This window comes from Epinephelus moara, chromosome 19 (assembly GCF_006386435.1).
Source record: "Epinephelus moara isolate mb chromosome 19, YSFRI_EMoa_1.0, whole genome shotgun sequence".
NCBI lineage: Eukaryota > Metazoa > Chordata > Actinopteri > Perciformes > Serranidae > Epinephelus > Epinephelus moara.
Genome location: NC_065524.1, coordinates 21159466 through 21399229, shown reverse-complemented (window position 1 = coordinate 21399229; position 239764 = coordinate 21159466). Strand labels below are relative to the sequence as shown.

The 239764-nt window shown below is 42.2% G+C and overlaps 7 protein-coding genes and 1 pseudogene across 9 annotated transcripts; 2 read left to right on the top strand and 6 right to left on the bottom strand.

Moving 5' to 3' along the window:
• Window positions 1–31052: 31052 nt before the first annotated feature.
• Window positions 31053–46133, bottom strand: sfrp5 (secreted frizzled-related protein 5). Its single transcript, XM_050071795.1, has 3 exons — window positions 45102–46133; window positions 37519–37596; window positions 31053–32702 (listed from the first exon to the last, which is right to left on the bottom strand). The coding sequence occupies exons 1-3, from the start codon at window positions 45658–45660 to the stop codon at window positions 32374–32376; spliced, it is 966 nt and encodes a 321-aa protein (XP_049927752.1). The 5' UTR covers window positions 45661–46133; the 3' UTR covers window positions 31053–32373.
• Window positions 46134–75036: 28903 nt separating this feature from the next.
• On the top strand, window positions 75037–92892 carry LOC126406896 (golgin subfamily A member 7B-like). The gene is made up of 5 exons (XM_050071454.1): window positions 75037–75124; window positions 82521–82646; window positions 83533–83685; window positions 88710–88811; window positions 91674–92892. The coding sequence occupies exons 1-5, from the start codon at window positions 75113–75115 to the stop codon at window positions 91758–91760; spliced, it is 480 nt and encodes a 159-aa protein (XP_049927411.1). The 5' UTR covers window positions 75037–75112; the 3' UTR covers window positions 91761–92892.
• Window positions 92893–109369: 16477 nt separating this feature from the next.
• crtac1b (cartilage acidic protein 1b) lies at window positions 109370–137196 on the bottom strand. The gene is made up of 15 exons (XM_050071379.1): window positions 137081–137196; window positions 133757–133947; window positions 130500–130696; window positions 129980–130116; window positions 126036–126192; window positions 122440–122574; window positions 122184–122326; window positions 116519–116655; window positions 114886–114968; window positions 114527–114627; window positions 114253–114421; window positions 112473–112618; window positions 111769–111811; window positions 111521–111664; window positions 109370–111240 (listed from the first exon to the last, which is right to left on the bottom strand). The coding sequence occupies exons 2-15, from the start codon at window positions 133939–133941 to the stop codon at window positions 111113–111115; spliced, it is 1905 nt and encodes a 634-aa protein (XP_049927336.1). The 5' UTR covers window positions 133942–133947; window positions 137081–137196; the 3' UTR covers window positions 109370–111112.
• A 14731-nt stretch (window positions 137197–151927) lies between these two features.
• Window positions 151928–181825, bottom strand: loxl4 (lysyl oxidase-like 4). The gene is made up of 15 exons (XM_050071216.1): window positions 181737–181825; window positions 180279–180622; window positions 178262–178554; window positions 177964–178178; window positions 168491–168529; window positions 167257–167470; window positions 166977–167154; window positions 162167–162321; window positions 161919–162086; window positions 161304–161466; window positions 160964–161207; window positions 159787–159902; window positions 159327–159463; window positions 155356–155467; window positions 151928–154706 (listed from the first exon to the last, which is right to left on the bottom strand). The coding sequence occupies exons 2-15, from the start codon at window positions 180589–180591 to the stop codon at window positions 154636–154638; spliced, it is 2418 nt and encodes an 805-aa protein (XP_049927173.1). The 5' UTR covers window positions 180592–180622; window positions 181737–181825; the 3' UTR covers window positions 151928–154635.
• Window positions 181826–185689: 3864 nt separating this feature from the next.
• Window positions 185690–195948, bottom strand: zgc:123010 (uncharacterized protein LOC641500 homolog). Of its 2 annotated transcripts, none has more exons than XM_050071596.1 (16): window positions 195764–195948; window positions 193277–193356; window positions 193105–193185; window positions 192926–192982; window positions 192631–192837; window positions 192342–192455; window positions 191156–191201; window positions 190860–190950; window positions 190628–190769; window positions 190139–190243; window positions 189841–189934; window positions 189705–189738; window positions 189482–189559; window positions 189169–189271; window positions 188949–189070; window positions 185690–188827 (listed from the first exon to the last, which is right to left on the bottom strand). In XM_050071596.1, exons 1-16 carry the CDS (start codon window positions 195819–195821, stop codon window positions 188692–188694), a joined length of 1548 nt encoding a protein of 515 aa, XP_049927553.1. In that variant the 5' UTR covers window positions 195822–195948; the 3' UTR covers window positions 185690–188691. The 2 variants fall into 2 exon arrangements, with proteins under 2 accessions (XP_049927553.1, XP_049927554.1); XM_050071597.1 differs by having other exon boundaries at window positions 189482–189556.
• A 2122-nt stretch (window positions 195949–198070) lies between these two features.
• Window positions 198071–205976, bottom strand: LOC126407061 (pyridine nucleotide-disulfide oxidoreductase domain-containing protein 2-like). 2 transcript variants are annotated; one of them, XM_050071728.1, is made up of 17 exons: window positions 205817–205976; window positions 205396–205415; window positions 205176–205269; window positions 204692–204765; window positions 204436–204591; window positions 204106–204259; window positions 203926–203987; window positions 203735–203832; window positions 203186–203256; window positions 203057–203127; window positions 202813–202947; window positions 202660–202732; window positions 201699–201852; window positions 199712–199863; window positions 199402–199508; window positions 198919–199039; window positions 198071–198653 (listed from the first exon to the last, which is right to left on the bottom strand). In XM_050071728.1, exons 1-17 carry the CDS (start codon window positions 205932–205934, stop codon window positions 198583–198585), a joined length of 1731 nt encoding a protein of 576 aa, XP_049927685.1. In that variant the 5' UTR covers window positions 205935–205976; the 3' UTR covers window positions 198071–198582. The 2 variants fall into 2 exon arrangements, with proteins under 2 accessions (XP_049927685.1, XP_049927686.1); XM_050071729.1 differs by having other exon boundaries at window positions 205706–205842.
• Window positions 205977–207327: 1351 nt separating this feature from the next.
• On the bottom strand, window positions 207328–213883 carry LOC126407062 (pyridine nucleotide-disulfide oxidoreductase domain-containing protein 2-like; annotated as a pseudogene).
• Window positions 213884–218497: 4614 nt separating this feature from the next.
• slc25a28 (solute carrier family 25 member 28) lies at window positions 218498–225299 on the top strand. Its single transcript, XM_050071191.1, has 4 exons — window positions 218498–219034; window positions 221643–221871; window positions 222778–222834; window positions 223298–225299. The coding sequence occupies exons 1-4, from the start codon at window positions 218690–218692 to the stop codon at window positions 223870–223872; spliced, it is 1206 nt and encodes a 401-aa protein (XP_049927148.1). The 5' UTR covers window positions 218498–218689; the 3' UTR covers window positions 223873–225299.
• The last annotated feature ends 14465 nt before the right edge of the window (window positions 225300–239764 follow it).

The window sequence follows — 239764 nt, the reverse complement described above, 5'->3', positions numbered from 1 at the left end:
AGTGTGTCACTAATGTTCTCAGCCATGTATAGTACTTTGCTCCCCGGCCAACAGTCTGTATGATTGAGCTCCTCTCATGCTCTTACTGGGAGTTGGGGTCATCCTAATCCCTTAAACCCCGCTTTCTACCTCCTCAAGTCCCAGCCATCCAGTCCTCCGAATCACTCCAAAAATTTTCCCTTCGGTCCCGAGGATCTTATCTAGATCTCTTTGGTATATGTGAGCAGGAGCACTGTATTGAGGCTATACATTTTCCCACAGGCATCAGATTATAAAAATGCCCATGTGCATGCACGCATATGCACACTCTGAAATTTATGTTTTTGCATGGTACAATATGTACATAGGCATGCATACAGTCAACTTTGACCTTACACATTAATCTTGCCATCATCATTTCCAAACATGTTGAATTGTGAGCTCAACCTAAGTTCTGTGAATTTCCATTCCCTGTATATCCATGCCGCTCCGAACAATGACATGATCCTCAAATGGCTTTATTCTAAATCCCCAGAAATCCGTAACAACCACCGGCATGAAAGTAAAGCAGGGTAACCCTTTCCAACAAGCCATTATTCTCTTTCTTCTAAACAAAAGGGACTCAGCTTTCCAGCTAACGAGACTGAACTCATGGTCTTGTGGTTGGAACTGAACAAAAACATTTACAGGGACCGTATGCTGCGGGGGCTCTGCGTAGTCACATCCATGTATGTGTGTGTGACCATGACTGTGTGTAGATGTGTGTGTGTGCGGTAGTTTCTGAGTATTTGTTGAGGTTTTGACCTGTGTTCAACATTTCCTTTCCGGCAGTCCCTTGGTCCAGCAGATGATGAGATTACAGCAGTGGTTTGAGGGTCTACCTGGGGCCCACAGCACGGCTCCCAGGGGCCGAGTGTGGATGTGTACAATGTGTGTGTGTGTGTGTGTGTGTGTGTGTGTGTGTTATGGGGGAAAACTTGTGTAACCATCACAACAATACACTGGAAACGTCAATAAACTCATGTTACACAGCCACCCACCCACTTACTTGCACTTACCACACACACACACACACACACACACACACACACACAACCAACAACAACATACTGACAAATAAAACTGTAGGCAGCAATATTTAGGCAAACTGTATATAGTGTAATACAGTTCACACAGGTAAAAGAAATCACCTTTCTGCCCTCACATGTACAGAGTCATGTCTTATTTCCTGTTTCTGTCTTTCTTGCTAAATTCATGGTGACATCACAGCCAATTTTAAGTACAAAAAGTGTGCCGTCAAGCTGCATCCATGACGCTTCCTCTCACATCTGCTGTTGGTTAAATTAATTGTTCAGGACAAAAATAAAAAAAATGTGTTTGTTAATAAATTCAAAATGTTGGACACATTTTCACCCCAGGAACTGAAGGGAAACACAAATTGTTTTTTGAGAAGGTTCAAGAGTAACAGTTGAACTCTCAAATGATGGCCTTACAGGAATTAAACGTGCACATGAGGTTTGTGGGATTGTGAACAATATTGATTTCGGTGAAATCTTTTCGTACATCCTTCAGCAATGCTCAGCTGGATCAGGGGCTTTTCAGACCAGTTATAGCCAAGTAGCAACCTCCGGGGGAAGAAAAATGAAACTTTCAAGGAAGTCCTTCTAATGGCCACTTCAGGCTGGCTCCAGAAATGAGTCAATCCCCGTAGACCCCCAGTGTTAAAATGCACAACACCATGTCAGAAATGTTTACAGTCTGGTACATAAAACAGTTTTGTTTCCTAAAGCTAATCTTCACATTCATGACAATGGTACATAGGGTGATTTTTATATAGCTGACCCATTTACATTTATTAAGGCGTGAAGTTATGTATAATTAAGGGCGTGGGCACTTGAATGACAGGCTGTCTGTGAGGTGTAATTACAGTCTGTGAGTCAGATCCACCCCTCACTCCTCCACAGCTTCAACCTCTCGTTTGATATGGTCACTTCTGGCTGCCAGAATGCCAAACTGAAGGCTTTAGTGGCTGTGTGTACTATTGTTACACAATCTATGGTTATAACAAACTAGAAGACCGAAGCACACTGATTGATTTGACTTCACAGTATATGTATTTATTTGCATTGTGTCTTTGTCTATATCAGCTCTGACAAAGACACAGTAGTATCAAAACTGTCTGTTTGTGCCATGGGCTGCAAATCAATCTCTCTGCTCCGCTATCGATCACTTGCACGCAAAGCAGCACAAAGCAATAGCTATTTGTTCTGTGTATGCAAATTTGCTGCCAATCCCTTTGCCTGACGTTCGCAGGAAATCTGCTGATAGGCCAACAGTTAAAGCATTAAACATGCTTTTTTTCAATTGTGTTGATGACTGGGTCAACTCAGGAAAAACTGAAGAAATTTAATACGGAGAAATGTGTTAGACACAGGCCAACTAAAATGAACTCTGGATCAAAGGTGCTGAAGGATCGGCTGTGTTAACACCAAAATGTGTTCCATGCAAGGAAATTTTGTATTTGTTTTAATTTCAGACACTCTTCTGTCACTCCTCAAATATTCATCCTGTAAATGTGACAATATAACTTCTGAGGCATTCTCTACCCTGCTGTGCACACTGGGATCTGCGGTGGCATACTTCTTACCTTGTTCCTACAGGTTTAGCCAAATGGCCAATTTGGCCTGACCAAACAGAAAATTTAATATTACACAGCAAGTGTTTAAACAGACAGCCTAAGATAAATGGAAGTGGTGGCTTGTTAAAGCCATCAAACAGAATTACCTGTGAGAGTTACACTAACCTCACTGTATGTGCACTTTGTGTGCTGTCTATGTGTGTTACTCCGCTAATTCAATATCCATCATTTCCTTCAGTTTTCTCCTGCAGCTCTGGTGTGTTTTGCCAAGGTGTGATTGACAGCTGTGTCAAAGCAGTTCTCTGTGATGTGTGTTTAGTGTTTGGCCCTTGCCCAATAGGTCTGGTGGCAGTGATTTATGTCCCTCAGGTGGACACATTTAAGCATCCTGGGGAAAGAATGTCAGATGATACAGAGATCAGCAATGTGATTTCTCTGTGTGGGTCATGCTTAAATGATGTCTCTCAGGTGAGTGTGGACTTCCAGGGGAAATGCCTGCCTTGCTGCTTCTGGACTGTACATCCATCATAGCTGCTGATAACGAGCTGTTTGCTTAATTGCACCGGGAGATCCATCATGCAGCAGAGTGCTGACTGCACCATCACATGAGCTCCTTCTCTGTTTGGCTGCTGTGGTGCCTCCTGTTGCTTCAGATCTGCCACTCTGATGCTGTTCTCAGTATATTTCATATAATGTCACAGAAAGCCTCTCTTGCCTTTCCACTCTGAAGTTTCCTCTGACTGTGGGACTACTGTGTAGCAACTTCTGTGAAAAGTTGATTACATAAAGAAGGAATTTTCGGATTATGCTTTGTTTCCATGTGTGTGTGTGTGTGTGTGTGTGTGTGTGTGTGTGTGTGTGTGTGTGTGTTCTCAGCACATAGACCTGTTCTGTTCTGTGTGGTGGTATACTGTATATATAAGCAAAGTGCTATGTGTGTGTTCTGTTCTGCTAATGAAACTGTGTTCTTAACTGACGTGGTATTTGGAACAAGAAATGCTTTGGAAAATGATGTTTAGCGGGACAGAGACGTGTCATCAGCCAGGGACAGGGTGGGGAGGAGATTTATGGGGTGCTGAGCCTGACACAATCCTTACTCATGTTGCTAATGCTCATGTACGCTCAGAGATAAAGAATAACCATAAACACGTATAGCCAAGCGCCTCCCAACACACACACACGCATGTAACACACAGGCCAATACATACATACAGTGCACATGCATGCATGCAAATATACAAATTTCATTTTCACGTATGACCACACACACAGAACACGTTTTTCCCAAATGCTTCGAGAAGGCGGCCTTGCCATTTTTCTGTCTTCACAACACTAACACATTCTAAATTAACAGGGAGGAGGAGGGAGGGCTGAAATATATTTTGTATTTAAAAAATGTATTAGCTGCAGATGGACAGTTATATTGTTACCAATCTGAGCAGAGCAGTGAGGATGCAGATTCAAACATCACTCCGCACTGCAGGCTTTGGACTCTGCTATTCAGAGCCCAGGTGCTTTAGCTGTGCTGCCGCAGCATGTGTTGACCATGACGGGCTGCACTCTGGCTCGCCTCAGGCCTGGAGGTCTTGCTCAGCTCCAGATGTGGTCTTTGGACCCTGGATGATTAGGTACGTAATGGAGGGCCAACTGGACTTGGCTAGTGCCTGCTCAGAGGCCCCCACTGGGCCAGAAATGAGGGCTGGGCAGGGTCATATGATTTAGATAGAGCAGGGTGTCATTGCTTTTTGATGATGCAATGGGTAGTTCTGCCATGCAAGTGAATTGGTCCGATGGGTGTTCCAGCCATGCTTTATGTGTCTGTTAAGTGCACTGAGGTGTGTTTTATGGATTGTTTTTAAGCTACCAAGTGGTAACCAAGGAACTACTTAACTTTATTTCTGTCCCTTTCTTTCTGCTATTATCTGTGTGTCCTACATGGAAAGAAAACTGCACACACAGTTTGAAAGTCTCTTAAATCTCTTCAAGGTGTTCTTTATCGTCATTCCTGTACTTTGATGAAGCTGACATTTTTAAATTATATGATATTCATGTAAGTTTAAAGACAGCTGGCATAAGAACTGGGACTTTAGAAAATTGAGGGGATTAAGAGACCTTAAATAAAGAGTTTGAAAAGTAGGCCAAACTAAATCAAAGATTATTTCAGCTGAAACCTTAGCATTTGGCAGAATGCTTTCATACTGCAACATCACAAATTAACTAAATCCCTTAAAGACCAGAGACATTTTCATTTTCATTTGCATTGCTGAGTTCCATTAAGCACCACTTTATATACTGTATGCAATAACAGAGCCATGAGTGCACACACAAGTATGCTCATGCACCGCACAAACACAGTGTACCATACTGCACTCACAAAAATATAAGTGCTATACATACAGTATATACACACACAGAGTAGTGCCAAGAAGCCTCAGCAAGATTTACTGCTGGACCATGTGATATGCAACCAGTGGGGTTGAGGGGCAGCAGGAGGGTGCGCAGGTTCCAGTGTGTTCTCCAAGTCCAAGATTAAAAAATGGAAGCCGCAGTGAACTTTGGAAAGTAAAGGACTAAACTTTCACTTAGTCTTCCATTCCTCCATTCATGTCTCTCATCGGTGTCTAATTGGCATTTAGCTGCTTCGGTGGTGATCTGTGTGTGTGTGCGTGTGTGTGAGTGCGTATGTGTAGAGTGATCTTTAAAGACTACGTAGTATCTTTGTGAGGACCAGTTTGAGTTTTAGACATTGAGAGTGGGGATATTTTTGGTGGAAATTCTGGCCAGTCCTGACTAGGGATGTACCTTCATGTAATTTCCCTGATGTTTAAACTTAGGTTCAAACTTAGACTAGTCTTAAAGTAAGAAAACTGGTTTTAGAGGTCAAGCATTGGCGAGAAAATATTGTATATATCATGAAAGTGTTCTGAAATTGTTAATTTCATTTTTTAAGTAGCCAAATGGTATTTTAAATGCCGATGAAATGCGTGGCATGTTGCACCGTGCATTATGAACACTACACATTATCCTACAAAACATGACAGTTCACTAAAAACTAACAATTATTTAATGAAAACAATATTATCTAAGAAAATACATCTTAAGGAAACTGATTATTACAATTTCCTTTTCATTGGGTGAATGCAATTGCATAAAATAATATAAGTTTAAGTGAGTAGCGGGGGTAGCAACCATATAATAGTAAACATGTGCCTCAGTGTGCGCACTACAGCACGTCACCCACATCATAACTTTTCACAAATGTGCTCACCTAAAATTTCAATATTTGTGCCACAGTGTGTTAATGTCCATGGGTACGTGTCCCTGTGTGGTTTAGATATATTGTAATTAGTCATTACCTAACGCTGACTCATAATCTGTTTTTGGGCAACTGGATGCTCCAGGCTCCTTTTATTTAAGTGACGTAGCATTTAAATAAAATGAAAGGGAAAATAGCAAACCAGACTAAACATGCTTTACCTGTGTGTTTGCATGTGTTTGTCAGACTCAACAAAGAGCCAGAGACAGTACATGTGGCTTATTTCAGATCTACAAGTAGCCATTTTGTAAACAAACATGAGGAAATATGCAGTTAGAATAATGAGCACATGTGGTTCAGCTACAACGGCCAGCGGTGAGCATCTGCACAACACTGACACCATGTAACTGTAATGGACACAAGCAGAATGTTCACATGGATGTGTTTATACACTGTATATTTGTGTGTGCGCGTGTGTGCATGTTCGTGTGTGGCGGGGCTGACTTAAGTCGAGACGTCAGTATGTGTTTGCACAGGCCGTAATGATTCTGCCAGGCAGCTCTCCCATGGGGGCAGTACAGTGGCAAAAGACATGCACATACTTACGCACACATTACTGAACCCACCACATTCATCTCCCCTCCCCTCTAAGGACATTATTCCCCCTTATTGACTCAGGCCAGTAGCACTGCCATGGCAACCAGCAGTGTTTTGGAGAGTGCTTGTTTAGGGAATGTGTGTCGAGGGACAGATGAGCGAACACATGGGACCTTCTCGGCCTTTGCCGGCACCTGAGAGGGGAGGAAGTCAAACGAGGGGGGTTGTTGAGGGGGAAACCAAAGGGTAATAAGTCCACAAGCAGAAGACCAGCACTTTTTTTTTTGTATAGCACCTGACCTTTTATGTACACCTGAAATGTTTCTGATGTATGACACATACAGGTTACCAACCTGTTTAGACCTACATCATCCTCAAACATATTTTTGCACTGTGTAACACAGCGGCTGTCTGCACTGACTTCTTCTGAAGCATAACACAGCTGAGTTGTGTTATTGTAATAAAAATCTTGTGTTTTTGTGACTAATCGCCGAATCAGCTCTGTGCCCTCTGATGGCAGAGGGGAAAATAATAAAGACAAAAACAACATTTTAAAATTCAAAACATTTCCTGTTAGGAGCGGAGCAGCAGCACAGATCTGCAGAGCACCAGTGCACTGTTGCATGCCATGGCTACAGTGAAAAGTAGGATTTGTAAGAAGCCCACATCTGTATGAGCTGGTGTGAAGCCTGACCCGGTCTCTGCAGTCAGAGCAGTAGCTGTTGTTCCCTGTTTGAGCTTAAAGAGCTCAGAGGCTTTTGGAGCCTCAGGGCTGCAGTTTCAGGCCTGATCAATTTAAACTCGGCTCACGTCTTCTCTCTCATAAAATCCTCATGACACCTTATCACAACAACCCGAGAAACAGCAAAATCATGTCTGGGCAAACAAAACTTGCATCTGTAACTGTAAACTGTAAAGAAATCAAATACAAAAATGACAAATATGTATGCACTACAATAAATAATGTGCAAAATTCTCCCATTTATGCTTTAGAATGGAAACACATCAAACCTTACACTACAGAATTCATTTAAAGGGACAAAAACCAGAAGAGGGCAGTCATGTGCAGGATAAATAAATAATGGCTGACACTCGTCTATCTCTTTAGATAAAGTTTTTATATTCAGTCTCCTATTTTGTCTTATGTGTCTCCATCAGTGCTACTATGGGAGGCTTCATGCAGTGGTTTTCCCCATCCAACGAAGAATCTTAGGAACGTGTACAGCCCGATGAGTGAACTTCTCCAGAGGTGAGGGTGTAAATCCTTCTGTCAGATACTTAGCAGATATACAGTGGCCCTCAAACCACCAGACTCGACTATTTTTGCTCATCCTTGTTGGACAGAGTCCATTGCGGTGCTTGGTATGAGACACATGTGTGGCTACTTCACACAGCGGCGGAGTTCTCATTAGATTAGCAGTAGTTAGGCATCCTGCAGATAGACGTGCACGTTTGCACCAGAGCCAATGGTGAGTATAACTCGACTTCAAAGGGAGCGGCTGCTTCATGCGGTTGGAGTGATAAAACTGCCCTTCAATGTAAGAATGTTAATGATCAGGGCTGTGCTGCTTTTGATGGAAGAATATATATAGAGCCAAGTGAGAGCGTGTGAAAGAGCCCGAGTGGGTGTATGGGTGTCTATGGTATTTCACAATAAAGGCCCCATAAAACAGCACTTGAACATAATACTTAACGTAGTAATACATGACAGAATCACAGAGATACATGGCACCGTTAGAGCTTAATGAAGTATCAGTGGAGACAGTCCAGTGTGTCTGCTCTCGGTGCCGGACAGGCTTGGAGGTTACTGCAGGTTTAGAGTGTGTGACCACAGACGCTGATGAATAGAGACCGTGTGAAAGTGAGGCCTGCTAAGCTGTGTGAGGGGCTAATTCACGGAGCCACTCAGGGGAAATTATGAATCAGATTGTTTTCGACCCTACAACTAGAATCTGAGCTCCGAGAGAGAGAGAGAGAGAGAGATGTAGAGAGAAAGGGGCATGGAAAGAATCACAGAGGATTTATGATGTCTGAGCCCTCCTGTGAGAAGGCCTTTCCTTTGACAGGCAAGGAAATACTTCTCCAATCTGTCTCCCTGCTGACACCAGTGCGTAACAGACACAAACATGCCCCCCCTTAACTCACCCGTGCCCCCTCACTTTCCTTGCGTTGCTCTTCGTCTGCCCTGTCTTTAAATCTGCTGGTAATGATGCAGCTCATTGAAAGTGGTGAGAGCGGGGGGAAAGAGAGACTGGGAAGGAAAAAAATGAAGAGGAAAAGAGGGATCCGTCCAGTCCCCAGAGCCTCAGGGATTCCCGAGCTGTGGAAAATGTGTGCTCGTCGTCCTCTTCATCCTCCTCCAGAGAGCACAGTTTCCAGGAAGTGTAGGGGTTAAGCACACACAGTTTGGCACTGACCTCTCACCTCTGATTAGCCTAGCGTAGCCGCTAAGTGGTTCTCTGTGACTCCTCCACTCAGCCTGCCAGCTTCTCGGGCCATTTTCACACAGTAGCAGCAGGCACGATGTATTTCATATGTCACGTGGACCCCGGGTAGTGTGGTGAATGGATAACAAGGCCGGCGTGTTACAGTTCATTGTAGCTCGGTTTCATTTAGGGTGCAAATATGCATGTCCACTTTACCGCTGATGTACATCCAGGCCAGTGTAGACACGCTAACTAACAACAGGCTTTGGTTCTGTCGCTGTACATGAATGCCTGCAGGCAGTAACAGCGACTTGTTTGTGGCTTTGCATCGTGTGATTTTAAAGCTGCGCCGCTGTGAGCACAACCACTGGCTTTGCTCTTTCCTCTTCTCCCACAGCTGACCCATTTATGACCTGTTTTTTCTTGTCATGCCTGATATTAGAAAAGTTTAATCATTGCTGGGAGACATACAAAGAGGATTAACATTCCTGGGTCTCCTACACTCAGACGTTGCCCTTCTCTCCCCCCCGTTTCTCCTCTGTTTGGTCTCTCACCCCCCTTCTCTTTCTTTCTCACTTCTTTTTGCCCACTTTCATTCCTTTGCTTGTTACTTCAGTCAGCTGCTTCTTTCATAATTCTCCTCACAGTCATGTTGGCAGTCAAATATGTTACTGACTACTGTTCTTTCACCTCTCATCTTATTTATTCCACTGCAAATGTCTGTAAAGTGGACTGGTGCAATACTATCGGTAGAAAGGCACAGTCCTGTTGACAGCATCTGATATTTAATGTTGTTGTATTTCTCTTCCCTTTCCTTTGTTTGTTTGCATCTGTGCAGGATATGACCAAATTGTTTGTGTTTGTGTTGGACAGTTTAGCTGCAATTACAGCGTTTTACCATGGAGGCTTCTTTTGCTTTGAGCCTGAAGGCTGAGGACTCTGTGTGTGGTGTGTGGGCTCGCTGGTGCCATGTCCTCTGTAATACATACAGGATGTGTCTGCTGTCTGTGTATACTGTATCAACAGAGTATCTGTACGCTGTCACCTACTGTACACAGTGCTCTCTCTATGGACTGTAATAGCCGGGCTGTACTTCACTTAGTAATGAGTTTGAAGAGAGATTAGTGTGGTTGGAGTGTACGGTTCTGTGTCTCCAATCAGCTCCACCTCTCTTCTATCTATAACTGATCATGTGTACATGTCTCTACGCCCCACTACCACACACACACACAGTTTATGGTTTTTTTTACAACATCAGAGAGGTTCTGATGGATCAGCTGCAACCACCTCTTATCAGGTGTAATTGAGTAAGATGATGACCACCATTTTGGGTGTTGCACCTACTCCCTTCTGACATACTCTCCAAGTATTCGGCAATGGAATGAGTGGATAAAAACATATCAAGATAGGGGAGTATTGAATGTTTCACATATCATTCATAGTCCGGCTGCACCAGGTGCACATTTGACCCTTAAAGGATCAACTGTCAGATCGTATTTTACAGCATAACCCTGCAACATGAGTTTAAAACCAATATGTAGCTTCAGTGTTGATGATGAAGTCAGATTGTGGCACTGATTTTAACAATAAAAAATCCACAGTAAAAAAAACCAAATTGTTAGTGTGTGTAAGCATTCCACGTGTATGTTTTCCATGTGAGGCCGTGTGTGGGCTAAAACCAGATAGCTTTCTGCCGCAGCCAGGAGAGCAGGGTAGTATTTCCAGAGTTTGTTTGATGTATGATGCTATCTACTGGATGTATAGCACCACCTCAGTGCTGTCTCCAGATTGATGAGTAGTCTGCCCGAGGCTATACAGTAGAGACTCGGCTGGCCTTTGAAGTTCTTTGTTGATGGAGTCAGCCGTCATCGGTCACAGCCTTGTTTCAGCTGTCCTGCAACATGCTTCAAGAGTTTAAGTATTTTCTGGTTTATAGTTGTAGATCCACCTAATTTCGGCCCTCAAATAAATACTTTATAAGCCATGCTATTAAAACCAAATGCTACACAGGTAGCCAAAATACAAAGTAGAGCAAATATTAAGCTTTATTACTGTGTTGGACCTCTCCTGAGCCATCAGAACAGTTTGAACTCTGGCATCTTTTTCTGAGTGGCTGCCACTTTGCTTGAAGGACATAACAGTGTTCTTCCATTACATTATTAGAGCACATTATTGGGGTTTTAATTTCTGTTGTGAGCTGGTGGAAAGCGCTGCATCAGGCGCCAATCCAAAATGTCTCATTTAATAAGTGTTAAGATGTGACTGACACGGCCATGGCATCTGGTTCACATCATTGCTATGCTCATCAAAATGTTTTAGTGACCATCAGGGCCCAATGGATACAGCTAATGTCATCCTGCAGGCGACCACTCCCGTCAACTCATGGGACGAATAGGGTCACCCAGATAGGCACTGCATTTACTGGTATTTCTCATGACCTGCCGCAACTCTGTGGATGTAAAACATGTTAAACAAGTGCACACTATGCTAGAGGAGAGCTGCCAAATCTGCCTATAAAGATCTAATGTGTAGGATTTAGTGGCATCTAGCGGTGAGGTTGAAAAACAGAACACTATCATTAGAAAGGGCGAATGGAACGTACATACACATTGATATCTCAAGAACACTTTGAGAGTTATTTCCAATCTGGCACAAACGTTCACTTGGACTCAGTGATGAACTAATTAGAATTTGGTGGTCAAAGGTCAAAAGTCAGTGTGACCTTGCGTCCATCTCATTTTCCTGAAAGCAGTATCTCAAACGTCCACATGGACTCGGGAATGAACTGCTTAGAATTTGTTGGTCAGAGGTCACTTCACAAGTCATGTTTTTGGCCATAGCTAAGGAATTCATACGCTGATTATGACAAAAATTCACACACATGTCTGATAGGAGGTAATGATGAAATTATGACCTTTTATATTCTAAAGGTCAAAGGTCAACTTCACTGTGACATCAAAATGTTCTGCAGAAACACTTCTCTGGCCATTAGTCAATGTCATGTCTGAACAGAAGGGGAGACATTTGGTCAGATACTGAATGGTATACAATTGCGAGGCAGTAATTCTAGTTTTTAAGCGTTTAAAAGTCAAAACTCAGCCCGTCTGGGTTGCATCAGGTCAGATCCCAGCACTCCCAGTGAGAAGCAGATTTAGGTCTGGTGCAGCTTTTATTTTAGCAGCCACCCTCACTGTCAGTGTGTTGGCCAAGCAAGTGTTAAATGGTGAAATAGCTGTGTCATTAGCGTTATCTTTTGTGCGCCGGGGTCCACCCGGCCACAATCTGACCCCTCTCTCTGCCTCAGCGTCGCTGCAGCTTTCATCAGTCATAGAGCTGTTCTTCTCAGCCTATCATCAGCTGTCATTAGTGCTCTGAGAGGCCCCTGCTCTTACTCACACACACATACACACACTAAAGGTGACACAGCACAGGCTATTCTTCAAGGTTAGGCTTAAATGCTTCACCACATGGGAGTCTTTGATAATATTTCAGACAGGAATTTCAGAGAATGAGAGGCATTTCATCCTTTACCCATTTTTTTTTTTTTTTTTCCAAAGTTCATTGTAATCTGATTTGTGACACCTGCCTTATGTTTGTCTTATGTTTTTGACCTTGTCTAAGAGAAAGAACCTTTACCCAGCACACACCCTAATTGATTGCTATTTGTCATTGGCCATGACCGCTCATAACACACAAAGACATATACATGAACAAACTGATACGGTATCTTCTCCAAAGGCATTGCTTGTTGACAGGAAGCCAATAAAGCCATCATTTTCTGGAGGGACAGGATGAATAATTGCAGCCATTCTGTCTCTGTCTCAATGAATACACACATCCATCTCCCTTGTAGTTACTTTGACAAAGACATGACCCAGTTTGTACCCTTAAGGCCTGCGACAGGCGTTTATCATTACTGGCTTTTTTATGGTACATGCATATCCCCTCCACCCTGGTTGCAGACACTGCAAGCATACTTTTCCTTTTCAAATACTCTTATGTAAGTATTTTTAATCCTTGGAAAAAAATTACTCAGGAGCTCTCTTTAAACATTTGGCTGGGCTAATAAAACATGAGCGGTTACATGTGCTGCCCGCTGATTAAATACATCAGACGTTTACATGCCACATTATAGAGGGGTTGCTTTGTGGGAGTAGGCTGCTGCTGTTCCCCTAACGTTTTACACAGTACTACATTTTACATTTCAGAAAGCAAAGCGGTTAGACAAAATGACAATAAAGAGAAGTGTATTTTATTTGCTCTAAGAATCCATCTGCTTGCTGCTAGAAACTGATTTCACTTCGCTGTGGCCGCTTCAGGGGCTCCGTCTCCGGCTGATCCGACTCAGAGCCCCTGTTGTTTTTGTCAAAATGTGTTGGTGTTTGCTTTGGCGCGGGGGAAACCTGTAAAAGTCTATTCTTAGCCTTTGAAAAATTAATTCAGGCAGCCGCCAAGCTGCTGGCTGTGAACTGAGTGACTGTATCACGTTAGCGCCTGGTAAACATAGATAAACACACACAAACATAGTGACAAACCTCTGTGTTTCAAGTTTAACCACCAGGTTAATCAGTGCCGTGTACAGGAGCATGTATGTGTTTGTGCTGCAGGTATGTACATGTATGTGTGCAAACTGCTGTCTATATCTGTCCATGTGTGGATGAGCCAGTGCAGCACAGTTTGAGCGTTGTGTGATGAGTTTGGCATAGGAAGCCGTTGATTTGTTGACTTGTCCCTCTACATCAACAGAGCTGCCAGCAGTAGGTCTACAGGCAGTGCAATGGTGACTACAGAGCAGAAGAGAAGTTGAGGGACAACAAGGCTGAGCTGGCTCCTAACTGATCATATTCTCCTGTAAACTGTGACCTGAGGATACAGTCATACTGTCAACACACACAATTTATAATCCATTTGTGTGGGGCCATTCAGATAGCATAAATGCCCACCACAATTTTGAGAAACAATGTAACACTGCTGTTGTGTGTGATCAAAAAACAGCATCCTGGCATTTGAAGCTGGAGCTGGCAAATGTTCGGTGCAGAGAAGTTAATCTGTTATCAGACTGTTTATTCATTTCCGTAACCACTTTTCCTGTCAGGGCTCATGGGACCCAGCTAACACTGGGCGAGAGGCAGGGTACACCCTCAACAGGTTGTCAGACTATCACAGGGCTGACACATAAGGACAGACAACTCTTGACGCTTCCATTCACACCTATGGCCAACTTAGAGTCACCAGTTAACCTGCATGTCTTTGGACTGTGGGAGGAAGCTGGAGCACCCAGAGAAAATGTTGCCACAAGGAGAACATGCAAGCTTGAACTAGAAACCCTATTGCTGTGAGGCGGCAATGCTAACCACTGCATTGCTGTGCCGCTATTATCAGACTGTCATCAGTTTAATTAACTGTCAGTAAATCAATCATTCCAGCACTGATGTACTGCGGATTCATTCAGAGGATTGAGTGTCATCATCCAGTCTCCTCCACAGCCATTTATGGATATTTCAGACACATTCAATCTACTTCAACAATTTGTCGCATTAAATCATATACAATTCCAGTGAATACAGTCCTGCCAGTTTCTTCAACTTGTCTTCATTTAGGATCCTTGTGGCCTGGGAGCAAAAACTCTTTGTGAGCCTCTCGGTTCTGGCGTAGTGTATCCGGTCCCTTCCTCCAAACCTCGACAGGAAGAAAAGGCCATTATCCAGGTGGTTAGGATCTTTAATAATTCTCCTAGCGCTATTCTTGTAGTGCCTGGTGTCCTTTAGGCCTTCCTTTTGGGTAGAGCAGCACCTATAGTATGTCCAGCTGAAGGAACCGATCTTTGCAGGGCCTTGCGGTCCTGTTTGGTGCTGTTTCCATCCCAGGCTGTGATGTTCCTCATCAGAATGCTCCTGGTGGTGCGGGAGAAGAAATTCCCTAATATTTGAGGAAAACCCAGAATTTCCTCAATCGTCTGAGGTAAAACAGTGTCTTCCTTGCCTTTCTTTCCACTGAATTAGTATGCAGCGCCCAGGTCAGACCCTCTGTGATGTGGACACAAGGTACTTAAAGCTGTCCACCCTCTCCTCTGAGGACTCACTCATATTAAGTGGGGCGTAGTCTCGTTCCTGCTTCTTCCCAAACAGTCCACACAAGTTTTACATGTAGAGAGAGAATCAGATAATTGCACCACTATGCAATTTAGCACACTGTGTAATCTTATTCTATCTGTCCTCAACAATTTTGCGTCCAGTAAGTGTCAGAACTTTTAAATATTTTCAACAGGTTTCATAGGCTGTGAGACAAAGATTTATCTCATTGAGCTGTAAAGCGTTATTCACAAAAATAACTTGTAGCACACAGAGGACAAAAACACATGAAAGAAGCTTCTCATAGCAGTGAAATTTCTAAGAATCAGGTCACAGCATCTGAATATTTGGGCAGTGAGTGAACCTTGCCTGACGCCATGCCTTCCAGGCAAAGGGTTGGTCCCCTGGGCAGCACCATGACACATCCAGCAAGGACAGCTCATCAAAGGCACGGGGTGGTGAGTAAACAGAGACTTACTGGTCAGTTCCCGGTGGTCAGAGTGATGAAAGAAAAGTGGATGGATGGGGCTCATTGAATGTCTATTAGGAGGGGGCTTGCTTCCAGGAAAAGGGTTTGAGCGACAATACAGGACAAGAGGGGATGAGACGTCGGGATAATTGTGTGGGTTTAGTCCTATTTTACCCGCAGCACACATTCATAGCTCAGGAATCTCCCATTGGTTTCTGTCAGCCCCTATGCATCAAAGCAAGTGTGCTACTTGAAAAATGGTGCCATTCAGCTGTAGCTACAGATATCCACTCTGTAACTGCTGAGCTAACTGCTGCGTGTCTAGCATGGTAAGGTATTGCCGTGTGTGTCTGCGGACGTGTGTATGTTTGTGTGTGCTGTCAGGCGGTGATGCCTCTTTCTTTATAAGCTGGTGTTGACAGGCAGAGACAGAGGTTGTGTAGAGTGTGATGAAGGAGCCAGGGGAGCTCTTTCAGATAGCTGAAGGTCAAAACCACCAAGGGTTTCATTGTCACTCACTCATATGTTGACTGCACGGACCAGAAGATGACTGTGCTCTTCCTTACGGTGTAGCTCTGCAGTACACACTCTGAAACAGGTCTACACAACAGCAACATCCAAACATTATTATTCATATTTTTTTATTGACTTTACTTGTTTGGTTCTAATAACGGAGATAACATTAAACCTATCAGTCTGAAAGAAGCCACGGAGCTTGTGGCTCGTTATGTGGTCGGAGAAATGCTGCCGTTGTCTACGGTGGAGTCTAAATAGGTGGAGTAGGACTCACTGACAGACATATTTCAGACTCAGGACTTGCATTATGCCTGGTACACGCTACACGCTGGTACTCACCAATTATCCCCGGTCGTCTTTCACGGCGTGTGTGATGTCATCGGGTTATTCTTGTCCTATTTTTATTACTTTCACTATTATTTGAGTCACTGTGTCTGTTCATGTGCCAGCCGACATGTTGTTGTAGTCACCTAAAAGCGTCAGCAGATGGCAGGAGCTACATTTGAAGCGCCATACGTAAACTATCAAGCTACTGTATCTTCCACAGGAAGTTCTGACAAATGTTTCAGAATAAAAGCCTATTTAGAAAATGGAGGGATTCTCTCAGCCGAGGTTATAAGGGGCTTTTAATTTGAAACAAGTGTTGAGTTTGAAATGACGGTGCGATATGTTAACTTTACAAAGACAACGGAGCGGATAAAAAGTAAATATATAAACACACAGAGGGATTAATAAATAACGGACCGTCTATAATGTAGTTTGTTTCAAATGAAGCTGGGAGCCTCTGCAGTTGTGGTGAGTAAAAGCCCCGCCGCTATTTGTTAATGTTATTACTTTATGTCCGACCGTGAGGATGTACCATTGTTTGCTAGCTTGATGCTAATGACAGTAACGTTAACTCAGCGGGTTGACAAAGTGCCTCTGCTGTTTCACACCATCATTTCCCCCTTTTACTCTGTGTGGTAACATCCCTAGAGGAAATATTAAAAACGCTGGGGTGTTGTTGTCATACAGTTGTCTACGGCAGCAGATCGTTCTGTGTTTCTACTGGTCAAAGTGACGGCTGTGATGGGAGAATTGGATCTCAGTGAAGGGCAAGTGGTCCATAACTTTAATTTTGGAGGAAAAAAAAAATGTAGGCTTAGCGCCCTGTGGTCCATTGCCCAATAGGAAATGTAGAATACTCAAAAGTACTTTAAAAGTGCTTGAGTTACTTTTCTCAGGGAGTAACGTTGGAAGTACTTTTAAAGTAATTGAGTTACTTTACTCAGAGAGTAACGCAGCAAAGTAACTGGTTACTTTTTTTGAAAGTAACGCAGTAACGTACTTTGATTACTTTTAAAGTAACCCTTACCCAACACTGGCCAGCAGATATCTGGATAACAGCTAACAGATATCTGGGCCAAGACTTCTTTCATGCATTGGTCAGTCCAATTAGCAATTTGAGGTGAAGGTGTTTTAGGTCCAGATGACATTGTGGCTAATCTCTATCAGTAAATATCCACATATGGATGCAGAAAAACTTTAAAAAAGCTAATCGCTAAATCGCCCTCGGGGTCCCTGACAAACCAAGCCATCGGTTGGCCGTTGTTCTGTATTGGGCTGTTGGTGAACGTCTGTTGCCATAGTTTTTGTGGTGTCACCTGTGGCACTAGTTGGCCTTGTCGGCTGTTTTCTGGCCGATTCAACATGTTAAATTGGCAGTAGAGCTGTCGGAGCCTGTTGGTGAAATAATTGATGATTGGCAGTTCGGCTCAGCATCTAAGAAGAGGTACAGAAATGGGGAAAGCTAACAAACTGCAAAAGTCAAGAGCGCATGAGATTTAACCAAACTGTAATATAAGATTTTTTTTTCTAGCCATTGAGCTCTATAGCAAAAACAGTTCATAATGTTTGTGAAATTGTTGCCTGACGTACAGTTAATATAATTTGTTCTTTCAACATCAGGTTGTGTGTTTATTGTGCTAGCTGGCTAACTAGCATCTTGAATCCATCCTTGCTGGTCTTCTGGTTTTGCTTTTTGAATGACGAATATAGACTACAGCTGCCTGGTGGTATGGAGAGTTATTTTGTCTCATGCAAATACAAAATGTATGTGCAAGTTGGCCACTGCAGTCTTAGTGGTGTGTTCAAGTGCAACTTTTTGGCCAAGACACAGGTGACTCGAGGTGACGCAACAGTCGGGGTTAGTCACCACTAGTTCTTTGATGTCTGTTTGGCATGTCTGGGCCTTTAGTCAATAGACAATGGGTTCTTCGATTGCATTTCTGTTAATGTGTTACACCTCTTTTGCTATACACACATGCAGCCAAAGCTGTGATTGCTCAGTACTACTGGGACTACAAACGGCTAACAAATGGAAACCGGTACGTTTCCAACACCAAAATCTTGTTCCATTGACTACAGATTCTGCATTCATATGTAGATATCTACTGACAGAGATTTGACTTCCAGTGGCTCAGAGGCTTCCACTGTGAAGTCGCTGTAAGCATGCAGCAAACATAAATGAAAGTTTGTGAGCTGCTGAAGACTGGAATGCTAACTCATAGCTCTTAATCTGGATTTGTTCATTTTTCATGACCTTTTTTTTGGTCAAAGGATCAGTTTAAAACAATGCACAGGAGGACCCCTTTAAAATTCCAACAAAGGGAGGAGCAGAAGCTACATACAAATACGCTACATTATGTAAGAAGGATTACATAGTCTGTTGTATGGCTTCAATCCCACGATCCCTTGGGCTCATAACACTCTTTAAACCGTTTAGAAAAGCACAGAGATACACGGTGGTCCATCTGAAATCAGGGCTGTTTTTCTTACTCCCTGAAAAATCAACACACACAAACACACACACACACACACACACACACACACACACACACACACACACACACACACACACACACACAATATATGGCATAGGAGTTAATACAGTATGTAATTTGTATGTGGCCACTGTACATGGTACAAGTTCACCTTCTGGCGCTCTCACTAAAACACACCACTTGGATTCCACTTAGTGGAAAGTTTCCCATTCTTTATGTTGGACATTGTTTGCTGCCCTTCGAGCTCTCTGTCATATTTACTGTCTCTCTACATGATGTATAAACCTGCTCCTGTTCTGCAAAAGTCATAGCACATGTAATGCAGGCTGTTGGACATGTTTGGATCCGTCGTAATGCACATTGTGTGGTGCAATGTAATTAAAAAGCAGTGTAATGTCCCACTATGCGGTTTGGATAGCTGCTCCCACTCCCTCTCAGTGACTGTGATCTCACCGAGTCTGTCTAAACAAATACTTCATCCCTCTGAGGAGGAGGAGGAGGAGGAGGAGGAGGGGTGGGGTGCAGACACTGTGTGAAAGGGAGAGGAATCTGTACCATGCAACATAATGAAATGTGCATTAAAGGAGAGGAGAGGGAGACACGGTCATCAAGAAAATACACGTCCATAAACAGTACCTGGCCTTCAGGCGTCATCTTTTCATTGTATCAAAGCTACAAAATCCCTGCTGCTCATTTAGCTTCATTCTGACCTACCTGAAGACACAACTATGATACAGTACCAATACACCCAAGAGCATGGTGTTAGTTAAAATGCTGCATGGTGATTTAAGTGTCCCTGTGACTTATTATGGGGGATTGCAGTATGTTAAAATACCTCAGATGACTTGAGAACTTTTCTTCATACTGACATGCAGTCCAAACTAACTCTGTCACCATGCGCCCACTTCAATGCTTTTGCATGTCATTTAAGTTATTCAAGCAATCCACGGAGCAATGACTTCATCAGTATATGATTGACATAAGTGCTTTCAGCTGCACTTGCCTTTACTGTGCCTACACATGAAAGGTGTGGACATGCTGAGGGTCTGTTCCACCATATTAGTTTCATCTGGTGAGGTTTTACCACACGTGAGTGCGGATGTATATGGGAAAAAAAAACAGATTTTCACACCAGTTCTCAATAAAATGTATATAAATAATACCTTTCTGGAAATAAAGGTGGCACTGATGCCTGCTAATGCGATTGTGCATCATCATTGAGACATGCTTGAACAGAGGATATAAACTTGAGATGTTAGGGTGTATCCTTGCAGATTTCTCCCCATTTTTTATTTTCTTTCATGTCCCATTTTGGTTATATTCATGTCAAAAACTATCTTGTGCCCTAGCAGTGATGCTGCATCCTTCACAGACAGACAGTTGCGTGACTTTTGCACGTTTGAAACATAAGCTCAAGCTCTCGCATAGTTTCAGTGTGGCCTCATAGAGGCTGACTGATGTGTGGTGAAAACATGTTTCTGTGTCCTCTCTGTCTGTCCTAAAGGTCTCTAGGAGGCTCTGCTCTGTGTCTGTCATCCCTTAAACTCTGATCTCTGAAACAGAGACGCAGATGGAGACGCAGCGATGCATAGATAAACAGATTACAGTTGAAAGTGTAGATTAGGCAAAAAAAGAATGACTGAGAGAGACAAATAAATAAAAATCTGGACAGAGGCAACCACAGAGAAAGATGATGTTCGATGGACAGAGAATCGGAACGCTGAACTGACTGAACTTGTGCTTGTCTTGGCCAGAGATCAGTATGCAAAACATGTGAGAAGCGCTCCATGTATGGCAGATAACGAGCATGGTTCATTCCCTTCATCCAGTACATGTTCGAGAGGATCACAAGTTTCCAAAATCATGTAAGCTGAGTGGAGAGTAAAAAAAAAGCAGCGTAAATCATTTACATCTGGCCCTGTCCTGCTAGACGGCCACAAGAGCTCTGTGGTGCACAAAGCTGTGTTTTCCTTGTGCCCTGTTTGTGTCTGTTCACCCATCTGTGTACTCTCTGTCCGTCTGTCTATGACTGCAAATAATTATGTTCATAATTAATTAACCCTGTTTTTTTAACAATGGGAATATAAAAAACCCAGAGAAATGTCTGTCACAATTTCCCAGTGCCTAAAGTGACCATTTCTTTTGTCCAAAAAGCTTTTAGGCATTTTTGCTTTAGAAATGAACTAAACAATTATAAAATTGTTGTTGATTAATTTTCTGTCAAGTGACTAATGTTGTGACGAGTGATTAAGTAGATAATTGCAGCCCTATACTACATACCTCTGGAGAAATAGGAGCAGGTTTTGGGGGGACTCAGAGGACAAAGCACACTCAATATTTAGAACATGTGTATTCGTCCCCCCGTTAAAAACATGAAAGAAACAGAGGACTTTTATTTTGACAAAATGAAAGACATTTACACAGATATTAATAAAAAAAAGGCACAAATTGGTGCATAAAAAAATCACCAGAATGCAGGAAATTAAGTCTTTGATACTCAAAATTTGTAGCAGAGGACCCCCAATATATATGGGTTTCATGTGTATCCCTTCCCTTTGCCTGAAGGGGCACATGTGTGACAGCATGACATCTGTACACCTGACATCTGCATTTGCGGCTGAGATGCTTTTATTTCTCCTCAAACACCCGTTTTTCATTGCGTGTCTTAGATGTCCCTGTGGTCGGACAGTTGATGTTTTGACGTCCCGCGAGAACTCACCCGACCCAGACCGCACAACCCTCACATCCCACACTTCTGATTAAATATTTTCCATTGAAACATGCTCTCTCTTCTTGCCCAAGTGCTCCGCTATGCCAAACATGTGCTGCTCTTTTGAAATGTTGGATCATTAATGTCCATAAACACTTCAAACGCTGAGGAACGATTGCTCTGAAACTGGCTCGTTGGAGCTGCATTTGGTGGGGTTATTGTTTTAGGCAGTAGGGGAAAGTACAGACCGTTTTTTGGACGAGCAATCTGCTCATGGAAAGGAATCAGATAATTAAGCCTGTGCAGTCTGTATTCACACCAAGGACAAATACCAGCGGGGGACATTTAAGGACTTTGGTTATTGCAGATTTGTGTGAATATTTATTGCAGTGGGCTTTATTGTAAAAATTCCCTTTGGAATTTTTAGGTCTTCTGATAGATAGTAAAATTCCGTGCGTCATTTGCGTATTAAAAATTCTAATCACATTTTGGGCATCCTGCGTCATCACCAGAGATATGGAGCTGTGCTGCTTACACCAAATCATTAAAACCTCATTTCCCTTGTTTTGTCAACCTGAAAGACAGAAGTAATCGCATCATTTCAGCCTCTGTGCCAAACGAGCGTATTATTTTTCAAGCAGTGTTACAAGCTTTCTAATTGAATGCTGTAGATGTATCCAGCTGCGAGGAGTATCCTCAGCCCTGTAGTTACAGGACAAATGCATGTTTTGTCATCTCAGTGGCCTATGTGATGATATCCTGGGATTTATTATAAGCGAGGCCTGGCAGAGGAGATGCAGTGAGGTGCGGAAAGGGGTCAGCAATAATGAAACATAGATTGTCGGAGAGTGAGTAAAGCATGAACTATGGCTTGTCATCAGGGTGAGGAGGAGTAAAGAAAAAGATGACAAGAGTGAGAAGAGGTGTCGACTCGGTGAAAGGCAGAGCAGGAGGCAAAAACAGGCCTAAGTAGAGCTTTAAATCACATCCAACAAGGCCGATTGAGATGAGAACACTTGTGTAAATAAATCCAGCTTTTCTGACATAATGGTGTAAAGTGCTGAAACAATTAGGATCTATTGTTTACTGACAGACAAAGCAAACATAATGAGTCAGTTGCAGAGTTCTCAACAGCTTAATAGTGCACTGTGTGCCTACAAATCAGATACAACCCATTTATTTCATTGTTTGTTTTTCTTATTTATTTGAACTTTTATATTGACTTCTTTTTCAGCGCTTCGTCTTTGAGCTAAACCCTCAGAGGGATTTTTGGTAGCACACTTGTCAGTTTTGGTAAATCTTGGCTTACAATACACTACATACGCCTCCCCACAGTTGTTGTTTTTTCAGAGTCGTTGTAAGGAACCAGACTTTTGTCTTTGGGGGGTGGGGCTTAACTAAATTTACTGTTACCATGTCCTATTCTTACCTCAGATTGCATTTTGTCACTCCCCTTTCGGATTATTTGGACTATACATTGCCGTGATTTGTGTCTCGTCTCCATGCTCTACTCTTTGCTTCACTGCTGTGTGAGAAACGGCATCTGAGTGTGGACTTAAAGCTGCTCACTTTGTAACATTGGCTTATCAAAGGTGCAGCACTGTACATTTTACAAAATGAGCAGCCCAATTCACTGTTATGTTTTAGCCACAGATATATTCTGAGCCAGTTAGCCTGGAGACTTGTCTTTGGACTGCTGCTCTGCCCAGTGATGTTACAGTTACATGTTGAGGATCCTGAGGATTAACGTTAACGTTGACATCACTGGCACTGCTGTTTGTGCTAGCCCTTTCGGGATCCACTGGTGGTCTATCATGCTTGCATGTCTTCAACTCAAGCAGCAACCTCCAGGGCTGCAAAATTAAACCAACACAGAAGCGCCAAAACTGCAGTTCCTCTAATGGCCACTTGAGGCTGGCTACAAAGCAAGTCAATTATTTTTTATTATTTTTTTACAGCCTATGCTTTAACTTCACATTATTGAAACCTGTCTGTATATGTTAGTGAGAGATGTTGCAACAGCAGAGGGGGCTCATCAGGGAGAGAGTGCGCTAGGTGTGTTGTCCATGGCAGAAGTTTGTCTGTCTGATGCAGCGTCACAGCCAGTCTGCCAGCATTACGCACTGGTGAAAACGTTGGCTAAAATGTCTTAGACAGAGCTACATATGTGTGCATGAAATTTCCGGCATTAAAAGATATGCAGGAATAGATGAAAGTATGTGCAATACCTGCAATCCCGCACTGAAATTCAGGCCCTGAATATCCGAGTTAAAATCGTTAACTCCTGATCTGTGGATCTTTTAAGAACCTATTATGTTCAGTTCTCCAGAGCAGAAATGGGGCACAGGGACTATGTTCACCTAACAATAGCAGAATGCCACCCAAACACATCCTGCCTGAGCCACACTGATTATCCTGACCTGTTTGAAAAGACACTGACAAGTAGGAGATGGGAGATTATGTCTAATTAGTGGCAACTGTCCCACCTGACGTGACCGCCTCGTCTCTCGGGGTCAGATGAGGTCAGAGTTTGTGACCTGACTGCCAAAACATGGAGGCTACTAACCCCCAGCCACAGAGAAGGGCTTTGACTCTGTGCACAGTTTTATCAGCCTGCATGCCCACACACACACACACACACACCAACACACTTTCACCTCCCTCTGACCCTCCGCTCATCCCTGCCTGACCTTGACCTCTGGCGTTGTGTGTGTGACAAAAAGAAAGAGAGGGCAGGTCAACAGGTCTCCAGGGAAACGGATTTATTTATTGGCTGATGCTTGTGTTTCCAAGCGGGTGTAAATCTGCGCACCAGCCAAGTGTTTGTCCACGCACGTGGGTGTGTGAAGAGTATGAACTTTTGTTTCCGCTGATGTATTTATGCCAATATTTGTTTTGTCTGTGCCTTTGCATCTCGGCACTCTCTCTGTATAAATAAACATGGCTGCGTCTTTGGCTGCACCTATGAGTATATGCTCTTTGATGTTTGTGTGTGCGATGGTGTTAGTGCGTGGGCGTGTATATGTGTGTGCACGCGTTTTCCGGGCGGCTGTAAATCTCAAGACTGACATGTTGCTTCAGTAGGGAAACAGCAGGTTTGGGACACACTGATGGCCTTCACAGATGGCTTCAGGGCCCTGCCCATGGGAGGCCTTCTACTCCACCTATTAATTTATTCATTTTCCACTGCAGAGGAGACACTGAGGCCAATGTGATTGTTTCCGAGAGCCAACGTCCCTCGAGGGCAGCTTGGGTGTTTTTTTATCCAGTCCCTTCTCCCCCCTCATTCTTTCCTTCTAGCCTCTTCTGTCCCCCTGCCCGCTGTTGCCCAGGCTGGTGTTGTGTGTGTGTGTGTGTGTGTGTATGTGTGTGGATCTAACCTTATCACCCTGGTGCAACAGGCCAGCTGACAGGCTTTGAATGTCATTGTTGCAGTGTTATTGTGTCACTGAGTTAGTGTGGGACAAAGATCAGTGCCTAGAAGAAGAGAGGCTACAATTTGACTGTCACTTATTACTCCTTTCGCACTTAGCCACTTCATGCATCTTTGATGGATGGGATAGAAAAGTGTGAATGTGGCCAAGCCATTCGCTTGCTCCAACCAACTTGAGAAGTGGTTGCAAATCAGAATGCACAGAGTTGGTTGAAGCAATCACTTTGAATTTGTCCGAAAGCATCGGCATAGATAACACCTGTGATTACTTTCCCAAAACCTTGATCAGTTGACCCTTTGCTAAGCCCCACCCCTTTGCTGTTTGCTGCTGCTGCTTTGTCAAACTGTCCGAGCAAGTTATTTAGCATTGCACAAAATTGCTAACTTTGTAACATATAATACTTAGACTGTATAAAATAGTGGACATAGCCACTGTGACGTCATCCATTTGTTTGTGAACTGTTTTGAAGCTTCGAGTTCAGCATTTAGGCCATCGCCATCTTGGATTTTTGGAGCCAGAAGTGACTTTACCTGGACAAGAGGTTGGAGCTGTTGAGGACAAGGGGTGGATCTAACATGTAGACTGTACTGATGCCTCACAGACAGCCTGCCGCTCAAGAGGCCTACCCTCACATATGTGTAACTTCGGGCCTTAGTAAAATGTAAACGAGTGACTTCCCCGCACAGTTGGCATGACTGTTGGAATTAGCTGTAGAAACCAAAACTGTTTTTTGTATCATGCTGTGAACATGTTTATTTCTGCTCTAAAGTTTAATATAGGGTTCTGTGGGGATGGACTTGCTTCTAGTGCCAGCCTCAAGTGGCCATTCGAGGAGTTGCAGTGCATGTCTAGCATGTCTGCATCAGCCCCAAAGGTTTAAGCTTGGTATTACAGTATATAAGGTTTAACAATATAGCTCCTTCCAACCTTCCAACCACACATGCCCCAGGCACAATGTTCAGCTCGAAATCAACAAAACCAGCCTAAAAGTAAATAAAATATGAATCTAAAACAATAGTTTGCAAAACACAGCTGTATAGATGTCGGAGCATGGTCGTCGCTGGTTGATGCTACGCTATAATTGGCCAGTCTGTGACTTAGCACAGGGCTGAAAATCAGAGGAGCAAGAACAGGAGGAAGCATAATTAGCAGAATGAAAAGCACTCGCTTTACTCACTTAGTCCGTGGTAGAAAATCATTTAACAAGATGTAAAATGACACTTTAGTTTGAGGGTGTCGCAAAGAGCAGCAAATTATACCTCCAACTCTGAAAAGCAGCGATTTAATATTTCACATGCATCGTCAAATGTTCGAGAATCTGCTTTGCACTAGTTTAGGAATGATATTTCCGAAAGAGTCCTGCTTTATCATTCATATTCATCTTGTCTGAAAAAATTACCCAGCAAGCTGAAACTGGCCTTTTTCAGCTCGAGCAAGTATGAATGCAAATTAGAGCAGTGTTGTGGAAAGCAGCCTTCTCACTGCGTGTGTACCACATGTAGAAAAGTTTCTCTGACTTTATTATAGGGAGAAAATGATTCCCTGGCTTGCTCTAGGCCTTTTAAAGGGAGTCTACACAGCACACTTACGCACATCAGCAAACACACACACGCACGCACACACACATGCACAAAAAAACACAACATCTTTAATGCATTTTACTGAGCAAGGCAGGCCAAGGCTCGGAGCCAGTACAGTCCTCCTGTCCATGTGCTGCTGTTTCCACCCTCTCTAACTCTCTTCTTCAAAATGAATGCACAACTCTCTCCATCCTCTCTTCCTGCAGACAGGTGGTCTAGTGCTTCAGACCAGAAGGATGTTGGCTTACTGTCTAATGCTGTTTTAATGGTACCTTGTGTGGCGGGTGGAGAGAGGCATGCTGCAACTAATAGAAATTCTTCTGACCCTCCAGAACGTTATATAATGGTCTCTTTTTGTTGAGGCAGACTAGCCAAATCTGATTAGAGTGTGTGTGTGTGTGTGTGTGTGTGTGTGTGTGTGTGTGTGTGTGTGAGCGAGTGTGTGTTCATGTCTGCATTAATGTTTAAGTTAAAAGAAGATTAAAAAAAATCTATTATTCCAATGTGTCCTGATAAAGTAACACTATCTAGAAAGAAGTAACATTATCTAAAGAGCTGTAACATGATCGTTTGACTCTGTCTTGTTTTAATAAATGAACTGGTAATAGTTTCAGTCATTTATAGCCTTTTTACTTGTTTTATAGAAAAATGTAATTTCTTGCCAATGCACATTACCTTATCCAAAGACAATGAAGTTCGAAACATCAGCAGTAAATGTCAGGCTTTTTTTGTCAGTTGCCCAGAATCAAAGAGCGAGGGCCTCCTTCCAGATGCTCTCCACCCTTCCTGAAAACTGGAGTTACAAAGTTACAAAATCTAATATTGAATATTGGATCACTGGATATTTATTGTTCTTTTATCGTCCATAACTTTTAAAGAAATCAAATAAAACATCATCGATAAAGGGATTTGACATCTCTGGAGGGGATCAGCATTTTTCAGCCACTGATTCAAGTGTTGGTATGTGTGAAAAAATATATGATGAATGTGACTTTACAGTGCACACATTCAGGCGTCATTAGCTCATGTCCCAAATGAACTATATCACACAAGGAAAATATTTTCTCTGATATTTAAAAAAAAGGTGGTTGTAAGTTGATCACACCCATCTCTCTGGGTTTAATCAGAGGAAGTTATGGAAAATGGAGAAAATCACCAACCTAAGCAGGACGAGTGGGTGGGTGAGTTCTCCCCCTTATCGGAAATACAGATGTTTCCTCTTATCTGTAGTGCTATTCATCAGTCTAAATTGTTTTGGTGTGACTTGCTGAGTGTTTGCGCCAAAATAATCCAGTTACTTTAGAAAATCCACAGGGCTTGTTGTGAGCAGTTTTGTGTAGGACCTATTTGCTTTCTACCAAACTACACTCAGCAGTCGTATTGCCATTGGACTCATGCTCATGACAGTGCAAGATGTAAACATTGTTTGCGTCCTCCTTGGCTGAGCTGCGATCTTACATGTAGCTGGCTCAGTGATGCTAGGTGAGCTAGCAGTAGATGCATGCTTCCTTCTGTGCAGTGATAAGGTTGACAGTAGTAGTTTGGTCGAAAGAAAATAGTTCCTGCTTGAAACTGCTAGGTCTGGATTATCTTAAAACTGAGTGCCATCTAGTTTCATTATATTTAAAAGAAGGCAGACATCTCTATGGCCGATATCTCAAACACTCTGCAACTCACACCAATACTTCTTGATTGATAAGCACTACAGGTAAAAAGCAAAATATATATTTCTGATTGAACTGTTCCTTTAATGAAATGATTCAAATTGCAACATTAACTCCTTGAATGTACAGTATATGATAATGTGTACAGTATGTAATTGACTGTTAAGGTGTGTGTGTGCATGTGTGTGTGCGTGTGTGTGTGTGTGTGTGTGTGTGTGTGTGTGTTGAGGTGACAGCCAGATAGACGGCCCCTATTCAACTGTGAAAAAGGAGCTGCTTATCAGCGCACTGCAATAAAAACAAACAATGTGGCCATTCTTTTGTGTGTGTGTGTGTGTGTGTGTGTGTGTGTGTAAGAGATGGCCTTTCTGCACCGGTTTTCTGTAACCAATCAGTGTTATGGTGCATGTATGATGGAGCTGATACTTATTTAAAATCTCACTGGAGGAAAGTGAGACAATGGCAGCTTGTAGTCATATTTTCCCAACATGTGTGTCTTTAGTGTGTGTGTGTGTGTGTGTGTGTGTGTGTGTGTGTGTGTGTTTCTATGTGTGTCGCTGGTCCCTCATCAGGCCCTTATTAACTTCACTAAGTGACCTTTGAGGAGGTGCTGATGGGTGTCTGTGGGATGTAGCCAAGTTTCTCCCCTGTCTCCATTTTCACCTTCCCTCTCTTTTGTCTTCCTCTGAGTCTGTATTTTTCCTATACGTGTTTTTAATACATCATGTGATGAAAATTGTTGCACACAGAAATCTTGCACACTGAGTCCGATATGTTTTATTGTTCTGTTCCCTTCCTGGGTGTTGCCACTCTCTGTTCGCGTCTGGCTACCTAAATTATGAGATGACACTTTGTGGCTATTAAATTGTACTCTGCTGTAAGCATCATCGTTGCTGTTGTTCATTTCTGGATAGGCAAACTTTACCTTCTATTAGTCATGGAAGATTTCACAAAGAACATTGCGTCTATATATTTCCACTTCTTTTTATTGCTGGCTCCCCGTCCTATTCCACCCTGTTCCTCTCTCTTGTTGATGATGTATGTATCCTGCAGCTTAGGCCACATTTCCTTCACTGCTTGTGGGTCAAACTATTCTCTAAAGGCTTTCGATGGATCATAAAAACACAGGAAATTTGGTCTTTTCTTTAAACTTTAATGACAGATTAAAATTTCAGAGTCAGTGTGTAAACGTGATTGACACAGGAAGTTGTATTCTAGCTTTATATGTGCAACAATTTCAGACAAAAAACATGGATTTGGTGAGCAACTGTCTTTAAATACAGACACTGGCGTGTTTAATTTGGAAAAGCAGCTAATGCTAACATTAGTGCTAACTTGGTAACTTGGTTATATACTTTCAAAACTTACCATGCAGTCCCGTGGGTTTGCTTACTTCTCCAGCACCTCCTTTTTTTTGTTGTCACTGTACAGTACTGACCATGACTCGTGGAGCTCTTGGTGCCCACAGACACTAATGTTTGGCTCACATTCAAACATTTCAACTCGCATTTGCATTCACTTTATATGTAATAGCGTTGCACACAAAATTCACTTCACGTTTGGTCTGAACACACCTTAAGCAGCATGTAATGTACTGTATGAGAGCTGATTCAACTCTGGTCAACTCATTCCAGCATAAAGGCTCGATGACTCACAGAGAGTTTGTAGGTTTTGAAGTGTCTAATCAAGGCAGCCCTGTCCAACACTGTTCTCTTCCCATTGTCCCTCTCCCCTCCCGTTTCTGTCATTCCACGGTCTAGAAACAGTGTGTGCACTATCTCCACAATCAGCTGGAAATAGGTCATCACTTTACTGGCATTCACTCTTGGAGCAGCCTCCAAAAGGTCCCCACATTTCGGGAAATATGGGCGTAAGACAATAAGCATTGTGCAGTGTCACAATTAATCCATCTTGTATTTTGGAGAACAGAGATGCCAGATTTTTTTTTATCGTTTAATGCACTAAATTAGTTGTGTGTGCGTCTTGAGTGATTAAATTCTGGGTGGTTTTGATAAAGTTGGTCTGTTACATTGCAGCCTGCTGTCTGTCTGCGTCACCCCTTTACTCTTTAACATTAAATGCTGGAGCTTTTGTAGCCCAGACTTTGTGTAAAGCTGTGCCCAGTGTGGATCTGGAAGATTTTGGCATGGCAGAGAGCGTAACTGAGGTTTCACCTCTTTTTTTTTTTTCCCCCTTTTGAAAGGAGAAATGAAGGTGCATGTAAGGCCATGTGCACTTTTACAATCCCAAAACTGGAACTCAGATGAGAACAGTAAATCAAATTGTCTAAAATTGTATTTATTGTTCGGCACATCAATGTAAAATTATAAAACAAGAATTGTTTTTTGTAATTTTCTAAGTCTGGATGTTGGATTGATAAATGGAAAGAAAAAAAAAATCATTTTCTATCCATGCCATGGCTTGACTGCATCTGATTGGCCGGTGGAAACAAATTAATCTGTCGAATGTGAAAATGCAGAACATTTTCTGTCACTTTTCTATTTTTTTAAGTGGAAAATTAAACTTAAACACTACACGCAGAGGACGCTTCCCTTTTGATATTGAGAACATGTGCATTTGGCCCCCAGTAGACACATGAAAGTCGCAGAGAACTTTTTTTTTGATAAATAAAGACTTATAGACCATACAGTGATGCAAAAAGGACAATTTGGTGCATTAAAGTTCACTAGAATGCAGGAAATTAAGTGATGCTCAGTTTTCTTCCTGTTTCATATGTGTCCTCCTCCCCAAAGTTAAAACGTTACCTCCGGCCTTGCAAGGATGCACTTGTGTGTTTTCTCAACCAAGCAAACGTGCTGTGATAAAGTCAGAAAAAGATGAGTGTGGTGCACTTTGTGTAAAGAAACAGCACATTTCAAAGAAATATTCCTTATAAAAATTTCAAATATATTTTATTCATTTACTTTTTTGTAAAACAAAGATGTATTTCAGTAACAGAACTACTTACAGGTTAACTGATTAGAAAATATTGTCAAAGTTAAATTTTCATCCTTTATTGCTACGGCAACAGTGAACTCAGGTGCTATGTCTGTATGTATGATTCCTGCTTTCATACAATAGATAACTGAAGCAAATTCAAAAAATTTAAGTACAAAAAGTAGAAACATTTGAAGAGTGATAGTGAAAAACAGCGAGTGCCAGAGACTTATCAACCCAACATTGTTGGTTCTGTCCGGAGTCTCTTTTTCTCTCTCTCTTTCTTTCTCTTTTATTTTCCGCTTGTTTTCAGGAAGATGTCTCCTCTGCCTCAACCTCCTTCTCTCTCTCCAATTGAAAAAGCAAAAAAATATTCAAGTTTCCCTCTTTCAGGCCACAAAAAACGGTGCTGTACAAAGTCAGTGGAAGCATCATCCAGTCCGCCAGTCTGTCTCGTTCCATCGGTCTTCTTTCCCAGCAGGGATAAAAGAAAAAAGCCCAATTTTCTAATCATCTAGTATTGGTCTGAATTACCTACTTTTTACATTATTAAAACATACAGTTAAGTGGATCATCTACAATTCTCTCCTTTGATGTTGTTCCTGGGAGCTCTGTGCCAATGTGTGCACTGGCCCATTGCACAGCCCACATGTACTGTAGCGTGTCATTTCTCTCAGCTCTTTTTACACTGAAACAAACCCTGCCTTTCAACTCAGCTCCCTTTCCATTCTGTCGGTCTGTAATCACTACATTGTCAAGCATGTTTTCCCTCCGATAGTCGCCTCAAATCTTTAGGTTCCCATTTCTTAATGCCACTGTCTTGATAAAGTTGCTGTAAGATACCATACAAGTGATTTGTTCTACTATATCAGAAGAGGAAAGTAGAATTGTTAAGAAAGATTCTATTAAATCGCAGGGGGTCAATCAAAATGTCTGTTTCGCTTTGGGGAATAAAATGATATCACCCAAATTGTTATAAAATCTGTGGTTGCGTTGGGGCTTTTATTTTTAGGAGGGAGCTGCAGAGCGTGCAGCTTTTCCTCTCTCCAACATTAACATGTCTGATTCATCTGAGCGGATCACGACGACCCCCTTGACAACCTGATTCATGTTAAAGCTGAGAAAATAAGAGCTTGGCTGCCCTGCGTCCTCTTGTCGGGCTACATAGATTTTTCAGGAATCTGGGGTTCAGGGACGCAGAATTAGGATCTATGTGGAACAGGGTGGAATGTGGGGAGCGATGGTGGATTGTGCGAACAGTGCAGCGAGCCGCATCACTGGAAGACGGTGTGGTAGGTGGGGCACTGATGGGACTTCATGTACTTGATGGCGAATTTGAGCTCCTTGCTCTTCTTGTCCCACTTGTGAATGGACATGAGCAGCAGCTGCTGGTCCACTTTGCGGCCCATGATGAGGAAGTTGGAGCCCAGGCTGTCGAGCTGGGAGCACGGGCAGTTGGCGCCATTCTTGATGTACAGGGTCAGCTTCTTCAGGTCCTTCTTCCTCAGCACACCCTGCTTCAACACTTTCTTCTTCTTTTGAGCCGCGATCAGCTTCCGGTCACCCTTCTCCTTCTTCACCTCCTTGATTTTCATCTTGAGGGCTGAGGGAGAAGAAAGGGAGAGACATTTTAACTCGACTTTTATTCAGATATTTACACCCAGAAGCTGTTAATGTGTCACTCTGATTCCCCTGTTCCTTTCCACTTTGAGCAGCTGACATTTCTTCCTCCTGCAGACCAGCGTTGCACTTTGTTGCCAGAGAAGCAGCTATTTTACACCTCTCCTGAGTATCATCATTTAAACTCTCCTGCAGCGTATAAAAACTGCATCCTGTGTGTATGTTTGTGTTTCTGAGTTGGGGGAAAACCCATAAATGAAAAGGAGGATGTTTTTGGAGTTACAACCTCTTTTGAAGCAAGTTCAAGTCAAGCCTGTGAGTCCAAGTCGCAAGTCGTTAGAGGCAAATTGCAAGTCAAGATGCAAGTATTTCACATCTACGAACGCTGGCCATTACATGACACGGCAATTTGTCTTTTACAGCTGGATAAACCTTGTTTTTTACATTACTGAGGCCAAGTACTTTCAGTGTGTAGGTCTAATAATTAAAATGTGCAAGGCCTGTCTAGTGCATATGGGATTTACCGTGTCAAATCTTGGGACTTGCATGTTTTTGCTTTCAAGTCTCAAGTCAAATCGAGCTTTTAGGGAGTGATACAGTAGAAAGAAAATAGTTCCTACATAAAACTGCTCACAACGAGGTCTGTGGATTATCTTGAGTAACCTGACCATGTTTTCTGGAAAGAGACATTGAGTTAAAATGTACTTTTTGGCACTTAAGCAGCACAAGCCGAGTGCCATCTAGTTCCATTATATTCAAGAGAAGGCAGACATCTTTATGGCCGATATCTCCAACACTCAACAGCTCACACCAAAACAATCTTGACTGATTTATAGCACCAGAGGTAAGAGTAAAAATATGATTTTTTGACTCTGGGGTGAACTGCTCTTTAAATCTGAAGTCTAAACCTCTGGTTATAATATCAGTGATATTTCAACATGGGATCTTTATTGAATTACTTTAGTATCATCCTTTGTTGGTCCATACCGGCTTGTCTCGTTCTTTATGTATATAATTTTCTATGTAACAATCATTTTGTAGTCAGGTGTGACCTGTTTTTACATTTCCTGCTCCTCCTGTGAGATTCTGCGCTTACTTTGTGCTTCCAGTCCTGTATTTTAACAACAACAAAATACAGAACAGATCACCTCTGTACACTGGTTTTAGTATATGTGGAGTTAGGTTACTGTTTGGTTCATCAAATTAATGAAGTACTGACTTGTATCTCCCATCGGGCCGCGTGTTTATAAGTTTAACATGTGAGAGATTAAAATTGAACTGCCAAGCATTTGAGAGAGGAATTCTCTGGGTGAACGTTTTGACAGGTGAAATTAATCATGGGCCGGGCAAAAGTGCAGGGCCGGTATGAAGCATCGCTATGTACCCAAGCCTTGCTGGAAGGTCGCCATTTCGCTTCTCGCCTGCATAAACATCCCTCAGTACACTCTGATACGTACACAGTACATGCGAAGCGATAGCATGTTCAAGAAGGAATGTGTGTGTTGAGGTGCCTCTTCATCCGCATCCTGATTCACATCCAGCTCCTTCACTGAGGGCGTGTGTTTGAGTGCTGCGTTTGCATGCCTGAGCGAGCGTGTGTGTTCTTGTGAATGAATGCATTCATGTGTATGTGTGTGTTCAGTTAAGATAGGAAGGATAAAATAATTTCCCTCCCTGATTCACTTTGAATGCCCACTCATATACAGTCAGAAGTGATGCACTGGAGCCCGCTGTGCAGCCTGGGCTGTATCTTTGTGACAAGCTGTGCCCACGTCTTTATACAAACTCACTTTCTTTAAAGTGAGCAGAGGGGGCGTCGAGGTAGGAAAAGAAGGAGAGAGAAGTGTGCTGTCATTTTGAGGAGAAGCAGGTTTTCTTTAAGCTAAAGCAAGCAACCTCCCCTTCCAACCAGGTGTAGGCTTCATGTTCCTGCCAGACTTGCTTCCCTCCCCCTTTCTTTTCTACCCTTGTCATTTGTGCGAGGCTCCAGGATGGTACAGCAAGGAATGTGGAGGGATCAGACATCAAAAGTAGACTGTAATAAAACACGGGGTACAAAACTCTCAGGGGGTGAAGTGTCCGAAGATGAATAGGTAACAACATTCACAAAGCATGAGATCAAGCTGTCATGGCCCTATAGAATAACAATGTAGAGTCATTCCTGCCTTGATCTCCAGATCCATACGTCAAGGTTATCTTGACTTCTCTACTCATCCTCATCCAGTCCCATACATTAATAGCCAATAAAATGTCTGTCTTTGGCTCACTGTCTGCTTTCACGTGTAACCATGTTTCATTCTAATGAGCAGAAAGAATCTGATCCCCGAAAAAACACCCTCACGTTGGATGATTGAGATATGTAATCCTGAAATTAATCAGACAAATAAATATCTGTGGCCCGGTGGAGTCATGATTAATTACGGGGATGAGCCGACGTTTTGGCTGCAGCTCAGAGTGTGAGCGATGTGCGCGGAGATGTATTTTGTTGTTGTTGTTGGATGTGATGTGTTGGCCGTTTATTAATTTATGATTTATAACAGGTCATGTTCTGTGTATTCAGGACATTTCGTAGGTGCGGGGGATTGCCAGAAGATAGTTTGCGAAACTTTTAAAGTGCAGACATTTCCTCTGTGGGACACTAGAGCATAGAAATATCGTTTTCAGCACCAGTTTTGCCACATTTTGTTTTCAGTTACACTGTTCTCTCTAAGCTGTTCAGAAACATGAGCCATGTTCTTCATGAGTCTCCCAAGGTTATGGGTTTGTCACCATTTCTAGTTCAGTGCTCAGAATCTTATGACCAGAGAAAATAGAGAGCAGTATATCATTAACTCTAAAGACCGGGGCAATAGTCCATGCACGCAGAAATTCAGCTGCTGTGGAGTATGATGGGCCAAAAGCCTCGATGAGCAGAAATAATGGAATAATTATGTTCTGGCTTTGTGTGCAGGTCATTACTGTGGTGAAAGTGGAATGCCGGAAAGTAGAAAGTTTAGAAAATGGTGTTGAATGGACATCGGGGACTGGAAGCTGTTACATTAATTTACCAAATGATAGGAAGAAAGGGGTTATGCTAGCAGAGGGAATAGTGCAATATTAATGTGCACTTTGCTTGTTCCTGTCGGTGCTCATTTTGACCATTTTCTACAGAAACCCACAAACATATGTTTTATCAGACGAGACTGAAACATATATGTAATGAAAAAAAAAATCATAAAGCCCAACTCTTATTTTTATGACCAACAAAAAGTATTTTTAACTGTTGTGTCAGTGTAATTTTTTGGCTTTTGTAAATGCAGAGGTTTTTACATTTCTTTGATTTTTTTATTCCCTTCATTTCATTATTAACTTGTGAAACAGGGTTGTAACTCCAAATTAAGCCTGTGGTGACACATTATGTTTGCACAGTTGTACTCATGATTTAATAACTATGAAACCATGAATTGTGTGCACATTCATCAGGCTGCAGATTCTCCACAAAAGGGGGGCTGCTCAGCCTCACCTGTAGCTAACCTGTACCACATATAGGAAAGAAAAGTTGGAGCAGCAGGTTTAGCAGTCGATGTCGACAATTACAGGCTAGTTCGAGATGAGCCAGGCCCGTGCAGAACTGATAACTGCTGATTGCAGCACAATGCATGCCAGTCAGATTTTTGTCCATTTTGATCCTGACTTGCTCTGAAGTCATGTACACATGGACAACAATAATGTTGCAAGATCAAGGTGGTTGCAGTTTTTAGAGAAAGGTGCTGCATTTGCTCTCCACTGACTATGAGGCCCGGGGCATGATGGGAGACACTTGGCTGTTGCCTGGAAAAAGAGCTGGTTGGCTCTTAGTTTCGACTATAAACACCACGTTTTGTAGAATATCCTAATGTTCTGTGTAATTTTAATATTTCATGGTTGATCAGTCGAGCCTACACTTTTTCCTTTAGTAGCCAAAACTGAGAGTTAATGGTGGGCCATGGGCCAAAAGCAAACACCTATTGTATTGTATTGTACTGTATTGATAAGATGCAACATTTCCCTTAATTAAAAAACCTTTTGTCAATTTGCCAATATCTCTGCGTCTCATGCCAACCTGACTTTCTATGCAAAGTGTCCTTGTGCTCACATTATGAAAGATAATTTATGATAATTGGGGATTCTACATATTTAAAGAGCATTTTGACCTCACAAATAAACAAAACATTTGTATTTGGATTACCAGCAATTTATAATTTCCTGAAATTAATCTTAAAAAAAAATGTCTAGAAACCTCTCGCAGGCAAAATCAAACCTTATGGCGGGTCACCTCCTGCCCACGGGCCCCACTTTGGGCAGCTCTGTGCTACATTGTATGCTATTAATCTCATGTTGTGTAATGGAGGTTTGATCTATCAACAGATATCTTGTGTGGGTGATAATGGCAATAACACGTCATCTGCGAACTACAGGTGGATTTACAGGATGTGAATATTTCTGTGAGTTCATGTATGTTCTTTGAAGGTTTCTGGAAATACAGCATCTTTGCTGGAAACTGTCCAACTTCGCTTAAGTTTCACCACCCCCTGCTGCTGCTGCCTGATCTCGTCTTCTTTCCGGGCGAGGTGCAATTTATCTTGAATGAACCAAATAGCTGCTGCGGTTTTAACCTTTGTGCCACCTGCAGGCAATGAGTGCTACAGCTGTAGGTTGTTGTTTTTTTGTGCTTCGGGCCCCACAAAGACAGATCGGCCCTGCTGTGTATTAAGCTGCTCCCCTGTACTGTACTGTATATGTGTTTATGTAGCTCTCACTCTTTACTTGCTGGTACTTACCAAAGTCACTGGCACAGTAATGCTCCATGATGTTGTCTGCTTTCAGTTCATTGTCACACGGAGGGCACACCTTCGACACTGAGGGGACAGAAAAATAATTTGTCATTAGCAACAACACTGAATCACATTTCATATGGTTTTATTAAAGCCACATTAGCTAATATCTAACTGCTGAGTTGAGGTCATTGTTAGTCAAACGCGGTCAGCAAAACCAAAGCCGTGTCGGTATGAAATCGTTAAGCCCTGAGCACTTTCGAGGCACTTATTTGCAGCCCCCCTCCTCTTGTCAGAGGCTATTTGCTGCGGGGCGAATACACAGTCCAGCAAGCTGACTGATGTTTGCCCTGCAATTACACCGGACAAAATGTTTTTATTCTGGCCCTTGTATATTTTGGTGGTGCAGGCGTGGTCTTGGCTGTGCAGAAAGGTAAACGCTGCAGCAGGAGCAGCTGAACATGGTGAAAAGTGATTCAGTACACAGACACAGCCGGTACTTAGGCCACACAGCAACCACACATTGTGAAACAGCGAGGGGAAACCGAAGCAACAAGCTGGGTTTATTTTTAACACAGAATTTATGGTCATGCCTGCTTTGCTCAAAAGCATGTTTAGCCTCGGTAAGTTATGATTTGAGACTTTATGATTGTTGTTTTTGTGCACATGAGAGAGAAGTACAGGCCCTGCATAAAGCCTTTTATTTTGTTTACTGGAAACTGTTGCTTGTTTCTACAGCAGAATAACTGACAAAATACGCCTGGAAACATGATTAATGATCATGGCATTTGACTTAATTACATATTCTCTTCTCACCCATGTTACGTACAAAACTTGTTTTCAAAGCCATCTTCCTTCTCAAACACACACTCCATAGTGCCTTGCAATTTTCTCCACAGGCTCTTCAATATAAAATTTTACTACAACAATTACTATGTAAACCCCATGTAATCCCAGAAGGACCGGTTGTAGCTACACACATCTAATATCACTCCACTCATCCACAAAACAGAGCCTTGGGCTAATCGAGAGAACAAGGTATAATATTAGAAACGGTCAGGGAGAGAAGGATGTGGTATAGAAGTCTTCCCCACACCACATATATACACCTACAGGGCAGAGAAATATCATGAGCAGCCTTTTTTGGGACGTCTGCTTATAGGGGAGCTAATTTTTTCTGTCATTCACACACCACAATATCCAAAATATGTTCAGACCTCTCTGTTTTCCTGTGTGTCTCACACTTCCAAACACACACAGGATTATCCTAGGCCAGTCCAACACAGGCCCCTAGGTGAAAAGTCAGGGTTCAGAGGTTATCACCCCAGCCCAAACCTCAGCGTCTGGGCAGATAATGAGAGGGGTCAAAGTTTAGCATGCTTCACTGCTCGGGTCATGGGGAGGTGAACCCCCTAACCACCACTGAGTGTATGTATGTGTGTATGCGCTCGTATTGGTGCGTCGGAGGGAGCTGAACCATGTTCTTGTGGAGTAACTGCCAGTTTTTTTTCCTCTGAGAGTTCCCATGCATTCACAGGCGGGAGACCTGCGAGGCCTACAGGGTCAGGCCTCTTAATTGTCTGGTGCTGACATGAAGGCTGGGACAAGAGCACGGAAACAGACACACACACACACATGCAGATAAAGAGATGCCAGAACTCTGGATTTGCCTGTTTTGAATGATTCCCTTGAAGCTGTTACGTCTTATTCAGACTCCACGGCAATTCATTCTGGTTTCACAGGGGTGGTATGTTGGCAGGAGGCCCAGTTGCGTCGATGCCAGAGCATGTGTCAGGAGAAAGCAGCCCCTCCATGAAACTTAGTTGAGCTTGGACCGAAAACCACTGTTTGGATGCCGCTGAGAAATCAATTAAGTCACGACTGCCCTCATCGCGGTCTCCGTTGGGGGAATCACCGTCATGTTCTGGTGGGAATCACTGCTGCATGGCTCGCTGTGTTTTATTATTTTTTTTCCTGGACACGTTTCTACTCAGCAAATATTTTGACATTAGGTCATTCATGTATTTTGCCATCATCTCAAAGCAGTTTAGGAATTTTTTACCACGCCATGTGATTGAATTGTGAAAATTATGTTCTTGCTTTGGTTGACTTTGGACTTGACCGCCTCCTGCATGCTGCTTTTCGTCATCTGCATGTCGCTGGGTTATAGACCTAATCCCAGAAACTTGAATGTTTCCATTCACAGTGACGAATGGTACAATATTGTCTCTCAGAGCTGTTGTTCTAGAGGACGAGGAGGTTGGGAGTTGATAATTGAGGGTAAGAGGAAAGGGATGATGGGAGTAGGGTGAGTAGGGAGGTGGTCTGCTGGAAAGCCCTGCTGTTAATCTTCAAACAGCAAGCCAGAGTGGAAATGGCGTACGGCATGAGTCCAGTAATTTAACTGCACAACTTCAGTTAGTCATAGCTCTGAGGTTAATATCACTTTCTCCACTTCAGTCTCCCTCCCCTGCTGTGTCTTTTGTCTCTTGTCCCCCGCTTGACTTTTCTCCTCTCTTTCAAATAAACTGGTTTTAAGTATTTTTAACAAATTAGAAAGGCTGATTAAAAACAACGAAATGCAACAAAGTCCACTCGATATTGTGCTAACTTGTGTTTTAGAATAACGAGTGACCCTCTCAAATGGCTGTATTCAGCCGAGTGTGTCTGTGGTTGTTGTAAGCACCATTTATCAGTAATAAGTTAATTCTATTGTTAGATGTTATTACTTGCTACAATACAGAGATAAAAATATTTCAGTCTAATGTTGCAGAGGTTGGTAAATATGTGAGTTTATTCTGCGAGTCTTAATTGTGGTCCTGTGTGGCTACCGTACATGTGAGACAAATGAACAGGAAGTGAAGCTTTAACTCTGAAATGTTCAGTTTGAGTAAATAAACAAGAATGGTGGGGCAACAAGGTTTTTTTTACCGTTCATTCATTGGCTTTGCTACCCAGCCGACTCTACGTGTCCTGTCGTCATAAAGATAGCCACCACAGTTGCCATAGTAACGGCAGCTGTTGAAAACTGTAAGAGAATACATAGTTGTCCTTATGAATGCCTCTTTGTTTAGTTTTTGTTTCAATGTCAAAATTTACTGGGCAGAGATTGAACTTACGTCTGGAGAAGAGCCGCTCAGGAGATGGCAGCAACAGAAAGTTTGCTGATTGGAAGTTGGGACAGTCTGGAATCAGACCCCCAGCACAAAAAGGATTAAATGCAGGTAATGTTTGATGGGAGATGTTTTGATACTACTTGTTACTGGGCTATTTTGGTTGATACCTGTCGGATATCGAATACCGATACCCAGCTCTATAAAGAAGTGTTGTTGTGCAACTATATCAGGTCTAAGATATGTGTCCACTGTGACCTTTGAAAACACAACAACACAATGATGATATAAACATCATAATTTTCTTGGAATGCAGTGCAGTAGGAAATTGTTGTGGGCATTTTTTTTTAAATTTGTAGTTTCAACACCGTAAATTCTGGTCATCACTGAGTGACGAAAAGGGAAAAAACGTCTTGTGAAATCACAAAGAATATTTAAAGACTCCATTTGTCATTACATAACATCCAAGAAGCCTTCTCATTCACTTCAAACATTCTGCTGGAAACAAACACTCTGAATTTATGTTCCCTTGAAATCGATTTGTACAGTTTGGGGAAATCACAGTTACAGTGCGTGCAAAGTTACATGCCTCTGCTTACTTTTTCTCTGTCCTTCTCACACACACACACACACACACACACACACACACCATCTTCACACAAAAGATAACCACATCTAACAATATCGTCACCCGATCTCCTGCTGTGTCTTGTGCCTCGTACCCTGCAGCCTGAGCATCACAGGGACATTAATGGGAAGAACGTTCCATTTAAAGTATGCACGGGTCACTATCTCATGCCTCATTTGGGCCCTTTAAGTTACGAGCAGCAACACTTACGACATAAAACGGTACTGTGTCGGGGATGAAATGCAGCGTGTGATTTATGTCGGAGGGTCTAACATCTGTTTAAATGCGGCATGCAGACGGACAGAGGAGGACTTAAATATGGCCCACAGGCAGCCCCCGGGGCCCCTAAAACACAGCACGCTCCTTGCATCTGTAGGAATCCTATACAGAAGAGAAAATACATTCTCAAAGGGCCGAGGCAGTCTTCCATGCACAGAGCATTGGATCACATTTTCCCTTTCATATAGCAGCCAGGGCCACATGAGTAGTGCCCATTGTGCTGCTGGGGACCTGACAGTGCTGCCTGTCTCCTTTAGCACGGTTGTAACTTACACTCGCCGCATCAATGAGTACAGCGAGGACAGACAATATCTTTCACACCATGCAATTTCATCGACTTTCACTGCACAACGTGGATATTGTCTTGAGGAGCATTTTCTGTGGAAACATGCAATCTGAGTTACAGACTTTACCCCCATGCACCAACACAGACGGTGCAGAATCCTACTTTCGCCTATCACACCTGCTGATTTGCTGATGCTGACAGCAGCTAAAGGTAGCATCATTAAATAAGGTGGAGTTGATGGGTGGCATTAACTGTGCTCTGCCCGACAGACTCAGCTCAGCCGGCCTTTTTTGCTCCCTCGATGCCTGGGCCCTCTTTTGTCAGCAGTCTGCTTGTCTTCCCTGGCATAATATCTACAGACTTGAGTTTCACATAATCACACCCCATGGGCCCCTGCTACACACACACACACATAGGGGAAAAAAAATCATCCACACACACAACCTGAGCTCAGGTGATGGTGGTGGTGTTCCTCTCAGTTTTGGCTATGACAGAGAGGTGGAAAGTGAATCTGACTCTGTACTGTTAGTTTCCACAGGAGCCCTCGAACCATGCTATATCATGTAATTGCAGAATAGCTCAGATAGCATCGGGGCCTCCCGGACAGGGAGAACAGCACTTAATACCTGCGATTGATCCAACTCCCCGAGATTCACCTGGAATACCACCAGAGTCCTCATATGATCCTGTGTGAAGAGAAGCACCCATGTCCTTTGACACAGAGAAACTCACTTCTGACAGTTCTTAGATGAAATTCCTTTGTATTATTGCTGGCTGTTTTTGTGTGTGTGTGTGTGTGTGTCAGTGTATGTGTGTGTGTCTGTGTGTCTGTATCTTAGAGCCAAAAGCTTGTCCTCAGGATGGCCTCATCGGCACATCTGAGAATCTCTGGATCTTAACAAAATGTCAGTGACTGAGCCTTCAGGCTAGAAGTGATATGGGTTCACTCTCAGTTTCAAACACAGACACACACACACTGACACACAAACACACACACAAACACAAGCACACAGTCAAATGTAATTGTTAAACTTAACCAAAATTGAATTTTTGATTTATTCCTTAAAAATTTAATTCAACATATTTAGTCTTTTTTCCTTTCTGCATAAAACTGCTTAACAGCAAAGGCCTCCTCTGCATATTTGCACTAATCTCGCACTACTCTCTGTAATCTATCCGCCTCCGATCATGATTTGATTAGATAGGATCAACAAACAGTTGCCTGTTTGAGGAGGTGACAGATGAAGTTCAAGCCGCCTCCTTCTCAGGGAGCATGTAAAAGAATGAGTTATGGCTCTGCAAAGCCAAAGTGTCACATAGTTGATTCCTGTCCTACAAAAACAGAACAGCCATTTTCCCTTGATGGAATAAAGTCAGCACTGCGTGAATTCACCAGAGAATCTTGAAACGATCTTTTTTTATCAGATAGCGAGATATTAGTATGCTGTGAACATTATTGATTAAAAGCAAAGATATGTCACACAACTTGTTATGACTGATATGACTGAAATCATGCTTTGGCTTTCATTTTTAGATCGCATCAAAGGACAGCTCAAGTTAAGGAAAACACATTTACTATGTGTATCAAATTAAATATTAACACACAGAAACATTTCAACCCAAGCAGATAAGAGATGGCGATAAAGGGTTAAAGGCAGGAAGTGGAATAATGGGAATAATAAACCGTTTTTCTTGGAGTCCTTATTGAAAGCAGAGAGCCAGACACTTTTTGTGCTGCAAGAAGCAGCTTTTCTCCTATTCTACACTCCGTCTGCCTCCCCTAACTCTCCCGCTTCCCTCTCCTTTCACTCCTCTCCATTCGGCTCTCTCAGGGACAATCAGACTCTCGCCATTCCCATTCTCTGCCTGCCTCTCTTGTCCTGTCATGTCGACTAATTAGTGGGAGCTCGGTAATTGGCCTTCTAGCTAATTGGCCTGCTGGCTGCCAGACCCAACAAAGGCCTAGCAGGCTGGGACACAGTGGGGACAGTCCCCCCCTCCACTGTCTAAAGACCCTCATCGACTCCCTCTCTCCCCCTCTCAGCCCCGACTGCTTTTGTGAAGAGGCTGCTTAAGTAGTCGCGCTGCATAGCTGCATACACACACACGTACACACCTTTTTCTCTCTATTTAGGTCCCACTCAGCCTCTCACAGCTCACGACTGGCCCATCTGTCTGCTCTCTTACTCGTTGCCTGTGAAAAATTATTTTATATTTTCCTTTCTTTTTTTTGTGAATCAGCTCTCTCAGAAACCCCAGTGTGGTAACTTCAGTTCATATGTCATCCATCTTGGGTTTATTTGTTCATTTATTGACACTCTGCAGAGCAGCTTGTGAGCTGCAAGCATGACAGCTTTCAAATATTCTCCATTCACTCACTTGTTGGATTGATTGATTAGCTGTTGGTGGAGGTCTGCTGATTAAGGTGTGTGTGTATGCATGTGTGTGTATGTGTGTCACTTTTTCAGTTAAGATGTCTTAAACACCACAGTCCATTAATCTTAACTCGGCGAGCAATCTAGCTGTCGGAGTCTCTCAGTCTCCTGTCTCTGTCCCTCCCTGAGGCGTGTGTATGTAGATGGCAGGGAGCCGTCCTGAGCTGTCCACTTGCTCCCCCCCGGTAGCTTCCTCCTGCTCCTGCCTCTCTTGCCTCGCCGGCTCTGGATCGTCTCTCACTTAAACTTTCATCTGTCATCATTGCAGTGCGGTGGTGAAAGCATATGAGCCTCACAGCCGTTTTTTGGGCTCTGACTGTGTCTGACTCTGCGGGCTCTTGAACACTCATCTGTCTTAGTAATGGTGTTAGTGGGAGTCCTGAAGACAGACTGTTTCTATAATGTTTTATTTTTGCATTTGTGTCTGCACAACACAAGTCAAATTTTTTTGACCAATTTAAAATACTTTCATATGAGTATTTATGTTGTTTACTAAAACACATGTGTCATACGTCATTATTAAAAACTGATTTCTAGAATATAGACCATGTTTTGGACACAATATTAACGAGCTACAGCATGCTTTCTATGATGGAAAAGTTAAAACATTTTTTAAAGTTGTATTTATTGATTTCTTCAACTTGAATCGATTGTAATGTGGTTGCTGAGCTTGTCACATGACGTTTTTGCACAATATCCAGCTGACATTGATTCAAAATTTTGACCAGTGACTTCTTTACACTAAAATGTAAGTTACTTACACTTCTGTGGTCTTTTGCATACGTGTGAGTAGATGATTTTGTGTGGGCTTGCATGAGGGTGTGTGTATGTGCACATAGCTGCCCTACCTGGTGGCTGGGTTGCATGGTTCCCAGTGAACTGCATGGGGATGCAGAGGTCGTTATCAATGGGAAACTTATCACAGGTCAGCATCTCAGGCCAGGGAAAGCCGTAGGTCTCCATCACCGGAGCACAGCTGTCCCTCACGGCCTCACACAGCGAGCGGCAGGGATAGATGGGCCTGTCCAGACACACCGGTGCAAACAGCGAGCACAGGAAGACCTGGGTGTCAGCGTGGCACCTTTTGGCCAGGAGGGGCACCCAGCTGCCCGCCTGCTGCTTGACCTCTGGCATGGTCTCGTGGTCCAGGAGGTTGGGCAGCCTCATCTTCTTGTAGCCCACATTGTGGCACAGGCGCAGGTCAGCTGGTATGTCCACACACTGGGGCTGCTTGGTGTAGAAGCGGCCATTGTGGAAGTTGTCCGACTGCCAGCTGTAGTAGTCGTACTCATCTGCGGCCGAGACGGTGAGGAGGAGGAGGAGGAGGGAGAAGAGCGACAGGCCCAGTGCCAAGCTGAAGGAGCCCTGGGTTAATGCCCACCTGGGGCTCTTTTGTCCGTGTGCCATGCCTCTCTGAGCCCGAACCAACAATTCAAGAAGGTTGTATCCAAAGTCTCCAAAGTGACTCAGTGAAGACAAAACGCAGAGAGAAGAGAGGAACAAGTGGGGCAGGCGTACAAGCTGTAATCCCTTTTTTTGTCCTGAGTATGGACGCCGTGCATTGAAAACAAAGTGTTTAATTCCCTTCTTCCCTGGAGAGTCAGCCCTCTAAGCCTCCCTGAAACACCTCCCTGTGTGTGTGTGTATGTGTGCCTCAGGTAGTGAAGTGGGGAGGCAGCAGTCAAGGAAGAGGGAGCACACAAGTAGGACTGCTTATTTCCTAACTTTCCCTGTTCACAATTTCTCACTCTCCTTCCCTCTCCCTCTCTTAGCACTGTCTCCAGCCCTCCCCTGCTCTCTGTCTATTAGTCTGTAGCTGTAATGAGAAGTACCTTAGGTTTTAAGAGGCAGTGGTAGCTGCTCTCTGAGGCTGCCTGCCCCCCTAGCAGGCTCCCAGACCACTCACCTTCCTACTGGCCTCCCCTGCACTCACTCACGACAGCCTTGGCCAATCGCAACCCTGGGGGAGGCTCCCATTGGTCTTCAGGACACTCCTCCTCCTACCCCTTGTCCTGGACAAAAACCCCTCCTCTACAACAAGTTAACGAGAGAGAGGGAGAGAGCAAACTGTGGCAAGTTTTTTTTATACTCATCTCTCCCACAATCTCCCACAAAAACTCATAGCAGACATTGTCACCCTCTTACTCACACTGTTTTTCTCATGCATTTATAAAGTTTCTAACCCTCTTTCATTTACTCATCACAGGCTCAACAAGCTCCCTGCACATTGCTCCGCACATAAATAATGTCTGCTTGCCATTCAAGCCAACTCACTTCATTAGCTCAAAACAGTCTGGTGTAACGAGCTTCTGCTGGCATCAGCAGTGAGAAAACTTACTCACACATGCTCGAGCACAAATGTAAATGCAAAAAAACATCCAGGAGAAGAAAGTGAATGAAGTGGGTGGGAAAGCGCTGCAGCGAGGTTAGTGAGTGTGGGCTGTGCAGCTACAGGTGGCTAGGTGGTTTACCCGCGCTATGGGAGTTATGCTAATGTGTATGTTGGCTGTGAATAGAGGCACGCTGCCCCTCTGTCTCTTTCTATCAGTGCCACTGACACGGTGAGGGCCTTCGCCTTGGCAGCAAATTCACAAGAAGGGTCGCATTCAGATTCAAAGGGCTGTAGCCGTGTGAGCAGGATGTGGGATCGCTGGATCGCATGGAGGGTGTTCTTGCATCTTGCATTTGATCTACGTCACGCATTAATGCTTTTCCTCATGTGAATGGGTTGCAAATGCAGGTTCATACAAATGATAGCGAAGACGTGTTTTTTTTTTGTTTTTTTTATTACTGGTGCAAGCTGACATTTAATCATGTTACTGCAGGATTGTTAGGACAAAGTCTGGATACTGCTGACACTAAAATGAAGCAAAAGATGAGATTTTGGATTATTATTACTATCTGTATGTGGCAGAACAAACAAGGACACTAGGAAAGTGTGTGTGTGTGTGTGTGTGTGTGTGTGTGTGTGTGTGTGTGTGTGTGTGTTTTGCACACAGTCAGAGGTGTACTTGGATGAGAATCAGGGACAGTATTGTTCTTCGCCTGTAGCGTAGAAGATAAAATTCCAGAAACAGCAGTCAGTCCATAAAATTTAATTCAATAAGATGAAATAAAATAGATTAAAAAAAATGTGGTTCAATATGAGACAACCAGGCACATCAATAAAACCCTCCATGTTATCCAAGCACCCATATAGTTTTACAGTACCTTGACCACACTTATTTCCAAAGCAGGGGAATTGTGAATAAGATTACTGCGCCATCTAATCATTTTTTGTAAACTTGAGAATGGAGTTGAACACGTTTCAACCTTATCTTCCTCAGCTATGGTTCAAATCCCTGTTGACTTATTGGTGTGTTGCAGACACTGCAGAGTGATTTTTCTGGGAATCGAAAAGCTGCCAGCAGAACAAACAAGCTCAATCTTCTGTTGGAGCAGTTCTCATACACTACAACGTAGAAAGATGAGATGGTGGCGAGCTTAAGTCACCCCTAAAATGTCGTCATCATGGCTAAAAGCATCGCTGAGTGGATATAAAGAGCTGTTTTGGTTTGATAAGTTTATAGCCAAGGCTAATTGACTACATTTCCTCACCTCCTCTCTTCCATCACTCCGCTCCTGCTTTCATTCTCTGCTTTGTTATTAATGGATAGAAACTTCCCCGCTAACCTTTGCACCAAAGCTAATCAATATAACTCACAGCTAATAATCTGTGAACCTTAGTCTTTCATGAAGGGGTGGTGAGATTGTCCTGTGCACACCTCACTATCTCGGTGACGTGTTTTGTATACACGTTAGTTCAGCGGTGACCTATTTTAAGACTGCTAGCGTTTCCTCTTGATACGGGCACAGTGTACTGCCTTCAAGTCGGTAACAAAAGTGTCTTTCATGGTAATCAATCAACAATGGTTGTCTCCTCTTGTTCTCCTTCCCCTAACTGGCCCCTGTGGCCACCGGCCAATCAATTCCACTCTTCCGTTTCCAGCCCTGTGATTGGACGAGGGCTATAAGATTAGGTCCAGCCTGTATTGTTGGGCCTAAAGGTTTAGCATGGTTTGAAAAGAGTGTCTCAGCAATTGTATGAGTGAGAGTGTGTGTGTTTGGAGATGGTGGTGGTGGGTACGGGCAGTTGTGTGTGTGTGTGTGTGTGTGTGTGTGTGTGTGTCAGGGAGATTCTAAAGAGGAAAGGCTGGAGGGTGTGTGGGTGAGGTGGCCAGACGCCCAGATATGCCCTTCAAGCTGAGTTTGAATTCCAAACCACACAAGAAGATGGAGGAGATCATGTGAACGAGACACATCCGCATGTTGCACGTCTTTCTCAGACTGAACTCGTACAAAAATGCAAAAAGTACAGAAAAATGTCGTCTTTGTGCCTCATTCCACTCGTGAACATATGACCAAAAGTCTGTTCTTAGCAGCTCCGCAATTTAATACTTCTATTTTACATAAGTCAGAGTAAATAAAAGGATAACAGCTTACTGAAATGTTTCTTAGATACAGTGTAGTACCGTTTCTTTTTAAAGAAATCCCTTAACATTTCAAAAAACCTCCTCACCACATACACACACGCACACACACACACCTCCCAGCCTTGCAAAGCAACAATAGGGATTAGCTTGCAGAACTGTCAAAACATGTGTGAAACACAGAGACCAGTGTCTCCCACAAATACTTTTTCTCTCTTTTCCTCTTTATCTGCCTCTCACACTCTCACACACACACCCTGAGACTGTAGCTGCCGTCTGTGGTAGAGGCAGAACCACTGAAGCAGACACTGCAATAATGCCACAAGAGGAATTATTTGAAAATTTTAATTAGGCTGATCATTTTCCAAGCAACTGTTTTGTAATCTGTAAAGTGCAGTAAGACTGTTCATGTGCCTTCTCAGTTCACTGTGAAGATTTGATCTGTCATGGTGCTCTGTTAGAGGATTATTAATTCAGGATGAATACAAGATGAATAACATTTTTTTCCCCAGTCATTTTGACCCGACTATGCTTTGCAAAACAGTTGCAGTCAAAAACATTTGGTTTCATAATAGTTGTAGTTTTCAAAGTAAGCTGTACAATCTGCAATATCTTTGATCAGAAATTCAGTGTGCAATCCATGAGCGATTATGTCTTTTTGGGTAATCTGCCCCCCTTATCCTGCTTGTTTGCAAACACTGTTGGCAGGGTCAGTCAGTCCACAGACCACAGTGGATACGGATCCTACACATGCAATCACACAAACAAACAAAATAAATCAGCAGAAAGCTTTAGTCCTCCAAGAATGTCACAGACTTACACCAAAACTGGCAGCTTGAGTGCCACCAGGAAATATCAGGCTCATACAGTATGACTGATTTCTGCCTCAGCTCAGCTTGTTCACCGAGCCTTAGGCCAGGAACGACTTCGTCAGTGGGGACTATTGCACGTAGTTGCTGAAATGTGATGAAATTATGTTGGAAGACTTTAGCACCACACAGTCACATAGTGTTAAACCCGTAGATGCCTGTCACAGCGGCAGTGGTGAGGAGATATGCTGACAAGTGTTTGCTCTCTCCTGTCTTTGACCCTCTTGTCTACAAATTCACAATCACCTCAAGTATTTTTTTACGTGATACTTTGCTCTTTTTTTTCTCCGTTTCCATCTTCACTCCTGCTTGTTCTTCGTCCAGCGCTGAATGCTTCTCCTTTAGATGTCAGGGCTAACACACGGGGTCAGAAGGTACATTCAGTCACACAATCAGACAATGTGACAATTTCTCCTCCCTCTGCCTGCCCGCCACACACACACTCAGGGCGCAGACACACACACCTCCCCTCACTGTCAACTTAAACCCTTACAACTGGCTTCAGCTTCCCCCAATCGGAGTCTTTGTAAAGGCGCTTTGACCAGATCACCGTCATGGAACCCAATGTAAAGAGACAGAGAGGAGAAAGGGATACCCAAACTTGGGGCGGAGGGCTTTTTTTCTCAGTGTGTGTGTATGTGTGTGTGGCCAACATCTTGTCAGCTTCCAGTAAAAAACCTTTGAGCGAAGGGAGACCCTCTCTGAATCTTGTGTCACATATGTACATGCGCTTAAAAACACAAGCAGCAGCAGCAGCAGCAGCAGCAGCAGCAGCAGCAGCAGCGTACTGCAACTCCAACAGGCTGTTATTGTAACGGTGCCAGAGATGATGGCTCTCGTCAGCATTTTGGGTAAATCTTGCTACCATGGTGCTAGAATTCACACAATTGGTACATGTGTGTAAGCGTGAGCATGCTTGCATATCCTGTTCAATATCTCTCAACATGGAAAAAATGTGTGTCCTCCAACCGGGGTGCGTAAGAGTCAGCTTCAGTCTCGTCTGTCAGCTCATTTCAAGTAGCACAAGTTGAATGTTTGATCTTTTGATTTTGGTTTCCCCCATGTGTGAGAATGGATGTATGTACTTTGTAAGGGGGTATAACAGGAAATGAGATGGCAGAGGAGAACAGGCGACCCAATCACCAGAAAATATGTTGGCATTGTTTGTGTCTGCAAACCACGGATATGTTACATTTGCATTTGCACATTATTATATAGTGGATGCGTTGACACTTTACATTTTAATAATGCTGTGGTTAACATGTTGTTAGGTTTAGGCTCAAAATTTGCTTGGTTATGGACAGGAAAAGATCATTTTTTTGGCTTTAAATACCATGTTTGGGATGCTTAGTCCATGTCTTGGTAAAAGACATCTGCTTTTGGACCACTATCATGGCAAGAAAAGCAGCAATGTCTTGGTTAAAAACAATTCTTCGGGCAACAGTCCCAACAGGAAAGCAGCAACGTCTTGATAAAACACAACTGATTTTTCAAGCCACTATCATGGCAAGAAAAGCAGCAATTTCTTGGTTAAAAACAACCATTTTTCAGGCAACAATCCCAACAAGAAAGCAGCAAAACCCAACTGCTTCTCAGGCCACTATCATGGCAAGAAAAGCAGTAAAAGCAGCAATGTCTTGGTAAAGAACAGCCACTTTTATTGCCTTAGAAAGCAACTGAAAACACAGCGACAGGATGCTGCAAAACATCTATGTGTCGTGCCCAAAAAGCCAATGCAAACACAGCAATGACTCGACCAGTTTTGTTGTTTGTTGTTCTTGAACGGGGTTGGCAGTAGTCTGCAGCATGGCAGGTGTCTGGCCTTGGTGCCACGCCATTCACCATCCCATCCACCTCCAGATGACAAAGTTAACTTTATAAATATTGATAAGTATGAAACATAAAAGTATGACGTATTCCTGGTTTGCAGAAATGTACAATACCAACATTTTCAGTAGAGATGGTGAGAAACGTTAGAAGAACAATGGCAAGACCACATCCAAAGGAAGGTATTTTCCGCAGATCTCTTGACAAAGCACAGTCGTGGCACATTAAGTCCACTTTAAAACGGAAACTCTTATTGACTGACTCCACTAACTTCATTGCAAGCTGGGTAACCTTTCCCCTCTGACGTTTTTACTATTCGATCTGTGTATTTTTAAGAAAATGGGAAGAGATCAGTTTAAAGTAGAGATTTGATTTAGTTTTGAAGATTCAACAGAGGCTCAGCGAGCGCCTGGCAGTGAAACCTCGCTGTACTGTAACAGAGTTTTTTGGGAGGGGAGCTAACCTAAAGTTAAATGCTCAAAGCAACCACAGGTCAGGCTGAGCCCCAGCAATTCCAGCTACATTCACATAATTGGATATGTAGAATAAATAAATGTGGGGCTTTCTGAAACGCTGCTTTATTTAAATAAAGGATGTCGGCTGTTTTGAGGTTCTCCAGGTTCCTTCTTTGACCCCGAGCATTTGACTCGCAACCTGTGTGTGAGCTACTGTATAGCTGGGTATTTTAGCACAGCTCTTAGTGTTTGGGGTTTGTCCAAGTGTTACTGTTCGTAACGTGAACCCAAGTGTGAGTGAGTTGTGTGTTCAGGCCGTGACTGCGAGATCTGCCGTGATTTATGAGCCACAGACTTCATTGTTAAACACTTTCCTGTCACTTGATCTGTTTTGCTGTTTGTGTGTATGTGCTTGTTTATCCGTCCATCTGCTTGTCTTTCAACGTATAATCCCAAATATGTCAGCGAGGACAGTGAGAACCCATTTTCCTCTTCACGCTATCTCTTCATCTTTTTGTTTATGTGTGTGTGTGTGTCTGCATGCCCCCTCCGCTCGTCTCTTTAATGGCCAGGGTCATCAGTTAAGAATCAGACCTCACCTCTGTTGAGAAACAGGGAGATAGGAGTTTCAACAAACAGGGAAGGATTTTCCCATATCTCAGTGAAAGATCGCATGATAACATTTTTGGCTGATGGGAGAAAAGGTCTTGGCATTAATGTCAGTCTTCGGCACTCATTATTTTAAAACTTCGAGAAAGGTCTCCCACTTACTGGCCTACTGAGAGCCAAACACTCTATCACAGTTTAAAGAATATTTTTTTGATTATCTTCAGATTTATAGTGTTGTCTATGCACCTAGAGCCTGCTGTTCCTCAGCAAGAAAGTTCACGAGGGTATCTTTCTTAAAGGGACAGTTCAAATCAAAATCAAAAATACATGTTTTTCCTTTTACCTGTATTGATTTTTATCAGTCTAGATTGTTTGGTGTGAGTTGCAACGTGTTGGAGATATTGGTCATGGAGACGTCTGTCTTCTCTTGAAAATAATGGAGCTAGGTGGCACTCAGCTTGTGGTGCTTAAAGTGCCAAAAAAAATTCTTTCTATCAAACTACATCTGCCAACCGTATCACCACACAGAGGAAGCGTGCATCCACTGCTGGCTCATCCAGCACCACTGAGCCAACAAACGTTACAGCTCAGTTGAGTAGTGCGCCATTAATTTCTACATCTTGGCTGTCAAGAGAAGAAGCCTCTCGTCCATGAGAAGATGCTCACTTCCATCTGTGCAGTGATACGGTTGACGGGTGAAATGCAATAGAAAGAAAGTAGCTCCTATGAAACTGCTGACAACAAGGTCTGTGGATTATCTTGAGTAACTGGGTTATATTTCTGGAAAGAGACATTGCTGTTGAGTTTTTCAATTGTATTTTTGGGGGCTTTGAGCACCACAAGCCCAGTTCCATCTAGTTCCATTATATTAGAGTGAAGGCAGACATCTCTACGGCCGATATCTCCAACACTCTGCAACTCTCACCAAAATAATTTAGATTGACAAATGGCACGACAGGTAAGAGGGAAAATATTTATTTATGATTTTAGGGTGAACTGTCCCTTTAAATGAGTTGGAACACTATAGAGACATCATCTAAATGCATCTGATAGAACAAGTCTTATGGTTGAAATTAGTTTCATGTGTTTTAACAAACTTGGCTCAAACTTTAATATCACTCAACCAAGTATTTATTGTAATGGTTTCCTGTGACAACATCATTTCAGAAATTGTCTGATACATTGCCCAGGCCAGTGACTTTGTGTAACAGCATATTTCTAATTTCCTCCTGCCCCGTTTTATGAGTCGTTTGTTATTTAAATTGTCATCTGCAGAGCAGCCCTCACAAGGTTATTTTCACAAACCTTCCACATTTATCAATGTGAACAATTCTGACACAAAGTTAAAAACAAGAGCACAAGGGCTCTTTTTATGGTGCCATCACAATAAAAATTCTGGACGCCCTCCAGTAATCAATTTTATGGACACAGTGACAGTGCTCAGGGTTATTTAAGTTCAAGATGACGATAAAATGGAGCTTAATTGGATGTAAATGTCAACCAAGTCAGTTTTATCTCAGGCAGACAAAACAGCGAGTTTAGGTTGACTGAAATATTTGGTAACACTTTATTTTAACTCCTTCTTATTTAACATTTATAAGTAGAATTTAAACCACTAATAAACGACATTACATTACATTACATCTATTTGGCAGACCCTTTCATCCAAAGCAGCTTAAACCCCCAGTCAGACCCACTGTTTTTGTCAAAGACTGCCCTGATCAGAGCACTTTTTTGCTGCGTACTGCATCTTATGCCGGGCAACCACCAAATCACCTGTCCGTAGCTTTATTGCTACTTTGCAATGAAGTAGACTCAAAGTTCTGTGCCCTAAAATAAATACACAGACTAAGTGCACTTTGGGAATGGACACAGGAAAACTGAGATCCATGTGGGAACATCAGAGTGCCACCAGCTGGTCCAGGAGCTTCACCTGAATAATGGTCAAGGCTTATTTTAGGTTGAGTCGGGGACAGTTTGACAATCTATTGTCAATCGTCGGGCCTAATTACAGTCAGTAAAATGTAAGACAGGACTGTCTCTTCAGAGCTACAGGGTTCTGAGTTCGAATCCAGCCCTTCGTTTGGAGTTTGCATGTTCAGCATGCAAATTCAGTGCAGACTGGAACAATGTGTGAGCGCTGCTTGGGTGGAAATGGATGGTATTTTTTTGTGCCGTGTCATTGCATCTCGCCGGTAAAGAAGCAAAAAATTTGTGTATTCACCCGGCTGTTGTGTTTCCATTCATGCTGATCAGAGCCGGAGCCGATAAATACCTGTGACTACTGCAGAGTCATTTGACCCAGGTGTGAACGCAGATCGTAACCTTTCCCATTACATTAAAAAGCCAGATGTTAGTGGGTGTTAGTGGGTTTTTCATGCAGTGGGAAAGGGGCTTATGTGTCGGCCCTGTGGTAATCTGACGGTCTGTTCAGGGTGTACCCCGCCTTTCACCCAATGTCATCTGGGGTAGGTGGCTCCAGCTCCCCTGCGACCCTTCTCCAGAAGATAATTAATCTCTTGCAGCTTGCCTCGTAGGGCAACAGTGAAATTGAGCTAATATTAGCCTAACACTGTACGCCACCACTTGTTGTTACCGTGGCGCCTCTGAGTTCATGTGCTTGGACAATGCAAGATCCCATGTGAAGTTTTCTTAATTCGAGGCGTTCAGGGCACTCCTGCAAAAGCAGGACGGCATATAGAGAGGAAAAACGTCAGGCATTTAGAAATGCAAAAGCAGCAAGCAAAACACTTAACACTCAAGAAAAATTACAAAAAGATGCCCAGGGCTGCTAAAATGTACTCTGTCTGATCGTGGTTTAAAAATATTAAGTGCCTTCAAACTTAAAAAGAAGGAAAGCTGGATGTCGTCAAAAGTTGGAAATGCAACCCCCCCTACAAAAACAGCTCAACCTTTTTATTGTCTTTGTTAACAACTATAACTCAACCGCTAAAGCATTTCTAAGTAGTTTATACACAGTTGAAGAACAAGACTTGCATGATAATATAGTTGAAGTTATACAATCATACTCAGTGTTTTTTAGATACATTTATATATCAAATTAACCTGTGAAAGATTTGTATACGTGTAGTATATAGTATATATAGTATATAGTTAATTTTTCAGCAAAAGTGTCAATTTTTTTATATTACAGAAGTCTACTGTCAGAGTTATAAAAATAACGTCCCCATTGTTTAGACAGTGGGCAACCCATGCTGGGATTAATCCATTACTAATGTTCTTCCATAGCAACTACTGTATATTTTAGCTCTCCTTGAGCGAAGCACATAATTGGAGCTGTTAGAGGCCAGCAGCAGGAGCCGACTAAAGTACGAGTGAACTGGGCATAACTGAAAGAATGTGACATATTGCGTAACAACATGTGTCCTGAACAAACTCTGCCCAGATAAATGAAGGTAAGAACAAACTAGTTAATTGTTAAGTACAATGGTGCTTTTCACTAATCCAGCGGGCAGACATGCTACTGTACTGTGTTAATGGAAGAACAGCAGTCTCACATTGGCAGCGAGGCCTCTGTTCCAAACCACTTCATCTGTCCTCTTCCAGTCTGGTTACCATACACCTATGCTAGTTTTGGACAACACAAACTTTGGAATAGGAAAGGCATAATTCTCTCCTCTCTTTCTCTCACTTACTCACTGTGACTCTGTGTCTCTCTTTCTCATGCACATTTACCCCACACATACCAATTTGCACAGATGAAAAATGTCAAGGGCAGACCACCTGGCTATTCCATGCCTGGTCAGAGGAAAATCTTCCCGTCTTCATCAATGAGGTGCAGTGTGCGGAGCGTGCTCTGTCCCACTCACATATCACAGCCATTAGACAGGCATGTGTTGGGCCGGCTCCAGGGCAGTGCCTGCTGCTCCGCTCACTGAAGTCCTATTCAAGGTAATCTACACCAACCCAACCAATTTCACAGGTGCAAAAATGTGTAACAGGGAGAACTTGAAACATTATTGCACCGTTCAGATGATCTTTGGGTGAATTCAGCTGTGCAGAAAGGTCTATTTTACAAGCCCAAAAGCTGTTGTGTCGACTATGAAAAAGCAATAAAGTACAGCAGGGGTTCTTAAACTTTTCCACTCAATGACCCGACACCCCGCCTCATTCAGATACACTTGTGTCATAAAGAGAGGCAAAACAGAAACAGAAAAATCAGCTATTTATTATATTTCCATCCAAATAAAATGCTATTACATGTTAGGTGATTAAAAATTAAATGTTTCTCTTTCTTGTCTTCTAGTTTCATGAACTTTCTCATGATATTAAGACAAGAAGCAAAGCGCAGTTACAACAGGTCTGTCATGGAAAATGTGGAAAATGTTGTAGGTGGGTGAGCAGATGTCTGTTATTTATTAGAAAATTTAAACTACAAATAAGTTTAATTTGTAACCATAGTTTTGCTGATTTTACAATAATCAAAAAGTTTCCCTAGTCATATCCAAATTATAATAAATTTATTGATTATAGCCACTTTAAGTTAACGATTTAGCAATCTCTGAAACAATCGGCCGCCAGTCTGATGACAATAAGTTATGGGCGCAGTGGCCACTATTTCGTGGCTACAGATATCAAGGCCAAGACTTCCTCTTCTGTGTGCAGGTCTTTTCAGCTCATCATTAATGAAGAGATATCTGAAACGTGATTGGGTTTGATTACTTTTATGATTACTTTTTTTTTTATATTATTTTTTGGGGCTTTTTTGGCATTTATAACAGAATTGTTTAGGGGGGAGAGAGAGGGAGGAGAACATGCGGCAAAAGGCCATGAGCTGGAATCAAACCCACAGCCGCTGCTGTAAGGACGCTGCCTTTGTACATGGAGCACCTGCCCTACCTGCTGAGCTACCAGGTGCCCCATGATTGGTCAATGCTACTGGGACTACAAACCGACTACACATGGAAACCAGAGCACTTCCAATACCAAAATCTTGTGCTATTGCCTACAGCTTCTGCATACTTATGCAGATATATTTTTATGGAGAATAACCATTTGGCAACAACAACAACAAGGTATGAAATCTCAAAGTGAAATAATGTGACAGTGAGAAAATTCCTGCACGTTACATAGCTTCATTGTGAGTTTCAGCTCATTGTTGAGCTGTTTGAGTTGCAGCTTTACTAGTTTGGTTCACTCTAACAGCTCTCACAGTGTGAAAACCCACTGTACACCACCTGCTCAGCACAAAACAGGAGGTGCAGTTAGTGACTAGTGGAGCATTTAGCAGCTAAAGAGCCAAACGTTGCCCTCAGGAGTAGGTAGAGACCAAAACAGAGCTAAAAGAGAGAGAATATTGGACTTTTGTCAGTTCGCAAGAAACACAACTCCGTTGGACTTGTTACTCTAAAAATGTAATATAGTACTTACTACTTGTTACTCTTTTCAAAAGTAATAATATTACATAACTTATCACTCCCTGCTAACAGTTATACATTACATTACTAATTTTATTACTTTTTCCTTACACCCCATAAAACTGGTAAATGCATATCTCCCTTAAATTCAGATGTTTGCCTCTTTGTAATTGACAGGGTAAACACCGTTAAGTGTAGCTAAGGCTAGATAGCATGCAATTTTTTTTATTTTATTTTACCTGGCAGTCCTCAGGTGCCTGTAACCACTTTCCCCTAGGCTCAGCCTGAAAGATGGAGAGTCACTCATGGAGCAATATTTCATCCACAACATATCCAGCCCCAAGCTTCATTAGTTCTTTGTAGCCTGCAGCTGTCCACAAGTAAAATCCAGTTTTGGTTGTTTAGCCAGTGTAGGGCTACAGCCAACATCCATGGCCGAGGAGGGCTTACCTTTGGTGGGGTGTATTTCCTGGAGCTCCATGTTGTTGTGCTGTCAGTCGTAGTACTGTAGGTGTTTCAGACTGGAGGTTTGAGGTTGTTGTCAAAGTTTGTTGTCAAAGTTGCAAAGAATTCAACATAACCCAAACAAAGAAATGTTTTCACTGCCTTATCTAACCTCCCTGTCAGGTTTATGTTATTGTCACATCATTCAAATTGTGTTGGAAGTTAAACTGCACATACTTTGTCTTTAAAAGGTACAAAAATCTGTATTTAATATTACAGTTTATTCCAGTAAATTTCATATGTTCTTGATTTTGGTCCGTCCTCGTCCTCCGTGTAGCTGAACAGTGGTCTGTTTGTTTCAGGTCTTGTCTCAGTTTGGATGTTTTGCTGCACAAAACATTCTCAGCATATTTGCTTCAAATGTTTATTTATTTATTTTAATTGTATATGTTGGTAACAATTATTTTATACTGTTTTGTGTCCTGTGACTCATACTGCCCACTGTCAGGGTATGATTGCCTTTTTTGTGGGCACACACAGATACTCACACGGACAGACACACTAACATTTTCCTTTCCCCCACTCATTTTAATCTACATCATGGGTGACCTGAATAAGTCGGGACCACAGAGAATAACCTCCTAAAAAATAATGAAAACAGTTTAGCTTGGCAAGTAAGTGTGTGTTTTTGCATGCATGAAAATGTTCCTGTGTGCATGTACCGTATGTGCGTTGATTTAACACGACCCCCCTCACTGTATGAAGTCCCGTCCCCTAGCCTACAGTCATGGAAGTCCCCACAGTGTGTCCACACAGGGTGTGTAGATGTAGAGAAAGTGTGTGTGAGCCAGAAGTGCTGGTCGTAAACAGACCTGTCTCAGCGAGGTGAGAAAACAACCTGAGCAGCTGTGGTTCCCTCTACAGTAGAAACAGACTCTCCAAAGCGCCAAAGATCATACAGAATAAGCTGGTTTTGGATGGAATTACAATATAGCTTTTATTGTGGCACTGTTGGCATTTCCCAGACAAAAGTTAAGAATTTCTCTGTCTCTCTTGCCCCGTGTCATTTTAGATTAGCAGGCTAAACTCCGTACTTACTGTAATTAATCTAAATCCGTCCAGATGGGGAATGGTTTCAGTTTCATCTACTACAAGGAAGCGCTATTAGACGCTGTATCCTTTGGGTCTTTTCCCTGATTCTCTTTGTCTTTATAGTGACAGTACAAGTGTCCTTCTCATGACAGCAGATTTGAGGACAGGCTCTGAGTCACAACACAGCTGTTCTCCTCCCTCCATTTATTCAGGTCCACTCTGGGTGCTGACAGATACTCTCTTTGTCCTTTTCTCTTGTCAGGCGATGAAGCGTTCTCTTGATCTCTCTCTTCACCTTCATCCCTGACCCCATCTCTCTGTGATTGTCTCTGTCTCCACATTCGTTTCCTGGGTCACCCTTCTGATTGTTGTTGGAAGTCTGGTTACACTTTGTGCCATTTGAAAGTTATAATTTCCAGAGAACAAACTCCTCCCTTCCTGTACCCGACTGCTGTCATGCTGCATGTATGGCTTTTTTATGGCACTAATTGTTTCCATTGGATACGGTGTATTATACATTCGCCATGGTACTGTGGAGCTATGAACATACAGTAACCACTTTGTCCTGTCTTTACAAGATTTCGTATGTTCAGAACCAAATATACTCATTAATAAGTCAAGGCTCTGCCTGGAAGTAAACCAGAAATGAATTTGAATATGGGTTCAGTTCTTTTTCTTGCTTGTTTTGCAGTTGTGCGAACTCGCCAACTGTCTGGAAAACTTCATTGATTAGATCGATCACCTCTATAAAAATACTTTCACTTTAAAGTGGAGTCTTGGCAGAGCATGAACCCCTGCACAGCTACAGAACCACATTCACTAACCCCTTTTCATATTCTACAAGATCCCAGTCAAATTTATTAAGGTGCGTCTGTGCTTCCACATGAAATGCTCGCAGTGTTGGCTCCAACACTTAAATCATCTGCAGCTTGTAGCATTATGCTGCTCCTCTTGTCCGTAAAATCAAACCATGTTCTCTGACGTGGACACCGTGCTGCCAAAACATTGTAACACAAATCTGTTTCCTTCTCACTATAGTCCCTTTCTTCTCACCCTCTCACTCCCACTGTGGTCTCACCTGAAAATTTCATACAGATTTCTGCTGATGGCTGACGAGTGCGCTAGTTTGTCTCCATCACTGTTAGGTGATGGTACATTTGGAGGATAGTTGGAGCTCATGTTCCTTTGAGTTGGAGAACAGGAGAAGGTGTAATTTCCTGAGTCTAAGACCCAGGTGGGCTCTAAAAATAATCTGGACTCGCTCGTACAGTTTGGAAACTGACTGATTGATTAAAGGTACCTGAGCCAAGAAATTCTGTGATCTAGTCTGGGGCCACCCCGTGTAGCTTGGTGGGCCGACCGTGGCACTAATACGACCGAGTTTATGGATCATCATAGTAGAGCAACTACAGAAAAAAAAGCATACTAATCATGTTTAAATACTTTTCTAGGATGATCACAAGGAGGGGGACAGGAGAAGACATGACATGGTGTAATTAGACGTAGCGAGGCTGGGGAGTTGATGATCATACACATGTGCAGCTACACACACACACACACACACACACACACACACACACACACACTGCTGTAATTAGCAGTATTTCTGCGTTTGGCCCTTCCCTGTCAGACTTGGGCCAGAGCTCAGCACAGGGCAGGAAGGCTGTCTGAGTGTGGAAAGCACAAAGCACTTCAAAGCAACAGAAGACTGGCAGAGACAGCAAGATGACTGGTGAGATAGAGAGGGAGAGGCAGCACATGACGAGAAACCAGGGAAGAGGAATATCTCTCTAAATTGCACTCCAGAGAGAGAAAGAATGAGAGACGGGCAGACAACTGAATGCACTGCATGCTGGAGTTCTTCTTTACATTTATCCTCAGTGAGAACTGATGTCTATATGATTAGGGGAACCTTTCTGGTAAATTATTCCTGTGTCTGCGGAGGCTTTTTATGAGAAGAAATGACTGAAATTACAGATAATGTTAATGCATGTCTGTCCTTCTGTCTGCCTCTCACACACACTCACACACTTCAGCTCCTCTGATTAAGCTGGAATGAAGTAGCCAGCAGTTCTGGGAAGAAGTGGGCAGTGTTCTGCTCTGTGTGGCCCTTTCCAAGTATCTGTAATAATACAAACCCTGTGTGTTTGTGAGTCTTCGCGAGTGTTCATGTGTGCATCACTGTATGTCTGTGTGCGCTTATTCTTTGTGTAATGATGTCTGACATTCGCTCGTGCAGTTAGTGTTCATTATTTCATTTTAAAAGCCTGCAAGCTGTCGGGAGTTGCTGTTATTGCGCTTGTCATCTTCGGTTTTTGTTTCTCCTTGTTATCTTAGATAAGATGTGGTGGATGGGGCTTTTTCTGTTGTTTTCTTAATCAGTTTTTCTGACTGATTTGATGAGAGCTTCCTCTGGGCTGTCTCTCCGTGCAGGTGTACAACACAACAAAAGTTAAAATCTATTATCCAAGTTTCCTTTCAGAGCAAGTTTGATAACACAAATGACTTGTCAAACAAAGTATTCAGTATCCTTGGCTCACAGGCTCAGACGTGAGGCACAGTTTCCCTTTAATTGTTCAAAATGTATGTTTTGATTAAGCCATTAAAACATTAATTGTGGCACTGAAACAGAAGATGGGGGTTTATTAAAAACAGGCAGAAACAATCCTGCTGGCTATATTAAGTTCCTTCTGCATTTTTGCCCAGATGATAGAATAATATGAGCTCTTCTGTTCTTTCCGTTATTAGTCTCAAGTTCTGCTCTTTTATGTTGCTCATTTCCCAAGTGCTGATGCATGGAAAGAGAAATACAGATATTGAGTATCAGATGATCAATCACTGATTAAATTTCTCTTTATCTGAATGATTTTTCAAACAAACACGCAAACCGCAGCTCTAAATATTAGTTTTGCTCCAAGGAAAAGGGATAAACTTGCATTTATTGTATCCTCTTGTCCTCCTTTTCCAACTTGTGTCCATTTTTATTACTCTGTCTTTAACTATGGATAACCACTAGAGGGGGCAGTGGACACAGTTGATCTTTGGCCTCTGGCTAACCTGTCCATGGGCGGATTATGAGACAATGGGCCCCTGGGCACAGACATGCAGGAGGCTCCACCACCTCTCCTTTATAGGAGCAAGGCACAGAGATTTTATTGTTGTTTAGCCACTTTTGTTGTTGTTTTTGCATTTCTTTGTAGTCGTTACCCATCTGTCTGAGGTTTTCTCTCATTGTAGTTTGGTTGTTTGTGTCTGTTTTGCCCCTTTTTGTGGTCTTTTGAGTCTGTTTGTAGTTGCTTTGCATCCCTTTGTGGCCATTTTTGATCTCTTTGAAGTTGCATTGCTTCTCTTTGTAGTCATTTTATGACTCTTTGTGGTTGTTTTGAATCTCTGTAGTCATTTTGAATTTCTTTGTGGACATTTTGAGTCTCTTTGATGTTGCTTTGCTTCTCTTTGTGGTCATTTTGTGACTCTTTGTGGTTGTTTTCAATCTCTTTGTCGTCATTTTGAATCTCTTTGATGTTGCTTTGCTTCCCTTTGTAGTCATTTTGTGACTCTTTGTGGTTGGTTTGAATCTCTGAGGCATTTTGGATTTCTTTGTGGACATTTTGAATCTCTTTGTAGTTGCATTGCTTGTCTTTGTAGTAATTTTGTGTCTCCTTGTGGTTGTTTTCAATCTCGTAGTCATTTTGAATCTCTTTGAAGTTGTGTTGCTTCTCTTTATGGTCATTTTGTGATGCTTTGTGGTCATTTTGAATCTCTTTGTGGACATTTTAAATCTCTTTGTAGTTGCTTTGCTTCTCTTTGTTGTCATTTTGTGACTCTTTGTGGCTGTTTTGACCCTCTCTGTAGTTGTTATGAGTCTCCTTGTGTCTCAGCTGTATTGTATCCTTTGTAGTTGTTTTGTGCCTCTTGTAGTCATTTTGACTCTCTTGGTCAGTATGTGTTAACTTAAGTGGGAGCCATGAGGCCCCTAACACTTTGGGCTCATGGGCCTGTGCCTGGTAGGCCCACCCAGTAATCCATTTGTGGAACGGTCCTGCTTGGAGGACCCTGGATCTGAGGCGCGACTCTTTCTTGCGTTTCAAATTTACCTTTAGACCTCTGAAACAATGGAGGAGATTCACTTAAATGTAGTAGAATTCAATTATCATGGCTGACGCTTTATGAAGCGAACAGACCTTGACTGGTATGGCATGTGTTTTCATGAGTATTTTTAATCAGAATCACCTTGCACTGCATGTAAGCCGTGCTAAGTCATATCTGCTGCCGCTAAATGACGAGGAAGTGAGAGCTGCTGATGTAGAGTTTGATGACAGGCGGTATCATCGGCCCTCGGGACACTCGCCATCTGCTCTGCCATCTGAAGGCAGGAAACTGGCTGGCTTCATCTTACCTTCTACTATAGACTCCACCAGCCTGTTCTGTACTTGAGCCACAGCAAGAAATAAGCTTCCCAACAGCCTGAAATTCTGCTCTCACTGTGGGCTACAAGGCGCGCTTGGCTTCCGGCCCGAACCCTCACTTTCATTTATGATTACAGTCATTTTCATATGGTAAGAGTGCGAGTGGTGTTACTGTCTGATTTAATGTAGGAGACGTGCATTAGTCTATTTCTCTGGAACCTGATCACTTGCAATTATGAGGCTCATTTAGTGAAAGGAACATTAGCGTGACGGTAATAAAAAATGTCTTCTCTCCTACCAGCTGTACACCTGGTGTGTTTTGCCGTGCGCTCTCAGTCCTCGTTCGTAAAGTGCTGGATCCTTCCACCCTGTAAATAAACAACAGCCAGATAACTGGCTGGCTGCTTCGCTGGATGTTTGATGGAATAAGTGCATTTTAATCTGTGCAGAGACTTGGCTGCGAAAAGCAGATCGACAGCCAAACAGCACATCAGAACTTTGAGGGGGGATTTTTTCTTCTTCTTCTTCTGTCTTTTTCTTTTCTTTCCCCTGACAGGCTCATTTTTCTTCTCTCAGTAGGTCGGCTGCTAGTGGTGGTATCATTACACTCCACTACATTACAGAGTACTCTATCATGGGGCTCAATCCAGCCGCTTTCACACTCGTTGCTGTCAGTATCACTGACAGGGGTTTACTGAGCAAAGTCCTGAAAGCTCATAAATTCTGTATGTTTAACAAGTCAACCTTTTGTGTCTGGTGTCCCGCTGTGTGCTGCCAATATTTTCAGAGCACCATACCAGCACAGGAGCTCTGTGGACACAAAATGCTTTAAAACCTTGACCGTCATCAACTGAGTGAGAACGCTTTTATTTCAGTTTTTGTGTCCTTCGCTCACCCCAGCATCCATTCAAGATGGACTAGACACAGGAGTCTCGATGCTCTTAAATTCACCTATTATGTAAGAAGAACAGAGTCTTCTCTCTTTTTCTTCCTCTCCCTCTCCCCCCCCATCTCTCCTTCCTGGCAGTGAAGACTAAAACAGCGTCATCTGCCTCCTGGCAGGACCCTCTCTCTTCATTATTGGAATAAAGCCCTTTTTTCCTGTCATGTTTTTGCTTCACTGTGAGTGGAGCTGTGTGTGTGTGTGTGTGTCTGCATAATTTACTCACTTCCTCTCATCATAATCAATACTGTTGAGTATAATCTGGGTTAATACCAACAGGCAGAAAGTGGTAGATGTGGCATTCACGGAAACTCAGTTTCAGCTTGATTGTAATTATTCATATGTGCTTTTAAGATCAGTTAAAAGAAGCATTATGAGGAAAACAACTCATATTGGTACAGTAACAGTGTAACAAGCTTTTGTTGGACTGTGTCACAAAGCTCTCTCCACACACTCTCTCAATTCCTTTGTTTCTTGTAACCAACTATTTATAACCTTATTTCTCTGATCCAGAACAAACACAGAAAATTAAAATCATCCAACCTGAGTCATCTCGATACAACAGCTTCTACAGAAGTAAATAAAAAGCACATTAGCTGACATCGTCCGTGTAGAAATCAAAAAAGCTAATTTAGCTGAATCCTCAATTAGCACTTACAAGCTTGAGACTGCCCCAACCAAAGCATGAAATCACATCATTGCATTATAGCCATTAAAGTGGCTTTCTGTGGGCCCATGGCTGCTGTTTAATAATAATGCAGCTAGCTTTGATGCTCGGCTCTGAGGGACGTTGGTGTATCATCTGATCAAACAGCGGCGCACGAGCAAAGACAGCACAGGCACAAAGCATTTATTTTAGTTCTTGTGGCTCAAATCAAACTGTGCTGAAAATAGTGTAACATAATAGACAACAAGACAGAGACACAGTCGCAGAGCAACACCGGAGTGACTGTGTTTCTGAGAAAGTTAACTCATTGATTATTCATTAATATATTTCCACTGCAATAGAGTGTATTTTAAAAAGGAAAAATCCGCTCATGCCTCAGCAATAACTTTTATTTTTGGGACTTTTTTTTTTTTTTTTACAAGACACAGTAGCAGGCACTAAGGTGAGCGAAACCATGGCAACAGCCCAGACATATACGTATGTAAGCATGCTGTGAGTTCCACTAGCTCAGGGGGAAGCTATGTGAGCAGACTGGGATGTTTTTTCTGCTATAAAAGCCTTTCCACATGTGTCCATCTCTGAGCTGAGAGACCTGCGGACCGTTTTAAGAAAGAGCTGCGCTCTGAACAAAGTCATAACAATCATCATTATCATGTGTGCTGCTATGGCGAGGTCATCATCTAATTGGAACCTACAGCAAGAAAACAAGCCCTGTGGATTTGGGGTTTCACTCCACTGTAAGCTTGTTTACAAATCTAGCTTCATGATTTTACAAAGCTCCAGATTAAAGCTGGATAAACATAGGCAGTGAATAACGATGAGCCAAGACTGGCATGTTGTGGCTGTTTCAGCAGGGAGGGGCAGCGGTTCTCTTTGTGTGTCGCTTTAAACAAAACTGAATGTGTCTTTATATGGCCGTGCAGCCGCGTGCATATGAACCATCTCGACAAGAATCTGTTGGCTCATTTCTCTCATCCCATTCCCTCTGGCAGTGGGTCCACTGAAGGACCACAGTTGTCACCACAGCATACAGTGGGTATATTATTATTCAGTAAGACAGTAGGAAGCCTGTTAACCGTCACTTTAATGGGATTGCAAGAATACAATGGGTGGCATTTGAAAGTGGGAGCAAGAAGAAGTGTTTGTGTCCGTCTCTATCAAAATATAGAGTCGTAAAAACACTGCTTGTCGTCTGTCATTATTAAAGGGAGAATGCCAAGCTTGTAAATCATGCCTTCATGGTGCGGTATGCAACAAGCACCACAGTAATATTTATATTATAACTGAGGTCAGTTCATGACAAAAGCATTTAAATCACCTCTTATCTTCTCTATTTATTCCCACACAATTTGCATAATGTCAGTTCCTCCTGGAGCCGCAAACTACCTCAAACTGGCAGGGGAATTTCATTTGTCACGTTATTATCTCTGTCGCCGCTAAATTAACAATATTGTCGCTCACAAGGGATTATGTGCACACAAATCACATCCTCCCTGTGTTTCTGTATTTCTGTTTTTATCTCTCTTTTTCCCTTCCCCCCTTTCTTTCTCCCTTTGCAACCCCTGCCTGTGGAAGCCCAGAGGAGCTAAATCCTGCTGATGTCTCTGCCTTGATCTGAAATTTATTAGAGGAAGATCTGCTTTGCCTTAGGCGCGTCACTCTGCCATTCCAGGTGTCTTGTCCAGTCTGAGTATTTTTAGCCTGGCTTGGAATGGATGCATATTTGTGTACAGCTGGATTAATACAGTTCAGTTGGTATTGTTTCTCTTGTGCCTGCGAGTGCCTAATTTTCACTTCTCAGCTGATATTGGAGAGCAGTCGTGAAATCATGTGTGGGTTACTACAAAGAGGAAGTTTTTCATCACTTGTGATTGTGTCTTGGCCCGTGTACGACATAATAGAGAACATGCAGAAATGTTTGGTTTATCTGTCTGCCTCAGCTGCAGCCAACTCTTCCCTGTTACTCCTCAAACAAGCACTCAGATGCTCACTGTTTCGATTTATGTAACTCCTTAAGCACAGGTCTTCCTTGTGGGTGTCCTAAACTCATTTCTCTTTCAAAATATCCTATAATTAGCCTCTTTCTTTGTTACCATCTGCTCGACCTTCTCATCAACTCCTTTCTTTAACTCTTCTCTGCTGTTGCAGCTCTTCAGTCAGTATGAGCTGATTATTCTCTTCCAAATGTCCTCCTCTCATTTTCTGCGCCGAGGTTTCTTTCCTGTAATGACGTGTGAATTGAGATGATGAGGTTGCTTTGTGTCTTGTGCAAACCAATATCCCAGCTGGTATCCAACATTTAACCAGCCAGCATTGATATCGGATACAAGAACATCCGCTGGCTCTAAAATGAAAAAGTCTTCAACTCATATTTGATTGCCAGAGAAGAGGGACAGATCAACATTCCTGCAGGACCAGGCCAACTGTTGACAGGACACGCAGACACAAAATAATCCAGCCTGTACTTGGAGGAAAGATGGAGGATGTGTGGCAGACAGATCCAAAATGCAGACCCACTGAAAAAGATGACTTGTGGAGTTCTATTTAGTTCGACTTTGCTATCCAAAATGTTGGGAGGTATTTGAGGAGATGTTTATTTGCTTTTAAAGATTCCAACTTAATAAATTTCTTTGGTTAGAGAGTTCTCATTTCCTGTCATGTTGGAAGAGAACAAGATCTCTTTCAATGTGCTCCTCTGACAGTATCTGTGTATTTGTGTGTGTGAGAGATTCTCAACTTGTGGTTAAGGCAATAGTGCGAGAGTGTTTGCTGTGGCACAATGCCCGGACGACTTGGAGATAGAAAACACGGCGCTCACGGACACAAATTCTCATGCATCACTCCCTCGTACAGGTAGCGTGTGCATGCAAAAGTAGAAGCTGATGACACTGTAAGACACGTACAAGCTGGACTACATAAACAAATCTGCTCCAGTTCTCAGATCTCGCCAGCAGAGGATCATTTATGCTGTCTGCAAACCTCCCAGGAAATACAATCTGCTCCAAACGCTTTCAGCTCTGATTTGACTGCCAAGAAGAGGGACAGGTCAACATTCCAGGACGGCACAGTCACACATGAAAACAAAAGTTTTTATGACGGCAACCAAACATACAAACAAACACACTGGCATTATTGTGGGGAATTCCAAAGGCCACAGTGCATACATTTCTGAATATTTAACGAACACATGTGCACAAACATACACAAACTGATACATTAAAGACCCAGTTTGCTGGAGTTAGGGGGATTTATTGGCAGAAATGAAATGTAACATAATAAGCATCTTTTCTTTATTGTGAAAATAAGAATCATCATGATTTCATCACCTTAGAATGAGCCATTTATAACAACAGAGGGAGCGGTTCCTTGTCCATGCCATGCCATGTTCACTTCCACGTTTCTACAGTAGCCCAGAACGGACAAACCAAACACTGGCTCTAGATAGGGCTATTCACGTTTTGCCATTTTTGCATGGGCCACAATATTAGGCAGCCCAACAATGAGTAGCATCAGAAAAACACTGATGTTTTTAACGTGAAATGGCTTTATTCCCTGTTTTTAATGTTTAAATCACCTGCTCCATTTGCTTTAGAAAGGAGGAGACCTCTGCTGATAATTGACCCTTCGCTAAGTCCTGCCCCCTGATGCAGACTGACCAATCATAACGTAGCATCAAGCCGGCTCAGACCAGGGTCCGACAACAGCACAGCTGTGCTCCATTGACTCTAATGCAATTGTTTCAGATTCCCTTCATTTTCAGGCTGGTTTTGTGGATTTGGAGCTAAATGTTGTGCCTGGTCACGTCGTGTATTATCGATACTCGTTACCTGGAGAGGTTGGAAAAAGATATACGTTTCTTCCCTGTTTCAAAACCAAAATCAAACCCTGAAAGTGTAGGGTTAGCTAGCTAGCTACTGAAGATATAGCCTACTGAATGTATACACATGCTGCTTTTGCTTTGATCGACCCTGCTGTACAGGAACCAGTGAAGGGGAACAGGGAAACTTTGCTGATATTCAACCAGCTGTGTGTCATCGCAGTGTGTGCAGATGAACGTTGTTTGACTTCCCCCAGAGATCCCTGCCTGTCTAGTGGCAGAGGTCTGGGTCCTGGCAGCGGCACGGGGGCGAAGCCAAACACCGTTCATCCGCACACACTGTGATGCCACACAGCTGGTTGAATATCAGCGAAGTTTCCCTTTATATTATTGTCTTCTGTGGCGATCAGCAGTGATGTGGTGGTTCACTTTTACACTATTGTCTTCTGTGGCGATCAGCAGTGATGTGGTGGTTCACTTTTACACTGTGATCTGTAGCCTATAGTTCGGCTTTAGCTTCTAACTATCTTTGTCTTTTTAACCTGTTGTTGCTGCTGAGTCAGTTTGACATCCTGGATATATCCTTCAAACACAGACTGTAGACCCCTCTGTCTGCTTCTCTCTGGAATCACTGTTTCATTTTTACAAAAATATGATAATATTTCTTCAGGGAATGCAGTTAGTTACAGTGTGGGCTCCATGCTTACTCTGACAGCTTGTCGGACCGTCACAAAGGGGTCAGTTCTGCTCCTGCTGAAGTCCTCCTGAACACTGTAGGAAATCTAACAGGGAGAAGTTTCAGCCGGTTGCAATCTACAATTCTCGCTGCAAGGTGCCACAAAATCCCCCTAGATCTTACACACTGCTCCTTTAAGGGACACACAGACACATATATAACGTAGGCGCAGGGTCATTCAAACTGCGGGTGACCACCAGCTGTCCCAGTGTCTGACAAGGAATCTCTGTTCCTTGTAAATGGCTAAAATATCTGTGTTCTGTTGTTCTGCATGGTCACAAACAACTTGAACAAAACTGATACTGACAGTGACCAGGAATATAATAGCCTCATATGTTTATAAGCCCATGCGGATTTATTTATAAAAGTTTCCTGCCCACATCAACACGGGGTCCTCAAATATAAAAAAATGAGTATCTGTATTTACTCAAAAGCTAGAAGAAATACAAGTAGTTATCAATAGTATCTTAGAAGTTAGAATTTTTATTGTCCAAATATGCCTGAAGGATGGAAGCAAGAATAAAGTCAAACAAAATGTTTTATGAAACATAAAGACACAACACAGGTGATGATTTGATTAACCTGGCAAGTCAAAACCACACTACCCCAGAAACCCTGACAAAGTGCTTAATGCTACCTTAACACTGTGAGTTTAAGGACATGAGAGCAGAGAAACCGCAGTTACAGTTGGTGTTTTCTTTAGTTCTTTTTTTCCCTCCTCATTGCAGGGTCAGTATCACCATCTTCAACATTTCACAGCACAGGCTTCAAATAGAAACTGGCAGTTTTTGGACTGAAGCGGAAACCAAGAATGTTTTGCTGAAATAAATATTTCATGAAGTATGAAATGTGAAAAAGGCAATATTTGTGTGGTGTGTGTGTGTATGCACAGTACTATGGGTCATTATGATAATTTAAGGCTGCGGCAGAGTTATTATTTTCTGCTGAAGTGCAGATTCAGACACGCTGGAACGCCAGAATGAGATGTAATATGAAGGCATCTTCTTTCATTACATTCTCAATATGAATAGGAATGCATATGTTCAGCCATGATGGAAGTTTGAATGTAACAACCCAGTAATTTTCCTCAGTCTGCTTGCATCCGCAGGAAGAAGACAGTCAACTCAAAACCGAGACCCAATATCTTTCCTATTTTAGTCAACATGCTGTATGACCAAATATACATTTCTGTGTCAATCTTGTGACCAAATAAAAACATCAATGACAACCCTCCACAGAAACACACACACAAACATGCATTCACACTAACTAGCTGAAGCTACAGCTTTACCGCAGACCCCAGCTGCTCCTTTGTGTCACACTTTGTTCCAGAATGAAATACCTCAACAATTATTGAATGGATTTTATGAAATTTGGAACAGCCATTCATCGTCCCCAGTTTTAAAAATCCTGATGACTTTGGTGACTTCAGCTGATGACAGGATACCTCTTGTTCTTTCCAAACCATGAAGGGGACCTATTATGCTTTCCCTTATTTTTTGTCATATATAAATGTTCTAATGTCTGAAGTTCATATCAATGGTGGCCAAAGTTTCAAATAATGAGGAAAACATATGTTAAAGTAATCCCTGTGAGCAAAAACATCAGGCTTAAGGCCGATCTGAATACTGTTTCTAACTGTTTTCTCTTCTTTCGAGACAAGCTGGCATCAGCTTGTGATGGATTTCTTTATATGGTCATCTGCTCCAGGCACACCACTGCAACTGTTTACATTACGTAGCCCACACTGCTACATGTAGCTACATGCTAACATAAGGGAAACATGTAATCTTGGTTGCCAGTGTTGTTTAATGCTGGAACATGTCCCATTGTGTTTAGTTTTTATTAGGGATGCATAAATTGTGAAATTGTGGGCCTATGATCGAAATCAACACATTCTCACTCCGACCTTGTCGCATATCAACATTTAGTGATGCACCTTCCATGTCCAGATACGACATGAAAGGCACCCTGGGAATGTTGATTGTTGACATTCTGGGACGCTGTGTCAAGTTTTGCCTGTTACATGCATTGTCTTCTTTCGAAATACACTTCCATTTTCAGGGGACATTTAACGTTTACATACGGTCTCTTTCAAAATAAACACACTACATCAGTACAACAATGCGAATTGCAGGGTTTTTTTTCTTCAAACAACTAACACACATGGTTGGGTTAAGGAAAAAAACGGGGTTTGGCTTTATAATCTTACAGGATGCAAACACCACTCTCCCGAAGGTCGGTGTTTGTTTGACCCATCTACCACCACCACTCCCACTCACCCTACTCGGACTTTTGCCACCTTTCGTGTCCCGCCTCACTTCCCTCTGACCGCGGCCAGCGCTGTTAAACTATAATGGTGACTGGCCGCGTATCATACCATTGTTAAAGGACAGCTTTTTTCGTCAGTGTCTGACGCCACAAGTCACTGCCCAAGCGTCGGATTTCGATGACTTTAGAGTGAGACCGGGTTATTAAAATAACAATTTTGCCAATAGTCAATACTGATACAGATCTTTTTGTTGTTGTTGTGGTAATTTGTTTTTTTTTTTTACTATTCTCTATTCCCACTTTTACGCCAGGGAAACAAAGAAATCTTAAATATAAAAAAAAAAATAATAATAATAATAATAAATTGTTTTAAAGTCACTCTGCCCCATTACACTATCTTTGATTGAGCATACAATCAATCATACACATTTTTGAAACAACCAATGTCAACATGGATTTGTTGTTCACAATGTAGCATTATTAGGAGTTAACTGCGTCCTGTTCTTCCCAAACACATTTTCTTTTATCCCCGGGACAACATAGTCTCGAACACTGCTTTTTAGCCTGTGCAGAATTGATGTTACACAACAGAAAAATATTGTCCACTGCCATTGATGAATATCACCTTAATTGCCGATGGAAAAAACAAGGCAAGTGACATCTAATACCAATGTGTAGCTATGAAAAATCAGTGCATCCCCAGCTTTTATTGGGGATTTTTAATTGCTAGACAGTGCAACTTTACTCTGTTACAGTCATTGCTCAGCTGCAATAATGGTGCAGAGATGCCCAGAGCGCAAATATGAAAGACCCAGAAATGCTGACCAATTAGAGGAGACTGTGTAGAAGTACAAGTATGAACCTGAAAACGAGCATAGTAGGTCCCCTTTAACCAAGCTGTGTATGTGCCCAAACCTTAACCTGGTGGTGGCAAATCAGAAAACATCCATATTAAACACTTTCATGACCGTCATTTGTGAGATGTAGTCCTCCCAACATTTTGTTTGTAGGCCCCACCAGTGGTCAGAATCTAAGCTTATTGTTTAACTTTAGTAGTTTTGTTTTCTTGTATGTACAGTAATGAGCATTACAGCCTCACATGGAGAGATTTTGAGTTCCACTTCCTTCACATCATGCACATAAAATGAGCACTGATAATGAGGTCTATCTGCTGAATGGTTCCTTGGGCTTAGGTTTATGTGGTGTGGTGAGTGCGTACTGTACGTGTGTGTTTGTGTGTGTGACTGAATGCCTTGAGGAGAAAATTCACTGGAGAATCAGGAATACACACTCATGCGTTCAGAAACACGTACATGTGAGTATAAATACACACACGCCAGAGGGATCTCTGCCAGTGTGTGATTAGATACGCATCTTTTCAAGCAATCTGGAGCAAGCAGCAGGATCCTGGCAAATAATATTAGTTCTGCATAATTCTCATTTTGTTAAAGCTCTCTTCCATATTATTTTTGGATTCTGTTTCCATTCATAAGTGCTGTCGTGTATTTGCGGATGTATGTGTGCGAGCATTTCAGCATCTCTGCCAGAAATGTGATCTAAGCATATCTCAGGGAGTTTGTATTGTAGTGCTGGAGAAAGTGGCTAATTTCAGCACGTGTCATGACTCATGATGTCAAACAAGCAAAAGAAAATAAAGAGCTTTACCCCCAGAATAGCCTCATCACAGTGATTTCACTCACTATCTTTTATCCGAGTCTTTTTCATCTAATCAAAAACATTTTCCCGTCCTTGGGAGCATCAAGAGCACGGAAATGTGAGCTTTTATCTCAGCTGACACTTTTTTTGGTCATTTTTTATGAATTTTAAGTCAACCTTGTAAAAAATTCAAACCCAGAAATACCTTGATCTGCTGGTGAACTGGAAGACTTTGCTTTTCTTGAAAAGGAAAAAAAATGGCAATATGGAACACCCATGGGCTCTGATAAATGTTTAATATGAAGACTTTCTAATGGTGCATTAACTATACGGGCTACAGTATGAGTCACTGCAGCATGACCACTCTGCAACAGCACCAAAGGATAACAGTGTTGGCTACAGTAAACACCTACTGACTGTACAGCGTTGCCTAAATATGAAAACTGGCTTCCATTTGAATAAAACTGAGCTTCACTGCATGCTGGCAGTAACCAGTGATTCATGCTTCAGAATAAATTCACTGTAATATTTCCTTGGGGACTCACATTGTCACTCAGTGGTGACTTAATAATGATCTAATATATTTTTATCTCATGGGTATCAGTATGGCACTTCCGTATTCTTATAGAGCTGCAGAGTTTTGCTTCATCCTACTCTTTTAAAAGTTATAAAACCACTAATAAAGCTCAGTTTTAATATATACAGTTCAGATATTATATTCTGGATCATTTGGTGAGAACATTTGATTTTTCTGTACCTGTATGGACACTCTATTGCCTTTTAGAAAGACATGTGAGTTGTTTTGCTTGGACTGGTCACAAATAGAAGCTCAAACCGGGGCACTTTATTTGAATTATTGATGATAAATGAAATAATAATAGCCCACAAAAAGAAACAGCATAAATAAACCGTAAATAATGAAATAAAAAATCACTAACTTGCCTTTTGAAAGCCTGACCTTGAGGACTGAATCTAGGTCGAATTATTCTCGCTCTATGCATTAATAAAAATTCTCATGCAATTACCATAACCCCCACTTTCCCCCCGTATTCCGCGATAACACTCGCAGGGTGCGCGCTCTTGCACGCATTCGCACATGCACGCGCGCTCGTGCCTCCTAGTCTTCCTGCCAACGCTCTATAGTCGCGGTGTCCCGCACAGCACAAGCAAACGGTTGTCGTTTTCAGCACGGGACAGATCCTGCACCCTCTCACTGCAACATGGCGACAGAGGTAAGACATTCAGCTCCTCTGCTGCATTTTTTCTTTTATTTTATGAGGAAAAACCCGACAAATGATTCTGTTCCTCCGGTTTTTTTTCTGAGAAATGCAGGTTGAGAACTGCAGTCTTGTAAACTGAATGTGTTGCTTCTTTGCCTCCGATTTCTGTGATCCACCGTGGTCAGTGTTGCCTTAATTGAGTCAAATCAGCCTGCTGGATTTGGCTTATTGTAAATGTGAAGTCGAGAAACAGGAGTCATGTCACGTAAAGAATATTGTTCACCCAGGAGCTTCTATTTCACTTTCTTTCATCACACTTTGAGCTCTGTAATCACGCTCACACATCCCCAGAGTTTTCCTTTCCTTTTCTTTTAACCAGATATTCATGCATTTTCCACTAAGAAACTAGATCCAGTGTCAGCCAGGTGGAGAATATCCAGTCAGAGCTGTGGAGGCTGGTGAGAGTGGTGGTGATGATGATGGAGCAGTCAGCACCATGGACAGGGACAGTCTCTCTCTGTCTTCCCCACTGTCATACTTTGAAATTGGCTTGACAAGGCTTTGCATTTGCAATGAGCCGCAGATTGAATCAGCTTTCCATACTCTGCTGTCTTCATGCCTGTAATCAATGTAGTCAACATGATTGACAGCTCTATACAGCGAGAGGATGCACAGAGACTGTATTGTTCAGGCGGTGTCACGTAACTAGTTACTCCACAAAGCATCAACAGTGCTTGCTTGGTGTATTTTTAGCCTCAGTAATGCCTGGTAGCTCTCGGGCCAGCAGCACATCTTCCCCTCTCCCCCTTGGTGTCCTTGGTGATGTCACCATAATGCTGAAGACATAGCTGCCTTAGTTATCATAATAATGATCTCACCAGAGGAGGCAGCCATTACTTGGAAAGTTTGAGCCAGCTTACACTCATGCAGGTAATTTGTGCATGTGTGTGTGTTCATATGTATATGTGGGTGATTGATAAGTCCAGTTTATGGGTGAGTGAAGTTGTAATTCAGGTTTAATGGTGCTGCAGGTGAAGGTGCAGTGGACAGTAAGCTGGACAGGATTCATGATTATGTTTTGTTTTTTTTCCCCCTCTGAGTCTGCAAGATATTGGCAGAGTGGCCCTGATTTCCTCTGGTGGTCTGCCAGTATCCCTGTCCAAGTCCCATCAATTACACGCACACACACATCCACGTAGATGCACACAAACACATCCAGTGTGTGTGCAAACCAGGACAGATTTAATGTCCAAGGTCCATCAATTATCCATGGCATATTTAATACGAACAGGCTGCTGCAGTTTGTAACCATCAGTGATTTGAGTTTGAGACGAGCAGCACAGTTTACTTCCTGTCCGTGCTTTTATCCACCTGCCTCTGCCGCCGTCTCTTATTATATTAGAACTCATTCTATGACATTTATTGTATGCCAAGTCAGCAGATGACGACGTTAAGTGACTGAGTAACACTCAGCTCGTACCGCAGATTGTTTGTGCTGCATGGACGGTCTTTGGATCCATTAAGTCCACTACTGCCAGATCCTCCTCTCTGTCTGTAGGCTAGCCCTGGCTGGAGTATTACGCTGTTGACGAATAATGTGTGGAAGCACAGTAATCATCTCAGAGGCTGGCAGAGGCACAGCTCTCTACTGAAACAATGCTCCACTTTTATCCAAAAGAGATTTCCTCTTCCAGCTTTGGCTTCAGAGCCACTGATCGTCCACCTAGATGTCATGGAAATTTGAACTGTTTTGTCAACACTGTCTAAACTTGAATGATTTATAGACCCCTGGCTAGCCCGGCTTGGCAGCAAGCATGAAAAAATGCTGCTCCCAATGGCAGGAAACCCGTTATATTATGAGGAGATGAAAAGAGAGAGCTGAAAGTAAGAAAAAAAGAGCTCTGAGATGAGAAACGTCTGACTCTTGAGTGTACTTACTGTGCGTGCTGTAATTGTGTGTGCCCTTTGCGATGTCTGCCCACTGGCAGCACTCACCCGTGCTGTCGCTATGTGTTCCTTGAGTCGAAGTGACTAAACTATGAAACATGTCATGGCAATGAGCGTAATGCACACTCACAGATCCAAGCTGGAGGAAACAGATATGGGGGAGGGTATTAGAGGAGGACTGACAAAGAAAATATGTTAAAGTGGTCTTTTTCATTTTAGCGACATCCTTGGTCACGAGAGGTCATTTATGCATCATGTGTCATCCTTTACTTCAGGTTTAGATTGACGTAGAGTTCTTTGGTTCTTCAGCCAGTGACTCTATCCACTCATAAAATATGGAATGCATAATCTTTGTACATGTTCTGCTGTTTTGTTCATTTATTTCTATCTTTTGTTTGCTTTTGCAATATGTTTTTACAAGCTGCTTAACTGGTGTTAAATCCTCCTCCTTTAACTTATTTTCACTCTTTACTTCACTTCTGCATTTAATCAATGTGCAAACAAACATAAACCAAACTAAAAGTAACAGATGTGTGGGCGGAAGGAGTCAGATGGTGCCGCATGATGCCGAGCTTCTTAATAGAGTCCTGTGTGATCACTATGACATTTTAACATTGCTGTCTGCTCGCGTGCTATATTTAGACACAGTAATAGACTGGATTTGAACCCCGATCTCCCACGCAGGAAAGTAAACATCAGCACTCTGCCAACAGAAAACATTTATCTTGAGGGCTTAAATGGACACAGACAAGACCGCTCTGTCGGTAACATCAACACCACGTGACTGAAGAAATATTTCATGAAGTTCCTTTAGTATCAAAGCACGATAACTGTTGGAGAACTTTGGTGGTTGTGAGTAACTTTAAAGAGGCCACAAGCTTCCTGGTTTGTCAGGGTGAGGTCGGTTTACATTAAAGGAATACTTCACACACAAAACGATAATTTGTATGTCAGTTACTCTCCCTGTGTTGTGTTGAATTCATGAAGACTTTGTTTTTCTCACATGCCTCCATGGTGAAAGAGGAGTCCAGAAACTGAGAAATTTCTTGACGAATTGAAGTAAATGGGGGCCGTGTTTAACAACAGCAAAACTACAAACTCTTACACAACTCGTGCAGTATAATCCACGTCTCATTTATCCAGTGGTGTGCTCAGTACTTGCTCACACTTGCACATGCATTTTCACTACAGCGTTACTATCTAAATCTAAATCTACTATCTTTTAATGTAGGCTCCCCCATGTTTTAACAGATCTGGGGAAACGCCATTTTCATTTTTGCATTATATGTTGTGTTTGTTGCATTTTAAATGTGTTTTGATTGGCTGCTCCCATGGCCAGGTCTCTTCAATTTCAATAGGACTTCCTGGCTAAATAAAGGTTAAAGAAATAAATAAAAACACTTCCGCATGAACAGTCACTTAGGCAATTGCATGCATTTGAACTCTGCTCGAGGCAATGCACAAGCAGAGTTCAAACGCACATGCTTGTCCAGGTGTGCTACTTGTATGTGGAAGATATAGTTTTGCTGTTGTTAAACGTGGTCCCCCTTTTACTCCAATTCATCAAGAATGTTTTCAGTTTTTGGATTCTTCGTTCACCCTGGAGACATGCAAGAAAAACTAAGCTCTCTTCACAAATTCAGCGTAACACAGGGTGAGTACTAACTGTTATACAAATGATCCTTTTGTGGGCAAAGTGTTCCTTTAAGCAGCACAGAAGTTCATATTTGATTGGCAGGAAGTTCCAAATTTAGGGCCAAATTCCCACAAAGTGACTGCTGCTGCAGAACGGCTCACATCCACAAACCACCCAATCAGAACCTGACGTGAAGTGACGCAAAAAGCACTGGCTGCCACAACACTTTGTAAGATGCATCAGTTTTGACCTTCAGCCACGACATCTCCTTAATTCAGACTAATCAGTTCTAAACTGTGGAACACAAGTTTCCAAGTACATTAAAATCAGGGGAGTGGTGGGAGAGATGTCCTCCGAGATCCTGTGTTTGGACAAATAAATAGACTCGGTGTCTGACTGGCTGTCACAGAGACACATGACTCCTGCCTGCTTTGCTCAGCTGCGAGCTACATGTAGCACAGAGATGTAAGACAGGGGTCAGTAGGTCACCAACGAGCCAAAACACACCGTGATGTCCCACTGGCCTGAATGCAGTGCATGTGACAGTTCAAGGCGAGCTGGCGAGTTTCACTCTCTCTGGTCTGGACTCCTGACAACTAAAACGTCTGTGCCCTTTCTTCTTTCTTCCTCTCTTTCCTTAGTTCCTTCTGTCTTTACTTTTTTCCTCACATCTTTCCTCAAATATTTATTAATTTCCCGCTTTCGTTACCTTAGTTATTTCCATATGCCTCCTCATGTCTTTCTTCCAGTGTATTTAATCTCTTTCTTTCTGTCCGTCCTCTTTTTCTTTCTTTCTTTCTATACCTGAAGCATTAAAATCCACAAAATTGGGCACATGAAGTTTAAATCTGGCACCAAAACTCTTACTTTGGAAACTTAGTATTTACTGCTAGTTTCTGTTTGCAGTAAACAAGTTTAAACCCTCCAGTCAAAATTTGAAGGCAGATCCCTATTCTTCAAAGAGCATTGTCCCCTGTGGTTTTGCCACTGACACACATACTTCCATGTGAAAAACCAACGCACATACATGCACCCACACGCACTCTTACAGTCACGAACAAAGAACCTGTAATCTTCATGAATCTAACTCTCAGCCAACCGATCCTCACTTGGATAAATGATTCTCAATCGTGTGCTGATAATTGCTTCTATTAATAGAGTGACTTGTTGTTCATCATGATGGCCCAAAGATAGCGTGGAGAGGAGGAGGAGGGGGAGGAGGGGGGGTCCAGTGTTAGAGAGACGGTGAAGGCAAAAAAGACGGATATTAAAAGCTCTGGCAGACAGAAAGATCTAGTGGCTGCGAGATGATTTTGGCTTTTGGCTGACGGAAATAGCAGCTTGGATGCTATTCTTGGTTGTGAGTGATATTCCCTGTATATAGAGATGAAAGGCTGGCACTGTACTGTGTCTGCTTACTTGGAAATGACTCTCTTGGGCTCATACATGCAGGTAACCTCATAAACAGAGACTCTGCTTGCTTTCAATTAAAACAACACTGCAGTAGCTCGCCACACTATGACTGTGATATCCATAGATTAAAATATAGTGACTATAATAAGACAACAACTGCACAAATTCTGTGAAATATGGAGTTTATGTAAAATTATTTGAGGCACTGAAATGAATGCTTTCCTCTCTCCCTGTTTCTCTCGCCCCCCCCCCCCCCCCCCCCTCCCCACCCCTCCCCACCCCCCCCCCCCCCCCCNGTTTATGTAAAATTATTTGAGGCACTGAAATGAATGCTTTCCTCTCTCCCTGTTTCTCTCGCCCCCCCCCCCCCCCCCCCTTTACACTCCTACTGTATCTCTAATTACCATCCTCTCGAGGAGTAATTTAGATCAGCAGGGGGCAAGTTACACTGGCCCACTTGCTTGGGAAATGACTGTTTGGGTGTAAAACACACCACTCAGCACCAAAGTGCTGTAAAGGGGTGTCTTTCAAAGTGTTTGTTATTACTGCAATCGGCCTGTTGATGCTGGAGGAATGTATAAGAGTGCTATCTACACCTGCTGTTGACGTAGCAACAGAGTACCATTATCTCACTGAGGAGCCCTGGTGCACCTGTGTTGTCCCGTAAAATTACAACTCAAAACCAGCAGGAAATATTGGATAACTTTATGTTGTGAGATGGTTTTTGGTCGGACTGGAATTTTCTGTTAGGAAAATTGAGATCACTGTATCTGATGTGGAGCCACAGTAGCACCAGATCTAATGACATAATGGAACATAAAACAGAACCCATTCATAAAATCATAGAGTTGTAAAACTATAAATCATAAAATCAAGCAAGATTTTAAAAGAGTTGCAGCAGCATGAAGCATAAATATAAAGTAAAAGTCTTAAAAGAAAGCGTTTCAGACCTGCATCAGGAACGTCAGAGCCAGTTAAAGGCTAAAGTGAACAGATACATTTTTAGCTTTCTTTTAGAAATATTTTGTGAGCTAGCTTCCCTGATATCTATAGGTAGTGTGTTCCATAGCTTTTGGGTGTGCTTGACAAAGGTTGCATCCCCGATCTTCTTCTGGCTGTTGCTGGGAACCTCCAATAAACCAGCAGCAGATGATCGCAGTGTTCTCGGAGTCAAATAGTTAACAAGGGAGTTAGTAATGTAGCTCGGTCCAAGCCCATGTAGGGCTTTGTACACAAGGAGGAGGAGGAGCTTAAAATCAATTCTAAAAGTAACAGGAAGTCAGTGCAGAGCAGCTGAGCTGACATCTCTCAGTGGTGTTTTTGGGAGGCCAGTAAAAAGTGCGTTACAGTAGTTGAGTTGGCTTGAAATAAGGGGCATGAATCAATATCTCAGCATCTTTTATTATTTAGAAATGGTCGTACTGTAGCTATATTTCTGAGGTGGAAAAATTTGGTTTTCAATTAGAGAGTTAACTTCATAGTTAACCCTGGATTTTCAAAACTATGGGGCTGATTCACTTTTTACAGGAATAAATCACCATAGTAACTTCTGCAAACCTGCTCCGGAGCAGGCTAACTTCAGAGACTCGGATCACAACCTGTCAACACCCTGACCTCTGACCAATCAGAAAAAAACAGAGAATCTAGACATGAATAAAAGCCCAGTGTGGCCTATTTTATAGTTTAGTTAGCGGAATCATTATATTGTTCCAGGCTTTCTGTTTCCACTGTCTTTTTAAAACAGAACTTCTAACAGATGGAGAGTATGACACAGTTCATACAGTGATGATTTTAGCTGCATTTTAACTGTGCAGCTTTTATTCTATCCCCACAGTGATACCTGACAGTGTAGATGCTTTTCACTCTGATTTCATCACTGCAGCTCAGAATAATATGAGACACCTGTGTGCTGATAACTGGGATGAAAAGAAAAATTGTCCTCTATTAGAAAAATCCACACACTTTTAATTAGCTCCTGTGAATGCAACCTTTCGATCGGCTCGACCTCATCAGTGAAAAACCAATTTTCCTTCCTGACATAGTAGAAACAGTCAATTAAATAGAAAAAATACTCTATATTTCAGTCAAGTTTTTGCTGTCCCTAAAACACAACGTTCCCATATCAAATAAAGTGCTCCATTAATGGTTCTGATGATGTCGCTTGTAATCAACAACCCTGCCTCTTTCACATTAACATGCTCGTGGCTGGAAAGGAAAACAGGGTTGACTGAAATAGTTGAAAACCAGCTTCATGTTACCAGTTATCCAGACGGTCACTGTCAGGGTTAATGAAGCCATAACCAAAAGATACCCCAGGTATGTTGACCTTGCTCTGTAGTACAGGCTTCTGCTACTCTTGTACCTGCATGAATATAATTAACTTGTGCTTTTCCCTGTTGTGTAACTGCTCAGTTTCATAACCTTCAGGAGCTGAGGCACAGTGCGTCGCTGGTAACAAAGGTGTTTGTGCAGAGAGACTACAGCGAAGGAACCGTCTGCCGCTTCCAGACCAAGTTCCCCTCAGAGCTCGACAACAGGGTGAGCACAAACACACACTCACATACACACATCCATAATAAATAATAATAAATGTTGGCAAAAGCCCAACTCACCTGAAACAACACCCACACTCTCCACCACCGAGAGACTGATGGCTTAATATAACTTAATGAGATTAAGCATCCTGGATGACAGAACACATGTGAATGATGGATATCGGCTTGTGCATTAACTTGTAAGTCTTTCCGCCCCATCCACAAAGGCATACAAACTTTTGCAGCATGACCTCTAATATCCTGCATTACTAACTCGGCAGAAAAAAGCAGAATAAGTGTAACAACTTGTTAAAAATCTTTGGTGTCTGCGTACAAGAAACATTTTCACACTTAACACTTACTGTGGGCACTGGGAGAGAAAGTGCTGTTTATTTGCTCTTTTCATCTTGCAGTATTAGCATTTGTGAATGCTATTATGTTGGGGTTTTACTGTAGATTTGTCTAGCAATTAGCATCAGAAGTAGACAGTCCGCATACACAGAGTAAGTAAGAAACATAAACAGAGAGAAACACAGAGGGAGTCAGTGCAAAGGGAACATTAATAAACATTTTTTTAATCACTGCAGTGTAAATGTTCCCTGTCAGATGCTCAAACACAGCACATTGCAGTCACATTTTTAAGTACTTTTCCATTTTAGCCTCAAGTTCCTTCTTATTCTTCAACTGAGGTGTGTTGATAAATTATTCGACAAAGTAGGAGTACTTTGGGTTGAGCAGAATGCAACTGGTATGTTTGGCAGGCTGTTTTACAGCTGAACAGCTTGCTCCCACAGCTATGCCAAAACTCTTTTCACTTTCTCAGTCCTAATGGTGTGTGCATGCCTCCATATCTCTACCTTGGTATTTTTTATCTGTGTGTTTGTAAGTAGATTGAGCGAACCTTGCTCGAGGAGACGGTGAAGACCCTGAACTCTTACTATGTGGAGGCCGAAAAAATCGGAGGTCAGTCGTACCTGGAAGGATGTTTGGCTTGTGCAACAGCTTATATGGTGTTCCTCTGCATGGAGACACGCTATGAGAAGGTAATACACCTGTGCACACTGAAATCCAAGCACATAAAATGACCACTAGTGTAACAGAAAGCACATTTACCTACACAGAAGGGTTTTATCTATGCAATGATGACAGCTAATTGACTGTGACCCTGTATAGAAAAGTTGATCATTGAGCAACACCTCGTCTTTCACACAACTAATACATATAGACACCCATAGGCAATTTACTGATCCTATCCTATTGAATAATGTGCAAATATGCATGTGTAGAGAGGACACTGAAACACCTGGATGATACTCACACCAGAGCTCACTGTGCTGCCATGATAAATATTCAAACACTGAATCATTCTGATATTGAAATATTGAAGATATGAAGGCAGTTGAATGGACTGTGATCCTCCTGATCCTGTGCATCATTGCAGGAATATCGCAGCTCAACCTTCTTCATTTCCAGCTGGTTAATTTACACTCCACTGCCCATCCACAAGATTTATTTACTGCGATATTTTTATGGAAGCCAGCTCTCTGTCAAGCACATAACCATCCAGTTGTGTGTTCTGGTGCACTATGCCCCTCTGAGGTTATTTACACCCACTCACACAGGGCAGCAGAGCCAAAAAACAGGAGATAAGATCTGATTCACTCCTGCACAGCTGTCCATCCACTAGTTTGTTAATCCTGCCCCAAAGCCGGCACCTGTGTGCTGCTGGGCAAGGCATTGCACACCAGCTGTAACATGGCATTCACCTCCAACACAACCAAGACATCCATCTTGACAACGGACAGGTGATTAAAACTCCACACCGCTGTGTCACAGCTTATCAAGATGGAACAGTACATGCATGCATAACACAAACACATATAGAGACGCATACAAAGTGAGTTTGATTAATTCTGTTGTGACTGTGTGGGTACCGCCGCTGTTTCAGATGAAACTTGAGTGGTGTGAAGTCCCAGCATGCCTCTGTGTTCTGATCTCTGTCACCCACGACATTCATCTTCCTGGTCTTGTTGCGTTTTGTAAACATTTCTTTATCAAAGCAGTACAGAGGTACTGGGAGCTTGACCAAGAAGCACAAAAGGACTTATTGCTGTGTTGAAGCCATGCACAGACGGCCTGTTCTGAGGCTCCTTTCATCTCCCTGTCAGCTGGGTGCTGCTCCATTGGGACGCTGAGATGCTATCGGCCCCACAGGAGAGTTGTTTATTCACTTGTTTAACTTCATCATCTTGGCTGAATGACGTTTACGAGTGACGATGATCAAATATAACCCACCCAAGTTGATGCTGTTTGTGCGCATATGTGTGTGTATGCTGATAAAGAGGCCACACACCAGTGAGCGTGGATCAGTGTGCAGATTCATTGAAACCCTGGATGCTGGCATCTCACCCTATCAAAGGATACTGATTGCTCCCAGCATGTCAGAACAAATCCATGTGCGCACAAGCATTCATAAAGCTTCCCTCACACATACTATGTGCCCTCCATCTCTGACTTCTCTTCCTCTGTTATTCACAAGAATGTGCCTGCACATATGGGACTGACTCAGACACATGTATACACACATTTCCCTTTATATCGCACCGGTGACATAAACAACTTTCATTCTAGCAGAGGGATACACACTCGTGGCATGCAAGTGAAACAGACTGTGACACCTTTGCTTCTTAGGCGATGCACACACACATTCGCAAAGCTTTTCAGGGCTGTCACAGACATGCCAGTGCAACGGCGGCACAGCTTGTACACTTGACTGTCATACTGTTGCGCTGAAGAGGACTGAGCTGCCCTGAGAGCTCGCTAGCAGTGAAAGGATCAGCCTTTTCCCTGGACCACAGTAAACCTATTAGTCAGGGCTCTGTGTGCCTCTTCTTCTTCTCCTCTGTGGTGCGTCATACTCTTTGATGGAGTTTATAACAAAAGACACAGATTGTATTGTGTTTGTGGAGATACTGTCATTGTTCCAAGCCCAATATTGATTGCTTTCTGATTAGGTGTTCTTGACATAGATCTGACTGATTTAAAGCAGCACAGTGGAGCAAACCACTGCCTTTTGATGGCTTCGTAAACGGCTTAACGGAGGAATTTCATGTCTTGTTGGCTCCCCGATCGTAACATTTTCCAGACATTTCATTGCGAAAGTCTCTTCTTATTCTTCTCCTTCCAGTGGGAGACAGAGAGAAGTATTCTTCTGTGGTTTAGTCTCCACTAGCAGGGGTCACTATATTAGCAGCTGTGCCTGCAGCTGTAACAGGCCTTTGACATCCCAGAGGAGTGCTGCTCAGTGTGTTGCTCTGCACCCTCTATTGTTTTAATCTCTCAAGGCTGAGTGCTGCAGTGACCTTTAGTTAACTTACAAAAGAGGAAGTGAATCTGTCATGTTCAATAAATCAGACACAAAAGTGTTACATCCCAACACAGCATACTTCAAAGGATAATTGTAGCATGTGACTTGGACCCTATTTTTTGTGGTTGTAAAGGTCCAGTGTGTAAGATTTAGGAGGATATATTGGCAGAAATGGAATATAATATCCATAACTATATTGTAATTTGTTTTTAATCACCTGGAACTAAGAATTGTTGTGTTTTCATCACAATATGAAATAATGGACGAAGCTACGGTGATGTCACCTTTTTGGTTTGTACATTTATAAAACCTCAAGTTCAGCATTTAGGCCGTTTTCATCTTGGGTTTTTTAGAGCTAGAAATGAGAGGGTGAGAGGGTGGAGTTGTGAATGAGTGACTCATAGACTGTAGCAACAGCACCACCCTTAGATATGCATAACTTTGGGCCTTAATTAAATGTCAATGGGTGAGTTATATAAAAATTCACCCCCCTTCAGTTGTCATGATGAGAAAAATTAGCTATAGAGACCAAAACTGTTTTATTTACCAGGCTGCAAACATGTTTATTTCTGCTGTAAAGTTGGGCATTTTAATATAGGGGTGTACGTGGCTCTATTCTGTATTGGAGCCAGCCTCAAGTGGCCTAGCAATAAACATGTTAGCTTCATTTTCAGGCTCGGAGGTTGCTGCTTGGTTTTCAGTACCTTAGAATGAGACGATCATATCTACAGGCAGAGCGGGTCCTCCTCCATGGAGTTGCCATGATGTTTTTACAGAAGCCCAGAATGGACAAACTAAACAATGACTCTAGATAGGGTCATTTGTGTTTTCGCATCGGCCATCATACTTCTCCTACACGCTTGGCACACGAGAAGTTTCAGTTGATTGCACTCTGCAACCTCACCACTAGATGCCACTAAATCCTACACACTAGACCTTTAACAATTAATTGCTAAAAAGCAGTCTGACTGGGAAAGAAACACAAGTGCACAAACAATCATACAGATTTTAAACAAACCTGTAGGTTGGCCAGACTTACGGGTGCAGTCAATTTTGGTTTTACATCCTGATAAAGATGAAAATAGTATGGCTAAACTGTTTGCTTCTTTGCAACTTGTCTGAATTTCTGACTGCTCCTGTTTCTCACCTGATTGAACTTCATTTTAGCAATGTCCATGTGTTCCAAAATCTCAGCAGTTAAAGGATCATTATGTAATCCTAGAGAAAGATAGCTGATTGTTGAGTCTTAGTCCCAGGTCGTCACATACCGAAGCTTTGGGCTGGTGGTTCAATCGACTACCAACCCAAAGTCATTAGCATTTGATGACCTGGGAATGAGATTAAATAATCAACTATCTTCCTCCAGAGTTGCGAACTGAACCTTTAAATTGGTGCCTTGAAACGGATGCTAAAGCCATAAAAATTAGACCAAAGTTGTATTTTACCATTGTTTCCCTCTAATATACAGTAATACAGTCATTTTTTTTCTTCGAGTTATACAAATGTCTGTTGTTTTAGTACAGACACACAGATGTGCTAAAGACCGTGGCTCCTTTGTAGGAGTTGTGAAAGCTCTCTCAGTGTACATGAGGATCAGTGGAGCATGGTTTAGCTGATTGACATGGTTAGACAGAGTTTCGGAGGAGCATGGCACATCAGCATTGTTGGTGTCCACAGAGGCATAGCTGAGGCTGAATAAGCTGCTCTAATGATGCCACTTTAGCTAATATCTGTCCATTTAGCATCACTGCGCATCAGTCAACAGTCATTTGGTTGCTATCAGCAGCAACATGGGACTCTATCACAGTGCTGAGGCTCTTGTAAACACTCTCCTAGTCTCCAGGGCAAACTTTGTTTGTAGTTGCAGTGCGTAGGAGAATCTTTACAGGCATGCTTCTTTGAATTTGGTGTGCCAAGACATGGTCTGAATGTAGTGCTCAGCTTCACTCCACTGCTGCTCTGTGGTTTTTAGCACATTTGATGCAATACTCACTTGCAAAACTGAGAAATAAGTCCAGTGCCAATGCAATCCAAATAAACTGTCCACCTCATATTTTAGAGTGTTTCCAAATTGCCCCGACAGTTAACCAAGGCATGACATTTAGCCTGAGAGAGCCATCTTTGGAATTAGGAACTAAAGCTTCCAAATGGAAAACTTCAAAAAGAGAAAAGCTCATGCTCCTCAATTTTAGTAATTCAATTCATACAGCCTTGCTTGACATGAGTGGCTTGGAACTATGTATGAAAATAACTGCCGTACTTAGAGCATAATGGAATTACTTTGAGTTTAGATTATAATGTTCAGGAAAAATAAAGACGGGCAATGACTCGAGAGAGTCAGTATCATATGCCGTATGCTAACTATGCGCAGAAGGACTGCAAACTCATTTCTTCCATTTTTCATTTTTTCCACCCAAGACAGCACAGGAGGAGGTTAAAGTTGCCGCAGCCCTGCCCTTGTTCAGCCTCTTTTAGGCACATTTTTATTACCTGTAACACAATGTGCACTTTGAAAAGTAATATGCAGGTAATGGATCCCCAGTTGGAATGTCTGTTTAGATTTTTTTCTGCTAGATCACATGTTGTACTTGTGTTTTTAGGTTTTCATTATGCCTCCAATGTTTCTAATCAAATATGGATTACCTCCAAATGTACCTCTGTCCTTCTCTAACCTCTCTCTGCCCCCCCTGTTTACTCCAGGTGCTGAAGAAGATATCAGGGTACATCCAGGAGCAGAATGAGAAGATCTACGCTCCTAGAGGTCTGCTGCTCACAGACCCCATAGAGAGAGGAATGAGGGTTGTATCCTTTGCTTGTCTGCTGCTTTGAGTGCATAACAAATAGAGGATAAAGTCCCAAATGGGACATATAACAGACTGAGAGGATGTGGCAGTAGTTTTGAGGTTGCAGAAACTAGGCTTCATGAGGGGAAAGTCACCAGTTAGAATCACTGGAACTGCTAGAAACATCTGGGTTGGATAAATGAAAAAGTAATACCTCCTCTTCCTCATATATTACCATCAAGGTGCCCTTGAACAAGGCACTTAAACTCCAGCTGCTGCAGAGTAGCCATTCAATGGCCAACTGTCATTCCCAGGAGTAAATCTGAAGCGGGACAGGGCTGAAAAAAGCATGCGTGCTCCGTCAAATGTCCTTTGATAAGAAAAGGTGAAAAAGTAACAGGGTGATGTGATGAATTAGCACCCTAAGGTGTGTACACGCTTGTGACATTGTGTTTGGTCTGCTCAGGCCATCTTGTTCTGTTTTATCGTCCCAAAATAAGGTGCTCTATCACAATCTTTTCAAGTGTTTCCAGCTCCTCACAAGGCTCATCGTATATTCTTTTACAGTTTTCAGAAGTGGCCAGATGTGTGTCTCTCTGTGTCAGTCGGAGAGATCCCAGCACAGCTCCTCATGTAGTTAAAAGGCAAAGGGAGAGAGAGAATGTGTCCAGTAGACCATCACACAGACCTGGCCCCAGACAGGCTCAAAGAACAGGCTCCAAGTCACAGGGCCAACCTATTACCAACACTTATTAGTCAATACACCCCTATACAATATGTTCTCTGTTTGTGAAGGCTTGTTAGAGACCTCATTCTCCCAAAGAACAGCACAGTATGTGTCTCACCCTTATTACTTTGAGATCACAATTTTTTAAACTCAAAAGGGCAAATCCACTTGCTGGGGTCCAGACCTTTGAATTCACCTGCTCCACTGACTTTGGGTTGACTGATTCATCTGACTTAGTGACACAAACAGCGGTTTCTAAGTTAAAACAAAGAACGACCAGTGAGCGCCGCGGGGGAACTTAATTAGCCAATCAGTGCAACCGGTGGGAGTAAAGGCCTTTGCACACTGAGTCCGTTTTTTTTCCAGATGCATTTTTTCTATCCACTGTCCGAAAAAAAATGAGAAACCTGTTGAACAAGAGCTATCTGAGTTGTGAAATGATTCTGTGCGCCCTGTTCCCCTGTCTTGTCACAGCTGTGTCCCCCCTCCACATTGTCTATACTGATTCTTGGTCAAACATCTCTAAAGCCTTCTGATATATGCGAAAAAATGCAGAAAATCGAACCTGTTCCGAAAATGTTTATGACGGACGAAAGTTTCTGACGTAATTGACACAATGTGAGGTCGTATTTATTTTGGACATGCGACAATTTCAGACAAAAAAAATGGAGTCAGTGTGCAAAGGCCTTAACGCTGTTGTCAGGTGTGATCAAGCAGTGCACCTGAACCAATGAAGAGTAATAACAACAATGCAAGCACTGTAGACAAGACAGACGCTGCTATTGAGGCTGTTCTAAATTGACTCGTCTTCTCAATATCGCCCAACATTGCAGTTTGTTTTTGCTTTGCTCTGCTCCACTCTTAAAACCCTGGTAAAACTGGTATGCTGGCATGGCTGTGCCTCAGTGTTGGTTTAAAACGCGTTAGATTCAGACGGACACATTGGCCTACAGTCATTGGTTAGGGAAAATTGAATTCCACTCACATCTCTTAGAGTGGACGCAGTGTCGGACTGAAGATGGAGGCGGAGTGTAATGAGTTGACAGTTCTGTCTGATACCAGCCGGCCAATTAACACATCTAGTTTGAGTGGTATCTTCACCTTGTCATGAGCTGTTTCAGATTCTGCAGACCTCAAACAATTGTATTCGGAGCACCTCGGAGACGAGTCTGAGACAGGAGATGTGCAGTATCCAACAGACGTGAAGGACTCAAGTCAGACTTAAGTTGCAAATTTGAGGACTTGAGGCTTTACTAACACTGACAAAAGACTTGACTTATTTTGGTAAACGTGACTTGATAAACGACCTGACTTCTTTAAAATAAATGTTTGTATTTTTCTAGACTTTGAGAAGTTACATTTTGTTTTTGAAACATGATTTGGCAATTTCTATTGTAATACGAGCAAACCTGGCAACCTACTGGGACGTGGCAGACTAGCAGAGGCCAACACACGAGACAGCTGTCATAGAAGGGGCTAATCCAAATATAATAAAATTTGGATGGTGTTATGTTGTCAATGACGAAGTAAAAAAAGGGCCGCCGTATGAAAGTTCTGCAGATGAAAAATCAGCGACACAACCACCACAACATCCAACTTCACCACCTTACCTGTCACTATAAAACCCACAAATAAAGTTGCATGAATATGTCTTCCGAGCTAAGTTACATATTAACCAGAAAGCTAACGTTTGACCACATCATTACAGTTTCTTATAACTTCCTTGACTTATAGCAGGGACTCATTTTGACTTCTCACCACCGTGACTTTAAGGTTAAGACTTCTGACTTGCACATATGTGACTTACACCCACCCTTGGTAACCAGTGAGAGAGCAACAGGAAACCTGGAATGCAGAGGGAGGAAAGCAGCAGACACACACAAACTGTGAGTTCTTGGGAGTTTTAGCTGAATTTTGCAATCATTCACGTCAAGCCACTTTGATTTCATGAGTAAATCAGTTGTTTAGGTTATGCACCACCACTTTAACGTAACAACACTTTGAGATGAAAAATGCAGTGTCAGCAATCCAGGAACTTGGCTGTTGTTGGACATTGTTGAGTTGTACTGCCTAAAGATCTGCCAGTACATTTTCAACCCTGTATTTTAATACTGTCTTCATCACGATGATCCTTGACATTCGCCATGTCCTCAGCTAGAGATCAGTGTTTTTGAAGACCGGGGCTCGGGCAGCTCCAGTCCCAGCAGCAGCATGTCGTCGGCAGGCAGCAGCGCTCGGTGACTGGAGGGGCAGCGCCAGGCTTACGGGTACCACCACAGGGGCAGCGGGACTCTTACCAACATCCGCATGCTGAAACATGAGAGCACCAGGTTCTAAGACGAGTGGAGAGCGAAAAAGGCGAGGAGGTGATCCACAGCATTCACACTCTCCCTGCTGGGGCCTACGATGTACCACCACGAGAACAGGAGCTGGCTTACACAAACACACTGGATAACAGAATAAACACAAGTGCAACAGAACCCACACAGCTAGCAGACACACGCACAAGCCAACATCCAGAGTGTCTGTGAGGGAATGTCTTTCATTCTCCAACAGCTATCCAAACCAAAATCTTTTGTTCCAATTTTTCCTTTCACCTTCCCTCTCATTCCATCACGTCTGTTCCATGAGTCACACCATCTCTGTCGTACAGCTGATTCAGCGGGCTTACCCTTGATTAGACTGGATGTCAGTGCTTGATTGTTTCCAGGGGGGTCACTGTCACTATGTCTATCTGCTGATGCATTGGCAGTGTAGTCTGAGGTCTGTGCAGCAGCTCTGAAATCTGGACGGAGGAAAACTACCAGCCTCTTGGGAGACCCAATGTTCTCCGGTCTCGCTGAATGATTGCATTCATGTCAGGTGGTTGGGGTCAAGCCGCTTTGAATGCTGGCAAATTGGGCCTGCTGTGGGACCACTCTGCTCTGTGCTCTGTTCACATGCATTTGGCTTCAATATCAAACAGCTAACAGAGAGCACCTTGGATTATTTATCCTTCTCATTCACAGCAGTGGATACTAGTGATCCACATCACAGCTGCAGGTCACACTCCTACGCATACACACACACACACACACACACGCATACAAATGTACACAACTGTGCCCAAGTACTCGTACAGACACTAGTGAGGGGACATGCACGCACATGCATACTGTATACACATAACTGTGGCTAGTGGCCGTGCGTTCCTGCACACAAAATCCTGGCAGACGTGGAGTTGGAGTCGATCCTACAGACAATATTCTCTGTGGTCTCAGCTCATTGGGAACGCAAGCAAACCCAGGCAGGCCCTGTAAGACTGCGCTAGTTTCCCTGGTAGTGTGTACATGTATCTGGCGTGTTGTGCACAGAGTGTCTGCAGGTCCTTAAAAAGCCTTAAAATGTCTTCAATTCAGTTTTATAAATATAGGGTCTGAAAAGTCATTAAATAATCTTTGATTGAATACACAGGATGGCAATCTGGAACTGCAAAAATATATCAACGACGAAGGAAATATTAAAGAGCCTTTATTACAGTGGTTCATTGAAAGAACCAACATGTTTCGACCACTGTAGGTCTTTGTCAGGGCTTTAAAAACTGTTTTTAATTCTGTCTTTGTCAGGGCTTTAAACATTTTTAAGGTCTGGCGAAGACCTACAGTGGTCGAAACATGTCGGCTCTTTAAATGATTTAGCTTCAACAATAAAGGCTTTTTAATATTTCCTTTCTTGTTGATATATTTTTGGAGTGCCTGGATTGCATTCCTGTGTATCCTGTTATTTCCCCTTTCCATGAGCACCAGACATAAGGTTCTCATCTACGTTTGATTGTACAGAGCAACCAGTCGTCTCTTTTTACAAGTCTTAAATGTGAATTTGTGAGGTCCTACTCGCCACAAACATTTTATGTACTATAATTGATCCATCTTTTGATGTGTTTCTGTTAAAATGAGTCAGGATCTTCTGCATTTCAGTCCACATTTCTGATGCTGCAAATCTTTAAACCTACCACTGAACCTAATACTTTACTTTATACATGCACTGATCTGTTGGCAAAATGTAGATTAAACTAACTCACACTAATAACTACATCTCTACAAGAAAACTAACTCTGTTCAGGACCACATATAGACCCTTTTAGGGCTGATGTCACGATGACGTTATTAGTTGGAGGCAAAACATGAATTGCCACCACAGGGCTGTAGAGTCTTAAAATGTCATCTTGATGTGTTATTGGGAGCCAGAATAGAAGGAGTCATGGCTCAAAACATACATTTTATCACTTACCAGCCACAACTGCCTGTCAACAAAAACGAAGACAACTAAGGTTAAATGCGATAGGACGAAAGGACTGAACAGAGGCGAATATCAAAAATGCTCACACGTGCAGCACATACTTCATATCAGGTTAGGGAGAAAGTATTTACTGTTGTAGGGATGAATAACATCCTGTGTATTAAGGGTTATCATGTCCACCTCATCAGCAATTGGGGAGGAATATTGGGTTTCTCTGTAACGCTAACTTTTTAGCGCATTAGCTAACATTAGCTTTAATAGGAAACTGCTCAAGTGTCGTCCTCCTTTGTAAGATTGGCATAGTAATCGACCACAAAGCCGACCATCCAACCTTCAGCAATCCTGTCAAATCATCCATCCACTGAGTGAGAGCATACGGGTCGGCCAGTCTGGTCCTGTTGGTCAGTGTTTACTTATTCAAGTAACCTGACATGATGCGTTCATGAATTCAGTCTGACACTCTACACTAAAATGAGAGCCCCGTTCTTCAAAGAAATAGAGCATTTTATGTCTATGTGAATTAACGAACAGTTACGTCAATCACACATTCACTCTTCTCGGCGCTCTGCTGCTCCATCTCCTTAGACAGTGCCTAGAGTGTGCTCTGCCACTCTAAGAGTGCGGTGCTCTGCATAACCAAATGGTACATTCTGACAGCGCTCTGAGTCCAGTTTGTGCCAGAGTGCACTTGGAATCAGTATTTCCGAAAGCACCCTATGATGAGAGACGTATCATCTTCCTCCATCGTCAAAAACAAGCCAACAGAACTTGCTAGCTAATGTCTGTGGAGAACTGTTTTGCCTCCAGCTAAGCCCCACCTACCAAAAACGTCATACTGTTTACTAACAGCTATATAGCCTATTTCTCACCTCTATACTTGCATGCAATCAGGGTCCAAAATTAACACTAGCCACTAGCCAAATGCTAGTAAAATAAGCAAGTGGCCAGTAACCTTGCTTCACTCACCAGCCAAAAAAACAAGGGTAATCTATTGAGTGGCTGGTAAAGATTGAACATTCACTAGCCATTTGGCCGGTGAGTCAGAAAGTTAATTTTGGACACTGCATGCAATGCTTGAATAAGAGAAAGATGATTTGTCAAAAAAATGTCTTAAATTTGGTTTAAAGTCATCTTGAAGAGGTCTTAAAGAGCATTAAATCTAACTGTCTGATACTTGTAGACACCTCTGTTGTGTGTGTGTGTGTGTGTGTGCCATCAGTTCCAGCTTTACCTAGTGTGAGATGAGCTTGCTACTCATTAGGAAGATGTCAAAAAGCAAGGATCAGTGTCCCAAATGAGAGCCGAACACACAATGTATGTTAACCAGCACAGGTGTTGATGACAGGTGTGTGTTTGTATGTGAGTGCAGGTGTGTGTAGGAGAATCAGCACACACAGAGTTCAGTAACCTCTGTTGGTCTGCCTGTACTGCTCACGGAGATGCAGATTATTTCTGATTATACAAAATGCAAAATTAAAACAGCAATATTAGAAACACAGAGATATTGATGCATGTGAGATTTCAGATTTAAAGTGTCTCTATCTTCAAAGTCTTTCATCTTTCACTTGTCTGTTATGTATCATCAGACATACAGGCATTAGTTTAATGTCATTTTGACAGTTGTAGCTCCCTCTAGGGTCAGACTAAGGAACTTCTGCACTTCTGAAAGTAAAATCATTAAATATATTTGAGTATAAAGGCAAAGATAGCATGATCCAAACCTAATAAGCTCCTTAATGAAACCTAATATTCATGTAACACTACTTATTCACTCTACCGCACTGCCCTGCAGGTTCCTTTGTAGTTCAGTATCCTCAGCACACACTGACAATGCAGCCTGAGGAGCATGTATTCTGTCTCTCTCTGAGGGAAATAATGCTTCCTGTCTGGCTTATGTGTGTGTGGAGTCTGATGAGACAAAGGATGATCATTATGTAGCAAAAATGTTGATGCAAGTAGACAGCACGCCCACACAGCGACCTGAAAAAACTTAAGCCCTGTTTCAGTGTCTGCATATTTTTATTTCTTTTTCCACAGTGTGTCTCCTGCTTTATTTTACCATTTTTTGTTTTGTTTTCTTTAAACTCACCTCATAACATGATCTATAAATCAACCTGGAGAGCGTAGCCCTTTGTCTGTTCTTCAGCCACATCGTTAGCTTTGAGCAAAACCCTCAGCAGAGCCCCTGCCTTGCAACCAGCCTTGTGTACTTTCACCAGAGCAGTGTCAGGTTGAAGTTAAACCGCCCACTGGCTTCAGTCCAGCGGACAGTTTGATTCCAGCTTGACATTTTACTACCTGGACAAGTGAGATGAGCCTACAAAGACATTTTCCCACAGCAGTTGACTTCAGTTGTGCTTGTGTTCAGCCTCCTGTTCTTTTCGATGCCTTCATGTTTCATCCCAGTGGAATGGATACCCGACCTGGGGCTGATGGACTGACCAATTAAAAACTGACTCAACACTGCCAATAAGCGAATAAAGGAGCTCATTGGACAATGTATAAAGAAAAAACACAGTGAGTGTGTATGAACTGTACAGGAGACGGACTGCACTGTACATGCTTGTCAATGATCATCCATGCTGAGTCTGTGAAGTGTAAAGAAGTGGATGGAAACGCCATAATGCTATTTAATTCCAAAACATCACTGTTGCCCAGTATTAGTCCCTGAAGACATTTTTAATGTTTTGATATCATCTCTAATTTGGGCATCAAGTGACAGAGCAGCTATAAAAGCATATCGTCTGTACAGCTGTGAGCTGCTGTTTAGTTTCTTCTGTAGAATGAAGATAACCTTTAGATTTGTCCAAAAACAAGTGTTGATAATGTAGCTGGTGATATTGTTAGTAATAATAACAATGTCAGTTATCATGGTGGTGATAAACAGAGGGGTGATGATGATGATCCTCAGGGGGAAGGCTGAAATGTGCCAAATTTAAAGGCTAAAATTCTTGAAGGATAAGTTCACATGTTTATTATGCTAACAGTTCTATAGACGGCACTGCTGGTCTGTGAGTTGGTCCACAGCTTTCCACACTGAATATAAAATGTCCCAACGAGTTTTGGATGGGTTGACACTAAATGTAGTTTGTGTGTTCGTGGTGCACAGAGGACGAACGCTGCCGACTCATGAGGTATTTTCAGACCAAACACTTCTGGGAGGAATTATCTCCTGGGGAACTTTTTTTTTCAGTTTGTATTCGCACCACTAATAGGAACGCTGAGGCAACGTAAGCTGGCCTACACCTATTTTGCTTTGATGAGTCAAAATCGTGTTGGTTGTCCCCTGTCATATGTATGCTCAGTAAAGCCTGGACTTTACTGTAAATGCAGTCGTCCATGTTCTCTTCCATTTTTCTTGTTACGAGCTGTTGTTTGTGTTTTTAGGTCTCTATTGTTTACACAGTTATTGCCGTTTAAAAATGGTGGTTCTGTGCTGAATTGGCTCATGTGTTGACCAATCACTGTTCACTTCTGTCTCTCAATTTTCCTCTTGTGCTGGGAGAAATTTTATGCCGGGTTCACACTACATGATATCAGCTGGAGCGTCGTACGGAGTTGGCTCAGATCGTGAACAGCGATGAGTGTCGTGCGTGATAATCCATCGTTTCATCTCGTGTAGTGTGTCATGGTAGACGACAATCGACGCCACATCTGGGACATCTCACAATGTCCTGACAGAAAGTCTAACATGTTTGATTTTCTTTTTGTTGTTCATGACTCCCCCCATCACAGCGGACCAATAGAGACACAGAACGATCTGCTGTCGTGGACAACTGTATGTCAACAACACCCCAGCCTTTTTTGATATTTTCGCTAGCGAAGACCACACAGAGTAAAAAGGGAAAAATGCTGACGTGAAACAGCAGAGTGCTACATTAGAAACAGGCCATTATTTATTATTCCCTCTGAATTTTTCGATATTTACCGCTCCTGTTTGCCTTATTACACTTAATACATCACTTCCTGTACCCGCTTGAAAGTAAAAGCATTATAATTTCCATTAAGAGAATCCCCTCATTTTCTAAACAGGCTTTTATTGTGAAATATTTGCAGGAACTTGTTGTGGAGGATTCAGTGACTTGCATAAATTGCATGTAGTACTTAAAATGTATCTTCTGCCATCTGGTGGTGCTTTCTACATTACTATAAAAACATTTCAGCTGGCACATGAACAGCCATGGTGATTGAAATAATAGTCAAATTAATAAAAAATAATGCAAGAATAACCCGATGACATCACACATGTCGTGAAAGACGACCAGGGATGATTGCTTGTGGACCATCGTGTAGTTTGTCAGGCCTTAGGCCAAGTCACAGCACGATTTTATGACTCCTGAAGCAAACAGCATCCTCTTGTGGTGCAGACACAATAAAAAGGAGGATTCTTGGACATGTGAAGTTCCTCCGGTCCAAAAACAGCTATTGTGTTCATTTTAAGTACCCCAATGCCATATATACATTGGCGGACCAGTCACAATTACAACCAATAACCCTTTCAATGACTCTTTTAATGAATATATGGGCGTATGAGTAGTGTATTAAGACGAACTCTGAAAAATCTGAACCTATCCTTTAAGACTGAGGTGAAGAAGAAGCACTGTGTGCCATATTACAAAGCGTTATGTAGCTTGTTCCATCAGGAACAACTTCTTTGATTAATGAAGACAACCAAGGGAGTGAAGATTACGATATTAAATGTATCCTCGTAAAAAGATGTGCACTGAGATATATAAGAACATTATCACGCAGCAGATTAAACTTTGGGTCCTTGATCCTCTATCATGCTGACTATCAAGATAACCTCTGTGCCAACACTAGTCTCTAGAGGAGAAGGGGAGATATAAAACCTGTTGGCCAAGTGATGATGTATAGTCCTTTTCTGTATGTAAATTCCCACATGTCCTATATTTATCTTGTACTGTATTTGAGAGCGCAGCAAGTTCGTTCAGACCCATGGAGTCATGAGTACTGTATATGTATGTTATGTTGTTCCAAGTGAGAGATTATTCATAGTGCAATATGATGTCTTCCTCAAAATGTAAAAAGATGATGTGTAGAGTTGTGGTACCAGCCTCTTTGAGTTGCTTTGAGTCCTTGGAGAGACTAAAACTGCATTGATGTTTAATGCTGCATGATGTGTGTGTAAACAAAGCGAGATGACAAGAAGTGAAATCCCAGATCAACAAAGCCCCTCAGTTGTGCTGCTAAGAGAGAGGAATTTATATCTCATCTTGATGCTATTTATGTGTTTACATCAGATTATTTACATATTAATTGAAATGGATTTATGTATGTTTTTTCTCAAAGCTGATTATTATTCAGAGCCTGCGGAGAAGAGTTTCAACTGTCTCCAAGAGATGAATAAAGTGTCTGAGGAAGTTGATGGAAAGAGAGTTATTGTGACTGGAGGCTGCTGTTTGTATCCATCAGCGTTCAAAGTGCCGTGTCTCTGCTCAGAGTTCATGTGAGGTAACGCTGAGTCTCTCTGTTACACACATCTCTCAGGGCGTCCACAGAGGGAAACTCCACAATGAGGCCAAGTCACCTGAGGGCAGGGCGTCCAGGTGGTCGATACTGGAAGGTAAATTCTTGCATTGTACCTCAGCGGCCTTAAACTGTGGCAGTCCTGGAATGTAACTAAGTACATTTACTTAAGTACTGAAATTAAGTATAGTTTTGACGTACTTGATCTTTTCTTGTATTTCCAATTTATGTTACTTTATGCTTCTACTTCAGTGGAAACCAAATATTGTACATTTTATTCCACACTGTGTATTTAACACTATTATTTGCTTTGCAGATTCAGATTATTAATTATTAACGAACATAATGAATTATGTTGTATTATTGTGGATTAAGCTCAGCAGTATATAAAGAATATAAAAAGTAGCCCTGTCTTTACCAGTACCAATATTAGTGATGTACACGTTAATGCAGGGGTGGCAAACTCATTAAAATCCATGGACCACATACCAGTAAAACCATTGCATTCACAAGTGCATCTAGTGAGCCGGATTTGACCCTTTAGCAGGCCAGTTCTGGCCTCTAGACTGTATGTTTGACACTTTTTTTGAACTTTACTACTATAAATGCTTGTGCACTTTTACTTTAGTAATATTTTTACTGATTTCAGATTTCTTCTAAGTGATTATTTCAAGGTCCACACAACTTAATACACTCAGCGACATACTTGCATTTGACCATCTCTTTGAGCTAGTTTGCTGTCTCTGTTAAGAAGCTGTCCGTTAGTCACTCACTCTACACTAGGAAACAACACTTCAAAATAAAAGCTTACCGTTACCTTGGAGATAAAACAAAACACCATTGGCCGAGATCACCAGAGATGGAGATCAACCCTGAGAGCTCTGTTGCTGCTATTTTGCAATAAGTTATAAGTGCATACATTGTAGATGCTAACATATTATATTCACGTTAGTAAAATGACATAGGCTTTGCATTTTTCTGTCATTGTTATCGAATATTTATTCTATGTCCTTTTGTAATTGGTTATATTTATGATTTTTTTTATTCAATTAAATAATTAATATTCGTATTGTTACAATTCGACTGGTCATCAGTCACTTGAATGCGTTGTCATCTGTCATTGCGTCTTCTAAAAGATTTCAGCGAGCTGTCAATCTCCTGTCAAAGAGCTTTGAAGCTGTCATCTGTGTGCAGCTCAGTCGATGTGATGTATCGTCCACTGTGCAGAGGATTGTGGGTCAGAAAAGCATGCTGGCTTGCATTCTGCAAAATTGGACCGGATGTAGTAGAACATCCTGGGATTTTTAGGCGTACTGCATTTCACATACTATTTATTGGGACATACTAAATTTTTTTCTGGCACATTATATAGTATGGTTGTATTGGTATTGGAACGCACAGTGTGTTTTCTTTCCAAATGACACATTTGCAAGTCACTTGCGGTCCATTCAGAATAGACCCACAACCCACTTTTGGACCTGGACCCACCAGCTGCTGACCATTGAAGTACTTCTTCCCCCACTGGACTTGGTTGTTTTGCTCTGTTGTACATTAATGCATCACACTTGCTTGAGTAACACAACAGTCTATGCTGGGATGTAAAAGTGATTTTGTTACATATCCATGTTAAGTCATTTCATCTGTTTAGTCTTAATCATGTTATTGTCAAGCAAATGATAAAATCTCACTGTGGGATAAAATCAGTAGATGCTTTGGCCACTTGGTGGCAGCGGAACAAGTTGGAAACACAACACTGACAGATGATATCACCTTTTGAGCTCATATGTTGAATGTGAGAAGCAGTTATCTAGAGTGTTGTGTGTTAAGTGTACAGCTTCAGTATTACTCTGTGTGACCTGAAAGAGGCAGTATAACTAAAGATCATAACTGAAATTTGAGAGGTTTGCACTTGAACACTATGTTTAACTTGTCTCCAGATTAAATGCTCGACAAATTTGCCTTGAGGATCAACAAAGTTTGAGTTAAAAAAAAATCTATTTTATACCAAGTACCACCAAAACTAAAAACTGGAAACTATAACTACACCAATGGGTGAATTTCTGTAAACAACAAGACTTCCACTGACCAAAGAAATTTGCCGTGAGTGTATGACTAATACATAATTTTCCACAACTAATCAACCCGTCTTCATCAACAACAAATTTTCCGTAAGTTCACCACAGGGACAAGAACCCAAAGGAAAGAGAGCATTAAAATGTGCATAATGACTATTTCTCCTCGAGACCGATGGTTTTAATTACAGTTTAAAGAAATTACAGGTCAGTATCATTAGTACACACCAAATTGGTTTTGTTGAGTCAGCTAAAGCAAAGAAAACCTGGATATGTCAAACTTGCTCTGCTGTACACCCTCTGGTGGACAGATACACAACTCCAATTTAGTGATAATGTTGTTTCATGCTTGCTACATGTGGGGTTGGCATTGTTCATCGCTGATGGCTGACAGTCGTCAACCACTGAGCCCAACATGGTGATTTAAAAACATCGCCAAACCTTAGGTAGATAGGTAGATTCTCTGAAGCCCAGAATCCTTTAGGTTTTTAAAATAACTTCAACTTGTGTCATTTCCCCTCAGTCTCTCTTACTGGACCGGCAAATCAATGGAGCATCATTTCTATTGCTCGTTAATTATCGCCATCTGTAGGTCTACTCTAACATTGTCACTGGGGGTTGTTGTGTGTGTCATGAGGACATGGAGAGACACAGTCTGTCTAGACACTGTATTAGCATGTGCTTTAGGTGATCTGATCACAAGTGGACAGTGCTAAATACAAGTGTAAACAACCACCAAGACACGCCGAGATCTGATTACTCAAACCACTCGACCGTATATCTTTTGAAGTGTAAATACTAATGTGTCCTGATACATCCCTGATGACAATTACATCATCAGTGCAGGATGTGGTGGTTGCAGGGCCGTCGCTACCGGACAGGCAAACTAGGCAATTGCCTAAGGCCCCAAGCTAGAAGGGGGCCCCCAGAGACAGCTGACATTGGTCCATATCAATGACAATATGATGGAACCGCTATAGACACTGCAACAACGACAAAACATTGGAATCCCCCCTAATGGGGCCCCCTACTAGCTGCTGCTGGCGAGTGGCTAAGTAGGGTGACTACTAGCTGCTGCTGGCGAGTGGCTAAGTAGGGTGACCAGACGTCCCACACTGTGCAGGACTGCACAGCATTTCTGTCTCTTTTCACGTGTCATGCAAATTGAGACCATGTCCCGCATGATTGGTTGCCACCCACACTAGCATTGTTGGAGTACCGTAGTACTACGGTACCTCACAGTACCACTACTGTGGGATAAGTTCAAAGTCCAATCGCAAGAGGGTGAGTGTCCAGGGCCCCCAGAGTGTTTTGAAACAGCCCTGGGTGGTTGTTTAAGTGGCAGTGCTTATGCTCTGTTTTATGTTAAGTTGGATGAAGTGTTGCGTGACCGTCCCTTTGTTTTGCCCCAGTAGAAGGAGACGTGTTGAATTCTGCTGACAGCGATATCTCCAACTGTACTGACACAAGCGCTAATGTGACTAGCAAGCATGCTACAGAGCAGCTGGCGGAAGTGTGGATGTGCGCAGGGCAGTAATGAAAACTGAACACAAGTGGTCAGCTGGAGACGTGTGATATGCACAGGTGTAAACAGCGATGTGTCACTGCTGTCCACTTGCGTTCGGATCACCAAAATGCATGTTAGTACCAGGTTTAAACAGGCTCATGGAGTAGCGTCTGGTCCACCACTTCTCCTCTAACACATGCAGGTGATTACGAGGATGTTCTGCATCCGTAGCTCTGAAATATTTCAGTTTTTCGGTTTGTACTCCTATGCAAAATATTAAATGTGATTGTACATCAGTGCTAAAATCTAGTCATTTTTTTCTCTTTTAATCTCTCTGGTTGAGTATGTGTTGGCAATCTTGGCAATCTCAGAGGCAATGGTTGCAATCTGCTATAAAAAGATAAACCGAAGAATCACATATAAACAGAAATTTCCACAATAAATTGATGCAGAAAAGGCACACATTGGTGCATAAAACTTCACCACAATGCAGGAAATTAAGTGTTCAATGCTCAGAATTTCATGGGAGAGGGCCCCAGAACCCCCTGTTTAACATGTACTCTACAAACATTAAGACAAAACCTATGCCCTCCCTATGACCTCACTAATAAGCATGCAGTTGAATAAACATCTCAATGACAGTGTTAACAAAAACTGAACTTAATAATATTCCTAAATGTAGAATTTGTGGCTCGTCTGTTGTGCTGAATTGTATTAATTTGTACATGTGTAGCAAGAAAGTGGCCAGGGAGTGTGTGTTGAAGGAGGCAAGAGTGTGTTTGAAATAATGATTATAATTAAAAGACTAAGAAGAGGCTAAATAATGCTTATATGTATAGCTTCAGACTAATTAGAGGTTTTAAGGCTAAGCCCTGGATCTCCACTGACCTTAAAAACACTTCTGTGACTGTCCTTTTTCTACCTGTGTGTACGTGTGAGCGTGTGTGTATAAGAGGTGTACAGTAGATCCATCATAGCCTGCTCATAAGGCCAAAAATTAGCGATAACGTTCTGGCAGATATTGAGGCTTAGTGTTGATCACAGGAGTGGAGACAGAGGAGGAGCGTTGAGAGTGAACTGATATTTTCTCCAAGACAGCAGAGGAGTGAAGAAAAATCTCAACACCTGCGGGGAAAGGTCACTCTCACGCTAACAGGCCACTCTCTCCCTCCTACACAGACCTCCTTTGTTGCTTAAAATCTTCCCCCTCCTCCACCTCCTGCTACAGGTTGTTGCTGCAATTGTTTTGAGTTTCCAAGTTTTAAAATTCCTCGTTCCTTGGCCGCACGACACTTTGTCTGTGTGTTCTACTTCCTCCACGCCCTTCCTGTTCTTTCATTCCTCGTTCTCTAAACAGGAGAAAGTGGCCTGCTTTACCTTTTCCACAATTTCCTTTCAATCTCAGTCACGAACGCCCAGGAGAGGAAAAAAAAGTCACTTTCTGGTATTGATTGGTTAAAATGTTTATTCCTGCGAATGACAGAAAATCAGTATCCCACCACTGCCTCGGTGTTCCAGATATATTTTGACTGGCAGCGGTGCCTGGCAAACGCAGAGAAGTCATTATAGTGAAGTTTACAATTGTGTGCTTGCATGTAATGCATCAAACATGAAGCCCCTCCGGAGACGCGCTTGGCATCGGCGGAAAGTGGGGCCTGTGGTGACATTAGAGGAGGATGTTCACTCTTATAGACTGCTCTGACAGCCGTCTGTGACTGGAATCAAACACAGATACACATTTAGTTTAGTCCCCTCAACAAGAACCAACAAAACAACAGGGATTCAGTCAAATAGGATAATTTGTTAGCTCTGGCACTCTATCACGGAGTCTCATGAGGCATCAGAACTCTGTGCTCACTCAGGCCCACCAAACATTTATCCACATCTGCCCAAATTCAAGATCACAGTGAGTTATGATTGCGCATTAAACCACTGTGATGCAGCAAACGGAAAGATTCAGTGCTACTGCTCCCTTCAAAACATTCTGTACACAATACGCCACCCACACACAGAGCCTTTGTGTGCGGATCTGATTCTCAACATTTGTTTTGAAATTCTGCCGTGAAAAGCCACAGTGCTGAGTCGCTCTTTGAAGAGAGGTAGAACATGGTGGAAACTGCAGGATTTGTCCATCTGTGTTTTGGCCACACATGATTTATTGTGCTTAGCCTGCTTTTGGAGACTCTCCTTTAAATCGATTTTTTTTTCCCCCCTGCTATACCGCCGCCCTGCCTGTTGGCTTTGGCAGGAATATCCGCTCAGTTTATTTAACCTCAGCGTGATTGACAGCCCTTGTGTTGTGTTTGCTGTTGGACCTCGCCCAAGTGCAGCCCAGAATGCGACATAAAAACACAACGTTAAGCGCCCGAGGCTGGAAACGTGTGGTTCCAGTTAAATTGTCACTTCTGATCACTTTGTTTAATTGTGAAACAGCGGTTATTGTGTGTCGCTCCTCTTAGATCTGTCGCTGCTGTGCCAGTCGCTGCCCTCATAACTGCTTTTAAATGTTGAACAGAAGCAGGAGGAGGGCGAGGATCCTGCAGAGACAAGGATCAAGGATCTGTTTCTGTTTTCTACATCTGACAACAAACACAAGGCCAAAAGCACAAGACACAAATTAGAGACTACGCCTCATCAACAATGTTCAATCAAGGCAGCATTTGTTTTTACATTAGGGTAAAATAAAATGCCTCAGTGGTTAGCTTTCCTGCCTCACATCCAGACAGACCCATGTGTTACAGCTTTTGTAGAGTTTGCACGCTCTTGTCTTTGTAAATCACATGGATTGGAGTCTTCTTTTGTTTGCAGTTTGGCCTTTTTGTCTTAAAAAAACAGTTATAACATCACAGTCACTAAGTTCATTGCGGAGATCTGGAAACAGCAACATCCCTAAAAAGAAGACGAGGGGTCAGACAACCACACGTTTAAAACAATCTCTTGAGTTGGCACAAACTGTCTGTAAATATTCATTACAGGCTGACTTCCTGGTTTCTCTTTGACCTGCTGCACTTGCCACATTTGTGCTTGCACGCAGTTTTTTTTCCTGTTACCAACATTTTGGATTGTTGAGATAAAATGGCCAAACCGTTCGCTTGTTTACAGATCATCTGACCACTCATGTTTCTCCACTTGACTTCGGGCAGCAATGTGGCCACGCTCCCAGCCTTCAGCAGTTATTCCAGTGAGTACGACATTATCATGATGGACACAAATGATAGCCAATAAAAAACTGTATGCCTTGTGCCCATTGCATACTGAGATTTGTTCCAGCCTCTGGTGACCCAGTAGGTAAAGAATAGGAATGAATTACAATGCACTTAATAATGCGTTATTATCACTTGTGCAATTATCGTTGACGTGTTAATAAAAAATGGATTGAAATTAGCGACAATTACAATAACCTACAGTCTACTTAACAGCCAGCTGTTGTGTGTGATGCCATTCATGCTCAAGTGGTTGTTGAAGTAGCTTAATCTGTAATGTCATTGACTTGTTTTAGTGTTCAGGCACGGTGATATTAGTCAAATAAATTGAAATCAAATGACTTGAGATGTGCTGAGGCAATTGCACTGTAGGCAGAGATGATGAAGCATTAGTTTGATCGCAGACTGCAATGAAGCGCGGTGCATTGTTAGCATTAGGCCTGCACTGGCCTGGAAACACACTGCACCACTCCAGCCTGCTCAGTTGTTGCATCAGGGACAATGTCGTTTTCACAAAACTAGAGAGAAAATAAACCAAAAAGAAATGGCAGCTACAGTGTATACATCCACATTCATGCAGCTTTTTCTTCTCGTCTCCTTCCGCTCCTTTCTTCTGGTCATTTCCGTACTGTGCAAATATTTTCTTAACATATCCTCCTGCTATATATATCTGATCTTCTGTCACTTTCTGTGAACGCTTCGTGGTGTGTGTACATTGTGCAATTGCCGTTTATGGGACATTGTGTGATTAGTGGTCTGAAGCATGCAAAAAAAAAGGCATTTGGATTATTTTTCCACATGGAGCATATGCCCACACACACACACACACACACACACTGGTCCAAACTCCCCCTGAAACACACACACTGAGCATTGTGTTCCAGGTTTTATTTTTTAACAGGGACATCTCCACTTGCAGTTCATTTCAGCAGAAAGAAACACAGCTGGAGCCTCTGGGACGCTAACAATGCCGTGGCAGTGACCGGGCCAGACACACACACATACACAGTGCACCCATCCTGCAGGTCGTTGGACATCATTCAGTGACGCTGTTAAGGTACATTACACAGAGTGAAAAGCTTACCTTGCTCTTAGTGCAGTCTGCTCTGTTATTGTAGTTACTGATGATTGTGTCATTTCTCTACCTTTCTGAAATCATTTACTTCCAGTATATCCCAAAGATATGCAGCTCTGCCTCCAGCTATGTCCAAAGTTGTTGAGTGAAGCAATCCATCACCGCAAATATTGTGTTTTCATTTATTTTCTTCAGCATTGCCTCATGTTTTGAATAAACTCCAGTTTCCAGTTTCATATCTTGAACTGAGTGTTGTATAATGACCTGTGATTTCAGAGACCCCCCTACAAGTTTGAATGGGCAGAGCAGATACAGTATATACTGCAGACTCTATGTTTGATTGCATATTGCATGTACATATGAGAATTGTCAAATAGCCAACAATCTTCAATCTTCAAACGTCAGAATTAGCTGAAATGCCACCATTTCAACACGTGTATAAGAAAAAATACAAACTGGATTCACACAACCATGTCTCTGACAATAGATGACTACATTTTTTAAGGATTGTGAAGATTAAGTAGGAGAATGTGAGAAATAGGGTCAAAAACACCAGCGTGCAATTTTGATAAACACTTGTGGATCTTATTGTTCATGCAAACTGTGAGCTCACACATCAGTTCCGACCACAGAGCATGATCCAAACTCCAAAAAAAAAAGTTTCCATTCTGACCTTACAATCTTTTCAGCAACCTCAGTTGAACCTCTTTGACACATTTGTTAGCGAACACTTCTGAGCAAACATTCGGATGTTTGACTTGACTGGACACGATCTCTCTGAACCCTCGGTCTCTCTCTCCTCCGCAGAGTCTTTGGCTCACACTGGGAGCATGACAACATCGTCGACGTGGATCCAGCAGAGATCCGTGGCGAGTAGTTTTAATTGCTTTAACACATCCATCACTGTTTGTTTATTAGTTTTTCATGCTCCGATGCCTCTTAGTTTTCATTAAAAATGTCTCAGAGAGAAATAGGTTAAGTCTCTAAGTCTCAGCTGAAATGTTTGAGATTTACAGGTGGCATCTGTGGTTTGGGTCCAGCTCATTAGCAGGCTCAGGGACTGATGTCAAGGGGCCCAGTTTGGTGCTGTTGCTTAAATGGAATGTGCGCGGGTTTTTGGCCAAATATTTCAAAAATATATAACACTTGCCTCAATGAGGGAATAGGGAGAAATCCATGAATCACACACACACTCACACACAGCCACTACTCTGGAGGACTACACTCGCCAGCACTTGATGAATCTAAGCTCTGCTATGACGGTGATCGCAGTCTAACTCTGGATAGGATGCTTGTGTGGTGTTGTGCAGTTTCTGCAGTGGGATTGCTGAGACGAGAGCTGACTCTCCCCAGCAGAATTATATGGAAGCAAAAAAATCTGTCAGTCAGCAGGCTGTCAACATCTTCTGACAATGTTTTCACTTTTTGGTCATCTTTTCTGCCAAAAATGTATTCATTTCCTGAAAAGTTTTAAGAAACATGGCAACGAGACAAAAATGATGTCTGTAGTGATGAATAAAAAACAAAAGGTTCCATGTGCTTTATACATTTTACTGCACTATAATATATTGAAGGTTTCACCATGAATGCTATGTGAACCCAAAAAAGGTTTGTTTCAATTTAATTCAGAAAATCACAGTCCCTTAAATAGCCACACCTTCTTCCTTTCATCTTTGTGTCTCTGCTCCTTGATATTTATTTCATTTAATTGTGAAAGGGTGTCAAATAACGATTAAAAATAAATATTTTGAGTTAATATTCACACTTTAAAGGATAAGTCTGGTGATATCGAAATTTTTCTTACTGTCAGCCAGAAGTGTAGACTCGAATCACATCGCTTGGACTTGAGTCAGACTCAAATCACAATTTCTTGACTTTGGACTCAACTTGTCAAAATCAAAAAAGACTCAAGATCTGACTTTGACTTGAGTCTTTTGACGTGAAAATACTTGATACATAGCCCAAAGATTGAAAAGTGATTCTGTAAATGTAGTATATTATTAATCTGATGTTAAAATGGCATTACAGTTGGGGGGAGTACACGATGACTTGTTTAGGACTCAAAACTCAAAGTTTAGGAACTTGAATCGAGACTTCCTTGTCTTGACTTGGGACTTAAGTGCTAAGACTTGAGACTTGCAAAATGACTTGGTTCCACCTCTGTTGTCAACAAATCTCTTAAAAAGACCATGATCGACAATAAATTGACTCTCCTAACAAGAGTTTATTTCTCTGTGCCTCAGACCTCCATTCTTACCATCATTAAAAACATATCAGTGAGCCATGCTGTTGCACTGACATGTTCCTTCATTACAGTGAATATTGGTACTGTAATTTATTTTGATGTAAACCATCCTACTGCTGCAAATAGCACACCAAATCTGCAGATCAAAATAAATTCCAACAAAATCACAATAAAAAAAATCCACACAGTTAACTCCTGTTTGAGTCATTTTTTCTAAAAAACAAAAACAAAAAACAAACCTACAGCACCCAGCTGATTCATGTAATCATAAAAAAAATTAAAGAGATGCACCAAAGCATCACCATTTTTGCCTTTTTCATGTGAGTTTTTGACAATAACAAAAGTATGGAAAATCACCAGCCTTATCCTTTAAAGTCATTTTATGGGGCAAATTATTTTACAAGCAAATATTCATAATAGCCGCAACGACCCATGCAAACCCTATTTGCCACATCCCCTTTAAGCCATTTTTTTTTCATGAAAACAAACACACATGTTCAAACACACACACACTTGACCTATGTGCCAAATTTCACCCTCCTAGGGTGAAAACTGTGTCTGTCAAAGGGTGGGGAATAGAGCCAAAAATTGTTAAATAACTTCTTATAGATTCAAGTCATCTTTCCAGCGTCTGTGCTTAAACATGTAAAAACATCACCAGTGCTACATTAAATGAACTGCTGAGGTGTTTTTCTAGAACGTTAATTCATTTCAAGAAAAATCATGGTCCATAAAAATCCACATCCTCTTCCTTGTGTCTTTATGTTCTTATTACCTGCCTTTTATTTGAATTTAATTGGAAAATAAGCAATAAATACTAAATTTGTTAATGTTAGCATTTAATAGTGTAAGCTGACGCTGCTTTAAAATTTACAGTTCTGCGTTATGTGGCAAATGATTTTAAAAATTGCTTAGTAAAGTATGTTTTAAGTACACCCTCCAGCTAGTACTGTACTTAGATTTTTTTTAATTTCCTCCTGCCTATGCTTGTGCTCACTCACACATACATGTGTGTTTATATCCTTCACTGTACTGCTGTATTATTCATAGGTAACAAAATGTAACCTGCCATCGGAGACAGATGGTCTGGCATATGTTCTGCTACCCGACTGCCTCTTTGGACACAGTACACTCTCTCTCACACACACACACACACACACACACACACACTCACACACAAACAGAGGCCCTAAAGCTGGAGACCTGGTGTTCCTCAGCATCCCAGTAAGCCCATAATAAGAATGACGGTGACATTGTAAGGATTAACATCATGGCATTGTGGAGATACAGATGGGTTCTCAGCGTGTCTCTAATGAATGTGGTCTGTGGAGCCAGTAGATCTGTCTGCTGTACTGTATGTGCAGTGGTTTATACGCTGCAGCTCCACTTATTGACTTGGCCTCAGTTCAGGTCCCACTAAGATAAGTGCCAGGTGATGACGTGAGGGCTCTGTGGGTGTGACACACTTAGTTCTGAACCCCGTAGCTCCCAGCGAGCATGCTCCCTGTGTGTGTCTTTATAGTCCAGAGGGGGCCGGGAGCCAAGAGGTGACACATAGCAGCGGTGAGGAGAGGGCAAGGCTGTAAATAACTGATGGAAAAAGATAGCAGAGATCCACATAGGAGAAGAAGGAGTAGATGCTTTCAGCGAAAAGTTTGCTCCAAGAGTTTCTGTACATCCCCATTTAGCAGTGGAGAGAGTTAGGAAGGGGAGAGGACAGTGATGGCTACAGTTGTCCAGTCTGGAGATGGGTAGAGATGAGTGGAAGCACAGAGACGGGGAGCATCCAGAAAGAAAGGCCGGAACGCTTGCGTTCCCCAGAAGACCGCGTCCCCCCAAAGTAAGCCACCTGGGCTGCAGAGAGAGAGGCGAAACAGAGGGCAGGGAAAAGTAAGCCAACATCTGCCTCTTTATAGCTGAAAGAGAGCTCATTCACATGGAGGAGTTAGTCATGCAAGACAGCGGGGTGCAGAGAGGGGACACGGTCACAGGAATGTTAGCACCTCTAAGCCTTGACTCAAAACCAGAGTAATTAAGGCAGCTTAAGGCATCTCGTTCTCTGGCAGTGCTTCCTTTGTTCTCCTGAGCTTGGTAATCCAGCTAAGTCTACCCTGACTCTGCCAGGACCACTCACCCACACAGGCTGACCCATCATCGTTGGGCTCAAAGCCCTGGTTGCATCTCCTCTTGGCGCGGCACTTATAGCTGCCATAGGTGTTGGTGCAGACGGGGCGGTCAGAGGGGCACACAGTGGGAAACTGGGTACACTCATCTTTATCTAAGGGAGGGGGAGGCGAGGAGGGAAGGAAGCACACTTTTTGTCTTGATTTTAAAAAAGGATACAAGCATAGAATGGTCAACAGATACGTCTGTGCAACTTACCTGTGCAGCGGCCATTCTCATTCAGAGCAAACCCATGGCCGCACTGTAAGACACAGTCAGTCTGATTAGACACATGAATAATAAATCCTTCAAAGGAGCTCAATATGATACTTAGATCGTGTTTAGGATTCAGAGGTTGTCTGCACACAGCTTTAAACATGGAGGTAGCTGAGCCGGCAGCTAACAGCATTAACATTGCTAACAAAAGCAAAGGCAACAGTGCTGACAGAGCTAATGGTGTTAACATGGGTCATATTAGCGCAATTCAGAGCAGCTGCTAGAGCTCTTCTTGATCTCAGGTTTGTTGTGTTGTAATTTGACTAAATTAAAATAATCAAGGTCTGAAAACTAGACGGTGACTCAGGGATTTTCTTCAACACAAGATTATGTATTAAAGCAGGTAACACACGTATCATGTCAGTTGATATTGTGCCTCACTGGGTGCTCCTGTTTAAAAGACATTTTCAATTTAATTGGCACAAACCAGGCAGCAAAGCAAGCTGTCACTAACTCTGTGTTCCTTTGAGCTCCTTCATCTCAGTGCAAAGCTTAAATTACCTGCTCACAGTGGTAAGTCAGACAGACTTACCACTGCGAGCAGGAGACATTTCCCAACTCAGCACATAGTAGCTAAGCTAATTCTACAGAGCCCAACAAACTCTGAGATGATGAGACTTTAGGATTCCTATGACTCACTGCTGTACCTCTATTTCCACAGTGGGAGTGACTTCCTCCTCATCTCTTGGATAGTGGATCTCCAGCACTGTGTTGACGTCTGAAGGCTCCAGGGGTCGAGCTGATGAACGACCGTCTGGCCAGTACACCTCAACATTAGTGGCGACGTCCTTACCTGGTCAGACACACAGGACAGACACAACACACACAGAGGGACATTCATGTGTCCTTTTAGTGACTCTCGAGGGGTCATGAAGCTTTCTCCTTCTTTTCTCTTTCACTGACAGGGCGGCACGCTCCTCTCTTCTCCTCTCTCCATTAACTGTTTTAATCAGGCAAAGAGAAAGCCCCTCTCTAGAGGGCCTCTGCAGCTCTTAATTAAAGTGGCATTTCTAATGTAAACAGATCTTGAGTTACCTTGCCAGATGGTGAGCTGCTCAGCAGGTGTGCTGCCTGAGAGCCAAAGAATATTTCACCTGTTCTGTGTAAGACACCCCCTCATTTAGTGCTGAGGCATGTATCTCACATGATGCTTTTTGCAAGAGGTCTGTCCTGAAGCCACTGTGGTGTAAAGAGTTTGCTCTTTGGGTGTGTTATGAGTAGTTGAATTAAAATTTAGGGCCTCCAGAGTTGATCTGTGTTTCGACAGTCCTGATACAGAGCAGAGCCATGAAGCAGCGGAAGAGCTCCCAGGCCTAGACGACCACCAGCTGACACTGCCACGAGGGCAGAGGGAGACAAGGAGCTGGTTCCTCAGAAACCAGGCTCGAGTCCAGCTGCTGCACCTGTCCTCCAGTCTCCCATGGGTGTCCAGTCAGGCTGAAGGTATTAAAACAATGCTTTCCACATGGAGCTTTCTTTCTGTCAATTTCTCTTGTCTATCTCTCACCCAGTGCTGAAAGGGTTAATCAATTCATCAATCATCAGTCAAGAAGTCTGTTATCAAGTCAAAATGCCAATCATATGCTGGTTTCAGTAGACCCCCTTACACAGCCTGTTCAAGACAGGAATGTGACACTGTTACTCCACCTCGCCAGCTTTATATAAGGTACGATCACGGAATGGGGGTATAGAGTTGTCTCTGTTGGCAGCGGAAGTAGAAACAGCGCCAAATCGACCTTTGTGTAAAAGGGACCACTGGCAGGACAGGACCATGGATGGGACAAGTGTGATGTTGGATCACGTGTTATGTGTGCAACCCACTGTCGGGAGATTTAAAAAGCAGCTAGCAGCAAGTTTGTCGCTAAATCAAAGAAGAAGAACAACAGCAAAAAATGTCCGTGAATTCAACAATCAATGAGTTTGAGGAGGTCCTTACCCTCCAAGCAGAGGACGAGATCAGCTGCCATATAATAGACAGTAAATGGTTGTTATTGGCATATTATGTCATTGTTAGTTTAAAACATGCTGCCCGATCGATGATACATTATATTTCACACTAAGACCGACGCTGTTGTGTCACGAGTCGCGCCCATCACACCTCTTTTGCTTCTGGGACGCTGGCGTGATATCTAAAATCATACCCTGAGGCAGCTGATGCCACCATCGTTTGGTTCTGTGTGAAAAAGTAAAGGTGGTGTAAAGAAGAGACTTCCTAGCGGCCCTATTGCGTGATCTCTGTATATAAAGGGCTAATGACTCAAGGTTGATGAATTGCTGCTATTCCCAGATTTATATTATTGTAAAAAAAAAACATAATTTACTTCAAGGCTATGGGTTAAACAAAACATGCAATCTAAAGATGACACTATGAGGTTACAGGTTCAATCCCTTCAACAGTTTTGTGTCCTTGTTGAAGTAAAAACTTACCAAGGCCAAAGTGGGCGACAGGCTCCATTTCACACAGGTACCCTGAGCCACCGTCAATGATCCGAGTGTGTGGGCCGCTCTTTTTAGTGTACAACACCACTTTAGCTCCTCTGGCGAAAGCACCAAACTTGGTTCGGGGAATCACTCGCAGCCAGGCGTTCGTGGCCCCCTAAGACACAGACAGAGAAAGAAGAGGGAAGGTCTAGGTTAAGATTACACTATAATGAGTGTCAAACTGGTTTTTAAGCTTCTAAGATGTCTCATTCACACTCACCTGGTTGACTTTGTAGACAGAGAGCGGCTGTGCTGCACTCTCACCATGAGAGATCAACAGTTCCAGGCGACCATCACTGTCAAAGTCCGTGACAACAGCTCCTGGAGATCCATCACAGCAATGATGCAACTAAACAGTTCAGGAAACAGCCTACATAACATTTATTACCCTCATGCAGGGAAACATAATGTCCCCACAGTCATGGAACTAATTATGTGGAACAGGTCTTATTTTCTTTTAATAAAGCACATGAGGAAACACCAGTGGAGCTCTGCTGCCATCTAATGGTAAGATGTTGGAACAGCAGACATGAGGCTTGTTCCTGCAGTGCTTAGAGCTGTCTGTCCCGTCACACTCACCGGTTCCTCGCCCTTCAGGCTCTGATGCCTCGCCAACATTCAGCTCTTCTATCTGAGGGTCTCCATGCTCTCTCCTGCTCACCCTATCAAATCAACATCACAGCAATTACTCATCAAAACACTGTAAAATATTAATACCAGTGGCACTGTATACTGTATAAGCAGTGTTGGAAGGTAAGTTCATTTACTCAAGCTTTGTACTTAAGTACAGCTTTGAGGTACTTGGACTTTACTTGAGTATTTTGATTTTATGCTACTTTATTCTCTATTGTACTTTGATGCCACTACATATATTTGGCAACTACAGTCACAAGTTAGTCTACAGATTAAGATTGTACATACAAAATATGTTATAAGTTTTCAAGAAATGATTGTTATAAAGTAAACTACCCAACAGTACTTAAAGTAGTTAAATTTAGCTCCCTTTGCTTTTTATGCATCAGTGATAATGCTTAAGTAATATTTAATTTTTTATTTTGAATGGAGACTTGTATGGAGTATTTTTGCCGGGTGGTATTGCTACTTTTACCCACTATTATTTGACATGGCGTTTATATTTTATACAAATTATTAACAATGAGGTCGTATTTTATTTTATTCTCAATTCTATGCACAATATAGATAGTTCACATAACCTGCACATAGATGGGGGAATACATAGATGTGGATTTCAGGGCAATATTTCAGTTTCTATAAAGCGCTTTGGTCAAAAGTTATCATTTTTTTAAAGGTACCCTTGAGTTAACTGTCTTCAGAAAGACATCACGCACATTACCTTAAGTGCCTTTACCTTTAGTGACAAAGCATTTCGATATCCAAGTTTCCTCAAGTTATAATTTCATTTCACAGCGCACTAATGTGCTGATCCTGGCTGCTAAACCCCTCAGCTCAGCTAAATATTGATTAGCTGTATTGAATTAATTATCTTGAGCACAATAGTTTAAGCTTTTTTTTCCCAGTGCCAGAGAGCAGAGTTAAATTAGCTGATTCATCTTCACACTAGACAACGGCAGAGCCAGGGGCTGCGGAGCAGTGACCCCTGTCGGACATCCTCGTGTCCAGAAAGACAAATTCTCCTCCAGTGACCTGGCCTGCAGGAATATTGTGATCCAGGAAACCTCTGGGGCTTACACTGATTATTGATATTCAGTATGAATTGACCCACCAGCTCATGGCAACATTCATCATGACGCCTGCATCCTGTTCAGAAAAATATGCCAGATCAGATTTTAATTCAGACAGGATGGGTCTATTCTACTATTAAGTCCCAACAATTGATATGTATCATATATTGCATTTGAGAGCTGAGTTCATTAATATTATCTAGAGAGGAAGCCAAACCGTGAGCCAAAAAGAGACCTAAAACTGTCTTAATGAAAGATTCATTCATGTGTGGAGGAGGAGGCGGGATGCCAGACTAGATAAGTATCCTTGGCTGGGAATTTTAAATTCTTCTCAGCTTCCAAGCCCAGTTTTAGAATATTAAATCAAGACACAAGAGTAGTCCATTAAGCTCATGATCGAAGTGCTATTAAACTTACTATCATACTTATATGTGTGTCTGTGTGTGTGTGTGTGTGTGTGTGTGTGTGTGTGTGTGTGTATGTGTGTTGTGTTTTTTCTGTGTGAGTACCTAAAGAGCCTGTTGGCGGAGGGGCCCCTGTAGGCGATGTTATTGAAGAAGACTTCCAGCTCGTTGTCATTGTCAAAGTCAGCAACCATGACAGTGCGAACCGGGGATGGCATGGAAAACTTCTGGGATGCTATGTCCTGAGAAAAAAAAAGTGAACACATGGTACATCAGTGAAACACACACATATACACACATGTGTACATGTACAGATGCCAAACACATGCAGGAAGTGTTCTTTACTGCCACACTCATGACATATATGTCTATAAGGACATTTACGTCACACCTAATTTAGTTGGTTTCTTTCATATAATTCTATTTTGTTTTTTATTATTGTCATTTTTTATTTAGAGCCTTAGACTGTATAAAAATAATGGACATAGCCACCATGACATCACCCATTGGTCAGTGGACTCCATTTTGAAATATCGACTTTGGCATTTTGGTCGTTGCTGTCTTTGATTTTTGGAGCCAGAAGTGATCAGAGGCGACCTTATTTAGATGAGAGGGTGGATCTGACTCACAGACTGTGATGACGCCTCACAGACAGCCTGTCACTCAGAGTAGCCACACCTTAAATATGCTTAAGCATGTTTATTACTGCTGTTAAGTTGGGCATTTTAACCAGCCTGTTCTTTTCTTCAGGTCGGCAAATACTGACGCTTTGTCACACCCCTTGGTATGTGTGATGTCGATGCCCAAGGCAGCCCTTAACATGTTTATGAGACGCACCAGGCTTTTATCTAACTCCAACGTAAACTCATCCCATCCCACACTTGAAGCTGAAAGCAAATGACATAGTATTAAGAGCGAGAAAGTCTACGTAGGTTGGGAGGAACCGCAGTTCCTGTCGAAGTTGTGATGTGTAATTTAATTTACGTACAGTTGTTGCACACTGCCGATACTCATGTGATGTAATTACACAGCGTTACATCATTGTTATGTAACAAGCATATTTAAGCCCCATTTCCACCAAACACTTTCGGTGACCAAAAGTAACCTTTCAGACATGGTACCTAGACCCTAGGTCCGTTTAATGTTTCCACTGCAAACAGTACTCTTAAATGTGGGTGAGGTTGCTGTCACTCACTGCTTCATCCAGCACTTACTGTATTTCCTTCTTTATCAGTCTGCACCTCGTTTATCATCCACAGAACAGGCTGCACGCCGTCATTTTCAGAACAAACCAGAACAGGCTAGCTCGGGGGTTTAGTGTTACTATAGCCCACAGGAACGATGCTATGCAACGTTGTTGTTTTTTTTCTCAGAGTGAGGATTGGGATATATGTAGTTCATATAATCCAGTTCAAATGAATATATATTCTAAAATGCTTGGAGATGCACTCAATATTAAAAGTGTACGTCATATAAAATTTAAAGTAATGGTCAAAGTTGTCAGGGTGAAATTTAAGGTGTGCTGATGGATGCACGGCGTCAACTCATACATACATTGAGTAACACAACAAGTAAATGTTCCACCTTAAAAGTCGCCGGCACTCAACCAAGTGAATAAAGTTGTTTTTTTCTCAGTCTACAACTGCTGTTAGAGGCAGCAAAACATCCTTCCATTTTATAGTTACAATTTACTAATATATATAAAATTCTCCACAGTATGAACAGTGGTTACAAAACCAGCCACAACTCAGCTCTGAGCAGAGTGACCGTCCGCTATTGGCCAATCAACGGACTGCAGTGTTCACTGCTCCACCTTTAAGTACCAGATCTGTGTGCTAGGTACCCCAACAGAGAGGGGACCAAAAATGGGGACGGTACAGAACGGTTCCATTGGTACCACACACAACTTTTCACAGTGGAAATGCGGGGAAAAAAGCATACCGAATTGACCTGTGCCATGCTGTACTGCTTGGTGGAAATGGGGCATTATTTTAATCCAACGCATGATCTCCTTTCTAAACCTAACTAAGTAGTTTTGTTGCTTAAACCTAACCACAACCGTTTCACAAAATTGATCATGTGTTACAACATGTTTCAGCTGTATGTCACAGAGATACATTAAAGGTTGTCTTGTGTGTCACTATGGGATGCTAAGGGGCATGACAAAGTGTCGGTATTTGACGAGCTGGGAATGAACATGTTTGGGGTTTTTTTTTTAACATTGATGTCGATTGAAAACAAGGATGTCTCACTTTTGGAGCCAACTCAAGTGGCCATTTGAGGAACTTCAGTTTTTGGCACTTCTGCATTAGCTTAATTTTTTTTAGCCCCGGATATTGACGCTTGGTACGGGCAAGGTTTAGGGTTTTTTAGTAATAATCCAACGCTCTGTGAACGTACAGTAAGTCATTTTTGTTACTCTATATGCTGATGACAACATATTGGAAAGATTTGGCCATGAACAAAGGGTATTTTGTTCTGATCTGTCACATCCACAGAAGAGTCAGGGGTTCAGTGTCTTGCTCAAGTTTACTACAAATCTACAGAGAAAGATGTTTGACTGTGCAGAACACCGGAGACCATCTGTATCCAAGGATTTTCAGCAGAACCTGTTGTTATCACGGCTTGCATCCGATGTTTTCAGTTTCACATGTGAACAGGTGATGTGAACTGAGTCAGTGGTTAGGGAGACGGTTTCATAACCTGAAGGTCACAAGTTCAGTCTCCACAACACGTCCATCAATAATCAGTCCTTGAATTAAAACGCTGATCTGTCATCTGCTCCCTCACTCACTGTAAGTCACCCTGGCTAAAAGTAGTGTCATCTAAAGCCTAAAGGAAAGAACAAAGGTCCTTTTTTACACTGTCTGGCATCAAAAAAGTGGACTGCAGCTCTCCTGCCCGAAAAAAGTCTCCTCAGCAGTGGAGTTTTTGCACGAGAAAGTAACGGATATCTCCTCGCTTCAGTGACACGGTGATAAGTCGGGGAAGAGTTATAGAGCAGCCCTTCACTCCCTCCAGTATTTACTCCCTGTTTTAATTATAAGGCTCATAAAGCTGGGGGTGGGGAGGGCTCACAGTGACCTTCTGCTTCTCAGGTGAAGGAGAGGGGATGGCCAACTGAGGGCCACAAGGGAGGGAGGGACAGTTCTGCATTTACTATATCGCAAGGTGGATGAATAGATGTGCCATAAGGAAAGAGAAAGAGAAAGGGACGCTCACCAAAACTATTATAGAGCAGAGTTGTGAGATTTATCGGATCAAAGAGGAGAAAGTTTGAGAAATAAAATAAAAATATTCATAAGTTTTGTAGATTTCTTCCAACAATGTTTTTTATATCATAGATGAATACTATTAATGATATAATAGTCCTTTATTATACCATTTGTTTGGAATAATAATGTAAATAACAGATTATTCCTGCTGTGTACCTGCTCTTGGTACACAATTACTGAGACATTAAAACTTATTTTCCATCTCTTTAAATACATATTGTATACGTGCGGGTGTGTTTTTGCGCGTGTGTTGAAGCTACTGCAAGGAAAACCTCGGCAGTAGATTTTAATTAAAGCACAAACAGGCCTAATCGGCACTTTCCACTACTCAGGCAAGCTGCTGTTTCAGCCCAATTTAATTAGCGGTTTACTGGAGTGATACAACAGCTTCATTATACAAGCCAAAGGTCAACACGGCTAGTAGGAGTGTCAGCTTGTGTGGGGGAAAGGGGTCTTAAATGTGTTGTGGGCTCGTGATTTAACAATCTGGGTTTTAAAAAAAAAACATCAGCAAGCTAATTCAATTTGTCTTCTGTGTGTTTGTGTGTGCATTGTAGTGCATTCTGTGTGTGTGTGTGTGTGTGTGTGTGTGTGTCACGCTGATGGAATTGTCTCTGGGCTAAGCATCACACATTAACCCCTTATCTGACCCCTATAAAGATGTCTGCTGTGACGTTTATCTCTTTGGTAAAAGATGCAGACGCAGGTGCTGACAGATAGATCACCGAGCACGAAACCTCCGCAGATTTACACGCAGCGGAGCCCGTTTCTGTCTCTGCCGCTATTAACCATACCACACAAAGACATGCACACTGCTGGCTGTCTCACAGGAGTTGTGCGTCGTCGTAGATTGAGTGAATCACCACCCATCCGTCTTTGAATCCCACTCAATCCTTAAAGTGGGCCAGCACTGACTTGTGCTAATTCACTAGCCATCCATTAGCATTGATAACTCTTGTGATTCACAGAGTTAATAGGTGAGACTTGCTGTCTTTGTGCCGCTTGTTCATTAGACATTGATTCCGGAGAGAAGAAGAGGAAGAAGAGAGCGCATCACTCTGAAACTCTTGTGCATCATTCTCACCATCCTGAGAGAGGAATCACTAGACACACTGAATGAGTGCTGGTCCCTCTGGGTTATTCGCAGACCTACAGTACCTGTGAACAGTTTTCATTGGTGTCATGATCCTGGGTTTTTGTTTGTTGTCCATTTCCTATTTTATTTTTTAGGGTCCCTCCTTGTGTCATGTCTGGTTTTACTACCTGTCTTTGTGTGTCTTCCCACCTTAGTGATTGTCTGCCCCGCCCTGATTTGTTTCACCTGCTCCTCATCAACCTTGCGTTCACCTGTCCCTTGTTTACACACTCCTTCACTTGTGTCTGTTTTCCTGGTCGTCTGTTTTCTTTCCTTGTTTCCAGCATTACTTCTCAGTGTGCTGCGCTTTCTACTTGTGTCTCTTCTGTTCCTCATGCCATCCCGGTTTGTACCCAGCTTAGTTGTTTGTTTGTTGTCTTGTCATGAGTAGCTACTTTCACTTCAGTAATTAAACAAAGGCAGGGCACATGCATAACACTGTAGTGTTTAAAGCAAGACTAGACAGAAGCGTGTAACAATGTTCTGCCATGTCTGTGTGTTTTGCAGATTAAGACAAGTAAAGATATTATATATAATATTTATTCAAGTGTGCAACACTTACTTTAGGTTGTTTTTTTTGTCATGAGTACTTTCACACAGGAGGCGAATATCACGCAGCAAAAAAGCAATGTAACTTTTGGGGGAACAAGGTAAATTTGGCACCATGAATAACCAATCCTGTTGTGTGGAGCAGACGTCACACCACACCAGCGCGGACCTGTTGATCATTTTTGTTTCTAAGCACCCTGTATATTATCATGGCATCCTAAAATATGTCCGTAACTGGCTGTGATAGAGCTTCAGCTCCTGTTTGAGGCAGTGGAATTTTCCATCTCTTTCTCCACCTTGTAAAATGGGATGTACCTAAAATAATTTGTGGACTGAGGAGGAGGACGAGGACAAGGTTATCATCACTGGATGATGTTGAATCCATCATTTTTTTTCTAAAGAATGGGCTGGGGCTAATCTATTAAGACCTTTTTGTTAAAGAAGTGTGGTATGAATCAACTTGATGCAAAATATTAGCAGGTGAGAATTTTCCATTTTTATTCGCCACGCTACTGCTGTGTTAAGGCATTAAATCTCCCTTGTTTTTAATCTTCATACAACTATTTCCAACACTTTTTTGTATGTGCCACATCCTTATTCATATAGCCTTTCCTCTCTCTGACAGCAGCCTTTTCACCTTACCTTTGAGTGTGAACATTTTGAGCAGGTAAATGCACTAGTGATGCATCAAACCACTGTGTTCGTATGAAGCATAGAGAGACCTTAAAGATAATATCGACTCAAGACGTTTTTGTGTACCTGTTGGTGTTTGTATAAGTTGTCAAATACCAGGAAACACATCTGGGCCCACCTTAAATTTTTGTTTGCGATTATTCAGCTGAATGTACAGGCGATGGGGTCCATTCCAGTTCCCGTAAACGATGTCTGTCTTGCCGTCACGGTTGAAGTCTGCCAGAGCCACCCCTCTGCCATGCTGCATGGGGTCCTCCACACCTACAGGTGCAAGGTAAATACGCTTATACCTACCTTGTGTATTGTTTTTGCAGGGTGTCTAGAATTAACTGATCTTAGGCTATGATTTGTTAAAGTGTACATGTTCCTCTCACCAGCCTGCTGCGCCACATCAGTAAAAGTTCCATCTCCATTGTTCCTGAACAGGAAGTTGGGTCCGTACTCATTGTCGCAAAACACATCGGACAGGCTTTGACTGACAATCGGACCCGCCACGACACCTCGCCCCCCTGCACAAACGGAGACAAAGAGATGAGGTTTAAAGGTAAGAGAAAATTTGTCACTTAAAAGAGGGTGAACAGACTGTTTTAGAAGAAAAAATGAAGCATGACAGGTGAAACAACAGAGAGAACAGAGGCAGAGAGATCAGCACCATAACAAAAGTGAGCGGCAAGAGATCATTACTGTCTTTCCAGGCCATTTCCTCTGGGGCAGGTCTTTCTGCTGACACAGACACCGACTCTGATGGGCCACACACACACACCGACACTCAGATAAACACACCTAGGCATAAGTGCAAACAAATACAAAGACGCGACACACGCTGAGAATCTTCTGCGTTAACCAAAAGCTAACAGTAATTTCCTTATGAAAAGATCTTTGCGACTGTTCAATACGCTCTCAGTATCACCCCAGGATTTTCCAATGACATTTTATAAAGTGAAGTGTCTCACTAAAGTGTCTCATCTGAGACCAGCGGAGTCTAATTATGGAGTTGAAAGGTCTGTGATTGCCCTTCCAGTATGCAGAGTCAGTGCTGTGAGTCAGGACTCGCTCCTGATTTACTGGCCCGCTCCATCAGTCCAGACAAATATCACTCGCCCCCTATGGCCATAAACCACTAACGTCTCTCCAGAGATATGTAACCATTAGATATACAACTTCACTGCCTGTCCCTCTGCTCTGATTAACGGCAGTTTGATGACAAAGCCATCCACCGTACATCATTCACAGTGATTCTGGGCTGGCTCACCCTGCCCCTCTGGTGGCTTAGATGACATTCTGCATGTAAAAAGATTCGCGGATGATGAAGATTGATTCTGTTATGCTCAAACACAAAGTCGTCTCCCATTTCCAAAACTTACTCAGACATCAGCGTCAAGGACTTTTCAGTGGTTACAAGTGAGGGACCGCAGAGGCAGCGCTGTTATCAAAGAAACAAATCACGGTGAAATCATTCATTTTGGCATTTATTGTTCTCCTCTTCTATACCAAAACAAGTATCCATCACAGGGTTAAGTGAAGTGTTGATCCAAGCCAGGGAAGGGAGCTGAGGTGCAATGATGAATTTCAGTGCTGCTCGTGAGGTAAAGAATCTATTTCAAGGTCATTCATTCAGTTTCAGAAGCATTTAAATGGCAGCTCAAATCTTTATTTTCCCACGTGAGCTTATGCAGCAAAGCAGCTTTAAGAACAATAAAACGCATTCAATATTTAAGACATCAGGAGGCATTAAAATAGTGAACACAATAAAAATACAACAAATGGTCAGAGAAATAAAAAAACACTGCAGCAAATAAGATACAATGCGAGTCTTAGATGGGATGTCAGAGCAGTGTTGGAGTGTAGTGAAACCAGTGGTTTAAATACATTTTTTAGCAGCTTGCCACATTAATATTTGCAAAGTGATTTAAATAGTTAAATTACTTCTTTGCCATTTTTGTGTAGTTAACGTCTGGCACTATATACAATTTTGGGCCATGTATATTTATTTTGCCATTGCTTTTCTACTGTAGTTAAGCCCCTTTGGCCACAATTAGTCAGGAGTATTGATTATTGCTATTTATTAATGAATGTTCAGAGAAATTGTTGCATGCTATTTTAGAAGTAACTTGGCTGACTGAGTGGCCTTGCTTAGTGCAATACCCCCATTTGGACTCGAGTTTCTGAAGGCAGGTGTCTGACTAATGGACATTGAATACAAAACCAAAGCGGACATTCCTTGCACTTTGCCATGAATAGTGGGGTATTTTTTTATTTTTCGGTTTATATACTCTAAAAAATGATTCATAGGGTTAGTGGATGACACTTAAAATTAGGAAATTTTTCAGCATAAAAAAATTATGTTTGTTTCATTAACATGTTTTAGTCAGTTGACAACGTATTTTAAGAAGCTGGTCAAAATCAAAAACATTTTTGAGTGGGGTGAAATTAAAATAAATAAGTTGGAGTATCTTAAATAAAACAGTTTTGGGTAAATATTAAGTTGGTTCAACATATGTTTTTCAAGGTCAAAGCAAATCATGTTGGTTGTACTAAATGAATAGAGTTTGTCAGATTATAAAAGACTCAGGATTAACTCAATTTTTAAGTTGAACCAGTGCACATTTTTTGAGAGTATGACATTACCAAGTGGCCACTTTTTGCAATAAACTCTGTGGAGTGGCTTATTTTTGCTATTGGTATTATATTTTGTTGATTTCCTTGCACATTGTCAGTTTGATCATTCTTTACAGAGTAGTTAAAACTACATATTTTAAGTATGGTCACTTAAACAAACTAGATTTTGCCCTCAGGTAGCTTTGATGTTGGTAACTGCCCATTGATTCGACAGCCCATTGGTTCGACATCCCATTGTTCCGACCATATTAAACTCATTGTAACAAAGTCCGTTCCGAAATCATCATGATGCCCTGTGGTTAAGGTCTGGTTAGGTTTAGGCACAAAAACCACTTGGTTAGGGTCAGGAAAAGATCACGGTGTGGGTTAAAATGAAAAAGAAAGTGACAAACACATAAGCCGTGAGCCTGCTCCGCCTCAAGCCGGTCACAGCGCACCATACGCCCTCCGCGAGCCGTTCAGCAACGCGGACAGTCGGACTAATGGGATGTCGAACCAATGGGCTGTCGAACCAATGACATGGACCTGGAATACAACAGTTAACACCTAATTTTCAGAGGACTGTATCTTCCTTAAATGGATGGATTTGGCTTTTTAGGTGGTTTGTGGAAAGTTGCTTCTCACCAGTGATTTTGTTGGTCACTTACGTCCGCCTTACGAACCAATCAGTAGGGGGAGCAGGAAATGAATCTGTAAAATAACTCCAGCAACTTCCTGTCAACTTTAACAACATTTAACCTCTGCAGAAAACACAGTCTCTGTTTCCCTTTCTGGCATGTACAGTACTATGATCAGAATGACTGAGCTGATTTTGCTGTAGTGACGTCAATGCACCTGTATTCACACCTTCTGACATCTGGGAGAACCACACCAGGCCGTGATAGATGCCATCTCTGGGCTGTTGAGCTGGTCTGATGTATGTGTGTGTCGCCCTTCGCCTTCGCTTCCCTGTGACTTTGACTGGAGTAAACAGCTGACAGGGCCAAAAGAGCCCACTAACACTTCTCTCTCTCTCTCTCTCTCTCTCTCTCTCTCTCTCTCTCTCTCTCTCTCTTCTCTCACCCTTACACTCATCATGTTCTCTTTCATCTTTTACTTTTTCTTTTTTTCTCTCTCTTGGCACCTCCCCAACTCTTCCTCACTCGCCTCCCATCTCACACCCTCTCTGTACTGAGGGCCTATATTTCAGACTCCATGGGTACAATGAGCACATGCTCCTCTGAGGATGTCTGTGTAAATCAGACTGAAGGTCCAGCAGTGCTGGGTGATGGTCTATGTCTCTCACACACACACACAGACACACACACACACACACACACACACACACACAGAGTAATTTCTTCATACCCACCAGTTAACTTGTTGACTCCGGCCTGCTCTGCCACGTTGGAGAGGGCAATGACGCCCTGTGAAAGATCACTCGCTGCCTCATCCATTTCAATGAGAGCGTGAGGACCCACGTTGCCACTGGCATAGTTGGCTATGTAGATGGCATAACGGCCTGTACCCTGGGGGGAAAAAAACAAATATGATTTACATAAATTAATATACTGTACTTATATATTTAATATACTTTGCATAATTAGAACCTGGAACAGCATGCGTAGCTGAGTTGATAAATAATTTGATGATTCTGCAAAACCCTTAAAGGCTCGTTTCACCCAATGTACAGAAAAAATACATATTTTTCACCTTCCCTTTGTGGTATATAGACACTTGCACAAATTTTTTAGATATCTGTGTTTTAGATTTCTGCTGCCACCCAGGTATAACGGAGGTCGATGGCTATTTAAACAATTCAATAGCAGCCTCTCTGTGCAGAAACAGTCTTGGTTGCTCTGAATAAACCACAGACCTCAGTGTCCACAGTGTTTTTGGAGCTCCTTTTACCACAGTAATGAGGACACTGTTTTTGGAAAGACACATTGCTACTAATTGTTTTTAAATGTAATTATCTTACTGCTGTACATTACAGTCAGAGATCTAAGACTAGTGATAACATGTTTTTATTTTTTTTTTAATTCATATTTGTATCTTAGGTAAATTGTCCCTTTAAAACATAGGGCTACTTCTATTTTTTTTACTTTTCTTATTGTCTTCAAACACCAAATCCAGCAAGTGTTCGTCGTCTGTCTTTCAGTCCCTCCAGTTCCTAAATACATCAATCTGGCCATTTAAATCTGCAATAATAGATTTTTATGGCCACTTGGGGGCAGTGGAAACAAGTTGTAACTTTTAAGTTGTTGTAGTGAACTTTCAACACATTCTCACTCCGACCTCCTCACGTATTGACGTTCACATACGACATAAAAGGTACCCTGGGTGCATTGTATGTTGACGTTCTGGGACACTGTGTCAAGTTCTGTCTGTTACATGCGTTGTCTTCTTTCAAGATACACTTCTGTTTTCACAGGAAATATACGTCGGTACTACATCGCAAATTGATGTTTTTTTTCCTCCAACAACTAATGCACGTGCTTGGGTTTTGGCAACAAAAACATGTGTATAGGTGATAAAAAAGAGCACAGTTTGGCTTTAGAATCTTACGGGACGTGAACGTCACTCTCTCGGGTGAAAGTCGATGTTTGTTAGACCTATCCACCACCCCTCCGGCCTGCCCCACTTTCCCGCCATGTTTCCCTCTGTTGCCGCAGAGTGCTGTTAAACTATAACAGCCAGGTGCACCTTTTTCGTTGGTTTCTGACACCACAAGTCACTGCCCAAGCACTGGATTTCTATGACTTCGGAGTGAGACTGGGCTTCAGCTTTATGTAAACTGCTTTTAAAGCTGCTTATTTACACATCCAGCAGTTAAAGATCAACATTATTATCTGGAATCCTGTTTGTATCCACCTGTTAATGAAAGTCCAATATTCATTCTTTTAGCTCTGTTTTTGGTCTCTACCAACTCTTAAGGTAAAGAATCTCTCTCTTTATCTGCTAAATGCTCCTGACCACATACTACTTCTGCAAAACCTAAGTAGGTAAACCTAAAAATGACATTTTCTACCTAAGTTAATTTTGAAAAGAAACAGAATGTGTTTAATGAGCAGAAAATTAGTTTATTTTGAAAAGACACAATGCATGTAACAAGCTTAAATTGCCACGCCATCCCTGAGTGACAAAAACTGATGCTAAAGTTTCATAGTTTGATGTGTAGGACCACTAACCAAGCATTTTGATTTGGTTAGAAAAAGAGCCTTTTCACTAAACGTCACTGTGAGAGCAGTGAGAGTTAATCAAGACAGAGTTGCCGGCCAAACGGCTAAACAATGAGCTGAAACTCGCTATAAAGCTCTGTATAGCTGAGTGGAGCTGCAATGTTCACTGGATAATTCTCTGTATTCTTTATAACAAGCAACCTCTTTCAAATTTGTCACATTGTTTTCGCATCCTCATTTGATACAGTGTTGAAAAACAATCAAAAAATCAATTATAGCTGCTGTAAGTAAAAAGCTGGGCATGTTTTATTAAACTAAAACAGGATAAAATAGGTTACTGTAGCACCACAGTTATCCTTAAACTTTTTTTTACTCTTTTGCTGTCTTGAATATTATTTCACCTTTTCCTACTCACACCTTTTTCTCTCCCCTTTATCTCCCTTTACCCTGTTTCCTACCCTTTCCACCCTCTCTCCCAGCCTCTCTCCCTGCTCCTTCCTCTGCCTCCCTTTGGAGATTAATTTCACACTCCATTATCAGTCAGAGTCCCTGCAGACACAAACTCACAGACGGAACCACACTAATAGACTACACACTGGATTTCAATGAGCTTTCCCACCAGGCCTAACATATTTCAATCAATACAAACACATGCACACATGCAAACACACACGCAGACACGCCATTTCACCACTTGTGTTAACTTTACTATATTTTTACAAGACAAGAAATGTAAATGAGCCTAGTTGATGTAAATGTCATGAAGCGTCACATTATGGTCTGCCGGGGTGGGAGGAGTGGGGCGCACTTACCCTCACACACACAGACACACTTGACGAAATGAGAATGAGCTACAGTGAAAGACCTGAAGGCCACTGGCAGTTACTTAACAAACTTAAAAGTCAACGATTTTTCAATAAGTCTTCACCCAAGGCTAATTTCTGTCACTGGAATTGGCATTGTGAAAAGTGTGACATGCCTGCCTGCAGAGTCCACGCCGGTGCAGCAGGGATATGAGCCTGCACGCCCTTTACATGAGTCTTTACAGCTATCACTGAGGAGCCTCAATAATCTACCATCTCTAATGTAGCACTTTCATTTATTTTGTTTTCGGAGTGCTTTTTAACAGCGCCTTTCAATTATTCTGGCTTTTAAAAACCCACTTATTTTCAAAAGCTCCATCGCGCCTGCCAAATGCAAAGTGAACCGATCCATCACCTCAACGTGAGACCCCTCAATATGTCACCTTCATCAGTTTGTACAAGACTAATGATAGCATGTCACTTTCAAGGAGACTGGGAGGGATGGAGCGGTTGGATGACTAATTATCCCTCTTTTTCTTCTGAATGATAACACTTTATTTATGAATAAACAAGACGCTTTGGCCTATGTAACCGTCTGCCATTGTTCCGAATCTGCTCTAATAAAACTTGCTCAGCAATAGGAAAATGTATTCTGCTGGAACTAGCATGGAAGAACACACATCAGAGCTCTGGCTTCCTCTAAAAGCATTATGCCATTAAAAGCAGATATCTTTCCAATCGGTTTGGCAGCTGCACAACCTATCAGTGCTCACTGAGATGGGACTGTGGTTGAGGAAAAAAAAAAAATCTATTGTAATCCTTACTGTCCTCTTCTCACTATTACTTTCTTTATCCCGTCCCCTGATTGGAAGTGAGAACTGTATGCGTGTGCGTGAGATAAGAGACAAAGAGAGAGCGTGTCAGTCAGAGAGAGAGAAAAAGGAATAAAGGAGGTGGAAAGCGGGAGGAAAACAATAGGAGAAGGACTGAGAGAAAGTGCTACAGGCAGAAAGCAGTAGTGTGCAGTCATCACTCCTCCCCTCGTACGATGTTCTATAAAACAAACGAGCCCTGGCTTCTGTAATTACACTGGTGCGATGGACAGAAGAGAGAAAATGGCACACCATTCCCCCAAATGAACTGTCATAGCACATGCTGAGAAGGGCGGCGTAGGCAGGGCATGAGTTATCACTGGTAAACAAACAGAGGCACCCATGCATGTACGCAGAAGACACTCTGGGGAGTTTGTGTGTGTGTGTGAGTGTGTGTGGTGTGGATCTGCATACACTCTACTCTGTGTGTTAGTGTTTGTGTGTGTGTGTGTGTAGTACCTTTCTGTCCACACAGGCCACTGAGCGCCCAGCCATACGGTTGGCCACATCTCTGTGTTCGTTAATGTCATCGTTCAGCAGATCTTCAAAGCGTCCATTACGGAACTTAAACAGCTTGTCAGAATATGTTGCCCGACCTTGATGCGGAGAGACGCAGAGTTCAGCAGAGGCAAAGATTGTGCGGAGAGTAAAGAGGTGTTATGCAATACAAGAACCGTGGGTGATTGGAAACACAAGAGGGCTGAAAGTGACCTCTATCATTTTTATAAAAATGAGCGAGGTGAGGCGTTGTAGTTTTGGCAGTGTGCGCTCTGTAGCTCTCAGATTGATTAATAGCAGCACAAAGCTTATCTGTTATCTGATGAGGGCTCAGATGAGATAAGCTTAATATCTGCATACTGATTCTCCCGCTTTGTCTCCGTACAAGAGAGGAGGCACAACCCCTGTGTGAGCGTGTACACATTTGTCAGTGTATTTTTGTGAAAGTGTATCCGTGTGTGTGTAAAAGCATGTACTGTACCAGAGAAGGCGTTATTGGTGTTGAGGACATAAATCTCCTCCCGACCGTCTCCATCGATGTCACACGCTGTCACTCCGATGGCGTTGCCTTGACGGTCTCTCAGGGCGTAGAAAGGGGAGCTACGGTTGTCGACAGCGATGTTGACAAGCCTTTTCTTCTGCTTGTCGTACTTTAACACCAGGTTTGGGCCGTTGTAGCTGTCAACAGGCAGCAAAGGCAAGCTGTTACAACTTCATTACATCAGACTGTCAGCAGGCATTTTGAAGACTAAATCATGGAGTGCCATTTTTGTTCTACAATTCATGAGTAGAGACTACTGATGTTGCCTAAACATCCTGAAAACAGTATTTAGGTCTCTTTATTTATAGAAGACCTTAATGAAGATTCTGTTATGCAGAATTCTGTAAAAGTGGATTTTAAAGCCCCTGAGAACTTAGTTTCAATCTTAAAGGGACAGTTCACACCAGAATCGAAAGTGCATATTATACCTCTTACAGTCTAGATTGTTTTGGCGTGCTTTGCTGAGTGTTGGAGATATCAGCCATAGAGATAGAGAGTCTGTCTTCTCTCTAATATAATGGAACTAGATGGCGCTCGGCTTGTGGTGCTCAAACTGTCAAAAATACTTCTGAAGAACTCAACAGCAATGTCTCTTTCCAGTAATCATGACCTGGTCATTCAAGAGAATCCACAGACCTTGTTGTGAGCAGTTTCATGTGGGAACTATTTTCTTCCTATGGAACTACACAAACCAATCGTATTAGCACGCAGAAGGAAGCATTCATCTACTGCTGGCTCACCTAGCACCACTGAGCTAAGTTTAGCCAAGGAGGATGCCATTAATGTTAATATCTCATGCTGTCACAAGCACTAGCCTCTTGTTCATCAGTAGATGCCTTGGATGTATGAGGCGTTGGTGTTGCATATGAAGCTTCCTGGTTGTGAAAAATCCCTGAATCTTCTGCAGCATTTGGCCCACAGACAATGCGCAATAGAGAATTGGCTGGCCCAGTATTTTATTTGCATTTTAGCCCTCAGCTAATTAGAATTGGGATAAAATGATTTAATCATGCATCGTAATGTTATCAGACAGAATGGATCAATTCTGATAGTGAAACAAGTCACTTTAAGGGGGTTGTAACGCTCAAAAAAAATGGATTCACTGATTTACAGACATCACTGTCCCAATGTAAGTCAATGGGAAAAAGTATTTTTGGGCCCAGTGGCATCATATGACAAACCCAGAAGTTGTACTCGAGTTTGGACGCTCTGTCAAGTTGGCCTCAAAGTCTTGCACGCTTCCTGAGGGTCTCATAGCTGATACAGTTGGTGGGTGTAGTTCGGTAGGAAGAAAATAGTTCCTACATGAAAGTGCTCACAACAAGGTCTGTGGATTATCTTGAGTAACCAGGTCATGATTACTGGAAAGAGACATTGCTGTTTTTCAAAAGTTTTTTTTTTTGGCGCTTTGAGCACCACAAGCAGAGTGCAATCTCACTCCATTACGCTGGAGAGAAGGCAGACATCTCAATGGCCAATATCTCCAACACTCTGCAACTCACACCAAAATGATCTAGACTGATAAATAGCACTATGCAGGTTAGATGAAAAATATGTATTTTTGATTTTGGGGTGAACTGTCTCTTTAAGTATTTCCCTATAAGTTAAAAATTCATGAATAAATATGTGTGTATTTATTAAGAGTATGTTAATCTGCTACACAGGACTGCGTGGTTGACAGTGGTCTGGCAACGTGAGCAAATAATCCACCAAATCTCTTAATTAAAATAAACAAAACTTGGCAGAAATGTTTGTGGAAGATGACTTCATTTACAAAAAGAAGTTGGCTGAGTAAATAAGTATACAGAGCCTTTAAAATTACCATTCTGCATGTTTTACAACCAGTGTAGATTTTTATAATTGGTATAATTATAACCTAATTTAACAACTAATTCTAGATTTTCTTCAGGGTACCAATTAAATCAGTCTTTCTGTCACTGCACCAGGAAAAGATGAAGCAGCAGCTTTCAGTCAAAATCTAATTTTGCCTAAATATTTAGATTCCAAAAACACCAAGCAGAATCACATACTTTTTCTTTTTACTCTCAGTACCTACTGCAGCTGCCCTTACAAAGTAGGTACATACTCTTGTGTGGACAATGCATACAACTGGGACATACTACTTTGTCATAACATTGGACCTTGAAGTTTGACCCTCTTGCTCATATACATGTCGCAAGCCATAGCATGTAATTTGAAGTAAAAAAAAGAAAATGTATGTAACTTGGAGAGCAGCAGATCTAAAAGTTTTCACGTCACGTTTCCTTGGAGATACAACAAAACGCTAGTTTAAACTTACGTTATAATTGCATACAGTGTAGATTGTGATTGATTGATTATAGTCATTGCAGCTTCTGTCAGCTTTTAATGAGCCGTCATGTGTCTGTGACTCAGTCAATGTGACGTAGCTTCCGCCTTGCAGAGGATTGTGGGTCAGAACAGCAAGAAAAGCATGCTGACTTTCTAATACAAAATGTGATCTTATGTAGTAGGACATTCTGGTATTTTTGAAAGACAAAAATCTGATCTATCAGCACTTTAAACACTTTTCTCTGTCGTGACTGTTGACATGGCCAAACAGTCTGATTATGAGCGACTTGTCAAACAGGAGTGGGACCACAGTGACTTTACATGACTTGTCCCTCCTTCATCTATTATAATAATAGTGTAATGCACTTTGCCATGCTTTACTGAAGTACTGATGGTCACTGTAGTCTAAACTAAAACTCTCTCTGCTATCATCCTGACATCCTCTATGAGGTTTGTTGATGTCCTCCTGTCCAGGATACCTGCTGAATATGGTGCCTTGGCTAAATGACATTTATTAAGCAGGGTCATTTCAGTCCATCTATATTCTGTTAAGCATTGGGAAATTCATTGCTGCTCCACTGGGTAGAGGCAGGCTTGCCAAACTGTTCCCATCAATGGCACTCTATCCAATCACATCCATTTTCATCAGCTGAGTGAGCCTCCGGGCACCCTTACCGTCTCTCGCCTTTTAGTCTTTGCCTTTGCCTTCAACCTTTAGCTTGGAAAATGACAGTGTACTTGTATTTAAGTGTCTGATTTAGAGTTAGGTATCTAACTGTGCAAAACGAAAAACATATTTGTGCCTGTAACACTGTGAGAAGAGCAAGGGTGCATTCTGGATTTAGAGTTCACAAAGTTTTACACAACCTGCCTCCCCCCTTTCTCACCCAGCTACAAACATCTCCAGGTCTCCATCCCCGTCCACATCAGTAACAGCCACGCCGTAGTTGAGCTGGGTGGGGTTGTTGTCGTAGTCGGGAGGAAGGACGGTCTTGGTTATGGCTGAGAACATGGGCTCTGATCGCTGAGCCGAGGAGATGGCAGGCAGGAACAAAACCAGCCACAACAACATCCTCACCTAAAGGGAAAAACACACCGTTTGCAACAGCTGAATTTGACAAATGTTACTGTCAGAGCTGTTCGTCTTTTCTGCTGCTTCTGCCACTTTTGCTCAAATGCATTTTTCAGGGGTGCAAAGGTGCAGCAATAATATGTCTGAACAAAGCTGCTGCACATCTGTAGAAAAACATCACAATTCCAATCCAGCAAATTCACACAACACTTCCACTGAACAGCAGCACACGTTTGCCCTGGCAGCTGAGGCAAATGAGAATGAAATAAAAACTGTAAGTCATACGCTTGCAAACTGCAACACATGCCCTTGCTGCTAATTCCCCAAATCCATCGCGGGGCAACAACAGCGGGTCGTTGGCAGGGCTTTCTCCTATACTCAGACATAAAGATGAAGATATACCACCGCAATCAGCAGCGCTCTGCAGGGTTAGATCTGAACGACCGATCACAGGCAGACGGGCTGAGGAATCACAGGACAGAAAATCCATACGTGGAGCAGGGCATTAGCCAGAGGCCGAGTGAACACAGAGGAAACCAATACGACCTGATATAACAGACCTGAGACGCTGCTTCCTCAGAGACAGTGACCAGCTCTAAATTGGGAAAGCTTTTTTGGATCAAAGGGCCGTGTGATGCACAAGTGTCCTTTTAGTGGCTAGTAGATAAAAGGTGAGCATAGAGGAATTGATCCAATCGACCTGTGAAGTGCAGACAGGTAGAGTTGGGCTTTCTGATGCTCTGACTGAAAAGAGAAGAGAAACATGACTAAGGGGAGAAAGTAAAGGTCACCTCATTAAGGCCAAAATAAAGCACTCATCACCAACAACACAGCAAGACTTTCCACACGCACACACACACTGTCACACTAAATGGTGTTTACAAGCTGACAACTTGATTTGCTCTGCCTGTGGATTTATGAACGCAGCCCTCGTCATAGCGCCCATTCCATCTGAGCCGTTCCCATCTCTGCTGCAGATTCTCCCTTTCTTCTCTGAGTGTCCAGGTGATGTATGGCTCTTTAACATCTCCCTCAACAATTCAATTTAAGATAAAACCGCATTGCCGTTTGAGTAATACTCTCAAGAGCACATCGGCAGGGAGAGGAAGCACCTCCGCTGACACCTGCAGAAATATGGCCAGGGCTAATGCTAGCTCTGCTGGCAGGCGGCGCAGCGATAACGCCGGCTGGAGAGCTGGTAGCGATGTCAACTGTGGCTGTTACCAACAAGGGTTAATTAACAACACCGGGAGCTCAAGATGAGGCAGTTTCTCCACATTAGAGCAGGGTGTAGTGACAAATGGGCTGTGCTGTTTCACACCACAGAGGGACGCTTTACCAACTTGCTCGTATACTCCATGTAAGATAGGGGCAGGGAGCTATAAATTAAAAAGGAGGAGGAAAAGGAAAGTTGAAAAGTAAAAAGAAAAGTGTGGTGACAAAGAGTGCACTCTTTTTGGGGAGTATTTTATGTGAAGATGCACTTGGAGAATCCTTTAAAAAATGGAAAACTAGAGAACAAAACCACTGCTTTTTAGATAAAACAGTCACAAGTGGGCTGCTGAACTTTAATGTCCATACAAATGAGGATAAAATATAAGACAGGGCTTTACTCCCATGATACTGCAGCATATTTCAGCTGAACACCAGTCTGACAATGGAGAAAAAGTAAATTATTCCCAGTAATTCTGTATTATAATAGCCACACTAAGTAATAACTGGATAGAAGAGGGATGTAGAAAAAAAGACAGATTGAAATCATTTGGGACCGGCCTGATAAAATGGTGGGGCACTACATTATCCAGTCAAGGACATGCAGTCGCTTCGCCCTGCATCCACTGCAGTAAAAGCCAAGACACCCGAGTTGAGTCGCCAAGTAAAAGTTGCAATGTGACTTTTCCATGAGCAAGGCTCCACAAAACAATCATTGGGTTTTTTTAGGATCTGCAGGGTCAACAACAATCCCTGCTATAAGAATATGAAGCATCAAATAAAGTCATTTGTCGTAAAACAGCCATGAAATAGCACGGGGAGAAAAAAAATTGTCGTTTGAAGCAGAGAAATGTTTTCGATTTGGTTATTTATGTTGGCATTAAGAGGCCATTACCACGGCGTGCAACATCAGCATGTGCCTTCTGGAGCGTTCAAGCCCGAGCTCTGATCCTGATAACACTGCGACAAAGAGCCAGCTACATCTTCAGTTTCAAACACTTCTCCAGAGGCTCTTCTCTGTGAAGGACACCCTCACTGCAGAACTCACATGCACACACACACACACACACTCACACACACAAAGTGCTGTACCAGTCCCACTGAATTACACTTAGCAGTCCTTCTGAGGAATCAACAATTGCTTTTAATTTTAAGCTCCAATTCATCCATCATTTACCACAGTGGATATCAGACAATAAAACACCCCACTCCAACACACACACACACACACACACACACACACTGCAAAAACTCACCATAACGCTTCATCTGCTTTACAGCAACACACTCATCATATCATATATATTAAAACATTTTATGAAATACTGTCGTCATGAAAACAATTTTGACAGTTAGAGGAGTGTTTATAGAAAGTAAATAAAGTTTCTTGAATGCATCACATATATGATGCATAATGAATAACTTCTACATGTATAATAATAATTATTATAATTGTAATTTATATATCTGTAATGTAATATACATGTAATTAGATAAAATGCACAACTCTAAATGAATATAAAGCAAAAAGCAACTAATTTAACACAAGAAACTGTAGAAAAATAGCTAAAGAAATGTGCAACCATGACAGAAACCTTTTTAAAACATGAATTATATGTTGCATTAATTACTCTATTGTCTTTCTTTTACTATCTGCTCATCGGCAGGTTTTTAATCCACTTTGTGCAGCAGCTTTTAATCCTTTGCATTAACTGCAGCTGATGATAAAACAGTATAATCTAGCATCTCAATCTGGAGTTATTATTTGCTCTAAACACAAAGTTGCAGTCAGATCCGGCCGCACATCAACTTTCTATCGGCTCTGTGTCTGCAGCAGATCCCAGCGGAGCGCTACAGTCATCCTGTAGCCAGAGGAAAGCACCAGCAGCAGCAGCTTTAACATCACCAAGCAAACTCAGGTACTCACAGATGCAGAGACGCTCGGAAACTCCGACAAATCCTCCAGCGATTGACAGCCCGGAGAGACAGAAAGAAAAGAGGGGGAGGGAGAGGAAGAAGGAGATACAGTCAGCTAATTGCGCGCTCAGATGCCGCAGTTATCTCAAGGGTTTTTCCCACTTATTCCCTTTACACAACTTCCAAAAGATTTGCTTTATGAAATCACTTGTGTGATATTTGAGCCAATGGGCGCGCGGCTTGGGAAATATTTAATCACGGAGCCAATGAGGGAGCTGGGAAGCGGTGGGTGGGCGTGTCCCCAGGTGCTCATTATGATGTGGCAGCGGGGCGCAGCTGGGATGGGGATGCGGAGCCTCCTCGGTCCAGTTGGGATGCTCTGACTCCTGCTCCATGCACGTGCGACCATGTATTCAGATTTATCTTTATTAATTGTGTTATTAATGTGTTGTCTTGTACATGTGGACGGGCTACTGCAGTTTAAGTAATAGTTTTATTTGCCATATATCATATTTACTTAAATGGTGCCCACAAGCAGATTAATCCTGATATTTTCCCCAGTTAATTTAATTTAATTTAACTTTATTCTTTTTTTACTTTATTCTATTTTATCATTTAAAATAAGGAATACCTAATTATTAATTCATGCTTGAGCGATGGATATCAGATCACTGTAACTTAAGGTCAAAAGTCATAAGGGTTTTCTTGGGTAAAATCCTCATGCATATGCAACCTGTGTTCTTTATATCATCAGTAATGTTTGAGTAGGCATGCCATACTCCATGCGTTCTTATCTCTTGAACTCTGGCCCCACCCTGCAAACACTGCAGCTTGTAAACAAAGCATCCAGCAGTCAATTCATGGACACAAAATGTTTATTTTTGTCCTCAAAAATTCACTTTTATATGTGAATGTACTCACTTAAATAGACAAAAACAACATTTTGGCCGTTTTAGGTTTTGAGTTTGATGTATCAATGACCTGACTAGAGAAGTAATTAAAGTAATTAAATGCACACTTACAAATAAAACAGTTTTATGGTATCTAAAGAGAAGCAGGGAGCTGTTTCAGCTCTTTGAGGAGGAAAGGGAATAAAGCAGCGGCACATTTGCATAGAGCAGAGTTACAAGCACAAATAGCAAATGAATAATTCTTGGAATAATTCTTTCTTAGCGTGATGAGCAGAAAGTTAGTGTTTTGTCTCATAGTAGTCACAAGTGTGTGTGTGGTATGTGTGAGGGAGGGAGAAAGAGAGAGAGAGTTTGCAGGTTTACTGCTGCCAGATGTATAATTCTTATGTCATGCTCCACTGAGTCCAGCCTCCCAGAGACCCCCAATGAAATGAGTTGTGTGTGTGTGCGTGTGTGAGCGTGTGTGTTAGTGTGTGTGCATGTGCACAGCCTGGTGAAATGAGATGTTCACATCCCAAGGACGTCTCCCACCATAATTTAAACTCACTGGTGCTGGAAGACTTCAAACTGAAAGTGCTGAAGTCATAAAGCAGTGCACTTCTGTCTTTACTGTTATTGTCTGTGATCTACTGGTGTAAATCCACAGGCAGGTGGCTGTGACTCAAACAATGCAAATACTATGACAGAAATGTTAAGCGTCTCCATGCTGTGATTACTGCATATTGTCTCCGGGCTATAAAATTAAGTTAAAGACCCAAAGTCAACTCTACTTTTACTTATTTTGATGGCTCTGGTGTTGCAGTTTATCACCTTGATTTACAGGTTGCAGAGTCCTCTGACACGGTCGCAAAATGTGAAGGGTTAGAGAAAGAGAAAACCCTCCAGGCTTGACGTACTGCAGCGCATGATACCCTCAGCTATTTACACCCTGATCTACAGTCTCTCACAGCATAGACCAGAGTGTTTTTATTTATGAGGGGACAAAGAGACATCTATCAGCACTCAGCTGAAGCCAGTGACAGTGTGTAGTGTGACTTTGAGGCGGAGAGTGAATTGTATTCCTTCCCTCGGGGCAGGCTGGGACAAATCCCAGACAAGATGTTGTGGTTTGTGGCTCTCTCCGCACACTTATCCAGCGCTTCTCACCACCTTATTTCACCCTCACCCGTCGCCAAGGTCGTGCCACCCCTCCTTCCTTAGACGCAATGATCTTAAAATAGAGCGTCTTTAAGAGAAGATGAGGAATGTAGAAAGCTCAAGGGAAGAGTGGGGAAGGGAGGGGTTTTTACTACAGCATGAAGAAATGTCCCCTTTCCTCTTTAGGGGCTGTTGAAAGATGTATAGTGCTACAGCATCATGATGAATCCCCTCCGCGGTGGATAGGAGAACACTTCTCATATCATTAAGCTTTAGTAATGGTCCCAATGCTGCGTCCCCTCTGGCAGGGTTGCCTGGCGTTCACTCCTCTGGCTAACAGGCCTGCAGGCTACAGACAGAGACCTCAGATAGCCTATAGCTGAGCGAGAGTCAGTCTCCTGGAGCTGCTACATCCAAAATGTATTCTTATCAATTCAATATAATATGTGAAGCTTTAATTCTCCACAAAGAAATGTAGCTCTTTAGTTTTAGTTCTTTTAAAATTATATACCCGAGGTGTCTAACTCATTTTAGTTCACGGACCACCTACAGCTCATTTTTATTTCAAGTGGGCCAGACCAGTAAAACCATTACATAATAATCTATAAATAGCGACACCTTCACATATTTCTTTCTTTTAGTGTAAAGAAGTACATCCTGAAAGTGTTCATCCATTTACGAAAGAGATGTTGAACAGCCTGCGATATCTTAAGAAAAATAAGTGAAATCAGTCTCAGTTTTTCCGCATTTATTCAGTCTCACTGTCATCACATTTTTTCCATACATTTCCACTCCTGTGTAGTACTGCTGGCCACACCAAACCAAAGTGTAAGGTATTGAGGCAGCATGTTATATTATCCTCTGCCTTGCAAGCCATTTACAAATCAAAAGTTTGGGCAATTGCTTAGCAACCACCTGCAACATTTTAAGTTAATGTCTGGTATAGATTCTTTTGTATTGAAGCTGCTGATCGACCAGTGGTTCTCTAATGGTTTGCTGTGAGGCCAGTCCAGGTGTGCCGTGGGATTTTGTGATAAACACACATCATTATTACAATATTCAACTGGACCTGTACATAAAGTTATGAATGAATGCTTAATTGACTGTATCAGAATGTTGTGTGCACCCATTCCTTTATAAAGAGTTGAATTCTAGCAAAAAAATGTAATTTGATTTACTTTGATTTAAAATACCTTCACAGGGAACCTATTAGTCGCTGTTTGTGTGTGGGAATTTGTGAGTGTGCTACACATTAAAAATCCTGATTGGCAGCCAGTGTGAGGGATGATAACATTTAAGAGGAGAAAGTTGTGAGTGGGACAATGGATCGCTTTATTGTACAGAGCAAAATAGAACAAAGCACCAGAGAAGATGACCTACCACCAAGAGAAAAGAGAAAAAAAACTGTTTGTAAGAAGTATCACGAAAGCTACCTGTCTTTTTTTTATTATTTTTATTGTCTTATGTTGTGATAAGAGTGATAGCATATGTTTTAGACATGATATAAATACAGGTGTGCCTTGAGATTTTGGCTTGCCCTGGTGTGCCTCAGGCACAAAAAGTTTGAAAATCACTGTGATTGACGATATTTATCTTTAAATATGACCACAATACGTATTCACTGTTTTTTCAGACATCTGAATTTGGTTCAGAGTGGAATCACCTCTGAAGCAGAATTTTACATGACTCACTGTTAAACTTGCTCCTCAAACGTAGCCCCTCCTACCCTCACAAGTGCATCAATAATAGATGTGCAAAGTCAACGAGTGGGCCAACCCAGTCTCACTCCCAAGTTGTCGAAATCTGGCACCTGGCCAGTGACTTGTAGCATCAGTCACTGACAAAAAAAGCTGTCCTTTAATGTCGGCGTGATACGCGGCCAGTCGCAGTTGTAGTTCAACGGCACTCGGCGGTGTCAGGGGGAAACGCGGCAGGACAAGAATGAAAGTTAAGACAACCAACACACCCAGGGTACCTTCACATCGTAGCTGGAATGTGGAACATGGCAGGTCCATGACCAAACGTCGATTTGTGACAAGGTCAGAGTGAAAATGCGTTGAGTGGGCCGGCCGGGACTCTTTAGCGGGCCGGTTTTGGCCTGCAGTCTTTATGTTTGACACCCTGTTCTATCCTCTCATATGACACAAAATTAAAGCTTATTTTTAATGAGCAACTCAAACACTTGGTTGACAAAGCACACACACAGACAGAAACCTCGCTCCTTTATCTGTGTGAAATGTCACATGAGAAATCGGTAGAGTGAGTGCCCCTATAAATGTAACCAAAGATCCACATAGCGAGCACTTTTTAAGAAGTGGTATTTCTCTCTGTAGCTATTTGAAGCTGGCAGGTTGAAAAATATCGTGGAGGAAAATAAATGGTGTGAGCTGTTTGCTGTGGGAAAAGTGGAAAGTGAGTCCATTTTGTCCTGTTGTATTACATCACAAATTAAGTCTACTTTGCCTCTAGACTTTTAAATCAGTTTTGATGGTTATTATTATGCTTAACTGGTAATTTAGGAGTTTTGTCATAAGTCTGAAAATCTACTTATGTAAGTTATGTCATTCATATGCTTGAATTGATTGTGGGACTTTGGTGACGTTGTTTATGATAATGAACTAAACAGCAACTGTTTTCTTACATACACTTTTTCTCCAGAAAACATACCGTTTTTTCACAGTTGAACAGTTTCTCTCGTGTTGTTTACCCTCCCGCAGTTGTTTATACTCATCTCATGCTCAGAACACACATTTAACAACATTTGATTTTCTATGTGGATGATCTCCAACTCTGATCTTTGAACCTGTGCACTGAGACTACTCTACTATACTCTCCCTCCAGGGTGTGAGCACATGTGTTACAGCATGAGTTGGTGTGACTGCACTCATGCACTTTCCATTGCGCGCACTCACACACATACACTCACATGCAGGGATATAGGTTTAGCCAACAGGGTCCTTCATAGATCAGCCTCCCCTGACAGCTCTCTTAAATGTCCTTGGCAGCCCCCCAACCCCCAGCTCCCGTCCCCTCTCTGTTCCTGCACCTTTTCCTCTCTGGCCCGGCCTCTGATAGATGCTGCCATATTTCTCTGCCTCTCTCCTCTGGAATGCTCCCATAACCACTGGGCCCTGTAATGCATGACACAATCTGTATATATCCCATTAAGTGTCACTTTGTGAATGAACCTGTTTCTCTACACACACTTCGCCTTGCAGAATGACATGCACAGGAGAGAGGCTGGAAGCTGACCAGCTCCTTTAAAGCCAAGATAAATGTCTCTTGGACCCTGAATTAGCCTTTTAGCTATCCTTCCAGCTAGTGTTTCTATAGTGGAAACTGTTCAGTAACACTGAGTTCATTTTTGAGTTTAGATGCTGATAATTATTTCCATGATCTGCTTCTGTAGCCACAGTTTCACCAAGTGTCACTTTTCCTTTTTCCTAACGCAACAACTCATCTCCTGAGCTCAGACGTCCTCACAAGACTGTGAAGAATTACACTTGAAAAACAGTGCTTGTTTTCTCTTCACCCTCCGCAGTCCCCAACTAATATTTGTTTTTTTACATCATGAGGTTTGGTACACACTCTCTGCGTTGCTATCAATCACATTTTTAATTTAATGTATGAATATGTGATTTATGTTGCTCAGGCAGAAGATATAAATCTATTTTGCGGTGGGAGAGAAAGAGGAGGGGGATAAGAGCGCTGATGTCCCTTATTGATTGGCTGGCTTAATAGTGTTTGTTCTTTATAGCTGATCTCAGGAAATAAAGCAAATAAATAGTTGAGAATGAGTTCAGACACTGTGATGCTCACGAGGATGGGAAAGAGACTGAGTGAGGAGGAGAGAATGGGAATAGAAAGCAACAGAAAAGGAATGATACAGCAGGAAGTCATGAAATATAAAGGATGAATACTGTCGATTGGTCGTCTGCATCTTGTCATGTTTGAGCTGATGCAGACAGTTCATTCAATATTTTGAGTCTCACTGTGAAACCAGGGCACAAGTCACACAGTGTTTTCATCACTTTTAGATAAAGCTGGTGACTGCATTCAGCTATAATACACTTTGCTCCCAGGTTTAGCTGTCCTTTGTGTGTTCAAAATGCTAACCTTTATTGACATCTCACCACAAGAACATGTTTTCTTTGTAAACCCAGAAGCTACACGGTCAGGCGTCAGTCTCGAGTCACATCTTTTCTGCTAATGCAGAGTGTCAGGCCATTATTTGCTCTAAGACTGTTTTACAATTCTCAGAGGATTTGTCAAATTGATTTGAAAACCAAACTGTGGTTATTGCCCAGCACCCTGGCTCCACGGAGGGGTGATGAACGAAATTTGTCTTGACGTGCCAAGTTAAGGGAAAGGAAAGAAATTACTTTAGGTGAAGCACTTGTTATATAAATGCATTAAAGTCATAACCCTGCCTGGATTTAAGATCAGATTTCACGCAGGAACAAATCGGAATTTTTTAATTTCTCCAGAGCATAGATCTTGCATCAGCTTTCCGACTCCAAACCTTAATCACAAACCCGTGGAATAAAACACCGAAAAGACCTCAAATCAGTGACTTAAGCTTCTCCCAACTTGGTCCACGCCGAGAGGAGGAGAGAACCGCATAAATCCAGCCCATTAGCCCTGAGGTCTCCTGATGACAGTTCCCGCCCCACGGCTGATGTAAACCAAACTTCCTGTTCGGAGATGAAGAAGCCTGTCAAGCAGCTACAGCCACCTCGACCCCCTGTCACCCTCCCTCCGTGATGCTCGGGTGTTAATAGCAAATCGATTCTAAATGAGGGACAAGGGAAACGAGTGAGAAACAAAAGGATGCGTCCATCTCCGGTGGAGGGATTTGCAGAGGCGAAGATGCTGGAAGGAAGGCTGGTTTAAGAGAGTTACACAAGGGATTTTAGAAGCATGAAAACACTTCCCCTGACATCCCTGACTTCCCTCTGAGGCTCTGTGTCAGGTGCTGAGGATAAATTGCAAATGCATGGTGTGGACAGCATGAGACAGAGAGCAAAGTTGGTACAGTGACCGTCTGAAAACAAAGAAAGCTGCAGGTTAAGAGACTGCAACCGTCTATAAGACTGACCATAATCTGACATTCTTCCAACGTACATGCTCCACTCTTCCCTCTAGGGTTCTCATGAGCTTTCTCCTAAACTTCACATTTTTATTTAATCACTGTGTTGTGCTTTTCATCACTGGAGGTCTCGCCATTTGACCAAAGTCCCCCAGTCTGCAGGCTTCTCCAAACGACTCGATGATACAAGTAATGAGCACTTTTTCATCTCATCATGCCTAATAGTGTATTGATTTCACCCTGAAAGAAATGACTACATCATCTCCTCAGTTGGCCTGTGTCATCATGAACAACCCGGACTTGTTACATTGCAGACATAAAGAGTAAGTACTACACAAAACCTCTCAACCTTTTCAAGCCGTAATGTGGAATATTGGATAGCGATCTATGGTCACATGAGGTCAACTAATCCCGCTACGAGAATCCAGATCTTTTGTTGAATTTAAATTGGTGTTTTAGGGCTTGTTTACGCAAAGTTTCAACACATGTACCATGTGTTCTGTGGTCTGCTGTAAAAAAAAAAAAAAAAAAAAAAAAAAGGCAGTAAAACTGTCCTTGCAGTTACTGCTATTGCTGCCAGCCGCAGTCAAGCACCATCCCTCCTCCTGTGCTTCTGTCGCTGTCTCCTCAGTGGGATAATCAGCCATTCTCCTGCAAGGTAATTCCTGCTCAGGAGTGCATGTGGCCGACACTGCGGAAATTCATTTTTTGGTTTAATTTCAGGCCTATTGATCGTGGAGCGCTTTACGGCTGCATGACATCCATAATCACAACAATGGTGTGACAGCAGAGATAAATAATGTGGCAAAGGCACGGAGAGAAGGAGGGATGTAGGGATGAAAGGGACGCAAATTGAAAAAAAAAGAAAAAAAGAAGGAAGAGCCAGGTTCCATCTCTTACTGCATTCTGTATTAATTACCGAACGCCACACTATTACACCCTCCCAACTCCAACCCCTTCACCTGATTGATCTCCCCTCAGAGGCCATAGATTAGTTTTCTTCCCAAACTTATCTGAAATCTGTTTGTTTAAGCATCCATTAAAAGATAGGAGCCAGTGCTCTACAGTAATTACCAAGGATACTGTAATATCTATAATTATTATGATTAGTGAAGCAGAATTAAGTCACTGCCGTAGAAACCACAAGAGGCCAAAGCCATGGCATGCTTATGAGGTTTTGCATATACTAATGCTGTTGTGGAGTGCAAGCCGGAGCGATGTTGCTGAAATGAAAACAAGTTGATCCAGGCAACAGTGGATGCATACTAAGAGTGGAAATTATCAGACCAAACATTTAAGTTGTAGGAGCATGAAATGAATTAGTCCTGGTGGAGCATGTTGACCAATGCACAACATACCACTGTTTTTTCCTCCATTTAAAATTAGATACTTTCACATTATTTGACACTTTTTATAGGATACCTGTGGAAATATGTACAGATTCCCGGCACTCTATTGAGTCATTTTCTCCTCAGTAAGCATAAACGCCTATTTCAGAGATGGCGGGGGCCAGTGCGGTCACTGTTTGCGTGGGCAGAAACTTTAAGAGAACCCAGAGAGCTGGTTTAGGCCGGCAGCAGAGGCCACAGCAGGTCTTCGGCCTCAACTAGGTGTGTACACAAAGCTGTTTTTATATGTAACTCCACCACAACTTTGCTCAGTTCCACCTAACCCCCAGCTCAGGAACAGCTTTAAAGCTACGTTATAAATACATCATATAATGAGATGTGATAAATTGAAGTCCAAAATGTGACCTTTCGTAGTGTACATGCAGTTAAATGATAATAGTGTCCAGTAAACAGTGGTGGCGGTGATGCAGCAGTGCATAAAGCATGCCTCTTCTTGTTGCTGGAGTCTGAGGGGGCTGAAGGCTCCCGCTCATAAAATGTCTCAAGTCAGAAAGGCGATAAGGATGCAGAGTTAATGCGGCTTGGCACACGGTTTTATTTGTGCAGAGGCGGAGAAGTCCCGCTTCTGGAGAGGCATAGAGCGGAGTGGATAGTGTTGCAGGATGGGAAGCAGTGGGGCGATGGAGGATGCTTAGCAGAGGCAGAACTGGTAGGCGGGAGAAAGAGGAACTGACCGTTTTTATTACGGCCATATGAGAAGTACTTTGCAGCACTGAATTAATGTATGGAATATCAAAGACATTGTCATTAACATGTAACAATCTGTTAATGCAGGTTTAGATTCAGGGTTAGGGTTAGGGTTAACCCTGGGGGGGGATGTAGTGTAGCTTATGGATATCTAAGCCAGTCATTTCAGCTACTCTATAAACACATATATCTAAATATGAATGCAGACACATTTTAATACAGCTAATGTAAAGTTACATCCTCATCAGACGATAGCTGATGGGTTCCAAGATTGCTTTTTGGCCAGTGCGTTCCACCTCTCCACACAGTCTGTTTACCTGCCATTTAAACGTGATTGGTCAATACTGGGGCGGCACGGTGGTGCACTGGTTAGCATTGTCACTTCACAGCAAGTGGGTTGCTGGTTCGAACCCAGGGTGGGGGAACAGAAGAAAGAAAGCAATCTGAGGTTTAACAAAAAAGAGTTGAGGACATATGACCAAACTCCACTCATAAACCCTCGGCTATGCAGTTCTCATTTTATCCTCACAGGCCCACTTCCTGTTTGCCGCACGTGTTTTTATTTGGGAGGCCCCCTTTGCCACCCCACCCTGACCCGATGGGGACCACAGTCGGCTCCACAATGGAGTCGGCTCCCCCACGAGGAGCTTGCATGTTCTCCCTGTGCCAGCATGGGTTTTCTCTGGGTACTCCAGCTTCCTCCCACAGTCCAAAGACATGCACATCGGGTTAATTGGTGACTCTAAATTGGGCGTGGTTTGAATGGTTGTCTGTCTCTTTGTGTTAGCCCTGCAATAGTCTGTTGCCCATAGATTGTGCATACATATCAAAAATCTGTTAATAGGGATTGCATTGTGGGAAATGTGTTTTTATATCTTGTATCTTAACATCTGCTGCATTGATTTCAACAATTTTTTCATCTGTCCACTGCAAGTCCCCACATTTTATAGAGTCCAACTCCAAATCAGTGACACTTGACATTGTGATATTGATTACAAAAACCCTGGTGAAACTGGACATATCAATGTCTTACTGCATGTTCACACAAGAGCAAAAAGCAGCAAACTTTCAGCGCAAATCACTGTTCATGAGAATTGAGTCTCAGCCATGTTGCATGAAGCCACTGTAAAACAATCATGGCTTGGTTTCTCTATCCTGAGCTGCAGGAATTCTCTGCTGCCATACATGCATACATAATGAGACAAGGCTTGGGAACAAAACAGTTTCTTGTTGGCGTTAGGGATGAGCGCCACTGGGAGTGAATTGTACAACAAGGCTCCACACCACTGATCAGCCATAGCTATTTGTATGTGAGTCAACACCCAGCCTGCTGTCTTTTTAGGGAGGGCCAGTGACCCTATCATGGACACGACCTGTTAAGAGAAGCAGCATTTTCTTATCTGCATGCCCTTGGAGTACGCGCCCATTGATATGCCACCTTGACTCTATCTTCATGCCAAGATGCTTCCAATTATGCGAGCCGCTGGAGTGAGGCAGAGCGTGGGTTTCTGTACGATGAAAACTGGTCCATGGGTAATGTGATCCTGCTGCTTTTCCCCCCACAGGGATGGTTTCTGCTCATGGAGGGGTGGGGGGGGGGATTGAAAGAACAGCCAATTCTCTACTCAACACATCCCAGTTCACCACTTTTCCCACAGTCTCATGACCCCATTAGGTAGGCTGATCTATTTAGTGAATGGCTCATCACCGGGGCCTGAGCTCTGCAACAACCTGCATCTATTACACCCAGCACTTCCATACATCACATGTGGGGATTTTCGCTGTGACATCAGTTCCTGTGTTATCAATCTTTCTTGAGATGTGGCTTTTTATGCGGCCTGATGTCACCAGACAGCTGGGCGGAGGTGACCGCACAGTCAGGGCAGCCCCATGACTGACAGCAGCCTGTCAGCTGATGTGACAGGCTCAGTGTTGGACAGCCAATGGCAAAATAAGAGATAGATAAATGGAGAAGAAGTAAAGCGACTGACTGTTTGTAGCCTGTGGAAGCTTTTTCACGTTTATGTCAAATATTGGGCCTCAGTGCAGGAAGCGTTATACAAACAAATTTCCTTTTATTTTTGTTTGTATCCAGGATTTGTCATGTTTTGTTAGTAGCCATTGATTTCGGGGATTCACCAATGTTTTCTTATTTTTAAGAGAAAAATGTATGGGTGGTTGAGAGCACTTTTACCAATATAAAAGATTGTTTTCATACCCCACATATTTGTCCAGTGCAAGGAAACATAAGTTTTATATTTTCATAATATAATTTTTGCACAATTTGAAGAACTTTTACTTTACTTGAGTAAATTAATCTCACGCCACTCTCTATTTGTACTCCACTCTAGAAGGAAATACTGTACTTTTTACACCTCAACATATATTTGATGACTTAAGTCTCTTGTTACTTTACAAATTAAGATTTTTGCTCATTTTGACACAAGTTCTGACACTCTGGAAACCCACATTTACTTTGTTTAAGTTAATTTAACAGTAGGTTGATTTCACTACTGCCAAACTTATTCTTCTTGCAGCCTTTTTTTGGTGGCATCTCTCCAGTTCTTGGGCACATGTCGGAGTATTTGCACACAGCACAACACCTGCCCACATATAGTGTTTAGAGGATGTTACCTGTGCTAATTGTAAGAGCAGATTTGGATGCTTAAGAGTTTTTGGTGCATCTGGAGTCGATTTCTCTTACAATTAAGAAAGAGAGAAATTTAAGACAAATGTCTCTGCATGAGACCAATTTTTCTCCTCTTTTATGTCTATTTTCTTCTCAGGCTTCCAGGAATCAATTTGCTTTCTTATCTCAGTTTGCACTGTGGACAGTTTACACAGGACGAAAGAAATCTAAAGTCTTAGTGAGGAAATGCTGCTCTTGTCACTTTTTTTTTTTTCAGTTTCAAGTTCTCATTCATACCTGATTTATTTGGTTTCCTTCACTTCCAGAAGAGGGCAGCACTTCTTTATCAAACGTTATTGTAACTTGTGCCACATACAGTAATCTGACGTGTGAAGCGCCCCTGTGTAATTTATCGAGGAGAAGTATGCAGACAGAGGTCATCATCTTCAAAGTCGAGGAGGATGCTGCTCATTCCCTGCATGCTTCCCATCCCTTTAATCTCATCTCTCCCACTTCACTATTTCAAAAAGGAAGCCATTCAGACTAAAGCGTAGTGTGTCACACTCGCTGTGATTTATGAAAAGTGCACAATACAATTTACAGCAGACTTCAGTCACTTCCACTTGTATTGCCTGTCGCCCTTCTCCTCTCTCTCCCTCTCTCTCTCCCCTTCTCTCTCAGCTCGCCTCACTTTTTTGTTCCCCCCCTCTCTCTCCCTCTTTGCTCCTGCTCCACCCTATAATCACGCCGGTTCATGGCTCTCATTTGGAGCGGTATATATAGCAGTAATTGTCAGGGTGCAGTACAGAGACTGGGCAGAGCATGTGTACTCTCTCACAGGGCTGTTTTGCAATAAATCTCATACTAGAGAGGAGAGGATCAGGGTGGTGGGGGGTAAGTACATGCACAAGCACACACACACACACACACACACACACACACACACACAAAGACACATTCACTCCAATGCTCCAGCAATACAGTAAGCACATAAAGAAGAAGATAACATTTTACAAGCACCTATGAAAAGGCATTGTACTAATTTGTAAGCGCCGTCTTTGCTTCTGTAAGTCATTATATCTCACTGACTATTCATTTACGCTCTCAATGGGCCTGACATGGAAATTGAATGTGTCTCATAATGTGTTTTTCACTCAACAGGATGGGACAATTATGCAAATGCATTCATTATTCAGGAAAGCCTCTCCTTATCTGCAAATATTAACAATCCCAGGTGATGAGTTAGGGCCCACGTGTCAGGTGGTCTGCTTATGATCCATGAGCACATGGAGACACACTCACATACTGTTAACATGCAAAATAACAATCAATTCTAAGTGGGAGAAAACACTAATGAGCCCTCTCATCAGCTTCTTAGATTACACAGCGGCGGCTCAACACCCTGAACGTGATAAAAAGCACGTCATCATGAAGGCAGCACAACAGTTCCTATTATGAAAGCAGCCATGTGGCTTTCCGCAGAGACATTCCTGCTCAATAATCTGAAGTTTGATCACAAAAATCCCTCATCATGTCTGTCTGCCGTATAAAACCATGGAACACTGCTTCCAAAAGTGAAAACCTGTCATGCACTCCAGTTGTGTGTGTGTGTGTGTGTGTGTGTGTGTGTGTGTGTGTGTGTGTGTGTGAAGGGGTGGAGGGGGTTCCTTGTAGCTTGTATGGACAGGTCTGTCATTCAGGGAGCGCACACAGTCTCCATTGTGGAGCCGACTGTGGTCCCCATCAGGTCAGGGTGGGGTGGCAAAGGGGGCCTCCCAAATAAAAACACGTGCAGCAAACAGGAAGTGGGCCTGTGAGGATAAAATGAGAACTGCATAGCCGAGGGTTTATGAGTGAGAGTTTGGTCATATGTCCTCAACTCTTTTTTGTTAAACCTCAGATTGCTTTCTTTCTTCTGTCCTGATTCATCTTGATTGAGCGATTCGGTTCGCTTGGGTTTCACTTTGGATGTCCACGCTGCGCTGGAGATGTAATCTTACAAAATCACATTCTCTTAAAGCCAGTCCCAGACACTAGATACTAGTGTCTGCAAGTGTGATGAGATAATTTGAGCTCTTTCCAAGGGAGTGACATGTTTCCACAGAACAAGACAAACTGCAAAGACCAAGTGGCTTTATCTCTAACTTGCATTTTCTCTGGTAAAAAAGTCAGGCTAAATAAAAAAGACTTTAAGACCCAATATTAGTTCGGATAATCTGTGAAGTCCACCCTACTTGCTCACAGTGTGTGTGCACTTCCATGTGTGTTTATAGGAATACAGTATGCTGAAAGTGCATGAAAGGATGCTGAACGTGTGTGAGTACACTCTGTGCAGCCAGGTGCTTTCAAGTATTCCTTTCCTGTTTGCACAGCAGCTGTTTCATCCCAGCGAGTGACCACTTCACAGCTCTGCTGTTTTCTTTCTGGGTGGACTTGTCAGCTGTGATCAAATCAAACTTTTGTTAAGAGTAAATTTCCTTTCCAGACATAGCTGATTACTCCACCCCGCTTCTCCCAGAGTTGATATGCTTGAATTTAGTCATTAATTCCTGGACACATTTGTGTATTTTTGTTACTGAAATAGTTAGGCGATTTCTTGGTTCCCATGAGGGGCAGTGTTTGCAAAGGATTAAGTCACTGAAAATCTAACAGCTTGAAAGGGTTGTCTTTGGGCCGCCTAGGCATTTTAGGGGAAACCTTGTAAAATAAAGTTCCAGTATTCCACCAGCCTTTAAGTGCATAAAAATTAAGCGCCCAGAGTGCAAGGGTAATCAGTTTGGACAGATCAGATCTTCCCGCAAAATGACTCCCATGTATCAGAGCAGGTGGAGTGAAAATACAACATATTATATAGAATCTACTGTCGTCTTGATGCAGAGCAAACAAATCAAGCCACTTTCTCATCAACAACATTCTGCAGCGTCATGTATTAGCAGCAAGAAGGAGGCAGGAAGCGGAGGACAGCTTAGTATGTGATGAAGTTTTATTGATTCACAGTAATGATGAATGAATGGATTGCGATTTGGTCTCGAACTGAAATTTGCCTCTGATTCAGCCAGTGTCTATCCACAGTCATCCTAACTTTCCTCGAGGAAAACACGTAACAAAGCTTATCACCTTAATTACTTCAATTTTTACCTGTAAAATAAACACGTGGGTACTTTTTTTTATGAGTGTATGCATCACAGCTAAAAGCAACCCTAATCACATCACATGAAACATTTTTTTTCTCTTTAGATGAGGTTAAAGTCCCTGAGAGCACAGCTTTCTATGAATATGATTGTAGATAAGCACCATGTAGCTCACACTCTCGGCTTTATAGACAAAAAGTAAAACACAACTGGCCATGGAAAACAATGTCCCAGTGCTACGCCTATAGCATGGGTACAATACAGTAATATGAGAGTGGCGAATATGAACCCACTTAGGATATGGAATGGCATATAATTTTAAATAACACAGAACAGACCATAATATGTCAATAGCAACTGTACACATGCACAAACAAACAGAAAAGCATATCAGTAAACACTCATTGAAGTTTTCATGTCTGCTAACATTTATATCTCCATCAGTTTTTAGTAATGGGGCTAAAAAGTTTTCCTAAACAGCTACTCGTTTTTTCGGAACCCTCTTTGTGGGGTCAAAATCATTAAATCCCCGCGAGGAGTGAAACAATGTGCTAAAGAAATTAATTCAGTCTGCAGTTGTCTTTATGAGTGACTTGTCCTTTCCACAGCGTGTCCTGGAAACTGGCCATTAGAAAAAAACACGTCTTAACAGGTTTAACCACTAAGACATTAAGCCAAACACATCAAACACATTAATGGGGTAACACAACATGATTAACACAAGTTCCATGTTGTAAAGCAAAAGGAGTTGCATCATTGTTTGGTGTGGAGCTAAAACGCTAGCGAAGCGAGTGTAAAGAGAGATACAGTATATTTGAGCAGGCCCGGCTTTAGTAAAAATAAGGCCACTGTTTACTGTGTCAAAGCGTGAATTGAGGAGTTTATTTTCTCTCCCAGACAAACATGTTGTTCTTGTTGGGGAGCTGAAAAAGCCAGCTTGTGGTCTCTGTATGGCTGCCTACAAAAAGGCAGCTCTGCTAGTAAAAACTGTATGTCTGCATAAGTCTTTCTCCGAACTTCATCCCCTTTTCTCCTTCTGTCTCACTTTCTCAGTCTTTCTTTAAATCACTGTCTCACTGAATCACTCAGAGTCTGTCTCATTGCTTGTGTAAAGATGGATTCCCGCTCTCCCTGTGATTCCCTAAGTTACAACTCCATAGTGTTTCTTTATAAAGCACATGCTATAGCTCTAACCTTAACTGTAACCTTAAGTCTAACCCAAAGAGACGTAATTAAAAGGCTTTTTATACGCTCTCAAAACCCAGCCTGCCTGCCTGCCACAATACTGTGGTTTCTCCCTCCCATCGCAGAGGCTGGAGGAGAAAAACTGTACAGTTACAGTTGTTTTAATAACAAAAATAAATCAACAATTATTCTTCTGTATCATGGGAACGATCTAATATTATGCCCTGTATGAAATCAGTTTTTCCTTCCTGGTTAATAACATCAGAAAAAAAAAAAAGAAAAAAAAATCAGTATTGTTAATTAAGCGCTAGCTAACAAACTCTTTACTGAGCATGCTGTGTATGTGTGAAAACCATGAATAAATAAAGTTACAGCATAAATAGTACATTGAATATGAAAACTAAACACAAACCTTATATTTCACTTTCTCAAATGTAAAACACAATAAAGTGTTTTTTAGATATACATCTTAAAAAGTCAAATAAATTGGTGGCTGATTTAAAAAAAATGGGCAAAACTGGAATACTGCTGTATAAAAGATAAAGTGCTTTGTTCCATAAAAATCATTTGACCTCTTCTTACCTATTCTAGATGAGAAGCAAAACGCTGTAGCACGACTACACTTTTATAAAACAATGATTTTGTTAAAACCAAAGCAATGATACAATACCTCATTAACTGTAAAATAAAACCAAAATGCATTGTACAACACTGTTCACCTGAAACGTAGTGAGGTTAATATAACGACATACAGTATTGTTAGAGAGCACCAATATTGAAGTAATGTAAAAGCGCAACAGTTACAAAATTCAACAAGTAAAGAATTTGGGTGAAATAATGCCAACAGAGCAAATTATAGTACTTTTTGCTGCATGTGCATTAATCCAACCATTTGCAACAGAAATTACACAAATTCACAATATTATTATTTTTCTCATTTTTCCATATCTTCTATTTTGGGAGTGAGATTTCCCGACAGCTTCCTCATTGTCTTAGTGACAGATTAGTTATAGCGACATTACTTTCATGCGTATACGTTTTTGAATAACTACCTTAAGTTACTAGTCGTCCACATTCACAAAATTCAGTATAGTTTGAATCCATATCCAATATCTTCTTACTTAACTAGAGTTAAAAACATGTTGAGCCGTCTGGCACCTGTTCCACTCTTGTTGTCAATGAAGTCTCTGTAATGGTCGCTGCTGTGATATGATGTGCTTGTGAGTGTTTTATCCACATCTGCCAAGGAGGTGAACAGGCGCCATTTTGTGTGTTGTCTGTTATTGTGGGTCCTAAGGTCCCAAGGGCCTGGGGCCATCGACCTCAGCCCACCCTGAGTAGTCTCTGGGCCCCACTGGAAGGCCTTCGCGCTGGGCCCTGGGATGGGCTACACAAAGTTGTTGGTGATTTGCCTCTGGTGTTCAAACAGGTCCTCGATCTCTGCGCTGTATGCGTCACCTATAAAGGAGGAAAGAGCGTAACAATCATTGATGGAGTGGGCTAAGTATCGTATCGTTAAAGTGATGCCAATGCCGATAGAGTACTTTATTCGATACCCATAATATGATGGGAGTGGTGTGTAACATAGCCATACTTTCGAACATTTGGGTGGCATCTCAGCTCACTGAACTGTCAAGCATTGAGCTCTGAGCCAGGGATAGTTGTGGGAGTCCACCCGTCCACACACAGTGACAGGGCTAACTGTTAGCATCATTCTGCTAATGTTACCTAACAGTTATTAATAGGTGTAACAACAGAGTCATTTTGGTTTTGGTGTAAGTTTGTTGGGACCATTAAAGAACTTGTGTGGCATGTTAGCCGCTGCTGCTGCTGCATTAGCTCGTGCGAACCCACTGTCCATTGTGGGGAGAAGATCCAAAGACAGCTGCCATAGAAAGTCTGGGGACTTGGCAGGGAGTTAGGATGGTCTGGAATCAGACTCCCAGCACAAAAAGGATCAAACATAGGTGTTGATTGACTGGGGACATTTTAATAATGCAAAGTTCTGGGTTATTTCGGTCAATACCTTAAAGATATTGAGTAGCAATACCCAGCCCTAGTGACAGAGGAGGGGAGAAATTAAGATGAAGGGATTTTCTTTCCTTACCTGCATGACATCCATACATGTAAGCTCTGTGGCCGTCATATTTGCACCGACATCTCATGACATTGTTCATAAAGTCAGACTCAGCCATGTCCATCGAGGGGTTAACCTCCACCTGTGAAATGACACAATCACATACAGCCTCTGTTAACGTAAGCACCGATTCAATATCACAATGTTTTCATCTTATGACTCACAGCTGCATATTTCATCATCGGGACAAACATTTACTAGAAAACAGGGAAAATTTATCACTTTGTTGTTCTCAGTTTCATCTAATAGTATATCTCCAGCCGGCCCGGCACGTGGTCAAACAAGGAGCGAGTCTCCTCTCACTACACACTGAGAAAGCCATTTGAAATAAAGAGCAGTTGGATGTAAAATTGTTAGAGGGCCTGTTATTAAACAGCACTCGTGGCTGGTATTGTTTTTATAGTCAATCCCTTTCTCATCTATAAAAAGCTGGATGACTTTTCCATACTGTATTCCTATTTGGAAAGATAAATACTTTCTCGTGGACCTAAAGTTGAATGATGTTCACGTCATAGCCTACAGCAGAGTGTATGTTCTGAAAAACATGCAGCGGTGAAAACACTTACTTTTACCATGTGTTTATGCAAAGCACAAAACACTCTGGTAGATCTTCAAGTAAAGCTAATCGTAAATTCTTTATAACTTGTATGAGAACATGTAACAAAGACACTCCAGCCCACACGAAACATGATAATTAGCTGCGTAAGAGGTTACGCAACTTTACAGCTGAAGTTGATGGAATGTGGTTATGCCACAGTGTAGTCCCCAGAGAGAACTGCTCGTCACACCAACATAGGTATGCAAGAATAAGTACTGAATTAGCCTGAAATTGAAGTCTGTTGCAACGGAGTATTTATGCATAAGCATGTTTATATGTCTGAAATCAGCCTCACTGTGAGCGCTGCAATACTAATAGTCTGTCATTTGCAGAGCAGCTCCATAACTGCTGATACAACCTTTCTCTTAATCTGGTCTGGTGATAATACTGAGAAGCCATTTACTCTAATAGCTGCTCTGTAAACTGCTACACCCACTTTAAGTACATGTTCCAAACAGCTACAGGGGGAAAGAAGGCAAACTACACTAAAAAAAGGCAGAAAACTTTAAAAAACTTTGTGAATGCACAAAAGCTGTCTCTTAATTTTTCTGGGGTAAATTACAGTGTTGGACCGGAGTGTACGGGGCTTCTGAAGAGGGCCGCTTCAGTGGCAGAATGTGTTGCTCAGTGAGAAAGTGGCAATAAAAATAAAAACAGGGCAGGAGGAATTCCTTGGAGGCAAATTAGCCGTTCCTAATGGAAGAGGGGACGAGCTGCTGTTTGACTAAAGGGAGGCAATAGTTAATTTAGGTAATTGGTGTGTTTCATTAGCAGTGGGTGGTTCAAGGGTAGGCCTGCTGGATCTTTCTGTAAATCCCAGCATCGGGAAAGTCAGGCATCATCTGCACTTTACTAGATGAATGAAAGAACACAGCGGAGAGACGGAGAGCTGCTGTAAAAGATGCTTATATTTTTCCAATTCTGCAGCCTTGGTGAAAAACGAACTCGCTGCTCGGCTGCTTCTGTGTTCCCTTCTCTCTCTCTTGTTCTTCTCAGTTAAATTTTGTCCCCTTAAGTGCTTTTTCTCCCCAATTGGCCCTGACCTTTTCACCTTCAGTAGTTCTTCCATTTTCTTTCTCCCATTTATCTTAACTCCATTTCTGTCCTCTATCATTCCTTCCTTCTTTCCGCCTCCACATTGTACTGTAGCAATGTACGGCTTTATAATTACGCCCCACTCCACATGCTTAAAATACATCCAGTCAGCACATGCGTTTATATATATGTCTGTCACGTCTATTGCGAGTAAATTAAATAAATCCATCTTCAATAGGGAGCAGAGAAGTGTAATTAGAAAGATTGAGAGTGACCTCTCAGACAAACTGGGTGACAGCAGTAATTATCAGACATTGAGTTACACTGTAACCAATCCGCCGCAGCTGGGAGGTAATTGGCAGCATGAGATCTGAGGACTGCTGCGTACATGGTGGGATCAGTAGTCTGAACTGGAAATGGACGATAATGGCAGACGGGGCCCTTGATGTGTTTTAGTCTAGCAGCCACAATGAGTCGACTGATTGACCTGGGTCAATGTAATGACAGACAGAGGAGTGGTTGAGGTGATGACTGTAATGAGGGAGGTCGAGAGGTTTTACTGAAATAGACGGAAACCGAAAGAATCATAAGGAAGTCCACCTTAAGATCCTGTGAACCTCTTTCTCATTAACTAAATCTCCGGCCTGAAAGGAATACTTCACCCCCCCAAAAAATTGTAATCCAATTACTCACTTACACGCATACCTCAGGTGAACGAAGAATCCAAAAACTGACAAAATTCTTGATGAATTGAAGTCAAAGAGGTCCAGGTTTAACAACAGCCGAACTATATCAAAACTTCCGTTTACATGCACTTACACAACTTGTGCAATATAATCCAAGTCTCGTTTATTCAGTTGTATGCTTACTTCTCAAACAGAGAGTCCTTTCCAATGGGCAACTGAACTGAAAGTGAAACTAATATATGCTTCCTTCAAAGCCAGACTCCATTAACAAAAACTGTAATTTTACCTTGCTGAAAATGAGAGCTGCTGGTCTAGCGCTGCCTCGATCACTTAGTTTGTTTGTGTTATTGTGTGACTTTGATGTTTTAAATGTTTAGCTCAGACTCACCAGTCACACAATAACACACAAAAAAATGAATTGGTCAAGGCAGTGGTAAACCAGCAGCTCCAGTGTTCAGCAAGGTAAAATGACACTTTTTGTCAATGGAGTCTGGCTTTTAAGAGGGCATATGTGAGCAATAAGCAATGTCTAGATACAGTTTTGCTGTGGTTCAACATTGACTTTAATTTATCAAGAATTTTCAGTTTTTGGATTCTTCATTCATCGGAGGCATGCAAAAACAAACAAAAACAAACAAAACAAACAAAAAAAAACTGTTGGAAAGAAATGGTCATTTGGGGGGTTAAGTTTTTCTTTAGAAGAATGGTTAAACACTTGGGAAAATATGTATCGCTTGTACATTCAATTCTGATGTTTGTAGAGTTAGATGACAAGTTTGATACTGCTTTCGTACCCGTACACTACATAAAGCTACAGCCAGCAGCCAGTTAGCTTAGCTTAAACTGGAAACAGAGGGAACAGCTAGCCTGCCTCTGTTCAAAGGTTACAAAATTCAAACCAGCACCAGGTAGAGTGGGTCGTACCACCAGTCGGAAGATTGGTGGTTCCATCCCCAGCTCCTCCAGTCCCCATGTTGAAGTGTCCTTGGGCATGATACTGAACCCCAAATTGCTCCCAAATCAGTGTGTGAGAGTGTGTGAATGGTCACTGAGTAGCAGGTGGCACCATGTATGGTTGCCTTAGCCACCAGTGCGTGACTGTGTGTGTTACTGGGTGACTGTGACATGTAGTGTAAAAGCTCCTTGAGTGGTCGGAAGACTAGAAAAGTGCTATACAAGTGCAGTCCATTTACCAATTAACCATCTAAAGCTTACCAATTAGCACATTATGTTTTGTTTGTTTAATCTGTACAAATACACAAGTGTAAGACATCAAGTCATGGTTTTATGGGAGATGATGTGTCGGACTCTTTCTTGGAAGGGTGCAGTTGGAGGTATTGTCTCGCCCATAATGTTGGCGAGCAACCAGTGTTAAGTTGTTTGTAGTGCTAAGCTAGGCTAACTGGCTAAGCTAACACTCTTCATATTTACCATACAGATACATGAGTGGCATAGATCTTCTCATCTAACTCTTGGCAAGAGAGCAAAATGATCATATTTTCCATAATGCTGAACTATTCCTTTAAACACAAAGTTAATGGTGTTTGATTTTTGTGACATGAAAAAAAAATGTACCCAAACTGCAAATGGGGAGAAGTGAGAAAGATAAAATGACTTCTGACCTGAAAGATGTAGTCTCCTGGCCGAACATCCGTCACATCAACCCACTGACAGTCGATATCGTGGCGATACGTATCCCAACAGCCCACAGAGATACCCTGATCACCCATGTTATAGCAGGAGAAGCGCTTCTGGAGTCCTAGCACACATACACACACACCACCAACATTATCAATCACAGCATCAAAGCTCATTTAATGCTCGGCACTCCCTGGTATTTTTAAGAGCCTTTAGCTTCCTGAATTGCGTCAGACTACATATGAACGCTCCTTTTTCATCTGAGCCATTTCATCCATGATATAACAAGTAAATGGAGAGTGAACAAACAACAACAGCAGTGATCTAACACATTAACCACAGAGTAAAAATCCAAATAGCTGTAGCTGAAATATTGATATTAATTTCCTGTCACTAATGGGAAAGAGTATTTTACTGGGGCTCATGAATAGTGGTGAACATTACCGTCGGGGCAGTACGTGTCCTCCAGACAGAAACTGGCCTTGTGTCCCTCGGCAACCTTCGTGCCATTCAGAGTCAGCAGGTCGTAATGTGTGAACACCTCGATACTGTGGTAGTGCCTGGGAGGACAGGAGGGAAAGTCCAGGTGAGAGTGCGTACGTGTGTGTTTCTGTACATCTATGAGTGTGTGCATTTACGCTAGATGAACACTAGCGCCCTATGGCTTGTAGCCTAATGACCTCACTGCTTGAACATGAGCGTGGGGTGTCACCGTAACACCTCTCACAGAAGCTTGTTTAAGCGCCAGCTTGGTTGAGCTGTTTACTCATTCTGAGTGAATGGAGGGCTTTGAAACACACATGCATAGCGCTGATGTGTTGTTGTAACAAACTGAAACGGACCTGACTGTGCATTGGCTACCCTGTGCTTTGTATAATGCCAGACCTGTGGTAACTGGTTCAGCCATCATTTCCACAGACACATGCTGCAGGGCGGCTAATGAATCTGGAGAGATGACAACACTGTTTGAGGCCACCCGTAACTTACTGGGACACATGTCACACAGCCAATACTGTGGGCCTCAAATGACTCCTTCTTCTCTCATGACGACTTGCCTGAAAGTGCTCTCGTCATCTGACAAAACTAACTCACTGACTGAGCGGGGCAAACTAAGCGGCTGAGTTAATTTGTTAAGAGTAGACCTGCGGGCAATATTTAATCTATTTACAACTCATGGACAGAATGCTGCTGAGGCCCAGTGACAGACAAAGGGCTCTTGTGTTTAATGCCTATGTTGCATGCAACCTGCAGCCCCCCTGTCAAACCATATGGGCCCTGGCACACAGATCACGTCAGCATGTTTTCTCTGCTGGTAGCAATTGAATGCAATTAAATTAAATATATCTCAAATTGCTCAACATTGAAGGATCTGTGTCATTTTTGCACGTACAGGCAATTTTGTACGAGGAACAGGTGTTTGTCAGAATATTTTCGTCGGCCTCTACAAACCACAGCTCACCTGTATCCAGGACACTCAAGACCACAGCTTTCTCAAAAAACACTTAAAGTTACCACAAGCTCAACCACAACATCTCACATATAGTAAGTGTTTAAATAGTTCTTTCCATTGCAACACCCTAAGTACTGTAACACCTCTATTCAGTCGTCAGGGATGCTCTACCTGTGACACTGGTGCCATGTCCAACTCTCTCTTGTTGCTTTGGGTCTAAAGTCAGATCGACCCAGGTTCATGATGCGGGAGGAGAAGCGCAGCAGGCGTCTGTGTCCATAAGGCCAGTTCATCCTGGCAGCAGACGAGGACAGACAGTTCTCCTCGTTGGCGCAGGTCAGCAAGTGGAGCGGTCGGTCCTCCAGGTAGGCTGTCTCCTGGACCAGCTGGGAATCCAAAACGAGGTCAGGTGCCGCTGAAGCAGGTCAGACGTGAAAGATTATGTTAGAATTCAACCAGATTTAGAAGCAGAGGAGAAGATGGGGGACTAGAGGAAGACGGATCGACTTACTGTCTGAACAGCTGACCCCAGCAGCCTTAGTTCCGCCTCCTCGAGGACAATGAACATGGTTGTTGCGGCGACACTGTTGAATTGAAAGCTCTGTGCCCACACAGTGAGTTCCACTAAGAATCACATCACCTGCAGATGAGTCACCTGGCCAGTACCAGGTCTCCTGTCAAAGGAAGGGCAAGGGGGTGGGGTCAGAGGACATAGAAAGCTTGTCAGGTTTTCTATCAAAGAGCAGCATCATAGCTCATTGTCCACCACAGTGAATACAGGGGCTGTGACTATGGATTAGCCTCCATGAGTTCATTTGTTTAAACATCTGTTTGTTTGTTTTTTCATCAATAACTCAAGACACTGCTGATGGGATTTTGACAAATCTTGGAGGAATGATGCCTCTGAACACTCCGGTCTGACATTTTCAAAATTACACTAATTGGTTTAGAGATGGGAGTGTGTCATTGTTTGTGACATCATGCCCATCATTTAAGACACTGATGATCAGACTTTGAGAAAAGTTTTCAGATTAAGGGGTGGCCCTACAATCAGAGATCAAAGTGACAGGCTTGCTATCATCACCTTGTCAGTTATGAATGTAACTTTGGTCAGGGAGGTTGTTACCTGATGAGCGCTGGCTGCAAAGCCCAGGCCGAGCTGTCTGCATAACACCATGGCCTCGTTGATGCCCCAGTTCTCACTACAGACAGAGCCCCAGCGCTTACGACCCCCAACCTCCATCAACACTTCCACACGGCCTTCTGACGGGACTCTACCCCCAACAAGCCGCACCTGAAAATCCATCAGATGAAGGGATTAGCTGTGTTATCAGTGAGAGCTGATAAATGTAAGTCTTCTGTCAGTTTTCATACCGTGTTCTCTATGCCGGTTTTAGGGACATTACAGCGTACTGAGGCGTCCTGGCTGTGTTTGAACGTCCACAATGGAACTTCCTGGTAGTAGCAGTCTAGGATGGAGCGCTCTGTCCCCATACACTGTACACTGTTCATATGGATCGGTCCTGTGCCTGAAGAGGGAGGAGAAGATGAGGTAGATTTAGAAACCATGCTGACAAAAATTAAGAGGCTAAACAGAAAGAGGCATGGGCATTATATTTTGTGTGCACTTTTTCGGGGCCACCCAACATAGTCACAAAGGCATTAGCAGATTTTATCAAGCAAAACAGCACACACTCATGCAAGGCCTTCTATTCCTTTCACATGAATGTGCTTTCTCTATTTTAGCATCAAACCAACAATAAAAAGCTCCTATCTGTCAAGCAGCACCACCAACATCTACTTTAGGGATCTGTCACACCCCATTACCACCATTCTGTTGCTTTAGGCACAACAAAAATAACATTGTGTGTAGTCCGCCACCCTGGGTGAGCAAACGAGGCCAAATCTGTGGCAACAAAACAAAAGACTTTCATTTGTTGTTTAAAACCAGATAATCTCCAAACAACATACAAGATGGTGGAAAAACGCTTAAGATTTGGTGAAAGCAAACCGGTGGCAGTATGTGAAAACACATAGAACAAACTATGGCTTCAGTGTTTTCTTAAAACAAAGGGCAAACTGCAAACTTGCAGCATTGAAATAAACACAACCAAAACCACAGAAAGCGGGGGAAAGAGAGAAAAACCAAAAAAAGAAGGACGAGAAGAAGGATGACCGAAATGGTAGGGACCAGATTGCAGCCTAACCCAATCTGTCTCTGTGTTGGTTTTGGTAGATTGTAGCCCTGCTCCCATACTGGTCACCATGCGTATGTATGAAAAAGATCACATCGAAACCACTTCCGCCTCTATCTGCATGGTAAAGGCCACAAACTAGATCCTAACTCCCACTGTTTAACTTATCAGGACAAACACAGGACCCAGCCAAGGGATCCTCAAAATGCACAGTGACACGCTCTATTTAAACTTTGGGGTGCAGTTTGTGGATTTCACACAGTTTGGGATTTCCACAAAAACCTGAAAATAAATTCCAAGAAACTGGCCACACACACTTTATGTGCACACATACACACACAGGCAGTCAGGGTGTTTTACTCCCATACAGTACTCTATATGTATATCTAGTTCAGCGGCAAAATTACACAGTAAAATAACAATGTTGGTCAAAAAGGGAAATGGAAACATTGTCCCTGTAATTTAACTCACTGATGGTGATGATAAATGTAATGATGATGGGCGTTAGAGAGTTAGCAGATGGAGTCTGAACAGAAAATATTCTTCACTTTCATTCTCCCCGAAATCAGTGTCACAAATGATCCAACCCACTAAAACATAACATGTCAAAGATTGACAGCAGATGCAGCTCTAAAGGCAACATTCAGACATAATGTAAATGCGGTAGCTTAAATTTAGTATTTACAAGAAACAGGTTGAGCTTGATTACCATGTAATTAGAATTGGCAGATGCCACAGATCATTTGGACAGATTAGAAAATTGACTCTGGGGAATGGAAATAGAGTAACATCAGTCACATTCTTGTTGAGAATAGCATAAATAGTTGGTTAGTGGTTGCGAGGGAAACCCTGTTCTTTTCCTCTCTGAAATTATACTCTGTTTTAGGCACATTAATGTAGTGTGTGTAGTTTTTCTTTCCATGGAACGTCTCTTTCTATGCCTCTAACAAAAACTTTCTGTCATTGGTTCGATCTGTTTCGTAGCCAAGTGCTAAAAGCATGTAAGTTTGTAAATAGATGTGCCTGCCTGTGGGTTTTTAGATGGCAGAAGCCAACCAGCAGCAAAATAATGTTTCCTTTTCCTCTGTCAACAGCTTTTCCAAGCTGGCAAACAAGTTTTAAGATGACAACTTCACTTATCCCAGAGAGGGATACCACCTGTATGCTGGAGGTAAGTGCTTATGTGTGAGCAAGTGTTTCAACAAATCTGATAAGTGAAACCACAATCAAGCCAGAATGTCGACTGGCAGACTGTCTACCTGTCGACCACAACCTTTATCACATTATCACGTTTGATCATCAGGAGTAATTCAGCACACTCCTGTGGGGTCTTGTTGCCACAGACCGAAACTTTTGATATGAAATGTGTTGGTCTCGTGCTGCAGAGATTAAGTGTACCTGAGTGTACTGCATCATGATGTGAAGAATGTACTATCATCCTACTCACTTACTTACTTACTTTTTTAGATGTAATCGTTTTACCGTGAACTTAAACATTTGTACAAAACTACATTTTACACAATTCAGTCTTTCAGGAAGTCTTTCTCAGTGAGGTTTTGTTCTATCAAAGAGTCTAATTTAGGCCTTTTCCAACGACATATGGCTCTGTGTTTATGTGGCCTTCCAGCACATGGAAAATTATATGTCACAGTAAAACGTCTACCAGGCTGCATGTTATAGAAAGGAAGCTGTGAAAGGACTTTTAAGTCCAATCGTCCTGCAGTAGCAGTGTGTGTGTAGGTGTAAGACAGAGACAGACGAAAAGGAAGAGTGTGTGGGTGTCTGAGCAAATCATGGTGATGCACAATGACAATAGCTCAACAAATGGAAGAATGCTTCTCCAGGAAATTATATTGTTGTCTGAAGGTGCAGCATGCTGTGATGTGAACACCCAGCACCACAAATCTGCAGCCAGAGGTAGATCATGTGGGTTTTTTATAACACTTAATTAGTACAATGATAGAAGCACATAATAAAAAAAAAAAGTTTGGTGAAGCTGTTTAAATGGTCGCATCAGTCCAAGGGTCTTTCAGTCGTAACTCGAACAAATTTCACGTTGTAGCATTCTTTAAAAGTTGTAAAGGAGACTGTGACGCGCAGGATTCACAAGCACTTGTAATTATACCGACCAGATGTGTGTAGAGGTGTGTGTGGTTATTCTATAGCAGCCTGGTGTCACTTGCATGTAATTTAATCAAGGTAAACACAGTGGAAGCTGCACGTAGTGGCACCGCACTCAGTGCAGCACTGCTCAAATTGGATGTTGCTGTTTTATAAACATATCTGTCTTGATGTCCTCAGCTGGCTGCAGGGATTTAATGAACTGAAAGAGAAGCTTTCATACAGTATTAAGTCATTTCCAATACTCATATTAATTTGTAGATGAATGCAAACTGATCTAATGACTGGAGAGTCTTTAATTAGAATAGTTTATTCGTGTTTTTTGGCATTATTGCATAATTTTTGCACATACGCACCAAGTATATAGTTTGCTGTTGTTGACAAAATCACCAAACTGGCAGCTGAGTGACAGAAATAAATGTCTATTCTCCTGTTCTCCATGACATATTTTCCACCAAAACACCAACAACTTGCTTTGCCCACCTCTTTGCACCTCTCCTCCTACCTGTGCACCGTGCACCGTGCACCGTGCACCGTGCGCTCTGCACTGGGCACCAAAATACCACACAGATAGACAGTCAATTCAAGGTCAAGAAAACACTTCCTCTTTGTTAGCCGCCACGAAAACAAGGTGAAAATACAGTGTGAGTGAATTAATCACCAACTCAGGAAACACGGTGTAGGAAACCTGCATTTCCAGGAGCGAGACAGGAGTAATATGAGGTAAAACACACAGTAAACCTACCATTTGTCAAACCAGAGCCACATCTTAATGTTATAATTCTGAGACAGGTTTCATTACATACACGAAGCACCATGCACATGCTTGCACTTGAACATACACAAATGTAGCTTTGTGGTTGTTAGATCAGGGAAAACCTATTTTAGGTAGAAAATTGGAAGCTTTTTGGCCCCTCCTGACAATTAAACACCTCTGCCTCAGACTGCTGGAACCACGATGAACCTGAAATCTGTCCCAACGACTAAAACTGGTGATTGAAACCAGACGACAAGGGGTGTGAAGCCTGCTGCAGTATAAGTATCCTCAGAGAAGCCAGCTACCCCAGACTGTAGTTCTGTTAGACTCATCAAAAAGAAAGGTAGCAAAAATGACATCACCCAATTTAAGAGGTGAAAAGGTAAAAGAAAGTAATCCAACACATACAAAAATAACCCATGTATGATCAACTGAACAGCTAAACCAGCAGACTGTCATCCCACATTTCATCTCCATCAGCATGATTAGAGACTACACCCTAGCCTGAGGCATGGGGAAGCCTTTCTCACATCTCGTAAGGGTGGGGACACCACTGGCGCAGCTGGATTGCGACTGAATCTGTGCATCACCAAAGCTGGAAATTTGAAATCGAAGGAAAAGACCACAGTTCTCAGAGAGTGAATCAAAAGCTTGCTTGAAGCAAGCAAGATTGTGTCTGTGGCTTTAGTTACCAAATGCCAACATAAACCACCGTGGCTTATAGTATTACATTTAGTGTGTCAGTGTGTGTGTGTGTGTGTGTGTGCGTGTATGCATGCTGTTTGGGCAGCTGGTAGCCCTGGCACAGAACTTATTTAATCACAGCTGGAGATACTGCAATCAACACATTTGCAGATTCATGAGGTAACATACACACACAGACAGACAGACACACATGCCTGTGCATTATCTGATCAGTGAGGGCAGACGGGCGCGGCATCTAAGATAAGCAAAAGGCTGGAAAAGTCTCCTTGTCTTCCCTGGAACACCATGACGCATGATAAACACATTCAAACATCTAAATTGCAGACTCAAAACAACTAGATTAAATGTGGGAGTTCTCCAGAATTTCCAGCCTGAGCTGCGTGAAAGCAGCTGTTCTCTCTCTCACCTTGACCCATGAAGGCTCCATGCAGGGCATCCTTGGCAGTACCAAAGCCCAGTTCTCTGCACACCACACTGGCTGCAGTTCTTTCCCACATGTGGTCCACGATGGTCCCCCATTTTCCGTCTCGGAGCACCTCCACACGGCCCTCGCCCAGCCTGGGGCCAGCCTTCAGACGCACAGGCTGTACAGGGCAGCAATGGGAATTTAACTCATCTTATAATTACGTGCAGTTCATAAACACTGCTTGATTGTGCTGGTGTAGGCGTAACTGTATTAATCTTACCACAACTGGATAGGGGGCCTGGGGTCTGCCTGAGGAGATGCGAGCAAACTGAGGTCCTGGAACACACTTGACGACTGCATGTCTCCCGTTCTTACAGGGAGAGGGACTGCGGGGGATTGACAGCTGAGCAATGCACTCTGACAGGCTGTTCTCACTGCCCAGACAGTGAACTTTCTCTACCCAGAACCCCTTCTTCTTTGCCATGAGGCTCAGTCTAGAAAGAAAAGAAAGTTTTTGGTTATATATTTGTTAAACTCCTGACAACTTGATTTTAAATCTGAAAAACATCCTTAATTATTGTTTGTTGAGGGTTTGTGTTAATTGTTGTGATTATGTAGGACTCCATCACTCATAGTCAGAGGCTGACTGAGAAAATAGGTTGTCAGGGCCTTTAAATGGATAGTTCATATCTTTTAAAGTGGGGTTGTGTGAGGTACTCATCCAAAGTCAGTGTTTCACATATAGTAGATGTAAATTTGGAGAAGCAGACAGGAGTACTGCCACGGAAGCTAAGCAATGTAGTGCCGTGGGTGGGAGCAGCAGCAATACATATTTTAGCCACCTAAAAAAGTCTCACTTTAGAAAAGTCTTTATCATTTTAAGTGTACGATATATTAAGAATATTTTCACCACTTTACCATTAGCAAGTCAGTGAGTTCTGACGGGGAACTGAAGCTGTTACATTGCTTTCTTAAAAGCCAGACTACATTGAAAAAAAACATTAATTTAATATAGCTGAACATGGGAGCTGCTGGTCTACCTCTGCCTCAACCAGTTAGTCTGTTTGTATTATTACATGACTTTGGCATTTAAAAGTGTTGGTCACACAATAACATGTTCAGTGAGCTAAAGTTACTGTGAACTACTCACAGTATATTAATTTACCATAAAATACTGGCCTCCCCATTGGAAAGGCCCATCTGTGTCAAATTAAAGGAATGGAAATGTTGTTAATATACTGTCTATTTGAACTGTTACTATTTTTTTCGGTGGCTAAAATATGTTTTGCCACCGCTTCTGTCCACAGCAGTACACTGCTTAGCTTTTGTGGTGGTAGTTTTGTCTGCTTCTCCAAACAGGGGGCATACCGACCAACATGCGTAATACAGTGACTAAGGACAACTACCTCATGCAACCCCACTTCAAAAGATCCAAACTAAAGTTCAGCTTGTTAGGTCTCCCAAAATGAGTGAGGACAAATATAGCGAAGGAACCATCATTGTCTTTTTATTACCTTGTTGAAGGATCTGCAACCTTGGTATCCCAAATTTTCCTGTAACAGAACCAAAGAACAGATGTTAGTTCTCTCAAGTCTGTGTATTTGCTGAGGTTACCAACACACACACACACACACACACACACACACACACACACACGTCACCCTGTGAGATGACCTGGGTCACCAATTTCTCATGCAAAGAGGTAGTGACCGTAGGATATACTGTAGCATCTGCTGTTTGTTTTATATGTAACCTGGCCACACAGGAGGGTTTTCTGCCACAGCGAGTAGCGTCACAAACACACACACACACACACACCGGCTTGCTTATTACTAAAAAAGTAGTCTTACAGGGGTACTTGGGGATGACTTAAATAGTTACAGCTCAAACACTGACCTTATCAAAGAAGATGACTCATACAGCTCCTTATATAGCCTCTGTATATAAAACCAGTATGAGCAATGCGTGCGGCTTTGTGGTGAGTGTGAAGTTACATTCATGGCGATGACTTGCATTGTTCAAGGAGGAATACAATGTTCTTGTTCTCTCTGAGCAACCTCACTTCCTGTCTCTTTGTTGCTTTAAAGGTTCAGTAGCACATATTTCCATCTGGAATGTGGGCTGCTTGATATTTACTGTGTTTATGTTTGTAGTAAGTGGTCAGTACATCATATGTTCCTAAGTGACAAGGCAACAGTACTCTCTGTTACAGCTGCAGGGTACAGTTTATTTAAATAACCAACCTTTACATTAAATAAAAATGCGCTTGCCCTTTAAACTAACATAGACCCTTTGAATATAAGACTTCAGCATTCCTTCTTGCAATATAATATGGATCTGTACATAACTACAGGATGTAAAAACTATAAAAGGATAAAACATAAAAAATAAAAAACACATGAGATATTTTAAACCATGTTGTTAACCTCCAAAGCCACACGCCGTCCAAATGCTCATGACATTCAACATCAGTGATGTACAACATTTCTGGGAAAACAGGGTTTGACCAAGCACGATATACAAACAAAAACTCTGGCAGTACGCAGCGCTGCACGTCTGAGAATTTGCCAGAACCAAATAGAGATTTATGCACCAAGTAGGCTGGCGGACTCGGGAGAGCGGTGGAGAGGAAAGCCTTCTGTTCTCTTGGCAGACATGCAGAGCAGACATGCCACACAGACCATGCCAGAACATCCTCAAACCACTGCAAAGTGCACACACACATCCACATCAATTGCACCAAAACACTCAAAGATACGCACGCTACGGCCTGACTGGTATTTTAAAAGGCCCATTATCAGCCAATATTGGCACATCACAGATATTCTGGTGAGGCTATGTGCCAAAAAGTTAAAGTTCATAATGCATTAGGTAATTTAGAGTCCAACATCGCTATATATAATGAAAATGGCTGCATTTAAAAAGCACATTTATCCACAGCGTCCATCACAAAGGGTCATTTACCCATTCACACTAACATCCTAATGGCAGCCTTGATGCAAGGTGTCAGTGCCTCACAAGTGGTCAGTGGAGCCACAGCTGCCATTTTGTTCACCCACTGTCCATAGCCTATACTGCTTACTGGGCTGTCAAAGGCAAAAACTTACACCTAGAATTCATCATAATGAACTGGTGAGGCACAGTTCCCATTAAAATGCATTGAACAGCAAAGCACATACATCTTTTGATGTTTAATCTCTGCAGAGCTGTATATCAGCATGGCATCACAAGCGTGGGAGGCTAAAAGGGTTTTCATGTTTTTGTGGTGACTAACACAGTAAAAAAACCTCCATTAAAAATCTCTCCTGCTGGTTTCAGTGGCATGCCCCTTTAAAGAAACAAACATGTCTGAGGATATTTGTATGAAAGCACAGGTAGATAAATATTTGAATATCTGACATGAACTCGAGACATTCCCGTAACGGTGAAGAAAAAAAAAAAACAACCTTAAAAACAAACTGAGGATGTTGGAATCAAGAGACGCATTGTCGTTGACATGATGTTATGTTGACGGTTGTGTGAAGTCATGCAGTGCTGACTGAACACTTTCCAAAATCACATAACAACCTGTTTCCTGATGCTGTAAGTAGTCAGAAGAGACCTCTCATCAAAAATATTAGCATTTGGTAAGGAAGGTAAAAAATGTGAGTACTTACATTTCAGCAATCGTTTAGCGAACAGTTTTGCAAATTACAGACACTATTTTTGAACAACACTCTTCAAATTGACTTGAGGTCATTTCTCAGCCTCATTTGACGCACAAATGCAGCCCTGAGGAACTTAAATTATGAACATCTGTAAATGAAATTTCAACAGCTTAAATTGCTCGCTACCTTTCAACGCTATATCAAACATTTGACTTGATGAGGCGGAAAGTTCCCCTCATTTTAAATCTAAATAAAGCTGAGCGTGAGCTCACGAGACCTGCTGTAAATTGCGACTGACACATTGCATAGGATTTAACACTTATTCTTTACAGTGTCTTGAACTGCACTTGTAAAATATCTTAAATGTGTCTACCATATGGCTCTGCTGCAGTAACATCTCATCAGGGATAGACAGTGAGGAGCAGGCACACACATGCACACACAGTTTCCCATGAGGCAAACATGTCTGTGACTTGTTTGTGACCTCACCACAGACCAATCAGCTAACCATTTTCCCCTCTTCGCAAACCAACAGGACTACTACACACACAGGCTATAAATGATACCTTCAGCCTTCAGGTCTTTCATTTGACTGAGTTACAGCACTGTCTGCTAATGCTGAACTTCATTCATGAAAAATAAAAGGCATATTTCACTTTTTTAAAATATAAAAATGAAATCATTAACAGTGAGGTCTTTCTGTTAGTTATGAACCAATTCCATCTCAATGCATGTAATTGTAACTAGTGCTGATGCAATGAACAGACAGCCTCAGTATTACTCTGTTTTCCACCTTCATAGCATTCATCAGTCTTGCTTGAGAATGCAAACAGTGTATCCAGCACTTGTTGTGGAGCCAAGAGAACAGTAGCTAATGATAGGGAGTCCCACCCGCCTGTTAAAAGACAAGCATTACACCACTGCTTAGGTTTCATCACCCTCACACTGCTCACTGGCTTTATTTCTCTGTCTTCTGGTTTTATTGTTAAAAACTAAATCACTACATCTTTTTTTCATTTGAAAATGCTTGAAACATCTGTTAAAAAACAATTAAACAAAAATCAGGGTGCAAATTAGATTGAAAAAAATAGCATTTGAACCGCAGACACAAATCATTTAGGACAACTGTTGAGCTGAGGAAAGCTTGTTTACTTTAAACTGTAGTTTACAGTATCCTCTTGCAGCAGGCAACACCACTTCCTGGTCTCATTTTATAAGAGTATAACGCTGAGTTTGAGCATAGTCTTTGAAATTAAAATGACAGTTCACCCCTGAAATCTTACCTGTAGCACTGTTTACAAGTCTGGATTGTTTTGGTGTGAGTTTCAGAGTGTTGGAGGTATCAGCCATAGAGGTGCCTGCCTTCTCTCAAACATAATTGAACAAGATGGCACTCAGCTTGTGGTGCTCAAAGTGACAAAAAAATACATTTGAAAACCTCAACAGCAACATCTCTTTCCAGAAATCATGATCCGGTTACTCAAGATAATCCACATAACAAAAAGCTTTATGTAGGAACCATTTTCTTGCGACTGAACTACACCCATCAGCTGCATCACTACACAGAAGGAAGAATGCATCTACTGCTAGCTCAAAAAGCACTACTGAGCTAGCTAACATTACACCATCAATGTTTACATCTCGCATCTCATCCATGAGTAGATGCACACTTCCTTCTGCGCAGTGATACAGTTGGGTGAAGTTTGGTAAGAAATAGAAGAAGAAAATTGCTCAAACATGACACCACTGACAACTAAGTCTGTGGATTATCCTGAGTTATTGGCTCATGATTTCTGGAAAGAGACATTGCTGTTGCGGTTTTCAAACAAATTTTTTGGCTCAACTTTGAGCACCACAAGCTGAGTGCCATCGAGTTCCATTATACTGGAGAGAAAGCAGACATCTCTACAGCCGATATCTCCAACACTTGGCAGCTTACACCAAAACAGTCTAAACTGATAAACGACACTACAGGTGAGAGGAAAAATATGTATTTTTGAATTTGGGGTGAACTGTCCCTTTAATCTGCTCCTTAAAAAAAATCTTGTAAGTAAATGCTTTGAAAACTGGTAAAAACCTGAAAAACACTGACCCTGTACTAGAAATACTAAATATGTATAATACATATTTACTTTTTTACTAATAGATATTAGCATTAAACTTTGGTTTACATTTACCATTTGCAACTGGTGGATCGCGGTCCAAAGGTGGGTCATTGTGTCCATTCTGGGTGGACTGCAAGTGACTCCCAAATGTGTCAAGTTTGTTAAAAAACACACTTTATTTTTAAGTACAGTGTATTTCCAGCAGATTTACAACATGGCTAAATGCAAGTATGCATAAACTATATATAAAGATGGACGATATGACAGCTCACCAAAACTGAAGCTGAAACATGTGGATCGCCCCCTAGTGGCTGGCTGCAGCATAGTGGATGGGACATGGACCAAACTAAAAACTCAAAGTACTTGTCAAATAAATTTTTCCCAGACATGGTTTCTGTCATTTAAGATAGTTTCATCATGCTGCTGTATGTTCAAGTGTTTGTTTTTCTGATAAGTTTGTTTTTAATTAGTTATTTAATGCTATTAACACTAATTTTACAACATGATTGACAACTGTATGAGCCAATCGATGGGCTCGCATTCAGTGGCGCTGCTTGCAATTGGTCGGACAGGCGTATGGATGGGAAATTTGATACCGCTGAGATCGCTACAGCGCAGACTCCGGCTCTGAATGACGTCACCAAAGCTAGATGGCAGCAGCTGTATCAGTGATGTTTTAGCTTCCTCTCTAACAGTGGGGGTAAGTGCAGACACGACATTCATCTCTATATACAGTCTATGCACTGAATGTATTAAACTGTGTAGACCTTGAACAAAAGACTGAGGAGAAATCTGCACCCTGTGGCTGGACCAGTTGGGAACCACTGCTATAGAAGATTTAATTTAAGTATGCATGAAAACGAACTTGCATGTCAAATATTTCCATGCAGACCAGAGTGAGCTTATAAAAATCACTATGCTTCAACTCAGTCTTAAAAGCCGGCTTCCAGTCTGTTGACAAAAATAGCCGTCGGCATGCGTACAGAAATTAAAAGAGGGTGAAATAAATTAAAGAGAAGGTCATTGAGGGAGATCACACAGACATCAGACAGGAAAGCCAGACTCGGTCACTCAAAAATGTCACACACGAGCCTGAAAATGATACCCTCATCTAAAGGAAATTTCAGCTGAAACATAATTAAAAATAAAATGCCGGCTAAGTCCCCAAATCACTATGGTGACAGAGGAAGACAGACAGCTGCTGACACAGCGGGCCACGCTGCAAACTGCAGCTGTAATTGGACATATTTCACACGAGCAAGCGAAAATCTGGCTCGTCCGACTGGCTGCTCCTGTACTCTCTCTCCATCTCCTCTTTCTCTTGTTACTCTCTTCCTCCTCCTCTATGTCTTACTCTCTCTCACACTAACAGCTATAATTGGGGGGTGTTTTTTTTTCACTCTCAGCAGAAACCCCGGAGAGCCTTGGTCCTGACCAACCTGTAATTACAGCATCTTCAGAGTCTCATCCAAGAGACACAGGGAGCCCAGAGACATGGCATGGTCCAGGATTTCTAAGAATGGACTGAGCGAGGTGGAGTAACGGGGGGGTGTTGCCGGTTAAATTTGGTCGAACCATGCGATGCAATCTGAGGCTTTTCTGGCAGCCGTTGAAGTGGAACATGTTACATGAAAACTTAACATCATTTTGTTTTGTACTCTATTGTTTCTGCGTGACTCTGCTCACATTTTGCACAGTGATTATAATTACGGTGGCAATTTCAGTCAGAGTGCAATCCTTACAATTACACATAAGTAAAGGCTGAAACAGCATTACCTGTATTTTAAGTATTCTTCTGTTTGCAGCTTTCGATTGTGTATAAACATCCCAATACAATAAGAAAGACAAGGTTTTATCCTGAAACCCAATCACTAGAATAACTTAGCACTGGCAGCTAAGACGTTGAGGCGTTTGTACACCTTGAACCAGTTTGAAGTCAAAAACATGTACTGCGAGAGAACAAATATGCATCTGTGCAGATAAAAAAACAGGTACAGATTTGGAAACAAACACATCATCGTGGTTCAGACCAGTATAGCAGCAAAACACCAGGTCATACCCAGGACAGGCACACCAAGATGTATCAAGTCACAACCGCTTCCATGCCAGAGCCTTCTAATTTACACGCACAATAAAAAAAAAATCAACATAATAGCATACGCTTGCCCAAACGTTTCACTGTACATTTAGAAGCAGATATGTTGGATAAGCAGTATTATCCACTTTGCGGTGGCTTAGGTCGAAGACTAAAAGAGCCTACAGTGTGCTGTTGTTTAAATTTCTCTTCCTTGACCTCAGAGAGAGATTTAAAAACAACATCCTGAAACAGCCAGCGAGCAGATTCCCTGCAGGCTTCAGTCCAAGCCCTTCAAGCTACAGCAGCCCTGTCCTCCTCTGTCATATCTCTCTTCTTGGTGCGCAGCCAAGTCTCTTATGTTGCAGCCTTTACAAATCTACCCATCTAATTCCTCACTCAACTATAACTTGTACTTCTCGTCTCCCGTTCTTTACATTAAGTGGCGAATCTGTGCTGCGATAGAAAATCGAAGAGAGCCATGAAAAGCATCACACCTGCAATGCGGGGAAGCCGTGCTCTAATAAATGATCCTGTACAGATCGTGTACAGAGTCAGGCTGGGCTGTTTGACGACAGCTCATTCAGGGGACCTTTTATTACTGAAGATATGATGCCTGATGATGCCCTCCTCCCAACAATACAATCCAGTTATAGCGTCACTGTGTTCCCAATAACAGAGTTCAGCGGAGATGGCTTAATTCAAGGGCAATGCAGAAATACTTCCAGTGAGTAAGAGTGCTCCAATAGGGAATGTTTGTAAAGTCAATAAAAAGTTGGAAAAAGTCTATAAAACAAATTAGTTACGCCCTCAACAGCCTTTCAGTAGAAAGAGGAATCTAGCACCTGCAGCACAGAGCAGATGTTGTGGTCTGTCGCCAGTTGAGTCAGAATAACCCCAGCCAAGAGAGGGAAGGAATAGCTAAACTGTGAATCACCTAGAGCCGGCAGCTCTCCAGGAACCATTTCCAACTGGGTCCCCCTTCCACTGAGGACTGCGAATGGTCAGACACTATTCATTCTTATAATAGCAATAGCTGATGTGTGGTCCTCCTGCGGTTTAAGAGCAGAACGTTCCCCAAAAACCGCTGTCAATGCTTTCTTTTCAGCAGGAGAGGAAATGTAGATCAGTGTCAAAGGGGCAGAAGGAGACACCTGAACACAATGGGCCTAATTCACCAACCATTTTTTGATCATTTAACAAAAAGTATCATGGCCTTTTAAAATAAATACTACACTCTTCATTGACATAAGTTATTTAATGGGGACCGTGCCTTCTAATAATTCTATAAGTCTCTCTAAACACACATACACGCGGCCCTGCAGGCACATGCCCTTTTATGGGGAATTGCAGGGCGTTTACCTATGCTAATTATGATCAACAGGGTTTGCTGTCGACTGATGTCAATGAGGACAATAGGGTGTGTCATAATAAGAACACAGGTGCAAACAATTCAGCGGTTTAACAACATGTTGTGAATGTGATGTAGACTTTTCATGTGACTTTTCTCACGAACATATTTAAGAAAAAAAATAGAGCGATATTGGTGAGTGAGGCCCAGTGCATTCAAGCATATGTATCGTACTGAGAGTATGCACATGTACGGTACATGCTGGGGCTGGGTATCGAACACTTTAAAAAAAGGAATAGTTTGACATTTTGGGAAATTCACTTTCTTGTCGAGAGTTAGATGAGAAGATTGATACCACTCTCATATGTGTCAGTTAAATATTTAGCTGGAACTGGAACAAGCAGGAAGTTAGCTTAGCTTAGCATAAAAACTGGAAACAGGAGGAAACAGCTAGCCTAGCTCAAAAAGTTTTTAAAAAATCCTTTTACCAACCCCTTTTACCAAATGTCACGCATTAAACGACCACAATATAACAGGTTAGTAGATTTTATTACATTTGGACAGAGCCAGACTTGCTGTTTCCGCCTCTTTCCAGTCTTTATGCTAAGCTAAGCTAACAGTTGCTAGCTTCAGTTATACATTTACCAAGGGGCATTTTCTCATTTAACTTATGGCAAGAAAGCAAATAAGCTTATTTTCCAAAATGAAGCACTATTCCTTTAAACAGCAACTGATATGTGTCTGTAGCAACGAATATTGAAATGTGCCAAAGTACCAAAACCGAGGATTAAAGGCTTGGTCATTGTCGTTTAATTATCATTTGATAAGTTACTTCCTGATATTAATCATATTTTTAGGAAGTTAGGAAACTTCTCTTTCGGTTACTTTACCTTAAGAGACAAAATTAAACACTGATAAAGAAGTTTAGCTTTTGTTTTTAAATACACACTGAACATATCTCTATGTTCCCTGAACTAACATTTTGAAAAAGTATTGTTTTGTATTGGTGCCCAGAATAAAGTGGTGTTGGCAACTGTATTAGAAAATGTCAAATGATACCCAGCCCTAGTACACACACACATACACACACACACACACACACACACACACACACACACACACACACACACACACACACACTGGCAGCATGTCACATACGTTGTTGAAGTGGTAGGTAAAAGTATAAAAGATGTATGGCTGACTGAGGCCTGCAGAGGCTGCCCTGCCAATAAGACAAGTAACCTCACAAAGACCCTCATCCCGCTCTCCAATAGCCGCCTCTGTCCCACACATGGTATCGATGGGACGGTTAAAGCACAATCAGCAGTGATATTACACCTCAGCACGGGAATCTAAAAGTTAAAGTGGGGCTGTTTGTCTGAGAGCTGCAGGCTGCAGATAGCATCAGGGAGAGGGAGTGAGAAAGAGGCAATGAGGTGAGCTGAGGTGATTTGCCTAGAGAGAGGTGTAGAGAAAGGGCAGCGGAGAAGGGACAGGGATTCCTTTATCATCATCCTGAGGCTGAGGAAGAGAGGGGGGAGTAAAGGGGGACACAGGGCAGGAGTGGCTGGGGGAGGAAGATAAGCCCAACAAAAAGCCTTTACTCAAAGTGGCTCTAAACAGGATGCCACTGCTGTGTTTTTATTCTTCAGGATGAGTTTTTATTCTCTTAACAGTGGAATGAATGGTGTAGCATGTTGCCCTGCTGAACTACAGTCAACAGCCCAGTGTAATTCAATCTAATAACATGAACTCATAAAGGTGAAATATGTTGCTCTCTGTGCAGCTAGCAGGAAAGATTCATACTCACTTGTATGTTTTGACATTGTGCTGAGTAGCCTCCGGAAAGCCAAGCATCCCGCACACAACTCGGCTGCTGTTGAGACTCCAGCCCAGGTCACAAACCTGCCGCCATCTCCCTGCATGCCTCACTTCCACCACACCTTCTGTGATCAGGCTCTTCCTCTTGGTGGCCATGAGGATGGGACGAAGACGGACCTCCTCGATTTGCACCTTACTGTGACCCTTCGGGAGGACACACATCACATCTACTGTTAAGTGTGTTTCTAAGAGTAACATAGACATGTATCAGAAGTAAACTGCTGTACCTGGCGGTGTCTTTGGAACCTGGGGATGTCTTGATGTCCGTTTCCATAATAGCCATATCCTGGGTGCCTGCGGGTCGCCACTTGGCCCTGCCATTGAGGCGCGGTGCTGCCACTGGGCCTGAAGGCGGTGGTGTGGCCTCGACTGGCTGTGAGATCCTGCCTGCGCTCAACAGTGCACACCACCCCCAAATCTTCAGAGTGTTTACAGTCATTCACGCCCCAACCGTTGTGTTTGCAGTCCTTCAAGGACTTCTCTGTGCCGTCACAGCGTACGTTATCCATCCATATCGGGCCTGTGAAAGGATAAACAATTCATGACTTCATTCATTGTGACTTTCATTGATTGTCCAATAGACAGATTGAGCATTGCATCTACACAAGGGCCCGAATCCGTTCCTAAACACCTAACACTTGACTTTTACTGGCACGCTGATTTAGGGTTGCACCTTAGCGGCGTGTTTAGCGGTAGATACACAGTATTTTACAAGGCAGGGTGCTGTAGATCCTGCTCCTTGAATCCACTCAACCTTCTCTTTAATTTGGATTTAAAAGCGGCAGTAAAGAATGTCCATAAACCACAGCAAGTGTTGCGCAACTCTGGCAAGCGAATGCTGTCATTATTCTCAAACAAATGCCCTTTTTTGGCCCACATATCTGCTCTGCCAGCCTGCCAGGCGACCTTAACGAGATGTAGGCTCCAATCCCACAACAAGTTATCTTTGTCACTTTATGATGTTATTTTGGATCTCTTAATTGGTGGTCTTTTCATGAAGCCATACATTAAGTGCGTTGTGGGGGAAGCACGGTGTAGCATGGATGTTTTGGAGGAGACAGGTTGCAATAAAATGGTCCAATATGGCCGCCTGCCATTGAGTCTAAGACGTCTTAAATCTAATAATTGACGGTGATAATGTAATGGGCCCTTTTTGGAGCAGACATTTAGACTTGTCACGGCAGGAAAAGCACAGGTGTAATTAATACCATTAATGATGGCTCTGTTCCAATTAAGAGGGTCAGTAAGTCTTGTCAGTGAGCCAGCATGCACAGTGGCAGGGCTCTGAACTAGTAAAGCTAAATGGACTGTAGCCCTTATTAATAGCCTGTCATTAATTACACCCGTGGTTTTCCTGCTATGACACGTCAAAATGTCAAAGCCTATCATAGCTTGTTTTATCACTCACATCCAGTCATTTCAGCTTTGGCCATGGATGGATTCATAAATGGGCTGAACAGGCACAAGCACAGGGGCCAAAAGTGTCAGGGCCCCCCCTAGCCTTCACTTAAAAAATGTAAATTAACACATACTGACCAGGAAGAGACTCAAAATTACCACAAAAGCCCTGTTTCCACCGAGCGGTACAGTGCAGTATAGTTCAGTTTGGTACGCTTTTTTCCCGTTTCCACTGTGAAAAGTTGTGGATGGTACCAATGGAACAGTTCTGTACCATCCCCATTTTTGGTCCCCCCTCTGTTGGGGTACCTAGCACACAGATCTGGTACTAAAAAGTGGAGCTGTGAACGCTGCAGTCTGTTGGTTGGTCAAGAGGGGACGGTCACTCTGCTCAGGGCTGAGTTATGGCTGGTTTTGAAGCTCATGTAACCACCGTTCATATCATGGAGAGTTTTATTAGTAAACTATAACTGTAAAATGAAAGGATGCCTCCTAGCCTTAACTTGCAAAATGTCAAATGTATATTAACACTACCGATCAGGAAGAGACTCAAAATGACTACAGAGACACAAAACTGCAAAAAAGGCACAAAATTACATCAGAGAGACACAATATGACCACAAGAAGATGTTTAACAACTACAAAGAGACACAAAACCACCACAAAGTCTGTGTCTTGCTCCTCTGTAGGAGAGGTGGTGGGGCCCTTTGCTTATCTGTGCCCAGGGGCCTACTGTCTCATAATCCACCCATGGCTCTGGCCTATGACAAAATGGAGGCATTTGACCATTCCTCAGTAAAATTATCATGTGGCTTAACTGTAATTTGTCACAGGAAGTGCTCTCACCCACTCCCTCTCCATACTTGGCGCTGTGTGCCCACGTCACACCGCTCTGGAAGCCCAGCTCTCGGCACACCACGTTGGCCAGCTTGATGTCCACTTCATCGTCGCAGACGGTCCCCCACGTGTTGTTGTGCAGCACCTCCACGCGCCCTTCGTGCGGCTCTCGCGCGTAGTTGCTCGCCAAACGCACCTTGGCGGCTGGTGCGCGCGGCGCCCTGCGCTGAGAGGACGTGGTCCGGCGGGGTTCAGCGCGTGCGGGGCAGGAGAGGGACAGCAGGAGGAGGAGGAGGGAGCTCAAGCAGAGGGTGCGGGTCATCGTGACAGAGAGGAGGGGGTCTGCAGGTAGGCTGAAGGTTGAAACACAATATTATTTAATTTATTCTACAACTTATTTTATTCATTTATTAAACTGAGCAGTGGAGTCATTTAACTGTGTTGTCAATTAAGCAGTCAGTTTAAAGCTACAGGCTAATTTCACTGTAATGAGAAACATCTATCATCTCTTTAAGATACACCCTTAAACTTCTACAACTGTGCGTAAAGAGTAATTCCCTTTAACACAAGCAGCCAGTCTGGTTATTAAACGGACCAACGGTGACATCCTCTGGACAAAATAGTTCAGGTAGTCTCCTCAATGGCAGAATACAGCCATGAAATGAATGATGCTGCTCACAGTCACAGAAATAAAACTTGCTTTGTAGTCCCACATTTGATTTAACTCACTGGTGCAGCATCAATTTTTGCAGTGATGCAATCCAAGCCAAAACGCATAAAATGAATACTTTTCACTCATGTCAAACATAGGCATATAATTAGAGATACACCAGCCTCACTTTTGTATTGCAACTCACGTGAATAAACATCCCCCAGGGCTAACTAACCAGACAAAAAACATGGGGCAGGTTTTAACTGGAGGTTAACAAGTGTCACAGCCAAACAAGAACGCAGTGGTGGAGACAGACACTGAAAAGCATTAAATCACTGCACGCCACAGAACAACACTGAGCACAAAATACACAAAATCTGTTTTTCTGACTGTGACGGTAAAATTACAAAGGGACAAACCAACAACAAACAAACAGATTTTTCAGACTGGACTCATAAATCATAGTGGAAAAAACACATCTTTTACTGTGTAAATCATCTATATCTCTTTTTATTGCTTAATTATTCAGAGTAGGAGCAAAATTAAAAACAAATATTTCCTTTAAATGTTGTAACTTTGGCAGTATAACAACCATGCTGACTTTTAAAATGTATCTAGTTATCTAGTTAAAGTAAAGAATCAAGAAATGAGAGAAGCATCTCATCCCTTAAAACACCTGTTACACTTGCACTCAGATGCTAATGTACTAAAATAAAACAGTAAATAAATATAACTTACAAATCAAGTGGAAATAAATCAATATTCTTTACTAAGAAAAAATGTAAAAGGAGAAGGTAAGGTGAAAGTTCACTCACCTGGCAGGCAGCAAATGTTTGCAGTGGTGGACGTCACAGGCTAGGGGAGAGTGACTGAGTGAAGGAGTGTGCCTACTAAATGCTCTCCTCAGTCAATCCTCCCTTCTGCCCTCCTTCTCCCTATATCCCTCCCTCCCTCCCTCCTCCTGCTCTCTCTTTCCCTCTTGGTATCTTTCTCCCATATAGAAGTCAGTCAGATGCTCAAACGCAAAGCTGGTTTATTGGATTGCAACCGAATTGTCTGCATATGAAATCTAAAAACATCAAAGTAGTGATGATGAGGATTTGTCATTTTAACTTATTCTGTCTTTACTGACATTTATGTGAGTGTGGGTGAATGATAAAAAATAAAGATAAAAAATCTGATGGTGAATATTTCAGAAATGTATCTCAAGCAGCAACGCCTGTTTCACAATGGGTTATTTCGTAAACTCATTTTCATAATCAAATCAAGTGTTTCTCTCTGATTGGGCCTCTTCACTTTGACCCTCCCTGATAGGCTGAGGAAGCTTTACACAATTGCACGAGCAGAGCGTTACAAAACCTTTGGGTGTACGTGTGTGTAAATGTAACCAACAGGAAAGACTCTGGTTCCAGAATAGTTTCAAACATCAAGCCCCAAGTGTCTCAAAGAAGCTCCCTATACCACAGGGTAGATATTTCCTTGTTGAGATGGCCGCAAACCACCGGTTCTAAAATAGGCCTAGCCTCACCGTAGCCGTGGTGCACGTGACTGATGAGAATATACCATACCACCCCTGCCCAGGAGTGTGTTACTATAGTCTAACCTATCATCATGGCAGAGAGAGCATAAGGATTTGAGTCATGAGTGTAGATCCAGATTATAAAACTGAAGGGAAAAGTCCTGCCGGGGTCACTTCAGTGCTCGGGTCCAATTCAGGCTCCCTCCATATCCAGACGAAGGCCTTTCTGCATGTTTGACACTTGTTTATTTATTTTTTGAGTCATTTCGGGAGGATTTGGGATGAATTTAGCAACATGGAAATTTTGGGCCTCGGGCTGTTGTGTTGATAAACTGTATTCCAGGTTTTAAGTAAACCTCAGCGGGCACCTTTTTCAGGAACCAAAGTTTATTCATAGACATGAAGAATTACAATCATGACAGGGGGGGTAGGGACTGAAACATCAACCAAGACCGTAAAAAACACTTCCTCGTATGCAGAGCACCAACAGGGTGAAAAAAAAAAATCATACGTTACATTATGTGTGTATTTGTGTGCGCACGTGTAAACTTTGAAGCTGTAATTGAGATGTTTGTGTGTGCAAGTGATGGTGTGACTGGGTGGCAGGATGGTGGTCCCTCCCTGGCTGGTAAACCTAGAACAGGAAGAGCAGACCCCCTATTAGCAGGGCCAAATCAGAGGGATCTCCAAGGCCGACAGGGAGAGGAAAGAGAGATGTAAAAGAAAAAAAAACAGAAAGGAAACGGAGGGTGTTCAGGTTAAAAATATAAGTATTGCTGTGTTTAACATTCTTCTATTATAACTTGTGCGGCACTGTTGCATATCAGACTAATTAAACTAGACCAGACAGGTGTCCCTGCCTGTGTGCCAATACTTAACAGCTCAGTGGGTGTGTGTATGTGCCAGTGAGAGTGCATTACAGGGCTCTCGGAGGGCTCACAGGGTAAGAGTATCTGAGCGAAGCAGCTCTCTGTGGCAGAATGCTCTCTCTCTCTCCCTCCACCTCTCTAATTACGCCGACCGAGCCGGCTCTGCCCTTACCCACAATCTGTGGAGGCATGAAATAAATACATGCTCTCCAACAATAAACAAGTGCCTTTTCAAACGACAGCACCTCCTCATGCTCACCCCCACTGCCGTCTCTCTAGGCTTTCATAATGCTTTTACTGCGAGCATGTAGGCACATACTGGATGGAGGATATGCTGTGCAGGTTATAGTGCAGAGAGCTGTACATAGATTTCATTAGATCTTGTGTCAAAGGCCATCTTTGCCATAATCCCAAGGTGTGCAAAAATTTGTCTATGAGGTAAATTTTTTTAGAAAATTGGACTTAAATTTAGTGTTAGCATGCTAGCACCCATTTAAATCTGATAAGGGCTAAAAAATCCTTAGCAGATATAGTTTTCCCTTTTTAAAGCGCATATATGCAATTTTAAAGGACTGCACTTTTACAGAGTCAAGGGAATTTAATTCAAAATAAAAAAAATAAATAAAATCAAAGCAGCAGAAGCCTCCATATCCTGATTTTAGCCCCTCATATGAATCAAGCTCCAGAAACACGCTATAATGCAACTCATTTCAATGCAACATTTCATTACACCACCTACGGATCTCTATGGTTAACCATTAATCAGTTAACTGCCAAGATTATTTTTGACCTGTTACGCATGTTGGTCAATAGATTAATTTTACTACTGAGTTTACTACACTGTGCATCACCCGGCTCTGGTGGGAGGTAGCAAGCAGCAGTGCTCATTTGGCAATAGCTGCCAGTAACACTGTCCCAACCCAACAATGTGCTGTGGAAACATGGCGGCCACCCTCCGGTCTCCCTGAGCTCAATTTTGAGTCCTTAACCCCCTTTCTATGTCATCACTGTTGGCTCTTTTAGCACCATTCGCTCTCTTAGCATGGTGCTAACATAGGTAGCAATTTTAAATTAGTTTTGCGGCTCAAAATGAAGCCGCTTATTCAGGAAGAGACTGGGGAGTGGCCACCATGTTTCCACAGCACCAGCGTCACCATTACCAGCAATAATTGCGAATAAGTGGCACTGCTCATGAGCTCCCACCCAATTCGAGTTGTGTACAGTGCAGTACAGAGTGGTCGAGGCTAGCTAACCAGTAGAGGCCAGAGGTTGGGCAGTGAGCACTCAGTTTTCACATGTCAACACAGCTTAGTGGCTGTCTATAAGCAAAGCCAACTTAAAATAAAACATAAGGCAAGACATTTACAATACAAACCAATAAAGCACCACTTCTAAATGGAAAACAGTAGGCTAAACACTTTAAAATGTGAAGCTAAAGTTCACTGAGTTAATGGAGCACTGAACTGAAAGGACAGGCCTCTTGTTTTTCCTGTCATTTTGCATATTTGTCTTTAACATTAACCAATAAGTTACCGGTTTGTAGGTGCTGGGCTATTGTATGCACAATTAACCAAAACTGACACTCCTAACACCGCCCCTGCCTCCTGTGTAGAGGCACACTTCTTTCAAACCCCACACCTCTCGTCTGTAACGCAGGCTTTCTTTGACTAACTGTCATGTGAAAATCTGTGGAGTGCCCCTTTAATTTTGCAGCATCATGCACTCTTACACTCGCATGGACTTCACATGCATTCACAGGTGGCAGCATGCTTCAGTGACTCTCTATTCAAGATGTCACTTGTGGGATAATGGTCGCTTTTCCCACAAGTTCTCAGCAGTGTTAGTCATGTCTCCATCTCCCACTGGTCTGGGTGGTTACAGATTCCCTAATGCATCTTTCATGCTGGCCACACAAGTGTCTTTACTAGTGATGACAGGGTTACCATATTCCCCCCACACTACCCAGACCTCTTTACTTGTTCGGGGTTGTGAGCATCAGGAATGACTTAGAGAAACGTCGCGGTTCCTGGAGATCAAAAAAAGATGAATGTCTATGCATTGCATAGGCTGGTTAAGTTGGTGACATAGTTCAATGCAAACCTTTTATGTGCAACATTGCCGCCTTGTGGAAGGCAGGAACAACACACACTGCCAGAAAATTATTAGCAGAATAACTGCATTTATCTGACATTTCTTCCCCAGTTTGTGTATTACCCATGCAGAGACTCAGAAATAGGTGGTTCAAATACATTTATTAAATATAAAAGACTCTTTTTTGCAGTGCAGTAACGATGATACAAAATATTTGGAAGATTAACAGGATTGCAGTGCTCTGGTTATCAAAGTGTACACCATAATTAAAAATGCATTTTCCGTTATCAAAGTGTACACCATAATTAAAAATGCATTTTCCTTAAATAGTTTGAAACAAGGTTAAAAAAAAAAAAAAAAAAAAAAAAGACTAAAAACATACCAAATAGCAAAAATTAAAACCAGGGAAATCTTTTGTCCAAGTTTGAAATATCCACAAGATGACATCAAAGTATGCCATGGTATCATCCAAAGCATTTTATTAGTCTGCAAAACTAAATGCACTGTGCAACCATAATTAACAGCACCAGTCACAGAAGAAACGACCAAGTTTGTTTAATCAACAAGTGCAGTCATCTTACGGTTTGGTGTCCAATTCCTTTTTCACAAGTTTTAGCCACAAGACAGAAAGTAAATACGAGAAAAGCAGAAGTGCAGCATGTGACCGTGTTTGCACCCAAAGGTTCTTTATAATGCTTGCCCTTTTAAAGCCAGAAAGAAACAGAAGCGGGAACTTAGAGAAATACTACAAGACCAGTAAATGGGAAGCTGTAATCAGCTCTCAAGTTCTGCTGTAAAAAAGAGAAATAGAAAAAAATCAGTATAAATAGGAAAATAAATACTCTCACGATGCTGTGCGTAGTTTACTAGTGAATGTAGTGTGGACTTAAACCAGGTGTGGTAGCTGTAATTGTTATCTAGTGGATAATACAGAAACATGCTAATGGGTTTTAAATGCTGTCTAGTGTTGAAAGTCATGAAAGAACAAGGTTGTGTTCAGTGCAGAGCCGTCAGATGAAGCAGTCTTTGGTTCACTGAAATACTGAAATGGACGCCCTAAGGTCAAAAACACTGCTTTTAAAGATTTAAAATCTCTGTGAGTGGATTATGTTTCACATGTGGCCATGAATGTGTGCACATGACTGAACATGATGTTTTGTAAGGCACTGTCCTGTACAATCTAAGTGTTTATCAATGACATCACCATGGCACACACATTAACGACCTATGCTACTTCTGCCAGAAGTGCTGGGTGTGTGTGCGTGTGTGTGTGTGTGTGTGTGTGTTGGACACAGAGCTAACAATCAAGTCGGCACTTTTCTTTTGCATAGACATAAAGCACTGTGATGTGTACTATGCAAAGGTGTATCTAATGCTGAGATAAAAACGTATAAGGGTTATTCATTTGCACTGGGCACAGACCAGAGGCTCAACTAGCTCTCCTGTAGTCCCCAAAAAAGGAAGAAGTCTGGAGAATGAAAAACTTCACACCTGACATTTCATGCAATCCAATTAAACAAAACCAAAAACTATGGCCTACAGTTGAGTTGAAATAATACCTCTCTGATACAGTATCACTAAAAAATGAACACTACAGCCTTCATAAAGGTATGTATTCTTCTGGATTGCATAAAACTGTCAGGTGTTTCTATTAATTCTTCCACGCCCTACCATAACTTGTCACGACAACTGAATGAAATGTGTGTATTTACTCTTTCAACAACAGGGCAGCCATCAGATAGCGTGAAATACACCTAATCCAGGCATTAACAGATTCAATCTGAAATCCCTCGAGCCAAATTTGGGGGTTCTTATTTGTATTTACCCATTTACGATGATCGTAACTAAGGCTACATAGCACAGTATAAAGGCACCTCTCTGGGTCTCTGTAGCTTATTGGCTAAAAGAAACCTCTTCTGCATAGGGGAGGTACTGAAATGTCAAGTGTATCTGTTGGCAAGTCTTTGGTCTCGTGGACAATGCGCTGATACTGGAAAAGGAACAAAGAGAGGGAAACGGAGCCCCAGACTAAACCGCAGACTGATGTCAACAGTTGTGGGCTATGGATTAAAAAAATCAGGTTCACAAACTGCAAGTTAAGAGAATACTTCACCTGCAAAATGACCATTTGTATAGCGATTATTCACTGTGTGTTACCTTGAATATTAAGATAACTTTTCCCCCATCCTTCCACGATGAACGGAGAATCATCGGGGACCACATTTAACAACAGCAAACTGTATCAAAACATCAGTTCACATGCTGTCACAAGACTTGTGCAGTATAATCCAAGTCCCATTTATCCAGTCGTATGCTCATTTGTGTGTATGCTCAAAATCACTATTTTTGTCAGTGGAGTCTGGCTTTGATGAGAGCATAGATAGAGTTTCACTTTGAGCTCAGTTCCCCATCGGAAAGTGCCCTCTGTTTGGTAAGTACTGAGCAGACAACTGGATAAATGAGAATTGGATTATGCTGCACTAGTTATGTAAGAGTTCATAAACAGATGTTTTGATACAGAGATGACAGAACAGATGTGTTGTGTTTCGTTAGACGTGGTCCCCATGTGCTCTTCAAATACTGTGGATGCATGCGAGTAAAGCAAAGTCTTCTTCTCGAGTTCAAGGTAACATGCCATGAGCAGCTGATACACCAACGGTCATTTTGGGAGTGAAGCATTTCTTTAAAGTGTTGGCTGAGTACTTGTACTTTAAAAATAGGGAGGAACATTTGATTTGTGATGTTTCTAAAGAAGGAAGGTCCCCAGGTTCATCACCGAAGAACCTTGGCCTGAAAAATCCAGAGTCCTTTCATTACTGCTGGGCATGACAGAGCCATTACTTTTTTTCCCATTGTGGACCAAAGCAGTTTCACTTCCTCCTTATGTTGTATGCCTGTGAGGTTAGGTTGTACTGTATCCCTTAAAGCTGGAATAGGTCACCATGTGCCACGACGGGCTGCAAATGTGAAGGTTTTCATTAGAAACAAAGGCTACACCAGGTCATTCTGTTGCTCCTGTCTGGTTAACATTGTACCATTGAGCAATATCATTGAGTACAGTCTTTAGTTGAAATAACAACCATCACACTCCCAGTCCTTTGTGACACATGTGTGACCATCCCTGCCTTCGAGCCTTTGAGTGCTGGCTCTGATCCTTTGACTATACTGGTCCATTCTGCTACAGTAAATATTTTAAGCCCAGAGAACCTGGTCCAGTAAGTACCAGCTCCTGTGGCTCAGTCTGTGCATCCCAGTTTCCCGCACACTACTGAGGCAGAGAGTAAACTGAGTTCAAGGCTGCCAGGGCTTCCTGTCCTTGCCTTTCTGATCAGGAATGTGTTTGTAGCGACATTTGTCCCCAAAATGGCAGCCGGTGGTTCTCCAGAAGTAACACTCGTCTCCGTTCACTGGGCCACGTCGTCGAGGTCTGGGCAGAGAGGAAAATGACATAGAGACAAAAGACACAAACAAAGAACTTTAATTATAAAAGTGGTTCAAACTGTAGTCTTATTGTGTGATTTCAGTTACTGAGAAAGTTGACGTCTTACCCAGCAGCTGCGCCTGCCTGCTGTGTGACAGGGAGACAGGTCTTAAGTGGAATGGGAAGGACCCTCTGAGTGCGACGGTCAGGATAGCGCACCACTAAACGTGTGTTCTCAATACAATAACCCTGTGAGAAGAAGCACATAGCAACTTTTAGTCCATAACTACCTTTAAAGACAGGTTTAAAGAACAAGATTGAAAGAGAGCAACCAAATAGGTGCTCACATTTAGTTTCTCCATGGCACGGGCTGCCATGTTTGCATTCTTGAAGTTGACAAAGGCACAGAATCTCTCATGCAGAACACGGATACTCTCGATCTCACCATACCTACAATGCAAAGAAAACAACAGACAAGTCAATAGCCACCTAGGTTATATATTAAATGGATGTGTTTCTGTTTAAAAAGGTCCACTCTCAAGTGTTTGCTCAAATGTCTTTCAAATTATTAAATAAGGAATAAGACATTGTACTTATATAAAGTGATTCCAAGTCATGAATTAGGTTAGTATCAAATACTGTACTGAACTATGGTCATACATTTTAAAAAGGTCCCATAGGTGTTTCTCAGTTAGCTCAGTGGTCACATTTCCCACCCACAGAGATGGGCAAGGGCTTCTGAAAGAAAGACAAAGAGAAGGAATGTTACTGACATTAATAAAACCACAGGTCAGATACATGATTTGTTGAAACTTGAAGGTGTTACAACCTCTAAAAGGAAAAACTGACCCCTAGCTTTGATTAGACAAAAACTGTCACCTACCCTGGCTGCACAACGGATGAGTCTTGGCTGCCAGCTGCAAAACAAAAAGAGTGTCATCAATAGAAGAAATGCCTGCAGGGTTTTAACATGTAGAAAATGCAGCCCCTTTCTATAAAACATGTGCATGTGATCTTACCCCTGGCAGCATCAGAACAAGATGCCAGAACAGCCTGTACAGTTGTAAATTTCTCCAGCAGTAGGACACTTTGCACTTCTTCAACACCAAGCTCCTGAGGATAGGATAGAAAAAAGTGAATAACCAATCATGAAAATATAATGAAAGGAATTCAGTTTTAAATGAAGGTGACTATTTCAATCAAGAAGAAAATGTTGCTTCTAAAGAGAAAATCTCAGAGGAAGCTCTAGTTATTTTCACTCATAGCTACCAAGCTTACAGGAAACACTTTCACTGACGTGTTTGCAGGTGCATTTACCATTAACTGCAGCACTTTGCAATTAAAAAGGTCATTGACGGCCTCCTCACAGTCTTTGTCGAGTTTCAGCACCTGCTCCATGGCCTTCTCCGCCTCACTGTACCGCTGAACACAAAGACCAACAGAAAATTAGTAAAGACAGTAATCTTAGTAAGCTGGTAATCTTATCACACTATGGCACATTTTTTCTTCATTGAGACAAATAAAGTATAACAACATTCAACATGATGCACACATACATATCTGGGGGTCACATAACCATGTCTAAACCTCCCTCTGGCCACCAAACTAGACTCACTATGTTATTCCCCCATATAAATACCATAACATATACACATCTACGATACATTAACACACCCCTACACATCCACACAAATGAAGTAATACATAAACTATGCCAGCAGGTGCTGACACACTCATACACATGCATTAGATCAGAGTATGTGCAGCACGTGCTTCTTTGCTTACATGCTACGCCCATGCACCCACCTTCATGCCCATGAGAGCACTGCCCTTGCGGAAGTGTCCTTTGGGCCAGTCTGGGGCCATTTGAATGGAGCGTTCAGCATCGGCCAGGGCCTGAGGGTACTGCTCCAAACAGTAATAGCAATACGAACGATTCCCAAAGAACCTGCGGGACGTAATTTAATGTTAAAGGAACATTATCTAAAATGTACATACTCCCTTTGTGACAAACTAGCCATGAACACAAACGGTATACCTATAATCCTTTGGATCACATCTGATGGCTTCTGTAAACATGCTGACAGCTTGTGCGTACTGCCCCTCTTGCACCAGCTTTATGCCTTTTTCTGCAAGAAAAGGAAAAAATGCTTGTAAATTATTCTCTGGTGAGTCAGCGGCCCAAGACCTCGACTGACCGCAACGCTGCATGCTGACATGCTTGCACAAAGGAATGTGTAATCAATCATTTCCTTGACGGTTTTGTATCTTTTCCAATGAATAACCTATTAAAAGGTTGGTCGTGTACCCTGCTATGCAGAAACAATGCCTTACCTGTCAGTGACGCACTTTTCTTGGTCATGGTGTCAGTTCCATTTGTCTGTAAGAAAAATATTTTAATATGTTCATGTTCACAGTTGTGGAAATTTACCTAATAAGTTCTGAATGTTCTCAACAGGAATGGCTCTGATTTGATTTGCCTTTTCAAATCAGATGCATAAAACAGGCTTACATACATTTACTTATCTAGAATGAACATGTGCATATATATATATAAGAAACAGCTTTTAGGATTTTCTCGCAGCTAGTTTAGTGTTTTTGTTTCATGCATCTACTTTTTTTTGTCATTAACGGATGCCGATATAGGCTGCTGTAAGAGCTAAAGCAATTCATTAGCCTAATTCAAGACATAAATGACCAGTGTCTAAGCTTCATCCTACAGCTGATTTACAGCAGGTCAACACGTACACATAATAACAACTGTTGTAAAGACTTGCATGGTCCAGAGTCCACTTTTCACACATATCAGACTTTGGAACTGCCAGAGGAACACACTGCTGCCACAAGAAAAATAGTGCACAGCAGAGTCCTGCATGAGTCTGACTTTCAAGACCTGTGACATGCAATACCCCAACCCACACATTAGTTACCCTACCCGAACCACCAACACATGACGTACTTCCAACTCAAAACTGCAAATCCTTTAATAACCATGTGCTGTTCAAATGTTTCAGTTCGGCAGCGTGTTTAAAGTGATCATTTGGGGACATTTTATACACCTTAAACAAAGATTTTATATTCTGAAATGAAGCTAATTCAGGAAATGCAAATTAAGTGAATATTTTTTGCTTGTCCTTAAAATATTGAGCAGCACATCGCCACAGTTAACGTCCCTGTTAGTAACGCACCTGATAGACAGAGCCGACACACAAAGTCAGCAGCCAGACTCTGGTGTACAGCTATGACGTTAGCTCTTACTGTACCTCCTCATCTTACATTATGTGTTAGCATTCATCCACCTCTCTCTCGGCCTTGTACTGTACTTGAAAAATAGTGAGGACCAATGACTTGTGATGGAAGGTCCCCAGAATGATCACTACAGAACCTTGGTCTGAAAAATCCATACCGAGTCGTTTTATTACCGCTGCACACGAGTGCTGCCACAAGAAAAACTGCACAGTTATGACAGGGGCTCTTGCTATAACTCCTCATCTTACATTATGTATCAGCATTCATTCACCTCTCTCCTGGCCTCGTTCTCCTTGTTTTCTTTGGACTTGCGACCCGATCCTTTGGGTTTGATATGGCTAGCAGCATTAGCAAAGAAGGCACTGCTCACGTCCCACTCTGGCTCCTGTGAAACACAGAAAGTAAGACATTGGTGTTCAGTCATGTGCCATCCAGGCCTACAAATACTACCCCAAAACGATTCATTGACTTAGACTAGAGATGTAAATGTTAAACTAAAACCTGCAACTCTTGAGACAGAGGATTCATACATGCATCCAACTCCAGTATAGTGACCCTACCTCCTCAGCAGATCTGGTGTGGCTCTTCTGTTGTCCTTTGATTCCCGCGGAAGTCATGACTGGAGTGGAGACCTGTGAGGCAGCTGACTTTGCCTCTTTTTTCTCCTCCTTTTGCACTTCTTGTTTCTCCTCCTCAGCACCAACTTCTGCCTCTGACTCACTCTCATCCAGTTCAGACTCAGCACCGCCGTCCTCGTCTTCATCATCCTAATGTGAACAACCATATGAACATCCTGTTAGTCGCAGTAAAGGCAAATGTAGAGTGCATTCCTTGAAGGAATAATGTGGTAATTACCCGTTCAGCATTCTCGCTTTGCTTAACCTGCTCCTGCTTCTTACGTTTTCGACGGCGCTGAAACAGACGCAGCAAAATGCACAACTTAACCCATCATTCATAGCATGACAGACTTCATGTATATAACTGCAAGGAGGATCTTTAAGGAGCGTAAGAGTGTAGGAGTGATCTGTGCTCACCTTCCTCTTGGCTTTGCGTCGCTCTGCCCTCCGCCTGACCTTCTCCTCCTCACTTAGATCCTCCTCTCCATTTAATGCATCCTAAACAAACACACACAGTTGAATGCTGCACATTGCACCTTCACCCTCGCAGGCCTTACAGTGCCCTGTCAGTGTGACACCATTTGTTTACCTGTGACAAAGTGGCATCACTTGGATCAGGGGTTGCAGCGCCACAGTCCATCTGCTCCTCCTGCTGCTGGACAGGAGGGCCTGTTGGGAAACACACACTGTCTTCATTTTGTGGGAACCAGCAGAGCTCTAATCAAGACAATGGCTCTGGTTCTCAAAATGATACAGCATGCAGTCCGCACAGCAAGTATGGACATCGTGTACTGTTAGATAGTACTGTGTAGCGAGGTAGCCATCAGCTACACATGCCTGAATAATAACGCACGTCTACAAGCAGCTCAGTCGTCCTAAACTGAAAACCAAAAGAAATACTGGTTGTCTGGATGGCAAGTAAATATGTTCCTCCTTCCTCATTCCCATTCAAGTCTAACCACAATGACCTGTGATAACAAAATGCAAAACATTTAATGATGCTGGGTGGAGTACGGAAAGGTGATGTAATGCTTTCTTATAAAAAAAAAGAGCCAGAAAAGCTCAACAGGAGACAAAAATGCACAGTTGTTGATCCAAGTTGTTTCTTCTCGGTCTTATGAGAGGGCTGTTTGCTCTGAGTTTTCCACTGCCACAAGCCCAACATGCAACACACAGCTGCCTCCAGCATGGATGTTTGAGAACACGGTATCTTTTCTTAGACGCTTGGTTGGAAATGACATTGAAAACAACCACTGCCCTGAAGGTGGGATCTGTGTGTGTGTGTGTGTGTGTGTGTGTGTGTGTGTGTGTGTGTGTGTGTGTGTGTGTGTGTGTGTGTGTGTTGGGGAGGCACAGATCAGATCAAACCAGAAACCTGCAGCTGATTTAGGCCCAGTGGAAGCAGACAAATGAAAAGACAAAAGACAGCAAAAACACTGGAGCACGCAGGATTGTGTGTGGTGTCGGATTTCCATTCGTTCAGCAAAGGTTTCCAGAGCAGTGACAAATTCATACTTGGTCTGTGACTCATGTTGTGACTCGGGAGGCATTGATGAGAGTGATTGCAGCTCTCCGGCTCCTCAGTGCTGCTTCGCTCTTTAAACACGCTGCATTTCTTGTGGGAAAAAGATGACAAGCAGCTACTAGACTTCCTCATTCGGTCTCTGCATGGGTATTTTATAGGGTGCTGTGGCTCTGGTCAACACTTTAGACAGCGCTAGTCGATGCCTAAACCATTCCAGCACAAGTTTCACTGCCTTCAGTAAAGACTCTACCATCCCACCATCATGAGGAGCTAGTGTCTCTAAACATACCTAGAAAGTGGAAGGAATTTCAGCTGTCCATGTCTGGCTCACTACTCAAATGTCAAAAAAACAACCACTCCTAAAACTCCTGAATCAGGCTTTTTGTTAAATCTTAAGTATAAAGTAATGTCCTCCTTACAAATAAATGATCCAAGATCAGTGGACAAAAGCAACAAAAGCGTCTCTGTCTCTCGCCGTCAAGGAGACTGCTTAAATTAGCATTGAGATGAAAGGTGAGCTCTTTCCGCAGGAATGTAAAATAACAGTGTATCATCATGGACGGGATTTTTAACCTAGAAATCAGTTTCACAGGCTGAGCTTTTTCTTTCTTTGCACGGCATCACAGAGAAAGGGAGAAATAAAAGGAGAACATGACCTTATCGTTTGAAATAATCAGTATTGAATCAGGTGTCAGCAGTTTAAGTGATTTTGTAATCTGGCTGAAGACATTTACACAACAGTTTTATAGCTTTTATAACAGAGTGCATGTGGATGGAGCACAAGTCTCATTGGACAACCAAAATAGCCAGGCTGCTCTCTGATGTGAGTTATGTGGGATATAATCTGGGAATGTGACTTTAGGAACAGTGTAGACACACATTATGCAATCATGTTGATCATCATCAACACCAACTGTTGCTGAGCAGTCTCTGATGCAGTCAAGTCAGTAAACTAACCTGCTCTGCAGCTACAAGGAAACTAAACACACGGAGAAGCAAGAAGAGGAACAAAGTGCTGGCACATGACATATTTAATGACTCTTAACTTGATGCTCATCTAAATGTACAGCTGCGCCAGCTCTGGGCTGCACAGCTCCTACCACCTATCTGATGCATTGTTATCATACCAACATGTACCGGGTAATGTGTGTCTAATCTGTGCTAGTTTGGGCTCCTTACCCACTTCCCCTGCTATATAGGGCACTGAAAGTATTGTAAGGGTGTTATTGTTAGCGTCCTGGATGTAAAAGTCTGTGGAAGTGCGTTTTATCACAACAAATTTATGGCACCGACTGCGCAAACTTGGAAGTGGTGCAATCAAAGGGTGTAACACTGGCAAGAGGGGAACCTTCATTGTTTGACCAAGAACCCGGTATGAACTTCACGGTGGAGACAACGGCGAAATACTGCCACATATACACGCTTTAACACACCGCGTGTTGGACAGTGTCCACGGTTTCGGTGTCACACGCGTTTCCTTATCGCCTACGGGATCAATTTAACTTGTGGTTGAGTTTTAGAAAGTTTTGAAAAAGTGGGACGTTTTCTTACCGCTGCCGAGTCCCAACAGCCTGCATATGTCCCTGGTGAATTTCATGAGTGCGACCATCCAGCATTATCGTCTCGGATATCCCATAAAAAGTATTTTAACACATGTTTAGGGTCAGGGTGAACACGTTTGAAACATTGGGACAATCGATATCGAATCTGCGGGAATCTTTGGTGGTTGAGTCCACTTCCTGAGCGTCAAACGCCGACGTTGGGTCCACCCTGAGCGGCGTCTTAAAGGGACAGGACACCATTATTGATTATTGAACAGATCAGATCCTATCACAGTGAGTGAGTGAGTGAGTGAGTGAGTGAATGAGTCAGTGGCTCCTAACAAAAAATGACACTTAAATATATGCTTCCTATCTTTCATTAAGATTTAAAATAATATGAATAAAAATAATGACTTTACAATTAATTTGATGCACAGTTTGTTGTCATGCAATGATATAAGTAGTGCTGGCAAGATTACTTATGAAATGAAATAGTGTACAGATTACTAGTAACCCTTTTAAAAATATAATTTGGTAAGATGAGGTAATGGCCCAGTGGTAAGATGCCCCCACCCACTCATTTCCTCTTCTAACCAGTGGGCCTGTATGACACTAAGTTTACTCTCAGCACATGCATTGGATGGCTATGCTCTAGTGAATGGTGACAATTTATCTGATTTTTTTTCCCACTAATACCATTTTAGGGTAAACTCATCTATTTTTGTCACTGGAAAATAGTGATTCATGTATTTATATAAGGTGTACATAGAAACTTTGTTGTCACACTCGAGCAGTCACTGCTCCTTGGTTGGTTTGTTGGTTCATGCCTCATCATCCTGCACATGCTAAAATCATATCCAAATATTTTTTAAATTTTATAGCAATTGACTTTTTTCTTAAGGGGGCAATCTTCCTCCATCTAATCCTAAGTAATGTAACTATTTTACTGACTTTATCAAAGTAATGTAATGTATTACATTTGATTTCTTTTTGATTACTTTTCCAACAAATATTTTAAATTGGGCAATAAAGCTGAAAAATGTCCAGAAATAGGTTATGCCAAAAGAACACATTCCTGCATGGCAACAAGATGCAAGCAACAGAAGGAATGTTATATTCTACTGTAATTTTATTACATAGTTTATCTCAGCAGTTGTAACAGATTATAATTACATTTAATTTATAATTTAATTACATGTAGCTGGTTACTCTAGGCTATTACTGAATGGAGGTGGGACCAAGTCATTGTTTTGCAAAATACCAGTAAGTCTCAAGTCTTTGTACTCAAGTCTGCAGTCAGTATTGACAAGTCCCAACTCGTGTCCCAAGTGTTAAACAAGTCGTCATGTGCTCTTCACAAAACGTAATGCCATTTTAACAATAAATTTACCAAAAATCATGAATGCTTTTTTAAAATTGGTATTCATCTGTTAAAACAAGTTTGTTGGAAGTTGTTGCATCTTCTTCTGTAATTTTCAAACCGCATGTTTGGCATGCTGTGCTTAGTTTTTGTACGCAAACAAAATTATCTTTGATATCATGTCTTTCAACTGGTGCTCAGTAATGTAATGTTAATTCTTCCCGGCTCTCCTCTGCAACTTGAATGGATGATGTTGGAGTGGATGTTGGTTTAAAGCCAATATCAGCCAGTACAGATGACATCCCAATATTATCTTGCATCCCTAATAACAATAATGAAAAACTTTGATCAAACTGATATAAATGAAACCAGTCAATATCTTAAATGCCAGTCCCCTGAAAAGGAAGTCCTATAGCATAAATTGGAAGAATGGGCTGCATATGTGTTCTAGATAATCACTTTTTTTAAAAAAGGACACATGTAAGAGATTCATGACATTACAGCCTCCCCACAGACTGTAACAACACATCATAATATATCAGTAATAATAGCAAATAGCCTCTATAGCCATATGGCTTTATAAAAAAAAGAAAAAAAAAAAGTTTAAAGTAATGCTTTAAAAACAAGTTAGTCTTAGCTCCTGGTTAAGTCCTGATGGTTCAACAGTGTTCAGTGATTCATAAAGCTTCTCTCTATAGCAATCTATTAATCACGTCTCCACCTGTAGGTGATGGTGGAATTTTTTACAACCCCCCAGAATCTGAGAGACACAAGGGAACCTGTGCCGAACAACTTTCTTATTAAGGGAGGTTATTTAAGAGAGCTGCTTGACTGATGAAGATGCAGATGAAGTTTGGTGCTCCTGTATACTTTCTGAAACAAGATTGCCCTACTCTGAAAAGCCTGCTGATCCTTGTGAGGCAAGGAAATGAAATTTACGCATAGAAATGAAACATATTTACTTGAATTCATGTAAATTTATTCATACAAATTTGTAAAATGTCCCATTGTGCTTTATTTTCACTATTAAATTAACAGTTCATTATGACATCAGTTATTCTAAAAATGCAACTGTCTTCAACATTAATGTTTTTTTGGTATCAGTGATTTTCTGCTGGCTCAGTTCGATGACTTCATAAGTGATGTCGCAACAGGATTTAGTGCGGCAGTATTGCACGAGTGTTTGATAATAGGAGTGACTGACTGGCGGACTTTTTACATGGACGGTCTATAAATAAAACAGAAGCTAAGTCTCTCCTTAGCTCTTTCATCCCATGTCAGCTGTATTATTAAATCAACATTTTCCTTCTCAGATATTGTTACAAACAATATGATGGAGTGAACTGATCAGACAGATGGTTGGAGTGAATGTTGAAATACATTTCTCAGACCAGTCAAATTTACACAAGTGAGACAAAAGAGAGGTCGAACACTGATGAGCAGACCACACGCTGATGCTGTCACATGTTTCAGCGACGTTTCATGTCAGCCATGACAGTGAGCGCTGCGTTCCAGCCAGGAGAACCCATCACACCACCACCTAAAAAACATTACATGTATTAAATGAGCAAGAATGAGTCACTATTGTTTTGTTCTGGGAAATCATTGACAGTTTACTCAGCTACCTGACATCATCTAGTGACATCATTTCTTTCATCATCAGCAGTGATTTCATCCAAAGGTTCTGTGCTCTTCTTACACCAGACAACATCACATTCATGACTGTACTTGTACTACACTGTACACAACACACAGCCACATTTACAGTTGAATATTCAGTTGAGGGTTCAGCATTAAAGGCAAACCTGGATGAGCGCCGCTGCCACACATATACAGCCCTTTGATTGGTGAACGGTAGTCTGACAGCGAGGGCAAAGGTCGTGCTAGGTAGAGCTGATCCAGCGACATTGATCCATGGAAGATATTCTGTAAAGGCGAGACCAACATGTTTACATTTCTTTTTGCTTCCTGATATGACATATAACATTATCATGATAAAAGTAGCCTGCCTTTGGTTGAATAACTTCCACATACAGTCGTACGCCGTAAACACTGAGTTAGTGTCACTTTCCACAGCTGATGTGAACTTTGATTCTCACGCACAGGTTGTGGTAAAACTGTCTGTAACCATTAACTGCTTGTACAACAGGGCTGTCCCTCTGATGGTGAACACTACAGAAATGCAAAATACTTCCTCATCCAGTGAACTGTTGATTGTGTCAAGGAAATCAGCTGTGGATCAATATTCAAATTGCTGCTCAGCTCTACAATGTGTACAGTGTGTGTACCCCTCCAGTGAGCCCAAAGATCCTCTCCAGGTCAGGTGGAGTCAGGATGTCCCTCCCCACCACCGACTGTTTAAACCCAGGGGCGTATTGCTCCACCCAGTCAAATGCTGAGGAGACAGACAAACACATGGAAACAGATTAATCAGGATTCCTTTAAACACAGTTGATCCATTTTGGACTTTCAGCATCTTAAAAGGACAAATCATGGCTTTAAAATGTGGGTGTCTCAATTTGGAATGAACATTTTCTTTTTAAATTTAAGCTTTAAGCACAGCATGTTATAACTCTTGGATCGTTTTGTGTGTTGAACCTGTGTCTGCGTAGGCCTCCCTGTCCTGGTCCGTCCACTCTTTGCCGTGTATGTGGAATGGGGTGAACTGGGTGAACAGTGACACCACGTGGCAGCCAGGGGGAGCCAGAGTAGGATCCAACACAGAGGGGATGGTCATCTCCAGCATGGGTCTACAGGAACAGAGAGGCATGATGGGACAAGATGGTATGGGAATGAAGCGTGGGTGAGTCGAGATAAAAGAATGTAAGGATTGAAGGAATTTACAGATACATTTGTGGGGGTTGACCTCATATTGAGCGGACAGAAGCCTATTCATTCAAGGCTCAGCATTACACAATTGCATTGATCCAATGCAAACTGGCCGAACAGACATTTGTCTTTTTAACAACGTCTGGCAAATTAAAAAGTAGCCTACATCAGCAACCTGTGCTGTTTGACAGCAGTGTCAAACAAACCGTGGGCCGAGCACCAGCATCATGAAGGAGATCAAATTATCGTACAGATCGGAGGGGCAGAGCTGCATGTGCTGTTTGTTTATAAGAAATTTAAGGTGTTTTTTGGGGTGAGGAGAGAAGCCATGCAGGAGTCTCTCAAGAAAGCTAAAACTGCAGCACTATGACAACTTTTTGGATTTTAAGGCAACAAAGGATCCAAACCAGCTGTAGGCGATGCAGTGTTTATTTTTGGGAAAAAAGGTTTTTTTGAGGTTTTTCCTTTATTGATAGAACAGCTGTAGACTGACAGGAAAGGCCGGAGAGAGAGGGAATGACATGCAGCACAGGGCGGCAGGTCGGAATCAACCCCAGGCTGCTGCAAAGGACTCAGCCTACACGGGGTGCACACTCTACAAGGTGAGCTAGAGGTCACACCTGGAGCTAACCTTTGGTCGTACGACCTGTTTCTATTTATAGGCTAACCTGTGGATGAAGAACAGCTGATTCATGAACTTTAAATGAGGAATTATCTACACAATGCATCCTTATTTCACCACAGCTGGTTTGAGAGAGTTCGTCAGAGAGCTGAAAGTTTCTGGTCATCTAAATTACCATCGCTAATAGGAAGTACGGCTATTTGCCCTTGGCTATATTGTATGTCATTTCCAGTAAATATCACCGTATAAAACATGTGTTTTCTATTTTAGGCAGTAACCCTACAAACGTAGGAAGATATTAAGTAGGCTTCTCACCCATCTTTTAAGTGGTTACGTCTCCAGTCTGATCTGCAGTGCACAGCTGACAGGCCTACGTGGTTTGTTTACATTACATGACAGCAGTGCATATTTAATGTATTCATTGTGGTCAGAGAGCTCCGATGTTATGCAACGCAACGTGATAATTGTTGGACGCTTGTCTTCTATTAGGACACAATGTCATTATGTTCCACTGGGGAGTGGCTGCTGAGTCAAATGCTCACAATTCAGTTTACCAGTCTGGTCTGGCTCTTAATGTTAAACCAGCTTTTAATATTTTACACCAGCCGAAACCCTAACCTCCAGTAGTAGCTTTCTTAGCTAACCAGTGGAATGATTTGGTTGCTGACGGAAGAAAAAGTCAATCTGGTTTTATTCCAATGCTCCTTTTAGCCTCTGTATGAAATGCACTAGGCTTCCAACTAACTCCAATGTAAACCTGTCCGTGTCATTATTAAATGCTCAGAGCATGGAGAGGGAAAGTCTGTTATAGGTTGGTGAAAGGGAAGGTAGGCAGGTCCAACAAGCACAGGACTTTGACTTGGTGCACTAGTGTTCGAATCCCATGAGAAACTGTACGTCTATGTTCAGTCACTTTGTATCTTCAGTTGTTCATCACTAGTTAGTCACGGTTAGGTTTAGGGGACAAAGATACTTGGTTAGGGTTGGGAAAACATTGTAGTTGACGTTGACCACAATCTTTTCGTAATCCTATTCAAGTTGTTTTGTTGTCTAACCCTAACCACAGACCTCTTCTGCATCAGTGTGAGTAAATGAGTATTAACGTGTTCACTTGGAGTGTGAACATATATGTACTTTGCTGAGGGACGTCCATTCATGGCCTCTTTGTATGCAGTCTCCAGCACCTCCACGCTTTCACAGTTGAGATGAATGGAGCACTGATGGTGGGGTCCAGGTTTATTATCTGGTGTGGGAGATGCTAGGAAGTTTGGTAGCTTGTCCACTGCCACTGTGAAAACACAGGTCACAACAAAGAAAATGACACGGAATCAGCGTTTGATCTGACATTATGTTAAGGTGTGTGCTTAAGTTTCTGTTTTCTTTCACCATAAAGCTAAGACTGTTAAAATAAATTCTACAAAACAGAGACTATTGTTGAGTCTAAGAGGCGATAGACTGTAAAGGATCAGTTGGGAGTAAAGACTTCCAGAGTAATAAAGCCCTACAGCTCAGGCTCTACTGTAATTAACAAGCAGGAGCTACAAATGGCACCACACAGGAACAACTCCAAACAACTTTAAAACTTGTGTTTAGAGTACCAAGCAGTGACCTAATCTTACACTGTAATAACAAACAGTATTCAATAATGGGGGAATAAGTGCTGATCCCTCCTGATACACTACATCTGTCTGTGCCTTATTGCCACATCTCTATTGTCTTACAACTTGTAGTTTTTTTGCAGCATGTAAAGGGTGTAGGTTGTGGTTCAACACAGAAAACAGACCAGTAGTCTATGTAAAGAATGCAGGGTTTCATCTAGACACTGTAAATATGTGGCTAGAGGAACAACACTTGCACAAAGACAGGACAGTGTGCCCTGTGGCTGTTTCTTTTAAGGCTTGTTCTGACTGTAAATATGATCATACTCTGAGGCAGACTTAAACAGAAAAAGTACTCCAGGGTGGCAACATTTCATATTACTTTGACAGTCAGCACCTTTGGATACAATGATTGATTTTTTGCAGTCAAAACACAACAACTACCAGCTCATCAATCTTGCATAAGTTCAAGCAGGACAGAAACAGAAGAGATTTACCGTTGATCTTGGTGACAGGGGAGGTGTAGTCTATCTGATCTACAGCTTTGATGAACTCTGGAGAAAGAGCAGCCTGCAATGAAAACAGGAAACCAATATAAATCATATTGTCTGTTGCCATGGTTACATGTGGTGTTTATGTCTCTATATTACCTGTGGCGTGAGGTTCTTGAAGGTAACATATGGGGTAGCGTTTGATAAAACAACTTTACTGTGGATCTCTGTGCCGTCCTTTAGCACCACTCCCTTGGCAGCACCATCTGAACTGACCAGGACCTGTCCTACATCCTGCCAAGGACACACGTTGTACATGCATTAAGACCAAAATACAGATGCTAGAATGTCATTTCCACAAAACAAACTGCATCACAAACATAATCAGTCCAAACCATATTACCTTCTCAGTGAAAATGTCTACACCGTAGGATCGAGCAGAGTTAGCAATAGCCCGAGACACGCCTCCCATGCCTCCCTCCACATAACCCCATGCTCCCTTCTCCTTCTCCAGCTCTCCCGCCTCCCATGCCTCCCTCCACATAACCCCATGCTCCCTTCTCCTTCTCCAGCTCTCCCATCACATGGTGCAAGAGCACATACCTGAAAGACAAGGTCGGTGTTTAATTCAATGCAGTTAAAGGAAAATTTTAGCCCCCAAATGATCATTTGTACATCAGTTACTTATCCCGTGTCCTGCTGAATGTGGGAAGAAAACATTGTTTGTCTTGCATGCCTCCACAGTACATGTCCTTGCTTGAGACTGTTTATGCGGAAGTGTTTTAAATGTTAAGGTTTTAGCCAAAATGTATGTGTTTAGGAAGTACTCAGCATATAACTGGATAAATGAGACTTGAATTACACTGCAAACAGATGTTTTGATATCTTCTTGCTGTTGTTAAACGCAGCCCACTATGACTTCAATTCATCAAGAAACTTCTACGTTTTTGGATTCTCAACATGTTCTTCAAGAATTCAAGGTAACACAAGGTGAGTAATTAGTATGCAAATTATTATTGGGGGGGTGAAGTGTGTGTGTGTGTGTGTGCGCGCCACAGGATGTCCTAAAAATGTGTCTCACCCACTACCAGGATTACTTGGACTGGTCATGGCTCCTATCACAGCATCAGTAGCCAGAGTTGCTCTGAGTGGCTCTGACTCAAACCACCGATTGAGAATCTATGATACAAATCACCAGTTAGCCACCATGCAGTAAAAAAAACAAAAAAAAAACAATAACAACAAAAAAATGCCAAACATAGTATAACAAACCTTCATTATTGGTGCGGTTATAATCTCATAAAAGTCTGGAATGTTTCTGCCCAGTTTCAGACCTTTAAATTACAAAACATGACATCATGACTCTTTTACTCCAGAAAAATAAATTAGCACATGGTGAATAGATTGTTATTCTGAAAATAAAAAAAATTATGTCTAAATCCACCAACGCACCGCATTTGACAATAGGCATCAGTGTTTTAGCTGCAGCCAGCCTCTTCCTCAGTGATCCAGCAGTAACACCTGGGATGTCTACAGGAGCAGCGTCCAGGAGAGGGTGGATGGCTCCTGCTAGTTTATCAAGGTGTGCAACATAGTCTGGAAACACCTGTGGACATGTCAAAGGATGGGGAGAAAGACAGAATAACTTAATACTGCTGGAGAATAAAAGATCAAGAGAGACCGCGAATAACTTTTTCAGTTTATACTCCTGTGATAAGAGCTTGAATACATCTGCACAATACAGTCAACCATTTACTTCGGCTATAATGCTGCTTAAATCACCTTAGCATCCTTCTGTGAGAACTTGCCAATCTCCCTCTGATTCATGGCCATATCTGAGCCCAGGGTGAGAGACCTTGGTGGGGCACCTCCCACCCCCTCCTCCAACATGGGGGTGAAAGCATGGGGGTCCCTCATATACACCTTCAGCCCATGTTTCTGTAAATATATGCACAATAATAAAGAGCAGTAAACAATTTAAGCTTTTTTTTTTTTTTAAAAGCTGAATTAATATATTTTACCTCTTTGCTATGTTTACCTTGAGCTCCAAGTCTGCGTATATGTGAGGTCTTAATAAACTGAGCAAATATGAGCACCTGGAGAAGTGGAAACCTGCAAGCAAAGAGTACTGTTACTCTAACAAGGATGAAATAAAGTAAATTTCTTTTAAGCATGACTTGATACATCACTCATTACCACAGTATATTGAGTTATAAAGATAACAATGTTTAGCCCCCACAGAAATTTAATAAATTTACCACTTTTAAATTCATCACTTCACTGGTGGTATCTGGGCATGCAGATGGTTTGTGAGCATGTGTATGAGTGTTGCAGTGTCTCTGTTACTCTCCAGTCTCCACAACGGGTTACTTGTTAGTTAGACAGTAGTTCCCATATACAGTGTCTGAACATTGAGATACAACTCAGGAGACACCCTTTTTTGTCCTGGTTAAATTTTGGTGAACCGACCCTTTATGACCTGAGTTGAACCAGGATTGTATCCCAGCCAGAGGCCACCCTACCAGGGAAGAGTTCCTCTGAAACAGCTGCTCCTCCCAGCACATGTCTGCGCTCCAGCACTGCTGTCTTCAGTCCTCCCTTCTGAAGATATGCAGCCTACACACACACACACACACACACACACACACACACACACCAAAGACACATCACCTTTACCCTGTTGCTAAACCATATCATGTATTACAACATATTATAGGTGTTGGGAAACATGCATTAACTCACTGCCACCAGTCCATTGTGTCCTGCAATGAAATATACCATGTCAGACAGATTTTATAAAATGCAAATGCCCCTTAGAAAGTACTTGAAATCACTCTATTGACAGTTGTTCCAATTAAGTGCCATTAATATTGTTGTTGGGCACTTCATGCAATCTGCTCTCCTAAACTTTTTACAGTCAAGTTTAATGGGTCCAAAGTTGAATTCAGATGAAACAATGATGCTGTAAAACACTTAAATGCACAGAGCCGAACATCTTCTGCAGGCTGGTAAAGGAAATTTAAACAATAAGACAGAAATTATTATTGATTACTTTTGCAAACTTAGCTGAAACGTATCAGTGTTGCAGAGTGTGGCGCATGCTGTTGTTGACGCACAGCTGGGTTTTGTTGCACTTATTGCACCAACAGTCCGGACCTCTCACCTCCTCCGATGACCACTGCGTCATACTGGGATTTTAAAGCTGTGTGACTGGATCTCGTCACTGTCCCCACTACAGTCACAGCCCTCCGTCCCCGATCAGTCCACACCGCTGCAGCCATAGCACAAGTTTGAGACAGGAGTCCACCTCAGTCAGTCCCGCCCCTTTTCTCCTGCAGCTGCGTAAAGTAGATCCGGGTTTCCTGTTGGAGCGAGGACCCACACTCATCGGTAGGCTTGGAGGGGAGGGGAGTGGACTGGGGCGCGCGTGCGTGCGTGCGTGCGTGTGTTTGTAGTAGTGAGTGTAGTAGGCTGTGTGTGATTGAGACGTGGACTGAATATTATACTCTAAGCTTTTTACTGAGGAGAATAGATTCAGAAGTATGCGCCTTTTTAATTGCCAACATTTTGTTTAATAAATGTAATTTAATTATAGCTTTTATTATCTGTAACTGATTACAATTACATTTATTTTGTAATTTAAGTAATTGTTTTGCAAGTCACAAGTAAGTGTCAAGTCTTGGCGCTCAAGTTCTGAGTCAAGACTGACAAGTCTCAAGTTAAGCCCCAAGTCTTAAACATGTCATATCCTCCTGAGACCTGAACTTTTGTTTGATATGCATTTCCAATTTCTCCAAGCTATTTGGGATCAGTAGGACCCGATTAAGTATAAAAAAACTAAACACTGTCAACAGTAATAAAGTCCCAGAGTCCTCAAATGAAAGATGATTAAGTCTTAGCTTGTTACTGTCGCTAAAAATGGTCAATTTTGTTGCCATATCAAACTGCAAACTTATTCATCATCAGTAAACAAGTTTCAACAATAAAATGTGATCAGGTTTGGGACCTTGCCAACTGTTGTGTCGGGATCGGCTGCAGACTGACTTTGCAGAGATGGCTGCCATCTTGTTTTTACATGGATTAGTGTATTGTGCTCTTACTACCACTAGATGGCACAAGAAAAGTGTCCACGAACAAGGACAACAGGTCTAAGTTAAGAAGAATTAAGTATAAGGTCAAGCAATAGCATGTGTGCATATGTGATGCCCTCATATGAGGACACAGGGTCTCCGGAGGATATTAGGCTCCTCAACATGTACTTGTAATGCCATTTTAACAACACAGTTATATTAAATCATGAATGTTTTTCAAAATTTGCATTTATTTGTGGTATGGTATATGTTTTTTTCAACTTGCACTCAGTAACGTAATGTTAACTCTTCATGATTCTCTGCTGCAACTTGAGTGGATGCTGTCAGACTGGTTCAAACAAAGCGGATCATCTGGGGAATCAAGTGCCAACTTGCACGGAATTAACAGAGTTAATGTTGGTTGAGGAAATGTTCAGGAAATCAAATGATTTATGACACTTTTTAAATAACATACTTTTAATCTTTGGGCTCTGAGAAACGTATCAAGTATTTTCAAGTTAAAAGGCTCAAGACTGAGTGATGTCACAAGTAAGTGGTGTTAAAGTCCAAGTCAAGTTGCAAATCTTTTTAATTTGGTCGAGTCTAAAGTCATAAAATTTGTGACTCAAGTCCACACCTCTGCTACTTAATATACCACTTGTTAAGATACCATAGTTTATTACAGTTAAATAAACACAGTAACATAAAAATCAGGTCAAACTGGAAACACGTGATGCTACCATTTTTTAATACAAGTAACACAAATGTATGAATAAAGAAAATATGTAAATCTGGAAAGTACTTCAGTACACTTATTACAATTTGTATGCAAGGTTTGACAAAAACATCTTAACTCAAAGTCCACTGACAAGATTTCTTCTGGAGGCCTCAGTCAGATCTTGTGTTGAAGGCTCTGGAAGAAATCTAATCCATGGACCTTGTGTTACAAATTTTTCATCAAACTACACTAAACATATATACTATATTCTAAAGATCAGGGTAACAATGAAGATTCAAGCTAAGAGAGTCCAGAGGAAATCCAGTTTGGTTGCTTATGCAAAATAATTTTGGTCCTTGAACTAACCTGATCAGCAACAGAAATATCAAAATAATGTTTATTTGTCACCGGACTGAACTTGTAGAAAACTCATTAGGCCACATTCAATTAAACAGTCACCAACATGGACCTTATTCTAAGACTAATTTAATTATGTAGATACCCAGGTGTAAAATTAATGATGGCCGGATTCCATTTATCTGCTTCAGTTTCAGGGTCCTGATACTTACAGAGCCATCATTAATTTTATTACTAACACCTGAGTTTTCTTACCATGACAAGTCAAAATATCCGCTGTGAAAATCAGATTTCTGCCCTGATATCCTAAAATGTCCCATCAGTCCCACACAGCATGAAACACAACATTAATCATTGAGCATATCAGGAGAGACTTAAGAGATGTCTATTCATGACAATTCATCAGTAACCACATCCATGAATCTGTATCAAAATATACATAACAATAATAAATAACTTGTATAAAATCAATATAAAGTTTGTTGCTTCAAGTCCATGTGCTCCAGTATACTCCAGACCAAATCTCTCAAGTCTTGATAAGAGCACTAGACAGGTCTGCTATTCTCTGTCAGGCAGTTAAAGTGCGTTAAACGTTTTCCTCAATAATTATACATTGTTTAAAAGTATAGAAAACTTATTTGCTTGAATTTATTTACATCTATTCATACAAAGTTGTAAAAAGTCTCATTAAAACATGTCAGTTATTCTAAAAAAAGCAACTGTCATCAACATTAATGATGTTCTGGTATCAGTGATTTTCTGCTGGCTCAGTTCGATGACTTCATAAGTGATGTCGCAATAGGGTTTAGTGCGGCAGTATTGCACGACTGACTGAGACAAAAGAGATATTGCACGCTGACAAGCAGACCACACGCTGATGCTGTCACATTTCAGCGACGTTTCATGTCAGCCATGACGGTGAGTGCTGCGTTCCAGCCAGGAGAACCCATCACACCACCACCTAAGAAACATTAAACGTATGAAATGGCCAAGAATTAGTCCGTTTTGTTTTGTTCTGGGAAATCATTAACAGTTTACAAAGCTACCCAACATCATCTAGTGACATAATTTCTTTTATCATCAGCAGCGAGGATAAGATTTCATCCAGTGGTTCTGAACTCTTCTTACCTGGATGAGCGCCGCTGCCACACATATACAGCCCTTTGATTGGTGAACAGTAGTCTGACAGCGAGGGCAAAGGTCGTGCTAGGTAGAGCTGATCCAGCGACATTGATCCATGGAAGACATTCTGTAAAGACGAGACCGTCATTTTTGTAAAACAATTTAATAATATGATAAAAGCAGCCTGCCATTTCTATAATACATCCGTACGCCGTAAACACTGAGTTAGTGTCACTTTCCACAGCTGATGTGAACTTTGATTCTCACGCACGGGTTGTGGTAAAACTGTCTGTAACCATTAACTGCTTGTACAACAGGGCTGTCCCTCTGATGGTGAACACTACAGAAATGCAAAATACTTCTTCATCCAGTGAACTGTTGATTGTGTCAAGGAAATCAGCTGTGGATCAATATTCAAATTGCTGCTCAGCTCTACAATGTGTACAGTGTGTGTACCCCTCCAGTGAGCCCAAAGATCCTCTCCAGGTCAGGTGGAGTCAGGATGTCCCTCCCCACCACTGACTGTTTAAACCCAGGGGCGTATTGCTCCACCCAGTCAAATGCTGAGGAGACAGACAAACACATGGAAACAGATTAATCAGGATTCCTTTAAACACAGTTGATCCATTTTGGACTTTCAGCATCTTAAAAGGACAAATCATGGCTTTAAAATGTGGGTGTCTCAATTTGGAATGAACATTTTCTTTTCAATACATTTTTAAATTTAAGCTTTAAGCACAGCATGTTATAACTCTTGGATTGTTTTGTGTGTTGAACCTGTGTCTGCGTAGGCCTCCCTGTCCTGGTCCGTCCATTCCTTGCTGTCTATGTGGAATGGGGTGAACTGGGTGAACAGTGACACCACGTGGCAGCCAGGGGGAGCCAGAGTAGGATCCAACACAGAGGGGATGTGCATCTCCAGCATGGGTCTACAGGGACAGAGAGGCATGATGAAACAAGAGCGGTGGGTGAATCGCTGATGAAAAAGTTTTTAACAGACACGCTGTTGGAGCTAGACCTCATGTTACGGGGACAGAATACTTCTCATTCTAGGCTCAGTGATATCGACAAGATGTGGATAAGATGTGAACAATCTAACCCAGTCTGTTGTTGAATCATGTTGGGATAAATGTGTGGAGAAACAGCCCAGTTGCCAGAAGAAAATGTACAATGATAGAAAAAACAATTATAAGGCATATAATGTCATAGCTTTATGATGTAGGTATTATAAGGATTTTGTATGGTGCAGTATACGCCTTGCATCTTGCACGTATCAGGATGATTTGGTTTCTGAATGTTATCTGTTGAATCTTATATGAGTACATAGAAAAAAATGCTTAGGTGTTTACTTGGAGTGTGAAGACATATAGTATGTACCTTGCTGAGGGACGTCCATTCATGGCCTCTTTGTATGCAGTCTCCAGCACCTCCACGCTTTCACAGTTGAGATGAATGGAGCACTGATGGTGGGGTCCAGGTTTATTATCTGGTGTGGGAGATGCTAGGAAGTTTGGTAGCTTGTCCACTGCCACTGTGAAAACACAGGTCACAACAAAGAAAATGACACGGAATCAGCGTTTGATCTGACATTATGTTAAGGTGTGTGCTTAAGTTTCTGTTTTCTTTCACCATAAAGCTAAGACTGTTAAAATAAATTCTACATAACAGAGACTATTGTTGAGTCTAAGAGGCGATGCACTGTAAAGGAAAGAAAGAAAGAAAGAGCAGCCTGCAATGAAAACAGGAAGCCAGAAAAAAAATCATATTGTCTGTTGCCATGGTTACATGTGGTGTTTATGTCTCTATATTACCTGTGGCGTGAGGTTCTTGAAGGTGACATACGGCATAGCATTTGATAAAACAACTTTACTGTGGATCTCTGTGCCGTCCTTTAGCACCACTCCCTTGGCAGCACCATTTGAACCGACCAGGACCTGTCCTACATCCTGCCAAGGACACACGTTGTACATGCATTAAGACCAAAATACAGATGCTAGAATGTCATTTCCACAAAACAAACTGCATCACAAACATAATCAGTCCAAACCATATTACCTTCTCAGTAAAAATGTCTACACCGTAGGATCGAGCAGAGTTAGCAATAGCGCGAGACACGCCTCCCATGCCTCCCTCCACATAACCCCATGCTCCCTTCTCCTTCTCCAGCTCTCCCATCACATGGTGCAAGAGCACATACCTGAAAGACAAGGTCTGTGTTAAATTCAATGCAGTTAAAGCTGTAGTGTGTGTGTGTGCCACAGGGTGTCCAAAAATGTGTCTCACCCACTACCAGGATTACTTGGACTGGTCATGGCTCCTACCACACCATCAGTAGCCAGAGTTGCTCTCAGTGGCTCTGACTCAAACCATCGATTGAGGATCTATGATACAAATCACGAGTTAGTAATGATACAAATAATACACGATTAATTATAGCAATTTATGCCTGACTTACTGTAAGCTGAAACAAACCTTCATTATTAGTGCGGTTATAATCTCATAAAAGTCTGGAATGTTTCTGCCCAGTTTCAGACCTTTAAATTCAAACACATGACATCATGACTCTTCCTGCTGAAAACAAAATGACAACATAATGAATACTTTGTTACGTTGAAAACATAAACATTTCTTTCTCAAGCACCCATCCACCAACGCAACGCATTTGACAATAGGCATCAGTGTTTTAGCTGCAGCCAGCCTCTTCCTCAGTGATCCAGCAGTAACACCTGGGATGTCTACAGGAGCAGCGTCCAGGAGAGGGTGGATGGCTCCTGCTAGTTTATCAAGGTGTGCAACATAGTCTGGAAACACCTGTGGACATGTCAAAGGATGAGTGAAGATGAGGGATGTGGGATTGTATGGGAAAAAAGACAGAATAAGCGAGAGTGAAGACCTTTTCTCAGTTTATCCTACTGTCCTACTAAGAGCTTGAATACATCTGCACAATACAGTCAACCATTTACTTTTGCTATAATGCTGCTTAAATCACCTTAGCATCCTTCTGTGAGAACTTGCCAATCTCCCTCTGATTCATGGCCATATCTGAGCCCAGGGTGAGAGACCTTGGTGGGGCACCTCCCACCCCCTCCTCCAACATGGGGGTGAAAGAATTGGGGTCCCTCATATACACCTTCAGCCCATGTTTCTATAGATATTTGCACAAAAAGTAGAATTACCACTTTGCGGTTGTATGCGTCTGTGAACAAGTCAAGTTGAACTTACAGTTTAAATCCATGTCTGTGAAAGCATGGATGCTTCACCAACATCACTTTATCATTTTATCCTATGAGACATTTGGGCTAATTGTTGTCATAATTAGCATATGAATTCTTGAGTTATGGCCAGAAAATGTTTTGTTAGGTCACAGTAGCCTTGACCTTTGACCACCAAAATCTAATCAGTTCATCGTTGAGTCCAACTAAACATTTGTGCCAAATTCTGAAGACATTCCCTCAAGGTGCAGCAGATATCATGTTCACAAGAATGGGACAGATGGACAACCTAAAGACATAATGCCTCCAGCCACAGCTATAGCAAGCACAGCAGCATGACAGCTAAGAATAGCAAACAAAACCTGCTAAAAAAGAGTTGAATTCATACATTTTTTGACTTTGCTATGTTTACCTTAAGTTCCAAGTCTGTGTGTATGTGAGGTCTTAATAAACTAAGCACATAGGAGCACCTGGAGAAGTGGAAACCTGCACATGAGAAAACTGTTACTAACAAGGACAAAGTAAAGTACATTTCTTTTAAGCATGACTTGATACAACACAGCTCATTAAATTATAAACTTTTAAACGTTAAAAATTACAAAGCAGTGTGTGTGTTTCTTCACTTCATGGTGGCATCTGGGCATGCAGATATGTGGTGTGTGTGTTACTCTGGATAATCCACAGAACCCGCGGTCGACAGTTTCCAAAATGGGTTACTTGTTAGTTAGAATACAGTTCCAGTATACAGTGTCTGAGATACAACTTAGGAGATTTTTTTCCTGGTTAAATTTTGGTGAACCGACCCTTTATGACCTGAGTTGAACCAGGATTGTATCCCAGCCAGAGGCCACCCTACCAGGGAAGAGTTCCTCTGAAACAAATGCTCCTCCCAGCACATGTCTGCGCTCCAGCACTGCTGTCTTCAGTCCTCCCTTCTGAAGATAGGCAGCCTACACCACACACACACACACACACACACACACACACACACACACACAACCATATGCCTTTAATGTATTACAGCGTAATACATAGCATAGTGTAGGTGTTGGGAAACAAATGCATTTACTCACTGCCACCAGTCCATTGTGTCCTGCAATGACATGTCAGACAGATTTAAAATAAAAAAGTAAATTCCCAACAAAGATTAAGCTATTTAAAATATTAAAGATTAGCTTCATTGACAGTTTTTCACATTTAAATGCCAATAAAATTGTTGTTGGGCACTTTGTGCAATCTGCTCTCCAGTAGCATTCTCTTTGCAGCCAGCTTGAATGAGTCCATATTTCAACAATTCAGATGAAACTGTGATCTTGCAAATAAATAAATACATACGAAGAGACAAAGCCAAACCCCTACTTTTAACAAGTGAGATAAAAATTATTAATGATTACTTTTGCAAACTTAGCTGACACCTATCAATGTTGCAAAGTGTGACGCATGCTGTTATTAATAAACTGTAGCACAGCTCCTGAGTTTATTGCACCAACAGACCTCTCACCTCCTCCGATGACCACTGCGTCATACTGGGATTTTAAAGCTGTGTGACTGGATCTCGTCGCTGTCCCCACTACAGTCACAGCCCTCCGTCCCCGATCAGTCCACACCGCTGCAGCCATAGCACAAGTTTGAGACAGGAGTCTACCTCAGTCCCGCCCCTTTGTATCCTGCAGCTGCGTAAAGTAGATCCGGGCTTCCTGAGCTAGGACCGCGACCCATCTATGAAACTGGTCTGGACTCGAGGTCTGGAAGTGGATGGGGGCTCATTATCGTATTTAGGGCATAAGTGAGTATAGTATGTGTAGTTGAGGTATGGATGCAATGGCAATTTTAAAGTTGATAAGGAACTTTGGAGCTCATTGGATGAAGCGACAACTCCCTAGATTTGGCAGAGGAGACTTACAGAGGAGACTTGTCCGTTCATGCCTGACTTATTCCCCTTATGTTTGCTGTTCAAATTAATCACCTAATTTCCCCTTTCTTCCCCTTTCTCCCACTGCAAGGTTTCACATTTGTTGTATTACTGTGTTAGTATTCTGTTGTTGTTCTACTGTCTGTAGGTTACTCCATACACGTATACATAGCCAGTAAAATAAGTGCATTAATTAATCAATTAAATTTAATAAATACTTGTTAAAAAAATATCAACACATAAATTAAGTTTGAAATATTTTCTTGTGTAATTAAGAAATTGTATTTTATGTATTTTATAAGAAGACTTGGTGAGTTGCACTGAGCAGTTCCTTGAATCTATCTATCTACACATCTATACATCTTTACATCCACTGTATCTGTCTGTCTGTCATATCCAGATGTCCACTTGGTGGCGTAGTTGTTCTTCTACTTAATCCAGCTCCAATCCAGTTTATGGTTTTCCATGAACACAAATTTACAACTTTAAAGTTGCAGTAATTTTAGTTAAATCTGATTTATTCATGTTACATTATATTTTTATTTTGTGTGTGTGTGTGTGCGTGTGTGTTATGACTTGAGGTGGGCAATCATTTTCTGAACAAAAACCTTGATGACTGTATTACTGTAATCTCCAGACTCTGTCCAGGTCTGGGGAGTATACAAATACATCATATAAAAAAATTCCACAAGATGTCAGAATACACTGTGAACAAGGTAAAAAACAGCATTTGCTCCACTGAGCACATCTGACCTGTTTGTGAAAGGTGTTCGTTTTTACACATATTTACCACACATAATATGAAAAATATATATAGCCTACAATCGTTAAAGAAAATTGCAGTTCAAGACGTCCTCTCTCGTCAGGCATAGTGTTGGGCTCAAATCATCTCACAGTAAGGGTCCACCTTAAGAGTTTTAAGATGAGCTCTTAACAAAGAACGGTTTCTTAGTGCTGCTGTTGAAGATGTCATATTGGCCTAGTGGATCACTTAGCATGCATTAATAAGATAAGAGGCCATAGATCATCTGTGGGCCTGAGCAGCAGTCCAGGGAGTAGACAGAGCAAGAGGAGGAGACTGCCTACTGGGACCTGAGGAAGGAAGGGTGTTAATTGGCACAAAAACAACCAAACACAGCAGAACAGAATCAAGTTATCGTCTCATCCTGTCCACATAATGTGGAGTTTTGACTATGTTTTGCTTAGACAGTGTAAAATAATTCCTGAAGCTTGTATAGATTGTGCACTCTCTTGGTGGAGGGAATGAAATGAGGTGTTACAGTGATCTAGAGTTTCCCGCTAGACCTAACATGCCTCTCCCTTGGTGTATTAGAGGAGCATTAGTTTCAGGGAAGAGAGATGATCCTGATAGGCTGTCTGCTTGGTTTTCCTTTAAGGAACGTCTGCGGACAATCGCCAATCAACCATAACTAGATCAGAAGCAGGAGATTTTGTTCTTGTAAGCAGAAATTAACACTTCATTCCCCTTTGTCGGCAGAAATTCAACACTACAGCCCTCGAAGGCTCTCCCAGGCAATAAAGGAGAAAATTCAATTATGTCATAACAGTGCCGCACCAAAACACAATTACCTAATTTTCTGGAGGGAAAAAAACTGCTTCTTTCTCCTTCAGGCAGAAGATGTTGGGCCTGGAGACATCTCTCTGACAGCATTCAGAATTATTACATATAAGGTATAGTCAAATAGCAGATTAAAAATGGTGTTACCATGGAGGAAAAAAACCTAAGTGTCTGAGGAAAGTGTCTAAACTGACAATGGAAACAAAAATCAGTGCGGCATGACTTCACTCAGCACAGCCGAGAGTGCCAATGGAAAAAGGATATAAGTTTATTGGGCAAAAATTGAAACCTTTGCTGGTTCTGGCTTCTTGAGATATTTTCTCTCTTTTTGTGTGATTATAAATTGAATATCTTTGGGTTTTGGATTTGTGCAACACACAAAACAAGCAGTCTTAACATGTTTTCTTCAGGGTGTCTACAGATCCTTAAAATGTATTAATGTGTCTTGACTTCAGTGTTACAACTATAAGGCCTTAAAAGTTATTAAGTCGTCTTAAATTTGAATTTGTGAGGTCATAAGAGTTAACTCACTTTTAATGACCACATAACACTTCCCTCTGCGCAAGACCACGTATAGCCTACTACTTGCCTGCAGTGCTTAAATAAGTGATTTGTCTAAAAATCTGTCCTAGATATGGTTAAAAGGTGTCTTTAACGGGTCTTAAAAAGCATTAAATTTAACTGTCTGATACCTGTAGACACCCTGTTCTTGGATTTAATATTATTGGGGTTTTTTTCACTCAATGTGACATAAGTTACACATAAATTCTGTTTATTATAATTTACCAAGTTAATAGGATCTATAAGACTTCAGAAAATATTATAATTTAATAAAATGTACAGTAAATAAAATACATTGTGGTATTAGCTCAATAACTTGCATGTTTATTTTCCTTATTCTGACCAAATTGGTTCTATAGGCCGATATTATTGTACAGCTTAGGGCGTACATTTTGTTTCAACATTGGGGGACACATATGAAATGGGGGGTTTGGAGTCCTCTGACATAAAACTTTGAGCATCCAACACTTCATTTCCTTCTGGTGAATTTCTATGCACCAATAGAGCGCTGCAGGACTGAGTCCTAAAATCCAGAAATTAGTTAGCATTTTTACACTTCTGGTTCCCTCGTCTTGAAGTCAGTGGCTTTTTCAATGAGTTTTTGGTTGCATGCCTTAGGACATTTTCACATTTTATTCTATGACATCAAATAGGTCAGTAGATACTCCATGATTACAACTGCAGTGTAGTTGGTTTATAGCCTAATGTTAGCTTCTTACTTCTGGTGATAACATTATGCATCAAAAATCATAAAAGTCTTATTCAGTAGTAAAGATGATCTTGCTGAACAAAATGTGTAAGTATCATAAACTTTTGTTTGCCACTTATTTCCTGCAGTAATCCAAAATCCAATGAAAAAGTCCAATCGGCTTTTTGTTAAGGAAACCAGGGCGATGCTAACATCTGGGATAAGCCTATGAAAAAACATGATCCCGGCTGCAGCACTCTATTTTTGCCCTTTTGTATCAATTTCATTCAAATTAAAAGTCCACTGCTATTGTTTTGTCTTTGGAGTGGGGAAATGAACCTCTAGTAAAAGTTCAGTCAGGAAGACAATACTTTTCATGCTCGTGCTGTAAGTTTTCCTTTACACCCTGCCATTCACTCTTAGCACGTGCTCATTCACTATGTCTAGCTGTCATCGTCTGGGTCTGTCAACTGAGTCATCAGCTGCTTTCAGCCGATTCACAATCAGCCAACAGCACAGTGACACACCTTCTCTGTCAGCCTATCATCTTACTGCTCCTCATTGTAAATATGGTTCTTCGCCCTCCACCTCCCCATCACAGCCTGGTCTTTATGGATTCATCAGCCTCTTCGGCCTCAGCAGTCAGCAGCCTCAGAGTCAGCAGCCACCTCCACCACCACCAGTGTCCCGACTCCAAGGGGAGATTTGTCCTGCTGCTGCTCACATGTCCCTCAAACACAAAATATCTCCCTCTGGTGTCCAAGCACCAAAGACTTCTGTTAAATCTTAATCAGCACAAAGCATCTGTTAATCTGCACACTCATATTTCATATCAAATATGATCTGTACATCATTCGTCTGTCTCTCCTGATTGAAATGCACATTCTACACCTATGCATACTGCACATATGAAGTTTTGTGGTGCCAAAATGAACAAATAAGCTAAGCAGTTGAAATACTTTGTGTATCAGTGATCAAGAAAAGCAGAATGAGGGAGATAATTGGTGTGAAAATGAGTGGGTTGAATCACAGGCAGGAATTTACATAAAAGACCAACACAGCTGTTATTTAACTGTTGACGTAGCTTGATTTTGCCCATAGCTGACTATCTAAACATAAATCAGTTGAATAATTAATGGATTACACAACAGATTGAGAGGCTGTGACTTTTCAGATTGGCAAAGAACAACAGTGTATAAATAATATGTATCAAACAGCTTTGTGTGGGAACTCACAAAACTAAATATTAAGTTAAACATGCTGATGTGTTCAGTTTGGGTTTCTCTAGTCTCCATTTAATGCAAGATTTGGACATACGCAACCGGTAAAAGATTCACAACACTGCGAATGGACTAAAAAAGCAGTACCAAGTGACAGCTCAAGTGTGAGCAGATTAAACTGATATTGAATGTATGCAAGAAGTGTTGGCCTCTGCTCTTGGTTGTAGCTGACCTGCAGTGACCCGTGTGATAGCTTTCACAGATGCAGCCCATGCACATGACAGGTTTGAACTCTTTGCCAACATGCATTCATGAGTGGCATGGGTATCAGCCAATAGCCTGAGTAGGACTCGGCCATAGCAACCAATCAGAGATCATTTCCTCATCGCGGCCTGTGGTGGTGCTCGCTGTGTATTTGTCCGCCACGGCCTCCCTTGCTCGCCCCTGGCTGGGAAGCATAACGGCGTGGAGGGGATGGTGTAAGAGGCACGAAGCTGTGAAACCAGCCCCCGGGAATGTAAAACTTTAGGGACTGAATTCAGCCACAAGACGCTTCTGTCTGCGCGCCCAAACACTCAGCATTTAACCTGGTTTCTCATGGAAGCTGATGGATTTGTGAGGAGGCGTCGGATGACAGCGGAGAGCACAGGCAATGATCCCGGGGTTGCTGGTGCATCTGCCGGGGCAGAAGTTCGATGGCTGGGGGGCAGATTCTGGGGAGTTTCGGAAAGTATCGTGGGGAGCCTGACACCCCGGATCGGAGGGGAAACGGAGCTACAGACTGTTGATTTTATCCGCACTGCACAGGATGCACAGACAGAGGACTCTGAACCAGACTATGAGGGTTTGCCACAGGGAGCCTCCACTAGCACCCACATGTTGGCTGGAGCTGTGGCCGGGATCATGGAGCACTGCCTCATGTTCCCCATCGACTGTGTCAAGGTAGCATAGCTCAGCGGCTAACCAGCTGACCCCAAACTTTTTCTTTAATGAGCCTGGTTTGTATTGTGTGTGCTATTCTTGTAGTCAACATGTTTGTTAGCATTAGCTCGCTAACCTAAACACACTGCAGTGCTGGCGGCTGTGAGGACAAGGTCAGTCGGCTCAGTAGCATTGCACATCCCCTGCTAGCTAACCTGTTAGCATGCTAATATAAACTAACCGCCAGTGACGTTAGCTGCTGGCTAGTTATGACAACCGTTAGCAGGGTCAAACAGTGGAGTCCATTTGGTCACATTGCGTAAAACTACAAAAACATCATCAAACCAATCTGCTGCCAAAGCCACAACGGAAATAACAGTACGTAGGTGATGGGTGTGTTATATGTTAGCAACATAGCCACTTCATATAGGGTTAGCTAATGAGAGGAGCAACTTAATACCAGCTTCCTGGAGACCAAAGCTACACAATCTCTGCACAAAAACAAGCTGCTGGTTGAATGTTGTTTTTAGTAACTTAAACACCGTCTGCCACTGTTATTGCAAGACACACAGACATTAATTACACTGCAGTTTGAGACCATTTGGCCCCTCCAGGTCACAGTAGAGCATCTGTTGCTTCTCTCCTAACACACAGTTTGGTCCTCACACACCCTAACTAATTCTTTACAAAGTTCTGTTGATCACATGTGAGTCATGCCACTTCATTGCTACAGTTCTTATCATGTGGTCTTATTTGTTACACATTACTTTTTAACATGGCTATAGAGGTATGACCTGTTGCCCCGAGAGGTCAGCAAGACAGAGCCATGCTGCAGTGAGCGTGTTATGACACTGGCACAGGGTCAGAGAGATGAGACAAGCAGCAGCGAGCCCATAGTCAGCTGTCCATGTCAGACTGAAAAGCTGACATGCTTCATTCATGTCTCTTCCACCTGTAGTCCATCTCCGTCACATCCTGTCCAACCCTGAGCTTGAACAAAAGTAATGTTTACAGAGCCTCCACTAGTACACACTGTCTGCTACACCACACTGCTATTGCATCTCAAGTCGTGGAAGATTAGGGGCATAGTGACTCAGCAAAATGAAGCCTGCTGCACATAAACAGCTGCACATTTACACAGGAAACAGCAAAATTTGAGCTGCATCCAACGATTTCCTTTTTTTATTTAGAGGATTCCCCCTACTTTAAATAAAGACTTTCTCCTGCACGATAAGCTTCTCACTTAAGAGATTGTTGTGTAATTATAGTTTAGAATAGCCTGTCATTTGCCTGAATGTATCTTAAGTCCCAGTAATTAGTTGTGGATTTAAAAGAGCGTGTTGCATTTGTACATCTGCCAGAGTGTACACTGCACAGCGCACATGACTGGAATTTCAAATGAATTAATAGAAATCAAGAAGCCCTCATTGTGTGCTTTAAAGAATGGCGGATGTAGTGTTTGCATTCAGCACAAAGGTCATTGCTTTCTCCATGTGCAAACATACCATAGTTAAACAAACTCTCCTCATAGCTGTTACATTCACAAGACATTCATGCCTGCGGTTGTACGAAGGAAGTGAGTATTTAAATTGCAGTCTCTTTTTACTATTGTGCAAAGAGATCTGCATGAAGTAACCTGATGCACATTCTTGTACCAGTATTAGCTGCCTCTCTTTGGGCCCTGCATTCCACAGCTGTAGTATATAGAGACATGAGGCCATGTTTATGCTAAGCTAGAGCGCTACATGCACACACACAGTGGGGTGTAAGTTTGTCCATTCAGCTGGAAGTTTGGTATTCAGAGATTATGCCGCTGCTCGTTCCTCAGAGCAGACGCACTCATCCAGTGCGACCCCAGGCAACCCTCTCTCATGCCAGATAGCAGGTGACTGAACACGGATCCCTGGCACTTCCTTTGGAGAATGTTTCTATAGTGTTACTTATCTCAGTGTGCATGTGTGTGTGTTCAGAGGAAGAGCGAAAGGTGTGCTTCAGGGTCAGTGGGGAAAAGAGGTTTACAGGAAGTCAGCTTATGTCCCCTTGTGACCTTGGAGCTCGTAACGCCGTACTTCCTTCTATTCAATTATGCATGTACACAACACACAATGTCGAAAACCTCATTTCCCTCATTTGACCCCTTCTTCACACTGCAGTCTATTCAGAACTCTTATTATTCTTTGCAGATCGTAAAATCAAATTATGCATTACATGCTATTTTTATATTAACACCTGGTCTAATTTGTTTAAGATCAAAGGTGTAGGTCTTGTTTTTTTAACATGAGGGGGCACACATATCAAACATGAAACATTTTTGAGCATTAAACACTCAATTTCCTGCATTCTGGGGAATCTTTCTGTGCTGATTTTCACTTTTATGCATCAAAATATGGTGTAAATATCTTTAATTTTGTCAAAATAAAAGCCCTCCGCTGCCTTCATGTTTTATTGGGTGAGGGCACAAACGCACATGTTCTAAATATTGAGGATGACGTGTCCCCTGCTCCCTCCCTGAAACTTACACCTATGTTTAAGATATTACCAAACTTAGTACCTACCCCCTGTGGGTGGGGAGGGAGCACACACTGTTGACTTCAAACTTTGCTGCATTCTACCTTTCCGTCTTTTCCAGACACGCATGCAGAGCCTCCAGCCCGACCCTGCGGCCCGTTACAGGAACGTCATGGACGCTCTTCGCCGAATTGTAGCCACGGAGGGAGTCTGGCGGCCGATGAGGGGGCTGAATGCGACAGCGGTTGGGGCGGGACCTGCCCATGCCCTGTATTTTGCCAGCTATGAGAAACTCAAAAAGACTCTAAGTGATGTCATTCACCCAGGGGCTAACAGTCATTTGGCTAATGGTACCATAAAACATGCACATACACACATTCACAGTGGCATGTACCGTAGATGTACACATCATGTATGGCTACCTTAACTTTGAGATCATGATAAGATAGATTGATACGTAGGACTTGTCCAACTCCAACCCTAATGCCAAGCACCATCAGTGTGAGCTCTATGAAGCTGCTGACTCAGCCCAGTCCATGTTTAGCACAGACATGACCTGACCAGTTCCTAAAAATCCTTAGCAGGCCATCAAATGGGATAGGGCCTTCTCATAGCTACACTCGTAGGCTGTAGGGAAGTCCCAAGGTCAGCTGTTGATCTGTCGCTGGCTTCTAGGAAAGTTTAACAGTTTGTCTGGCTACAAAATAGAAACAGATTTAACCCATAGACTCAATTTGAAAGCCTTACTCTGAATGTCAACCATTGCCTTATTCCCTGTTCTCCCTACTCTCTCTTTCTTCTCTCTTTTCCAGTTTAGTGGGAGGCTGGGTAAGTCCTCTTTCTCCCATCTCCTCTGCTCTCTCTCCTCTCTTTGTCCTGTCTTTTTAAGCTTTTGAGTTTCAGTTTGAATTTCTCAGAAGAGCAATGGACTGCTTTGTCCACTAGGTGTCTCTCTTTGCTCAGGTTTGGCTGCCTGAATTCAGTCAGTGGTGATCTCTAGTGTAAACCTCTGCAGTTTGCTGAATATGCACCAATTCTGCTATGAAGATATGTATTGTTTTGAGCATGACATCTGCAGCTTTTAGGATCAGGCAGTGAAGGCTGAGACATGATCAAAAAGGATTCTTACTGTTGCAAATGAAAATGATTTTTCCCTCTCATTTTTATGCCTCTTTGCTGTCGTCTCCTCTGCTTTCCTTCTGTTTTCTTTATGATTATGTCAACGTGTAGTAATTTCCAAGGTGTATTTGTTTTAGGAACAGCTGGGTGTGTGGCCACTCTGCTTCACGATGCAGTCATGAACCCAGCTGAAGGTAAGGAAACATCTTGCTTTGCATTTCCTTTTGCCTTTAACCACAGAATTAAGACATTTATGTTCTCAAAACAAAAGTTTGCCATGTAGATACTTCAGTGAAGAAACATACAGGTGCCACGCCTGGGCCAACCATCTTCACATGTTGGCCTTAACCCTGTTGTCTCACAGACTGACTTCCACAGCTGCCTCCAGTCCACCTGCCCAGACATGTTAGTAGAAGGACACTGGTCCTCGTATGCAGCTGTTGGATGGGATGCAGCTGTCTGAGCAAACCCTATTAAAGTGACACACTACATCCTTGTGTGTGTTTATTGAAACTTTGTGTGCTTTAAGAACAGATTTACAGTAAGTAATAGCTCACTAATTCCTTTTTTTTCTTTTCTGTCTTTGCCATCTTCGCACGCGGACCTTTGACTTCTTGGCTGTCTACTCCATCGATACGTCCACCCATGTTTCCTCAGTTGTGAAGCAGCGCATGCAGATGTATAACTCGCCCTACCGTGGCGTGATGGACTGTGTACGCGCCGTGTGGCATAACGAGGGCCCTGCTGCATTTTACCGCAGCTACACCACCCAGCTCACCATGAACGTGCCCTTCCAGGCGCTCCACTTCATGACCTATGAGTACCTCCAGGAGCTGCTCAACCCCCACAGACAGTACAATCCCTCGTCCCACATGTTGTCCGGAGCTTTGGCCGGAGCCATTGCGGCTGCAGCCACCACGCCTCTGGACGTCTGCAAGACCCTGCTCAACACCCAGGAGTCTCTAGCCCTCAGCTCCCTGCCTTCTGGCCAAGGCCCCGGCCAGGGCCAAGGCCAAGGAGCCCACAGACACATCACAGGCCTGGCCCACGCCTTCCGGACAGTTTACAGGCTGGGCGGCCTGAAGGGCTTCTTCAAGGGAGTCCAGGCGAGGGTCATCTACCAGATGCCCTCTACAGCCATCAGCTGGTCGGTCTATGAGTTCTTTAAATATGGACTCACCAAGCACCAGCACGACAAGAGGAGAACACAGCACATGGAGGCTGAGATTTAGATATCTCCTCTAATATTGTTCTGCCCTCCCAGTGAGGACACGCTAAACTCAATACGCACATAGAATCTGACTAAAGTACCCCTCAATTGTCCCATCCCTTACAGACATAGCAGATCAGAAAGACCTCTTCATAGCTATAATTCAGCGACACTATTTCAAGACTAGGTTTGGTTTGAGTTAGGTTTTTTCTCCCCTCTAGAAGAAAGCATCTTCACAGTGTTATAGAACTTGCGTTAATTTTGAGGATTTTTTTTAAGCCATTCTAGTGACCACTACGTTTGTCTAAGCTGAGGAAAAATGTCACGAACGCACACGTTTTGAGTCGGAAAGGTAGTCAGCAGAGGGCAGTAGTGTTACTTTGTTAACTCTCTCTTAGTTCCATGAGCTTTGCTGTCCTAAAACCAGACTTTTATTTTCACTAATCCAATCCCTGGGTTTGCGAATGGAAATTATAACTGACTCCTGATCTGGCCCCCCTGTCTGAATATTTAAATACACTTTAAAAAAAAAAAAAAAAAAAAAATCCCACAGTAACCCTAGACAAGAGAAATTCACTCAAGTTTTGGCTACACAGGCATTCAGTTCCTTATCAAAATGTCTTATTGATTTGGTCCAATTTAAAAGTATCTCAGCTGTTTGGAATCAAAAGCAAACTGACCCTTACGCACATTAATTTTCTGCATGAATCAGTACCCAGATACCCTTTGTCGAAATGTAATGGAGCCCTTTCAACATTGCAAGTAAAAGTTGACAGCAAAAGTTAAAGTCCATCTCTTTGATACACTTTAACTTCATCTGATTAGTCGAACTGTGTAATTTAAAATGGAGTCCAGCAGTATTTTATGGTTTCACTGGTTACCAAAAAGACCATAGACCAGATTTGGGTTTCCCTTTTTTTTTGCTACTGACTTCTATATTTGTTTCTCTTAACAGAAAATACAAATATCCAGTCTCTCTGGGGTATCTGAAGAGTGTGTTTAATTTATTTTTAATAATCTAGATTCCTTAAATTATATTTTATTTCCAGCAAATACATTACTTCAAACATTCTCTTTTGTTTTCACCTGTTCATGCGTTTAATTCACCCTCGGATCATCCAAATACTCACCATTAATGCCTTGTGTAGGTGTTTGGCAGAGCAGACCAGGGCAGCATTAAGACATATCTGTGCATTAACTGTAGCTATCAGCCTGTTTTCAGCTTGTGAACTACTGAGTTTTAATATCCGTGCTTGATGGCAAAGGTTGTGTACGTTGTACTTGCCCAGAAGGAGATCAGTATCCCACAAGATGTATCTGTACGCCCATTGAGTACACATAAATGGAAGCTGTCATTCTCATCGATTGATGTCTGATTGTTTCCGACACTGAATTGCACTCGTTGAATAAAGACTGAGCAGCGGGGCTCTCCTCGCTGCTCGTAAATGATGGGAGCTGTTATGATTTCTTTAAATGTTTCTGAATACTTTGCTACGTGAAGATGACTTAGACTGTTCTTGCCTATTTACCGGTCATTCCAAATACAGGAAGTCCATATTGTCATGATAATCTGGGTGTGTACACAAGATCTTACGTCTTTGTTTTGCTGGTGAATAGAAACCAAAGAATGGGATGGATGAAAAGGAGGCAGTGCCCGAAGTCACATCTGTACTGCCAGAAACACACGGTGAGTTTGTGTTTTCAGGTATTTATTTTTAGTTTGAGGCAGGTACAGTTGTTTAGTCTTGAGCACAGGTGCAGATTTCAACTTTGACCCTCAAGACTGAAAACACAATTTGAACTTGCGGACACACAGCGTGCGTACAAACAGCTGGGATGGTGAAGCTTTGGAATTCAACAAATGATGCGGGATCATGTAAACTTTGATGACTTTAGAAAGCAAAATTTGTTGTTGGTGTGGTCCTGAGAGGTAGATTTGATGTTGCAAATGTATATTAGTGGCTAAAAAGACAATGAAGAGGCAACAAGCCTGACATAAAAATCCTTAAAACTATATTAGCACAAATGTAGAGTAATGTTGATAGTGTATAGCTTTGAAAATACAATTCAAACAAAGTCCTTTACTTTCTTGTCATTCTGCTATAACATTTAGAGCTATCAGGCCTCTATGCCTTTAGGACTTGTGATCATGCTCATCTTTCTCCAGTGGAAAGAGGAGCTTTGAGACACTGGAATTCTCATTTTGAAGCAGTGGAGCTCACTGACACTTCAGCAGAGGGTCCTGGAAACATGCATTCCCACTGAATGTGAGCAATCTGTGCAGTTAGAAATGCATCTGTTTGAAAGTATAATCTTTGGAAGGATATAAAGTTTGGAATAACATGCTAAAATATTTAATCTTACATGTGAACAAAAGCATGTAAAATGTTTTTTAATTATTATTTTGAACTGTGTACAAAATTACATTATATAACAAGACTCCTGCAATTATGTTTAACAATATAAACCAACTGCATTTAATAGTGTCAGGTGATTGCACCAGGTAGAGTCTGTAAACTCATTAACCAGCAGTTATTTTTATTTGCATGGTAAATTGCTGTTCACATCATGAAAAGGTTTGCCTGCTCTTAAAGGGACAGTTCACCGAAAATCAAAAATACATATTTTTCCTCTTATCTGTAGATTTATAAGTCTTGATTGTTTTGGTGTGAGTTGCAGAGTGTTGGAGATATCTGCTGTAGAGCTGTCTGCCATCTTCTTCTGCCAGCGGTATTGTGCAGTAGGAGTACACTCATGATTTCTGGAAAGAGTTTTTTTAAATGTATTTTTTGGCACTTTGAACACCAAGCCGAGTGCCATGTAACTCCATTGCATTGGAGAGAAGGCCGACATCTCTACAGCTGATATCTCCAACACTCAGCAACTCACACCAAAACTATCTAGATTGATAAATAGCACTATGTAAGATGAAAAATATGTATTTTGGATTTTGGAGTGAACTGCCCCTTCAAACTTTCTGGCTTGGAATAATAGTGAATCATATACAGTCACTGTAGCGGACAGTCATGACATGTTCACGTTATCGCTCTATCGGGGAAAAAATGAAACAGATAACACCAAAATCCTTCAGTTAGAATCTGTGGACACGTCAGTTCCAAAGAAGCAAGTTCAACACTCCTACAAATTGTGGTGAGGAGTGACAGCTCCACCACCTCAGCCTCTATACACGCACAGACACACATATTCACACCCATGCTTGTCAGGGAGACACCTGTTCAAACAGGGAGTGTTAATGAACCGTCTCTGTCTCTCTCTAGCTATCTATGCATGCATGTGTACAGTATGTGTGGCCTGTCTCAGTCATACGCTGTTAGAATGGTGTGTTTGTGTGGCTCTCTCTTTCCTCTACTGATACTCAGCCAGCCAGAGCTTGTCTACTGTGTCTCGAATGAAACTCATGAGAGACTGACTGACAGGCTTTACATGAGAAGGAAAGGTATTAAGTACCTACTGTGAACTACTGTGATACAGAAACTGTAGAAACTGGATGTCATATGTCACTCAAGTGTGAATTTTGTCTGCTGTGCTATCTCTGCATGTATTTCCCTGTCTGTGTGTCTGTGTGTGTGGGAGAGACTGGGACTGAACCTGTCTGCTCCAGATCTCAGCAGTCTGAGAGGAGTAAACTATTTAGTCTGGTCATTTAGCCCCCTCTTTCTCACTCTGTGTGTGTGTGTGTGAGTGTGTGTCTCAGGCATGTGGCCAGGCAAATAAGGATTTTGTCCCCACACAGTGGTGCAAGAAGTACTCAGATTGTTTACTTACGTAAAAATTACTAAGTTATGACTAAAAGTCCTGCATTCAAAACTATTGGCATTAAAATATAGCCTACTTAAAACACCAAAAGTAGAAGTGAATACTATACAGTATAAAACATGCATACTCTCCTAATCATCAATCAAGTGCACACACTGCTGTCCCAAAAATACTATCGCTGACCCAAAAAAATAAACAAAACTGAATATTTATTTGATTTAACAATATTACCTCCAGATCATGAGACGTGACACAACAGGCCCTGTGAGGTGCACTTGACAGGTGTAACTGTGATAGGCTCTTAGAGTAAATAATTACAACTGACATATGTAGACGATGCAGAGGGACGCCATCAAGCAGTTGACAATCTTGCATATCCTTGTGCAAGCAAATTAGGTAATGGGCCAATTTCAAAATGACATAATACTGGATTATAATTATTGATGCATTACATCACTTAATGTTGCAGCTGGTGAAGGTGGAGTTAATATACTGCCTTAATCCATATCCTTATTAGTTGATTTATATTTTGTATCAAGAATATGAATCTGCAAAGTAACTAATCTTATTAAAAATGTAGTGGAGTATAAAGTTATATTTTTAAAAAAAAAGTACAATACAATACCTTCTGTATCTTTAAGGATTGTGAACATGATTGGTTGTCAGTAGATGTAATTAGCCAATCAAAAGCCTGGAGTAGCGGTGTGGGCGGGGCTAACCTCTGACCTTCGAGTTTGAAATTGTTTGTGTGAAGTGTGAGCACCGTGTTGTCAGCTGAGGTTATCAGTGTTTAGGAGGAAATATTTCGACTTTGCGGTTATGTAAAAAATGGCAGCTACTAAATTATTTAATGAACATGTCAAAGGAAATATCCAGAGCAATATATTCAAGGAAACTGCCGTTGTACGCGGTAAAAGTAGCCTAATATAAAAAGGCGTAGGAGCTACTGGTGTCATGTCACTGAACAGCTGAAACAAAATAAAATCAGGAAATGTCACTTCCAAAAACATCTCGCAATACGAAGAGACTGTTTTCAACAACAGACCGGATCAAACGTGGCTTCACTGTCACCGGACTGAATCATCTCCATCTTCATCTTCAACACAGGCCGCCTGCACCTTGCTAAAATGGCGGCATCTCCACCACAAGCCACCCACCAGGTAAGATAAAATACTTCGTAAACGCCCGCCGTGGCTGTTAATGACAATATATGTCTTGGTTATTACTAATAAATATGATGCGGTGTTCTTGAGACTGTTGGTTGTCTCTATTTGTTGGCTCTGCCTTTAGAGCAGCTAATATAATATGCCTGTACAAGTTCATGTGAGGTCGTAAACATTAAGTATGTGGTTTTATTAAAGTTTGTTTTGGTCTGGTTGGTTTGGCTTTGGCTTTGTTGGTTTGGTCTGTAGCCTAGGCTACTTATCTCAGCTGTCATTTTGTACTCCCAGAGTTTATGACAGTTTCACCTGCTGCTGAATGCATGTTAGGGCCTAATGTGGCAAGTCTCATGATCTGGGAGTAATCCTTTTTTTGGGGAGGGCCCATCAGTTTAGTAGATCTGGGATAGCAGTGTGTGCACTTGAGTGATAATGTGGAGAGCATGCATGCACCATACTGTATAATATTCATCCATTTCTGGTCTGAGTGAAATGCAGAGGCAAGAAAATACTCTTCTTAGTAGTTTGAAGTCTGTGATATTGGCCTTCTCTGCTCTTTTCTTCTCTGTATGAAAACAAAAATCACGCTTCTTGTCACTGGACATTCAAAAAATGTGTGCCTCTGTCAAAGGTGTCAAGTAGACAAGTAGTGGCCTATGTGTGATAAAATAATCACAACTCAGAGGTCCACATATCACCCCTTTTCTGGAGTTTTCAGCCTCATGTTAGTCTTCATCAGCAAAGGGATCTGCGGTCATGTGTATGGAATTTTGGTCATGTGATCACAGGTGGTCACGCATGTGGGGAGATCTCATCCCTCATGTCTGTTCAAGGATAGTCTTTGGTACCAGGGGTCTCATTTATAAACATTGTACGCCCAAAATGAGGCCTGAAAGAGACGTACGCCACTTCCCACGCCAAAGTTGTGATCTGTACAAATGGACGTGATGGGAGAAACTTTGACCCATGGTGAGGTGGAAGGCCTGATTGTGGAAACTGTCAAATATTTTTTAGCGCACGCCACTTTTTGGCTTTTGTCTGTACTTATATTTTTAGTATGGATCCTAAGCATTGTTTTATAAATGAGACCCCAGATGTTGTTGCCTTGTTCACTGACTTTAACGTGTTCCCAGTCAATGTTGCGGCCGGTTTTGGTCTGATATTCAAAGACAGCTGGTGCTGGTGCTTCAGGTGTTTATTCAGTCCTTTGTCCAGGGTCATTGTCATTTAAACCAAAGTAGTGTTTCCCACAGTTGTTCCATTTGGTGTTGGTAAAGTTCCCTTTGTACATGAAATAAGTGTTGTTAAGACAAAAGTCCTTCCTCTTGGCAGATGACACAGTCATTGCCTTTCTGCAGATGCCACCACTTCTGTTTGTTCCTGCCATCGTTAGTTCTTTTAGCATGTCATGGCAAGAAGAACACGGATGTAATTAATAACATTGATAATGGCTGCTCTCCAGCTAAGTGTGCCAAGTCCACAGCCCTCATATGAGTTGGGTGGGACACTTCATTGGAGCTGTGCCATCAGTAATGTCATTAGTAACACCTGTGCTTTTCCTGCTCTTACATGTTTAAATGTTTCCTGTATTTAATACTGATTTTATTCACAAGGCTTGTAGTGCAAAGACAAATGATTAAACAATCAGTCAATCAGTTAGTTAGTTAGTTAGTCTGTGTATTTTATATAGATAACTGTGCCCACGTTTCCGTTATAACGGAAATTTATTCCCTCTAAACGCGAATAAATCGCACATTAATCAAAAACTATGAAACAAAAAAGCACAATCTATCCTGAGTGAGACAAACTGCTTGATCCCCGTCTCCAGTGTACCAGCAGAGAACCTGCAGAACCGAATCAGCGAAAAAACATCCTTTTCGCGTTCCTCTACCTGAGCAGCTGAAGCTGCGGCTCGCACCCTCGACACACACGGTGCTTCTGCATGCCAGCCAAACGTGTGTGCAACTGTGAGAAATAAATATGTATGCTGCTTTTCTATTTTTTTCCTTTCCTTTCTTTCTCTCTTTCTTTCTTTCTTTCTTTCTTTCTTTCTTTCTTTCTGTCAGCGACATACACTCCTAACACAGGACGGGTTGTTTTTATTGACTGAGTTGATTATTAAGTCATAGTGATGCGCGGATCGGCTCTGATAGCACCCGAATCAGCATGTACCATAGACTGTATAAGGCATGTGCGCATCAATCATCCAGCCGTTACAACATGATTGAGCTAGCAAAGCAGTTTTGTGTTGCTGTGTGTGGTATTTATTCAGTTTTGGGAAATCACGATGTTTAGAAAGCATTAGTGGCTGCAGCTGACAGGGACAGCTAACACTAGCAGCAAAGCTAACATCAGGACATCATCCGTTAAAAGCCTCCCGTTGTCGGATACGACATGAAACTACTCCAGTTAGCTCAATCATGTTGTAACTAAGACATCCGCTGGAAAAAATATTTTTTTCACGGACCGTTTATTGAGTTATTATAGACACCGCTAACGGCTAACAGCTAACGGTTAGCCCAGCTAATCTACGATAACCATGTTAATTACAACACAGAAATAGTAACGTTTGTTCAATCATTGTGTTTGTAGACTTTACAAACATCAGATTACTCTAAACTGTGATATAGTGATGTGAAAAATGTGATATATACATATATAGAGCTAAACTCAACAATGCGATTCCCATTTACACAGTGGTCAAGAGTGCTGGACCGGAAGTGTCGCACAAAAAACCGGAAGCTGGCTACGTTCTGTTTTGCCTCTGTGTTTTCGTGAAAAATAAGGTGGATAAAAGGCTACAGCCAGTGAGCAATGGCAGCGCGTATTTTCGAAGTGAGCTACAGCCAGTGAGCAATGGCAGCGCGTATTTTCGAAGTGAAATGGCAGAGAGCAGAACGTCCTCCTGAAGACGGCCAGGATCCGACATTACCTCTTAAGAAACAACAGTTGTTGGCAAAGAAGTTGTCAGATAAAGAAAGGGACAGAACTCGGATTAACATTGGCCTTGCATTTCCTTGCCAGGCTCACGGAGAAGAGTAGGTACGTTAGCGTGGCAGCCGACTAGTGCTAACGCTAACGTCCCTATTCTTCTCCGTGAGCCTGGCGGGCTCGCGGGCTCACGGCTCCGGCTCACGGAGAAGAGTAGGGACGTTAGTGCGGAGCTCAGCTGCACAGACGAGGCGAGTGGGGTGGAGAGCAGAGGTAGAGGGAGTTGTGGCTCATGACACATTTTGTTTTGGTCTACAGGCAGTGCACAGCAGCAAACCTAGCGGTGAAACGATTTCGCTTTTTGCCCCTTTAAAAATTTCTCCATGTCATAAATATTTCCCGTTAAACAGGTCAATCTGTCCCTCTTGTCTCATATTGTCCATGTGACATTTTATTGTTCTGTCTGTGGCGGAGCAGTGGTACAGTCGTTAGCATTGCCGCCTCACAGCAAGAGGGTTCCTGGTTCAACCCAGGGTGGATGGTTTGAACTTTGTGCGGAGTTTGCATGTTCTCTAGGGGCACTCCGGTTTCCTCCCACAGTCCAAAGACATGCATGTTAGGTTAATTGGTGACTCTAAATTGCCTGTAGGTGTGAATGTGGGCATGAATGGTTGTCTGTCTCTATGTGTCAGCCCTGTGATAGTCTGGCGACCTGTCCAGGGTGTACCCCACCTCTTGCCCAATGTCAGCTGGGATAGGTTCTAGCGCACCTGTGACCCCCAGCAGGATAAGCGGTTACAGAAAATGAATGAAAAAATAATAGTTTTCTGCTTTCTTTAACCTGGTTTCTCCCATTTATTTCCTGCAAAAGTTTTCTTTTTGTCTTAAAGTTTGTACCTTGGCCAGATCAGCTGGATAGGATATATTTTTTTACCAAGCAATTTTATTTTGTTTCAGGAGTAACATTATTAGTTACATCTCTGCTTCTATTTTACTCTCCTTTTTCCCTCCCCTCTCTGTGCTGCTGTATGTATATACTTGTTTGATTATTATTTTAAACCACTTCAACCATGCCTCCTAGCAGAGGTCTATCATTATGATAACACTATCGACCATGACGATGATGACTCATGACCTTGTCAAAACAATTACACCCTTTAAACACAACAATGGGCCATTTAATTAGATACACAGACATCAAAGAGAAAAATTGAGTTATTACTCTCCAAGTGGCACACTTAACACTTTTACTGTCAGTCAAAATTACTCTGAAGTGTTTGCCCAGTGGGTGTGTGTGTATATTGTGAATATGTGAGTGTGTAGACCAGTGGCTGCTGCTGCCCTCTAAGCAAACCTGGAACAGTTTCCCTTGTCAACTGAATATTATTGCTGTTCCAAGGCCATCTTGTATGGCTTTATTTGGACAGTAACACACACACACACACACACACACACACACACACACACACACACACACACACACTACATACATCTTTTCTAGTGGAAAAGAGTCTTACAAGTTGATGAAGGGCTGGGAGAAACACATGCATACACTCCCTTGTGTATTGGTGTAAGCCCATGTTTTGGAAACTCAAGCCTCCGGTCAAGCCCCTTACAGCAAGCACCTGTGGAAGGGTGTATTTCTCACACACACACACACACACACACACACACACTTAGACACAAACACACACTCCAAGGGTACTTAGGAATGTGAACGTCTAAAGGACTCGAGTCCTCTACAACAACTCTTCCTCAGTCGCTCACCTCCTCTTGCGCTCTACATATTTATGGCTCTTTTGTTGCGTCTCTTGTCAGATCGCTCTCCATATATTAGCCAAATCATGACTGGACCACTCAGCATGAATTACAGAGTGATACAGGATTGTGCCATAATGTCCACTTTATTCCATTCTGGCCAGCAGCTAATGGATGAGGTGTGATTACAGGCTCTTCGTCTAACTCACTGGGATACACGCAGACACATACAGGTTGTGATCTCACGCTCCTTGGTGGTGCTGCTGGATAAAGGAGCTGTTGTTGTAATCCCTTTGGCTGCTGCAGTCTCTCCCACTCTGGGCAGATACTGCAGGTTTTTAGAGGAGGAGGAGAGGAGAGAAGCCAAGAGAAGAGGAGAGACCAGAGACTAAAGCAGAAAGGTTTTAGTAAGAGTAGAGCAAACAATATATGGTGCATAAATTTAGCAAACAAAGGAACGTGATATACATTTTTAGCTGTTTTTTTTTTATAGCTTGTTTAGATTTTGTTCTTTTACTGGCATTCTGTAAAACCTGATCCTGTACAACAATCTGCAGACAAGATAACCAGAATCTAGATGTTATCTCTGGTTTTCATCATGTTTCTTTTCCATTATGACCATGATTTGATTTATGCAATCTGATATGAATTGTATTTCTGAAAAGTGTGGGCTTTCCCCCCTCACAGGGCCAGATTAACCTGCTAGGGGGCCTTGTGGTGAAAATGCACTGTGGGGCTCTGACACCCCCTTAGTTTGGTTATAATTTGATTAAACATACATGTATTTAAGAATATGAACATTCTGTATAATATCAATTGGAATATTTAAAGCGCTTAAACAGAAATTTGACACTCCACAAGACTGGGACTCAAGATAAAGGTTAAAATGCAGGAACCATCATCATTTCACTGAGCAGTACGGTTCAGTTCAATACGTTTTTTTTCTGTCTCCACTGTGAAAAGTTATAGATGGTACCAATGAAACCGTTCCATACTGTCCCCCTTTTTGGTCACCCCTCTGTTGGGGTACCTATAGCACACAGATCTGGCACTAAAAGGTGGAGCACTGTTCATACCGTGGCAAGTTTTACATTTGTAAACTAGTGTAAGACTCGAGAGAAAGACTCTCACTTTTGCCTGTTCTCTTTGTTCTGAAAATGTCGGCGCACGACCTCGTTCTGTGGACAATAAACGAGGTGAAGTCTCTCCATCTATGAGGAAGCACTGTGGGTGAGCAGTAAGTGACAACAACCCCGCCCACATTTAAGAGTTCTGTTTGAGGTGGAAACACTAGGGTCTAGGGTCTATGTCTGAAGGGCTACTTTTGGTTCCAAAGGTACCGTATCAAAAATGTTTGGTGGAAATGGGGCTTTAGTAGCGCATGTTACTGAATGGCAAATTATATTACTGTAAACTAGCTGCCCCATGGTTGACTTGGGAGCTTGAGGGCCTTGTGGGTGTGGATTGGGTTGCTGCAGCAATCTGTAAATCTATTACTGTGTTTATATAAGTTCTTGTTAACTACTAGCTACTTTTAAACTAGTGATTCACTCTGGAGGAGGCTATATTCCTGCAGATCCATTACCACAGTTTGAAACTAGAATGTGAGAAACTGGCCACAGAGAAGACCGAGATGGAGTTGCTCCAGAACTACGTTTGTGACTTTTTATGTGACTAAGGTCACATAACATGACGTATCTCATGTGATGTGACAGATGATAAATGACACACGTTGACATACTAAATTGCGCTGTTAAAATAACTCAACGTTGACTGTTGGTTTTACACTGGACATGAACACCTGTCCTCAGGATCAAAGTTCCCTCCTCCCCTCCCTTCCATGCTAAAGCAGACTTTCTTTTCTTTATATTGCGTCACCTGACTTCCTCCTTTGCTCCTGTAATACTTACTACGACCAGTAGAGGTCACTACCTAATAGAAAGCGTAATCATGGGTTGTAATTTCTGCTTGTTAAACCGACCTACGCTGTTATATTTTTGAGGAGGATAGTCTTTGAAGTTTCTTTAGTGATATATTAAACTAAACTGTCAATCCTTTGCAAATTTTGGTGTTACATTTTTTTTTAGTTATGTAAGCATACATGGAAAACTGTGCACTCCATTTTTTCCCCGAATTCATGCAGTTTAGAATAAGTTGGATGAGTCAGATTAGGCAAACCACAGGATAGCAGGAAATTTAATCATTTAGTCTGACATTACTACTTTTACTCTTCACTCTAAACAGGTCATATGTTAGCGAGCTAACGTTAGCTTTGTCAGTGAAATCTGCACTTTGGTTAGTGCAGATTAATGCACTGAATTTATGATGATCTGGTGCAGCCAAGCCTGGGAGCAGTTGCCTGCTTTGCCTAGTACAATCTTGTCTAATGGTGCACACTTCCTATCTTCAGATTTAAAGACAAATGAAAAATGGATCCTGTTCAGATTTTATGATCTGTTTAAACATCGTTCACGCCAACATGACTTCAAATATGGCACCATCAGACTGACTTATGAAGCATAGCGAAATGTGAATCTGGGATGAGGGGCAAACTACCAAAATAACAGAAAGATGATCAACCTACTGTGCCAGTTGTGGCTTGAATGTCTTCCATCGTGCCGTGCAGTGGAGAATTAGGATGCGGGGGAGATGCAGCTCCTGTCATCACTTAAGAGAACTAGTTGGGGAGGAGAAATTCTTCCCACCACCACCAAGGATACGAGATGATCACCAACACACACACACACACACATTAACACACACACACACACACACACACACACACACACACACACACACACACAGAGAGCTATTCCTCTGTGGGAGAAAGCTGCAACAGAAGAGAAACAGCTGTTTTGATTATGTGCATTTATATGTGAAGTGAAGCCTGCAGAGCACGCAGGACAACATTGAGATGTTGTGTGTGGCTGTAGCGTGAGTGTGTCTTAGAAACAGGATCCTTCTCACTTCTCGTGCAATAAAAGAATAACATGCAAGACTTGCATTGAATAGAAAGCTCCTCGATAAATCCCAGTGTTTATAGTAAAATGCCATTGCTAATGGGCCAGAATATGGTGAAGGGGAGAGAGAGGGAAAATAACGCTCCATGACAGGGAAGCTGATATTTTTTATATGAGCAGCCAAAGCCAAGTGTGATAATGAAAAAAGGGAGCCAAAAAAGAGTTAGGGAGGCTTTGTGCAAAAGTTGGACTGTGTGTATAAAGAGGGAATATTTCAAGTGCCTTTGTTGCCTAAGGAGGGATCCCCAATCCTCTGCCACTACTTTCATGATCAAAGCAAAAGGCACATACACGTATGAACGCACGCACACACACAAACACACACTTACCATCCCTTGGGCCTTTGGGAGTGAAGCCTTGGCAGGGTCTGATGAACCGCAGCATTGTTACAGATGACTGCAGGTGTCCAGCACTTTCTCTCCTCTGGCCTTCTCGCTGTCTCAAATGTTGTGACAAATTCCTTTAAAAGGTGAGCGAGGTCATCAAATCTTCTTACAAACACTTCAGAGAGCTGCAACCGCAACTTAAGAGGCACACACGCACACACCCTTAGTGCACACCCAGCACGTGTGCAAGTGCAAAGATATACCCGCAGTTCACACACACGGCCTGAGAGCAAAGTTGTCTGTCAGTGGCATGGAAGCAGTGTGGACAAGATTGCTTCCGCGTGTGTGCTTGTGTGTGTGCCGAAGCAACACAGGTGCAGTCAGGGACACCGAGGAAGAAACAGGCCCTCTGCCCTTTGAACTTGATCTTGAAAAGAAAGCTGTCTTCCTTTCCTGTCAAAGAAGCTTAACTGCTATGCCTCGGAGCTCCAGTCAGCACAAACTGGTCGGGTTAAAAGCTCGAGCCATTCATTTATTCACTGAAAGCAGTCACACCAATTCACAAGTTTTCATTACACACTTATGTGAAATAACTTGAGTGACAGACATTATCAGCAGTGATCTAAACTGAAGCCACTCTTTTTATTAATGCTGATATTTTCTTTCTACATTTAATTACTTCCACCAAGGCTCTGTTTTTGGTTTGTTTGTCTGCAGATGAAACTTGTTGAAAGGGTATAGCATCGGATGAGGAAAAACCTATTAAAATTTAGATCAGGTCCCAATCACAGGGTGAATACACCAACTATTTTTTACTGCAGTAACCATTGCAAGATAGGGCATTTGGCCGTGCAGAATAAATGCCATATCTAAAATCCAGTAGATAATAAAAGTTCAATAGTTAAAAAAAAATGGCTCCATATCACAGACCACAGTCAGATGGTACCTATAATCCTCTGGGATGGCCTCCACGTGTAGTTGCTTTATATAGAATGAGGCACGGTGGTTTCATTGGAGAACCAGTACCTTTGTAACACCACTTATTTCCCAAACTAAGGTGTGGCTTTAGGAATGTAAATACACACATATCATGCAACTTATTATACTCTTACTCTTAGAGTCTGTCTCCAAATATGAATTGTTTGCAATAAACTCCACCACCAAACTCTATAAATAAAAAATGTTCGGACTTTATGCTTCACGAGAAAAAGCAATGATATTGGCTGCAGTTTAGAAGTACAAAATAAATACACAGCTGAAACGCTGAGGCTTCATCTTGGCACAACAATATTTTGATGTCTGTGTTTTATTTCAGGGGGTATATGGTGGTTGCACTAGCAGATTTGCATATTGTAGAGTACCTCTGGCTTTGGCAGAGGTCTGGGCTCTTTGCGTGCCCTCCTATTTGAATCCATTTCATTTTTGCTCTGCAGTTGCTGACAGTCCAGGTGAAGATTGTAAATTTGTTACCAACACGTGTCCAAAAATGTTTTTCTCTGGCAAACAGCTTCAGGGAGGATCTGTCCAATTTACATTGTATCCCTCAGTGTGTATCAGATGGACTTGGGGCTTGTGTGTGTGTCTTCAGAGCTCTGGAGACAGAGCATTGATTCAAGGTTAGGACATGTGTTTTGCACTGAGTCTCCGTCCTAACCTGGTAGCTTTGTGAAATGAATCCGCTTAAAGAGCAGAACGTGGGGCTTGAAAGACCAAGAACATGGCACAGATATGACACATTTTAGGCTGCAAGCAGGTGAGAGGAAGGTAGCTTTACTTGGGGTCATGATGTGGGATGTGAAGCTGGCCTCACAGAAGTTTGAGCAACTTTGCATACTCTCTGTTTCACACAGTCGGGATGAGAGTCCGCCTCGTTTGAGGTGTGGAGAGAGACCAGGGAGAGGAGAGGGAGGAGGGAAGCTTGAGAGGCTGTAAGTGGGCCTGAGTAGTTCCTTTATCAGCCCACTGATAGGAGTCGTCTCTCTGTGTGTCAGAGCCGCTCAATGCCCTCCTTGTCTCTGCTTATCACCGCTAATTAAAACATTTGGATTCCTCCGGTCGGCTCTGGAGGAGTGTGCGTCTGGCTGAGCATGTGTGTGGGAGACATGAGAGCGGAGAGGAGTCAGAGGAAGGAAATCTGGCAGCTTGGAAGGCTTCCTGTCCATCTATGGACAGAGGAGCTCAACACACAGTCAGCCTCAACCGATAGACTCTGTTTCTACAAATACATATCCAGACATAAGAAAACATGGAGATGGAGCTGCCTGTGTTGACAAATATTTTTCATAGTCTGCCCCCTCGCTAGTCCGCACCAGGATATTATTTTATTCATGTACAAGGATGCTTAACTGTTATGCAGCCGCCCGCCACTAGTGGGGGCTACAGAGCCATCAGACAGCAGCCCCCCCTCCCTGCGGTAATGCTCAAGTAGACGGGAGTTTTAAAACAACATGGTGGGAAATTGGAGAGACGTCTTCTCGCTTTGGCAGTACTTCAATCTAGAAAATGCAAACAAGGTAGCAGGTAGGCTGTGTCGGAAAAAAATGGCATATAATCAGTCACTTGACTGGAGCAACGTGCAACCACATTCAACTCAAGCATTTGGATGTTAACCTGCACAGAATGACGGCTGCTGTTGCTAACGATGCTAGCCTCACTCAGACCAATTTGACATCGTTCACCCTTAGATGCTGTGATCCTGTCCGGTCTGAGAAGATAACGCAGCTCATCACGACAATGACCTCGCAAGATATGCTTCCACTTAACTTTGTTGAAGGTAAAGGCTTCAGGAAGTTAATGGAATATGTGGAGCCTGAATGTTCATGTTCACATTCATACTGCATGCTGCAAAGTGTCTTATATTTCAGCGCCATTTAAAATCTGACATGGTTGTTGAAAATTGCGATCAGAGGCTTCAAAGGGGTCTTAATGCACACAATATGTTT

Excerpts from the sequence above, each read along its gene's own strand:
- sfrp5 (XM_050071795.1), bottom strand. The coding sequence starts at position 45,660 with ATGGCACACGGACAAAAGAGCCCCAGGTGGGCATTAACCCAGGGCTCC. Across the intron at positions 37,597-45,101 it reads CCATGCAACCCAGCCACCAG|TGTCGAAGGTGTGCCCTCCG; the intron begins GTAGGGCAGCTA and ends CTGTCCCCTCAG. Across the intron at positions 32,703-37,518 it reads TTACTGTGCCAGTGACTTTG|CCCTCAAGATGAAAATCAAG; the intron begins GTAAGTACCAGC and ends CTTCTCCCTCAG.
- LOC126406896 (XM_050071454.1), top strand. Across the intron at positions 82,647-83,532 it reads CCTCAGAGCTCGACAACAGG|ATTGAGCGAACCTTGCTCGA; the intron begins GTGAGCACAAAC and ends GTTTGTAAGTAG. Across the intron at positions 83,686-88,709 it reads TGGAGACACGCTATGAGAAG|GTGCTGAAGAAGATATCAGG; the intron begins GTAATACACCTG and ends TGTTTACTCCAG.
- crtac1b (XM_050071379.1), bottom strand. The coding sequence starts at position 133,941 with ATGTTGTTGTGGCTGGTTTTGTTCCTGCCTGCCATCTCCTCGGCTCAG. Across the intron at positions 130,697-133,756 it reads CTGGAGATGTTTGTAGCTGG|CTACAACGGCCCAAACCTGG; the intron begins GTGAGAAAGGGG and ends GCCTGTTGACAG. Across the intron at positions 122,575-126,035 it reads CGGAGTCAACAAGTTAACTG|GGGGGCGAGGTGTCGTGGCG; the intron begins GTGGGTATGAAG and ends CCGTTTGTGCAG.
- loxl4 (XM_050071216.1), bottom strand. The coding sequence starts at position 180,591 with ATGACCCGCACCCTCTGCTTGAGCTCCCTCCTCCTCCTCCTGCTGTCC. Across the intron at positions 178,179-178,261 it reads GGTTCCAAAGACACCGCCAG|GGTCACAGTAAGGTGCAAAT; the intron begins GTACAGCAGTTT and ends GTCCTCCCGAAG. Across the intron at positions 159,903-160,963 it reads ACATGGCACCAGTGTCACAG|GCACTACCACAGTATCGAGG; the intron begins GTAGAGCATCCC and ends CTGTCCTCCCAG.
- zgc:123010 (XM_050071596.1), bottom strand. The coding sequence starts at position 195,821 with ATGGTCGCACTCATGAAATTCACCAGGGACATATGCAGGCTGTTGGGA. Across the intron at positions 193,357-195,763 it reads GCTGTTGGGACTCGGCAGCG|GCCCTCCTGTCCAGCAGCAG; the intron begins GTAAGAAAACGT and ends GTTTCCCAACAG. Across the intron at positions 193,186-193,276 it reads GTGATGCCACTTTGTCACAG|GATGCATTAAATGGAGAGGA; the intron begins GTAAACAAATGG and ends GTGTTTGTTTAG.
- LOC126407061 (XM_050071728.1), bottom strand. The coding sequence starts at position 205,934 with ATGGCTGCAGCGGTGTGGACTGATCGGGGACGGAGGGCTGTGACTGTA. Across the intron at positions 203,128-203,185 it reads ATGGGGTTATGTGGAGGGAG|GCATGGGAGGCGTGTCTCGG; the intron begins GCATGGGAGGCG and ends ATGTGGAGGGAG. Across the intron at positions 199,509-199,711 it reads GGAGGCCTACGCAGACACAG|CATTTGACTGGGTGGAGCAA; the intron begins GTTCAACACACA and ends CTGTCTCCTCAG.
- slc25a28 (XM_050071191.1), top strand. The coding sequence starts at position 218,690 with ATGGAAGCTGATGGATTTGTGAGGAGGCGTCGGATGACAGCGGAGAGC. Across the intron at positions 219,035-221,642 it reads TCCCCATCGACTGTGTCAAG|ACACGCATGCAGAGCCTCCA; the intron begins GTAGCATAGCTC and ends CGTCTTTTCCAG. Across the intron at positions 222,835-223,297 it reads AGTCATGAACCCAGCTGAAG|TTGTGAAGCAGCGCATGCAG; the intron begins GTAAGGAAACAT and ends ATGTTTCCTCAG.